Here is a 240922-nt window from a genome sequence, read left to right as displayed (position 1 = left end):
ACGCAGTCAGTCAGTAGGATTTGTCTTCTGAAGCCAGGCTATTCTAATATCCCACGATCAGGCAGAAGGTGGAAGGGCTTGCTACAAGAAGGACAGCGAGCTGCCTGATCATCTTGCTTGAAAGAAATGATTTCTAGAAGGTTGAGATGTTAAGCAAACACTGGTGAACAACAACACTCGTTTTTAAATTTGTGTCTGGAAGACAGAGCTTTTCTGACGGGTGTACAAAGTATGTATTTGTTGTAAGGAGGCCGCTTGTTGGTTCCTGGCTACTCAGAAACTCAGTCCCAAAATAATCACACAGGAACTGTATTAATTAAATCACTGCTTGGTCTATTAGCTCTAGATTCTTATTGGCTAAGTCTTATATCTTAATTTAACCCATTTCTATTAATCTGTATATCGCACATGACTGAGGCTTACTGGCTAAAGTTCTATCTGACTCTAGCACGCTTCTCTCTGACTCTGCCCTTCTTTCTCTCAGCATTCAGTTTAGTTTTCCCTGCCTATCTAAGTTCTTCCCTATCAACAGGCCAAGGCAGTTCTCTTTATTAATAAGCCAATCATATTCACAGTATACAGAGAGGAATCTCACATCACCTCCAGCCCAGCATGGCGGAGCTGTTTGCTGCCTCTGAGAGCCATGCTCACAGCCCCATTTTTAGGCACACAGCCCATCTATGTGCACACAGTAAGCAATCATAGAAACCATATTATTTGTAATACTGTTTGGCCAATAGCTTAAGCGTATTTCTGGCTAACTCATATCCTAAACTAAACCATCTCTATTAATCTGTGTATCATCACATGGCTGTGGCTTACTGGGTAAAGTTCTGTCCGGCATCTGTCTCCGGTGGGGCTCCATGGCTTTTCCTTGACTTTGCCCTTCTTTCTCCCAGCATTCAGCTTAGTTTTCCCCACCTAGCTCTGTTCCCCTATAGCTCTGCTGTAGGCCCAAAGCAGTTCTTTATTTATCAATGGTAATCACAGCATGCAGAGGGAATCCCACATTATGTATTACTGATGGACACGACTGTCATTAATTAACCAAAAGTAGATGGTGTCAGAAGAGTAATTTTTTGAGTTGCCACTCAAGTCTAGTGCTCAAAATGAAAAAACGCAAAAAAAAAATGTGTTTAGACTTTTAATGAGATTAAGCAGCTAAACAACAACAAAAACACCCAGGGCTATGAGTGTGGCATAGTTTGGTGGAGTGCTAGCTGCTAGCCTAGCATACAACAAGCCCAGGGTTTGGTCGCCAGAACCGCATGAGCCAGGTGTGGGGGTGCACACCCCAGCACTTGGGAGGGAAAGGCAGGAAGATCAGAAAGACAAGTCACTCTTGGCTACATGGGAAGTTTGAAGTCAGCCACAGCTCTGTAAGTTCCTGTCTTGGGAGTGGGAGGTGTGGGAGGGGGTAGGCAGGAAAGAGGTGCTGTGGGACAATGATCTGTACCCTGTCACTTGTATTTTAAATAGCTGTTAATTGGCCAGTAGCTGGCAGGAAGTATAGGCGGGGTGACCAAGCAGCAAGTAGAGGTGGGCAATGAGAATTTTGGGAAGAGGGAAGTTTCAGTCTGCAGTCATCACCCAGACACAGATCAAACAAGATGTGACTGTCTCACCGAAAAAGATACCAAGCCACGTGGCTAACACAGTAAGAATTATGGACTAATATAAGTTATAAGAGTTAATAAGAAGCCTGAGCTACTAAGCCAACCAGTTTATGATTAATGTAGACCTCTGTGTGTTTATTTGGAACTGAATGACTGCAGGACCAGGTGGAACATAAACCCCAGTCAACAAATGGTGCCCAATGTGTGGACAACTGCATCCACAGAAAACCTGAGTTTGGGAAGTAATTCTGACACAAAATAGCATGGCTTCTTGGTAGCAGCAATTTCTCGGGTTTGTTATCTTTACTAGAGTCAAGTGCATCTCATTTAAGAGAGGCTTCCTGACTCAGCTTCACTTGCAAAACTTTGCAGCTCTTTTAAGAGGTCCTGCCATAAAACACTTAAATGGTGTTTATGAATTGCTGACAGCATGCTTCTTGGTGGTGTCAGGGACCTTGAAACTTTATAGAGTTGTGGCAATAAACAAGGCTCTGTCTAGTACCTCTGCCTTGAGGCTAGACTCTCAGACAGCTAAGGAATGGGCTGGATCCAGCTGTCAGAGCCATGGCTTTAATCCTTGCTATATCGCTTAGCAAATTAAAGACCCATGTGGTCAGAAAAAGAGAGATATACAGTAAAGAGAGATTCAAAGACGAAGAAAACCTCTAAATGGTTTACAGTGTGTTTAAAAATATATGTAGCCTTAGGAGAAAAAAAAGATAAAGTTCTTAAAATATAAAAGAAAGAGAGTAGTTGGGTGTGGTGGCACATACCTTTAATCCCAGCACTTGGGAGGCAGAGGCAGGTAGATCTCTGTGAGTTCAAGGACAGCCTGGTCTACAGAGTGAGTTCTAGGACAGCAAAGATACACAGAGAAACCCTGTCTTAAAAAGCCAAAAATTAAAAATAAAATTAAAAGAAATTATTTTAGAGTTTAAAATAAAGCCACGTAAAGATGGAAAATACACAGAGAATCTGGATACTGTATATTATTGTGTTGTCTTTTAATTGTATGACTGCTTAGGAAGGAGTAACAGCTGCTAAAAGACATTTGATTATAAATGCTGCTGGATTAATCCAATATACATATTTTGAAAATGTCTTGGCTTCAAAATTTAAGTCAAAAGGTATGTTTCTTTGGAGAAGATGTTTTACTTTTGTTTCCACAGGAGATTAGAGGTTGTGGATTGATTCTAGGTTAAGAAAACTCAGGTTTGATCAAGGAAGATCCCCTAAGAAATCTTCAGTAGGAACAGATGGCCCAGATGTCTGAGTTCCACATCCAGAACAGTTTCAAGACTGCTGTCTGAGATGATCAAGCCTCACAGGACACTCCAGTCAGGACTTGATTATAATTCTAAATTTTCTTTAGGTCCCCATAAGATTTTCAGCACCCCCAATCAGCAGGAAGTAGCTTGGAAAACTTGGCCCACATTCCCCAAAAATGGACTATGGCTATTTGCCTTTGTTTAGAGTGTTGGTTACAAGTTGTTATGGATAATGGTCAGGAGAAAAGCTAAACAAAAGAGATCCGATTCGGAGTTCTTGTTTAAGAAAAGGGGGGGGGTGCTGTGGGACAATGGTCTGTACCGTCACTTGTATATTAAATAAATGCTGATATTGGTACCTTTTCCGGTGAGGCGGTCACATCCTGCTTGCTCTGTGTCTGGGTGACGACTGCAGATTGACTCTTTTCTATTCCCAAAATTCTCTTGCTCTCCTTGCTCCGCCCCTACTTTCTGCCTGGCTACTGGCCAATTAGTATTTTATTAAAACGCTATTCACAGGGTACAGATCATTGTCCCACAGCAAAGAGGAGCTAAAATGAGTGGGCTAAAGATCAACTTTCAGGGGCCCACACAGGGGAGCCCTGAGCTCAGACTTTGTTTCCCTATCCTTTCACTCAGCAGCAATGAACACCACAGTGCTGTGATGTCACAGGTATGATGTCACAGGTGTGATGTCATAGGTGTGGGAATCTCCCCTGCCCGCAGCAGCAATAAGCAATTAATTCTGCAGTGGATCCCGGTTGATCATCATCTCATTCAGCTCACCCCCACAGTGTCTACCTGAACATAGGATCCCACAGGTTGAGGGCTGAGCCCCAAGTCTGCTCTTGTAATTTTGGATACCAATAGCAAGTCTCAGGTTGTGGCCTGTACTTGCCCCTGAGAAGCTACAAGCTGGGGCCACTGCAATCCCAAGTTTAATTTGCTAGGACCCCACGGCTCTCAGAGAAATGTGCTTAGTGGTTTATTGTGGAGAAAAGCGTGTGGAATAAAGATAAAGAGATTCATGGGGCAGTGTAGGGGGGAGTGCAGGATCTCTAGGCATACCACCTTGATTTGGGCACTCTCTGAACGTTTCTTTGTAGGGTGTTTTAAGACTTCATTCACACATTGGTAGTAAGTCACTGGTCACTAGTGGTCAATTCACCTTCAGCTTCACTCTGCAGAGGTCAGGGGACATGAAGGTCACAGTATCAACCCTCAGATTCTAACTTGGTCTTTCAAGTGACCAGCCCCCATTTGGAAAGCCACATAAGAACGACCAGTCATCGGCTCACACTGGCACAGAAGGAGTTAAGACAATAGCAGCAACAGGACACAACTTTCAAGCTTTCAAAAGCTTTAGGAGTTGTATGATGGGACAGAAAATCAAAACTACCTATGTCATACTATCACACAGGTGATTATTTATAGGCTACTAAAGACTCTCGTGGTTCAGACTCATATCCTGATCTCCCTATATTAGGGTCCTCCAGAGAGTTAGACACAATAGACTCCAGATACATGATAGATAATAGATGGGCAAACAGATTTAGGTAGATGGCAGAAATATATAGATATGAACATGAGAGGGTTTATTATGGGAATTGGCTCAAGTGGTTATGAAGGCTGAAAAGCCCCGTGCAATATCTGCAGACTGGAGAAGACCCGGGTGAATCCAGTGTCACTAGTCAGAGCCCAAACGCCTAAGAGGCAGGTTCTGTGTGACAGTAATCCCTGGGAGACGTGAACAAATGTCTACTCACCCTAGAGAGGGGGCTGACAACAGACCACAGTGAGGACACCAGCAAAGTCCACATTGGTGAGCCAATGAGTTTTACTGGGTTCCCTTACAGGAATAGGAGTGAGAGGTCACTTATCAGAGCAGAAATGACTCAAAGATAGCTGGATCACTGAGGGCCACCCCAGCCCAGATGCTTACAAAGCTGGGAACTTGGAGTGCCCTGCACAGCTTGCAGACAGCTCAGTGGGCTGCAGAGTGTCCTTTCCAGGGGCCTCAGTTGGTCCACACCTCTTCCAGGCAGCTTGGCTTGTCGGAGTGTGACTCTGACAGTGACTCTCAACCATCTTCACTGCTTGCCTTGGGAAGGAGGAGCCTGGTGAATCTGGTCAATTTTGGAGACTTCAGGAAGATGTTTTGAGTGTTTACCTTCTGGTTTATGGGGCTTTCCCCTTTCCTGTAGGATAGAGTATTTCAATCTAAGAGCAAAGTATTACACAAGGGGATGGTCCATGAAGTCACCACGGTATCAGAGGAAGGACCTCATGAGAGTGGAACAAACACTCTGAGAAGTGTTAGTCAACAGTGTCATTTTACAAAGTGAAGTTTGCACACATTGAAATGCCTACAAGGCCATCGGGCTACGCAGTCTTAGGGAACCGCAGGTGGTTGTTGACAACCTGTTACTCTACTAAATCAGGTTGTATTTAGAAGGTAGAGAAGTGTGTGTGGGGTGTGTGTGTGTGTGTGTGTCATTCCTGTGACAATGACCTGAGAGTTGTTTGAAGAAGAACGGATTTGTGTTGGCTCAGGGTCACTCAAGTCTGTGCTAGCCACAGGGCCATTGCTGTGGGCAAGGTTGAGATGACACAGAGCATCATGGGACAGCAGGCATCATGGGACAGCAGGTAAGGGCACAGCTGTTTACCTCACGGGTGCTGGAGGGAGGACAGAGGGACAGTAAGGAAGCCAGTTATTTCCACAAGTGCAAATAGGTCCCCCAGTGACCTACTTCCTCCAACAATGTCCCGTCTGTTCAACTTTCCAAAAGCTTCCCAGAGAAGAATGCCACCAGCTGCAGACCAAGTCCCGGGCACGTGAGCCTGCACAGAACACTTCATACTCGAGCCGTGACAGATTTCCTGAGGGTTTCGACAGAGATGGTGAAAGAAAACGCCAAGGTGACTTCAGAGCGTTCGGTCCAAGCAGCGCCAAGGGCAGGCTTACCAAATCGGGGGGAGGGCGGCTCTGAGGAGGAGCCAGCTCCAGAGAGAAATCAAAGTGAAGCTCTGGTCACTCAAGTCTGTGTTAGCCTCAGATGTCTGAGTGGGAAAACTGAGAAACAGAGCTCAGGGTGGGGCTTCGGAGAGCGGGCTCAGCACTGCAGACACAAATGGAGTCACTGACCTGGGGAGGAGTTGCAAAGCCCGTGAATACCGGCATTGAAAGCAGTGAGTGTGCCTTCTGGGACGGTGGCAGAAGCCTGTGTTCTAAAGTAGGTGACAGTATTCCGGGGTTCTGAGAGGCCAATCAACAGCAAGGATTGCTCACTGCATTTGATGAGGTTGACATCATCGGCTACCTTGATGAGATGTGTTAGCAGAAACCCTGATGCTACATCCACGGCTGTCTCGCCAGTGTAGCAGAAATGCTGACTGGATGGGCAAATATTGCCGGCAGGATTGGGATTTGTGCTTCCAGGAGCTGTGTGTTCCAGGCGGGTCCCTGGCAACCAGTTGTGGTGTAAAGCTACCTGAGTTGCCATTAGTATTGACTCGATCTGGCTGTCCTTGGAGCCATATGTGTGTCTTTTCCCTTGTCTGTGTGTTCTTTGTGATTCTTGCATATTGCTAACAGATCAGACTATTCCAGGCAGTTGCGGATACAAACAAGACTGCTAAGGACATTTTTGAATTCTGGTCCGCTATTAATCAAAGCCTTTAAAAAGTAGCCAGTTCTGAAATTGCCAGAATCATCATTAGGACAATTCCTTGATGATATGGAACAAAAGGAGTTAATTTTACTAGGATACATCTTAGAAGCTTTAGGCATTTGCCTGAGAAATATGTGCAATTGTAAACAGGCCTAAGAAACCTTTCTTATGGGAAGAAAAAGACCTAGCCTAAACTGACAATATCTGAGCCTGAGAATTGAGAAGGGAGGAAAGTTGAAGTTAGTGATATAAAGTAAACTTCAGAAAGACTCAAGACTATGTATTAGAATTTTCCTAGCAGAAAGCTTTCCCAGGGAGATAGTAGCCTTTTTTCTTTCTCACTCAGGCACACAAGGTCACTTAGCTCAAACCAACCAGCCACCTGCAAGCTGATAAAGATGGTCTAGCTCAAGGGCAGTGATCTCTTTGAAGGCAAGAGGAGAGAGTTTGTTTTGTATAGTGTGAGAAAGCAGAAGTCCTTGTGCCCAAGTCAAAGCATCTTCAAAGATTCTTTTTGTAAATTATTTTATGCTGTTCTTTTCTGTCTTATGATTTGATGATGTATGCCTTTGCCAAGTTCTTTGATTGTAAAAAATATATAATCCTGCACTGAAGTAAGTAAATCGCCACAGCATGCCTCAATATTGAGAGTGTCTGTGTGTCATTTTTCTTCGCCGTATCCTGATCTCTCCTGTGCCTTCGCCCTGATTCCCTACGGTCTGAGTGGCCCCCCTGAGCCGGTCCGTAGCACCCTGAGTTTGGGCTGGAGGTGTAGCTCAATTGCTGGAGTGTTTCCCTCACATTCCAGAAGCCCTGGCTTTCACCCCCAAGACCACAGACCCAGCACGGTGGTGTTTACCTTGGGAGGTGCAGGCAGGACAGATATTCGAGCTCTGAGTTCAAGGCTGGCCTGGGATACAGGAGAACCTGTTTCAAAATAAACAAACACCAAGAATCAATGGAGTTTTAGAGGAAAAAACAAGAGGAATTGATAACAGAAAGGACAGAGAGTTCTCTTGAGGTGTTTATATGCAAATGTAAGAGAGAACTGGGTAGAGGAGGCAACTGAGAGAAGCTTCACGCCATCGACTGATGGGTGAACACACCTGTTCTTACTGAACGCCCCTCTGTCTCTCGCCCTAGTCACGTCCATCTCAATGGGTGACTCTGGCCGGTGTCCTCTCCTTGTTAGTCCCTCTCCACTAAAGTGTTGCCACCACGCTCTAGCCAGGCCAGGAGCAGTAGAAAACAGAGCTTGTACCGATTTGCAGGTGGCTGGATTTTCTGTGTTTGCTCCCTTGTTTATTGTTTTTCCCTTAATTCACCAAAACTGTGAGTTCACTCTGGGGCTACCAATCAGGAGAGGCCTGCTCTGCCAGCCAGGCCTGAAGAAGTCAGCCAATCTCAGAACCCATCTGAGGAGGCACAGATGGACTTCCCGTTCTCTCGGGTGAAGACATGTGCCTTAGTCTTCTGGTTTCAATTTCGACACACTCTAACTTTAGCAGTCTGGCAGTGTGTTACATCATGGGAAGTTACCCAACAGGATCCACCCAGGTCCATTTCCTTTTTGACCAGTTCACAGCTATGCTGGCGTCCATTACTGAAATTTCCTCAGCTGTGGGGAACCTCATAGGACTGATCTAGGTCCCACAGGGGCAGTGGGTGGCTTGGGCAGTTAGTGGGGCCACTGGCAGTGGGACGAGGAGCCACCTCTAATGAATGATCTGTCTTTTTGGAGGCCGTTCTATGGAGAGATACCTTGCTCAGCCTAGACATGGGGTCGGAAGGGGACCTTGGTTCTGCCTCAATATAGTGATGTGGCGGAATTCGTTGACACCGCCCCCGCCCCCGGCCATGGGAGGCCTTACCCTCTCTGAGGAGCAGATGGGGATAGGATGAGGGGAGGGGAAGAGAGAGCAGGAAGAGGGGAGGGAGGGGGAACTGAGATTAGTATGTAAAATAAAATATTTTTTTTAAAAGGAAATTTCTTCAGCTGTAAAGGAGGCAATTCACCTCTTGCTCCCGAGGCTAAGGGTTTGTTTATTTAAGTCTAAGGAGTTAGATGACTTAAATACATTTATAAAAAAGAGAAAAGAAGAAAGTCAACCCAGAGGATAGGCTGAAGATAAAGCCAGGGGTGTTGGCATTAACCTGTGATCCCAGCACCGGGGACAAGCGCACCTGCAGAACTTGAAGGCCACCCTTGGCTATATAGGCAGTTCTAGGTCTGTGTGGGCTACAGGTGACCCTGCCTCAGAAGCTTCAAATGAGAAGACGCTGCTTTATCATTTGCTTAGGCCGAGTTCACACCGTGTGTTGGTAGCGTTTGTAGGTCACTGTGGGGATCTAACCATTGGCAGTTCCGTGAGAGCACAGTAGATTATACACCTTGTCACACTTTTGATGCGTGGAAATGTTGGCACCAGTAATGCTGTGTTCTAGGCACCTGACTAAGCCCTTCCCACACATTCTCACCCCCAGAAGCCTTTTGGCATCCCTACCATTTTCTGCATTACTTGTACGTGGACACTCAGGCCTAGCCAGTTAGTCCGTCTTTCCAGGGCTCTTTTTCACTTTCTAAGTTATCCAGCATATTTGAGACTAATTCGTAAACTTTGATTTTCATACATTAAAAAATGCCTATAGATTATTGGAATGTCTGCAGCCCATATGTTGGGCTTTTCACTTGATAATGGAAAAAGGAGGTGAAGATCCCACCTCTCGGGAGCCTGGCGCTCCTGTAGCAAGGGCAATTGCTCATCATCCAGTATCACTGAGACTCTTGAGGCATGCTACAGCACAGGTAAGTGCAAAGTGACTTTGTCATTAAAGCACGTGGGGAAAGGAAAGGTACATAAAATAGTAGGCTTTATCATACATGGTCTTTTAAGATAGCTTTGTGACTAGCAGGACTTTTCAAAGCAAATGAGGCCACTTAGAAGACAGTCTGGGGCTGGCGAGATGGCTCAGGGGATAAAGGTGTTTGCTGCTACGTGTGAGCGCTGAGTTCCATTCCCGAGTCCACAAGGTAGGAAGAAAGACTGGCATCTACAGGTTCTAAGCACGGTAGCACTTGTAGCATGGGTGTCCCTCAGCCCCCAGATAAATAAATACCAGTGCAAAAAACTTTCCAGACTCGTTCAGTCACCTTGGCTGATGTGACTGTCCCCTGGCTGTACTGTCTTATGGCTACACAGGCTAAGGGTAAGCGGCAGAACGCAGAGCAGTACCCGTGTGGTGGGCAGGCCTGTGGGGGACCGGCCACTGTGGCCATTCTACCGTGTCACACACAGGAGCAGGTGTTCACTCCCAGCTTAATAAGCAACAGACAGCACTCTGCATTTTGTTAAACTTCCTGGGAACATGACTGTTTCCTGTAACACCCGTAGGCATGTCAGGAGTAGCCCCAGACCCTTTCCTTAATTTCTGATTCTAATTTAAGATTAATTTTTATCTTTTATAATCTTTTTCTCTCTCTGTCTTTTGTCTTTTTGAGTCAGGGTTTCTTTGTATAACAGTCTTGGCTGTCTTGAAATTCATTTTGTAGGTCAGCCTGGCCTTGAACTCAAAGATCCGCCTGACTCTGCCTCCCAAGTTCTAGGTTTAAAGGTGTGAGCCACCATGTCAAGTTCAGTTTTCATCTTTTGCCTCTGCCTTTCCTGGTTATTTTCCTTGGGGGTGAGATTCAAACAGGGTTTTCCACTGTATTAGGATACGTTGTAGGAGGCCGCTTGTTCATTTTCCGGCTACCCAGACTCCTGAAATAAACACACAGAAACTATATTATTTAAATCACTGCTTGGCTCATTAGCTCCCACTTCTTTTTTTTTTAAATTATTTATTTATTTATTTATTTATTATGTATACAATATTCTGTCTGTGTGTATGCCTGAAGGCCAGAAAAGGGCACCAGATCTCATTACAGATGGTTGTAAGCCACCATGTGGTTGCTGGGAATTGAACTCAGGACCTTTGGAAGAGCAGGCAATGCTCTTAAACCTCTGAGCCATTTCTCCAGCCCCTAGCTCCCACTTCTTATTGGCTAACTCTTACATCTTAATCTAACCCATCTCCATTAATCACCATGAGGTCGTGGCCTACTCTCCGGCCATGGCTCCACGGCTTCTCTCTGACTCCGCCTCCTTTCTCCCAGCATTTAGTTTAGTTCCTCGCCCTCACCCGCCTAGCTGTACTCTACCTTATCACAAGCCTAAGAAAGTTTCTTTATTAACCAATGGTATTCAGAGCATACAAGAGAGGAATCCCACATCAAGTATATCCTGGACTACCAGAGTTATTTTTCATTTTTTAATTTAACTATATTATTATGTGTATTATTCCTTACTTCCTCTTTTTCTTTTTCCTGAGACATGCTTCAAGTATCCTAGGCTTGCTCAAATTTGTTATGTAGCCAAGGATGACCTTCAACTTCTGATTCTCCATCATCCCCCTTCGAACTGCTAGGATTACAGACAAATGCCACCAGACCTGATGGAAGTGTATTTGGAGCTTGAGATCAAATCCCAAACTTGCTGTATGCTAGGTAAACACTCTACCAATTAAGTTATGTCTCCAGATGCCACATGAAAATATTGACACATAATTTTTCCATTCATGTACTAAAAGCAAAAAATTCTTAGATGTGGAATTGTGTATTCAAAAATGCTATATATGCTTTTCACGTTACATTTAGTCCCAGCACTTGGGAGACAGAGGCAGGCTGGATCTCTATGAGTTCAAGGCCAGACTAGTCTACACAGTGAATCCCAAGACATCCAGGGAAACATACAGAGACTCTGTCCCAAAACAAAACAAAATACCCACATTGAGGGGCTGGGGAGATGGCTCAGGGACCACTTTTGCAGATGGCTGGAGTTGGATTCCCAGCACCCATATCAGACCGCTCACAATTGCCTATGACTCAGGCTCCAGGTGGATCCAGCACCTCTGGCCTCCACCCACCTGCTCTCACTGGTAGGAAACCACACAGACTCCACAACACACTTAATTAAAAACAAATCTCGAGGCTGGGTGTGGTGACTCAGTCTCCTATAACCCCAGCACTCTCCAGGTGAGATCACGAGTTCGCAGACACAGCGAGCTCAGGTCAGCCTGAACTACAGGGAGCCTGTCTCCAAAACAAAACAGACTCTCCAAATTGTATTTCATGAGTTTGTCCAATTCAGTCTCAGATTCAGCGTGTGGCAGTGTGTTCTCTCTGTGGTGTGCACTATAGACTGTTGTCTGAACATCATTTGTTTACTCTATCAATCTTCTCTAGGGGGCTGGGGATTTTGAGACAGGGCCTTGTGTAACCCATGCTGGCCTCAAACTTGGTATGCAGTCGAGGGTAATCTTGAATTTGTTAGTCTCCTGACTCAAGGGCTGAGATTACAGGCCTGAGTCCCCATGCCCACCTAACTTTTAGTTTATACCAATAATAAAACCATTAAAGAAAATCAAGAATCCACTTAAAACAAAGGAAAGATAGAAAAGTAAGTGGAGAAGAGGGTTGTCTCCGCAAAGGGCGTAACTTTCTAAGAGGACAGCAGTGGTGTATTTTCCGGCAAGCTATCACATCACGGGCAGTGGGATGAAAAGGCCTAACCCCCTAGATCAGCAAACCCAGGACTGTAATTAGATCACCTGCCACACACTGGCTGCCCATGCACTTCCTCCTTGGCAGGGTGTGAGGAATAGGAGAGGCTGTCCTCTGAAGGGTCCCGGAAGGAAAGAGAATGCAGAGGCTCCATCTTGAACCGCCCCTGCGCTGCTCAGCGGGAGGGCGTGAGTCCTCACACGTTCACCCCTTCCCTGTCTAGGCTGTGCCCAGTGGCTCACCATCTAAGGAGCTACTGTCCTCGTTCTGAAGCTCAGAAAACAATCTCTGTAGTGCCTCTCTCTATAGGACCCCACCCTTCCTGGGTGCCTTGTGTGGCGCTGGCTCATTAAGACCATGAGATGTTAAATGAATCTTGATGGGATGTTTATGGGCACAACTTCCCACAATTCCAGAAGCACGTGGTTTCGGATGAAAGGAGATACTTAAGTATGGGGAGGGAATCATTTGTTTTCTTTGATTGAACCAAAATAATTAGCTCGCCTGACTCGGTGTCTTGGCCTCTGCCTCTCTACGGAGGAAAAACAGACCAAGAAAACTTCTACGGCACAGCAGCAAAGACACACGGGAAAGCGATTAAGTTGGTAAACTTTTAACAACGACTTCCCAAGCGCCTGTTTCATATGCACAAGGGTTTTGGTGAAAAGGAACCTGGTGAGGGAGGTCCAGAGCCAGCTGAAAACAAAATCCGTGAGAAACTGCTTTAATACCAGAAGTAGCTTGGAGAAGCTGAGCGGTTGTTCGCGCAGACATTCAGTTGCAAGTTCCCCAAATCCCAGGCAATTGCTTTCTCCTTCGAGTTTTAAGGCACTAGATGACTTTTAATGCCCTCCCGCCCCCAACTCTCCCAATCTCCAAATGATCGAGGGGTCAGAATACCCTCCTGAAATTGCAGGACCGACGAAGCTGCCCAGCCCAGCCCGTTCCTACAGGGAACAGACAGCTTGGCACCATGCCCTGCCCAGGTGCGCGTTGGGGTTAGATAAGCACTGCGCCTCGGGCGACGTTCGGCAGCCATTCTTCTCTGCCCGGTGCACCTGCTGAGCGGCTAGCAGCCAGTCCGGCATCCCGGCCACCTCTCCACCACCCGGCACCTCGGACCAGCCGGCCGGACCCCTAGGCGGGCGCGGCGGGGCGCGCGGGCACAGCGCAGGCAATCACATGGAGGCCCGGGCCCGCCCCATTGGCTGCGACCCGGCCAGTCGCGGCGCTCGCAGACTGCGGTTGGTCCCAGAGCTGCGGCGCCTGCACGGGCCCGGAGTCCATGTTACGCTTTGTCTAATTCCCCTCGTTACAGAGTCATGTGCTGCTGCTCCCGCCGCCGCCGCTGCCACCGCCCGGGGTGCCCCGGCTCCTCCGCCGCGCTTCGAGGTGGCAGCCGCGGGCGGGGCCGCGGGCTCAGGGTCCAGGGCGCCGCGCGCCTCCGGGGCGCGTCCCGGTGCAGCCGCCGCCCGCCGCAGGTGATGCCGCCGCCTCCCGCCTCCGCCTAAGCTCCGGCGCGCGTGGCCAGGGCTGCCCGCGAAGGTGGGTGCGCGTCGGGCCACCCGGGCAGGGAGGGCGCAGGTGGAACGGCCCCGGGGCGCGCAGGCGTCCTGCTTCTCCGCGCCCCGTGCCGCGGTGGAGCCCAGGCTGCTTCCGGGGCCGCGATCGGGGACCCGCGAGGGCATCGGGACCCCAGGGCGGGCTGCGCGACCAGGCCCCCACCCAGCGCCGGGACATTGTTCCGCTTCGGGCCCTGCGCGGGCTGGGTGCCGGCTGCCGCGCTCCCGCCTCGGCCTCCGTGCGCGCGATCGTAGGGGCGGAGATTGCCCATCGCGGCGGCTCCGAGTCGTCCCGGAGGTGGGTGTCTGCTGTCTGGCCTGGTTGGCCAGGTGCCGGCGAGAGGAGCCCTTGAACTTCTCCAGAAACGCCTCCCCATCCGCCTCCGTCCCGCTCCGGGTGGGCCGCGCGGGGAGCCAGCGAGCTGGGGAGGGGAGGCCCTGCGCCCCGCCCCCGGCGCCCGGGGGGAGGGCACTGGGGCCGCAGGTGCACCCTGCGCGCCGCGGGCCATCTCCGGGTTGGGTACCGGTATAATCCGCTTCTAGCTTGTTTGGAAGCGTGGGCTCTTGGGAACCGGACTTCTGCTTGATTCTGGTTTAGGGGCTTGGAAAAGAGGAAAAGTGGGGGTTCCTGCCCAGAGGACTGTCGCCTCCAGTTACTGGAGGGTCGATGGGCGCCTCCCTCTTCCTGTCCCCCTTCGTGTGGGGTATCCCTAACAGATAAGGAAATGAGATTTTTGTTTTTCTTTGATTTTTTCTTTTTTTCCTTTTTAAGCCACCCGCAGTGAAGGAGAGCTGCCTCGGGTCGAGGGGAGGAGAGGTAGGTCCCCTCTGGAGAGGGTTGGGGTGTAGGGTCTCAGCGGTTCCCACACAGCTAGGGTTTGTGTGTGGCTGAATGTGGGGAAGTAGGATTGCTGGCAGGAAAAGCAAGGGAAGACATGGGCGCAGGAAGGAGGAAGGCAAAGAGACCAAGTATTGGGCGTCCTAGCCGAACTGGAGCCCCACCTTGAGACTCTTGGGGCTCCTATTTGATTTGCATTTCCTCCCAAGATATTCTTCAACTTGACTTTGAAAAGTTTATTATTTTTTTTTTTTTTAGTTTTTATTTTTGTATTGGGCAAGACAGCTGCGAAGATGTGGTTTTGGAAGAGATGTAGAAGAGCTGACTCCTGGGAACTTTCCTTGGCAGTTGAAATAATAAAACCCCACCCTAGCAGCATTTACTGAGCACCTAGTACACACACAGCAGTGCTGGAGTGTAGGAAGAGGCCTAAACAAGCAGGGAATTCCCGTCTGCAGTACGGGTGAGGGCTGTTTACTTAATAAATAGCCCAGGGTCCATCCTATGCCAAGGAAAACACGGTTCAGACCTTCCTCCCCAAAGCTGCTGGCACCTCAGGCTGTCTTACAGACCCGGAGGAGTCACCCTGCCTTGTAAGCACCCATGTTAGGTCTACAGACACCATCTGTTTTTACAGCTCATGAACACTGAGCGTGTATGTTATCTGTGAGGTCAGGGCCAGAACTGTCCTGACACCAGCTGAAGTTAAAATCCAGCATCTCGTCATGAAAAAGAGTTGAAGATTGAAATGAGGTAGATAGAAACAGGGGAGTGTTGACTTCTTGCTAATTGTTTAGGGAGCCCTCCATAAAAGGACGAAGTAGCCCACAGTGCTGGACAGGATTCCAAAATGGAGAGCTCCCTCTCAGCTCTTCCCACTCAAAGATACTATCTTAGATTCCTCTAGTTTTTATTGAAGGTGTGTAAACTTTGTTGACTGAAGCCTAACAGATGAAGGGCAGAGTCAGCTGTCCTCAGATGACCCAGGGTCCCCTCCCTCTCTGAGCACAGGCGCTTCTGATGCAAGAGTGTTGAGCCACAGCTTTCTTTGCCTGCTTTTGCCATTGAAAAACCTTGGTCAACAAGTGTCACCCCCCCATTGTTGTAAGAGCGTGGCCCCCATTAAGTTGTATATTCTATGAAGTTCTTCTGAGGGTTTTTAATTTTACAACAATCTGATGTGTTTGACTTTTCCAAATAGTTAAACTGTTTTAGCAGTTCTCTGTTTTGGAAATTGAACTTCCCCAGTATTGTGGGCAAGTTGTAGGTAAATTGGCTCAGACCGAAAGGCTAAAAGCCTTACGCATCTTTGTATTTATGATCATCTATGTTCTTTTTGTTTTGTTTTGTTTTTGAAATAGGGAGGGTCTCACACTGTAGCCCAGGCTGGCCTTTTCCTGGTGCTGGGATTACAGACACCGACACGGAAGGCCACACATATTCCTTCTTCAAGTGCTAATTTGAAAGGACTTGGTGTTTGACTCGAGCAACACCAATAGTATTGAGTACTGGCAGGAAGACTGGCTCCTGGGTGAGCTGGAAGGGGGGGATCCCTGTGCTCACGAGAGCAGATAAACATGCAGAAGTCCAATAGTTCAGGGTGACAATGTGTGTGTCAGGACGGGCAGAGACCAGAGTGGACAGTGTGACAGGAGGCAGGGGTGTGGTTGTCTCAGAGAAAGGAATCGGGGTGCACTTCAGTGGGATTTTTGAGAAGTAAATAGGAAACACTAACTCAGTTAATGGGAAGGTTAGTTACCAGCAAGTCAGCAAATAAACCTGATGTTCTCCCCTGGACTGTTCGGCCTCATCTCAGGCTGTTGGCAATATGTGGAGAGTATGTGTTTCTCATAGCCCTGTGGCAGGTGCTACTGGCTTCGGGTGGGTAGACAGGCAGGCCATTTAAAACAGCCTCGAGGGCCCTGGAGATAGGTGGGCAGGGAAGGCTGTTTAATCCCTGGAATCCGTGGTGAAAGGAAAGACTGACTTCCACAAGTTGTTTGATGCATACTCCCCCACCCCCCGAATAAATACTGTAAAACTACAGGCAAGCCTTGAAAGCACAGGGCTGTGCTCCTAGACTAAAGCAGGAGGTTGTCCTTGACCTCGGCAGTGCCAAAGCGTAAGTAAACATTGGGAGCCAAGTTCAGATCCTCAACACCTTCCTGAAAGCTGTGTTTTTAGCCTCAGTGCTGGAGAAGGGGAGACCCCTGGGGCTTGCAGGCCAGCCAAGCTGAGACATGAGCCCCAACTGCTATGAGAGACCCTATCTCGAAGCCTGAAGTGGGAAGAAATGCAGTATGTGGACCTCCGGCTTCTACACAAGTTCTTGTAGGCTTTTGCGCGCACGCGTGCGTGTACACACACACACACACACACACACACACACACACACACAGCTAGTGCCAAAGTTGACACTGCTTCCCTTCTGCAGTGAGCGGGAGTGTGGTGGTGGTGGCCTTCCCAGAAGTGAAGTTACAATTCTGAATAGAGGGAGATGGTTTTGGTTTTTTATTTTTTGTTTTTGTTTTTGTTTTTTTTGAGGCAGGCTTTCTCTGTGTACCCCTGACTGTCCTGGAACTCACTTTTGTAGACCAGGCTGTCATCTAAGTCAGAGACCCTCCTGTCTCTGCCTCCTGAGTGCTGGGATTAAAGGCGTGCACTACCACGCCTGGCAAGGGAGGTAGTTTCTGATGTGTGAGGGATAATCCATGAGGCTGTGCGGAGATTTGAAGTGCTTAGGGTCTGTGCAAATCCTCATCAGGAGACAGAAAACTTTGAGGGTGGCTGATGGCTGGCATGCAGGATAATGTTAAGTAAGTGGAGTGTTACAGAACTGGGGTTCTGAGGCCCAATCTGGTTCCTTTAGCAAATTGTTAAATTCCATAAGAGCTAGTTTTAAAATCCCGAGGAACAGGGGCCTCCCCAACGTGAAGACGGGTTCTGTTTGGCTATTCCAGAGGTTTCATTGGCCGCCTTGCTCTTGATCCGTTCCTTTCACGGGACAGAATAATTTATCTCCTTTCGGCCAATTTGACAATGTAAAGTAGCCCCCAAGTGATGCTTCATATCTTGTCAGCTCCACCCTGCGGAGCCTGGAATTCAGTGTGGTAATTGAGACAGGAGTGGCCAACAAGGAGCCGTAGGAAAGCTGCCCCAAGACCTACTATGCATAGGCTTCATTGTCGCTTAGGCTGTCTTACTAGCTGCCTTTCTGATTTTATTTTCTTTCTGGTTTTGTTTGTTTGTTTGTTTGTTTTAAAGCCGCACCTACCACAGACTGGTGTCATAGTCAAAACTCTCAGGGAATTGTTGCCGGAGCTGCTGAGTTTGTATGCATGGGGCAACATTTTTTCTCCTCTTGAGAGGTTGAGTTGAACTTTGTGTTACCTTACCAAGCTTTTGGGATTTTGGTTCCATCTTGTAATCCTGTCAGGGGAAAAAGTAGGCAGTTTTGGTTTTTCTGAAACAGCGGTTCCACTCCTGGGGTTGTAGTAGCATTCTCGGGTTTGGGGTGCTGCCGGTCTTCTCCGAGAGCCAAGTGTGCTGGGTATGGAGGGGGTTCTAGAGGCTACTTAACTCCTAGAAGTGAGGGACTTACGGGAGTGTCTTGTCTACACTGCTCTGAGCTCTCTCGGTGCCATTTGTACCTGCGGTGCCTGTCATTTTGCTGTTGTTGGAGCGTCACAAGTGTCTGAGAGGCTGACTTCCTCTGCTGGGATTCTTTTCATTCTGTGTGGATGACCTCTGGAGGGGAATTGCTGAAATTGGAAACTGGCCAGGCCAGAGCTGCTTTTGAACTTGTGAGGGAGGTAGGCAGTGTGAACTTGGTTCCCACTCAAGCTCCGTGTGGTTTTTTTCTGTGCCCGTGTGCCCAGAACACTGGCTGATAGCTTTACACTGATGAAGAAGAGACCTGGGCTTTGGACTCAAGCATCTGCCGCTGCGCTTTAAGGTGCGCCGGGATTTTGTGCGGCAGCTGGATTTTATGAGGACGTTAGGCATTATTCCTAGGTGTGCACTAGAGAAAATAGGCCGGGCGTTACGTTCTAGGAACTTAGTGCTAGGTTCTTCAGGTATTTTAGCTCTCTCCAGCAATATTCATTAATTCATGGAGACAGATTCACATATCTCAGACTGGTCTGTCTCAAATTCCAATTCCTTACTTACCGGAGGATGACCTTGAACTCCTGACCTCTTTTCCAGCGTTGCCTTAGAAGTGTGCACCACCATGCTAGGTGAATACAGTGCTGGAAATTGAACCTTTGTGCTTGCTAGACAGACACTCTACCAACCGAACTAAACCCCCAGCCCCTAAGTTGGATGGTAGCCATCCCATAGTATTGAAGGAGCAAGAGTCCAAATATGATGGCCCATATATGTAGCCCTTTATTATGCATGCCCAGTGTATTCTGTCCCTTACTGTGGTCGTGTCTGTTCTGGTTCACAGGTAACCTGTGTATACCTTCTGGAGATCAGGGATAATCCTATAAGAAGGAGCATTTAGTGAGCATATGATACATGACAATGAAACCCTTTGATATGTCCTGCATTGCTGGGCTGTAGCTCAGTGGTAGAATGCTTGGCTGGCATGTTTGAGACCTAGATTCAATTCCCTCAGTTGCCAATAAAGGAAGGAAGGAAGGAAAGAATTAAAACTGGAGTGGATGTTGTGGATGAGACCATCCAGCCACGGGGAGGTGGTTTGCCGAAGCTTTCACATGCAGTTACAGGCATCAGAATACAAAGGCTCAGAAGGAGGATTTCTTCTCTGCCTGGAGGTGTGTGTGTAAACAGTTGAGGTCCCTTGGGTCTTATTTATATAATTGAACCAAAAGGAGGTGCGCACAGTGGGATTTCTAGCCTTACAGGTGACAAAGAGCTCTCTGGATTATGAAATCTCTAGCCAGAAGGGATTTGCTCTGGGGAAACCATACAAAGTTTGTTAGTGGTCAGAACGCTTGCAGGCGCTTTTAGGTTGCAAATAAACATTTTTGGGGAAACCAAAAAGCTATGATAGGATGGTGGATTTGGTTTTTTTTTGTTTGTTTGGTTTTTGGGACGCCAGGAAGAAATCTAAAAAGAATGGCTCAGCACTGTTGTGCCAGTGCAGGCAAAGAGGGCAAGGAATGCCACCTTTAGGAAAGAGATTTGAAGAAAACACAATTGTCTTTTTTTTTTTTCTCTTAAATAAATTTTTGGAATGGAGTCGGATAGTACATTCTGGGCTCAAACTCTGTTTTGGAGGATGACTTTGAACCTATCATGCCCTTGCCTCTGACTTCCAAGTGATGGAATTACTGGCTACACCCTCAAGGCCAGCCCAGAAAATACAGTTCCAAATTTGTTTCCTGGGGTCATGGCCACTCTGCCTGAGGAAGCACAAAGGTGTGATTCCGGTCTTGTTGGAGTGGAAGCCCATAGAACAGCTGACAAAAAATACTCAGCATTTACAGTCTGCAAAGACTTAGTTCGGGGTGCTGTCAAAGTCGGGGAGACCAGTGCTGTAAGGACTTAGGAAGGGCTGACTTGTGGCATTTTAGTGGTTTGCCTCTTTGTCTCCAAACTCCAGTCAGTCTTTGTCAGTGAAGGAAAGACGGGGCGCCTCTGTCTCATGTCTGTCCTGCTTGTTTTTCTTTTCCCGGTATCATGTACCTGAGAGCCCCTCAGAGGATAGATGGAGAGATTTCAAGCTTTGAATTAACACATGAATTCAGATCAAATATTAAGAAATGTGATTTCAGTTCACCTTAACCCGAATCAGAGTCAGCGTGGAGAATATTGTTCTTTGAAATACATACCAGGATCTGGAAAGATGGCTCAGTTGGTAAAGGAACTTGCTGTTGATGCCTGGTGACCAGAGTTTGACCCCCAAACCCCCATGGTAGAAGAAGAAAACCAGCCACACAAAGTTGTTCTTTGAACCTGGTGGCGGTGATGCATGCCTTTAATCCCAGCTCCTGGGAGGCAGAGGCAGGCGTATCTCTGTGAGTTCGAGGCCAGCCTGGTGTACGAAGTGAGTTCCAGTACAGCCAGGGCTGTTACACAGAGAAACCCTGTCTCGAAAAAAACAGAGAAAAAAATCACCAAAAACCCAAAGTTGTTCTTTGATCCCCATATCCATGCGTCCCCAACACTTAATGCACACATGCGTGCACACACTAATAATAATAATAATAATAATAATAATAATAATAATAATGAAAAGTGTATTTTTGGTTCTTTTTAATTTATTTTTATTTGTATGTGTTGGTGTTTTGCCATGGGAGTCTGGTCCCCGGAACTGGATTTACAGAAAGTTGTGAGCTGTCCTGTGGTGCTGGGCATTGCATTGCATCTGGGTCCTCTGAAAGAATAGTCAGTGCTCTTAACCACTGAGTCATCTCTCCAGCCCCAGTAAAAAGTTGTTGTAAAAAGGCATGGTGCTGAAGGAATGACATACAAGATTGACTTCTAGCCTACACATGCATGTGCAGACCCATGTATGCACAGGACACAAACATGCACACATACAAAAGACCTGTCCGTCTTCTTGACCATGTTTGTTGAGTCAGAATCTCTGGAGGTGGAATTGATGGCATTTGTTTTTTATATTATTTTATGGAGGTCTTGCAGATGAAAACCTTCCTTGCCCCGAAGTAGCCAAGGCTGAGAGCCGCCATCTCGTGTAGATGTCTCACGTAGGCATAAACACGTGAGGACCAGGACAGCACACCTCCCCTGTTAGGCTCTTGATGGGAGTATTTCTGTTCTGTCTGCCACAGTGAGGAACAGTGCCTCAACCCAGAAATTCACTGCTGGGTCTGAACTGTACATGGTCAAGAGAAGAAAGCATGGCGGGGACCCTTCTCCAGAGACTGCTGGCTGCTGAAAACCTCCTCTTCTCTCACTATAGGGGCAAGGTGGGGTATAAAGAAGTTCTCAGTAGCTGTGGGGTGTAGCTCAGTGGTGTAGGTCTTGGCCAGTATACATGAGACCCTCAGGTCAGTCAACATTCCCTTCACAGACTGTGCACAGCGAAATTGTAAAGGGTTGGTGGACAACTCAGGCAGTGCAGTGGAAGTCTAGAGCTCCTAGAACTCTGTGTACCGGCTTGGCAGGTAAAGGACCTCCTGTCAGGCCTGGCTGACCCACCTGGTGGAAGGAGAAGACCGACGCCATGTTCTTCATGACCTCTGTGCATGCTATGGCACACGTGCTCCTCCCCCCACCAAATGTATTGGAAATCATTTATTCTCAGATGTAACTTTTTTTTCCATTTAGTAGACCAGGAAATAATTAACAACTTAGCGAATGCTTGTAGGTGTGCTTTTGTTTGCTTGTTGTTGGTTTGGTTTAAGTTTTTGTGATGGGAATGAAACCCAGGGCCTTGTGCACGCTAGGCAAGGGCTCTTCCACCAGGATATACGTCCAGTTCCTAGAATTCTTAATGATAACAACTGTCATTTATTCAGCCTTGATTAATTGTCCAGCTCTGTGCCCTGAAATATACGTGTATTCTTGTTTAATTCTTCTACCAGTCTTAAGTTAGCAGCAGACTTCCTCAACGTGGCAGGAGAGGCCGTGAGGATGGGTAGGGCCTATGATTTGCACACCATCCGTGCCAGGGAGGCGGAGACTGAAGTCTGGTTCCCTGATGTCATGTCCTCCTATGCCCCTGTAAGCTTCATCCTTGTTTCTTTTTGGAAACTCTGTATTCATCTTATAAACCCCGTAATACTCTTGTGGAAGGGAGGTTCCGAGTCGAGGCTGTGGCGGTCATGCTGTGTGTACAGGTCATTTGAGCAGCGTGGCTCCTGTGGGTCGTGTACCGTTCGTTCTTGTCATTTCACGGTCAATTTCATACGGGCGAATGCTTATCTTAGAATTCAGAGGGCACGGTGTGTGTGTGTGTGTGTGTGTGTGTGTGTGTGTGGTGTGCTTGCGGAGGCTGGCGATCTTTGCTAGTTGTCTTTCTCCCCTGTCACCCTAGGTTTTGAGACGGGAGTTTACAGATGGGCTAGACTAGCTGAGGGCAAGCGCCAGGGGTCAGTCTGTCTCTGCACCCCTCCCCCTGTGCTAGGGTAGCACATGGGTACTGTGACATCCGTGAGGATGGGTGGGGCTTTTGTGTGAGCCGGGAATCCAACAGGTCTGCGTGTTTGCTCAGTAGGCTTTTATCAATTGAGCCATCTCCTGAGCCCCCAGAGTGTAATTTTAAGCCACCTAATTGTCCTGGTGTTTTTTCTAGTCTGTATTCACGGTGGAATGCCACACTAGGATGTATCAAGCATACTCCTCATAAGCAGTCACAATACCCCACTGTCAGGGGTGGATTGCAGAGCAGTGTGACTGTTTGCCAAGGGGGCGTGTCTCTCTGGGATAAGTGCTGTAACACACAGGTGTGTAAAACACAATCTACCCAAAGCAGTGCATCTGTCTCCACACATCTATGTCTCACACAGACTGCTTCATTTATACAGCTTATACTCTTGGGTCTTACTGGGTGGTGGTTGTACAGTCTTGTTTGTTACTGTATGTGTGGGCCCTGTGTGTCCTACTCAGACCGACAGGCATTTTACCTAAGGAGCCGTTTTCTCACCTCCTGGATTTTTGTTGTTTGTTTTATTTTTTTCTTCTTTTTAAAATCTATTTATTTATCTATTTATTTATTTATTTATTTATTTAGGGTTTTTCAAGATAGGGTTTCTCTGTGGCTTTGGAGCCTGTCCTGGAACTAGCTCTTGTAGACCAGGCTGGCCTCGATCTCACAGAGATCTGCCTGCCTCTGCTTCCCGAGTGCTGGGATTAAAGGCACACGCCACCACCGCCGGGCCTAAAATTATTTATTTTTTTGAGGCCTTGAACCCAATCCTCCTGTGTCTGCCTGTCAGTTGCACTCACAGTGATATGATATGGCTCAGTGGGTAGAAGAGCTTGCAGCAAAAGCCTGCCGAGAGTTTGGCCCAGGCTGTTTGCATTCATTGCGTTCAGATATAGTTATAGGGGAGTGAGTTCGTACAGTCAAATTTCCTATCTGGACAGTTTCAGGTTTCGGACTTACATTTAACCAGTGATGAGGTGCAATTGGAAAGTGGATGGTTACATATTATATACATAGGCACATAGACACAGGAACACACATACACATTTTTCTCTTTACTTTTTTTTTTCCTTTCCCCTTTTCTTTGTTTTTCAAGACAGGGTTTCTCTGTGTAGTCCTGGCAGCCCAGGAACTGGCTCTGTAGACCAGGCTGGCCTCAGACTCACAGAGTTCCGCCTGCCTCTGCCTCTGGAGTGCTGGGATTAAAGGCTGTGCCACCACGTGCCCGTGTGCGAGTGGAGGTCAAGGGACATCCTGTGGAGTCAGTTCTCTCTTTCTACATTGTTGAGGGCTCCAAAACCAAACTCTCGGCAGGCTTTTGCTGCAAGCTCTTCTACCCACTGAGCCATATCACTAGCCCTTTTAGCTTAATTCTTTTAAAATGGTTTTCTCTTACAAAGCAATTCTCTTTCTGCTTAGTTCTAAATTACTTTTTTTTTTCTGGGTAGATTGTATGCCAAGTAGGAACTTCATAATTGTGTTGTTAATTTGTGTGTGAGGAAGAGAGAGACGTGTGTGGGAGGGTAGAGCAAGAGGTGTCTCTGGGAAATACCAAGGCACTCCATGCCTGGGGAGCATCTTCTGAGATGCTGTGGCGGTTAGGGTCTCATCTCTGCGGAGGGGTGATCTGGAGCGAGGTGGGGAGCGAGGAGCGGTGGGAGAAGGTGGCCTCGCTCAAGAGGGTCCATCGATGGCTCTGTGCCCTGTTAGAATGTGAGCCAGATTTCTGAGTTTTCACTGGAAGCCAAAATCTGGATTCTTTTGTAAAATCTGATTTTAAAAGGTTAGCTAATTCAAGATTTCAAATAAGAACTTCCTGTAGACTAAACAAAAATAGTGAGTGGGATGGAGCGAGTCTGGGTGTAGATAGCCTTGTGGCCAGATACATTGAAGGCATAGGCTTGGAATAAGAGAGCAGTACACTTTAGTTTCCTTAGGCGGGGCATCACTTTGTTGACCTGGCTAGCCTGGACCTCCCTGTGGCGACCAGGATGGCCTTGAAGTTGGAGCGATCATCCTGCCTCCAGAATGCCGAAGTACAGGCTTTTCCTTGCACAGCCGGCTCACTTTTAAAAATCCAGTTAAAACTTGGTATCATCCCTTTGTTTTACCAACATACACACACGAGTTGGAGCTGGAGAGCGGGCATGCCTGCATATGTGTGTGTGTGTGTGTGTGTGTGTGTGTGTGTGTGTACACACTCGCAGACAGTTGAACAAAACTTGTAATGTCAGTTCCAATCCTTACATTTGGGTGTGTGTCCTTTTGCAGGGACTGGCCTGAAGGCATAGCATGTTCTGGGGGAAATCCCTAGATACTAGTTCTGAACTTGAAGGGGAGAGCATCCCAGCCCTTCCTCTTGACGAGCCTCTGTGCAGTACAGACTCACCCTGAGATCTGTCTTGTGGCTAGCTGGATGCTCCTGTTTTTGCTGTTTTATCTGCTCTGGGAATCCTAATGTGGTTGAATTATACTTATCTGTATACACACTCCAGAGGAAAAGAGGGCAGAAGTATTTTGGGAGATTTCTCAACTAGCCAAGTTCAGAAGCCTAGTGCAAGGATTTCTCAGGGCGTGCACCCCCCCTCCCCCAGTGGGTAATGTACTGTTTCCTGGAAAGGGAACTTGTATCAGCTGGCTATGTTCCTAAACCTTAGCAGTGATACTGCAGTGTGAAGTTGAATCTGTCCTTCCCAAGTGGAATAACTTTAAATTATTCCCTTTCTTTCTTTCTTTCTTTCTTTCTTTCTTTCTTTCTTTCTTTCTTTCATTGAATATGCCCTTCCCAAGTGGAATAATTTAAATCTTCCTTCCTTCCTTCCTTCCTTTCTTCCTTCCTTCCTTCCTTTCTTTCTTTCTTTGAATATGCCCTTCCCAAGTGGAATAATTTAAATCTATCTTCCTTCCTTCCTTCCTTCCCTTTTTCTTTCTCTCCTCTCTCTCTTTCTCATTCTCATGTAGTACTAACTAGCCCCCCCTTTTAAAACCTATTGTGAAAGAGTTTTATTTTACATGTATAAGTATTTTGTATGCATATATGTCTGCATACTACATTAATGCCTGATACCCTCCGAGATCAGAAGAGGGCATTGAATCTCTTGTTGTGAGCTGCCGAATGGGTGCTGGGACTTGAACCTTGGTCCCCTGGAAGAACAGCGAGCATTGAGCCATCTCTCTGGTCCTGACTTTGGATCCTTCTGCCTCTGCCTCCTAAGGGCGGTAGTGACAGGTGTGGTACCACATCCTGTTTCTGTGGTGCTGGACTGGATCGTGTGTGTTTTCTAGGCAGGCGCTCCAACCAATTTAAATCAACCATTCAAAGTTTCAGTGTTCCGACGGCTTTAGAATGGGTGTCTTTAAAAATGCTTCAGCGCATAGCATAGGTAGAGCAGGAAGGATTTGGGGTGGGTATTTTTCTTCCCTCTCATTATGAAGCCAGTTTGTGGTTTCGGGAGAATGGGAGCATTCTTCACTCATAGGAAGTGAAGCTTGTAAATGACTTTCCCAGTGGTTGGGACGCGGCGGAGTAAAAGGCTGAACAAGAACCCCCTTGAAGCGCCTGGCTAGGTGAAGTCGTGAAAACCGAAACAAGAACCCACGCCCAGTGCCTAATCTGCAAGTGCCCAGAGGAAAGGCTGGGACAGACCTGGTGCCCACTGGGGCCTGGGGCACTTTCGAGATGGATTCACTCATACTCTGCTCAACCCTCCTGGTTTGTAGCCGAAGAAACCAAGGTTGGCTGGCTGCTCCGCCCAGTCACCCCAAAGTAATTCAAGGTCACATAGTTAAATGGAAGAGCTGTGATTTGAACCCAAGCAGGCTGACTTCAGGCTCCAGGCTTGCTTTATTGTTATTTATTTTGTCGTTGTTCATATTATTTATTTTTTGTTTGTTTTTTTAGGCAGGCTATCACTCTACTTAGGCTGTTGTCTAGCAGTCCTTGAACCCACAGTGATTCTGCTGCCTCGGCTTCCCTGGGAGTCCTGGGGTTGCAGGTGTGGGTTGCCAATGCTTTGCCTTCGAATTTGCACAGCACATTTTTCTGACTTTCCGTACCCTCTCAGTCTTGACATCCGCATCAGAGTCTGGTGAAAAAGAAGAGACTCCTATGCCTCCCTTCCTGCCTCTTCCCCCAGACCAACCAGCAAATGAAATAGTTGGAACAGAGGGCTCGGTTCCTGCCGTCCAGGAACCCTGTCTCAGACAGAGGGCTGATTACATATAAGGTTGTACTGAGAGCCTGGTTGCTGTGACAACCCTCATCCCTGGCAAGGAATTATTTTCAAGAACACAAAACCTGCCTTGTTTTACCTGTCTTTCACAAGAGTACATTTGGTGAGCTTCCAAGGGTATTTTAAAATCGCCCTGTACAGCCGGTGTGAGCTGTGGCAAAGACCTGGGCTTTGGAGCCTAAAGAATGGGGATTCTGATCTTGCTTTCTCATCTTGTGTGACCTTGGCTTTCTCCAAACTTGAGTTTTCTTCCCCTGTGAGTGGGGGTGGGAACTCATCACAACAGTGTGGCTGGCGCAGCCAGGGTTAGGGGCTTCTGTGTGCAGCGGTATTTTATAAACAACCAAAGCCACGTGTGTTGGACGGTGAGCTGCTTAGTGCAGCCTGTGAGCCTTGGAATTCATTTCTCCGTAGCGAGTGGGGCGGTGGGAGGCTTGATGGGCGGGAACATGCTGAACTGAGCGTGTTTCTTCCAGTCCTTTTTACCTGTGTGACTGTGGACCAGAGTGTAGGCGTTGACTCCGTTTCTGGCCTCTTCTTTCTTGGTTTCTCTCCCCCTCCTTCTCTGGGCTGGCCTCCAGTTTTCCCCACAAAGGGCTGTTTGTTTTAGGGTGAAGCAGGCGATTCTCTGGGCAGCAGCCCTGGCTGCAGGCAGTTGCCGTAGATCAGAGAGAGCAGCCAGGCTGGAGTGGGAGGGGAATTGAGGGGGCTTGTTCCTTAAAACTTGGGACATTGATGTGGTTTTTTTCCCCCTTGAATGAAAGCAAGGAATGGTTTCTCAATGGCAATATTATGAAGTGCTCTTCAGAGCAGAACAAAACTGAGGGAAGAGAAAGGGTTTACAGAAGCCCCTGTGTATGACTTTGGAAGCCCTCCTCTTCCTCCTCCTTCCCTCCTCTTCCTCCTCCTTCCCTCCCTCCTCTTCCTTCTTCCCTTCCTCCTCTTCTTTTCTTCTTTCTCCTCCCCTTGCTTTTATGCAGAGAGAAGATAAGCCTGTTGAATGTCATTTTGTGTACAGTGCACTTCAGCCAGAAAGGAAGTCATGGAAATACTAAGGACAGCCGTCATTGCTGTAATGCACTCTGTCCAGACTTACAATGTTCTCTCCCCTCAGTCCTGAAGGTCAGTGCTGTTACTGTCCCCTGTCCGGTTAAGAGCACTGGCTGCTCTTTCAGAGGACTCAGGTTCAATTCCCAGCACCCACATGACCGTTCCCAACTGTCTGTAGCTCCAGTTCTAGGGAATCTGACACCCTCACACAGACATGCAGACGAGAAACCAGTGCACATAAAATAAAAATAAATCTTAAAGAAAGTTAATTTAAAAATTGTAGTTGTATTGATATGTGTACTCATGCGCATACGTGCAGTCTACTTCTGCCTCTCTGCTGGGATTCAGGTATGCACCAAGCCCCTTCACACTCTTGAGAAAGGATCTGATTTACTCTGGTGTCTGCTGTCATCACTGGCTATAGGAGAGAGGAAGTGGTGGTGTGTTGGCTGGAGCAGTTAGTGGGTTGTTCCTGTGGGCCCCCTGGGGATTATCTAAATGCACGGATTCCACAGGACCCCTGCTGCCAGTCTGAGACTGCGGATCTAGGGAAGGCCTGGGAAATGTGTGTGTGTGTGTGTGTGTGTGTGTGTGTGTGTGTGTGTGTGCACATGCTCGTGTGGCCGCACACATTTAGGGGCTAACAGTGTCTTTTTTTTCCATTGGTCTCCACTTATCTTTAGAGACTGGGATTCTAACTGGATTGGTTGCTCTTGAATAGACTGTACTTGACTGGTTATGCCACTGAGTTCTGGGGATCCAGCTGCTGTGTCTGCCAAACCCCTACTCCCACCCCCAGATTACAGATGTGTGTCTGTGCCTCGATTTTTCCCCCAGTGTGGATGCTGGGGGACTAAGCTCTAGTCCTCACACTTGGACAAGAGGCCCTTTAGTGACGAGCCACCTCCCAGGCCCGTGGTGGTAATTCCAGAGTGCTGTCATTGGACAGGGCTTTCACCTCTGTTTTCCCACTCCGGTCTGGAATCTAGCATGACTCTGCTTTTGAGATCACGGTGTTAAATTTCTCCCCTTTTTCGTTTATCAGAAGGAAATGGAAGATGGGAGATTTACTGTTGGTCGTCCGCCTTCCTTGACTATTACACTGTATGCCTTCTGGAGTCCTGCCTGCGGTTCAGTCCTTAGCTGTCACTGGCTGATCGTGGACCATGACAAACTGACGTGACTTTCTTTAAAATGAAGATGTGAGTGTGTGATTAGTGGTGAGGATAACTTATAAATCGTGTTCCTGGTTCAAAGTTAGCTGCTGCTGTGGTTGTCAGGAACTGCCCCTAAAGGTATCCTTCCTGGATTTCTTCTTGGCGAGGTCTGTCCTTTTGAAAAGAGCCGAGAAAAACCACCTTTGAGAGTGCGGAGAGTGGCGAGCACACTGGGAAGTTTCCGTCACATTGCCCCTTCTTTCAGGGCTTTTCGTTTTCTGGAAGTATGCTTTGCTTACATAAGCAAGCCTGCTGGGATGTAGTGGAGCCCATATCCCGGGGTCAGAGGGAGGGGGCTTTCCTTACCCATTCTTATTTATCAGTTCACTGTCAGTTTCTTAGAAGCTCCAAGATGCTCACTTACACATTTCCTGTGACCCACTGAACACAGGCTATTAAAAGACTTTTCCCTTCTCTTCCTTTCTTTCCTTTCTCATGTCAGGGTCTCATTATGTAGCCCTGGCTAACCAGACAGGCTATGAGACCAGGCTGGCCTCAGACTCACAGAGGTTGGCCTCAGTTTCCTAAGTGCTGGGGACTAGAGGCGTTTCTCTGTGACTGGCCCACTCTTTGCTTTTGAACTTTGTAGCAACTGCTAACCTTTGCTGCGAGATTATAGCTCACTGTGGCCTTGAACTTCTTAAGCAGCCAAGGATGACTACCACGCCCAGTTTATACTCTCCAGGGACCAGAGCCAGAGCCTCATGAATGCTAGGCTGATACATCACAAACTGAAAAACAGTTCCAGCCCCGTCAACTGCTAAGTTTTGAAATATAAATTTTTCTGGGAAGGTAAACAGTCCTATCAAGGGAGAAGCTATTTTTTAGCATTAAAAAACTTAAAAATGATAATTTATGCTTAAAAAAACAAGGTTAGTTCAAGTTTTTTCTCTCCCTTCCCTGTCTCTGCTGCCCTTCATCTGTCCCGACATGCATCTGCAAACCAATTCTCATGACCTCCAGTCCCAGCCACGGCTGTACTGAGCCAGACACACACACACACCGTCTGATCTTCATTCAATCTTTGAGCCCCTCTTTTTGTAGGGCTTTGCTAAGGAACTGTTTCGCCAAAGGGATGTCATTTGTCACAGAACTTTCCTTGGGATGGACAGTTAGTAGGGTTGTGTTCGATGGTGATCAGCCTTGGTTCCTGCAGTTTAAAACATATCACTTCCATTCCCTGTGTCTTGGTATTTTGGGGCTAGAAACAGTTACTTCGCGTGGACACCTTCAGCCTCTCCTTTGCAGATTAAGGGAGACAACACTGAGTCAGATTGTTCTCGTAGTCTCTGTTAATTTAACCCCCCCCCCCCCGCTTACCCTCATTTGCCCTTTCTACACCTCCCAAATTAATGTTCTGTGCTAATTTGATTACACCAATGTGAACAATTTCTAAGTTACTTAGAGATCAAATGCTGTTCCTTCTGGCTCTTTTCTTCCTCTGTCTAGTAAATGTATCCCCTGCCTCTGCCCAGGCTGCCCCATTGCTCTATTGTCTAGTTGGTCAGGTATCCTGACTTCTCAGGACACTGTATCAACTGCTTGACAAGATCTGAGCATGTGCGGTTTATAGTTCGCCTGGCTTCCTGCAGTTACTCATCCTGTTACCTTCAAGCCTAGCATCCTGACAGTCTGGACACCGGACACCTAAGGTTCTGTCAGGTGGAGAAATCAACTATCTTCTGGTTTTGCCTTGCTGCAGATATCTTCACTTTCTTTTCATTGTTTTTATTCTACAACTTTGATCAGACTCAGGATTTCTGCTCCTTGGAAGCTTTCTTCGCAGCACCCTGTGGTCCCATTGTTGCCATAGAAAGGAAAATCGGGGGCTTTCGTGATACTCATAACCCGTGACACTGGATCTGCTCATCTGGGGTGTCCTGTTGGTAATTTGTTAAATTGTAGATAGCTGATCAAGTGTTTATCTCAACACTCTGGAGATAGGCAGGCAGAGGCAGGAGGATGTCTGTGAGTTGGATTGAATTGAACAATAGCCTGGTCTACATAGTGTGTTCCAGGCAGCTGGAGTCACAGTGAGACATTGTTTCAAGAAGACAGAAACAAAACAAAATGCAGCCACTGCAGCCTGCCAGGGTGCGTTGTTCTGGGACATGCTAGCAATGTGACTTGGGACAAACTTAACATTTTTGTCTATTTCCTGACACCTTATCAAGATAATTCTGTAGGGCTGTTGGAGGCTGTGAATGATGTAATACATTGTGACGTGATTGCCATTTTTAAGCCAGAGTTAGTGTTTAAAACATTGACCATCCGGCTGGGTGTAGTGGCACACATCGTTAATCTTGGCACTTGGAAGGTAGAGGCAGGCAGAGCTCTGTAAGTTTGAGGCCAGCCTGCTATACAGAACAGCCCAGAGCTACACAGAGAAAACCTGTCTCAGAAAACCATAAACAAACAAACAAACAAGCCAAATGTTGGCCATCAGCTTTCGAAAGTTTATAATATGTTTTCTGGGTTGCCTGGACACTTTTATTTTTATTTCATGCTGTTTACCTCAGCTGTTCCATTGAAAGAAAAAGGGATGAAAACCAACCTGTTTAACTCTGTTCCCTGGGCTTTTCACAATCCGTGTTCCTTCCTGTAGTCTTTGCGGTAGTAGGTGATGAAGATTGGTGTTGTCAAGATAGTGTTGTGTTTGCCTTATTCCCTGTCAGCTTCTGCATTCGCTACTCCGACCTCTTTTGTGTGGTTGGCTATGTTAGCTCCTTGTATGCACATAAACCCAGTCTTTATTTTATATTTCCTGGGGATTGCTAGGTACCTGTTTCTGTGCATGCTTCCAGCCCTCGGAACTTGTGCCCTTCCTGTCTCTGCTTTCCGAGCTGAGATCGTAGGCATATGCTGACTACTTTATAAAAACGTCATTTTAAGAGACTTGATGCCTTAGCAATGATCATGATATCTGTTAGGCTTGTTAGGACAAATTATTCTTAAGTTGCTTGGGTTTGATTTAGAAGTAAGAATGCACCAAGGAAATGAAAACAGTTCTTTCCAGAAGGAAGCTGAGATACCCATCGTCGAAGGAGGATGCTCAGCGCACGCGGTCAGCAGCCAGCAGACAAGTCAGTGTTTGTGATGTCTTTCCGGGAACATTTTGTTTGAAGGTGTTTGGATTTAGTGAAACTTTTGCGACATCTTTTTTGTTATTGCTGAGTTTTTTTGTTTGTTTGTTTGTTTTTGAGATAGGGCCTCATGCAGCCCACAATGGCCTCAGACTTGATGTGTGGGAGAGAATTCGCTTGAACTTCTGGTCCTCCTGTCTCTGTCTCCAGGCACTAGGACTACAGGTGTGTGCCACCACACCTGTCTAACTTTTGTCCTCTTTTGTCCTCCTGTATTACCCTCAAAATCAGAGGCATTGACCTGCTAACTAAAGAGTGAGAAGGGACACACACTGTAGTGTGCTACAGTGTTGTCCGTCACACTGTATTGCAGGACATGTCTTACTGCCTAAATACAAGGATGCTTGGCTGCAGCCTGAGAGCAGATTGAATCACATCTGCATCTGCTGGTGCCGTGACAACCTACAATCGGTTGTCAGTTGCAAAATAAACAGTCCTGCTTTCAAGTTTACCAATATTTGCCAAAACAATGGGAGTTGAGGCAACTGTTACAAGTTATGACTTATTTATTTGTGGTTTTGTTTACTTTTCGTGTGAGGTCATGCCCTGTAGCCCAGGCTGGTGAAGCTTGTAGCAGTTCTTCTGGCATTCCCAACCCTGATTGCACCTCCAAGCCAGCACCGGCTTATTGTTGTAAAAGTGAGGGGTTTGTTTTTATCCTGAGTAAAAGATCCATAGCACAGCAGCTACAGACAAAGTGTACCCATTCATTTCTGTCCACTTGAAAGGAGGACGGATAGACCCCAGGTGCGTGTGAGCTCCTTTACCCTGTGCTTTGTGTGCACACGGCGCACATCACACCTGCAGGGAAACACTCACACACAGAATAAAAATAAGTTAAAAAGAAAAGAAAATCACTGTCCGTGGTCCCCTGCTTCTGCCGAGCTCCTCCTGCCCAGGCAGTTGGGAGATTTCTGTGGGGTAGGTTGGTGTGGAATGGTGAGGCCTGTGGGTGCGTATTAATTTTCTTCGAAGTCAGGAGATTCATGACTCTTGGATTTGGAGGCTGAGAATACCCAGCTCTTAAAAGAGATTTGCAGCCCCGTGTTCCACTTTGCCCGGGAAAGGACACTCATTCTGGCTCCGTGAAGATGATAATATCTCTCTGGGGGATGTGCCAGTTGAACTAGCCAGTTGGCTCGAGAACGGCTTCTTTGAAAGCCATAGGCCAGGTTTGCCTCCGTGCCAGGGCCAACCTTCCCAGAAGGCACTGCTGCGTGCATCCTCCTAGAGGGAGGGCTGAGGCAGCCACATCTGCCACGAGGGCTGTGGGTACAGAGGGAACCAGACAGCTTGTCAGTTTTTGTCCTCATGAATGCAAACCCATGTGCCATTCATACTGATAGGCACCCCGAGAAACCTTGTGGTAATGAGTTTCAACCTTCAGAGGGGTGCCTTGCTTAAGATGAAGAGCAGGCAGCATTGCTTTGGGGAGAAGGCAACTGTTTAGAGCCTTCCAAAGGGCTTTTACAATGCCCTAGGTTATGCTTTTGAGGGGGAGAAGGCTTTCAAAGACCTCCCCTCTCCCTTAATTCCTGTAACATCAGTGTTGTTATTCTTTGTTTTGAGACATGTAAGAAAGGCCTCAGCTTCTGACCCATCCTCCACCTCTAAAGTGCAGGGATATTCCAGGACAGTGCCACCATGAGTGGCCCCACCTTCAAGCATGCTTTCTTGTTCTCTTCTGGTCACACTGCGATTTCATCTTTTTCCTCGTAGGGCAGTAGAAGAGGAAACTGTTTTGTTACGCACAGAAAGAGCTGAAGAACAGCTGTACTGGGGTGGCGTGTGCTGCGGTGCACAGACCTGGTGCTTGTGCAGTCGATGGGATCCATGTATGACAGTTGTATCACCGCTTACTGTTGACTTTCTATGTTAATGACTGAATGTCTCAGATCTAGGGGAGATTTTGAAAAGCAAGATGGTGTGATCTCATTAGATCACATAGAAGCTAAGGCTCTATGAGGCAATATGGTTATGTTTCTTTGCCTTTTGTTTTCCGTTTGTATGCAGGCATGTGTGTTTGCATGCCGATACATATATGTGGAGGTCAGAGGTCAGCTGCACATGGTTCTTCGGCAGCCCTCCACCTTGCTTTTAAAGACAGTCTTTCCTTGGGGCTTGGGGTTTACTGATTCTGCCAGGCTGGGTGACTTGCGAGTCACAGGTATCTTCCTGCCTAAAACTCTGGGATTACACTCTCACGTCACCATGCCTAGCTTTTTACGTGGGTGCTGAGAATGGAACTCAGTGCTGAGGCTTACTCAGTCCATACCCTACCGACCAAGCTATCTCCGAGGTCTCTGTCTCTCTGTCTCTCTCTCTCTCTCTCTCTCTGTGTGTGTGTGTGTGTGTGTCTGTCTCTCTCTCTGTCTCTCTCTGTCTCTCTCTCTGTCTCTCTCTCTCTGTGTGTTTAAAAAAGATTTTTAAATTTTATTTTAAATGTGTGTTTTGTCTGCATGTATCTTTGTGTGTTATGTTTATGCCTAGTGCCCAAGAAGGCCAGAAGAGGGCATTGGAGACCCTGGAGTTACATATGGGTGAGAGTCATCATATGAGTGCTGGGAATTGAACCTGTGTCCCCGGAGAACATCCTGTACTCTTAACTGCTCAGTCAGCCCTCCAGACCTTCCTTGCCTTTTTCTAGGAGTTATGTTGTTTTTCAGGCGCTGGTGGTGAACTCCTTTAATGCCAGAAGTCAGGAGACCCGGGCAGGCAGATCTGCAAGTTCCTGGCCAGCCTGGTCTACATGATGAGTTTGATGAGTTTCAGGCCAGCTAGGACTATATAGTGAGACCCTGTTCCCCCCCCCCAAAAAAAAGTTTGCTTTTCTTCAGAGATTATCCTTTCGGACTCTTAGCGTTACAGAGAGTAACTGGAGTGAAGACAGGGATAGCACGCTGTTTTAAAGCTGGAATTGCAGCCTTTAAAGCTGTTTCTGCTGATTTTTATTTGTTTCTTTGTTTTTCGAGTCAGGGTTCCTTTGTGTATCCCTGCGTGTCTTGGCACTCACTTTGTAGACCAGGCTGGCCTCGAACTCAGAGAGATCAGCCTGGCTCTGCCTCTGCCTCCTGAGTGCTTGGATTAAAGGTGTGTCTCATGATCCCTGGCTCAAAGCTTGTGATTATTGACTGGTTTTAAACTGTAAGAGATTGTGGGCTAATGCCTTCCTAGAGTTGGGGCCTTGGTGGCAGAGAAGTGCCTGGTAGCCCTTTGGGAAGGAGCATTAAGTTTGTCAAAAGCATTGAAGGGCTGGGGTTTGTCTGGTTCAGCAGAGGGAAGCGAGTGGGTAGAATAGGACCTAAAAGGACTCTTAAACCCCTCAGGAAAGTTTTAGTAATAAGCCCTCAATAGACTACTTGGGAGATAGCATGACTGTCACTGATCCTTGTGGCCCCTCTGGCCGGTCTCTGCCATTTGTGTCCTCTCTAGCTCCCACCTGTGCTGCTGTACTGTGTGAAGGAGAAGGGCGGGGCCGGAGAGATGCAGTTTATGTTGTCAGCAGTTGTCTGCCTTGTCATGATTGCCAGGATTCCTGATCACGTTTAAAGATATGTTTCATTCCTTAGCCGGCGTCAAGAGAGTAATAGCTGCACGCAACCGACAGACGAGAAATAGGTATTCAAGCTGGAGGAAATGCACAGTGGGAAGCGGACATTTTCCTAAAAACCTCAGCCAGGCATTCAGTTCTGCAAGCAACATTTGGCTTCTAAAATTTCCCCATTAGGCAAAAAGGAATTCACGGGACAAATATTTGCTAGTTAGGTTCTGCATTGGACAGACTTTGTACCTTGGCATGTGAGTGGCCATCGGAACCTCTTGAACTTTTGCTACCAAGTAACTATGAGAAGGCTCATAGAGCCAGCACTGATCATGGACGAGCGCACCATGTCCCCTGCTTGAGTCTAGGTACTTGCAAAATCAGGTGGGTGACAAACCCAGCATGCCCCAGAGTGGGAGCCAGTGAATTACAGGCTCATTCCGAGACCAGGGATGGATCCCAGATGGTCTTGGAGCGCTTGGCTTTTCCCCTAGAATGCACTATTGTCTTAGGAATTTAGTGTAGGGGAAATGACCCAGATTTTATACTTAGCAAGAACCTGTATCCAGCTCTTCAGGGGACCACTCTGTTGGGGAGACTTAACTTCTTGTCCCTGTTTCCTCATCTGGGAATATGGGAGCAAGGGTTTCCAGACCTTGTTGGGAAATGCTAAGACCTTAGAGGGGAGTAAGACCCATTGAACACTGAGTAGGACTTCATTTTGTACCAGTTTCTTCCTTCTGTCGGAGTTTAGCTTTTTTACATAGAATAATCAGAGTTCATTGTCTCGGTTCTGTTTTGGGTTCGGAAACAAGACCAATTTATTGAAACCAACAAGCTGATGTCACAACCGATGCCGGTTGCCTGAGAGGTCCCAGGTGCAGGGGCAGGCAGGTTGCAAATTCTGGCCAACCTCTGAAACTGGCGAGCTCTTGACTCTGGTAGATTTTGAGTCACCTGTTTACTTTTTTACAAATTAAAAAAATAACAGTTATTTATTTGTATGCATGTGGATATTTGTGTGCCACTCGTGGAGGTCGGAGGGCAAATTATGGAAATTGGTTCTCTCCTTCCACCTGTAGGCCTTGGGCTTGGTGGCGAGTGTCTTTACTGCCGAGTCACCTCCTCCCGCTGCGTCCCCCTCCGACAACCCCCCCCCCCAACACACATACGCCTTAATTTACTGCTCCGAAATCCCTTTAAGTCAGGGCCAGCCTGTAAAAGAGACTTGTCACCAAGCCTGACCAGACCACCTAAGTTAGAGCCATGTGGTGGAAAGGGTGCACTGACTGAGCTGTGTCCTCTGACCAGCACACGTGCATCGCAGTACGCATGCGCCACCCCCCCCCGCCATAAATGAATTTTAAAAAAAATTAAAAAATAGAAAAGGAAATGAAGTCGGAGTTTGATCAAAATGAACGTGATGTCAGAACTTCAGAACTTTTCTGTGATTCGTAATCACATGGAACAAAAGTTTACGGTTATGTTGGGGGGGGTTGGGGGCGTGTATTTGGTAAATGGACCGACGATCCGTGGTCTCAACAGAGACCCTAGGAGGAACTCACTATATTTGCGGGGTGCCCCGCAACCCCCACCCCGACTCCGTGACAGCTCTACTGCGGCAGCTGTGCGCACGCTTCTCTTTTTGAGTCAGCACCAGACAAGTAATTTCCCATCCTGAAGCTCCCCGCTGCGAGTGCTGGGATGTAGCTGCTAACTTCCCAGATTTGCATACTTGCAGCCTCCTTTCCCCTGGCAAAGCTCGGGTCTTGTCTGTATACCTTCCCGAGGAGTGGATTCTTCTCCTGGGAGGCGGAGGCTGGACCGGGAGGTGAGGCAGGAGGGAAGCGAACACGAGTGCGGGCTGCCCACCCGGAGGGAGCCCGGAGCGTGGTGGAGTCGGAGGCGGGGAGGTGCGCCCTGCAGCTCGGACTGGAGCGCTGGACCGGAGCTGCGGCCGGCAGGGGGAGGCCGGGCCCGGGAAAGCGAGCCGGATGGTGCGGACCCCGGGGCCCGCGGGGCCATCGCTGGCTAGATGGCCGGTTATGCAAGCCGCTGCCCCTTGCTAGCCCACCCGCTTGCTCTCTCGCTCACTGGGCGGCTGCTCCGCGCCCCCCTCGGCCAACACACTCTCTCGCTCTTTTTGAAACAGGAAGTGCACTGCTGACTGTAACGTGCTGCCGGCTCCCAGGATGGAGGAGTGAAGTCTCGCGTCGCAGCGGTTCCAGCCCCCGGAGCCCGCCCGCCAGCAGCCGAGTCCTCGAGAGCACCCTGAGGGAGCAGGGTGGCCACCTGGTCCAGGTGCGCGCTGGGGCGGGAAGGCGAGGGGTCGTCGCTCTCAGGGACTTTCTCTATCGCCTGTCCCTGCCACTATGTCTTCCTTCTTCCAGGAGTCCCTACCACTTTGTCGCCACCGCCCAGGTGTATGGGACAGGGCTGGAAGGGGGACAGCGCGGTTTGGGGACCTCTGGATGCTCCCCTAGATTGGCGCTCTCCAGGCTGGGCTGCCCTGCGACTGTCTGGGCCGCCTCCTGAAGTCCCCAGCTGCCCTTACTACCCTCTCCAGCTGCTGCCCGGAGCAGCTGCTCTTTGTTCCTCTCTCGCTGGCCTGAGGTTGTCTAAATACCGTTCTGGGAAGCTTGGGACTGTTGGGTGTCGCTGAAGTTGGTGTGAGGGAGAAAGTGGAGAAGGAAGGAGGAAGCTGATCGCTCTGGGCGAGGAGGAGTAAGGGAAGCTTGACAGCTAGGCTGGGAACCAACCGAGGAGGTGGGTTGCTTCCAGACACACACGCCAGAAAAGTTGGGACCACAAGTGAGCGACAGCAGTTAGTTCTGAGGTGTTTAGTCTGGTGTCTGGCTCCTTACCTCTGCTGTGGTTTCTCTGTGGAAACATGGAGCTTTATAAATATGAGCCAGACACTCTCTTAATTTATTAGATTCTAGTTGTCGCCAAGCTAAAATAGAGATTGACTTTTCTCAAACTCACGAGGTCGATAGAATTCCCCAGCCATGCCTTGTTTGGTTCCAGATGTTAGCAGAAGGAGAGTAAAATGCGTGGGAACAGGTGGGTTTATACTGTAGACTTCATACCTTCATTTCTGAAGATGCTCTTCCCTCTGCGGACTTAGGTTGGCTTCTCCCTCACTGAAGGAGATGGCCTGGCCTTACTTGATGTGATGGCCTCTATTTCTCCACGGGAAATGGCTGTGTTGAGAAGGGTCACTGGGGAACCACCTTGGCTGAGAAGAGCTGATGGGGTGGTTTATTAGGACAGGTTCAGTGTGTGAGCAGCGGAGAGAAGACAATCTCAGCCTCTTCTTTTGGAGGCTGCAGTTTGAACAGATGACAGGAGGGAAGTGAGACTCAGCCAAAAGGAGGACCTTTTTCTGTGCATACTTCAGCCCTTCATCTTTGGGGGCAAACAGACTTTCTCAAGACGCAAGCTGATTACTGAATTCAGATCCATGCCACTCAGAGCAGAGTCTCACCATGTGGCCTGGAGCCCAGAGATTTCCTGGCCTCTATCCCCCACATGCTGGAATCAAAGACTTGTAACTTTACACACACCCAGTCTAATTATATCATTCTAATCCTGAAGACGTTACATCAATATATATTTTTGCATAATTAATTTTGCTTTAAGAGAAGCTTTCAGATATGCCAATAAGTTTGTGCCCACTTTGTTTTCCATATGAACAGTTTGGAGATAATTTCAATGATAATATCTCCTTATTTCGATGATTCTTCAGATTAAACCTTTTATCCTATTTATTGTGTGTGGCTCACACATGGCCCAGCACACATGTGGAGGTCTGAGGACAAGTGCTAGGAGTCATGTCTCTCCTTCCATGTGGGTCCCCGGGATCAGTTCAGGTCATCAGGTGGCAGGCATCTTTATCTGATGGGCCCCCTGACCAGTCCCTGAACATGAATGTCTTTAAAGATAGGTGTTTTGAGAACCTTAAAAATGTTGGCAATTGGTATAATATAGCAACAGTAGCCAGAATATTTTTTTATGGCCCGAGCAGTTAATTTCCTCCTTGCTGCCTTGACTTGGGTTTGAATTGAATTGTATATTATCTGTATCTATGCCTCCTCTTCTTCCAGATACACTGTAAGAATAAAAGCAAACCATCCAAGCCCTTATCTCTTCACTTTCTCTCCTTTTTTTTTTTTTCTTCTGCTTGCTAAGGATTGAATTCAGGACCTTGTGTGTGCTAAGCAAACAGTCTTCCATTCAGCTATACTTGATTTCACAAAAAATATTTCTGAAGGATCCATATGGCGGTTATTTTTCATATTTTTATTCAAGTATATGCACTGCCCTCAGGTTTATTAATTGTTTGAGTACTTTGCTTGGTATCTATTTGTCACCCTGCTTTAAGATATGGTGAACTAGTTTTTCTGACCCTCTGAATCTGGTCTTGTTATGACAGGGTATATTCCCACCTCAGTGGAGTTGGGGTTTTTTTTGTTTCGTTTTTTAAGATTTATTTTATTTCATGCATATGGTAATTTTGCCTGCATGTGTGTGTGTGTGTGTGTGTGTGTGTGTGTGTGTGTGTGTATCATGTGTGTGCCAGGTGCCTGTGGAGGTCAGAAGAAGGCCTCAGATCCCCTGGAACTGAACTTAGAGACGGTTGTGAGTGACCATGTGGCTGCTGGGAATTGAACCTGTGTCCTCTAGAAGAGCAGCAGTGCTTTTAACTCCTGAGCCGTCTCTCCAGCGCCCCTCAGTAGAGTTTAAACTCAGAAGTAATACAGCCTTTTAGGTGTTCTCGTCTGTTTGCAGGGCTGCTTTCTGTATCTTACCTGTAATCAGTGGGTTCTGGCAGCTACGAGGTGAAACAGTCTGTGATTGGACAGAAAACTAAAGTCTGCAAGAAGTGTGTCTGGGGCTGTGTTAGCCAGCGGAGATGCTGGGTCTTAGAAGGGGTTGTGTTAGCCAATTGAGATGCTGGATCAGACGGGGCCAATGGAGATGCTAGGTCTTAGACAGGGGCCGTGCTAGCCAATGGAGCTGCTGGGTCTTAGATGGAAGCCGTGTTAGCCAACCAAGATGCTGGGTCAGACAGGGCCGGGGCGTGTTAGTCAGCGGGGATGCGGGGCCTTAGGGGCCTTGTTAGGCAATGGAGATGCTGGGTCTTAGACCCTGGTCTTAGATTTGTGGCCCTCTGGTCGTCTGGAAAGCTGCTGCCTCAGGAAGAGAGAGCGGTGCTAAGTTAGGTGGGCCCTTTTCAGTCCACAAAAGGAGCCTGTACCCAGGATCGGATGTCCCCAGTTCTAGTCCTTTTTCTTTCCTGTTTAGACTTGGCGTACAGCTTGAGGCATTGCCTCTTCCTTGTCTACCATTGATCTAGTCGTGCTTACATGAACGTATTTATGTTCTCCAAAATTTATATGGTGTGTCTTAATCTGCAGCGTCTCATCTCAGCCGTCAGTGAGCATGTACCATTTCCGGGAGTTAGACCAGCACTCTGCAAGCTTTCAGAATTAGAAAGAACCCTCTCTGCCTTGTGTCTCCGGAAGTCAGTCAGTTCATACCTGCTGTGTGGTCCTTCTGCCTGTAGCCTTTAGCCATGACACAGTCCCCATCTCTCCTACCTGCTGAGAAGTTCACATTATACTTATCGAAATTAAGACATGAAATATTTTTGTAATAGTCCCTAGATAGTAGCCGGGTATCTAGCTTTGTTGATCAGTGCTTGTATACCATGCAAAATGCCCTGGGTTTGATTCCTTGCTTGATGTAGATTGCATGTGGTGCTGCATACTTAATAATTCCAGCATTGAGGAGGCAGAGACTGCCTAAGCTACCTAGTGAGTTTGAGGCCGACCTGAGATATATGAAAACATTTTTTCAAAAACAAAGGTTCCTATGCGGAAATAATTTTATTTTATTATCTTTACACTACTTAAATTTGAGGCTTTGCTTAACGAGAGTTTTATGTCATATCTAGAAAGATACTAATTGAAATTTGTGGTGCATTTTCTTTGGGAAATGATACAAACACTTGTCTTCTCTTTAGTTATTAACGTCTTTAGTGGTCTAACATCCTGACTGTACTGCTTTGTTAAAACATGAGGGGGAAGATGGGAAAGGGAAATGGAGGAAAAGTGAGGTGTTTGTTTTTGTTTCTTTAAAAATGAATTGATATATCCAGGTTTTCGTAAATGCCAGGCACTGCCATTTCTGTCTGTGCTGAGGACTTGCTTGAGAAGTGGGTTTGTCTCCTCCAGCAGAGAGGCCAAGAGTGAAGGGTAGCTAACTGGCTTTGATGTTAAATGCCAAGGAGAAGTTGGGGATCAAGAGCAAATTTGCAACGGAGATCAACACAAGCTAAGGTTTTTGTTGTTTCAAAACCCTCTTACTTTTCTTCATGTGGATTATAAGGTAAACATCATTGTCTCGGTTGGGAATTGTAGTGGGTTGGCTCTCAGCTCTCCCAGAAATTAGGGTGCCTTAGTTTACTAATGGATCTCAGAGGTCTTGACTTTAGGGTTTTATTTTTGTCATCTCTGGTGAGAAAACTACTTACTATCACTCAACAAGGTATTGAGTAATGACCGTAGAATCTCTGTGTCTAGAAAACAGTAGGTGCTTCTGCATATGAGACAGGGATTCATGGTACAGGATTCCCCCAGGATGTTAAACCAATTCAGGGCCAAAGGAAAACTAGGCTGAAAATGGTGAAGAGGTGGCCAACATCCTTAGTACATTGTCTCTCAAACCATAAGGATTCTTGGATGTGACTTTTCCCTCTTTGCCATACATTAGAATGGTGATCGTGCAAAGTCCTGACTTCAGGTTTAATCTTGTTTCTAGGTTGTTTCTCATGATTATAGACAGAAGTTTCTATCCTTCCTGGTCCTGCAGCCATTCAATCCCCCCAAAACACACAGAAGCTTATATTAATAATAAACTGATTGATCTGTTAGCTCAGGCTTATTATTAACTAGCTCTTACAATTTAAATTAACCCATAATTCTTATCAGTGTTTAACCAGGTAGCTTGGTACCTTTCCTCAGTGAGGCATTCTCGTCCTGCTTCTGGCTGGCGACTGCATCTCTGCCTTTCCTCTTCCTAGAATATGGTTGCCCTACATATACTTCCTGTCTGGCTACTGGTCAATCAGCGTTTTATTAAACCAACACGAGTGATAAATCTTTACAGTGAACAAGAGCATGGTCAATTTTGAAATCTTTATAGTTGATTTCTTCTTACCGTTCCCCACCTCACCCATCCATTCCTTGCTTTTGCCAACATCACTGCTGTGTGCTGTCTTACCTGCAGCTGCCCCATACTAGCCTTGTACTCAGTTCCCACAGCCAAGTGTGTCTCAGCCGTTGTCTCTGCACTGTGTGAAGCCTGTGGAAAGGGTCCTATTATTTATTTGTTGTCTGTCGTGGGGGAAGGTGTAGATATTCATATTGAATCAGTCTCGCTGGCTGTTAGGACAATCCTGCCAGTGTTCTGCTTAACATGGGTTAAGTGGGTCAGTGAAGTTTACCAGGTTTAGTACATAAAGTTCTTTATCTAGTTAATAAAGAAAAAAAAGTCTTAGACCAGGCATGGAGGGCCAGGAGAGTAGGAGTGTGGAGGTAGCCTGAACTACACATGGGGACTTTGTTTTGTGTGTGTGTGCCTATCCCCTATTTATTTACTGTCTCATACACTTTTCCAGATACTTGCGTGGATGATCTATGGGTCTCCTGGTACTATGCATGCTGGATAATGACCCTGTTTATGAAAAGAAACAGAGGCAGGCATAGATTGAGACTTATATAGACAAAGCCTGGCCTATTCCACATCTGTACAGGACCCAATCTTAAACATCCCCCTCCCTGCCTCCTGCACTCTCCCAAAGCAGTACTCATGGTTTGTCTGGTCTGACCTGCCTTTCCAGTGAAGTGTAAGTTCAGACTTCGGTGAGTGTGCAGTTGTTCAGAAGAGAGTTGTGAGGAAGCCAACATTTTTGGAAATAGTTTTGATTTTCATAGATGTGTTTGCCTTTGCTCTAAGGAGTCAGGGTGTGTAGAGTTATTGGCCTCATTTTTTTAAGAGTTATTATTTGTTTTGTGTATGTGTGTGTCTGGGTGAGTATACGTCACTTGTGCATGTGCCCGCGGAGGCCAGTAGAGGGCAGTGGATGCCCTGGAGCTGGAGTGACAGGTGATTGTGAGCCACCCTGTGGGTGCTGCTTGTCAGTGCTTAGCCGTCTGTCCAGCTGGGTGAGTTTTTGATACAGTTATGTGCAAGTGACATTATTGGATTGCAGCACACACTTGTGCAAATATTAAGTTTGGTGTAAATGTCAAGTTTTTATCTCCAACAATGCCCTATAATGACTTTTTGTTGTTGTTTTGGGAAGAACTGGTCTCATTTGCTACATCAGGCTGGCCTTGGACTTGTGGAGATCCATCTGCCTCTGCCTCCTGGGTACTGAGATTAAGGCGTGCACCACCGCACCTGACATTGCATGATGCCCTTAAGCTTCTTTTAAGGTTTCCGTACAAGAATGTCTGCCAAGCATTTTCTCCTCACCACCACCCTCGCTGTTCCTGCCCCTCCCCATTAGCACCATTTGTCCTTCTAGATGGGACCACGTCTTTTTCCGTGTCATAAATATACAAATGATTTCATGTCTCTCTATAAAATCTAAGAACCATACGACTTGTTTTACCAACAGATTTCCTGTGGTTGCTAACTGGCTTTAATTGGGCCTCATAGTTTAGTTTTGCCTTTTAGTGATTGTCGTTGAAGTTGAGATGTCTTCATTAATTAACTGCCCTTTCCCTGAGAATCTTTTCATGTCTTTGGCATCTCTGTTTTGTGTGTGTGTGTGTCTGTGTGAGAGTCTTCCCTTTCCTTGAAAGAATTTTTATACAGTATCTGATATGTTCTATGAATTAATCCTGTGTTGCTCTTTAAAAATATTTTATTGTATTTAATAATTTGTGTTTGTATCTGTCGCTAGGTGTGTGTATATGTCTCATTACTTTTTAGAACTGTATATACTTATGCGTGTATATACTTACACACACACACACACTCACAGAGGCTCATAGCCCTGTGGTAGTGTTGCATGCCTTTAATCCCAACACTTGGGGCAGAGACAGGTGGATCTGAGTTTGAGACCAACCTGGTCTACAGAGTGGGTTCTAGGACAGCCAGGGCTACACAGAGAAACCCTGTCTTAACTCACCTTATGGACCAAGCTGGTCTTAAACTCACAGAGATTTGCCTGTCTCTGACTCCCAAGTATTGAACCCATTTTTATATAAAGGGTCATATTTCAAGTAATTTCCCTCTGTTTTCCTTTATCATCTAATCCACTCTACCCTTCTGATACTGTGACCTTTGTGGACCTCTGTCCACTGGGCCTTCAATACACCGCTTCATTGTTACAGGTGCATTTACATAACTTACTCTCATTAGCATAATTGACATATCAATGTACCTTAAGAAGTTCACACGTGGTTTAAATTTGTTATTTTAGATTTTTGTGATACCGGGGAATGATGTGGGTGTCTTAGATCTCTGGAAGTTGCTTACACTTCCTGTTTACTTAGGTAATATTATATCCTTCTGGGGTCTTTGAAGAGTTAAAGACAGATAGTTATAATTATAGCTTTCCTTAGTTATAATAAAAGATAAATTAGATAAAAAAACTTCAGACTCAAAAAAATATTGTAACTACTTCTTCCTTTATACCTGTTTTGTTTATGTCATTTTATTATGTTAAAACCTTCCTTTTTAATTAGAGAGAAAAGGGCAGATGATGTGGAATGTCCTTTTGTATATGTGTTACTTTTATTGGTTAATGAACAAAGCTGTTTTGGCCTATGTTGTGGCAAAATATAGTCAGGCTGAAAGGAATATAGAGAGAGTAGGCGTAGTCCCAGAGATGCCATGTTGCTGCCAAAGGAGGCAGATGCCATGTAACAGCTCAAAAAGCAAGAGGTAACAAACTGTGAGCCTCATGATAAAATATAAATTAATAAAAATGGGTTAATTTGAAATATAAGTGCTAGTTAAAAATACATCTGAGTTGTTGACCAAACAGTGCTGTAATTCATCTAGTTTCTGTGTGATTATTTGGGTCTGGGCGGCTGGGAAACCAATTGCGGTCTCTGACTACAGGGGAACAAACTGAGGACTCTCCACGTGACCGCAGGCCTCCTACCCCTGAACTACACTCACCCCTCAGACTGTTTTAAAGCAGTCTTCTTGCTTTTGTGTGTCTTTACCCTTTTATTTTACTTTTCTGTTTTGTTTGTGACAGGCTCTACTGTATCCCCAGCTGGCCTCCAGCTTGTAACCAACGATAAATTTGGACTTTCAATTCTCCTGTCCCCACCTTCTGAGTGCTGGAATTGCAGACATGTTCCATGCCTGGCCCATGCTGTTTTGGGATTAAACCCAGGGCTTTGTCCATGCTCGGCAGACACTCTACCAATTAAGCTGTAGCCACGGCTGGCGTCTTCATTCCTTGCAACACACAAATCCGTTCTCTGGATGTATATACTGATACAGAACATTCTGTAGTTTGATGGCAACTCAACTTTCACCATCACCTCTTATGACCTCGCTTGCTTGTTGGCAGCCGTGGCCTTCTTTCACGCCGGTCCCCATTGCCGTTCTGTGTTGTCTCACCCAAGAGGCTCCTCTTTCTTCTCCAGTGCTGTACATGAGCTTGGGTAGCCTGGGTGATTTTGAATGTTTTATGAGATATGGTGTGGTAATCCTTGGGTGCATACCCTTGAAAGCCTGTTAATTATAGATGTCTCTTTATGACTGGGAAAGCAGCGTCAGCTGCAGCTTGGTTTGCTCCACGTTTCCCCTGCTCTAGTGTACTCTCTGTTCATGTCTCCAGTTTACATCACACGGAATACTACATTATTGTTTTTAATAAGTAAACTTTTGCAATCCAGGACAAAGTATAATGTACGTTGCTTGGATATTTAGTATAAATAATTTTGAGATCACTAAATCGATAACTTTGGTCTTGCTGAATATTGCAGGACAGGGTACTATAAGCCAGAGATGGCTATGTCCTTTCCCGTCTGTCCACGGCTTTATGAATTCTATTTTTATTTATTTGTTTGTTTAAGTCTGGGTTTCACTGTGCAGCTCTGGCTGTACTGGAGCTCACTATGTAGACCAGCCTGGCCTTGAACTCACAGAGATCTGCCTCTGTTTCCTGAGTGCTGGGATTAAAGGCATTAGAGGCATGGGCCACCACACTTGGCCTTAGTTATTGTCTTTTGAAACAGGGTCTTCCATAGCCCAGACTGGTTTCAAACTCATGATGTATCTGAAGATGACCTTGAACTTCTGGTCAGTACCTTTCCATTTCTCAAGGGGTGGGACTAAGGTGTGTGCCACCATGCCCAGTTAATGCTAGTAGGGTTTGAACACAGAGTATCAGGGCGTTTACCAGTTGAGCTACACCCCAACCCTGTGTCTCTCGTTCTTAAGGTGATATCAGGAACTTTTAATAAGCGAGAGTTTCAGTTTTTATTTAATTACTGACAGTGACTAAGCTTGTATGAAGTCTGATAAAATTATAAAAGTGGATGTTCTGACTCCAGAACCTGCTTAGATGATGAAACAATCCCCGCGTTGGAACTGTTCTCCATGCTGATGTGTTTAAACAGGATTCATTATTTATCTGATTGAGTGACTACAGTAGCCCTCAGCACTGATGGCGGACTTCATCAACATCATTGTATCCCATGTCATGTTCAGATCCTCTGCGTTCCCCTCCTCAGCCGTAAGACCCTGCTAACCCCCTCTTGTTCATTATCCTAATAGGATCGACATCCAAGTACTTCACCAGTCTGCAGATATTTGCCATGTTCCAACTACTAAATCTCAGTGCCCGCTCTACCATCTTCTTAATTCTTGTGTACCTGACATCGCACTAAGTTTGGAGGAGACAAAAGAGAATTGAAAAGTGCCTGAACTCAGAAGACAGCACAGAAACCTCTGTCTAGAGTTAGGTTCCAAAATAGACACATGCACCACGGACCAGACTTAGAGTTTAACACACACATGACTAGAATATACAGGTGACAGAATAGGACACTGACAGGTGACAGAACAGGACACTGACGGGTGACAGAACAGGACACACTGACAGGCGACAGAACAGGACACCGACCGGTGACAGAACAGGACACACTGACAGGTGACAGAACAGGACACACTGACAGGTGACAGAACAGGACAATGACAGGTGACAGAACAGGACACTGACAGGTGACAGAACAGGATACACTGACAGGTGACAGAACAGGACACTGACAGGTGACAGATCAGGACACTGACAGGTGACAGAACAGGACACACTGACAGGTCACAGAACAGGACACTGACAGGTGACACAACAGGACACACTGACAGGTCACAGAACAGGACACACTGACAGGTCACAGAACAGGACACACTGACAGGTCACGGAATAGGACACACTGACAGGTCACAGAACAGGACACTGATAGGTGACACAACAGGACACACTGACAGGTCACAGAACAGGACACCGACAGGTGACAGAACAGGACACACTGACAGGTGACACAACAGGACACACTGACAGGTGACAGAACAGGACACCATAACAGGTGGCAGAACAGGACACACTGACAGGTGACAGAACAGGACACACTGACAGGTGACAGAACAGGACAATGACAGGTGACAGAACAGGACACTGACAGATGACAGAACAGGACACGACCGGTGACAGAACAGGACACTGACAGGTGACAGAACAGGACACTGACAGGTGACAGAACAGGACACTGACAGGCGACAGAACAGGACACTGACAGGCGACAGAACAGGACACACTGACAGGCAACAGCAGGATGCAAACTGATTTTGTGCTTTCCTATTCGTGAGAAAAGAATCCCTAATGGAGGTGATTCTGGTGTTCAGTATGAACATTAGTCACCAAGCTGAGCAGGACAGAGCTGTCCAGATGGAGCCATGGTTTAGAGATACAGAGCCCAGTGTGACAGTGACACAGAGCAGAGTGGTTGGGATGAGCTGGGATGCAGAGCAGAGGGTGGATGCGTCTTCATTTTTCTTGTTCAGTGCACACCCAGGGTCCTCCATGCCGATCTGGAAGTGTGGGCTTTATCTGAACAGCACTATGGGATGTCAGACCTTAAGTAAAGTCCAGGGTGCTGCTGTAGTGCACGGGACCCAGCAGAGATGGTGCAGTCTTCAGCTGAAGTTATTGGAGGACAGAAAGACTGGAGAAATAGGAGGGAGAAGGGGTTTCTAGTTAGAAAAATGGAAGAGAAGAAAGGAAGGAGGGTGAATAGAGTTTTCTGTTTGGGAACTGTCACGAGCTGTCATTAGTGAGGACGGAAAACCGAAGAACAAGTTTAGAGAGAACAGTGAGCTTATTTAAAAACCTTTTTTTACGCTTGTTTATTGAGTTGGTGGGCGGTAGAGGTCTCATGTTTCACAGCGTATGTGGAGGTCAAGGGACAGCTTGCCAATGTCAGTTCTCTCCCATCTTCTGTGTTCCAGGGGTCCCGAACTCAGGCTATCTGACTTGGCCTTACTCACAGAGCTATCTTCCTGGTCCCATTAGCTTGTTTGAGGTGGAGCTGGGGTGTCTATAGGTCATTGTAGTAAGGAGGCCACTTGTTTGCTTCCCGGCTGCCCAGACTCCCAAAATAACCACACAGAAACTGTAGTAATTAAATCACTGCTTGGCCAATTACTTAAGCGTATTACTAGCTAGCTCTTATATCTAGAATTAACCCATCTCCATTATTTTATATTTTACCACGAGCGTCATGGCCTACCAGCAAGGTTTCAGCATGGCTGCCTCTGGCTGCGGCTCCATGGCTTCTCTTTACTCCGCCTTCCTTCTCCCAGCATTCAGTTTAGTTTTCCCTGCCTCTATTCTTTTACCCTATCACAGACCAAGACAGTTTCTTTATTAACCAATGGTATTCACAACATACTGAGGGAAATCCCACATCAGGTCATTGAGAGGTGTGGGCCCCAGGAGGAATGTGGAGACAGAACCAGGTACACATGGCTGGAAGGATTAGCATAGCTACCAATGTAATTGACATCCTCCAGGCATGGCAGAAGGATCAAAGACTGAGTGAGCCAGCACTTAGTCATATAATCCTCACAATAGCCTCCGTGGAAGAATTACTTATCGTCCTGTTCAAACATGGTGTCTGAAGCCCTGTAAGCAGCCAGGTCACCCAGGTTGTGAACGGGGAGCAGCTGCCGGGTCGTCAGGGGACAGAGGTGGCCAGACTTGGTCAGGTTTTAGTTGGTAGTTAGAAGAGTGACATGTGGTGTTAGCTCAGGTGAGGACACTTGGAGGTGAGGAGCAGGGCCAGGAGAGCGGACCTTGATTGTGTGTGTGTGCAGATGTTGATTGTGTGTGCACGCACGTCCTTGTTTGTGGAGCCCGTGATGATGGCTGACACTTTTTTGAGGCAGGAGAGCTCACTATGTAGTGTAGCACAACTAATAAAAACCCAGAGACAGATATTGGGGTTCAGGCTGAAGATCAGAGACGCAAAGCAGCCAGCCACTGGAGAGCTCTGACCTCTGTGAAAGTCTTGAGACTGAAAGAGAATGAGTTCCTGTCTCATCCCGCCTTATATTCCTCCCTAGTGCTGGGATTAAAGGCGTGCCCCACCACCACCACCACCACCCGGCCTCTGTGGCTAACTATTATGGGGGCTGGGTTTAAAGGTGTGTACCAGTGCTGCCTGGTCTGTATGGCTGAGTAGTATGGCTGCTTTCCTCTGACCTCCAGGCAAGCTTTATTTATTAAAACACAAATAATATACCACTATCATGTAGACTAGGCTGAGCCTCACTCACTGAGATGCACTTGCCTCTGCTTCCTGAGGGCTGGGATTAAAGGCGTGGGTGGTTAACATTTTTGGTTGATTGGTTGATTGAGCAATGTGATTAAGGGTAGGAGAGGGAGTTGTTTACAGAAAACGGGGTACATTCAGTGGCATGCACATGTATGAGGGAGGGGGTTGTCCTAGAAGGAAGTCTGGATAGCCATGCTCTTGAGGCAAGACAAGGGCTCCATGTGAATGTAGGTGGATATGCAGTTGGGTGGGGAAGGAAGCTGGGAAATCTTCCCTGGCTGGGAAATTAGCAAGGGATTAGATGAAGTCTGCCTGGGGCCTTGAGACAGACATTCTGGAGTTGTCTGGGGAGAAGGAATCCCTGGGTCAGGGAGGACCAAGAGGTGACCATTTGTTTATTATATGTGTGTGGTGGTGCATCTGCGGAGGTCAGGGAGCAGCTGGAGGGAGCCAGTTCTCCCATCCTCCGCGTGTGTCTCCAGTTGAGGTCTTCAGGCTTGGTGGTCATTGCTTCTACTCACTGAGCCACCTTGCCCACCCAAGTTGTACATTCCTTAGGGTCCCGTCAGCTCTGTCATTAGACGTGGACTGTCATGTTTGTTTTCCTGGATCGTGTGGTGCTGGGACTTCCCGACAGAGCACTGTGGCTTTGCCTGAGGGTTGGGTTTAGTGATTGGAGGAAGCTTATGAGTGTGGAGGAAAGGAGGAAGAAGGTGAGGAGCCTAAGATGACTGTTGAGGAGTTTGAGTGCTGGTTGTGGGGAAATTGCTCCCCTCCTGAGGCTCCAGCGTTCCTGTCTGCAGTGGGGGAAGTTAAATCTTTGTCTTGTCCTCTGCTGGAGCTCTCAGGACTCCGGGGAGCTTTGTGCACCACACCATTAGGAAACAGCTAATGGATCAGAGCGAGACCAGCCGCTGCTCATAGTAGCTCTTAGGCCTGAGTCTTTAGGGGCTGGGAACTTAAGATCAGATTGGCTATGGGATACTTCGTTTCTTGGGGAGAGGTCACGGCCAGGAAAGTAGACAGACGGGAGGGTGAGGTTGTGAATGTTGTGTGTTCTTCTTGTGTGATGTGGTACACTCTGCAGCCACCCTTTAAGAATGGTGTTAACCCCCTAGACGCCCCAGAGGTGCGGCTGGCATTACAGGGTGAATCCAGGTCTGGTAAGTGGCTGTGGAGATTATTGTAATAACTTAACAAGCTATGGAGGAGATAGGACTCTTTTTCCAATTAAGCCTCTAATCTGTAGGCTCTTAGAGATCCCAGAAACCTGGGCGCTTCCTTCCCCCGCATGAAGCTGCCGTTTGGAAACTTCTTCACAGGAAGACATGGGGTGCAGCAACGGAGGGAAGCTTTTACAGAATTCATTCTCCTAAGGCTGAGAATACTGTTCTGTCTCTACTCCGGTTACCTAGTTTCTGAAGCTCTTATTTCTCCCCCATGTCCCCCCATATTGAAGAATATTAGATATTCTTCAAAGCAAGGCATACTTTGAAAAACGAAACTATTCTTCTTGAGCTTAAACCGTCCTATAACCGTGCGCTCCCGTTTCCTGAGAAACAACAGGAAGGATACGCTTTCTCTAAATAAACTGAGTAGCCTCAGCGTGAACTCAGGGCAGTGGCCATCAAAGATCCCAGCGTGGCCACCCAATGGGAGGTTCACAGTCAGTCATCCCTGCAACCTCGGGAAGTCAAGTCTAATGCTAGTGCATTGTGTATATGAGTGTGAGAAGATATGCATAGCTTGGAAGTGTGCCTGGCGTGTGCTTCAGATGGTCTTGCTGTCAAGGCCGCCTCCTTCTAAGATGTCAGCGGGAAACAGCCTTCTTACCCATCACGCGTACATGGTGATGGCTTGAATAAGAGTGGGCCCCATGGACTCATCTGAATGCTTGGTCACCTGCTTGTTGAAATCTTTGATAGGATTAGAAGGTTGGGGCTGTGGCCTTGTTGGGAGAAGTATGTCACTAGGGGTGGGTTTTGAGATTTCAAAAGCCCATGCTAGGCATAATCCCTCACTCCCTCCTTCATTCTCTCCCTCCCACTCCTCTTCCCTCCCTCCCTCCTTCATTCTCTCCCTACCACCCCTCCTCCCTTCCTCCCCCTCCCTCTTTCCTTTCTTTCCTCTCTCTGTGGCTGTGGCTGTCTTTCTTATGGATCAGAATGCAGCTGTCTGTGTCTTCAGCACCTTGCCTGCCACCATGACCCCTGCTGTGATGGTGATGGACTCTGGAGGGATAGGCAAGCCCCTAATTAAATGTTTTTTTTTTTTCAAGAGTTGCCTTGGTTGAGGTCCTGAGTTCAATTCCCAGCAACCACATGGCGGCTCACAACTGTCTGTAATGGGGTCCGATACCCTCTTCTGGCCTGCAGATATGTGTAGATAGAACATTCATGCATAAACTAAATAAATGAAGTAAAAACGTTTTCAGTGGTTGCCTTAGAGTTTATGCTGACCCCCCTCCAACCTCACTTTTATATCATTGTTATTGGTGACATGCCAGCTTTCGGACTGACCTGACTGGGGCGAGGGAAATGAAGAAATAACAAACTCATTATACAGAAAAGCTGGGATCCAGTGGGCCATGCGTTCTGGTGGAGACATACCAGCAGCCTGGAAACTCAGCAGTTTTATTAAATAAGATGATGGAGGATTGGGTTAGCTCATCTCAGTAGGGTCTCTGTGGGGAGCCATCTTGGGGGAGCTGCGATTGATGTATTCTGCAGGCACTGTAAATATCCATGATTGGACCAAGGTCTTGCAATTCTGCGATCCCTGACTGAGGGAAGACTGTTCTCGTAGGTTTGAGGCTTTAGGGTCTTTGACACGGCCATCCCATGTGTGAATGTTGATTCTTACAGGGGTGCATTCATTGTGTGTGTGTGAGTGCGTGCATCACTCATGAATGTCAAAGTGCATGGATGAGGGTCAGGGCTTAATCCTGTGGAGTCATTTCTCCTCCCACATCTCCACACAAGTTCTCGGAATCAAACTCGGGTCTTCAGGCTATACAATGGGTCCGTTCCTGCTGAGCCATCTTGCTGGCCACCAGCGTCTCCTTTTAAAGGGGAAAATGGTTACACATATGTGAGATGTATAGAGTAAAATTTGAAAGGCCTGTCCATGAATACCTTAGGAGTAGTTGTCGCTCAGTGATGGTTATAGACGGTTTTTAGAAAGATTTATTTGTAATTATGTGTGTATATCTGTGTGTGTGTATGTGAGTGCTGGAGCCCTAGGCGGCCAGAGGTGTTGGAACCCCAGGAGCTGAAGTTGCAGGTAACTGTGAGCTGCCTTAAGTGGGTGCTGGGAACTGAACTCTGTTCCTTGGCAAGAACAGTATGCTCTCTGAAGAGCTGAGTCATCTCTCTAGCCCTAGAGATGATTTTTGCTTTTTAAAAAATACAGCTTTCTGTATTATCTGAATTTTAAAAATAACCAGCTGTTACATTTATTATCAAAATGAACCCAGTTCTTTTCATTTTGAAGAGAAGAGGTGAACCACGGCGCAGCCGACTGAGAGGGAGCCCCTTGGCTCTGGATGTGCTCCCTGCCTGTTTGGAGTTAGGGATGAGCATACAGCCTCACGTCACCTCCTCCTCTGGGCAGGAAGAAGACAGAGGTGGTTGGTTTTTGTTTATCACTGCCCGTCCTGTTCCTTCTCCGTCTGTAGAGCGAGAGTGAGCCGTCAGCATGACTTGGGAGTCCGTCCGCTCGCTCCAGGGCACTAGAAGAAGGTTTCTTAGCAGAGCTTCCCTGACTCACTCCTGGTTTTTCCCTGCACAGAGCTGCTCTGTGCTCTGTGCCTCTTTCTTCTCTTTTGAAAAAATAATGAGCGGAATAAGAACGTTCCCAAGCTACCTTAAAACATAGCTCTTCAATAAAACCTGGAACGGTTCAGTTTTGTTTATAAACATGCTGTTGGTGGTTTTGCTGGCATGAGCCCTGTGAGCAAGTCAGATGTGGGGTGGTCACTCGTGAAAGGTGTGGGCGTCGTGATGACGGAGGTGAGCCTGTCTGGCCACCAGGACGTGTCTGAGAAAATTGTGGTTGCTATTACTGTGATATTGCTAACTGTGTTTTCAGAATTCATTTGGGTTTCTGATATAAAGCAAATCCAGGTTTAGGAAGAATAGCATGGCTTAAAGCAAAGAGACAGAAGATGACTCTGTTGATTGTTATTGTTACTATTTTCGAGGTACTGCAGATTGGCTGTAAGGCTCATGTATGACAGGCATGTACCACAGCTATTGCATGGGCTCACATATATGAACAGTTGCTATTTAAAGGATTATGAACAGAACATAACTTTTTTCTTAATGATACTTTTTAGGAGGTGTTTTGCGAGTGAGTGAATTCCTGGGGTACTTTAAGAGAATACTGAAATGTTAATGAGTTTTTGTCATTTGTAATAAAATTTCTATCACACTTTGAGTTTGACTTCATACTCATTTTTGAGCAAGGGTCCCATTCGCAAAGGAACACTGGTTCTGGGGACTGCCCCTGCCTTACCCACAGGGCCATGGGGCCTTGCGGCCGTTGCTCTCTCCCCTCCATTGTTTGCAGAGGGGAAAATCAGAGTGAGAACCAGACTGGGGCTAATGGCATGAGACAGAGGAGAAATGACCTGTGGTCGTGTTCAATGCAGAGGAGGACAATCCGCAGCTGAGTCCTCACCCCTCGGAAGAAGCTGCGCGGCAGGTCACCTTTGCTCCTGTGTATGTGAAGAGTAATGCTTTAATGGCCGAGCGCTCTTAGGCGCTGATTTCTGCTCCACTTTCAGCCATCATTCTCTGTGCTTCCCTGCCTGCTCTAATCTTTCGCTCCTGGAAGGAAGAGGTCTTGTGGTCTGTGTTCCACAGATGCCCAGTGTGAACTCCAGACACTACAATAGTGCATTATGGAAAGCGGAGTGGAGATTCTAAGCTGATGGAAAGGGCTCTGGCAGGACCCTCAAGATCCACATTCAGAACTGTAGCCTTTAATGGACTTACTATAAACCTCTATTTATACCCATAAATAAACCTCATAAAATCACCTATTTTAGATATTTTCCGGATTAAAGTTCTTTTCCATTTTCAGTGTTAATTCGTAGGTCATTTGTGTGTTTGGTAGAGCAGAACATTTTGCAGTTTCAAAATGTAGCTGCCCGAGTTTTATTCCTGCTTTGTGGATGGCGCCCAGCAGTTCTGCGTTGAGTGTGGCTCACCAGGTAAACTTCCCGGATGGGTCCAGCATCGGGCAGGTGCTCCTGTGAGCTCCTCCTCCAGGAAGGTGTGCCCTTCACCATCCTGGGGTGCATAAAATCTGCAGCTGTAGCTTGTGTAGAAGGCACCAGACCTCTGCCCTCTCGTCTCTCTTCAGTCAGTAACATTATGAATTAAACCTTTTATGATAAAACTTAGAAAATTAACACAAATTTGGCCGTAGCATGTCCCTTGTGCAATGACTAATAAGGCAGGCTTGTTTCTCCTTTTCTTCTGCGAGTTTTCTAATCCCTGAGCTTTTTGCTTTTCTGGACAAGTCCAATTATTTGGCTTTTATTTTTGAAACGGTCTTACTGTGTACTAGGCTAGCCTCAAGTTCAGGGATCCACCTGCCTCTGCCTACTGAGTGCAGGGTTAATCTGCCATTCTCTACTCTCAGTGATTTGTTCGTTTGTCTAAGTTTTCTTTGAAATTCTTTCGACAGTCCTCATTTTCCAGTTTGACGTTACTCTGGGAAACCTCATTTGCCAAAGACTTCTGGAGGAAAAGTGTCCACATGGGACTCCATGTCTTGGAGTTTGTATAGATCACTGACTGTCACAAGCTTTATGCCAGAGCAGCCCGGAAAAGCACTGCTCTGGCCCTGGCTGTGTCTCTGTCAGAAAGCAAGGTTGATTCTTTTTATTAGTTCCTCTTTAAAAGAGGGATAACAACTTTACATGTGACTCTTACGTATTTGTAAAGCTCCATGCAGTTATTCCTTCCGCACGACTTTGTGGTTCTGCAGTTTCTCCTTCTACACCCCGCTCCTTGATTGTTTTTCAGACTCTATTACTATTTTGAGATTGATATTCATTTCTCATGAATATGTAGCCCAAAGAGACCGAAGTGTGCTCAAGGACATTTCAAAAAATTGCTGGAAATTCTGTCCTAATCCCAAACAGAAATTCATGTGGCAGTTTTTGCGAAACTAAAGCAAGCAACTCAAATAGCAATTTTAAAAACCAAACATTCTGACACAGCAAGATACATAGATAGAAGAGGCGATGCTTAGGTGCAGAGGACGGGTGGAAAATAATAGAAGCCCCAGCTGTTTTCCATGCTTAGACCATCGTTTCTGTAAGGACAGACAACTTGGTATATGCGTAGTAGGAGCTCCGTAGTTCATGACGTGATAGCCTGTGAGGATTTGTTGATATTGCATATGAATATGCATATTGATATGCTGTGGTGTGACAGCATATGAACTGCAGTCCGAAATGTGTATGCTGTGTGTTGAGAGCCGGCTCCAGCGAGGTCACAGCCTCAAGTACCCAGGATTCATCGCATTTTTTTATTCTTAATTAATTTTCTGTCATTGGTTACGCCAGATTTCTTGTGACCCCTGCATTGACTTATGTGACCTCATAATGAGGTAGACTCACAGTTTCTAAAGCAGTGTAAGAAGAAAAACAAACGTACATTGTAGCAACTTGCTGCTGAAGACAGGCTTGCAAACTGAAGGCGCTCCCAAGAGAGTTCCAAGCTTGAGCTCAGCTGTAATTTCTGCTCCTCTTCATAGCCTCTGTGCCCTGTGTGCCTGTGTTGTGTGGGCTTGAAGGTCTGTCGAGCCAACCATCCTGCTCTTGCCTTCCACTGGATAAGCTGTTTTTGCCTATGATTTCATGGGTTACATAGTTGAGATCTTGTTCCTACTTGTTTTTTATAAAAAGTTGGCTGTTTAAAAATAAGAACTTTCATCTGGTTCTCTGTTACGGTAAAATAGTAAATCCTCATCTGATGAAATTATAGGAAATAGAGGAAGCAGTTGCAGGCACATCTTCAGCTGATTCGGGGTGGATTCGAGTCTCTGCATCACTTCCCGGCTGTTTCCTGGGGCGGCTTCCCGTCTTTCCTCGTGCTCCTTCACTGCATGCAAAACAGGAGCACCAGCCTTGGCATCTTCGTCTTGTCGCCTACCTGGGGACCTCTGGGAACGACATTCATGTTACATGAATGTGAATGCAGCAATGTTTCTCAGTGAGGTAGACCAGGTGCTCTCCGTGTGCACAGACTTCCTGCCTGTGTCTCTGGAGCACACGGTGCTGTGGACGATTGGTCATTGAGCTGTGTGGAAGTGGGCTGGGGGAATGGCCTCCAGCATCTTGTCTGTTTGCCTAACTCCGTCCTAACACCTAGAGGATCGCTGAAGCCTCCCATCTTTTGCTTCAATGGTTCTGGAAATGGCCCTGCTTTCCCTTTTCTTCTCTGTGCCTTTAGCTCACAAAGACTGAGGCTGTTTATTTGAGATTTTTCTCTTACAGACCAGGCCAGACTTGAATCTCCCTCTGCTCTATGGTATTTTCTGTGGTCTCTGTTACTTCGGGGTCCTTTGCTTTTCGGCACTTTGGTGTGAAGATGCCGTGTTTATAAAGAAAGCCTTGGTGTTTTTCAAGTATAATGCATTCTTAAACTAATCCCAGTCGGCTCCGACCCTTTGAGATTTTAAAATTGCTTTGTTCCGGTTTTTTGCACATTTTTGAAATATTAAAAATGTTCTTGAGGGGGTGGGTCATGGGAAAAGATTCCCCAGGGCTGTTTGTTCTTAGAAAACTGTCAGTTTGCTTGGAGAGGTTTTCTGCAGGGTTCAAGTCTGCCAGGTGCACGGCTCCTCGAACTTGAGCTCCCCAGTTTGTTTGGTATTTATTCTGTGTTTTCAGGGTCTAAAGTGGGAGACAGAGCCTCTTCCAGTTAACTGCCTTAAGTCCTTCCTATTGTCCCAGGAGAGCAAGGTCTGAAGCAAAGCCTGGGTTTGTGTTGGAGCCGCATGTCAATAAATGAGGATCAAAAGATCCTTCTGTTCTCTGTTTTTTTGTCTTTGAACCAGGACTTTGAACACAGACTTGTTTTGAATATTGCCGCCTCTGGGTGTGATTATGCAAGTCAATAGAAATTTAGATTTTTAAAGCCCTTTTTCATAATAGCTGCAGAGGTATGAAATTGCAAGGAAAACAAAAATACTTTCCTCCCCCCACAAACCATTTGTACAAAGCAGTCTTTGAGTGCAGGTGGATTTCCGTTTACAGGGATCTGTAGTTCTTCCTGCCCAGAAGATGTTTCCCATCATAGTTCCTTCTCATTTAAATCCCACCTGCAATGAATTAGAGTCTACTCAAGTCTGCTCAAACCTGTGTGTGTGCCTGTGTGTGTACCCATGTGTGCCTATGTGTGTACCCATGTGTGCCTCTGTGTGTGTGCGCATGTGTGCCTATGTGTGTGTGCGTGTATGTGTGTGTACCCATGTGTGCCTCTGTGTGTGTGTATGTGTGTCTGACCTCTAGATCACCCAAGTTAAGACAGTCAGGTAGGCAGGCCCATGCATGCACATACACACAGAATAAGTAAATGTAATAAAAAAGAATAAATGAGATCTTAATGCATTTAAAAACATTTGGAATTTAAGCCATTAAGATTGAAGCAAATGTTCATGTGACAAGTGCATTTTGCCAAGCGAGGTCACCCATGTTGATTCTTATTATTGTTATTTGAAGCATAAAGTTGTTGCCTTGGTCTCTAGTATACACTTGGCATGGATGAGTTCTTTGACTTTGGTGATAGAACTGTCGAGGATCCTTATTTTCATAAATTCGGAATCACGCTGTAGTCTGGAAGGCTGCTTGCTGAGGACCAGGGTTTCTAGCACCTACATCAGGTGACTCCTGGCCTCCTGAGAATCCAGTTCCGGGGATCCCCCTGGATGCCTGCACTAGGTGCCCTAGGCTCTGTGCTGTGGCTGTGAAGAGACACCAGACCCAAGGCAGCACTTGAAGGAAAGCATTTAAATATTGGGGGCTTGCTTATGGAGTCAGAGGTTCAATCCATGACCATCATGGCAGAGAGGCAGAGAAGAGAGGTCAACACTGGAGCCAGTGTGAAACCTCAAAGCCCCCCACCCTCAGGGACATACTTGCTCCAACAAAGCCACCTGTCCTGATTCTTCTCAAATAGTGCCACTGCCTAGGGACTAAGCATTCACATGTGAGCCTATGAGGGCCCTTCTTATTCAGACCACACACACATGCACACATGTACACATATCATCCACATATGACACATGGTAAACATATCATACACAGACGCATAGAAATACACACCAGTGCTAACTAATGAGTCTTTTAGCGAAGCCTTAGGCCCTGCTCAAGAGCACTTGGTGCCAGCACTCAGAACAGCCAGATCCTTCTGTCCCTGGAAATGTTCTGTTGTCTGTTTCCTCTCTGTTCTCCAGCCTTGGCCGTCCCTGTGATTTACAGAGACCCTCTTAGGGGGAGAAATGGTGAATCTTGGCTTCCTGGGCTCGCCAAGATCTCATAGTTCTCTGTGGGCATCTCTAACCCTGCAGCTGGTCTCCACAGTAGCCAGGACACACCTGTTGAAGGAGGGGACTCCCGGCAGAGTAATCCAAACCAGTTGGGGAGGCAGTAGACGTGCCAAGTGTAATTGGGACTGATGTCGATCTCAGAGTTGAAGGTACATTGTCAGCCTAAACACAGCCATGATTTTAACCTGTAGGTCTATAACAAGCAGTCACGTAAGGTTTTTTTTTTTTAAAGATTTATTTATTTATTATGTATACAGTATTTTCAGTGCTCTGCATGCAGGCCAGAAGAGAGCACCAGATCTCATTACAGATGGTTATGAGCCACCATGTGGTTGCAGGGAATTGAACTCAGGACCTTTGGAAGAGCAGGTGGTGCTCCTAACCACTGAGCCATCTCTCCAGCCCCCCCCCCGTAAGGGTTTTTTTTTTTTTAATGCATGAATTACTTTATTGATAGTTCTCAACCAAACTATTGGCCATTGAATGTACAGCCCAGTGCCATTCAGTGCATTTGTGGAGTTTGTAGCCATCGTCATATTTTTAGATATTTGTCACTTAAAAGGAAACTACTCATTGGAAATTATTCTTCCCTGTCAGCCCTATTGGCCACTGGCAAATATCAGTCTTCGTTAGTTTGCCAATTACGGATATTAAAAGTACATAGACGTGTCTTCTAAGGTCCCTGCCTGACTTTCTTCACTGAACATGGCATTCTTATGGTTCATCAATGCCCACCTGGCTCAGTACGTTGCTGCTTCATTGCCGTAGAGCCTTCCATTGTATAAATGTGGTGTTTTATAATACACGATTCAGTAATGCCCAGTAATCCAGATTGTTGTAGAATAGCTCTTCGGGTTGTTTCATTGTGTACAACTGAAACTAGATATGCCACGTTTTGTCCATAGTGACTGGTTAACACGTGTTTGTGGGACATTTCCTGTTCGGTCTGGTGCCTGTGATACCGTATGAACAAGTTTTGAGGTGATGTGGTTTCCACCTTTCTCGGTGTGTCCTAGGGATGTGATTGGTAGGTCAGATCTCAGTTGTTTAACATTCTGAGGAACTGTGGGACCAATTTTCACTGCCGCTAGCAGTGCACGAAGCTTTGGGTTTCATTCATTTTTGCCAGTGCTTTTTGACTAAAGAGCCACATCCGCAGGTCTGAAATGGGCCTCGCTGTGGGATTTGGTTTGTGTTTCTCTGACAGCCGAAGTGGCAAAGCATCTGTTCACGTGGAGACAAATTTAGTTAAAATTTATTTTTTCTTCTTGAATTGAAATTCTTCTGGAATCTCAGAACTACAATTTAATTTGATAAAGAAGTCCTTTGTGGATTCTTATAGGAGATAAACTCTGAGTCGGTTTGTAAAAAATGGAAGGTGGAGCTGGATGATGGCGGTGCACACCTTTAATCCCAGCACTCGGGAAGTAGAGGAAGGCGGATCTCTGTGATTTCTCCACCAGCCTGGTCTACAGGGCGAGTTCCAGGACCTCTAGGGCTACATAGAAAAGCTTAAAAAATAAATAAAAAATTTAAAAAATGGAAGAAGAAGAGGTAAAGGCCACTGCACAGACACCATGTGTTAGCCGTCAGCCAGCCATGAGTTAAGTAGAAGCAGTTTGATAATCTAACCCTCAAGAGCCTACTCCATTGTAGCCCTGGCTGTGGTTGATACACCTACTGACCCTCCATTGGAGAAAACTTATTTTACCTTTGCCAGCAGGTATCAATAGGGATGGGGCCCTCTCAGTGCTGGTACTCCGTCTGACTTGGACCAGTCCTGTTATGTCTAGAAAACACTGTCCTTGGAATCGCCTACCATCTCTAGTTCTTAAAATCTTTCCACCTCCTCGTCCATTTAGATCTCTGTAATAGTAACTAGAACCTAATTGTCTCATTCTGGTCAGGCACTGCGCCTTGTGCTAAGCTATTTGCATGGCTATTTAATTGGCACTAATTAATAATGCAAAGAAGCCGTTCCTGTGTTATAACCATATTCCTGGAAGAGACACGGAGTCTAAGCACCCTGAATAGTTTACCCAGGATCACGTGCTCCATTGCCACAGCATTTGAGCCTCTGGGCTCCTAGCATGGTGAGCCTTGGGGCTCAGTACACATTTCTTCTGTCCTGCCTCGTTGTTGCATTGGGGATTGAGTTGCTATAGAAAGAAACGGGTCTTCATACTGAAGCTGTGTTCTCTGTGTGTGTGGCTTTGTAGGCACCACCATGGCCTGCTTACGGAAGTGCTGTCAGGGGCTATGGCAGGGAACTCCAGGGCTATGTGGCTGGCCCGGAAGTCATGATGACAGTCTGACCCACGCCTTGGAAAGGTAGACTTTCTCCTAGACTCAGCAGAAGTTTTAGAGCCATGATTAGATTTTCTTCTTGTCTAATAAAGTACAATGTGTGGCGCCGTGAAGGTTGGATGGGGTGGATGGAGATGGGTGACAGGGAGTTTTGAGTTAAAGCCTAGATCTAGGCGGTGGGTAGGAGAGAACCGTGAGGAAAGATCCTCGAGGACAAGTTATGAGGACTCGGTAACACGCCAGTGAGCTGGGCACTTGAAGATTCCTTCGGGCGTTGTAACTGGGCGACCTGAAAGACGCGGTCTTTGATGAGGAGTTGCAGGGCTGGAGAGGAGATGCGTTAGAGCTCACGGAAGCCTGTGGTGGGCTTCCGAGCTTGGCTCTTCTCCGTCACTGCTTCATCGGGAGGGTATATCTCTTTGCACTGGCGTGCCTTGAGGCTTTCTTGAAAATTAATAGACACTGAAGTTTACTGGCCTCGGGTAGTTTTCAAAGTCAGTGACGTTTTCCTTTAGGTATATGTAGAAGGGAAACACAAAAGCATACTCTCAGGCAACGAGAGTCATTTTATACATAGTCCCCCTTACGCCCAAGAGGCTCAGCCTGGCCATCCGGATCATGTCTGGGTGTGTGATATACATATCACACATGTCTGGTCCTAACCTTGGCTGTGAGAGTCTCACTACTTAACTTCATTGTAAGGAAAATGGACCATGTCAGAACAGGAGGCAGCCCAGGTCTAAGGTATCACCCTTAATTCAGATCGTGAGCATATTGTTCCCCTTGGTAGTTTTTAAGGAAGCTAGTAGCATTCTGGGCATTTTATTTTTGGAACGTTTAAAACTGAGTACTTTCCATAGGACACTCTAGACCTTCATCCCAGACATAGAAGGCAGCTTTAATTGTACTTCCGAGGCCGCGTCTGGGCTGGAAAGCTCAGTGCTCTGTCACAGAAGGCTGGCGAAGCTGCTTCCTGTGCTGTTAGATTCATGCCTGCAGGTCGCAGAGTTATGTAAGCTGTTTACAGCGGGCGCTAGTGAAGGCGAGCTCATTAGCCTTCCCTGGGAGGGCTGGACCCCCAAGCCTTTGGTGTGATGACTATCTTTGGCCTTTCCCTGCAGATGTCTTATGTTTACAGAGTGAAATTATCTCGTGTCTATCTAGGGTTAAGTGTCCCAGGCTCCTGGGCAATATCATGGGACAGAGTTTGTCTTCTGTGCTTTGCTGAAGAAAGTCAGTAGATGATTACCTGGGGTTTAGCTGGTGTCTGGACCTGCATTAATCATTAATTGAGCACAGCACTTTTCTCGCTAAGTGCCTGTATAGAGCAGTCTTTGTTAGGTTTCAGATTTTCAGGTTTGTTTTCTTTTTCTTCCTTTTTTTAAGTCACTCACACTGGCATCAGACTTGCTGTACATCTTAGGATGACTTTGAGCTCTTGATCCTCCTGCCTCCGCCTCCCAAGAGCTGCAATTATTGGCATGTGGCACTGCATCCCAAATGTGGTGGTCTTAATGATTCAGATACCGAGAATACTGCCTTACTACTTTCTCTCTATGTATACTTCTACATGCGCGTGTGTGTGTTTCAGAGCTTAAAATTTACCAGAATGCAAAGCGTATGAACTTAATGTTTGTATTTAGTTTAATTTTACGGAGGGCATAATTACTCTTACATTTCTGATGACAGTAGTGTCTTGGGTTGGCTGGTTTATTTGTTTTCATCAAAACCTTGTTTCTGCTACTTACTGACTTTAACTATCACCTCAGAATAGTTTATGTGACCGAACTTAATTCCTAAACTTAAGCGATTTCCAGTCCAAAATGTTGACACTCTTTATACGTTTTTACCTGTGTATGCTAATCTCTTTTCCTGCTGTTGCCATGAAATACTTGCCAAAAGCGACTTAGAGAGAGAATAGCTTGACCTGTGGCTTGAGAAGGGATATGCTGCGGGAGGCTTGGTGATAGGACCCTAAGGGGCTGGTCCCATGTATCTACCGTCAGGATGGAGAGATGGAGGCTCTGCTCGGAGGCTGTATACCATGTGATGGCTGGCAGTGTCTGTGACTCCAGTCCCAGGGTATCCAGTGCCTTCTTCTGACCTCCCAGAGCGCCAACCACCTGTGTGATACACGTAGACACGGACGTGGGCATGTACATAAAATAAACAAATACAACTTTGAAAAGTACTTCAATACCATGTCTCTTTCCTATGGAAAAATTTCACTGAACATTCCAGAGAGTGTTTTTCGGGGCTTTTTCTTGCCATCGCTTTGGACTGTTTGATTTCATACTCTGGTTTCTGCCTCTTCAGTTTTGCTGTGGAGCCTTGGAGCTTTTTGCCTTGCTTGGCGTTGGAGCTGCCACGCTCCTGCTGACATACATTACTGAGGTGCACAACTGATCTCCATAGCATCAGGAATCTCTTGCAGAGTTTGAGATCTTTGCATTGTAAATTGAGACAGCACTTGTCTGAGAGTGTGCTGTGACCCCACATGAAACACGAATTCTGTTGGTACAAGGGCCGTGATATAAATGCCAACTCTCCACTCAGAACGCGCTCACTTGGTGGCACTTCCCTCCTGTGCTCCTGGTCTGGGAGTGGAGCGTAGCCTGAACTGCCAGCTGTCATCTGAGATGCTGCCTATCCTTCCAGGCTACACCGCTCACTGCTGAGACATGAAATCATGTATATCAGGGAGGACGGGCCGTCGGTGAGCTGATGACATGTTTTCATTCCTCCCTCCCTCTCTCCCTCTCCCTTTCTTTCATCAGGTTCTCACTGTACGAAACCCTGGCTAGCTGACCTTGAACTAACAGATCTCTGCCTGCTTCTAACCAGACCTGGCCCCTTTACTGTTCGTTTTAGACTTTAATTCATTGACTTTTGTGTGTTGTTTATGCATTTACATGTGAGTGTGTGTTTGTGTGTGTGTGTGAGTGTGTGTTTGTGTGTGTGTGTGTGAGAGAGAGAGAGAGAGAGAGAGAATGAAGGCCAAAGGCTGATGCTGGGTGCCTCCTTCTCTTTGCTTCTCTTCCTTATTTTTAAGACAGGGTCTCGCTGAAGCCCACATTTTTGGCCTTAGTGACTGGCCGACAAGCTCCAAGCATCTTCCTGTCTGCCCTTCCGTCTGCGCACAGCACTGCCACGCCAGGCTTGTTGACATTTGTGCTGGGGATCCGCACGCCTGCCTGGCTGGCAGTCACTTTGCTCTTCTCTGTGGATGCCCCCACCCGGAGTGCCTTCATCGCGTATCTTCCTCGTCACTAGCCCTGCGGTCTCCGGTGTCTGTTCCTGTACCCACATCTTCAAGACAGTGTCCCTGGGGATAAGGAAGTGTCAGAGATGTGTCCAGGATATATCTGCATTGAGCTGTTGGTCTTTCCTACGGGCTCCGTTTGTTCAATACAACAAGTGAAAGTTGACAAAGGTTTGAATTTTGTAGGCGGTTGTGTTTTTGGTACGTCTTCCCATTTTGCCCCTTTCCCGCCTGTCCATATCCAGACTTAAGCCTTGTAGCTCCATGACTCCATGCAGGCAGTATCTAGTAAGGTGTGTACAAAACTTCTGTGACTGCTTTTACATAATTTAAATCTATTTAGTCCCCTTCTCATGCATTTGGGAGCAGATTTATGTCCAGTTCACTTGGTGGGTATGTTGGGAATTGTGGAAGGGAACGATCGTGACCCATGAAGAATAAAAAGGTTTTTTAAACAGACTGAGTTTTGCACTACCAGCCCAGAAGATTTCCTTTTTCTGTCCAGACTGTGAGCAGTTGTCTTGTTCTCATCAGAGGCAGCTGTGCTGAAGCTTTCTTAGAAACAGTGTGTACAGGCTCTTGTAGGCAGGGAGAGGCTGAGACTCAAGGAACATGAAGATACTATCTCAACCTGTCCTCCCTGGAAAATCGTCACCACTCCCTTCAAATGCCACAGCCCCACCAAATGTACAGTTTGCTTAAAGAGAAGGGGTTCAGGTTCTGTGTCTTTGCCTCACAGGAAAAGGGTGGAAGGGGGAACTGTTTCATATATGATTATATACATGTTCCTTGGGTATCTCATGACCAAGTAAGTGCCTTGGATATGAAACACTCAACTACTGAGTGGAAAAAGCCAGATGGAAGTGGTGAGGTCGAGTTGGCGTGTGACATTCATGGCTCCCTGCCAGTGTTGGTCTTCTTTGCACCAGGTTTCATGTGTGTGTCTAGGATGGTCTGACTGTGTGGGTAGCTTCCAGACGTGCCCTGGAAACAGCATCCGTGAAATGCTGCCGTCTTACGCTCCTGTCCGGTCCTGAGGCCGGGACCTGGGATATCGACCTCTCTGAGACCACTAGCCTTCCCAGGAGAAGGCTGTGACACAGAACTTAATGCTTAGTTGTCCCCTGTTTACAAATAAGGCTTTCTGAAAAACTGAAACTATAGCTGAAGAGTTAAAGTAGGAAATATGCCCTGGCCATAGCACATGATTTAAGCAATTGAATAAAACTCTTGGCACAGTCCTCAAAATCCCCAAATGTATAATCTTGTTAAGTTTGCTCATAAAACCTGAGTTGCCTTCGTCATCGTCTTCTTCCTCTTTCTCTTCTCATCCTTTGTTGTTTTGTCTTTTGAGGCAGGGTCTCACTATGTAGTCCTGACTGGCCCTTTGCCTCCCTGCTGGGATTAAAGTTGTGGCTACCATGCCTCTTCTGAATGTTCTTAATTTAGAAATATGTCCGTACGTTCTCCCTGTACCTTGATCATTTTCCCGAGTGCAGTTCTTACAGAAACACCAATCCGTCAGCAGAGGGGCTTCCTTCACGAAAATGAATTTTAGGTCTGAAGCGTCAGCTCGTTCCTGCTCGGTGACCTAACCAGTTATTCATTTTTTCTGTGTAGAATGTTTTTTTCTCATCATCTGCCTAAAATATTTGGGCAGTTCTATCTTGTGGGAATTGCCATTCATCAGGAAATGCTTGTTCATAGATGTAAGCCAGACCACACGTAGCAGCCAATGTTATTTATCACCATGGAAACAAGAAGTCACAAGAGGCTCATCTTGAGTGTTGAAGCATCCTGCTTCTTAGGGAGACAAGTGAGTCCAGCTTTGGTTTAGTTCACTCGGGGCTCGCTCGGTCCTTACAGGGCGCTCACCAGCAGTACGTCTCTGGCAGTTTGTTTAATGACTAAATTTCACTTCCACGAAGTTAGCTCTTCCATCGCTAACGAGAAAGAGTCAGAGGAGGAAGGGCCAGTTTTCTTCCGGTGTGGAATCTGTCACTGTTGACCCCTGATTCGGAAACAGAGGGGCTATTTTGTACTTGAAAGATGTCATTCGTTGATTTACCTGTTGTGTATACGTGCACGCCGTAGTAGGCATGTGTAGGCTGAGAGACAACCTAGGAAGGGGCCTGCCCTTCCAGCATGTGGGTTCTGAGGCTTGATTTCGAGTGCTCTACCCCCTGAGCGACCTTGCCAGTCTGGAAAGTATTTCCGTGTGTGCACTGAGGGCTGTAGTGTGGATGTGTCCTATGACAGGAGGAGATGTGTTGCTTGTTAATTGACTTTATAGTCCTTTATCAAAGCAAAAACCCCACAGCTCAGTAAAGACTGGAGTCTTTGCCCTTTGACCTCTCCCTTCCTCTCCGCTCTCCGTGTGTCTGAAGAGATTGCCAATCTCCTCTCTGCAATAGTGTGAACTGAAGGTGTTGTGTGATTGTAGGCAGAGTCCTGTTCGTAGATAAAATACGAAGAGTGCCTTCTACATTAACCCACGGGCATTTCATTGTGGGGGATGGAATTGGTAGAAGAGGCTGGCCACCTTGGTTGGTGACGATGCTGTGGGTACAGCCATTTCAGTTTGGCTATACCAGGACTCTACTGGTCAAGCTTCCCCTGCGTCTCCTCTGCTCATCCCAACACCTTTCTACAGTGGGGTTTGCTCACACAGACTCCGAATCCTCGGGTCTCACCTGTTCATCAGACCCGGTGAAGTACACCTGATTTCCATCCAATCAGGTTGTGTGGGTAAGGCAACCCTTGCTGACTGCTTTCACATTAATAAGAGGGGTAAATCTCCACCCCATCCATGCCTCTCAGGACTATTCTTCTGGCAGTGGCAGCACACACCCCATTCCTGCACTCAGGAGGGAGAGGCAGGCAGGTGGGTCCCTAAATTTGAGGCCAGCTTGGTCTACAGAGCTGGTACCAGGACAGTCAGGGCTACACAGAGAAACCTTGTCTCAAAAAAACAAAAAAAAAAAATCTTCAGGACAGAGAAAATATGTAAATGAAGCTATAATCTAGTTTTATATAGGTCAAGTAGTTAGTTGGACTCTTTGGGCGTGATTCGGAATATGCCAGTTTTGGAGATGCCCTTTGATTTTTTTTTTTAATATGGGAGTATTCTAGATTACAAGTGCTTAAATATGCACACTATTGAAAAGTGAGAGGCCATAAAATATTTTATTTCCTGGTCTTTAAGATGTCATAAAAGCGAGCCAAGTGTCCTTCACTCGTTCATAATTCATTTCTCTTTTCTTTTTTTGAGCTAGGGTCTTAGCACATAGCCCTGGCTGTCCTGGAACTCCTACTGTAGACCAGGCTGGCCTCAAACTCTGAGTTCTGCCTGCCTCTGCCTCCTGAGGGATTAAAAGCATGTGCTGCCACCACCCACTTCATAATCCACATCAGAAGCCACCACTAAACATCGGTCACTGATTCAGAAACCAGAGACACTGTTGCCGTGAACTCAGGCCCACAAAGGCCATGTAGTGACTGAGCCTAAGAAGCTTGCATCTGTAGTGATATTTCATTTATATTTTAATAACTAAAGCTTGCCTGAAGTTCGGAGAGTAAAACAGCCACACAGGTCAGCCTTACAGACCAGGCTGCAATAACACACACCTTTAATCCCAGTAGACACACTAGTTTGCCATAGAAACCAGGTGGTTCATGCCTTTAATCCCAATCCTAGAGAGGTATATAAGATGGGAGGAAACAGCTCTCAGACACAGATTCATTCAGAGATTCCTTGGGGCAGGATCGCCATTTCAGACTGAGGTTGAGGTAAGACCCAGCAGTTGGCTGTTTTGTTTTTCGGATCTTCAGGCTGAACTCCAATATCATCCTCTGGGTTTTTATTAATTGTGCTTCGTGCATCCCTTGGATATTAATTAGATGCCCAGTAATGTTAACAAGAAAATGAAGTAGGACCAGGAGACAGGGCAGTGATGTGGGGAACGTCAGGTATCAGGAAGATACTTGAACCATACTCAGTGTTTTAACCTCCATCTGTCTCTTCACCTCTCCTCCGACCCATGGGGGGTGCTTATTAAATGTTGGTGGCGTTTTTGTTTATTTTTTTTTATTTAACAAACATGTAACATTGACTCCATGCCAAGCGGTGCCTTTAAGTGTTTGCAAACTTGAATTCATTTGCTTCACATCTAAACTGTTTTCTTTTGTGATGGAGCTGGGGCAGTAAAATTGTTGAGGAATTTGTTGAAGGTCAAAGTTAATAACAATCCAGTAGAATCCATTCACAAAAGAAAGAAAACACTGTGATTAAAGGGAAGAGCCTGAAAGGTTGTTGGTGCTGACTGTGGGTCCCAGGAACAGGAGTGCTGGGGTGGAGCAGGAGGATGGATCCCCACAGGGTGGTCAGCCCTGAGCCTGACTTGATTGGATCTGGAATCCACTAAGAGACAGACCCTGGGTGGGTTTTAAAGGCGTTTCCGAGAAGGGTGAGCTGAGGTGGAGCCTCCTGTGGGGTGGGCGGGGTCTCCCGGCAGCAGCCCAGATATGAGCTAGTCTGAGGGAGAGCAGCTCATTTGCTGCTTCTGGCTGCGGATGTGCTCATCCCTGCATGCACGGCTGCCACAGGCACCCTTTGCAGTCTTTCTTCATCTCCCACAGAGGAGTTTCCCGGCCTTCAGCACAGGGTTAGAATTGCAGAAGAGGCAGCTTCCAACCCAGGAACTGGACGGCTCTTAGGTTCCCAGCCCCTATCGTAGGAGATGATTGTCCTTGGGCTACTCAGCCTGCCTTGTGTAAGCCCATCCAGGGACTCCCCCTTTATAACTCCGTCAGCCCTGCTCTGATGAGCCCCTTCTCCCCCACAGCCTCTTCAGATTTCTCCCCCGAATCGCTGCTGTGATGCCTAGACTTCCCTCTCTCAAACCCTCTCCTGACCAATTTGAAGCCTCGGATGCACCCTAACTGCTTTGTAAATTGTGGACCTTTCTTGGGGCTCCTGAAGTTAAGTGACAGCATTCTCTCTTGGTTTTGGAGATTATAGTCACCAAAGAGGAATATACCACCCACCTCTCCGCCTCTTCCCTCGCTTAGTGTGTGAATTACTGTATGGATTAAAGACCACCATAGTGCCCCTTTGCTGTATACACTCCAGAGGGCACCTAAGAGCCACTGAGTCTCTGCAGAGGGGCCCACCAAATCCGTATGTCACGTTTGTTAAGAACCACTGCCGTCGAGGGCTTCTATTTGCCTGTGGAGGAGGAAGACAATGAAATGAGAAGAGGGGAACACGAAGGTTTCCTCTCTGTAGATGCATAATCCTAACCGGGTTGGGAAAAGGGACTTGCGGGGAGTGGGACATTGGCTATGGGGGATGCCCAAGTAGAACCTCCGGTCCTCTGGAGTAGGGTGGGCCCTGTAGGCCGGGAGATCCTCCTACCTTTGCCTCCAGAGTGCTGGGATTAAAGGTGAGTGCAGCCATGCCTGGCTGCTGACTAGAGATGAGACTTTATTACCCTTGAGCCACTTGCTTGGAGCGTCGCCGCTTGGTGAAGGTGCTGGGTAGGATTGCCGGTGACTTCTGTCACCTTGGCCCTCGGATGGAAGACAGAAGGGCATGCGTGGTTAATCACCCCGAAACTGGCAGCATCTGTGTTTTATTTACTATTTCGTCTTTGCAGGAAAAGTTTGTTAGACGTTTGGGCTGTCCAGTAGAATGTTCCCCCAAGACTGAGATGTCTCTACCCTCTATCCGATGTAGTAGCTGCTGTCCTTGAACTTTGGCTGTTGAATCCTTGACCTGTGGGTATTGTGACTGAGCGATTGAAATTCTCGTGTTATTATCACTCACCTGCGTCTGCCTCCCCTGGTGCTCTGGCACTGAAAGTATGTGCCACCACACCTGGCTGAGAACATTTTCTCGCAGAGATTAAGAGTTCCAGCGCTAGACCCCGGCTTTGTCACTTCAGGTTTTTATACTGGTCACATAAACCGTTCCCTGCTTCAGCCTTAGGGTCGTTATAGTCCCTGCCTGTAAGATGGCCAGGCAGTTTCTGTGTATGAGTATTCAGATTTTGTTTGGCATATAGTTAAACCTTTGTAAATGCTTACTGCTGTTATTCCGTGTTGTTTGTGGTCTGGTAATCCTTGTATACTTACCCCCACTTCTTTTTCTTTGTGTTAAGAAAAGGGATTCTGGACTGGATGGTGGTGGCACACATCTTTAATCCCAGCATTTGAGAGGCAGGGGCCAAGATCTCAGTGATTTCGAGGCCAGCCTGGTCTCCAAAAAAGCAAGTTCCAGGACAGCGGGACTGTTAAATCGAGACACCCTGTCTCAAAAAACCAAAAAGAAAATAAGAAAAAAGAAGAGGTATTCTAAATTCCAGTGTGACGTGGATACGGACCTAGCTAGTGTAGTGTGTACCGGGCTGGAGGGCAGCTGTGCCCGTTTCTGTCCCGTCTGTGAGGCTCCTGATAGTCGCTCCCCTTGGTTCCAGCATATGACACAGGTGATGTGGTGCGTGTTTGGGTTTTACCGATAGTTATAGCATGTCCTGGTAGGTGGATGGAATATTCTATAAGAGCACTTCAGAAATAAAGTAGGTGTATTTAATTAGAAGCAGAGTTTATGTAAGTACTACTTCCAATCTTGAGAATCTTAATGATATCTTAAAGGAAATGGGCTCTTGTAGTGGCTTTTAAATTGTATTTTAATAAATAAAGCTTGCCTGAAGATCTGAGAGTAAATAGCTCCACTGGTCAGCCTTACAGACCAGGTTATGGTAACACACACCTTTAATCCCAGTAATCACACTAGTTGCCATAGAAACCGGATGGCACATGCCTTTAATCCCAGCCCAGAAAGGATTATAAGACTTGGGGGGCTCTCAGACACAGTCTGCTTCTGAGATTCCAGGAGGCAGGATCACCATTTCAGTCTGAGGTCAAGGTAGGAGCCAGTGGCTGGCTGTTTTGCTTTTCGGACCTTCAGGTTGAACCCCAATTTCTGACCCTGAGTTTTTATTAATTGTGCTTCATCTTGTTTTATCCGAGACTTGTCCTGAGTGCCTCGCCAAGCAAGCCTCGTGTCTCTTCCCTTCTAGAAGGTGAACAGGCCGGGCCTGACCGGGAATGCCGAGAGATGCTCACTCGCTCAGTTATCTGTGTGGATGGCAGCAGTGATGGAAGTGTAAAAGTGAGAAAAATATGCAGCTGTCGTTATGAGTTTTGTAGCACGGGTCCCCCGCCTTTTCCCCATCAGTATCGAGTTCTGATCAGTCAGCGCTGTACCCTTACCACAGATAGAGGGCATCACCTGGAGACTCCACACATGCCAGTGCGGGCAGCTCCTCCTCCACCTTTCCAGGGCTGGAGACTTGGCTCCAGGTTGGAAGTGCTTACTGCTCAGTCACAGGGAGCTGAATTCGGATCCCCAGCCCTGGGCATCCATGCCTGCCCCCCAGTTCAAAGGGGAGCAGAGAGGAGGTGGTTTCTGGGGCTTGCTAACTTCCAGCCAGCTTATAAAAATGTCTACACTCCCTGCCTCCACACAAGGACATGAAATTGTTTTAGAAATATAGACTTTCTGATCCCGCAGTGGTAAGACTTGTAGGTCTCAGATCTTGTCTCTGGGATGGATCACTCTGGTTTTTAGATGCTTGGCACCAACAGCTGCTCCTGAGGTGCTACTCCACTTTTGGGGGGAGTGGTGTTGCAGTTTGGTTTGGTTTTGACATAGACCTAGGCCGGCCTTGAATTTGCCATGTAACTGTTGCCCCTGACCTTGAGCCCCCTATCTTTTTGCCTCTACCCCCCTTCCAAGTGCTGGAATTGCAGATACGTGCCACTGCCCCAGCCTCCAAAACTGTGTTTTTAATCTGTAAGACAGTTCCATAAGACACACCGGTAAACAGAAAATATGATGTAACTGGGCGGTGGTGGCACACACCTTTAATCTCAGCACTCCAGGCAGATCTCTGAGTTCTTGGCCAACCTGGTCTACAGAGCTAATTCCAGGACACCCAAGGCTATGCAGAGAACCCCTTCTCAAGCCTCGCTTCCAGAGGGAAGATAAAGCCTTGCCTGAGTGGTTGGACGGTGTGATGACCTGAGTGGTTGGACGGTGTGATGACCTGAGTGGTTGGACGGTGTGATGACCTGAGTGGTTGGACGGTGTGATGACCTGAGTGGTTGGACGGTGTGATGACCTGAGTGGTTGGACGGTGTGATGACCTGAGTGGTTGGACGGTGTGATGACCTGAGTGGTTGGACGGTGTGATGACCTGAGTGGTTGGACGGTGTGATGACCTGAGTGGTTGGACGGTGTGATGACCTGAGTGGTTGGACGGTGTGATGACCTGAGTGGTTGGACGGTGTGATGACCTGAGTGGTTGGACGGTGTGATGACCTGAGGGGTTGGACGGTGTGATGACCTGAGGGGTTGGACGGTGTGATGACCTGAGGGGTTGGACGGTGTGATGACCTGAGGGGTTGGACGGTGTGATGACCTGAGTGGTTGGACGGTGTGATGACCTGAGTGGTTGGACGGTGTGATGACCTGAGTGGTTGGACGGTGTGATGACCTGAGTGGTTGGACGGTGTGATGACCTGTCTTTTAGCTGTAGTGGTCTTTTTCTTTTCTGTTTTATAATTCTGAGATGTATCTGAGATTATTTTTTTTTCCTGGTTTGTGGGTGAGTGAGACACCAAATATGTGCTCTGGTATGTTGCTGTCACCGTTCTAATGATGGGTGTGACTGCTTTAAATTCATCTTATAATTAAGGACTTAAACTGATTATTATATATTTGGTTATTAAGCCTATTGAGAGTTTTATAGATTCATTTGCATAAAGCTGGAAGAATGAGAAAATGGCTGACTTTTATGTCCCCTAATTTAAAAGCAGGAAGAACCAGCAACTTGGGTCTCCCGAGACGGGAGGGAACCTGGTGCCCCGTGGCCTTCCAGCGGTGTGGCGGATTGGAATGGCAGTTAGCACGGCTATGGTCCTGGTCCTCCTCGCTCACCTTCTTAGCTCCCTGCTTGGCATCTCAGTCCACTTGCCTGCTAGACTCACCTGCTACTTTTCTAGAGCGCTCCTGCCTGTTGCCGACCCCCATCTGATCACTTCAGCTGAGGGGAGTCAAGAACATAAACATTTCTCATGCTGTAATTTCGGTGGTTTTCTTTTTTTCCCTCTCCCTTTGTTTAAAGGGGGTTTTGCAGCGTACTGTTGAGAAACCTGTGGCCCCAATTATCAGTTTCCTGGGAATATAGAGCTCAGAAACTGCAGAGCTTGGGTTCATCAGGAGACGTTCTGAGAAGACCAGTGCCGAATGTAAGGAAGCGTTTGCTGAGAGTTAGGGCCGGCCAGCGGCTGCTGGAGAGAGACCGGTTGTGCCGGTGTGCCGTGGGAAGGCTCTGTAGGATGGGGTGGAAGCAGTCAGGGTGGTCTGCTTGTAGGCTGTGATTGACATCGCTTACCTGGAAGAACTGTGATGACAGCAAATGTTTCCTGGTTAAATCTGTGGCGTCATCTTACTAAGCCGTTTCCCTTTTCCAGATCATGGGTGAGACATCAAATGTGGCACTCGAGTACGTAGCTGGGTGTTGATTGACCACGTTCGACTTATCTTGAAGTCCAAGACTTACTCTAATGTACCTGTCTTCAGCAGTTGGTTGTACCCGGTCCTTCGAGTTCCTCACTCTGCTAGCCTCGTCAGGATCGGGATTGAGTGTCGGGAGGTGTCGCATCTTACTGAATTGAAATGAGACAGTGCAAGCATTAAAATCCAACTACAAAAACATGGGTAACCAGCAAGGTATTTCCCAGAGCGTTCCAGAAGTGGTGTGAACAGGTATTTGTGTGGTTATTTGTTTTTGGTTTGGGACTTAGTGAGTCAGAACGAAAGCAGGGCATCAGCTCTTGCCTAGCTGGCTGGCAAGGTAACCCTCATGTATATAGACTTCTTTCCTCCACCACCAATTCGAGTTCATCATCTTGTTTCTCTCCTTTTCTGGGCTATTAGTCTCCTGGTGTGTTCATACGTGACTATTCTGAATGCAGGACGTCAGATTGGAAAGATTATATTCTTTCCAAGTATATAATGTGCGTTGTGTTATTTCCAGAATACCTTCAGTGAGCACCTGAAGTCATCCATGGGATGACAAACTGACTCTCACCTACCAGCTCCAGCTCTTCTCGGGGCTCATCTCCAGCTCCCTCTATTCCTGACTCCCAGTCCAGTCAGATTCCTCCCTGCTTTGTCGCTTGTTTCAGCTCTTGACATTTTGTATCCTTTCGCCCCACACCCTGTGCTAGGTGCATAGTCTCATTTACCCACCCAGTGTTACAAATGCGCATATCTTACCACTGCTAGACCCTTAGCTTTTGAGGACCAGAATTCCATATTTCTACCTTTCTGCGGAGCACCGGATACTTTGCATTTGTAATATATAAATAAGTGGTTCAGTACTGAGTAGTGTGCTGTCAGTTTTCAGAAAGCACGTGAACCATTGCTTCATTGCGAAGTTATGATCCTTCTGTAATGAAAACATCTCGGGAAATAATAATAATAAAAAAGCCCCCCTCTGGATTGCTGACGCAGAAAGCAGTCATGTGCATGTAATCTGCTGTGTTGAAAGAAGTGACGTATGGAGGCACCTGTTATTCTCTGTGTGTGTTTAAGTCATTAGTTTTCGTTGTAGACGTTTAACCTGCCTGGAAAGGAAAGCATACAGTCACCTTATGTAAAACGTTAGTCACCAACAGAACGTTGTTTCAGGTTATCTGAAATGCAAGCTAGAAGGAGAGCAGGGACTTAGGAGACAGCCTCGCATCCCAGGTCCTTTACAGCGCAGAAGGGCGCAGTTGAGTAATTTAGTGTTAATATGATCTGTTAAAACTGTTTCTTGAGTTTGAAGTTTATCCACACGTTTAAATCATAAAACCATTCTGGTAGGTTTTGCGAAGTAGATCTTAGAATCCTATCGCAGCCACTACTACTACCTCTATCTCTCTCCTTCCTGTTTCTGTGATTTAATTAGCACTGTTGTGTGCAGAGTGTTTAAATCACTGCATTAACCATAGCCTCATTGCCGTGTGATTATAGAATACTCCAGCTAGCTGGTGCCATTGCTTTAGTGTGAGAGAACTCAGGTTGTTGGTGCTGCCCTGACCTGCAGGATGTGGTGTGACCTGTAGACCATAGGTCACTGCGCCTGTGATATTGCCTGCGTTTTAAGTCTTTAACGTGAAGGAGGGTGTCTTTGGGCTCCCAGTCTGGGTACAGTCCATCATGGGAGCTGGAAGAGGGTCATGCTGGCAGAAGACTGGGAAAGAGGAACTCAGCCAACTTGGTCTTTTTTATTCCATTCAGGATTCCAGCCCAGGGAATAGCGCCTCCCAGGGACACCCAGAGGTTGTTTCTCTGGGGGATCCTCGTTCTGTCAGGTTAACCATCAGTACCGACCTTCACGTGTGCACAGACAGACAGGCAAGCCACTGCCACACAGAAGAGTATGAAGAAAACTAGGCACCTGGTCATCTTCCAGGACACAGGCCCCAGGGAATTCTGGGAAAGGGAAGTCAGCACTGTGCTTTTCCCTTCCCAGGGGAAGGCTGAGTGAAGTGACTGTTGCTCTTATCAGCTGTGGCCCAAAGTAGCAAGGCCACTCTGAGGGGATCCCTGGCCGTGGTGCACTGAGAGGGTTGGCCTTGCTCGTGTTAAGTCCTTCTACAAGTTATTGTTGAGTCTTACTCAGGAAACAGTTCATCCTGGGCCTGAGTGATTGGGTAGCGTGTCGGGAGGGGTCGGAAATTCAAGTCCTGTGTGGAGAAGCAGCTGCTGGAAGGGTGGGGAGAGGCCTTGCTGTGTTGCAGCTGATCCAGGACCACCACGGTGGGACCAGGGCTAAACCCTACAGTTAAGGGGTTCGCCCGGAGCGGTGACAGGGATGCACGTGGTCATCCCGTTATACACAAGGCCCGTGTGGGGCTCATAGATGCGAAGGAGAACAGAGATTTCCTGAGATCGTGGTGGATTATTGTTTGGATTCTTTCATTCGTCAAATTATTGTGTGATTATTTTTCAGAATGTATTGGACAGGCTTCTGTGGAAAGTTTATTTGTTAAGGTTTATTCTTTGTAATTTTTATTTATTATTTTTAAGTGAACATGTGTGTGTATGGGTGTTTGTGTACATGGGTGTATATGTGTATGAGTGTATGTGTATGGGTGTGTGTATGGATATTTGTATACATGGGTATTTGTGTGTGTGTATGTGTGGGATGGTGTTCGTGTACATGGGTGTATGTGTGTATGAGTGCGTGTGTATGGGTGTGTGAGGGTGTTTGTGTACATGGGTGTATGTGTATATATGGGTGTATGAGTGTGTGGGTGGGTGTGGGTGGGTGTCGGTGTGCACTTGTGAGTGCAGGTGCCTATGTAGACTGTAAGAGGACATTGAATCCCCTGGAGCTGGAGTTCCAGGCGGTTAGGAGCCGCCCACTGTGAGCGTCCTCTGAGCCCACTACACTACACTACACTACACTAACTGAGACGTCTCTCTGGCCCCTGGGAATTTGAAATGTGAGAGATGGCTCGGCAGTTCCGGTGCTTGCATCTCTCTCACAGGACCTGAGTTTGCTTCCCAGTGCTCATGTCTGGTCACATACACCTCCCTGTGACCCTAGACCAGGGATGGCTATACCCTCTTCTGGCCTCTGCAGGCCCAGGCACACATGTGGCAATACCCACAAACAACAATTAGGATAAATCTTTTTTCTTCTGAATGTAAGTGCACTCAAGACTAAACTGGTAGATTACAACGGTGTTGGTTACGTCCGTGTGCTTGACCAAATACCTGAAAAAATAAAAAAGTTAAAAGGGCTTCGACCTCGGTGGCTTGGCTCCATGTGTGGCAGGAGTGTGGCGTGCAGGCTGTTGCCCCCTCCCCCTGCCTTTACCCACCTCCCAATAATGTCATCATGGGTCCATCGACGTGCCAGTCCATGGGTCAGTTCAGGGCCCTCAGAGTCTCTACAATCTCCTCACAGACGGGCATGGACACACGCTTTGGTAATGCGTTGGTGTTTCCTAATCCAGCCCAGCCTGCAGTCTGCCTAACCCGTCTCAAACGCAGAAGGAGAAGACTTTGAAGTTCTGTGAGTCCGCGTGGGTGACGTGGGACACTTTTAGGGCAGAGTGCCTTCTGCACACACGTGGGTACCTGAATTCAGACCTCCAAGCACCCCTTAACAGTGGGACACAATGGCGTCTGTAATCCCAGTATTGAGGGAGGGTGGAGACCAGTGGATCCACTCATTTCGTGTCCTTGGGAGACCTTCCTGGCAGACGTACATTCTGTGATGTAAATTTTTCACTATATGTTAATTTTTATTTTAGCGAAATATCCCATCTGTATATTCTCAGCTGGTGTCAGAATCATCATAAATGTTGGCCGAGTTAATGGACCAATATATTGACTGCTAGGCAGAAACCAGTGTATGGTTCTTGTATAAAGAGTGACATTCGATCCAGATCCGGACAAATAGTGTACAGGAAGGAGCGAGGCACCAGAACTGTCACCGGCACTGGTGACACCCCAGCTTCTGTTTGTAGGTGCCCCGAAGGCACATGCAGAATTGTAGAGCGGCAGGGGAGGTTGATGCAGAAGCCTGTCAGGCTGTGGCTACCAGTTGTGAGGGTGTAGACTTTCTTTAGAAAGGGACTGGATGGAGTTTGTAAAGGGCCATCCCAAAGGGTACTTCCAGAAACCACTTCCAATGGTTGTGTGATGCCCAAATCAGAGAAGCTATGGGATCCAAACAGGAGTTCAGATCTTGGAATGAAGAGAGACCCACACAGTGATCGAGATGGGAAAGAGGCCAGTGGATTCTTGGGGTGTCTAAGATGCTGAGTGGGATGGAGGTGCCCATCTCCTTTGGCCAAATCTTTGCTAGATAGAAACCTTGGCGTGCTGGCCTCTGCTGTGAATTCTGCGCCGCATGATTTGGTTGGAAGAGATGTGGGAAATCAGAGAGGGTAATGGAAGCCCCCAGTAAGCTCCATAGCATCTTACATGTGGTCCAAATGGTATTGTTGGCATGGTGACCATGTCAAAGATGCAGGTCTCTAGGGACCTTAATTGCTTCCTTTGTAAAATAATACTTCAGTTCCTGTTCTTCTGGCAGTGTGTGGCTGTCAGTGGAGACAGAGGGACTTTAGAAGAGCTAGGTGCTTTGGGAAAGTCCAGCTGGCCACCTTCTGTTAGCATCCTTTTCAGGACAGACGCCCAGCCCCAGGGGAGGGTAGAGACCTCAGCCATTTCTTGTTTGTTTAGTCATTGCTCATATTCTCCAGGTATGGTTTGCAGGGAGAGAAAGCAGCTAGCTGAGTGTTTGTGTTAACCTTTTCTTCCCTTCTCACTGCTGAGAAAGTAGGTCATGTGTTGGAGGAACATCTGCCAGGCCCCAGCCTACACCTAAAGCTACAGAAGGGATTTTCTAGCAGGCCCCAGAGGTGTGAACACAGATTCCTCACTCTGTTTCTTTTTTGTTTTTAAATCTTTCTTTGAAGGAAAATGTTCTTCTCGTAAGTCTTAATAAGTTCATCTGCGGGTGGGCTGCAGGTGATGTAGTCTGGCTGAGGTGGGGCCCTTTCTATTTCCTGATATTAGTCATTGAAGGAAAACTCCCACTTAATAATTAAAAATTTACCCAACGCCAGCGCAGTACTCCTGAATGCTGTGTTTATTCACATCCAGATGTCAGAAGCTGCATCTATGGTGCTATGCAACGGGAAGGGGTCAGGCACAGGGGTATGGGGGACAGAATTTTCTTTAGGAAAGGACTTGTGGTGATGAACTGACTGTTTCTGCTTCTTCATGCTTGACCCTGGGGAGCCATGAGTCTGTCAAACGTGAGGTTGGGTCTGACACAGAGCATCCTTCTGTCAGCTGCCCGGTCCATCCAAGTTTCCCTCAGGAACTAGAACGATCATTACTCCCCGAGTTAGGAGAGGCTTGTGAAACCCTCACGCTTACAGCCTGAGCCAGAGAAGTGCAGAGTCTGCGAATGAATAACTGGATTGCAGCCTCATATCCTGGCGTTGCTCTCTGTCCGACCTCGTGCCCTGGACTTTGTTTCCATAGGGAGCACTCACAGTTCCTACCTAGGTCGCTCCCTTTAAACATAACACTTGCGGCTTCTGCCTCAACCACCGATTGCGGCAGAATTCTTGGTACAACTCTCTCATTCTGCCCCATGTCCCTCCTTCAATCTCCTGCCTGGCTGTTTTGAGTCAGTGTCTCGCTCCTCAGCGGCACTGGCTTGAACTCCAGACAGTGGGTGCTCCTGCTTCACTATGCTGGGGTTATGGTCCAGCATCACCACTCCTAGATTTCCTTGCTGTGAAGCCTGTGATTTCACTTTCTAAAGGTCTTCCGTGGTAGTGTGAACCTGTACTCTTTGTTGCCTACTAAATAAAACCAAACTCCCTTTGGATTTCTGTGCTCTTTGACCTCTGGCTTAATAATCGCTTCCCTTTACTTCATTTCCCATGACTGTTAACTACCAGCCCTTCCTCAGTCACACCAGGCGTTGGGCATTTACAGAAGACAAAGGAGTCAAGATTGATTCTGAAGTTCATTCCCATGGGCCTTCCTACCCAGAGCTGTATACATAGTTTGTTGATTCTGTCTAGAAATACACATGTACATGTGCATGCACTATCGGTCATGGGAGATATGTCTTCTTTTGAAGAATGATCAGGAAAATTCAGATCCTGACACGTACCCTCTTCCTTCCTTTGTTACTGTTGGGCGGGAAATTGAACTAAGGACCTTGACGGTGTTAGCTAGTCCTGCTCTGCTAACTAGTCCTCTGCTCTGCTAACTAGTCCTCTGCTCTCCAGCTCTGCTCTCCTCTGTCAGGACACAGTAATGCTGTAATTGCATCAGTGTGTTCCAGTGGGGCTGGCAGCAGCATATTTGTCTTGGGAAGGTGTCGCTGTGTCGTGGCCCCTGGGAAAGGACAGAGAGGTGACAATCAGCAGCAGCACCAAGTGTTTTTCTGGGTCTGCAGACTCCTTCGCTGTCACTGTTATGTGCTGTCTGGACTCTGTTTACTTAAATGCCATAAGCTCATTGTGCTGATGCTTCAGAGAGGACCGGGAGTGCAGAACCCTGTATAGGGAAGCACCCAAACCTTCATCTCTCCAGAACCTCCTCTTGCAGATTTCAAAGACTCATTGCCTATGTGATTTTCTTTGCATGGGTTTCCTTCCTTCCTTCCTTTCTTCCTTCCTTCCTTCCTTTCCTTTCCTTTCCTTTCCTTTCCTTTCCTTTCCTTTCCTTTCCTTTCCTTTTTTGTTGTTGTTTGTTTTTTTGTTTTTTGAGACTGTTTCCTCTGTATAACCTTCTCTGCCCTGGAACTCACTCTGTAGACCAGGCTGGCCTCAAACTCAAGGAGATGCCTTTGCCTCCTGAGTGCTGGGTATAAAGGCATGTGCTGCCACTGCCTAGCTACATGGGTTTTCTTGACATGTAACCGGGTATTTCTGGGACATTTGGATTCTGTTTTACTTCACAATAAAATTTGTACGTTGGGATGCTTTGCCTCTTGGAAAGGAGCACTGACTACAGAGCCCATTCCTGTCCCACCCGGGGCTGAGGAGGCATCCACAGCGCTCTCTGGACTCCTGAGCCAGTTCCGGCTGGCTGTCTTAACCCCTCTCCCAGAGGCCCTGGAGGGTCTTCTCTACCTCGCCTCCAGGTTGCTGGTCACACTTGACTTTCTTTGTCCTCCAAGTCTCAGGAGCACAGCAGGAGGATTGGGTGGCTCTGCTAGGCTAGCTCACCCAGGAAATTCCCCTTGTGCGTGCACTAAGTGTTTCTCAAGCCAGAGCAGCAACGGAGAGGTTGCCTGCTCTCTTCAGCCTTCTTTTGTAACGATAAGACAACAGACAAAACAAAAAACAAAAAAATTAAAGCATTTAGTAATAAGTGAGTAAAGTGTTTTCTTTGGCTTTGCTTTTAAGTCTTTTCATCTTCTCGTTTTGTGTGTGTGCGCACACGGGGGCAGATGTTCACACCTGGGTGCCGTGACATGAGTGTGAGGTCAGGAGATAATGCCATCATGTGGCGTTTTCTGGAGATTGAGCTCAGGTTAGCAGGATTGACAGCAAGCTCCCTTAATCTCGGAGTCTGCTTAGGGCTTTTGTTCTGTTGTGTGTCTCATGCATGTGATGTGTAACCGAGGGTAACCCTGAATTTCTAATCCTCCTGCCTGCGTCTGCAGAGTTTTGGGATTGCAGACGTGTGCCACCATGTCTGGTACCCAACCTAGGGGGTCCTCGAGCACGCTAGCCAAGCTCTGTATTCACAGCGCCATCCTTAGTCCTCTTTGGCTTTTATTTTGAAACACGATGTATTCACAGCCCATAAAATGGCATGTATTCAGCCTTCTTCCTAAATGGGAAATAAATACATTTGAGATTGACCAGGTCAGATGCAAATGTGTACATGACATGACTTTACTGTGAAACAAAGCTACTCAGTTATTCATAGCAAAAGGTGGGCAAACTTTTCACTGACCCCTAATTCTAGACAAAGCATGGAGAAAACACTAGACAAACCCCAGTGGAAAGTCACCAAACAAAATACCCGGTCAGTACTCTTCAAAGCTGTGAGGGTCAGCTAACGAGGGAAGCCGAGAAGCCTCAGGAGAAGGCACTAGTGAATGGGATCCTGGATGGCAAGGACCCCTAGGACGTCTCCAGAGCGTGCATGCGAGGGCGCTATGCTGGTCGTCCTGGATACGTTTTAACAAATATGCCACAGTGATCTAAGACTTAATAATTGGGGAAACTGGCTGTGAGGCCAACTAGGATCCTTGGTGATACTCATAACTTTTTATAACTAAAACTATACTATATTTTCTTAAGTGTTTATTTTAATCAAGACTCCCCAGACGCTGGGTATAGCAGCTCACACACAAGGGAAACTGAGGACGGTTGCATTTAAGGCCAACCCAGTCTACATAGTGAGACCTTACCTCAAGTCTGCTTGAACCCCTTTTTCCTCCCTTCACCCCAAATGCTCCAAGGGCATTGTAAGAGGAGGTTTGCCACACCTTAGGCACCGGGCCCTCAGTGTTGCAAGGACTTGTGTTGATGACTGTTCTTAGCTCTCTAGGTGAGTCACCAGGAACTGGATCAGCTCCACCCTGGAGCCAACCGTTCAACTCGGGACAGTTCTCCTTTTCTGTGAGGAGCCGAGGTTTAGGTATTCATAGCCGCAGGTTCTGCACTCTCCTCTACTCCTCCTCTCGTCCTTTGGCCTGGAATTTCAGAAGCCACACTGAGGCGAGCGTCAGCCTCCTAGTCGCCCGTGTCTCTGTCAGAGTCTCCAGTCCTGGCTCGGATGCCTCCATTATTTTAATGTGTAGTTTAGAAATATTTTTTGACTTAAGGAAAAGTCGCACAAACCATGCATGGAATTCTCAAATACCCTTTGACCCAGCTTCTGCTCAGGTTAGTGTCATGTGTGTCGCACGATGAAGGAAGTGGGAAGTAGCGTTTGGACCCGCTGTTGACCCACCGGGAGACCTTTCACCTCGTTCCACCAATTTTCCCCGTCAGCCCTTGTTCTGCGCAGATCACATGCAGTTCCTAACTGCCCCCAGCCCTGCTAGTTCCTGGGATTCTCTTACAGTGAACCCGGATGACCAGCAAGTTATTTTGTTCCCTTTCAGCTTGGCATCCTGGTATTTTCCCATGGTTGGATTGAGGCCATGCGCTTTTAGCTGAGAGACCCCAGAAGTGACATTCTCTTCCTGGTCCCTCATGTTAAGACACATAGCTGTAGTGTTGAAGCCTCTTGTCACCCGGGACAGCAGGTGACAGAGGCTGCGCGGGGTGGAGCCTGCCAGCCCACTGTGGAATTGCTGTTTTTCTCCCACTGTGCGTGTGTGATGGAGAAGTACTGTGAGCCTATGCTGGTGTCTTGTTTTTCATTATCCTTCTGCGGACTGATCTTCAGCATCCAGCCACGAGGCCTGCCTTCAGCAGTTACTTCAGCCGTGTTTGCCTGATGGGGAATTTTGTATTTTTCACCCTTGTATTTTCATGTGTTAATTGGAGTACTTGGAAACAGCTGATGGAGAGTTCTCGTTAGTAGTCCTAATAACAGTGGTATTGATCATAATTACCGTAGTACCCAGCATTATTCTTGCGATGTGTCTGATGCTGAGCTAAAATCCCGCTGTTCATCAAATCCTCTGGATCGGCTGTTTCTGGAGAGGCGTTCTAGCCTGTTCTCGTGGCTTGGAGAACCCTGCTGCTGGAACATAGCTCATCTTTCTGGTCGTTTTCACTGCCCTGTACTCTCGCTCCTAGAATAGACCTTTGGTCTCTTAGTCCATATCTTCCTGTGTGCAAGGCCTGTTATCTAAGAAGTGCTCAAAAGCTGTCCCTGAACATATTACATGTTCTGGTCCCAGCCACCCTGGCTTTGAACCATCTTCAGCCCATTGTTAGTTACGTATTCCTGGCCCACAGGAAGCTTATGCTAAGAGCACTGGGATATTTTCACTGGTGCTGCTGGGGTTAAGCCAGACAGCCAGAACTCCGTCTCCACTCCTCTCTGCACACAGGCCAGCAGGGTGCGGTGATGCTCACTTTTAATCCTAGCACCTGGGAGGCAAAGGCAGGAGGATCTCTGCGCTAGAGGCCTATCTGGTCTCAGTTGTGAGTTCTAGGGCTATGTAGAGAGATTGTTGCTGGTTTTTTGTTTTGTTTTTAAAGGTGAGTTACACACAGACTTAGGCACTGCCATAGATGCTGAGAATACACTATGAACAAAATGGAAAGGGTCTAAAACATTGCAGTGGGGTGAAAACCAACCAGTTGGGAAAGGCCTTCATGGGAAGATGACTGTGGGAGGAGACTGAGTGGATAGAAGGGGCAGTGAGGGGGTCTGGGGACAAAGTCTTGTAGAGAAAACCATTACTAAGGTCCTGAGGCACGTGGGCTTTGCTCACTTAAGGAACAGAAGGGTTTTCCGTGGCCTAGAGTGTGGTTGTAACTTCCAGGCTTTCCATGGCCTGGGGTGTGGTGGTAACATGTAGACTTTCCTTGGCCTGGAGTATGGTTGTAACATCCAGGCATTCTGTGACCTAGAGTGTGGTTGTAACATCCAGGTATTTGACAGACACACACAAAGCTGTTGACTCCAGAAAATCTCTAATTTTATGCTTCAGATTTGACCTAGTTTTCTCAGATAGCTAAGGAAAAAGAAGAGACAGAACTGTGAGAAAGGAATTAGCACTTTTCCCTAGAAACAAAGTATCGCCTGCAAACAAGCTGAAAGGCGACACTGGAAATGCTGCATTTTCAGAGTAGGTGAGCCACCCAGTCCTGGGAAGTGTCTTCCCTGGAGTAGATGTAAGGATTCTCTGCAGTAGAGAACACTGTAACGGGCTGTAAGGGGTCGTGTGTTCCTTTAGATGCTGGAACAGCTGCTATGAAATGTGGCCCTGGATCTGCTCTTGGTCTTTTAGACTGAAGGGTTCCTTACTGCAGATTCAGTGGCAGAGGATACAAAGTAGCCATCCAGGAGCTGTATCTATGGAGCAGTATTGTTAACGATTTGGATTCTTCTGCTTTGGTACTTGAAAAGCATTAGTGTTGTGAGTTGTGCACGATGTTCTGACTATGCTGAACCTGTTGGGATAGCACATTCTGGAAGCAGAAGGTTCCTGTTCCGGCCTGAATGTTTATGTTTTACATAAGATGCCTTTGTTGAAATCTAAAGCCCAGTACCCTGGTATTAGGAGAAGGGGCCAGATGCCCAAAGAGCTGCTGCCCTTTCCTTCTGTGCAGGGGTACAGTCTGGAAGAGGCCCTCACCAAAGCCCAACCCTGCTGTCATCCTGACCTTTAGGACTGTGAGAAGAATGTTTGGGTTGAGCCACCCTGACTGCATAATTTGCTGCTGCCGCTCCTATCTCCGTGTCATCTCTAACGTTTCTGTTGTCTCAGAGGGAGCCAAGTGCAGTCTTGGCATCAGTCCTGGCAGGAGGGGTAAGAGGAAAGGCTTGGAAGACCTCTAGGGTGAGCAGGGGACGTTCAATTCTTGTTCATCTCTTGAGTGTCGACTTTCAGAACACAGGAAGTTCAGAACACCCTTTCTCTAAACGTTATTTTTAGACAGGTAAGCTAACTTTGAATTCTTACAAGCCCATGTTCTATTGGATTTAGAAAAATTAATAGATGCTTATGATCTGGCTGAGCCAGGGATGGGTGGATCATGACCAGCCTGGGCTACTTTGTAAATTCTAGGTCAGCCTGGGCTACAGACTGAGACACTGTCTTAATGGAACCAAACCAATTAGTAGCAACAGCAAGGAAAAGAATTGGCCAACAGTGATTTGTGAACAAAGTAATCCAAAGTGATAAAGTTAAAGTGCTTTTCATCATAGTGTTAAGTAAATGGAGTTATCTAAAAATTAGTGGTGTTATATATTTACAAATTGTGTGTGAGTGATAGAAATATATTCATACAGGCAGTCTAAGTATTCACTCAAATGATTGCATCTTTTCTCCCTCAGGGTGTGTGTGTGTGTGTGTGTGTGCGTGTGCGTGTGTGTGTGTGTGTCTTATAGGTGAGGGAAACCCTCCATGTAAATGATGTGAAAGGTTCTGTCGACCAGAGAAGGAAACCACTGAATTCCCAGCAACAGGTCCTTCCATTGTCAGCCCTGGCACCCAGATTAAGGTCTTTTATAAAAGGGACCCCAAAGAGCTTCCCCTCACCCCCTACCATCCACTCAGCTCTTAGCAAGCTTCAGGGTCTGTGTGCTTGTCTGGACACAGAGGTGTGCTGGGTAACTAAGAAGTAGCGTGGCTGATCTACAGTGATCACATATTTCTAAAAGTATAATACTATGCTCGGAGGACATGGTGAGCTTTTATATTGATGCCAAAGGAAAGGAAGGATTGATAGAGCCATAGAATATATTTGGACCTCTGAGCTGGTGTCTAAGTGCATTTTTTTTTTTTATTTTAAGACCTGCCAGAGTTGTTTTCTTCCACTGATCATTGAAGCAAAAAGGACTTCAGGTTGTTTGTTAGCTGCCCTGAGCCCCTCCACCCCCAGCCCCAACATCTGCCTACATTTAAGGCAAGTGGTTCTGCCAAGCTCTGAAAGGGTATAAATGTCGGTGTGGGGCAGCTGTGCATTAAGATTGTCCCTACTCGTTCCTTTTGGCTTATTTTCAGTTTCTAGCTTTCTATGTGAACAGATTTTACTTACATAATTTTCACGATAGTGTGTGTGTATCTAGAAGTTCCTATTTATAGATGACACAATTTGTTTTACGTAGCAGTTGGGCTTCTAAAAAGCTGCTGAGACCTTGAACTTTTATAACTAACTTATTTTTAAATATCTTGAAAGAGCCCTACATAAGTGAATAATCACACCTTATTCTTTAGGGTTCTAGCAATCTCTTCATTGTGCTTCTTTTAAAAAGCAGTGTGCGCCTGTGTATAATTTGTAAAGCTCAGGACAGAATGTCTCCAAGTCTGGTACTCAAGAATATCCCTTAGCCTTATGGATGTAATATGCCCATGGGAAATACCAGGAAACAAAAGATGCATCAGCAGATAGATATTAAACATATTTCATATTGTAGACATTGTATCTCCTAATAAGTGTTGAAAACATTACTATAATATTAAACATATTGCATGTTGTAGACATTGTATCTCCTAGTAAGTGTTGAAAACATTACTGTATACTATGTTCTTTATGATGTAATCTCACAGTAGTGAACCAGTACCTTGCTCTAATAGGGTTGACGTAGGCATGAGTGTCAGCTTCATATGACTGTGACGAAATATGCTAGATGGTCAGCTTTTGGGGCAAAGGTTTATTTTGGCTTGTGATTTCAGAGGTTTGCATCTCCTGGGGTTTGACCTTGCTGTGCTGGACCAGGGTCCGTTTACTGTCGCTGGAGCACGTACCTGGCAGAGATTCCTGTTTACCTCTGCTGTGTGAAAGCGAGAGAGGAAGCAAAGGCAGAAGCTACAGTCCTTCCTTTACGGCAGTGCCTCCAGTGACATCATTTCCTTCTGCTACGCTCAGCCCTTAACGGTTCATTCTCCCTCCATCGGTTGTATAGCTGAGGGCACATGGGTCTTGCGGTGACGGGACATTTAGATCCAAATCTAAAAAATGAGTTTTAGATGTCCACACTACCTGCTCTGCGTAGCCCCTGCCCCAAAATGCATGTCTCAAGTGGTTTGGTAGAAATGTGGTCCATCTTCAGGGCCTAGTACAGAGGTCAGGATAGGTGGAATAGGTTAGTATAAGATAACCCCCTTATAGGTGAGGAGCAGGCGGCAGAGAGGACAGCTTGGGAGATACGATGGCCACGAAGATGGGGTCATGAACCTTTGGATCACAAAGAGACCTTCCTTAGGAATCCTGTGGTCTAGAGCTGGTGAGACGGCCCAGCTGGTAAAATCAGCTGCACCAAAGCTTTATGACCTGAGCTCAGTCTCTAGGAGCTACCAGGTGAAAGGAATGTGTTAGCTCCTCCCACTAGGTGTCCTCTAACCTTGATGTCTTGATGGACGGCAGGCGTGCTTGCATGTGTGTGCATGTGCACATACCTGTGCACAGGTGCGCGCGCGCACACACACACACTAAACATAGTAGTTTTTTTTCTTAGAAAGAAATCATGTTTTATAAGACATTACCTTATAGAAAGGATGGTCCACACTGTTATGTGCCTGGCCCACCCACCCTTTTGCCTGCCTAACCCAAGGCCATGAACTCTCACTGAGCAGGGTCTAGATAGAATGTGGGGCTGGTACACACCCTGGGGCTTCGAAAGAGAAGGTTGGAGACTAAGGTGTGAGGATCCCTGGTCAGGTAGAGGGGCGTCAAATTTTTCAGCCCTGAAGGACATTGCACCAGCAGGAAATTGCCGCAGGGACTACCACCTAGTGAATACCTACTGTGTGCTCTATGGTGGACCAGGTCCTGTCCTGTTTCCACAGAGACTCCAGCGAAGATGTGCTACTCCTGTTTTGTTTTGTTTGTAAGAGGAGGTTGCTGATAGGATTTAACTGATTTGTCCAGAGTAACCTGGTTTGCCCCGTCTGTCTGCCTTAGCTATCTCCCTGTGGGTTTCTGCGGTGTTGTGTTGTTGAGCTGAGATCACAGGCAGAAGGGTTGTGCAAACCCAGCAAAGGTCAGGGTTAGGATGAGGAGCAGCCAGAGTTCGCTAGGTGCAGTGAAGGAACGGCTCTCCCACTGTGTCTTTCAATTGTGGCTGCACTCTGATTTTGGTTCAGGGCCCACAGGCAACTTGATACTGGCAAGGAAAATGTTGGGCTCCTGATAACCTTAAACATTTTAACCTGAGCCAACAAGTAGCCGTTTGTATAATACGGTCACTGTAGCACAGTCCGCTGATGCAGAAGCAAGACCATTCCAACCATTTACTACATCTGAACCAGTTCACTGGAAGAAAGCTAGGGTAGTGACGGACAGACGCATAGCCAAAGGAGGAGAATTGGGGTCTAGGGTCGTGCGCTTACCTAGTATGCAAGAAGCTCCAGGTTCCATTTCCAGTACCATGAGCTTCAAACTGGTGGTACATGCCTATAATCCCTGTGCTCCCTCAGGAGACGAAGGCAGGGGGATCCTCATTGGCTGCATGGGGAAGTATGGAGGGTTGGGGGACGGAGGGAGGGAGTGAGCAAGAATATGAATTCAGGGTGGGATTGTGCCGCACTAGTGAAGTGGAGGGAAGCTAACTATTATTCACTGGGCTTCTTGTAGTGTTCTGGATATTTCCCAGTTCTCACAAACTGCAGAGAAAGCAGGCTCCCTTCCTGTGGACCAGGAGACGAGAGTGAAGCTGAGTCTGACAACTCATTTGCTTGCTGTGGGGTCACGCAGGCAGTAAATGCATTCAGACCTGGGCGCCCCAAACCCAGAGGCAAGCAGAAGAATCAAATTCAGTCTCCTGGCTCCAGGCGCTGACCAGAATGCAGTGTACAGAGGTTTATGTTTCAGAACGACCCCAGGGCACTTCATTGTTTTTTATATGAAATAAATTACTTTTAATATATAGCTGTCCCAAGATAAGATTTTTATGCTGTCGTGTTCACCTGCGCTAAGCACACAGCTCCTCAAAGCCTTTAAGGAAGCCAGCTTCCTGTGGTTGAACATGTTGGTGAACGCTGGAAAGTCTCCCAGACCGAGGAACGGACTGCAGCACAAGTGACCGAGATCTCGGGCTTCCATTTCCGAGGTCTTTGCTAAAGTGTCTTAACCCAGTACTCGTAAGGTGTCGGGGGCTTATAGCTGCGCTTCTTGGCTTAACTCGTAATCAGCCGAGTGAGCTACTCTGACTATATCTGAGGTTTCACCTGTGGCTGCGGTAGAATTGCAGAGGAGCTGTGGAACAGCTTGCGTGCCCGTACACCGACACACCCTGGGCTAAATAGGCAACGTCTCTTGGGGCGAGACCTAGTGTTGTGTGATCTTTGGGTGCAGCCACCCGAAAGCCTCTTTCCTAGGCTGAAAAGTTCAGATGCCCTGGAGGGTTGTGAAAGGCCAAAGACTAAAAGTGACCCTGTTCTGTCAGGTGTCCCACGCTCCTGCCCTTGGTTTCTGTGGCCCTCGTGGGGAATCAGCCACATCCAAGTTCCGTCTAGTCTGGCAGCGGCTGCGGGTGTCCCGTGTCGAGTTCTTTCAAGATGTCCTGTAGCAGCTAACCAGAAAGTTTGTTTTGTGGCCTTTTAGCCAGATAAACTCTGTTTGGATTGAGTTTGTTTCTAGCAGACCTTTCTGCTGAGCCTTTCGGCTGGAAGTCCCTTGGGAAAAGAGTGAATATAAGCTTCATCTCCACACCCATCAGCTCTCTTTCAGGACAGCGAACCCATCCGTGTCAGAAAGTCTCTCGAGCTTGTTTTTCGTGTGCGAGTCACCGTGTGTCTAGATCAGTACCAGTGACCTCTCCCTTCCCTCGGCAAACACTGCTAGAGACAGCTGTTGATAGCACAGTCCAGTAAAAATGCAGGTGTCAGAACTGACAGCCTAGGGGTCCCGCAAACCCCTCTGAGTTTCTTACTCTGTAAAAATGGAACCAATATCTACCTTACACATCACCGTAGAAATCCAGCCAAGACAACAAGAAAGGGCTGAGGACGGGGTTCAGTTGCTAGAGTGTTTGCTCAGTGCACTCTAAAGCCTTCTGGGTTCAATCCTCAGTACCGCATAAGCCTGGGGTGGTGGTGCACCCTGTAATCCTGGCTTTTAGGAGGTGGAGGCAGGAGGATCAGAAGTCCAGAGTTACTCTTGGCTACACAGTGAGTTCCAGGCCAGTGTGAGGTCTATGAGACCTGTCTCTAAAAAGAAATCCAGCTAATAATGTGTATGTGTAATAATGCCTTACAGTTACGTATTTAGTCAGTATGCTAGGCAGTGTACATGACTGTCATGACCAGGCGGAAGCCAAGTTTAGTGAAAACCAAGTGAGGAAGAGAGGCATGATGGTCTGGGGGCATCAAGGAAGGACAAGTTGCTGGTCTAGAGATTGGGGTGCTTCCTATGGGAACAGGCGGGCAGACACTGGCAGTAGGAGGAACAGGCGGGCAGACACTGGTAGAAGAGGAAGAGAACCTGGAGTGGGGGACACTTGGATCCTTTGTTCAGCTCTTCTTTCACTTGGGAGAAGTGTTGTTATTGTGGATTGGGTAGAGGTCAGTAGGTAAGGAAAGCGGATGTGGATTAACAGCCACTTGCTTTGTTTGCCTAATTCTGTGTAGGTGTCTGGGATGAAGAGGAAAGGTTAATGATTTGTGGCCATCAGAACCCGGTGGTTAAAAATAACATGTGTTCGAGTTAAGCTTAATCTATGTGTAGCATTTGAGGTGGACGTTGAATCACAGGGTCCTCGCCTCAAAGGACTGTGTGTGTGTGTGTGTGTGTGTGTGTGTGTGTGTGTGTGTGTGTGTTCCCAGCTCAGGGCTGGCGACCAGGACTGGTCCATCAACTGTACAGAACCCCGAGCTGGAGCTTCTCTGGAGCCTCATGCTCATGTTTTGTGAAGACCCCAGTTCTGCACCAGAAAAACCACAACGTTGGTGCAGAACTGTCCTTAGGCCATTGGGGGAACCCCACCCCACCCCAGCCCCAGTTCCTCTATAGTCCTCAAAGTATCTAGTGACAGATTCAGTTCTTCGGAGATGCTGAGTGGAAGTGGGAGGGGCAGGGGACAGGCATGCAGACATCCTGGGCTGTAGGTTTTGCTGCTGTAAACCAGCTAGTGTTCTGCTAACAGTTCAGCGTCCAGTCTGACTAGTTCTGTGCCCCGTGGATGTCCAGCCTAGCAAAGATGCCGCGAAAAGACCATGTGGCTCCTTCAAGAGTTGAGTGAGAAGGTGGTAAAAGTGCCTGCTCCTCATGGGAGTTGGGATCCTAGCCTGGTCCCTTGTAGGGGCCGCCTCTAATCCCAGCATGGGGAAGTCAGGCAAGGAATCCTGGAGTAAACTGGCAAACTGGTAAACTGTGTGTTCAAGCCAGAGAGCGCTCCAGGAAGGCTTCTGATGGCAACCTCACACACACACACACACACACACACACACACACACAAGAATGTGAATACACTCATGCACACCATATACACAGGGCAACAGTGTGATGAGCAGATTTTTGTAACTAGTCTCTGGTTCTGGCAGCACGTGGCACTGGCTTCTCCCCTGGCTGGCTGAGCCCTGGTGTTGGTTGGCTCTTTCCCATGCCCTGTGCGTGTAAAGGGGTGTGCTCAGTGGGTAGAGCTACTCCCGGGCCACCAGGAAGGCCGGTTTCAGTTCCTGCTTGCCGCTAACTGGCAGCTGGGCCTTGCGTCAGCCTTCACCACAGGCCGTGGTTCCCTACGAAAGAGCCGGCTCGGGTCCCGTGGGAAGGTCTGTCAGGACATCTTGATGACTTCTTTGCCTGTGTCACTGCTGACCCCAGCTGCTTTGGCCACTGCCCCGTCCACCCCCTCATTCCCACTGTCTTTCCTACTTCCGTTTCCACTTGGCCCACCCTGTCCTTTCATACCAAGCCCCCGTGGATCTGGACGGACTCCTTGGTGCCAAACTGGGTTACCAGATAGACAGAGTAAACATGGCTTAAGGTCACCTGGAAAGCCCAGCCACCACCAGAAAGTGTTTATAAAAGAATCTGATAACTCCCTGCTCAGAGCAAAACATTCCGACTGTCGTCTTGTGCGTATTCCGTGGTTCATTGTGTCATTTAGTTTTGTTTGGAGGAATGCAGTATGATCTTTTTAGCACTTGGGCCTCTGTTTTCTTTCCCTCACTGTCTTGACTTCCTCATCAAAACCACACAGACTTTGGGATAAGTCAGCATGGCCAAAGGTTTTTTTCCCTCCTGACTGGTGTTCTTGAGACCTTCCCCAGGTTTCAGCTTTACAGTTGAGCACCATGATGGAGCAGGATAGGAGAGAGGAGGCCGGTGTAGAGCCTGAAATCCTCCTCTGAGCTTATAAATGAGCTGAGGCCCAAGCTTTCTCTGCAGTGATTAAAAGCATTCAAAGGTGTTCTATAGGTTTCCAAGGAAGAGCATTGTCCACAGAGGGCAGGGGTAGGAAGCCTTGTTAACCAAGCGGGCAGATCAGATAGACTGGGTACTTGGTTTCTAAGGCTAGAATCTCACATCTGTGTCCTGTTGGCTGCTACTCATTCCCAGAGTTGCCCCAAACCAGTTTAACCCAAACTCAGGCATTCTCTTGGTGTCTCCCTAACACCCCAGGCCTGGTATGGGTCTTGGCAGGATGGCTCCCTTGATAAGCAACTGTGACTACTAAGAAGAGAACAGGTTGTGGTCCATGAGGTTCAGAACAAAAGGACTTTTTCTAGGGGCTCTGTGTGTGGCTGTCTAGGGGGACAGTTAGCTTTGGCTTAGTAGCCCCCAAGTCCATGTTTTCACCGTGTATTACATATATGTTTTCATTGCCAGAGTCACACATGTGCTTACGTGCTGTCATTGAGCTACGTGTGCAAGTGTCTGGACTTAGTAAATCTTTGCACTCGCTATTGTTCGCCTTATTGATATGAAAAGACAGGGCTGGAGTTGGTAAGTAACCTAACTTTCCGTAGCTTAATGGCAGATCAGGGCTCTTCCTTGGACAGTGTGTTTGTTCCCTGACTCTGCTGACCTCGCAGAGAAGAGGAAGCGAAGTTGGGAGTGGTGGAGGCTTGGCCAGCACAAAGAATGCTGGGATAGCTCTCAAATCATCTCTCACCCCTGAACCATCTGGCGTTTATGTTGGCTTCGGGTAATTTGGTTCTTGTTGGCATGTTTCCTGGTCTCACACAGTGACCAGGTCTGAGCACCCGGCATGGCAGAACCGTAAGGACAGGTGTGGCACACTTAAGAATCATGACCTAAGTAGAAAGCGCTTGTTTTTATCGAAAAGACCCGGCTCTGTGTCTCACTGCCTCTTCTGTTAAATACTGAGTTCTCCCTTCACACTGGTTTCATGGGGAGCTCAGGGCTCAAGGACTGAATAAGATGGAGGCACAGTGTACTTACAGTCAGCTTGCGGTCCAGCTTCTGCCTGTAGCTGCCTTTTTCATTTACTGAAAGTTTTAAGTAGCTTGTATAAAGGAATGGCAGTTTATCTATGTTCCAGGAAACAGCAGCCTCTCTCTACCTCCAATCCTTGTCTGTCAGCCATGTCTGGAGCCATGACAAGCAAATGCCTGGGAGAAGCTTTCCTGTTTCCATGGCTAAGTCATCAGTGATGCTTCTAATTGGGTCATTAAATTCATTGTTTAAGTATTTGCTCACGGGGATGCAGAGACAACTCAGCCATTAAGAGCGCTGGCTGCTTTTCTGCTTTCCTGCTTTCTGTGGGACCCGGGTTCAGTTCCCAGCACCCGTGTAGCGGCTTACAACTGTCTGCAACTCCAGTTCCCTGCAGGCTAATGGCCTCTCCTCTGCTTCAGGTTACAGTCATGCACAGGGGACACAGGTACGCATGCAGACAAAACACTCATTAGTTAGATAGATGATGACGGATGGATGAAATTCTTAAGGCAAAAATTTTATTTTGGTTCACAAATTTCTGCATGCCTTAGGACTATCTTCCGAAGAATTTGGTGCAGATTTGGTCAATGGTTCACTCTCAAATAAGACCAAGCAGATTTTTTAGCTTTCTTTTCGCCATAGTTTTGCACATCTGTCTTGAACATTCCCTGCCCACCGTGAAATGTGAGAGCTCCACTCCCACATTCAGAACCACTGAAGAAGGTAAAGGGTCAGGCTGGCCGCTAGCCACTCGCCGCCATTTTAGCCACTGGTGATACTTTCTGTAGAATGTGGCTGACTGGTCTCCTGGGAGCTCATCCCGGGTAACTACCCCTCCCTGGCTCAGCAGGACAACAGAAGCTGGCAGGCAGCTGACAGGAAAGTCACCTATGCCCTTCCTGCAGGCTAGAAGTCCTGGAAGAGTTAGTGAGGAGGGTGGGGCGGAGAAGCGGCCCCGTGGACTCCTCCAGGGATGCCCTCCAGGTGAGATTCAGGAGTGTGCCTAAGGGCCCTTTCAACTCAGCTGCTGCCTTAGGTCTCCCGAGGGAGAGAAGAGCCCTGTCGCTCACAGATTGGCCAGGGCTTTACAGTCACGGCCACCGCCTTCCCTGCTGTTTTTACTGCCATGCCTCACAGCCCTTTTAATAATTAATCCGTATTTGATGATTCCTCTTCATAAAGTGCCCTGATGGGTACGCCTGCCGGGCCTCTGTAGGTGACTGTGACAGAGCCCAAAGAGGATTGCATGGCGGCCATCAGCTGGGAAAGGAGCGAGTGCATCCGGCTGCTGTCATCACCCAAGCCAGTTCATGACTCTTGGCGTTGCTGACAGCTCCACTTTGGACATTGACGGTGTTTAACTAACAGGATCACATAGACCCACCCCACCCTACCATTCTCGGCATCAGAGCCCTAGCTCAGGACCATAGTTGAACAGGACAGCCATTATCTGCGTGTCTCAGCCAGACCTTTGGGAGCTGCTTGCCACCCAGGACCAAGGGCTGAGTCTCATGAGAAAAACGTGTCTGTGTGCTGAGCCAGCTCGTGCTACACGCTTTTCTCAGGTGGGCTCTCGGTTTAGACCAGTCCGTCCACAGGCATCCACAGCAGGCGTTGGGTAAGGACTCCTCCGGTTAAGGGTCACAGCTGCAACCTGCTGAGTCATGCCAGTTCTGCCGCACTGGCCAGGACTTCCAAGCTGAATTCAGTTGCCTTTCCTGCTCGTGCATTCCAGCCTGTCAGTAGCTCTCTGGTGCGCGTCTGAGGGAAGCCCTGCTCGGCTGAATTCAGGTGTTGTGTTTCAAAAAACGGCCGGTGGGTAACCCACACCCCTCCCGGGGAACCTGTCAGCGTTTATTCAAGCAAGAAGGCTCTTGTGACTGTCACCGAAGACACAGACACCGTCTTGAGGTGCCAGGCTTCCTGCCGTCTCCCGAGAGCCAGCGCTTTCTTCCCACTTTTGTCCCTGATCGCCAGGGATGCACTTGAACAAGAAAAACCAATAGAAAAGAGCAGACAAGGCCTACATAAGCCTTTGTTTCAGGCTTGAAAACCAAACACATTCAGGCCAAAAAACATACGTCCCTTACCCCTTTCCCGTTGGCCTCACGTAACCTCGTTCTCAATTGACACCACTTGTTAACATTTATTTCTACTCTTCCCTGACTTTTGTTTTTCTCTTCCCTCCCTCCAAGTGTTTGAGTTTTTCTGGGTTCTGCACCAATGAGCTCACTCTTTCTTCTGAACAGTTGAGTTATAAATAAGCACCGTGGGGTCTGCGCCCACATATCCAGGAGCAGAGGAACTGAGGAGAAGCCACTCTCAGCGGTGAATCCCAGGGTGGTGATACAGCAGAGGTCCTGGAGATCTGACACGCTGGGGCCATGTTTCTGTCACTCACTTGAACTTAGTACTTAAAATGTACTGAATTTGCATTAACATTTAACATTCGCGGGAGTCCCTCCTTTTTTTTTAAGTTGAAAATGTTTTCTGAGTGAGAAATATTGGTAAATCTCTAGAATTTAGTATAGCCCCCCCCCAAAAAAAGGGAAATGCCAAGCGAATTCTTGACATTGCTCTCCAGAGAATTCATTTCACAGCCGTTTGTCATGCGTCTTGTGTCTGAGGCAGCCAGAAGCAGATAGCAGATGACCAGAGATCAGTAAGACACACAAGTCCCTCCCCTGGAATGACGCGGGTTGTTAGGTGAGCAACAGTATACCCTGGTGTTTACACTAACGAACTATGAACAATGAGGTATGGAAACTCAGATGGCCCAGGTCACCCAGCCTTGCAGGGGGATGGGAGACTTCGCTCGCGGGACAGGTTGGAGTTTGGGTTTTTAAGTAGGAGCTAAATTTTACAGTTTGAGCCCGTGAAGGTACCTGCAGGTCCATGTCATCAGATTTCACCTCCACATATAATGAGACTCGGAGACGTTTGGTGGCCTTGGCTGCACCCAGCAGCAGTGTGCAGTCAGGACCTGTGCGGCTCTTCCTGCCAGAAAGTGAACTGGGGCCTTGGGTGGGTTCATCCTGGAAGAGTTCTGGGGAGACAGGATCCACTTTTGAGTATGGCTTCTCCGGAACGGCCCGTGTTACATGGAGCTGACTTTTAAAGACTGTTAGTTGTCTTTTGGCCTTTAAAACTTCTGATAAATGAACTACCTGCATTGTCTAGTGAGGATACCAAATACACTAGACTGTCGTACAATGTAATTAAGCACATGGTAGGAAGACTAAAGGAATCATTTTCCTCTGTCTTGCTAAGCATGGACATGCTCTATACAGACTTAGTAGTTTGCACTGGACTGTTCAGATGTTGAGCTCCATTCTAGACTAACATCCTCTATTCATAATTGCACCATCACCCTGCTGGTTAACAGTGAACTGGTGTGGCGCTTCACCTCACACCAGTACCTAAAATGTGGGTATATTCAAAGAGTTTTATCCACTAAACATGAGGGTTTTTTTTAAATGTTTTTGCTATTTTTTTTTTGAGGTAAAGTCTGACTATGTAGCCCAGGCTGGCCTTGAACTTGTGAGTGATCTTCTTGTCTGTGCCTCCTGTTACAGGGTTTATACTAGCTTGTCCAGCTTTTATATTTTTGTTTCTTTTTTTTAATAATTATTTTTAATGGTTTATTTGTTTTTATTTTTTATGTGCATTGGTGTTTCGCCTGCATACATGTCTGTGTGAGGGTGCCAGATACTCTGGAACTGGAGTTACAGACAGTTGTGAGCAGTCATGTAGGTGCTGGGAATTGAACTCAGGACCTCTGGAAGAGCAGCCACTGCTCTTAACCACTGAGCCATCTCTCCAGCCCCTTTTGTTTCATTTTTGTTTTTGAAATAGATTCTCCCCGTGTGGCCAGGGTTGCTCTTGAAATCACAGTCCTCCTGCATCAGCTCACTAAGTGCTGGGATTGCAGCGTATGCCACAAGTTTGGGGATGCATCTTATTCTGTCACTACAATTTCTGATTTGTAGGACTGGGTTGATTAATCTAATGTCATGGTCAAGAAACATGTCAGCGCTTTTTCTTCCTTATGTTTCTCTAGAACAATCACTTGGCCTCCCCGCGAACAATAGAAGATGTTTTCCTGATCCGCGGTTGTCTGCCAGGCGGGTTATTTCTTCACCGTGATTGCTTGTTTGTTGCTCAGCGGTCACAGGCTAGTGTGTCAGATTTACAGCAGGCTGGGACTTAGTCTGTGGTAGAGCTGTTGTGGGTATCTGTAGAAGCTGAGTGGGTTAGGCCGTTCTGGAGCCCTGCTAGCTCTTGGGCTCATTTATTCTTCCACGATTGTGCTGGGGTGTGTTTTAGCAGTCGAACTCTTACCAGCCTGGCATGTTCAAGGCCCCATTTCTAGTGCTGCCCCCCACAAAAATGTCATTTTCTCTTATTTAGTTTTGCTTCCTGGACGAAGGTGTTAGCTCTGTCACTTTAAAAGACACCGGCTGACATTTCACTTGATCTCAAACAAGTGGCCAAGGAGCCACAACGTAACATTTCTGTTTCATTATTCTTCATGTGAAAAATTGTGGAAATAATTTGCTTAAAGGACTTAAACCAATTAAATGAGTTGATCTCACAAAACCCCTCCCCTACTGTGCCCAGCACATAAATCATAGCTTGAATTAATTAATTTGCTTCATTTCCTGTGGACATATTTATAACGCTTTAAGAGTAACCAAGCTGGGCAGTGGTACTACACACCTTTAATACCAGCATGTGGGAGGCAGAGGCAGGTGGATCTCTGTGAGTTCAAGGCCAGCTTGGTCTACAGAGTGAGTTCCAGGACAGCCAGGGCTACACACTGGGCCTCCCTGACTAGAAAACAAAGCAAAGAGTAAAACAATTTTTTGTTTGTATATAAAAAAAATTCTTTCTAAAATATAATAAGAGTATAATATCCCCCCCCAATACACACCTCTCTTTTATTCTTTTAGAGTTCTGTTAACCCTTCCTCAGCAGCAGGTTTCCTGATGGATTTTTGAGGTCTAAACCTATGTATTATTGACTAAGATGAAAACCACAGGCCCCTAGAGTCCGGAAGTGTTGATTTTGGCTTATAGTCAACGGGTGGATAATGTTTAATACATTAAATATTGAATACAGACTCTTTTGGCTTGTTGAGTGCTGCTGATGTTGACAATTAAACCTTCCAGTTTGATTTATAGAAGTTTAATTTGATCTGGATACAGCCTGTTCATCGGACAGTCACCATGTAATAATGGCAAAATATTGAGAACAGTCCAAATAATTCCCTAAATTTCTCTGAGCACCGTGAGAGAAACGTGAAGACTGGGTCTAGAGGGGCGGCTCGGAGGATAAGAATGCCCAGTGGCTGCTCTTGCAGAGGACCTGGGTTCAGATCCCAGCACCCACAGAATGGCCCACAACTACCTGTAGCTCAGACAAGCTCTTCTGGCCCTGCCGGCATGGCACACATGTGACACACATGCATGCATGCGGGCAAAACTTCCGTACACAGAGAAAAAGAAAGAAATGAAAATAATTTTACTTAACCTCCTGCACTTTTGGTGGGTGGCCAGACTTGCTTGCAACTTCAGTGGTATAATGAATTATTTTAATTTTGAAGTTTGGTAAACCAGATTTTAAACATAATCTATAATAGTGGAGAAAGGAGTTTAATGAGAATGTGAAAACATTTCCCCCTTTGTTTTTGCTTTTCTGTAATTCCAGAATACTCAGAATTCCAGCAGAATCACTTTAAAAGTATATTATTTTCTAAAATAGGATTTTTAATCCTATCACCTTAACTATATTCACATGTATTTCATATCTACAGCTGGAAGTAAGTTTTCATGTTAGGATAAATCCCTTAAAGTTGTATAGATGTGTGTGTGTGTGTGTGTGTGTGTGTGTGTGTGTCACACACACACACACAGAGCATGTGACCTGATGCCATTATCAACTAAGTGAACCATCTGTCTATTTCTAAAAAAATGAAAAATGGAGGCTTAGACAGAATCTAAAACTTTAAACCTTAAGGAAACATTTGTGAACAGCAAGAAAAAAATTAGCATTTTTAAATCTTTTATTTTATCATTTGTTTGCTTTTAAAAAGGATCCCACGTAGTCTTGAACTCTGTAGTTGAAGATCGCCGTGAACACTTGGATGCTGTCTCTACCTCCTACTGTGGGCACATAGGCCTACATCGGCACACCATATTTTCTGGTGCCAAGAGTCAGAGCAGGGTGTTGTGTGTGCTGGGCCAGCACTTTCCGACTGTGGAAAGTTAACACTGTTGCTGTTTTACTTCTGCAGTTTACAGTAGCAGCTAGCTCGGGTCACCTTTACTCTCTGTCCAGAAACGGTCTGTGTGCTTCTCTGTCTGACCACTGTTCATCCTCTGAGTGACCCTTGGAGGCAGGTGACCATTACGACGGTGATTGTTAGCCAAGCCTCGTCCATTTCTTGAGTGTGGAAGCAGAAGCAGAGAGACACCAAGTGCCCATAGCCATGCTAGGGACTTGTAAGGCCATCCCTTCGGGCTCTGGTGTTCTGTCCCATAGCTGTGGCCCGGATGGGTAGACCTGGTCCGGCTTCCACCGCGGTGACTTACAAAGCATCATGCATGTCTCAGAAGTGCTCTGACGGTTGTTTTTTTCGAATCTTGCAGTATTGGATTTTTCTCTCGCTGGCGGCGTCTGTGTTATTTTACGCGGTGTGTTCCTTGTTCCTAAGCAGGTGAGCAGCAGGGGCTGTGCAGAGTGGACACAGACAGAGTGGACACTGTGCAGAGTGGACACCGGACCGTCTCTAACAGCCAGAGTTTTCTCAGAGGTTTAGCTTAAAACAAACATAGGTGGAAATTGCAATCTGGCTCCCTTCTTTTTTCCCAGTCTACAAATTAAAGCAATTCTTCCATAAGTTCAGACAAAGTTAGTCATTTCCTGTCCTGGGTCCCGCTGTTTTGTAATTAATTTGTTTATACGTCACTTCTTTCCATCCCCCACCCTTGCCTCCAAGCGAGTTCTTCAAGAGCTGGAACCGGGTCTCGTCTATTTTTGTCTGACACTAGCCCGGTGCTGGTGACAAGTGGGTGAATCACGTTGCACAAGAGGTGGAGGGATTTGCCCAGAGTAACAGGCCTGAAATATAAGGGGCTTTCACAATTCCCGTCTCCTGCTTGACTCCCCGCAGACTGCCAGATGTGTTTCAAATGCCTTGAAGTGAATGTGTGTGTGCATGAGTGCCTGCCTGCCTGAGTGCGTGTGTGCATGCTTGTGCGTGTGTGCATGTGTGTGCGTGTGTGTTCGCGTGCACCCTGCGCTATCATTCTCAATCTTATGTTCTTGTATTGGGGACTCTCCCTGACTCCCCAGCCAGGTTAGCAGCTGCCAAGCCCCAAGGAAGCGCCTGTCTTTATCGCACTGGGGTGACAGGCATGTTTGTCATCCGATGGGACTTTTTACATGGGTTCTGGGGAATTTGAGCTGAGATCTTCATTTGCCTCCCCAGCCCCTGACTTGAACTCTTGCCGAGGACTTAGGGCACAGTTTTCCACCTAGTGATGACGGTGGTGATGATGCCGGTGGCAGTTCCTCCGCACCACAGTCTACTCTCCTGTGTGTCGTCTTAAGGCTCAGCTGAAGTGATATTCTCTGTGGACGTATTGGGGCCAGAAACCCCTGTGATACTAAGAGTGTATGTTACTGTCACTCTGGTCTGTCATTTCAGGTGCGACTTCAACAGTATTTCATGGTCATTGTCTCATTTCCTTTATGTTACTCCATGAAGTGGATGGCCTCTTCGCCATTTCGCAGATGTGAGAACTGAGGCACAGTGTGGCTGAGAACGTCAGCTATGATCAGCTCCTTTCTTTCCCACAGAGGCACAGGGTCTAGACTTGTGCCTCCTTCGGGATTCTGTCTGCCGCCCTGGCTCCTGAAGCTTCTAGAGTGAGCCAGAAAGGCAGACTGTTTCAGCCTGAGCAGAGGTCCCTTCTCCTAGTGCCAGGGTCCTGCTGGGCACGGAAGCTGCGGGAGTGGAGTGGGCAGTCATTTTTAAAGGGACTGGCTACCATCTGCTGTGGTAACCAGCTCTGGCAGCCTGGTGCGGCCTGGAGGGGGCAGGCCCTGCAGCAGGGGCCAACCTCTGGACCGCTTTTGTCTCAATGGGGAGTTCCTCGCTGGGACTCTCAGGAAATGAGGACTGCTGTGTCCAGCTGCTGCTTCCTGTTCCTATAATTCTGAGACACTTTTTTCAAGAGTAGAATGCATTTATTTTTAAACCAGTGGAAAATACCGTCAACCTGCTCCTTCTTGGCATTTCCTTAAAAACTGGGTGTGCTTGTTTGAGCTTTGAAGGGCTGTGTGAGAGAAACTCCCTTAATGCTGCCTGGGGTGGCCAGAGCCTGGTGGATTTCTGCTTTTCAACAGCACAGTGAAAAGCAATTAAGACAGATCTGATGGAGCAGGAAGCTCCTGGAGGTGGATGACAGTGTTTGGGGGAGGCCTGCAATTTACATCTGTGGCTTACTGTCTCTCGCTCAGCTTGTGCTGCAACTCGGGCCTGCTTTTTCTTCTGGCTGTGATTGTGACATTAGCGAATTAGCGACCTGAGTCATTGAAGCCACACCGGCTCCTCTCATAACCCTGTGCGTAGAAAGGAGCCATCAGACCAGGTGACGAGAGGCAACGGGGGTAATGGATTGCTTGTGCAGCCAAAAGAAATGTCTTCTCTAGTGCCTCGCTTTCCATTCCGTTCCCTCAGCAGCAAGAGAATGCGTTTGGGCTCTCGTGGTTCGTCTTTGTGGAAACACTAATTTAGGAAACGTTTTGCAGAGTAAACTTTAAAGAAGGTCCTAAGTATACCAAGTTCTAAGTTAATCTTGGCTGTAATTTTAGCCCCTAGAGGTGGAGGAGGTGTGGACATAACAGCCTAAAATTGCCCTGTGAAGATGGCCTCATACCTCCCTTTCCCCAGCCCCCTAACCCCCTCCCCCCAAAAACTGTGGTCAAGGAAGTGCAGAGTAAATCAAGCTAGGTCACTGGCACCCTTCTTAGGAAGGATAAATATTTCTTTCCATGCCGGCTTCCTTTCAGTGAAATCTAACTTGAGTTCTTTGAATGTTTAGCCTTCCCAGGAAGTTTGGACTGGTAGGAGAGTCTGATACTGTTTGCATTATGAGATACCCACAGAGCTGTTCACTCACGGCCACGTGGGTGCTTGTTTGTGTGTGCACATATGCATGTTTTGGGGGGAAGGGATGTGATTACACAGAATTACAATGCACCCTCCCCACTTCAGATTTTGGGGAAAAAAAAAAAGAACCCTTTAAAGTTTCAATATTGAGTATGTTCACCGGTGTAGTAAAGGGAACTTTCACAGGAATGGGAATGCCTTCATCTTTATTCCTTCATAAAGGTGTGAAGATTGAACCAGCCGTGTGTGTGTGTGTGTGTCTGTATCTGTGTGTGTTTGCGTGTTTGTGCACCATGTGTGTCTCTGTGTGTGTTTGCGTGTTTGTGCACGTGCGTGCTCATTATATTTCCTCATCAGAATGTGTTTATGGTATATAATTTGATGCCTCTGTAATTGTCACCCGGTGATTGCCAGCTTCTCCTTTCCTGGTCTAAAGTGCATCCTCGGCCGATCGCCTGCCTTTGCTCCTTGCCGCAACCTGGCCTTGGTATTTTTTGTCCAGGCAAGTTGAAAGAAGCAAATATTCAAGTTCCTGCTTGGTTGTGGCCCACCTGAGCCCGGTGTCCTCATTGCAGAGGCCTCTGGGTCCCAGCTTGCTCTCAGCAGGCTCTCACCTGCACACGCAGCTGTGGCCTTTCCTTTACTGCTGAATGACAGATGTCAGCTTAGGACTCTGCCTGGAGCAAGTCCCTCTGCGGGCTTCCATGCTGACTTCTTCCTAGCGCCTGTCTTCCTTCTGCTCTCCCCCACCCCACCCCCTTTGTCCTTGTCTTCTGTCATGTCCCTGGGTGCTAGTGATTCTTGCTTTTTGCCTCGAGTAGTCCCATCTTGCATGCTCATAGGTCCACCCCTGGTCTTCATTTTTGACATTCTTAGCTCCACCAAACTTACCTCTACTTAAGTGTGTTATCCATTCCAAGCTATCCAAACTGAAAAAGTAAAGTTAATCATTCTTCCTGTCTTGTGAGACTGGCGCCTAGTCTTATTGCCCCCCTGTTAAACCTCCCAAGGATCCTTACTGCCTCCTCCTATATTCAGTCTGACAGTTCTTTTCCCGAGCCCGACTCCTGGAAAACATCCCCATATCCATCCATTTCCCAGACCTCTCCCGCCTCACTCTTTGGGGATCTGAGAAAACCACAACAAACCACTATGCTCTCGGGTGTTCTGAGGTGAGCCCATCTCTCCTGCCTCCAGGTTCCCACAACACTCAGGTCTCTACAAGTCTTTTTGAGTCCGGACTCCCTTTACTTTGAGCTAACCCTCATTAGTGAATATTTTATTGCACTAGCCTGCATTAAATCATCTTCCTGTCCAGTGTATTTTGCCTCTCACAAGTTTATTAACTTTGTCATAGTTACTATCCTATCTTGTTTGTTATTTTAATGTGATTTTATAATATGTTTGTTTGTTTATTTGTTTGTTTGTTTGTTTATTTATTTATTTGCTTTTTTGAGACAGGGTTTCTCTGTAGCTTTGGAGATTGTCCTGGAACCTGCTCTTGTCAACCAGGCTGTCCTTGAACTCACAGAGACCTGTCTGCCTCTGCCTCCTCTGCTGGGATTAAAGGCGTGCATCACCACTGCCTGGCTTGTTAATTTACTTTTATAATTTGTCAGTTATTACTTTATTACTTTGTTTTCGGCTTCCCACATGGCGTCTGAACTTGTGCCGTTCTCCTCATTTCTAGGCAGCTGAACAGAGGAAAGGGAAGGTCGGATCAAGCAGCCTTGTCTTGAGAGAGGGTACCAGGGAGTTGAACTCCTTGCAATCCCCTTGGCCCAGCTTCATCGCATTAGACTGGGAAACGTTGTCTTCACGTAGCGCCAATGCACCCAGGGAAATAGCATGGTAGATATGGCAGGGGTCTCTCCACCACAGTGGTAGAGAGGAAGAGTGGTTGATAGTGGGATTTGGTGGCCTGTATTTTATTTTATTTGTAAATCTAAGGATTAAACCCAGGATCTAGGGCATGCAAGGCGAGTGCTATACCACCTTTAAGTGCAAGAACTAGTGTTCACTTTTCCCCACCGTGTGTCTCTGCTCTCAGAAGTGTGTGTGACTGTGGTGTGTGGTGTTAGCTAACCTCTTGAGCCGTGTGTCACGCTGTAACAGAATGAATCTCTGCTTCCCGAAGTACATTCAGGGTGTTTAAACAATACTGGACTGAACTATAGTGGTCCAGAGTATCTAAGGTAACCATGGACAGATCTGTAAGCTGTAACAGAGGCGGGCAGGGACTCTGTCTGTCTTGGTATCTTACATAAGTGCAATGCCAAAACATGTCCTACACCAGACATTTTCTGGATGTTAGCCGGACACTGTTAATCTCAGCACTAAGGAGGCAGAAGCTGGTGGATCTGAGTTTGAAGTCAGCCTGACCTACAGAGTGAGCTCCAGGACAGTCAGGGTTACACAGAAAAATCCTGTCTGGAAAAAACAAAAAGAAAGAAAGTGCAGATGTTTATGAGTTGATAGCTTTATCACAAAAATGTTATGTGAAGTCTGTGACCAAGATAAATGATCAGCAACCCCAGGTCCTGTACTCAGTGCAGTATGTGATGTTTGAGACTAGTGAATAGACAGACCCTTGACTAACCTTTGTATTTCTTGGCATTGACAACCCTGTAGTCTGTTGTAACATTAGACATTAATGCAACATACAGTTCTAATGTATACAAAGGAGCGACTTGTCTCAGGTTTTGTTGTTACTGTTTTTTTACATGGTGTCACTGTGTAGCCCTCTGACTTCTACATCTATGCTGTGGCACTTGTGGACACACACACACCACAACCTGCATGCACACAAAAGTACATTAAAATGTGATAAAATCATCATTCAATACATTCCCTAAAATACGTTCTCTAGGACATTTCTTTCAGAAGTAAATATGTATTTCTCAGAAAGCAAATGTTCAGGATGATCCCAAGTCAAAGATCTCTCCGTAGTCCCCTGGGAAGCAGCTGTCTGCAGTAAACATGCTGAGCAGATGCTTGCTGACATGTATGTATTGGGCTGTCCCATCCTTCTGTAGACTGATGCACTAGGTGGTACTTCGCCGTTACAGCTCCACTTGGGGAAATGTTTCAAGTTCTAACTGAACTGTGTGGCTCTCTGACCAGTCTGCTAGTGTCTGCACCTCAGGGACAGGGAGGTGGCACTCGTCCCAAGCCTGCCTTAGCTATTGAAGAGACTGAGACGAAATGCCCTTTCAGGAGAGCTGCCGGGCGGGCAGATGGTTCGGAAGCAAAGTAGAGCACTTCAGTTTGAGTGAGACATCTTTGTTTTATTAAAACCCTTTGAAATAGGACAAAAGTAACGTTCAGCCAATTTACCAATTTACCACTATTCTAAAATAAGGCATTAAAAGGTCAACCTTTGGAGGGATTGTTAGTTATCAGAGGAGTTTCCTAGCACCAGGGTGAGGTCATTATAAGAGAGATGATTTTATCGGAGATTATTATTGGTTTTGAAGAGTCTGCACTGTAATTGCTGCATTATTAGATTGTTGTATGTGTTTATTAAAATCTTCTCCTTACCTATTGATTTTCTTGACTTTTTTTCCCTATGTTTTTCTTCATTGATTCATTTTTCTTCCTCTCTGTTTTTATAACCTCCCCTACCCCATACCTGCATACCTTCTTTTGGGGGTAGGGGGAGGCAAGTTTTCTAGACAAGGTTTCTCTGTAGCCCTAGCTGTCCTGGAACTAGCTCTTGTAGAATAGGCTGGCCTCGAACTCAGAGATCCACCTGCCTCTGCCTGCCAAGTGCTGGGTACACCAACAGTGCCTGGCCCACATACCTCATTTTAAGTTATATCTATTTATTTGTACATGTGTGGGTGAACACATGCCATGGCACACGTGTGTGGGTGAACGCATGCCATGGCACACGTGTGTGGGTGAACGCATGCCATGGCACACGTGTGGAGGACATCTGTAGGAGTCACTTCTCTCTTTCCCCACTCTGGGGTCCAAGGGTTAAACTTAGGCTGTCAGTCTTGGCAGCAAGTGTCCTTTACCCACTGATCTCAAAGCCCGCCTCCACACTGACACATTCCCTCCAAGGCCACACCTCCTAATCATGTCCCTCCTTATGAGCTTATGGGGCAGCACATTCAAACTACTCAGTCCTACCATTTCTTCATGATCCTACACAGGCTTCAGGGCTTGATTTCATTCTCACAACCCTTCCCCTGTTCTCTTACCCCCCCCATACCCTCCCATTCTCGCTCACTGTTGACTGTTTAGTTAATGTAAACTCTTTTACATTGACTTTAAAAGAATAAAACTAAAGCCGTCTTGCTTTTCTCTGCCTCCCTGAAAGGAATAATGAAGGGTTTGTACAGATGGGTGCATTTCCCTTTACTTGTAGCTATCCTACAAACCAGATTGTAGGTATAAATAATCAAAGGCTCCGACTGTAGGATCCCCGAGGTAGGCTAGCTTCCTTCCGATTGTACTGTACGTGGTATTATATCCTAGGACCCATCATGTGAGTTCTTTAGATATGGGTGAAGACGAAGTTCATTCATTTGTGTTAAAAGTATGCTCGGCCCCACAAATGGCACCGCAGAGGTTAGCAACCACTGAATGTTGACATCACTATAGCAATATTTGCCCAACTAAGCAGATAGACTAAGCGTTTGGTATATATTTTTTTGGACTTTTATATATAACCTGCTCACTTTCCAAAGAGATTTGAAGGCCCATGAAAGCGATTCAGTTTCTATAAAACTGTGTGAGTCAGAGTGAATGTGCAGGGTTGAGACAGAAAGCAAACTGAGTGAGCGCTGCTCCTTCTCCCCCCGTCAGGTCATTGCGGAGGCTGACCTGCTCTCTCTGGCCCTTACCTCTCCTAAGATACCCACTTGGCTCATCCGCTTCCTGTAGCTCAAGCCTGAAGTGCTGCTTGTATCTTTCATCCCAAATAACGCAACAGTCCTCCAGGCCCTAAACAATCTCACAGACACAGATAGCATTTTTTTTTCACCAGCTCCACCTCAACCCACTCTTCAGTGGATTGCCCTGCCCTTAGTCTGATGACATCAAATTAACCCTTATAGCTCTCCCCACCCCAGCATGACTCACTGTGGGCTTGCTCTCCAAGCCCATGCCAAACCTTTCAGCTCCTTGGGTGTCCTTCGCCCTCCCCCACTTTCTGTAGGCCTCTGCATATTCTGGGTCAGCCTGCCCTATGCTCTTCACATCTCCTTTTCCTCTTCCTTCCTCCCTGATCTTGACCATAAGAAACCCCGCATTACCCTTCACATTGCTGTGCAACCAGGGAAGAGGCCAAAGCCTCCTAGGATCCTCGGAATTTCTGCAATGTGAGAGCTCTCTTTAGGGAAAATAACAACCAAAGTAGCGATCCAGAGTGGTGTGGGGCCTGTGCAGAGGCAGGACTGCCACAGGGAAAACTCGCTCCACTGTCTGGGTCGTTGGCCACTACCTTTCCTCTTGGTGGCTCTTCACAAATCGTGACAGTGTGTATATTCAACCAAGTGTGTGTGTGTATGTGTGTGTGTGTGTGTGTGTGTGTTTTCCCCCTGCTTTGTACACTGTGAAAGGGGAAATAGGTCTGGATTTGCCTCCCAAGTTTTCCCCAGGAATTTCCACTATGTTTACACTTGAATGTGCAGATATGCTTCTTGGATGGCCAGGAAGTGATAAATGGATAGCTGAATAGATTCAGTTGTGGGATGCTCAGATGTCCCAACGTTGCCTGTGCAACATTTACATGAACTTGGTAGAAGCCTGGTGTGGGAAGTCCTTCTGTATATGTGTTGCTTTTATTGGTTAATAAATAAAGAAGCTGCTTTCGGCCAATGGCTTAACAGAATATATAGCCAGGCTGGAAAATATAGAGAGAGAGAATAGGTGGAGTCAGGGAGAAGCCTTGTAGCCCCGCCAGAGACAGGTTCCAGAGGGAACTTTATCCGGTAAGCCGCAGCCAAGAGGCGATACACAGATTAATAGAAATGGGTTAATTTAAGATAGAAGAGTTAGCCAGAAATACGCTTAAGCTATTGGCCAGACAGTATTGCAAGTAATATACTTTCTGGGCGATTATTTCAAGTCAGGGCTGATGGGAAGCAAATGAGCAGTCTCCGCCTACAGAAGCCAAAGCCAAGACGAGAACATCTGGGCTCCCTGGTTCTTTTATATCAGTTCATTGTGCAAAACAAACTTAGCACCAAGTTTTATAGGATTCCTCAAATAAAACATGTTCTTCGACGTGGCACATCCTAACACAGCTAAGTTCTGTCACATAATTTTGATGTACCCGGCACCTGTATAGCCTGGTTTGACACAATGTTCTGCGTTACTGTCTGCAGTAAGATTTGCACAGGATGAGAGACATTTACTCGTATCTCGTGGGCTCCTCCCATTTATAGTTCCTGCCCCACCATCTGTGCAGCAGTGTAGACACACCCATGCAGGACGTGAAGGGAGCCATCGGCAGGAGGCTGCTTTCTGGCCTCTGGTGTGGTGTAGTGTCACCTCGGATGCGCTAAGTCCATCGGCTTCTATCCCAGACATCATGGGCTTATCGCTCTGTTAGTGGTCAGTTGGTCATCTCTCCTATTGAGAACATATCTGCTTTTACCTCTGTCATTGTTTTCCAAGCTGCCTGCAGATGCCTGGCTGCAATGAGCTAATTTCAGAATAACCTATGTTGTTCATTTGGACGTTGAGAGATGCCTGTCAGCGCCGATCGGTTTCTTCTTGGTGTAATTACTAGTGACCTTTTCTTGCTGGCAGCACTGGGCTTGGGTTCAGTATCTAATGAGCCTGCTCCTGGCATGCAGTTGGATGTCTGTGTGGTTCATTCTTCCACTAGCGGGGCTGTGCCCTGGGGACATGCAGATAAAGGAAACCACCAGCTAAGAAAGGAGCTCACAGCAGCTGGAGGGGCCGGCAGGATGCTGCCCAGGGCTGTGCAGATGTGTGGCAACCGGAATATGATCATTTCAATCCCAGGAGCTAAGGTTTCCTAACACGCCACCCAGAAGCCTTTTTAACTTCAATTTCCTATCGAAGGTGTGGAGTTTGTATGCCCACCTGTCTTTCTCTAGTCTGCCTTTGAGAGGTTTTTAAGGCCAGCAGTATAAGCATCTGACCGAAGTGCCGAGCATTGCTCTCTCCCATTCTCCCGCACTTAGGGATCCAGCAGACTCGGGTCAGTATCTAAGCAGATGTCCGTGGATGTGTGAACCGGGAGGCTTCCTGTCTGTCGCAGAGGTGACTGGAAAGGAATGCTGTGAATGTCTGGGGCTATGGAAAACTGCAGGGTTTTCCGTTTTGTTTTTCGGGTCCAGCTTCAGACACCTGTGTTCACAGGCATCTGTTTACAAAGGCATGGGTGAGATGTGGGGGTGTAAGTAAGCAAAGCTCCCCTAACGAAGCCCCTTAGAAATGCTTGCTGGGCGTGGTAGCACACACCTGTTGTCCCAGCACTTACCGGATGGAAGCAGGAGAATGAGGAGCTCAGGGCTATCTGAACTGTGTGAGAACCATCTAACAACCCTTCCAAAAACTGGAGGAGGAGGGAGAAGGAAGGAAGGAAGGAAGGAAGGAAGGAAGGAAGGAAGGAAGGAAGGAAGGAAGGAAGGAAGGAAGGAAGGAAGGAAGGCGGATTGACCGCACTGTGAACTGGGTCAAATCAGGGTTCTGAAGACTTGGCCAGCCTTTTAGCTTTAGTCAGTGATATCCTTCTCTGGACCTTTGTTGAACTCAGATCCCTGATCTTTGCATTCCCGCTGGGACATTTCCTCGGCAAAAAGACCTCTTTTTTCTTTTTCTTTTTTAAATGTGCACGAGTGTTTTGCGTGTGTGTCTATGTACCATGTTTGTGCCTGCTACCCTCAGGTCAAAAGAGGGCATTAGATACCCTGGCACTGGAGTTAGAGATGGCTGTGAGCCACCATGTGGGTGCCGGGAATCAAACCTGGGTTTTCTGGAAGAGCAGCCAGTGCTCTTAACCATGGCCCATCTCTGCAGCCTACTTTTTTTTTTCTTTGTGTGCTCATGTGTGAGACTAATACGTAACTCAGTTCAGAGATGCCATCCTCCTGCCTTATCCCCCAGAGTGTTTGGGTTAAGGTGTCTATCACCACATATAGCTAATTGTTTGTTTATCGCAGTTTCCCTGTTTAATCTGCCCAAACATGGCACATGGTCAATAATCCGTATGTGGCAAATGAGGTTTCTGGCAGAGTATGGGGCCACAGGGACAAAGCATTCTTAAATTCACTGTCCTTCGTGGTAAAGAGAACCCAGTGGTCATCTGTGGAGAGGCTTCAGGGTCTTTGTATTTATCGTTCCTTTGCCCAAAACTGTGTTTCCCTACCTCAGCCCATCGCTCCATCTTCCCCTCCTGTGTTACCTTAAAAAACCACCGTTGGGGTGTCCTCCTAAATCCTGCTTGTGTATTTGAGCCTGCCATGTCCTGGGCCTCTCCTGTACTTTGCATTAATCCAGTCAGAGCAACCCCCCACCATTGTGTATCACCCCCAGCCCAGCCCAGTTGAGCTGGAGGATGCTCGAGAGAAAGTATGGTCTTCTGCATCCCTCCACCCACTCTGGCCCCACAGTGCCTGGTTCGCTGGTGAGTTCCTTGCATCCTGAGTGAAGGTCGTAAAAGATTGCCCTAGTGGCAACGGTAATTATCTCATTTCAGTGTCCTGTGTCCTCAAAGCCAAGGACAACCATTAAGTCCCCTCCAAGGGCTGACACTGGCAAAGAGAGAGGAATCTGGAGATGAAAGATTCTGTTGCCTTTCTGTAATTAACGCGTGGAGGTAGGTCACTTTCTGGTTAGCACCGGGAGGTCGCTTAAGCTTTTGGTGCCTCATGTTTTCCTGTAGTATTAGGCAGTAATAATTTAGCCCAAATCAGTGGGTTATTGTGAGAACAGTTGATCTTGTGTGGAAAAGCTGTTTGCACACTGGAGAGTACTGCACACATGAGAAGCCCTGTCATCTGGTAGACGGAACACTGCTTTGGCCTTAGGTCTAACCAGGAATGGCATGCAGCCTTGTTGGAGGAGGTGTGTCACTGGGGGCGGACCTGGAGCTTTAAAAAGCCCCATGCCATCCCAGCTAGACCCCCCTACCCACTGTTTCATGCTTGTTGATCAGAGGTAAGCTCTCAGCTACGGCACCACACCTGCCTGCCTGCTGCCATGCTCCCGGCCATGCCCCATTGTCATGGACTGACCTCTGAAACTGTAAGCAAGTCCCCTGTTAAGTACTTTCTTTCATAAGTCACCATGGTCATGGCGCTTTCTGTCACAACGATTGAAAAGTAAAACAGCCCACAGAATATTAAAACTCTAAACTGCTTGCCATAGGTTTGTTCTCAGGACCCCATCCTGTATGAAAGTGGGGGTCAGAGCCCGTGTGACTCTGCAAAGACAGTGCCTGGGATGAGGAAGGAAGATGGCCAGTGCTGGCTGGCTATTGTCACCATCACTAAGTGCCCCCGTGTTCTTCCAGGGGTCAGGGTGGGTCATGGTGCATACTAGGGTGAGCTAGCCTGTTTGCTGTCAGCATGCTAGGAGCAGGGCAGGGAAGGCTGTGCTCAGCAGGAGGAGGATGGGGAGATGTCAGGGACAAACCCCGTGGTGGTGGCAGTGCAGACAACCGCTGGAAGTCATGTTCTTCTGAACGTGGGCTGACGCTGGTCTTCATTTGCCGTTATCAGTCTTGCTGGAGAGGGAGGAACCCAGTGTGAAGTGGGCAGTTGGCGTGCTCCCTGCTTCGACCTTCCAGGCTTTCTGCTTTTTCCGTCTACTGGGAAAAGACCAGGCTCCTAGCTCCCCTAGCATTGAAGCCGGTTCCTGGGATGAGGTGTTTGAAATGGGACTGAAGGCTTGACAGCTAGGAAGCGGCACCACAAAACCCCACGGTTCCTCTTGTGTGGCCGTTTATCTCTTTCGTGCTAAGGCCTGTCCTGGAGTTTTTATTCTCGGTCACAAGTTGCTTTGCAGGGGCAACTCAAGTTCATAGCTGTTCCCCCTCCCATATATATATATATATATATATATATATATATATATATATATATAGTAAATGTTCTCAGAATCTTTATGCTTTGAAGATGATGGTTAAAATCTCATGCGTTTTTTCATTGACCAAGCACCTACTATGTCAGGTGTTGTATACAGAACGAGGAAAGGAAATGACCATGGCCCCTGCCCTCGCCACGGCCCCTACCCTCACTGGACTGGTCAGACAAACCAACCGTGAAGAGGGCAGTGTTGGGCAGAGGTACCGCGGCCCGCAGGAGCAATCCGCTGTGTGAACAGAGAGGAGAAGGAGACAGAAACCTGGCAGCTGAACAGACTGTGGAGGAAGAGTTCCAGAAAGAGAAGACAGTTTCCTAGCTGTGGGAGAGAGGGCTGACTGAAGGACCCACCTCAAGGTGGAGGACGGGCGAAGCTGAAGGATGTCCAAGCATGGCGGGGGTGTAAGAGACAAGTCAGCAGCCAGTGCTCTCGGGACAGCAGGACGGTGCCGTCAACATTGATCCCTCCCTCAGTCCTCAGACCCGAGTGTGAGCTGCTGTGTTTCTTTTACTCTGGCTTTGCTGTAATACCAGCAGCCCTTCCTCCTGCTTGTATTCCTAAGATACTCACAGGAAGTTCAGAATAAAAGGGGTCTAAGTGGGCATGGCATCACCCACGCACCCTCCCGCGCGTGTGTTTGTGTATGTGTGTGTGTGTGCGCGTGTGCGTGTGTGTGATGAGCACTCGAAGGCATTTCAGATTCAATCCTTGAAGTTTAGGTGTGTGTTGTTTTCACAGGGCATATGTATAGCTCAGCTGCTTCGGGTTCTCAGGTTTGTTTTGACATAGTTGCATAAAAGCTGTTATCACTTAAAACCGTTGATAATAGCCACACCTGGGGAGAGGAGGCAGGACGGGGAGAGAAGCGAACAGGGTCTCTGATGTAAGGCTTGCCTGGCGTTCACAAAGCCCTGGGTTCAATCCACAGCAGCAAACACATGGTGACCCATGCACGCCATCAAGCACGCAGAGAAGCTGAAGGCAGGAAGATCATGTTAGGCAAGAATTCTATGAAGTGAGCTGCATTCCCAGCTGAACTCTGCCTGAGTTCTACACCCTTAATTTCAGCTGTCTGTGGAATCCGTCTAAAAGGGCTGGACATGCTGACATAAACTACTGGCACATCCTTGTGGTCCTAGCTGTGCTAAGAGCTGTTCATTCATTACCTAATTAACCTTCATAGGCATTCTTAGACTGTATCCCCTGTATTCACAGATGGCAAACACGAGGCCTTGAGACTCACACCTTTGGAAAGTGGCAAGTCTCGATCGGGAACATCCAGCTATGTGGAATGAAGGGTAGCACGGAACTTTAGATTTATGCAAAGAAATGTGGTCTCGTTCCCCTGTCTCAATCCTTGAGTCCTTATCTTGTCGGCTCAGTATATAAATGCCACCACCTCTCTGCAGATCCTAGACCAACGAGAGCCTTAGTGTACCCAGAACCCGTCTTACTTCCTTTGGTTTATTCCCTGCTGCAGCTGTCTTAGACACAAACGTAAGACCTGGGTGAGCAGATGTCCGTCTGGGTGGGCGCTGGGTTTTCCCTCTTACCTCTTGTCCTCGCTGCTCTGTAACGATGCCTTCTGTTTCCTTTGTATTTTTCAGGAATGTTTACCCTTGCAGAAGTTGCTTCCCTTAATGACATTCAGCCAACTTACCGGATCCTGAAGCCATGGTGGGATGTGTTCATGGATTACCTGGCGGTCGTTATGCTGATGGTAGCCATCTTTGCAGGGACCATGCAACTTACCAAAGATCAGGTGGTCTGTCTGCCGGTGTTGCCGTCGTCCCCCGCAACTTCAAAGGCGCACACGCCACCCGCAGCTGCTGACGCCACCACCGAAGTCCCGAAGATGGAAACGGCCACGCCTCAGGACCAAACCGGGCGGACGACAAATGACATCTCCTTCGGCACATCTGCTGTGACGCCCGAAGTCCCCCTCCAAGCCACCCACCCTCACGCGGAGTCCACCTTTCCAAGTCAGGAGCTGACGGAGAAGAGAGACCCGACGGGCCGCAAGACCAACTTGGATTTTCAGCAGTATGTCTTTGTCAATCAGATGTGTTACCACCTGGCCCTCCCTTGGTACTCCAAGTACTTTCCATACCTCGCCCTCATTCACACCATCATCCTTATGGTCAGCAGCAACTTCTGGTTCAAATATCCTAAGACGTGCTCCAAGGTGGAGCATTTTGTTTCCATATTAGGAAAGTGTTTTGAATCTCCCTGGACGACGAAAGCGCTGTCCGAGACGGCCTGCGAAGACTCTGAGGAAAACAAGCAGAGGATCACAGGTGCCCAGACCCTACCAAAGCACGTGTCCACCAGCAGTGACGAGGGGAGCCCCAGCGCCAGCACCCCCATGATCAACAAAACTGGCTTCAAGTTCTCAGCGGAGAAACCGGTGATTGAAGTGCCCAGCATGACGATCCTGGACAAGAAGGACGGAGAACAGGCCAAAGCCCTGTTCGAGAAAGTGAGGAAATTCCGTGCCCACGTAGAAGACAGTGACTTGATCTATAAGCTCTATGTGGTCCAAACCCTTATCAAAACTGCCAAGTTCATTTTTATTCTTTGCTATACCGCAAACTTTGTCAACGCCATCAGCTTCGAGCACGTCTGCAAGCCGAAAGTCGAGCACCTGACTGGCTACGAGGTCTTTGAGTGCACCCACAACATGGCCTACATGCTGAAGAAGCTTCTTATCAGCTACATCTCCATCATTTGTGTCTATGGCTTCATCTGCCTCTACACTCTCTTCTGGTTGTTCAGGATCCCCCTGAAGGAGTATTCTTTTGAGAAAGTCCGGGAAGAAAGCAGCTTCAGCGACATCCCAGATGTCAAGAACGACTTTGCGTTCCTCCTGCACATGGTCGACCAGTACGACCAGCTGTACTCCAAGCGCTTTGGGGTGTTCCTGTCGGAGGTCAGCGAGAACAAGCTGAGGGAGATTAGTCTGAACCACGAGTGGACTTTTGAGAAGCTCAGGCAGCACGTGTCTCGCAACACCCAGGACAAACAGGAGCTGCACCTGTTCATGCTGTCCGGGGTGCCCGATGCGGTCTTTGACCTCACAGACCTGGATGTGCTGAAACTCGAACTCATTCCAGAGGCGAAAATCCCCGCCAAGATCTCTCAGATGACCAACCTCCAGGAACTCCACCTCTGCCACTGCCCCGCCAAGGTTGAACAGACCGCTTTTAGCTTCCTTCGCGATCACTTGAGGTGCCTTCACGTGAAGTTCACTGATGTGGCTGAAATCCCCGCCTGGGTGTATTTGCTCAAAAACCTTCGGGAGTTGTATCTGATAGGCAATTTGAACTCAGAAAACAACAAGATGATCGGACTCGAATCTCTGCGGGAGTTGCGGCACCTTAAGGTCCTTCACGTGAAAAGCAATCTGACCAAAGTCCCCTCCAACATCACGGATGTGGCCCCGCACCTCACGAAGCTGGTCATTCACAATGACGGCACCAAGCTCTTGGTCCTCAACAGCCTGAAGAAGATGATGAACGTCGCCGAACTGGAGCTGCAGAACTGCGAGCTAGAGAGGATCCCGCACGCTATTTTCAGCCTCTCCAACCTACAGGAGCTGGACCTGAAGTCCAATAACATCCGCACCATCGAGGAGATCATCAGCTTCCAACACCTGAAGCGACTGACCTGCTTAAAACTGTGGCACAATAAAATTGTGACGATTCCGCCCTCCATCACCCACGTCAAGAACCTGGAGTCTCTCTACTTCTCCAACAACAAGCTGGAGTCCCTGCCGGTGGCGGTGTTTAGTTTACAGAAACTCAGATGCTTAGACGTCAGCTATAACAACATTTCCGCCATCCCCATCGAGATCGGCTTGCTGCAGAACCTGCAGCATTTGCACATCACAGGGAATAAAGTGGACGTTCTGCCCAAACAGTTGTTCAAATGCGTGAAGTTGAGGACTTTGAACCTGGGGCAGAACTGTATCGCCTCCCTCCCCGAGAAAATCAGTCAGCTGTCCCAGCTCACCCAGCTGGAGCTGAAGGGGAACTGCCTAGATCGCCTGCCAGCCCAGCTGGGCCAGTGTCGGATGCTCAAGAAAAGCGGGCTTGTTGTGGAAGACCAACTGTTTGACACGCTCCCGCTGGAAGTCAGAGAGGCTTTGGATCAAGACGTCAATGTCCCCTTTGCAAATGGGATTTAAACCTAGCGAACGCGGGCACACCCACGTGCAAGGACAACTTCCTGGATTGCAGACGCTCACGTGCAAGTTATTACAAGATAACACATCTTAGGAGTAGAGCCGCCCTTCAAACAAAGCTCAGCGGGGTGCGCACAGGCTGGGAGCAGACTAAACCGAATGTTCGATGTTTGTAGTGTTTTAAGTCATTCATTTCCAGATCCTTTTTTTTTCCTTTTTGTTTTTGATTCTTTTTTTCTTTCTTTCTTTGGTTTTGTTTTTCTTCTTCTGGGGAAAGGGAAGGAAAAATTATAATCACTGATCTCAGTTTTTTTTTTTTAAATTGTAAGTCAGATGCGGCTGCTGGCTGAATGTTTACACATTGCTTGCCTGCTAAAGTAAATGATTAAATTGACTTTCTTCTTACTACACTGCCTTTTTTGAGGTGTCGTGATTTATTTATTTTTTTTTTTTTTGCTTAACTGGTGCAATGTCACTTAACCTTGGATTACTGAAGACACAAGGGGCCAGAATCATAAGTTTAGATTTGCTAAAATATTGACTTCTTTACAGTTTTAATTTAAAGCAGGTGAACCGTGCGCTTTGGAGCGTTTGGTACCTCTGAGACCGCTACACCAGACCGTGCAGCCTTGCTGGCCTGTGGAGTGTCAGGGCTCTGTGATGGTTTCTTAAGGACCCAAAGTGAAATAATCCGTCCTCAGTGGTCACAGTATGCCCACGGGCTGGAGTTTCGGTTATTTATGGTACACTTCTGTGCCGGTATGATAGGATTGCCAATAAATAGAAAATGTGTTTTTAAAAAATAAATTTAATAACAATAAAATAAGTTTATCTATCTTGTAGTGATTCGCAAGCTTCTGGTATCGTCATTTGGAGCATAAACAGATTTCGTTTCCTGCCTCTTGGCGGTGGTGTCGGCGAGGAGGTTGGCTGCTGGAGATGGTGTGTGCGAAAGACAGGGCTTGCAGTCCTCCGAGCAGGAAGACGCCTGGGCCGGGCTTTCGTGTGCTTTTTAGTGACAAACTGTATTTCCTGTGTTTGTCTGTGAGGAGGAAGGGTGTTGTCCAAGAGTGTGTGGAGAGTGTTCTGTAGGTGACAGGGTGTCTGGATCAGCCTGTGGGAGGCACCCTCTCCACCTATTAGATATTAGTTGGGTAGTTCACGGACCTACAGTGGTGGCCCTTTCTCTCTCTCTCTCTCTCTCTCTCTCTCTCTCTCTCTCTTTCTTTCTTTCTTTTTTTCTTTCCTTCTTTCCTTCCTTCTCTCTCTCTCTCTCTCTCTCTCTCTCTCTCTTTCCTTCCTTCCTTCCTTCTTTCTCTCTTTCTTTCTGGACAGGGTCTCTCTCCCTCTCTCCTCTGTCTCTCTCCTTCCTTGTAGACAACGTGTCGTGTACCACAGTTTGGCCGCAAGCTCCTTAACTACCGCCTGGCGCTGGATTACAAGTGTCCTCCACCGTCCACCGGTTTATGTGCTCTGAGAATGGAACCTAGGGTTCTGTGTGTGCTACGTAAGCACTCCGCCCAAGAGCTCTGTTCCCAGCACTCTGTCTCTGGAATCTGGCTCTCCCGGAACTGCCTAGGTAGCCCAGGCCGGCCACAAAGCTTGCATCTGCCCCCCTGGTGCTGGGCCGCAGCTGTGGTCACCACCCTTGGCAGGAGGGAAGAGCTGCTTGGCACACTGTCCCCTTCCGTCACGCTGGAGTCTGCTGACTGCTGACAGTAACTTGGAAGACTCTAACGGTTGGGGTGAGAAGGGCTCGTACTGATGTTGTCCTCCGCAGAATGGCATTCTGGGGGACTGATGTGTGGCCAGTAGGGGTAAATCTCTGCGTAATGGAGAACTTATAAATACTCTGAGAGACAGTGCCCCTACTAGAAAAGACAGTAGCCACCGTCTCTGAGTTAGGAAATGGCTACACCCTGGCTCTTCTTTTCCTTCCTACAAGACTTGAAGCACGGGTCTTATGAAAGCCCAAGTGCGGAAAATCAGACAGGGCAATGATACAACGTGTGTGTCTCCTCCATACACGTCTTCCCATTCTCTCAGTATTCATGGCATGGCCCATGCCTGTGTGCTCAGCTGATACAGGAGAGCCCGTGTTCCCTGGGACCAGGCCGGAGGGAGTGGGGATGTTGAGACGGTGGCAGTGCTCTCCAGAGGACACACAGGACCAGTGTGAAGGAACAAAGCCAGAGCGCGGTGAATTCGGTGAAGAGGACGACCTTCAGGAGAGTGTGCGTGTGTGCACTGCCCAGCGCTCATGCACGCCCGCCTGCTGCTGCTCTCTGGCTTGTAAGCACCTGAAACTGGTGAAGCGTTCTGTTCTCTTTGCTTTTGGTTCCGTGTTTTGAAAAGGTGCCACCTAGTCCCAACGGTGAGGTCTGCAGGGCGGGTGAGTCTCAGGACATTTGCCTCACGGACTGGGAAACTCATCTCCTGTTTCTAGTGATGTTTTTATCACGATGAGTGTGACCTCACACTTACTGCGGCGAGCGTAAGGGGTTGGAGGACGGCTTTGGGGGCTTTCTCGACTCTGAGTTTTCGAGATTGTTCTTCTCAGTGCTTGTTCATGCAGCAAGCGCTCTGCTGAGCCCCCTTGCTGCCCCCCTTTTAAGTCACTCTGCTATAAAAATTACATCTATAGCCAGGCGTGACTGTGAATGTCTTTAATCCCAGCCCATGAGAGGCAGAGGCAGATGGACATCTGTGAGGTCAGTGTACTAAGTTCCAGGCCAGGTCTAGCTCCATGGTGAGCTCCTGTGTTATTTTGCTTTTAAATATTGAAGATGTATTCATCACAATGGACACATTTATGCTGGGTTTCTGGTGTATGTTTGTAGGTCACCTGTTGGTATGGAGTGTCTTCCTGGTTGTTTTTTTAACTGTGTATGTTTGTGTGCTGGGAGGTGGGTGGCATGTGTATCACAGCATGCATGTGGAGGTCAAGAGACCAACTCTGGAATCTGCTCTTCCTTCCGTCTTCGGCAAGTGCCTTACCGGATGAGCCAGCTCACCAGCCGTGGTATCTTTTAAGACACAGCCTCTTGCTGAACTCATACATTAATAAGCCAGGCTTGTTGGCCAGGGAACTCCAGGGATCCACGTGTCTCTGCCCGCCCACCCCCAATGCCGGAATTCCAGGTTCATGCCACGATGCTCAGCTTCTGTGGGCACTGCGGATCTGAACTGTGGGCCTCGCGGTTATGTAGTGAGTGACTGAGTGATCTGCCCAGCTCTCCGTGCTGACTGTAAATGGTAGAAATGGCAGGATGCCACGGCTCACTTGCTTTTCAGCGAAGAGCCGATGTATAGACTGTAGTCAGCACTATGCCCAGAGCTGGGCACCAGTCTCTGCCCACAGGCATTTGCTGCCTAGTCTCTTAGAACTGATGGGCGTTAGATGCCCTCAAACCTTATCAAGAGGGTGCCTTTCCCTTCCCCGGTTCCTATTTATCAACCCTTAATAATGCCCTTCGAGAGTTCACGGCCAATTGACTTAAATGCCACATTCCATGCCACTGTTGGCAAACACCAGCCTTCCGAAAAGAGGCGAACTGCAGAATGCTGATTCATCTGAAGACTTTAATTGCCCTGGGCTGTGGAGTCCCAGTGAAGCGTGAGGAAACAGTGGGGCCTCAGTGCTGTGTGTGCACCCATGAGTCCTCACAAGTCTGTTAGTGTCGTGCACATGAGACATGGGGAAGGTAAGTCAGACGTGGTTTGGCTTAAGTCTTTGTCCAGAGTGCCCTGAGCTCCCATCTGAAGAACTCTTTCTTTCTGGTCTAGGAAGAGAACCCAGAGAACCTTGTCCATCCCCAGTAAGTGGTCTTCCACAGAGCTATACCCTCAGATTCTTAAAGTTTTATTTTCTTTTGAGATAGGGTCTGCCTTGGGTTCAGCTGCCTTCTACCACATAGTGTAGCCAAGAATGACCTTGAACTTGGAATCTTCCTATCCCCCCATGTGCTAGGACTACCCTGTGTGCCATCATACCCTGTATACTCATACTTGGTGCTGGTGATGAACCCAGACTGTGCATGGTAGGTAAGGACTCCACCTACATTTCCAGCCCCTAAAGTATGTCTAAATATTCCATGTTTAAGTGAAACCCCACAAGGTCTCGGAGCACATGAATTTCTCATGGTTAGCCCTACCCTGTCCCCAGCATTGGGTTGGCTTGACATGGGGAGTCGCTGTCTCCATTCAGAAAGGTAGGCTTAAACTCATTACAGAGGCCTCATTTTCAGTAATGGAGATTTAGTAATTTAATCAGTAGGAAGATTTCAGAGTCTAGGACGTGTCGCCAGCAGGCCCTAATGTGGTGATGTTTTTATGTACAAAGGGAGGCCTTCTATTCTAAGCTTCTTTGGTACTTTCTGTAACTACCTCCCCTGGTTTCCACATTAACCAATAACCAGACCCTTCAAGTTGCTGATGGCAGCGAACTCCAAAGTGCCCTTGACTCCGGCACCCAGCCCTTCTTTCCATACCTTGTTGAAGTGAAGCCAGAGGGCTTTTCTTCCCTCTGATACCAGCCGTGCTTTTGTTAGCAATTCATTCCAGTAAAAAGGCCCCTTTCTCAGCTGAACTCCTCCAACAAAGGCTGTACAGTCCCAAAGCCCCTTTCATAAAAAGGGTAAAGGGACTGAGTCCTAGAAACAAGTTTCTGAATGTCCTCTGACTTAGGACTGCCACACAGAGTGGCCCTGTCTGGTCCTGGCCAGCTGCGACTCCCCTAGAGAGGTACCTGCTGGAGGCTGGGACAGGCTGGGGCAGGAGCTGAAGGAGCAAACACAGTGAGCTCTGTCTCCAGTCAGTCCTGACCAGCACGGATGCTTATGACCGTAATTGGGAATGAAACAGTTTGCCTGTGGTTTACGGGGATTTGTTATTTTGTTTTTTAATTTTTGATGTTGAGGATGGGACCCAGGCTCTTTGCTTAAGTGCTACGTACATTCTTGCCCTCCGTGATGTCCTGCCAACTCCCTTATGTCTTGTTTTGTTTTTCATAAGGTCTCAATATTAAGTGAGGCTGACCCCGAGCCCGGAATTACAGGTGTATTGCCACACATGGCTAAATACAGCGCACAAATGACATAGTCCCACATACATATTCCCCTTTCTTGTGGGATCCCTGAGACCCTTTGCTTGGAGTCAAGCCCTGGAAGGTATCCTTTTAGGACCTCATATCTCCTCCCAGTCTGTCGGACCCGGAAGGGAAACAGCCCCAGCTCTGTGGGAGGTCCCTCCTTGACTCCTAAGAGTCAGTCTGCAGTGAGGTTTAGACTGGAATTTTGTCCTGCTCCCAACTGCAGGCTCCTCAACCCCTGTTTCTTATCATAAATGGGAGGCAGTATTGCCATGTGGCAGTGATTTTTTTACATAGGGTCTTTTCCCCATTCTCTTATGGAATGTGTGTATGAGTTGAATGAAGTATGTCATCTATGGTGGCAATACTGTACCTGTCAGTTAGCAATCAGTAACACCTGGGTATTTTGGCGCACACCTACCTCCATGGCATGGGCCTTGGTGTGCCTTCTCTATCCTTGTTTGTGAATTTTTCAGTGGGTATCTGAATAAACACAGAATAAGCTGTGGATAAAATGCAAATCTTTCTCAGCCCTATTTGGGACTAAATGTGGTCATGCAATTGAATTCTAACTAAATGGCTGTGATTGGGGCCTTCAAAGAAAGGGCAAACCACCCACTGTCCCCCTTCGTGATGTTTAAAACCCACATAGAAATGAGTTCAGGTCAGGCTGATGTACTGGGGGGTAATAGACGCCACCTGGGTTCCTGACGACAAGGAGCAGGGTTGCATGAATGAGAAACAAACCTCTGTTGGCAGCTGTTAGCTGGGAGTATTGCAGGGGAGGGTGGGTCCCCGTGCGTGCAGCAAATCCTGGAGATCTTAGCGCTTGAAACACTGCATGGATGGCAGGCACAGCAGCACCTTTCTGGAGCAGGTTAGAAACCGGGGGTCATGTTTCCTCCTACCCAAATCTAGATCTGTATTTCAACATGCGGGTTTGTGAGCTGGGCTGCAGCATATTTACCTAGCAAACACAGGGTCCCGAGTCAATACCTAGCACTGGAAAAATAAATTATGAGGTTTGAGAAACTTCATGCTAATTCACACGTGTGTGGCAAGTAGTCAGATGGCTCAGTGGGTAAAGGCACTCACTGCCTCTGACCCTGGTGACCCAAGTTGTCCTCTGACCTCCATGTGTGTGCCATTGCACAGGTGTGTACGCAAAACAACTATGCACAGTTTTTTAAAAAGTAAACCAGAGATGGTGTTGGACTGGCGTATCCAACAGCAGAGTGAAATTTGGTAATTTATTAGTATTTGTGGCTTATACCCACTTCCATTCTTACATTTGCTTCAGTTGCCCCTGTGGTCTTTATATCACTGGAGCAACTACAAGGCTCCTCGGAATGCCGAGGGCGACTTCCCGAGGGCAGCAACACACGTGTTCTGCCAGCTTTGGTGGCAGAGCAAGATAGTCCAGAACCGCCACCAACAGCTAGGACCTCCACCTTGGTAGAGCCCACTCTGGTTGTAGAACCTGGAAAGCAGGGCTTAGAAGAGATTTATGGCACACCTGGGAGTGTGGGCTAGGCTTCTCTCTCTCTCTCTCTCTCTCTCTCTCTCTCTCTCTCTCTCTCTCTCTCTCTCTGTTTTATGTGTCTGAGTGTTTTGTATGCATGTTTGTCTGTGTGTGTGCCTGATGCTGGAAGCGTGTAGAAGAGGCTGTTGGATCCCTTACAGCTGGAGTTACCGGTGATTGTGAGTCACTGTGTACACTGCGTAGGTGCTGGGAACTAAACTGGGATCTCCTGCTGAAGCTGCAGGTTCTCTTGTGAGCCATCTCTTCAGCCCTCTGTGGGCTTTTTTTTATTATTGATTTTTATTGAGCTCTACATTTTTCTGCTACCCTCCCTGCCTCTCCCCTCCCCTTCAACCCTCCCCCAAGGTCCCCATGCTCCCAATTTACTTAGGAGATCTTGTCTTTTTCTACTTCCCATGTAGATTAGATCCATGTATGTCTCTCTTAGGGTCCTCATTGTTGTTTAGGTTCTCTGGGATTATCATTTGTAGGCTGGTTTTCTTTACTTTATGTTTAAAAGCCACTTATGAGTGAGTACGTGTGATAACTGTCTTTCTGTGTCGAGGTTACCTCACTCAAAATAATGTTTTCTAGCTCTATCCATTTACCTGCAAATTTCAAGATGTCGTTATTTTTTCTGCTGTGTAGTTCTCCATTGTGTAAATGTACCACATTTTCCTTATCCATTCTTTGATCGAGGGGCATTTCCTCTGTGTGGGCTTCTTAAAAGAGAATCATGCCTGTAAGTGTCTGAGCAATTTAATGTACTATTTTGATTGCTTGTAAATTATAATTAAATGGATCACTAGGTGACTATGGCGATTCAAGAGGCAGAGGCAGGCAGACTACTATTCCGGGCTAGCCAGGCAGGGCTACATATTGAAAGACTGTCTCAAAAATAAACAACAAAAAGATTCCACATACTCAGGGGTGTGAGATTTGAAGGTCCTGTAACTAAAGTGACACGCACACTTGTGCAAAACCCTTCACAGGTCCGACTGGAAGACTGAGGACTCACAGAGGACTGGGGTGGGGCTGACAAGTGCTGTGTCTTCAATTTGTCTTTGGAAATCGCTTAAGTTCTAGGTACCCAAGCGGTCCTTCCAAGTAGAGACTTTTCCCAGGGAAACTTCCTCAAGGCACATCTCCAGGGCTTGCCCAGGTGTTCCTTGCAGCTAAGGCTTCCAGTTTTCACCATCTCAGTCACCATTCATCTTCTTGGCCAGCGTGATTGAGGGGTTCAGCACCTCCTCTTCCTCAGCGTGCTGCTGCTGCTGAGCCCAGCACAGTGCCCACCGCTCAGATAAAGTGCACAATAGCAGCTGTGGTCAGAGCAGGCAGGATGTTCATTTGGAGACAGCATGCATCTCCATGTCGGGTGTGGCTGACATCCCAGCCTACACCTTCCACACCCGGCTCTAAGCGGTGCCACTCTGTGAGGTCAGATGCTCTCAGCTTCTCCTTTCTAAAGCAGAAAGAGGCCTTAGAAGCCAACTGGGCAATGCAAGCTGCAGCCATCCAGCACTGCCCCTGCAGATGGACATTTGATTCACCCCTCACAGCAGACCAGACCGGGGAGACATGAATGTGAGCCTGAGGTCCTAAGAGAAAGCCGCACCAGCATTGAAGAGACTACAAGACTCTCTTGGGGAGAGTTGTGGTTGTAGATACAGAGCCAAACTGTTCTGGGCTATCTTTAGTCTTTTTGTTTGCTTGTTTTCTTTTAATTAATTAATGAACTGATTGATGTATTTATTTTTGTTTTTCAAGACAGGGTTTCTCTGTGTAACTGTCCTGGAACTCACTCTGTAGACCAGGCTGGCCTTGAACTCAAGAGATCTGCCTGCCTTTGCCTCTTGAGAACTCTGCCACTGCCTGGCCACTATCTTCTGTTTTAATAGCCACATTTCCCCCACTTCTATGTCTGACCTAGCATCCTGTCAAAACTTGTGGGATGTATCCTTAGATCGCTGGCTTCCATCAACCCGAAAGTGAAGGATATCACTAGATAGCATCTAAGTCCCATAGCAGTCTAGAAAGATGACTGTAGGCGGGGGTGCTTATTTCAGACACAAAACGACTTAAGTTCAATCTCCAGGAGCCATGTACCAAGTTGAGCGTGGTTACACACATGCCTATAACCCTCCACATTGAGGGCAGAGACAGGAGGATCATGGGACTTGCTGACCCCAGCCTAGCCCCAGATTTAGTGAGCAACCCTGTCTTACAGGAATAAGGTGAAGCATGGAGGAGGACACCCAACAGTGTCTGTCTTTGTCCTCTGCAGGCACAGGGGCATAAGGGCACACGCATGCGCATAGACCACACGCTCCACACACACAATAGTGAATTCTCAAGAACTAAACCCCTGTGTTGCTGTGACCCGCCCCCCTGGTGTCCCACTGATGTGTGGCCAACGCCTCCATTTCTGACTTTCTTCCGTTTTGTAACTAAAGCTTATGAAACTGCTTCTCACTGGACAAGCTGAATCCATGTCCCCGAGCCACTTCTATCCATGACATATGACACGGATGACTCATGTTCTGTCTGTCAGCATTTCTAAAAGCCATTTTGAAAGCAGTGTTGACATCCAGAACATAAATATGCCCCGAGCTAGGATTCCCTTATTGTGCAGCAGCAGAAGGTTTTGATCTGTCCTCCATGTTAAAACTTGTCAGGAAAGGGCAACCCACCCAAGGTCGTGTAATTATGTTCCCCCACTGTTAAAGGCATGACTGTCCTTACTCACGGTCACCCACTCTGTCGGAATCCTTTGATGCAGAGTCAGTGTGGTGGAGGGTGGCATTCAGCGGACCCTGAGAGCGGGGTCAGGAAAACACTGGGACATTGCAGGGCCCTTGGGGCAGATGTGAGGCCTCTTTCCAGCATGACATTTCAGAGGTGGATTCCCAGGCTGTGACGACCCAGGCGTCACCAGGCGACTACACTGTTCTGACCTTTATTTTCACTGGGTGGCTTCCTTTTCTTCCAGTCACTAGGGTTGCCATCTGGGATCGGACAAGCAGGCAGATATTTGTGGTCTGTGCAGGGGAAGGAGCTAGTTTCGTATGGTCGGACAGCTTTGAATGTAGACAAGGGCGTCAAAGAGACTAGTGTAGTTCTCTTTCCTGCTGGACCAGTGTGCTCCTGTCAGATGTGACTTTCAGAGCCTCCAGGAGGTTTGTGGGGCGTGTGTGTGTGTGTGTGTGTGTACATGCACATGTGTGCGCATGTGTGTGATGTTATCTTTGACCTCCTTACACATGTGAGAGGAACTTTCGGAAGATAACACAGCCACAGCCCATAGATTCGTTGTCAGCAGGAGGTTCCTCTTCTTGCCGTGACTAAAATTAGAGTCAGTAGTGACCAAGACCAAAAGAAGGAAGGCCAAAGAAGCCAGGAAAGGAGTGGGAATGTTTTCAAATATTGTAAACAGTTACTCTACCATTTACAGAATAAAATTAGCCAGGGACACATCCCCAGGGTAGCTTCCTCCATCGGCCAGAGTGGAAAGCAGGCAGATGCTGCCTGTGCTTCCCCGGATGGCTTTTGCACTCACGGCGGGTGCTAAGGTGCCCTGCTCCTACTGAGTTCGCAGTGACTGCAATCTTAAATTCGTATTCTTGGCCTCAGATGTCATTCCTCGTCCCAATAGCACAGCCTCCTGCCCTTGCTGCTGGTACCGAGAAGCCAAGCAGGGTGGGTAGGGTTGACCACTGCGGCTGCCTCCTGGAGAACAAGTTAGCCGACAAGGTGGGCTCCGCTTTAGTGTCTGTGAGATGAGACTGGTGACGCCAATGACCTCAGTGAACCCAGGAAAACTAAGTGCATCGGCGTGAAGGACTCGGTCCAAACAGTCCATGACACTGTGCGTGCTTAAGACATGCAAGGAGCTTTCATTAGGCATGTTTCTGAAATACGTATGTGTTTATCAGCAAAATAAAAATAAACCGGGACACAAGGCGGCTGGAACATCAGATTGTTCTAGAGGGAAGGGAATGCGCACTGGCTGGGAGGGCCTGACGCTGCCTTGCTCACACACTCACCCACTTGCACACTGGCCAGGAGGGCCAGACGCTGCCTTGCTCACACACTCATCCGCTTACACACTGACCAGGAGGGCCCGATGCTGCCTTGCTCACACACTTACCCGTTTGTTTATTTTGCTTAGCACATTGGGGCTGTCGCACACTGAAATGTTAAGAGCCCTCTTTAGTTGGTTATGATTATTTCTAATTAGTTCTCCAAACTTGGGTCAGGCCCAAGGCTCCATCTGGCCAAAGGCCCAAGATGTATTTCCACAGAACAGCTGCAGAGAACACATCCTTGGGCTGTTGTGTCAGATCCGTGTGTGTGTGTGTGTGTGTGTGTGTGTGCCTGTGAATGTGTGGGTATGTATGTGCATGTGTGTGTATTGATGTGTATATGTGTGCATATGTGGGTATATGCTTGTGTGTGTGCATGTGGATACATGTGTATGGGTGTATGCCTGTGGGGATGGATGTGAGCATGTGTGCACATGTGTGGGTATGTGCCCGTGTGTGTGAATGCTAGTTATGTAGATGTGTGTGCGCGTATGTGTGTGGGTGTATGCATACATGTGTGCATGAGGGTGTATGCATGTGGGTGCGCATATGTGTGGCTGTTGATGTGTGTATGTGTGTGTACATGTGTGGGTATGTGCATGCGGGTGTGTGTACATGTGTATGCACATATGTGTGGGGGTTTATGTGTGTGTATGAGTGCATATGTGTATGTGTGCATGTGTGGGTGTTGACGTGTGTGAGTGTGTGCATGTGTGTGTGGGGGTGCATGCATGTGGGTGCGTGCATGTGTGGGTGTTGATGTGTGTGAGTGTGCATGTATGGGTGCATGCATGTGGGCATGTTCATGTGTGCATGTGTACATGTGTGCGTGTGTGTGTGCATGTGTGCCCTGTTTGAAAACTAGGAGATCCATGAAATCTCAGGCTCACAGAACAGATGACTAAGGAGATGATCATTCACAGAACAAGACAGAGAAGACTTTCATCAGGGATCAGTTCTCTCTTGGAGGCGCTTACTACTGAGGAGCCTACATCTGCACTTGGACAATACATGAGCATTTTGCCCTTGCTTGTACCCTTCACCTACTGAAGGAAGAGAATGAATCCCTCTCTCAAGAGAGCACCGCTCACACCACCTGACCTCCCAATCTACACTAAGAAGCAGCTGTCTGAGAAAATGTAAAATCTCAACCTTGGAGTTTCAATTTAATTTGCTATATTTTAAAACTGTAACAGACCATGTGGTAAGCAGATTGCCATCTTATATCGCTATCGACCCTCCCCTCCACCTACTGCTTCTTTTATAGGTCCCTTAAGAATTCAGTTGTGTCAGCAGAGGGGGTGTGGGGAGAACGGTGAACAGAATAAGGGGCTGGTCAGGACTGTCCATTTATTTCTTCTTCCTCTTCTTTTAGTCTCTCTGTCTCTGTCTCTGTCTCTCTCTGTTTGGTTGGGTTTTTTGTTTTGTTTTATCTTATTTATTTTTTACTTTTCATGGCTTTTGAGACAGGGTTTCTCTTTGTAACCCTGACTGTCCTGGAACTCATTCTATACACCAGGCTGGCCTCGAACTGAGAGAGATCCGCCTTCTTCTGCTTCCTGAATACTGGGATTAAAGGTGTGCACACAATACCCAGCTTACTGTTTTAGTTTGGAGACAGAATCCCATGTATGCCAGGCTGACCTGAGCTGGCTCTGTAGTGGAAGATGACCTTGAACATCTAACACCCCTGCCTCCCTCTCCTGAACCTTGGGATTATAGGTGTACACTGGGAACCGAACCTGAATCCAGCTCCCAGCTCATTCATTTCTTATCTATGTATAATTGCATGTGTTTGAGTTCCTGGGCACATGTATGTGCGTGTGAAGGGCGTCTTCCTCAGTTGCTCTAGTAAGGCATGAAATCAACGAGGTCATAGTCAGCAGTTCCTCGAGCCAGTTTAGGTTCAGGGAAGATGAGCAGAAATGACTGAATCCCTGCCCTGTCCAGGCATTCCCCCACACCCAACCTCTGCTAAGCTACGCCTCCAGCCCAAACGTAGAAAATTCCCACCAGCCAATCTTGCCTGCAAGATCATGCCTCTGATAACTTGAAAGGAAACAGGATGTGGAACAGCTGAGCCCACACGCTGTAGTTGTTCAGAAGAAACACAAGTGACGGTAAACCTGAGACGACGTTCGGATCGTGCCCCGACTGCTCAGAAAGGGAAGCAGGGGACACATTGGGGGTCACAGAGACTGTCCTCTGCTTGAGTAGGCGCACTTGCTGTTCTAGACTGGTGCCCAACTCTGCAAGGACATAAAACGCTTAGCTTTGCCCCTGTGAGTGCTCCCATTGTGAACCGAGGGTCTCACCATCTTCCCAATGTTTTAAAGTCACATTTTTCTGTAGTTTGGCGTGTGTCTGTGCAGGTGTGCAACAGCATGTGTGTGGAGGTCAAAAGACAGCTTTCAGCTTCTCTTCCTCCTCCATGTGGGTCCCAGAGGTTGAACCTGAGTCTTTAAGATCCTTACACTTGCAAGACAAGCACTCTGCCAACTAAATGACCCCCCCAGCTCCTCATACATAAAGAAACGTTTATTGAACTACTGCATAGAAACTGGGAAGGCGGATCAGCAAGATTTCTCAGTCGGTAAAGACCCTTGCTGCTAAGCTTGGATTCTCAAATTCACATGATGGTAAGAAGAACTGGCCCCCACCCCATGAATTAAAGCCTGACCTCCATACATGCATACATACATACATACATACATGCATACATACATACATACATACATGCATACATACATGCATACATACATACATACATACATACATACCCACAGGCAGACACACACACACTCCCCACATTCCCCTACTTCTCTAAACGAATGAAGCAATTTTTAAAATCCAGGCTGGAGTCAGGTGGCCTTGGTTCCCAGCTCAGCCCGTTCTGTTCACCGACTTCTCTTTAGGCAGACACCAAGCCGTCGGAGTTTAACAATGAGTGAGACCACAGGACAAGTCCCTAGGTCCACAGACTCCGACGCTGGTGAGCTGCTGGGACCTCTCCACGATTTTCTCCCGTCCTCCTGCCAGCTCCTTCCTCTCACCCACACGCTGGCACTGCACTTCACAGCTTGTACTGGTTTGCTCTTCCTATGTAGCTTTCCTAGGGCGCTGATGGCTTTTTTCCTGATTACAACAGCGACACATGTTCATAGTTACACAAAAGTCAAATATTACAGAAATGCGTGTCTTCCCACCCCTCAGAACTCTCCATAGATTTCCCTTTAACCCAGTCTAAAAGGCAAAGTCCCTAACTGGCCTGACCCCTGACCTGCGTGACCCCTGACCCCTCTCCCATACCCCTCCTCTCTATGCTGCTTAGTCCATGCTCCTGCAAGCCTGTGCTCCGGGACCATGCCTAGCTGGTCCCCTCTCAGGAGGACTCCTGGATATTGCATGGCTCCTGTCTTAGTCAGCCTAGGTTGCCGTAGCAAATGCCATAGACTGTGTGACCTAAACGACAGGAATTTATTTTTTCAGTGTTTTGGAAGCTGGGAAGTCTGAGTTCAGTGTTCTGGCAAGTGTGACTTCTGGTAAGGGCTGTTGTCCTGGTTTGCAGCCAGCCTTTCCGCTCCGCACCAATGTGTCCTTTCCTAATCGTGTGCTTTGAAGTGGGAGGGTGAAAGAATGCTATGATATCTTCTGTAATATCTTTAAATATTTATTTTATATGTATGGGTGTTTTGTCTGCATACCACATGTGTGCCTGTCAGAAAAGGGAGTCCAAGTTCCTATAACTGGAGTTACTGATGGTTGTGAGCCACCATGTGGGTGCTGGGAACAGATCCTGGGTCCTCTGCAAGAACGGCAAATGCTCATAACCCCTGATCCAGCTCTCCAGCCCCATGGGTTTTCTTTTAAGTACACTAATCCCCACAGGTCAATTCCTTTTTCTTATCACCATATTCAATCTTAATTACTTCCTTAGAGGCCCCACCTTCCAATAGAGCAATGGTGGGGTTTGGGCTTCATAATAGCTATCTGTGACAGTTTCCTTCAGTCTAAATATCACCTTAGCAAGCTGAGCCTGTGCTCTGGAGGTCGAGGCAGGAGGATAAGGAATCTCAGGTCATCCTCCACTGCATAGCTTGGCCTGGCCTCCAAGGAACCCTGCCTCAAACGAGAAAAGCATTTTCTCAAAGAGACTTTCCCTTCTCCGATCCTCTTCATAACACAGACATTTCCCACAATGCTCTGGGCCTGCTGGTGTTGTGGAATATTTGTACACTGTGTGAAGATGTATTGCTGGGATTGGTTTAATAAAGAGCTGAAGAGCCAATAGCTAGGCAGAAGGTATAGATAGGTGAGACTTCCCGGCAGAGAGAGGAAGTAGGAGGAGGGAACCAAGGCACAGAGGGGACACCAACGAGACACAGAGGAAGTTGGGCATACAGAATGAAAGAAAGGTAAAAAGCCCCATGGTAAAACATAGGTTACTAGAAATGGGTTAATTTAAGTTATGAGAACCAGTTAGGAACAAGCCTAAGCCACAGGACAAGCTTTCATAACTAATAAGAAATCTCTGCATCACTATTCAGGGGCTGGTGATCCAAAGATAGTCTGATAAGAAAGCTTGCTACAAGCTGGGATCCTTGGAATCACCTGGAAACTAGACCAGGTCCTTGTTCACCTAGGCCTGCCTTCACAACTGCTGTCGGCTGGCCTCCGTCTGTGAAGAGCCTCTTTGTGGAGGCCATCCCCGTGCGTGTGGCCCAGGACAGCCAGGAATGTGTAGTACAGCGCAACTTTGGAAACTTCCCTAAGAACACTGTAGCCTTGTGTTTTCTAAGTGGATTGTGTGGTTCTAGAGTATGACTTACTCATGATGTCATACATGACACCATCATTCATGCTTCCATGTCATACCAAGCGAAGGTATTTGTGCTCTCAAAACCCACAGGTCAAAGTTGCCCACTTCTGTGTGACCCAAGACAATTCTTCATCCAGCGTAACCTAGAGAAGCCAACAGGCTGAACACCCCAGTGCTGTTGCCTGCCCCTAACTTCCCTGCATAGCAAAATGAGTGTTTCAGTTTGGAGCATAGAAACTTCAAGATGCTTCAGGGTTTTGGCAAAAGCCTGTTGCTAGGGGGACAGAGGGGCATGTGATTGATCAGGGGGTACGATTTTGTTGTTGTTGTTTATGGAGATGGTGTCTCACCATGTAATCCTGGCTGACCTGAAACTCTCAAGAGATCTACCTGCTTCTGCCTTCCTAGTACTCGCATGAATACATTTACCACTACATCCAGCCTAGGGGGCTCAGTTTCGCAATCCACTATCCCATCCTGTTTAAGATTGCAGCCCCGGGATAGCAAGATGGTGCTCCGTGGGTAAAGGTATCTGTCACAAGGCCTGCTGACCTGAATTTGTTTCCCAGGTCCCACATGGTGGAAGGAGAGAGCAGATTCCCTCAGGTTGTCCTCTGACCTCTCCAGGTGCACTGTGCCACATGCGACCACATGTATGCAGGCATGCACACGTGTGAACAGGTGTGGAAAATGTGAACTAAAACAAACCTCTTTCTTACTTCCTATATATTTTTATCCTGAGCTGGGAAACTATAAACTCCATACAAGTAGAGATACCTGCTTTCGTATTCACTGATTTTTCTCCGTTGTTTATAAAGGAACCTGGCTTATGAATATGCTAAATAACTGAATATGTTAATATTAATTTGAAAGTGTTTTTCAGAAGGACACTTCACTGTGAGTCACCTTGTAACTTTGGGAATGCTTTTACTTTCCAAAAAAAAAAAAATGTCTTATTTTACTTCACCGCAACTTCCCTGGGCAGGCTGGAAAAAGCATTGCCCAGACCTCGGGAATGGGTAAACGAGGGCCCTACAGGGTGTGTGACAGCCGACACATTGACTGGGACCATAGCTCAGCTAACAGAACACTTGCCTCGCGTGTGCAAAGCCTCGAGTGGTCCCCAGCACCACGTAAAAGCAGATGGCATACCTGTGATCCCGGAACTCGGTGATGGAGGCAGGAGACTCAGGCTCATCCTTGGCTACACAGTGAGTCTGAAGCCAGCCTGGGCTGCATGAGACACTATCTCAAAAGAAGTAAACTGACTTTCCTACCCAGGCATTCCATCAGCCACCGTGCAGCCTCCCAACTCAAATACCTCTGTGTTCCCCCAGCTGGGCTGTAGAGCCTGGGAGGTTCTATAAACCTGTCAAGTTCACTCACCTCTCTTGCCACAGGAAGTTCCTTTCCTCTGATCTTTCCTAGAAGAAGCAGAAACCTGAAGGGCTTCAGAGCCTGAGTTTTCAAGACCTAAAAGGTGGGGCTGTCAGGTCTTTACATACCTTGCCCCTGGCTGGTCCAGGGTGTGTAAAATGGGTCTTTAAAACCACCCGTCTGGCAGTCTGGACAATCTCCACTGTTTCCACAGCCTTCCCTTCCGTGGAGAACTTACTTAATGAGTCAAGCTTAATGTTAAAGAAAAACAGCAGCAGGCTTGAGACTCAAGTGAGTAATTTGAGGGGCAGAGAGGAGGGCTGGTGCCCCTTAAGAAAGCTCTTTTTAGGGGCTTTTTTTTAGTGACACTTTGGGTAAAGTACAAGCCTCTAATCCCAGCTCTCAGAAGAAGGCAGGAAGATCAGAAGTTCAAGGTTAGCGTCCACTTTATTTGGAGTTCCGGGTTGGCGTAGGGATCTTGAGACCCTGCCTCCAAAACAACATTATTTGGCTAATTAACTTCAAAATGAAATGCTCTTCGAGACAAGTTGTAGAATACGGGACAAATTAGAGCTTGGAGCGTTTATTTTCTTCCTCTTCGGATTTAAATTTTCAGTTGTGTGTGTATGTGAGTGAGTGCACACCTGCGTGTGTTTGAGTGTGTGCGTGTGTGCATGCGTGTGTGTACGCGTGTGAGTGAGTGCTTCGTGTGTGTGTGTGTGCGTGTGTGAATGTGTGAGTGTGTGCGTGTGTGTGTGTGCGAGCATGCATGTGTATGTGTGTGTATGAGTGAATGCATATGTGCGTGTGTTTGAGTGTGTGCGTGTGTGCATGTGTGTGTACACGTGTGAGTGAGTGCTTCATGTGTGTGAGTGTGTGCGTGTGTGTGTGAGTGTGTGCGAGCATGCATGTGTATGTGTGTGTGAGTGTATGTGTGCGTGCGTGTGTGTACGCATGTCAGTGAGTGCTGTGTGAGTGCGTGTATGAGTATGTGAATGAGTGCATACGTGCGTGTGTTTGAGTGTGTGCGTGTGTGCATATGTGTGTGTACGAGTGTGAGTGAGTGCTTCGTGTGTGAGTGTGTGCGAGCATGCTTGTGTATGTGTGTGTGTGAGTGTGTGTGTGCGTGCGTGCGTGTGTGTAGACCAGAGATTGTCACTGGATACTTTCCTAGTTGTTCCCACCTTATGTTTAAAGCAAGTCTCTTTCTGAACCAATCCAGGCAGACTCAATGTCCATCAAGCCCTAGCAATCAGATCTTTGCATCCTCAGTGCTGGTCACAGGCCCACGCTGGCAGCACTGGCTTTTTCCCTGCCTGCCAGAATCCAAAGCCAGTTCTCAATGCCCACAGAGCAAGCACGGTCACTGACTGAGCCACCTTCCCAGCCTTTATTTCTAAATCCTAAAACATGACATTGGTCTTTTAGTTATGTTATTTACTGTTATCTTTCTTGAACGTGTGGTATACATGTGTGTATGTGTGTTCATATGTGTGTGGTTGCTCATGTCTCTATGGATGCTTGTGTGCATGTGTGAGGTGTCCATGCAGGCCCAAGGCTGACCTTAGTCTTCCTCAATTGGTTTCCAATTGAGCCTTTATTTACTAAGGCTGGGTCTCTCAGTTGAATCCGAAGCTTGCCAACATAGCTAGTCTAGGTAGCCAGCTTGCTCCAGAATCCCCCATCTCTGCTGGAAGGACAAGCAGGCCTGCACAGTCACCCAGAATTCGTGTGGTACTGGTTAGTTTGCTTGCCCAGAAAGTTCTTCATTTCCTGGGCCATTGTTGTCAGAGGTTTCTGTACCACCTGGCCCTTCAGTTGTTCAGTCCTAAAGGAACACACAGAGATCTACATTAATTATACCTGATTGGCCTAGTAGCTCAGGCTTTTCTTATTAACTAATTCCTACATCTTATATTAGCCCATTATTCTTGTCCATGTTAGCCACGTGGCTTGGTAGCTTATTCAGTGAGGCAGTCACATCTTGCTTCCTCTGCGTCTGGGTGATGGCTACAGACAGAAACTTTCCTCCTCCCAAAATTCTCATTGCCACACCTCTACTTCCTGCCCAGTTGCCGTCGCCCCGCCTATACATCCTGCCTGGCTACTGGCCAATCAGCATTTTATTAAAAATAATGCAAGTGACAGGCTAAAAAACCATTGTCCCACAGCAGGCCATCCCTCTAGTGCTCCCCAAAATTGTATCCTTTGGGGCTGGAGAGATGGCTCAGAGGTTAAGAGCTCTTCCAGAGGTCCTGAGTTTAATTCCCAGCAACCACATGGTGGCTCACAACCATCTGTAATGAGATCTGGTTCCCTCTTCTGGTCTGCAAGAATACATGCAAGCAGAACACTGTATACGTAATAAATAAATAAATTAAAAAAAAATTGTATCCTTTCTTGCTTTCCATCAAATTTTGGTGTAATCTTTCTTATTAGTGCCACTCTAAGTAAAGAAAACATTTAAATTTAGTTATTAGTATAACTTTCCTCATTTCTCATTTATTGTTTCATCTCCACTATAAGTGCAGATACATGACCTTCTTTTGGAGATTTAATGGCATTGCACAGTTTTTAACCTAGCTCAAACCTGGGAGTTTGTTCTTTTTGCTTTGGTTTAGCTTTTTGAGGTAGGGTCTCAAATAATAGACCAGGCTGATGTGGAATTCACTGTGTTGCCCAAGCTGCCTCTAACTCATGGCTAGTCTCCTGTCTCAGTGTTCCAAGTGCTAGGAGGACAGGCATGAGTCTTCACATCTGACTTTTGATTCTGTACAATCCGAGCCACAGAAATACCACACCACCCCGAGTCTCCTGGCTTTGCCTCACCTGGTGATGGGCTAAGCACCTGGTCTCTTCCTCTAGCTTATTGATGAGGGAGCAAAATAAACTGTCATGTGACTGAAAAACATATACACACAGTTAGTTAGTTAGTTTTGTGTGACGTCAGAGGGCAACTTTTTTGAGTCTTTTCTGTCCTTCCACCGTGTGAGTCCCGGGTGTGGAACTCAGGTTTTCAGCCTTGACAGCAGGTGAGCCCTGCTGAGCAGCTCTGCCTGCCCGAGGAAACTGGATGGACTGATACTGGGGCAGGGTGGGAAACACAGGCCGGGCATCTTCATGGAGGCCAGAGGACAACTTTGTGGTGTCGGGGATGGAGCGTTAGGCTCATGCCGCTGGTGGAAAGTGCCTTTAGCTGCTCAGCCATCTCACTGGCCAGAGGCCCATGTACTTTTGCTTTTCCTGTGATGGGTATTCTTTCTTTGTAATTTTGTTTGTTATTTTTATGGGGGTTCTGGTAGCATGCACCACAGTGCCTCTGTGGAAGTCTGGTCATGGAGTTGGTTCTCTCATTTACCCACTGAGTCATCTCCTCAGCACATGATCAATGGTTCTCCCAACCCTAGACCAGCATTCGTCATTGAATGTTATCAACGTGGTTTCCCCCTTTCAATGGCTACAAACACGTAGTGCGACCCATGCAGTGCAACTAGAAATGTTGAGTTTCAGTCTTGACTGCCACACACTCTAGAGGGTGACACACTGGCCCTCTCTAAACCATGGTGGGGAGCCCTCAGTGTCCTTACCCACTTGCCCCACAGCCTCACCTTCGGCAGTCTGTCCCATTTACTGTTTTATGTTGTATTGTGTTGCATGTATGTATGTATGTGTGGGGACTCGTGCAGGCCATCAGATCTCCTGGATCTCCTGGATCTACAGGTAGTTGTGAGCTGCCCACCATGGGTCCTGGAAACCAAACTCCGGTCCTCTAGAAGAGCAGCAAAGGCCCTTGACTGCTGAGTCATCTCCAGCCCTCTGGTGCTGTTATTTTTGAAGCAATATTTCATTATATAGTATGAACTACTTCAGAGTGGGTGTGTAGCACAGGCTGGCCAGGATCGTGCAATCCTCCTGCCTCTGCCTCCCAGGTGAAGCATCACAGGAATACGTGATCATGTGTGTTGCTGCCATCACATGTGTTACTGTCACATTATCGGAAGCCCCCTTCCTTCTCCCCTCTTAATTAATTAATCTTCTAAGAAGATTAATCATTTTTCTGCCTGGTAATTTGATTAGAAAAAAAGCCAAATTCAAAAGAAGCAAATAATTTGTTTTAGATGAGGGATATAATTCACCTGATTCAATATGTGTCTAGTATGCACAGGTCCAATCCCCATTACAACATAAACCCAGAATAATGATGGGTACCAGTCATCCCAGCACTAGGAAGATGGAGACAGGAGAATCAGAAATTCAAAACCATCTTTCTATACACAGAAAGTTCAAGTCTTTTTTTTTTAAATTAAAAAACAAAAACAAAAAAAGTGGCCAGGTGGTAGTGACACACACCTTTGATTCCAGCACTCAGGAGGCAAAGGCAAAAGGGTCTCTGCATTTGGGGCCAGCCTGCTCAGCATAGTGAGTTCCAGGATAGGCAGGACTACACAGTGAGATCCTGTCTCAAACAAAAAGGGCAACTCATCAAGAATGACTTTGATAACATTCATTTGTATGTGTGCTGATGCAAATCTTATGTCAATCTGACATTAGGGTGAGAACAGATGAGGAGTCGACAGCAGGAAATAATCAAATTGAGGACTGACGTCAATAAAATAAAAACAAGGAGAAGAAGACAAAGAATCAATAAAACAAAACATTGGTTCTTCAAGAAAATGAGTAAAGTAGTTAAACACTTATCCAAACTAAATAAAAGGCAGAGAGAGAGAATACCCAAATTAACAAAATCAGAAATGAAAAGGGGGAATGTAACAACAGACTCTGAGGAAATACAGAGAATCATTAGATAATACTTCAAAAAACTATACTCCACGAAACTGAAAATCTAAAAGAAATGGACAAATTTGCTGACAGATACCACTTACCTAAGTTAAATCAAGATCAGATAAACATTTAAATAGATTGATAACCCTTAAGGAAATAGAAGCACCCATTTAAAGTCTCCCAACCAAAAAAAGTCCAGGACCAAACTTTTTTAGTGCAGCATTCTACCAGACTTTCAAAGAAGAATACCAGTACCCTTCAAATTATTCTACAAATTAGAAACAGAAGGAGCATTGCCAAATTCTTTCTATGAGCCACAGTCACCTTGATATCCAAACTACACAAAGACCCAACCAACAAAAAGAATTACATACCAATCTTCCTTATGATGCAAAAATACTCAATAAAATACTGATAAACCGAATCTATGAACACGTCAAAAACATCATCCACCACGATCAAGTAGACTTCATTCCAGGGATGCAGGGATGGTTCAACATATAAAAACCAGTCAATGTAATCCACCATATAAAAAACTGGAAGAAAACCATCATATGTTCTTCTCATTAAATGCTGAAAAAGTCTTTGACAATATCCAGCATCCCTTCATGATAAAAAAAAAAAGTCTTGAGAGATCAGGGATACAAGGGAAATGCCTAAACAAAATAAAAGCAATATACAGCAAGTTGATTGCCAACATCAAATGAAATGGAGAGAAACTAAAAGGAATTCCACCAAAATCAAGAACAAGAGAAAGTTATTTACTCTCTCTATATCTATTCAATATAGTACCTGAAGTTCTAGCTAGAACAATAAGACCACAAAAGGAAATTAAAGGGATACAAATTGGAAAAGAAGTCAAACTTTTGCTATTTGCTGATGATTTGATAGTATATATAGGTGACCCCAAAAACTTTACCAGGAAACCCCTACAGCTGATAAACATCTTCAGGAATGTGGCAGGATGCAAGATTAACTCAAAAGAAATCAGTAGCTCTCCTATATACATATGATAAACGGACTGAGAAAAAAATCAGAGAAACATCATCCTTTACAATAGTCACAAATAAAATAAAATATCTTGGGGTAACCCTAACCAAACAAGTGAAAGACCTATATGACAACAATTTCAAGTCTTTGAAGGAAGAAACTGAAGAAGATATCAGAAGATAGAAAGATCTCCCATGCTCATGGATTGGTAGGATTAACATAGTAAAACTGGCCATCGTACCAAAAGCAATCTACAGATTCAATGCAACCTGCATTAAAATCCCAACTCAATTCTTTACAGACCTTGAAAGAACAATACTGAACTTCATATGGAAAAACAAAAAACCAACCCAGGCTAGCTAAAACAATCCTATACATTAAAAGAACTTCAGGAGGCATCAACACCCCTGATTTCAAGCTCTGCTACAGAGCTATAGTAATAAAAACTGCATGGTATTGACATAAAAACAGATGTGTAGATCAATGGAATTGAACTGAAGACCCAGATATAAATCCACATACCTATGGACACCTGATTTTCAACAAAGAAGCCAAAATTATACACTTCAAAACAAGAAAGTATCTTCAACAAATGGTGTTGGTCTAAATGGATGTTGGCATGTGGAAGAATGCAAATTGATCCATACTTATCACCCTGCACAAAATTCAAGTTCAGGTGGATCAAAGACCTCAACAAAAATCTGGATACACTGAACCTGATAGAAGAGAAAGTAGGAAATAAACTTGAATGCATTGGCACTGGAGACAACTTTCTGAACAGAACACCAATAGCACGGACAGTAACATCAACAATAAATGAGACCTCATGAAGCTGAAAAGTTTCTGTAAGGCAAAGGATACTGCCAATGTGGCAAAATGGCAGCCTACAGAATGGGGAAAGTTCCTCACCAGCCCAACAGAGGGCTGAATTCCAAAATACAGAAAGAACTCAAGAAACTAGATGTCAACAAAACAAATAATCCAATTTAAAAATGTGGTGCAAAGCAGGGCAGTGGTGGCACACACCTTTAATCCCAGCATTCGGGAGGCAGAGATAGGTGGATCTCTGTGAGTTCAAGGCCAGCCTGGTCTATAGAGAGAGTTCCAAAGCAGTCTCCAAAGCTATATATAAAAAAAAAATATATGGTGCAGATCTAAACAGAGAATTCTCAACAGAAGAATCTCAAACGGTCAGGAAACACTTAAGGGGAAATGGTCAAGATCCTTAGCTGTCATAGAAATGCAAGTCAAAACGACTCCGAGATTCCTATCTTACACCTGTCAGAATGGCTAAGATCAAAAACACAAGTGGCAGCTCACGCTGGAGAGGATGTGGAGCAAGGGGAACACTCCTCCACTGCTGGTGGGAGTGTAAACTTGTACAGCCACTTTGAAAGTCAGTGTGGCTTCCTCAGGAAACTGAGAACCAACTTTACTGCTATACTGCTCTTGTGCATGCACTCAAAGGATGTTCAATCATAGCAAAAGGACAGTTGCTCAACTAACAAACAAACTAAGCTTTGTTTGTAATAGCCAGAACCTGGAAACGACTTAGATGTCCCTCTACCAAGAAATGGTTAAAGAAAATGTGATACATTTACACAATGGGGTATTCTACCCACCCTTAAAATATATATATATATATATATATAAACCAAGGACGCCAGGAAATTTGAACACAAAATGGACTAGAAAAAAATTATCTTGAGTGAGGTAACCCAAACCAAGAAAGACAAACATGACATGTTCTCACTCATAAGTGGATATTAGCTGTAAAATAAAGGATAACTATACTATAATCAATCTACAGACCCAGAGAGATAACAGAGTTCACGGGGAAACACCCAGTGATTTTGTGAGTGGATTGAAAGCAGGTGGGGATGGGAGCATGATGGATCAGGTTGCAGTGGGGGCCACGGAGGGGAGAGTGCTGAGGAGAACTGTTGAGGGGCGCATTTCAGGGTGGGTGAAAGCCTGGTGCAGGGAAATCTCCCACGTGTCTCTGGGGAGGACCCCAACTTCGACTCCTAGCATTAGTGGATAAGGAGCCTGGCCTGCCTGTTTCCTGTGATCAGATTGGTGCCTGGCACCATTGTCATCAGAGAAGCATCATTCAGCAACTGATGGACGCAGATGCCGAGACCCACAGGCAAACATTAGGCGGAGATTGGGAATTCTGCAGAGGAGAAGGAGGAGAAAGGAGTGTAGATGCAAGCAGTCAAGGACGCCATGAGAAGGCTCACGCAATCAACTAACCTGGACTAATAGGGCTCACAGAGACTGAACAAACAACCAGGGAGCCTGCATGGACTGACCTAGGCCCTCTGCCTATGTATTACAGTTGTGTAGCTTGGTCCTCTTGTGGGATGGACTTTCTCTCACCTCAAGACTGTGTTTCTCTAGAAACTCACTGTAGACCAGGCTGGCTTCAAACTCACAGAAATCCATTTGCCTCTGTCTCCCAAGTGCTGTAATTAAAGGCATGTACTACTAATGCAGGGCTCTTGTGGGACTCCTTCCTTCCTTCCTTTTCAGTGTTTTTTTTTTTTAAACAGCGATTCTCTGTATCTTTGGAGTCTATTCTGGAACTAGCTCTTGTAGACCAGATTGGACTCGAACTCACAGAGATCTACCTGCCTCTGCTTCTAGAGTACTGGGATTAAAGGAGTGTGCCACCACCGCCTGGCCTCTTGTAGGACTCTTCACAGCAGAAGCAGGGTCTGTCTCTGACTTTTTTGCTGGCTTTTGGACCCTACTCCTTATACTGTGTCACCTTGCCCAGCCTTAACATGGGGAAGTGCTTAGTCTTACTGCAACTTGATATGCCATTGATATTCATAGGAGACCTGCTCTTTCCTGGGCAGAGATGAAAGGGGGGGGGTGTATTGGGGGTGGGAGGCGGGGAATAGGGGAAAAGGACTGGGAGGGGAGGAAGGAAAGGGGGAGGCTGTGTCTAGGATGTAAATTAAATAGATGAATTTTAAAAAGAAAACAAACAAACAAAAGTGTCCAAGTGGTAGTGGCACACGCCTTTAATCCCAGTACTTTAATCCCAGAGGTAAAGGCAAGAGGGTCTTTGTGAGTTCGAAGCCAGCCTGCTCTGCATAGTGGGTTCCAGGACAGCCAAGGCTTCATGTGAGACCCTGTCTCAAAAAGAAAAGAAAAAGGAAAGTGCAGCTCATCATGAATGGCTTTGAAAACATTCGTCTGTATGTGTGCTGATGCAAATCTCAAGCTAATCTGACATGGATGAGAATGGAAGGGCATATGTGTTTGTGTATGTGTTATAGTGTGTCATGTGAGGAAAGGCTATCTGGATGAAAACGCTCAGGCAAATGATGCCTCATGGTACAATACAAGTTAGTCTGCTGGGACCTGGAATTTCCAGTGGAGGTACACGAATTTTATCAGCAAGGACTCGTGGAAAACTAGGGTATTTCTGAAGACCCGCTAGTAAAACAACAGCACTTTCCCCTTAGAAACTGCCCTCTTTTAGATCCCCGCGAATGATCTGTCTCCTGTGGGGCAGGGAAAGGAAAGTGTCTGGCATTGTTTATATGGTCATATTTCCAACTGAAATATGGGAAGACTGAGCTATTGTCCAAGTCCAGTTTTTTCTCTCAATGTTTTTGTCCTTAAAGAAGTTTCTTTGTTACTGTCAAGGTTAAGTGAGCCCATCACTCAAGGAAAGAACAGAAGGAATTTGGAATAGTTTTCCATAAACTTCTGAACCCAGGGACATATCCCAGGAGACTCCTTGTGAGGCTTAGGGTTGTTGTTGGGATAAATCATTTTTTTGGGGGAAAAAAAAAGCTTGCTTCCTTTTGCTCTTAGGCTGACAGAAAAAAAAATTAAAACAATCTCCAGGCTAACCTTCATCTTGGCATATAGAAACCACTGGAAGCGTCCCCTGTGGTACAGAATAGCATTTCTCCAGGGAGTCCAGAGCAGGTCTTCAGGAAATGCTGGGGTTGCACTGAAATCAAGACTGCTAAGGGGCTGGAGAGATGTCTCAGAGGTTAGAGCAGGTCCTGGGCTTCCAGAGGACCCAAGTTCAGTTCTCTGTAACCAAGATGGGTGGTTCTCCATACCTGTAACTCCAAGTGACGGAGCTCCCACACCCTCTTCTGGTCTCCTCGGTACCTGCATTCATGTGCACTGACATGTCAACACACGTACACATACAATTTAAACTCAAATAAAAATCTTTTAAAAAATCTGCTAAAAATTGTAGGTGGGATCTGTAATCAAATTTTTCTTTGGGCCACCAGCTCACAAATAATGACAGAGACTTATTATTAATTATGAAAGCTCAGTTAGCTTAGGCTTGTTCCTAACCACTTCTTAATTAACCCATATTATTTAATCTACAGTCTGTTGTGTGGCTTGTCACCTCATCTCTCTACTGCCCATCCTGATTCCTCCATGAGTCTAACTGGCAACTCTGCTTTTCTTCCCAGAGTTCTCTCTCTGCCCGGAAGTCCCACCTACACCTCCTGCCTAGTGATTGGCTTCTTAGCTGTTTATCACACCAATCACAGGAATACATCTCTATACAGTGTACAAACACTGCACAACAGGGATCCTGCAGGCAGTGAGATAGATAGAGCAAAGGGTCCTTTAGACCCTAGACAAAAAGACACGGAATCCTTAGGCATTTCAAGCACTGCTTCTTTCCTTTTCTTTTTTAAATTAAACGTATCTTTGTGTGGGAGGTGGGTATGGGTATGTGTGTAGGTATGGAAGTATGTGTGTGGAGGTCAGAGTTCAACCTGGCATGTCTTTCCTCAGGTGCTGTCCACCTTGTTTTCTGAGACAGACTTTCTGATTGACGTAGAACTTGCCAGTTAGGCTAGACTGGTTGACCAGCAAGCCCCGGGGAACTATCCATCCCCCACCTCTCCAGTACTAAGAATAAACGTGGGCTGTCACACCTGGTTTTCCCACATGGGTACTGGCCATCAAACTCAAGCCTCTCTTATGTGCTTGGGAAGCACTTTTCCAATGAGCCTTCTGAGCAGCTCTGAACACACATAGGTCAAGGCCCTGAATCGACAGACAAAGCCTTTACAATCCCAGGTCTAAATTTGTATTTGTCACTGTGATGGATGGAGTAAGCTAGATCCTCCCCTTCTCCTGTCTGGGAGAGACTAGCGGATGACAAATGTCTGTGGTACGATGTGAATGAACTTCTCAAATGAGGGAATCTTTGCAATAGAATCGGTCCAGAAAGGAAATAAAATCTCCTTACCCTGTATGGCCAGAGGGCTAATGACAGCGTTAGAAGAACTCTTGGGTGCTCACAATCACTTCCATTCTGTCTTACTGCCTACTGTTGTGGGAGGAAGAGTAAAGATGGCTTTGGGGAGACCCAGCTCTTAGACAATTTAGAAGGACACTGGTCCCAGCCTTTAGCCTTGCTATGCAGATTTCCCCAGCAGAATCCACCCTCTTCTTCTACCTGAGAGGAGACAAGGCTGGGCCGAGGAAAACTCCCCACAATGTCTAGCAGATGTCAAAGGTATCCATCTTTGCAGCTACAGAAAAAAAGCTGTAGCAGCCGGGACCACTCCTGGGAATGGGGCAGGAGGAAGCAGAGTTCTGTGACCGAGGGAGAGATCTCCAAGGGAGCGCGGGAGAGGACAGCAGAGGACTGGGGAGATGGAGAAGGAGGAAGCAGCTGTGTCTGGAGGCCCAAGCTGACAGTCCTCACCTGCTGTGGGAGTTCCTTCCGCTCCTTCAGCCAATCGCCGCTGAGTTACCAGCCCATTGGGGCGTGGTCTCTCTCTCTTTAAAAAAAGCAGCGGCTGTCCTCCACTCCCTCTTTGGCTTCTGGCTCCACTTCCGGCTCCTGAACTCCTTTCCTGTTCGCGTGGAGGGGCTGTTGTCTGGGACGGTAATCTGTAAGTTTTTTCCCCTTTGAATAAATAACCATTCTATTAATCATAATTCCAAACTGGTGTGGGATTGTCTGTGACTTACACCTTCATCTGGCGCCCAACGTTTGGTTGTAGAACCCCCCCCTTCCCCACCACTCAACTGCTTGCTACCAGCTCGGCTAGTCACGAGACCTCCCTCAGTTGCGGCCTGTGCCCTGTGTGTGGAGCCAGCAGTTCAATTAAACCCTACGCCTCCCAAGCTCCACAGGCTCGGGACAATCTCTGCAAGCCTGGTTTGCTCTTTTCTGAGTTGTTTTTAAATTTCCCTTGTAAGTGCGGTGCTTTAGTGGCGTGAATCAGAACGACTCGGTCACGTGGAGGCATACGCGGCTTCCGGGTTGCTCTTTTCTACCCCTGGATTCTGGGTTTCTGGTTCCGTGTATGGAATTGATTTAATTAAATTTTCTTTCTTGAGCAACTTATATTTCCTAGTTTTTAACAAATACTAAGGCAGACACTGAAACAGGACCCATTTCCGTCACCTTTGCAGTGGTTCTAGTTGCAACTTGGCAACAGCGCCGCCAACTAGACGAGAGGTAATATGGCAGTTTTTGTTTCCAACGCCAATTTTACTGTTTTCTTTATTAATACAATGGATTATGTCATGCAAGGTTTATATAACTATGGGAATATATTAATTTACTTGTTACCAGGTTTCAGTTTTATTTTCAATATTTTATCATTAAGAAAGATATGATTTTTACGGACTAATGTTGAACAACTAGTTGAGAGAATTAAAATTATTGAAAATCAGGGGTTATCTGAACAAGTGGATACTATGATAGACAAAATTGACTCCATGTCCAAGGATACTAGGAAGTTACCTGAAAGGGTACAGGCTGTTGAATTTGACGTTCAGACGTTACCACAAAGTTTTGATAAGGTAACAGATGGAATGTACCTCCAGAATGGGAACCAAAAAACTAATACCTTAGTGAAATTCCTAGAAACACGGGTAGGTCAGGAGATTCAGGATTTAAGGGATACAATGATAAAAAGATTAGAAATGATTGAAGAAATTATTGGAGCTGGTGAACAGAGTAAGAAGGCACAAGGACAGGATACAATGCCACCACCAGCTGTTAGAACTGGCATACCCAGGGTTCTAACAACATACCCTGTAATTTATTCTGACAAAGGGTCAACTTCTAAAGGCTCAAAGGGAGTTAAAGAAGCTAGATGGACACCAATAGCAATGATGATTTAAAAGAAATTAAGCAAGCTGTCGTTAATTTTAGCTTGCACTCTGCATTTGTTAAGGAAATGATAAGGACTTGGGCTTCTAATGTCAGAGCTACCCCCCATGATTTCTCTCAGCAAGTGTCTGCAGTTTTAGATGATGGACCTTCCTTGATGTTTGGAATTTATTTCAGAGAAGAATCCAAACATATGGAACAGCAAGGAAGAGCAAAAGGTGTGGAGGTTTCCCAAGATCAAATTCTTGGTGTAGGAGCATATGCTCTACACAGGTCCAAGCTCTTTATGACGAAGAAGTGCTGTCCTTATGTCACAAAGCAGCCTTGAATGCTTTGAATAGAATACAAGATCCAGCAAAAAGTATCGAATCATATACCAGGGTTAGGCAGGGACAGAGGGAACCCTTTACTGACTTTGTGCAAAGATTAATTAAGGCTCTGGACATAGGGGTAACAGACCCAGAAGCTAAACGAATACTTCTTGAATCTCTAGCTTTTGAAAATGCAAATACTGAATGTAAAAAGATAATTGGGCCTTTAAGATCTAGATCAGCACCAATGGAAGAATGGATACAGCATACAATGAATGTTGAGATGTTTAGCTATAATGATGAATCCTGGGTAGGAGAAGCGATTTCCAAAGCTATGAGGAGACATCAAACTACCAGGTGTTTTAATTGTGATAAATTAGGACATCTGAAGAGGGATTGCAGGCAAAGAAATTCTAGGAATAATATCTCCTCTGGGAATGACAAAAGTAGGAGACCTCAGCCTTCAGGTATATGCAGGAGATGCGGTAAAGGCCGACATTGGTCCAACGAATGCAGGTCAATAACAGACAGATAAGGCAACCCGATACCATCGGGAAACTCCTTGAGGGGCCTCTCGCAGGCCCCCAAGCCAAAAGTGGTCCAGTCATTCCCAGTTACAGTCGAAAATGTGCCTCACCAAGAAAATTAAAAACTCCAATGTCTGCCGTAAAAAGTAATACTGGTCTAAATGATGAATTACATGTGGAGAACGAGTCAAAAAATTCAGGAGGACAGAGTAAACGTATATTTTGGCAAACGTATATTAACGATCAAAGACCAAAGCTAAAAGTCTGTATAAATGGCATTTTTATTGAAGGCTTATTAGACACAGGTGCGGATGTAAGTATAATTACTCCAGAATCTTGGCATCCGAATTGGCCTCTTCATGAGGTAGATGTTCAGTTCCTGGGAATTGGAACCCTATCTCGTGTAAAGGAAAGCACAAGATGGGTGGAATGCATAGGGCCTGAAGGGCAAATAGGAAGATTAAGGCCATATATAGCAAATATTGCAATAAATTTATGGGGCCATGACCTGCTACAGCAATGGAATACCCAGATTAACATTCCTGTAGTTCCAGGAACTCACAATTCTGGGAAGGATATAATGAGGTATTATGGAAAATGGTCACCAGCCATTCAGGCTGTACAAGAACACACAGCCAATAGCAAATCTTTAGAGGTACCAACAGCCCTACCTTTAAAATGGCTAACTGAGAAGCCAATATGGATCAAGCAGTGGCCTCTAGCTGAAGATAAGTTACAGGCTTTGGAACAGCTGGTACAAGAGCAACTAGATGCTAACCATATTGAAGAATCAACCAGCCCTTGGAATTCTCCTGTGTTTGTTGTAAAAAAGAAGTCTGGTAAATGGAGAATGGTGACAGATCTAAGAGCTGTCAACAAGGTAATTCAGCCTATGGGTCTGCTACAATCTGGAATTCCTTTGCCTTCTCTATTACCAAGAGGATGGCCTCTTATAGTTATTGATTTGAAAGATTGTTTTTTCACAATACCTTTGCAAAAAAAGGATAGAGAAAAATTTGCCTTCACAGTGCCTACTTATAATAATTCTCAGCCTACTAGGAGATATCAATGGACTATCCTCTCACAGGGGATGCTCAATAGTCCCACATTGTGTCAATATTTTGTTAATAAGCCACTGGAAATAATTCGTAAGCAATTTCCCAAGTCCATAATTTATCATTACATGGATGACATTTTATTATCTGATTCAAATAAAGATATTTTGGAAAGTATGTTTGAAGAAGTAAAGAAAGTCTTGCCTAGATGGGGATTACAAATTTCCCCTGAAAAGATTCAAAGAGGAGATTCTATTAATTACCTAGGCTACAGAATAGGGTTAGAGAAAATTCGAACACAAAAGGCACAAATTAGGAGAGACCGGTTACGGACTCTTAATGACTTCCAAAGATTGTTAGGAGATATTTCCAGTCTACGACCAGCTGTTGGGATAACACCTGATCTAATAGTTCATTTAAACAAAACCTTAGATGGTAATAAGGATTTGAATAGTCCCAGAAAATTGACAGTTGAAGCAGAAAAGGAACTGACAATGATTGAGGAAAAATTACAGGAGGCACATGTGGATAGGGTCAACCCGAATCTTAGTTCCATCCTAGTCATACTGCCTTCCAGAATTTCTCCTACAGGGATTTTAATGCAGAGGGAAGATATTATTTTAGAGTGGATATTTATACTTCATAAACCAAGTAAAAAATTAAAAACTTATGTAGAAAAGGTCTCGGAATTAATTATAAAAGGTAAACTGAGACTTCGTCAACTAGCAGGTATAGACCCAGCAGAAATTATAGTGCCTTTTACTACTGAGGAAATAAGAAAGTTATGGGAAGATAATGAACCATGGCAAAGAGCTTGCGCTAATTTTTTGGGAGAAATTAGCAGCAACTATCCCAAAAGTGATAGACTTAACCTCATAAAGAGAACTTCTTGGATTCTTCCTAGAATTGTACGTGATGCTCCAATAACTGGAGCCTGGACATTTTATACCGATGCAAATAAATCAGGGAAAGCAGGTTATAAATCGGAAGAACTGAGTAAGGTGGAACAAAGTCCTTATAATTCTGTCCAGAAGGCAGAATTATATGCCATTCTTATGGTGCTAAGGGATTTTAAAGAACCTCTTAATATAGTTACAGATTCACAATATGCAGAAAGAGTTATCTTACATATTGAAACCGTTGAATTCATACCAGATGAAACAGAGTTGACTTCATTGTTTATCCAGGTACAGGACATAATTAGGAATAGGCTTTGTCCAATGTACATAACACACATCCGGTCCCATACCAGTCTGCCTGGGCCTCTAGCACAAGGTAACGCTGAAATTGACCAATTATTGATTGGAAGCGTTCTGCAGGCCTCAGAATTTCATAAAAAACATCACGTCAATAGTAAAGGCTTAAAGAAAGAGTTTTCCATTACATGGCAACAAGCTAAGGACATTATAAAGAGATGTCCTACTTGTTCTTTCTATAATCAAACACTGTTGCCTGCAGGGAGTAACCCAAAGGGTACTCAAAGGAATGAAATCTGGCAGATGGATGTGTTCCACTTTATGGAATTTGGTAAATTAAAATATGTACACCACACCATAGACACGTATTCAGGTTTTCAATGGGCAACTGCCCTGAGCTCAGAAAAGGCTGATTCAGTAATAACACATTTATTGGAAGTTATGGCCATCATGGGTATACCTGCACAAATAAAGACAGACAATGGTCCAGCATATGTATCTAAGAAAATGAAACGCTTCTTTGCTTATTATAATATAAAACACATTACAGGTATACCAAATAATCCTACAGGTCAGGCAGTTATAGAAAGATCAAATTGTACTATAAAGGATATGCTAAACAAACAGAAAGGGACGAAAGATACCCCCAGAAATAGATTGCATAATGCTTTATTAACCTTGAATTTTCTTAATGCTAATGAGAAAGGAACAACAGCAGCAGAGAGGCATTGGATAATGGAAAAAACTTCTGAACTAAACCAACCTGTTTATTTCAAAGACGTGCTGACCTCTCAATGGAAGCCAGGAGATATGCTACGTTGGGGAAAGGGTTTTGCTCTTGTTTCCACAGGAGAAGAAAAATTGTGGATACCATCAAAATTAATAAAGGTTCGATTTCAAGAGGAGAAACCTCTTGGAAAGGAGAAATGACAGCTCATCTACAATGATGATATTCATACAGGTGGTAAGAAAAACATATAGAATGGGGGCAGGGTTCTGTTCTTATCTCTACTGGAAAACACTGATCTTTGAAAAATTCAAGGGACCCTGGATATTTAAATACTGACAGATGGAAAATAACGGCCCAATAGGGACTATCAAGAAAACTGAATAGGTTCTGTAAGTACCATATACTAAATCATATTTCTAAATTTATAGAGCTGGTTTTAGAGTTGGACTCTGGCTCATTCCCTCTCTAATTCCAAGCCTGTTGTTTAAAGAAAAACCCAGAGTTTCTGGAGTTTCTGTCTCATGTCAAGAGCCATGATATGGGACAGAAAGAAATATGAGTTTAGAAAACATCTTTACTTTTCTTCATATCTATCATACCTTCATTAAATATATCTATCATGTCTTTCATTGAATATATGTATTTCTGTATATGTCTATATAATTAATGTTTAAGTTTTCCACAATGAACAATGAGTTTTTCCTACAGTGACATTTGAAGTTTCCAGGAAGAAGATGGGGTCCCATAACAACAACTCCACCTGGTTGATATGACGTCATGATACTGATAGTGCTACTACAAGACCTGTTTTGGGTACCAGCTGCACAAGATGGTTCCAACGTGCTGAAATGGTGCACATCTTGTACAACATTCTGGCCAGACCTCCACAAAATACTCAGAGACTATTTACAATTTTAAAAGACATTGATCTTGAAATTAACCATCATTTTACTTTCACAGGATCTCCCAGAAAGAACGTCGCCCCCATGACAGCTGGAAGTAATTCTAGAGAACAACGTCCCCTCTCCCAGTAAAGTTTGTCCTTGGGTTTAGGGACATCATTTAGGGGTTGGTTATAATTAGTATATGGTTGAGGGTTGGGGGAGGAATTTTATAAGCGCAGGAAAATTAAAAAAAAAAGAGGGATAATTGGATTATGGGATAATAGATTTGTACTTGTGAGTTATTGTTTTTAGACAAACATGTTGGTATCGATTCTTATATATTGATACAAAGTTAAATTATGTTGACTATTTTATGCATGCATGCTTCTACCTCTGTTTAAAACATTTTTATGTATTGGTATATATATATATATTGTATTGATATATGTATATTTACCATATTGTATTGTACACTTCTACCTCTGATTAAGATACTTATATATTATTTATGTATTGATATATATATATATATTTACCATATTGCAATGTATACTTGCACATTGTTTATATTTGGAGGTCACATTGTCCTCATTTATTGCACAGTTGTTTATTATCTCAGTCTTTAAGTTAGATAGATATTGAGAATTATATAGATCAACAGTCATCTATGTTTGTCATTTATAATTAGACTAATCAGGTTCTTTAGATACATAGAGATTATATTCAGTATAGATAGATAATCTTCAACCTCTTCAAAGAGCTGTAGAAAATGGCCTTTAATCTAATTCAGAGTTCTGTGGTAGGGAGACATAATCGCTCCTGGCAACACTGATCTATTCTCGAGAGAATGTTGAGCACCAAAGACACTCCACCTGGAGTCTTTCTTCCTGGCAGAACTGGTCTTTGGGTAAAGAAATGCTCATACCTCAACTACTGACAGAGTTACAGAATATCCGTAAATGGATAAAACAGGACTGTCATATCCTGCCAAAATAGGGTAAGATAGTTTTGAAAAGTTTCTTGCCTTTGAAAATGGTATGTCAGTAACGTTAGGCCTTAGCCAATGTTGGTTCCTTCAATGCTGCAAATGGGACTTTGGGTGTTTACCCAGGTAGCCAGTTGTCTCTGTGATTTGTTACATGTTCTGGAAGTTGTTTGATTGCACTTCCTAATTACTCAGATAACATTATTTCCCTTCTCAGATCTTCGATGGGATTGAAGATTATATAAATGTAGTTACTTTCCTTTCATGACTTGGCCAAGTTATTTGTTATACAAGACTTAAGCTAGTTAGAATAGGATATTTGTATTTATTGTATATAATTTCATGGGTTTGTACTTATTGTATATAATTTCATAGTAGGCTTAGAACTCTCTTACTTAAACAAAAGGGGGAGATGCTGTGGGAGTTCCTTCCGCTCCTTCAGCCAATCGCCTCTGAGTTACCAGCCCATTGGGGCGTGGTTTCTCTCTCTTTAAAAAAAGCAGCGGCTGTCCTCCACTCCCTCTTTGGCTTCCGGCTCCGCTTCCGGCTCCTGGACTCCTTTCCTGTTCGCGCGGAGGGGCTGTTGTCTGGGACGGTAATCTGTAAGCTTTTTCCCCTTTGAATAAATAACCATTCTATTAATCATAATTCCAAACTGGTGTGGGATTGTCTGTGACTTACACCTTCACTCACCTTCCCCCGCATTTCTCACTCAAATGGGGTCTCATGATGCTTATTTGAATGGTGGGGGGTTGCCCCTTTATCATCTGCGTATATGATGTAGCTGGTGAAAATGGATGTGGGTGTGTGAGGGAAATGACCGCTGGGGGCAGGGGGAGAGGGAGAGAATGACCTGAGAGGGACACAGACTAGAATGCTCCCCATAACTCTGATAATGAGAAACTAACCCATGTTCTTCCAAAGAATGGAGCCCTGACACACTGAGTACTTTTTTAAAAATTACTTTTTATTTTTGTGTCTGTGTCTGTGTCTATGTATATACATGTGTGTGCTGACACCCTCAGAAACCAAACGAGGGTACTGGGTCCCCTAGAGCTGGCATTACAGGCAGCAGTGGACTGCTGGATGTGTGTGCTGGGAGCTGAACTCGTCCTCTGCTTGGGAGATGAGTCTGATGGTGCACGCCTTTAATCCCAGCACTCGGGAGGCAGCAGCAGGTGTTTCTTGTTGAGTTCGAGGCCAGCCTGGTCTACAGAACGAGGTCTAGGACAGCCAGCGGTACACAGAGAAACCCTGTCTTGAAAGCATAAGGACCTAAGTTCAAAGCTCCAGAACCCACATAAAACCAGACAGAGTGCATGGGCATTTGTAGTCTGGAGCGCCCACAGTGAACTCGGATCAGAACCTAGAGAACCCCAGAAGCAGTTGGGCCAGTGAGCCTGCAGTGCGGAGGAAAACAACAAAGAAACCCTGTCTCCAGAAAGCGGGAAATCGGGGATGGAGGCCATATGCTGCTTTCACACCTAAACACAAAGTCCCCACATTTATATATACACACTTACATTGCGCGCGCGCACACACACACACACACACACACACACACACACACACACTTCCTTCTGGGAATTGTCTTTGGGTCTTTGTTTGTGGAGAATCCTGCACTGCCTAAACTTGGTTAAGTAAATTCACAATCGTTTTCTCTTGCCAGTCTGTCTTTTTCTGTACAGCATTAGACATGACCCTTATGATGGGTGGCGGAAAGGTAGTATACCTTTGCATGATTTGGTGTGACACATACTTGTCATCCCAGCACCAGGAAGATTGAAGCAGGAAGATGATGAGTTGGTGGTCAGCCTGGGCTACCCTGGGCTACCCTGGCTAGATGCTCAGGAAACAAGCAAACGACAACAACAAAAACCCAAGAACAAAACGCATCTCCTCCCTACACAGGCCTGCACGTGACCCCTTGTCATGGATGAGAACATGCCTAACGCATCTCATCCCTACACAGGCCTGCATATGACCCCTTGTCATGGATGAGAACATGCCTACTTTGCTCTGATACCACCAGGGACACTCCTGAAGTCATCCACGTAGTAGGACCCGAAGGGATCCTCCTGTACCCGAAAGGTGAGGGATTTAATTGTTTTAAAGGGGCCTTCCATTAAGAACCTGTAATCAGCAATCAGTGAGGGAAAGTGTGGTGCTGAGAATTTCTCCGTGACTGTTGGCTGGGTGCATTCAGATGCCAGCCTCCCTCCCGAGTGCTGGGAGAATTTATCTTTGCTCTCTGACCTTAAGGCTTTCAGTTGGAGTGATTCTTCAGTTACACAATGGGAGAACTACCTGAGCAGCAGGATTAGTTAGTGGATCTAAGATTTGATAACATCTGAATTGCTACAGATGCTGGAATGGTGAGGTGGGAGAAGCTGAGAGATGTTTAAGTCGATTCAGATGGATTGGGTAAGCGTTCAGACGTGATAGGATGGAAGTGGGTGTGGGAGAAGCTTTTGGGTTCCCGTAGCTTAACGCTGCCTAGACATATTTCTTTAAAATAATTACAAGTTTGACATCTAAGTGTCAATATTGTCAAAGGAGGAGAACTCAGAAGCTCTGTTCAGCTTGATCTGCTGCCCCCCAAGATGCTGCCGCACTGAACTGGTAGTTGACTTATTTTAAACTAACTGGGAACTTCAACGGGACTTTGTCGGCAGGCTGCCAAATGGAATTCACTTCCCAAGAGTACCACAGCTGCCTCTGGAGAGCAGAGCCAAGCCTGTCCCAACCAAAGCACAGACTCAGCATAGTTAGGGTGAGGTGAGGGTCAAAGACAGGTGGCCGGGTGCCAGTCTGGACTTTGAGTCATGAACGAGGGTGTTGTCTGCCTCTTTTGGATGAATCCATGTGTGTGTTGGCGAACCTGATGGTCCTGGCCGTCCTGGAAAGGGTGGAGCAGGGGACTGGCCTCAAGGAAGGCCAAGGAACAAAGAACACAGGCAGAGTTAACATGTCCGAGGCCAACACCGTGGCACCCGTTTCCTCCTGTAGAAATGATATCAAGATGAGGGTGACACTTGGTGTAGAACACAGCAATAACATGGTAATTATTTGCTTCGACTGTTCTGAGTAAGTTGGGGCTACAAAGAAATATCAGAAGAATTTCCTTAATCTTGAGCGAGAAACTAAGCAAGAATAGCTTTCAAAACATCACTACAGAGGCTATGGAGATGGCCCAATCACACAAGCATTCGAACTCGAGTTGGATCCCCAGAGCTCAGGGACATTGAGTGACAAGCTTGGAAATCCAGTGCAGGGAGGTGAGGACAGATGGAGCCTGCCAATCTGGTGGGCAGCCAGTGCAGACCACTTGGTGGGATCCAGGTCAGTGAGAGAGACCTGTCTCTCAAAGCAAGTTGGGTGGCTCCCGAGGAATGACATCTGAGGTTGACCTTTGGCCCCTACACACACTCACACACTTGTGCCTGCCCCCACCCATGTGGAATTAGCACCAGAGGTTAAGGATGTAGCTCAGTGGAAAAGCTTAGAGTCCGGGGCGCTGGGCTTAATCTTTGATCACACATACACACATACAGAAACAAACACACACAAAAAACCTCTCAAAAATAATAAGCAAAAAAAGGGCAGTAACCGATAAAGTGGGCATCATCAAAATCAAACACTTGACACTTCAAAGGACATCATGAAAAAATGAACAATTCACATAATGGGAAAAAGTTTTGAAAATCATGTCTAAAATAAATGAAGATACAGTTCAATAACAGAAAGGATACATGCTTCAGTTTACAATTGGGTGAAAGCATGCATGCGGGTAGAGCACTCATACATATACAATAGAAAAATGTAAAAATAGACCAAAGACATAAATGGACATTTCTCTAAAGAAGATTTGTAAAATACTATAAACACAGGGGAAAGTGCTCCACGTCCTTCGCCTCCAAGGAAGACTTCAAGTGTAGACACCGAGAGAGCCTTTCACACACTCTAGAGTGGGCACACCTTTAAAAAAGTAAAGAAATAAATAATAAAAAGTGTCAGCAAGTACGTGAAGAAGTCCTGTCCTTAGACTTTTTTGGTAAAAATGTAAACCAGTACTGTCACTTTGGGGAACAACCTGACAGTTCCTGAAGAGTTTGAAAATAGAGCTATGTTGACAACTGAGGCTTAACCTTAGCTGAGGGTTGCCTGCATTCGCAGGGCCTGAGTGAGGGCCCATCTCACTGCGGGTGGTGCTGTCCCTAGGCAGGTGAGCTTCGTCTCAATAACACGGTAGCTGAACAAACAATTTTCCTCTATTGTCTCTACCTCGGTCCCTGTCTCTAGGTTCACACCTTGAATTCCTTATGTTGTGGGGGAATCTTTTTTTGTACACTGGGAAGCTGTGTCTCTGCCAAGGCATCTTCTGATTGGTTTAATAAAGAGCTGGCTGCTCAGTAGCTAGGCAGGAAAGAATGGAGTGGGACTTCTGGGAAGAAGAGAGGCGTGATTTGCCATCCATACACAGAGGAAGAGGGAAGTACAGTACGGAGGAGAGGTAACCAGTCACGTACAGAATATAGATTAATATGAGTGTGTTAATTTAAGTTTTAAGAGCTAGTTGGGAACAAGCCTAAGCTAAGGCTAAGCTTTCATACTTCATAAGAAGTCTCCGTGTCATTATTTGGGAGCTGGTGGTCCAGAGAAAGTCCGACTACAAGTATAAACCAAATAATCCCTGAATTACTTTTGTCCTGTATTTCATCACAACAGCGTAAGTCAAATTTGATCATTACCATCTATGTTAATTTGTTAGTTACCTTTCTCATTACCGTGACAGATATGTGACAGCGGCTAGGTCGGTCCACAGCACTGGGAAGGTATGGTAGAAAGGAAGCAGAGTGAGCAGGGGCCAGAGCTTCACCGACCCCCCTTCCCTCACTCCCTACCCCGCCTGCATCCTTTACTCTATCCACACATGCCCCACAGTCCATGGACTGGAGCCCTCCTCATTCAGGGTGAGCTTCCTCTCCGAGGTAATCCTCTCGGAGATGCCCTTCCAGAAGCGCCCAGAGGTGTGCCTCACAGTCTCCCGTGCGATTCTAAATCCGCTCCATTGACAGGGAGATGAACCAGCAAGCTGTGGGGCCCAGGTGTTCCACTTCTAAGTCTATACTTTTGTTATGTTTTTCTTTGTTTTTCAAGACAGGGTTTCTCTGTGTAGTCCTGGCTGTCCTGGAACTCACTCTGTAGCCCAGGCTGGCCTCAGACTCACAGAGATCCCCCTGCCTCTGCCTCCCGAGTGCTTGGATTAAGAGCATATGCCGCCATATCCAACTAAATATATACTTGAAAAGATTAGTTTGTTTGTTTGACTTAAATTCATTTTACTTTCTGTGTACGGGTATTTTGCCTGAATGTTTGTGTGCCACTCGCACACCTGGCTCTGGTGGAGGCCAAGAGGGGGTCAGACTTTCTGGAAGTGAACTTAGGGACAGTTGACAGCTGCTCTGTGCTTGCTAGGATCAAACTTGGGTCCTCCAGGGGAGCAGCCATGCTCTTAACTGCTGAATCATCTCTACAGCCCTGGTTGTTTGTTCGTTTGTGTGAATATATGAGGCATTCATATACTGTGGTAGTTTAAATGTAATTGGCCCCTATAATCTCATAGGGAGTAGCACTGTTAGGAGGTGTGGCTTTGTTGGAGTGGGTATGACCTTGTTGGAAGAAATGTGTCACTGTGGAGGTGAGCTTTGAGGTTTCCTATGCTCAGGATACCACCTTGTGTCTCAATCGACTTCCTGTTGCCTGCAAGATGTAGGACTCTCCGCTCCTTCTCTAGCACCATGTCTGCCTGCATGCTGCCATGTTCCCTGCCTTGGTGATAATGGACTGAAGCTCTGAACTGTAAGATGCCACCTCAATTAAATTTTCTATTTGCAGAGCAGTGGTGCTCACAGTTTTAATCCCAGCACTTGGGAGGCATTGGCAGGCGGATCTCTGTGAGTTCGAGGCCGGCCTGGTCTACAAAGAGAGTTTCAGGACAGTCAGGACTGTGACACCAGGAGACCATGTCTCAAAAAACCAAAAAGAAAAAAAAAAATTTCTTTATAAGAGTTATGTGGTCAAGATGTCTCTTCGCAGCAACTGAAACCCTGACTAAAGCAGGAATGTGGGTGTGTTCACTTGTGCACAACCAAGGAGTGAAGGGGCGAGGTCGATCGGTAATTAAAAATCAGCCAGACTAGCTTAATACAAAAGATACAGCTTTAATAAACAGAAGGAAGACTTACACCAGAGTCCCAACGGTCCATCCAGAACACAAGAGCCAAGCGAGGGGGGTGGGGGAGCGCACCGCCAGGTTTATAGATAAATTTTTGCCTATACGCCCCACGCACAGAATGTGATTGGCTGAACTCCCCTATCAAAGGAGGACTGAAGAGAACCCCTCCTGATTTAGTCCTTTAGGAAAGCTTTCTCCCTGAACCTGGAGCCTGCACTTTCTCAGTCAGCTCCAGCTATCCTCCTCTCTCCACCCCTCTCAGACTTAGGGTTGCAATATGTGTGTACAATATGCCTGCCTTATGACTTGAGTGCTGGGACATGAATTCACTCTGGTTCTCAAAATGGCTCAGCGAGTTCTCTTAACTGCTGGATCATTTCTCTAGCACCTAAGTATGTGCCTAACTGAAATGAAGACCTATCTTTCTGCAAAAACTTGTATGTAGGTGTCATAGATGCATCATACATGATGGCCCCAAAGTGAAAGCAGCTAAAGTGTCCACCAATTGACACAACGCAGTAGGTCCGTCCAGCAAAGGATCAGTAAGTAAGAAGAAGCGATGCATTGTGGGTGTGCTGCAGCAGGTGTGGCTTTTAAAACTCTGGGCTTTCTGAAAGAAGCGGAGTTTGAGAAATGTCCCGTGTAATCCTGGACATTTGAATACGAAGTTCCCGGTTGGTGAGGCAGTTTTGGGGGTTTAGAAGATGCAGCCTGGCTGGAGGAAGCGTGTCCCCAGGTGTGGGCTTTGAGATTAAAAAGCATCCTTGCCTACTTCCAGTTCCCTCTCTCTGCTACACGTGTGTGGTAGAGATGTGAGCTCTCAGCATCCAGATCCAGCCGCCATGTTGCTTGCTACCCCCGCCTCCCTGCCCCGCCTCCCTGCCCCGCCTCCCTGCCCCGCCTCCCTGCCCCGCCTCCCTGCCCCGCCTCCCTGCCCCGCCTCCCTGCCCCGCCTCCCTGCCCCGCCTCCCTGCCACGCCTCCCTGCCACGCCTCCCTGCCACGCCTCCCTGCCCCGCCTCCCTGCCCCGCCTCCCTGCCCCGCCTCCCTGCCCCGCCTCCCTGCCACGCCTCCCTGCCACGCCTCCCTGCCACGCCTCCCTGCCACGCCTCCCTGCCACGCCTCCCTGCCCCGCCTCCCTGCCCCGCCTCCCTGCCCCGCCTCCCTGCCCCGCCTCCCTGCCACGCTGCATTCTTCTCTCTCTGGAACTGTAAGCTCCAATGAGCTCTTCTTTCTGTAAGTTACCTTGCTCATGGTGCTTTATCCCAGCAATATAAATGTAACTAATACAAATAAACCCAACCAAAATGTGGAGGGTTTTTGTTTGTTTTCTGACTCACACACCGCCCAGAGCAGAATTTCTGACACCAGGTGTCTGTGTGAGAGTTTCCCCCCACACCAAGCAGCTCTACAGTTTACCTCAGTAGCATCAGGCCTCGTAGGTTGAAGGCCCTGATCCACAGAGCTCTCTCTACTCACGTTAGCTTCTTCTTGCATGCTTCGGGTTGCAGCTTGTGTTACAACTAAGCAGCTATTAATCGGGGTTCCCACAGTCTCCCCTTATGTTAGTTTGCTAGTGTGCTGGATGGAATTCCAGGATACAGGGGATCTGTATTGAGCTATTCATCACAAAGCTACAGAAGAGATACAATGGTCAAGGTACCGAGGCAGCGGCTCAGAAAGTTTAATACTCCTTCTGTCTGTCATTGGGGAACGTCCCTCCAGAAGCTGTTCTAGCCAGTGTTTTTATGTTTCTATCGGAGTACAGCTGATTCCATTGGGTATTGGTGATGAAGTCAACCTTTGACCTCTTTCCCCTCCCTAGCAGATGGGGGTGGAAAGCTCAGAGGCTAAGCATGTGATGTCTTGCCTGGTACAGCTCGACTCCAGGCTGAGACTGCAGTAGTCTCCAGTCTTCTTAGGCCGGAGACATCCTCACCTAGGGTTCCCGAGACTTTCCAGGGCTATATGCCAGAAACCAGGGTCCAGCAGTAAATATGTGTTTCTTCTTGTTGTTGATATATCACAATTTCAGTGTCCACATTCTGGCCACAGAACCTTACAGCAAAATGTTACAAACTACAGAAGATACTGGCATGTAACTAGAACAGCTTCCACTTCTCAGTAGTCTGGCCATTGTCGTAGGGTGTGACAGTGTCTCCCAGTTTGTTCACTTGAGCCTGGAGGCCTCTATTCTGCTTTCCAGGGTTCAAAGGCAAGAGTGGTATCTGTAAGATGCACCTCCACCTTGTCAGGGGTTCCTAAAGTTGAACCAAGAGAGTTATCTCTAGCTCTGAGCATCCTTCAAGTGTTAAGGAACGCCAGAGTCCCACCTAATCATGTTCCTTTATACTCAACTACTATCCTGTTTCTACTTATATCCAAACCTTCCCCCTCTGAGGGACATGAGACCACTGAACTGATCTAGAATACAAGAGCACCTGTGTATAATCCCCAGAAGTCATGTTAAAAAAGCTGGGCAGGCAGGTGCTCAGAACCCCAGTACTCAGGAGGTAGAGAAAAGCAGTTCCTCAGCTTCACTGGCTAGCTCGCTTAGACTAATAGACCAACGAGAGACTCTGCCTCAAAGCTCCAGCTGCATGGCTCCTGAGGAGCAGACCCAGGTTGACCTCTGGCCTCCACATATGTGTCTATGCACACATATACAGGTGTACCTTCCACACACATGTACCCACATGCACACACACATATACACAAATGATTTCATGTTTCGATTATTCAGTCAACAGAAATGAAAGGTGGACATCAAGTGATGTGCCAGAGATTTCCCTGTGTGGTGCACATAAATGTTCCCCACGTGTAGCGTACACAGATGTTCTACAATTTAATCAGTTACCCAAAGAGGCCCCCGTTGTCTCCTTATCTACCGTCCCTTTGCTCTGGAGACAGGGTGGCTTGCAGACTGTGCAAGGGTCTCCAGAGCTCATAGTGGAGTTGACTGTGGGGCTCTCCAGCAGATCACATGGAGAGAGGAGTCCCTTCCGCAGGCCAGCAGATAGCTGTCTCTCCCTGCAGGCAGCAAATGGCTGTCCCTCCCTGCAGGCAGCAGATGGCTGTCCCTCCATGCAGGCAGCAGATGGCTGTCCCTCCCTGCAGGCCAGCAGATGGCTGTCCCTCCCTGCAGGCCAGCAGATGGCTGTCCCTCCCTGCAGGCCTCCCGATGACTGTTGGGCTGAGGCAGGAAGCCTGCCTTGCCTAGCTCCGTCCTCACCTGTTTCCTGGAGCCTCTCTGCAGTCACTAGCCCTGTGCCACCCTTAGGGTTTCCCTGAGTTCTGGTCCGTTTCCTGCTGGGATGTAAAACCGGTCGCCATCCTTGCTTAAGTGACAGAAAGGACAGAAGGACCTGACTGTGGAGGACAGACGGAAGAGCATACCACGGTGACGTTTGGTAGAGAGTGGGGTGAAGATGTGGTTCCTACAGAAGGTGACGTCTGGCTATTAGCAGCTGTGCTGAATCAAGAGCGAACATGAGGGACTGGGAAAATGGTTGACTCAACAAACTGCCTCCCCTTAAGCATGAGGACCTGATTCTGTTACCCAGAAGCCATGTCAAAAAAAAAAAAAAAAAGTCCAGGTGCAGTGTTGCATATCTAAGATCCTAGTTCTGGGAAGAAGAGGCCGGGGATTCCACAGCTTGCTAGCCAGTTAGTCCAGGAGAAAGGGCAAGCAGAAGGTCCAGTGCGAGACTCTGTCTCAAAACATAAAGATGGAAGCAATTTAAAGAGACATCTGATGTGACCTCTGGCCTCCACAAGCACACACAGACACACACACAGAGACACACAGGAGGCAGAGGCAGGAGGATCCCTACAAGTCGGAGGGCAGCCTGGATTGCATAATGAGTTCTAGGTCATCCAAAATTAACAAAACAACACAAATACTGGCCTTTTTCAAATGCAAGGGTTTTTTTTCTTTGTTTTAGGTTTTTGAGACAGGGTTTTATGTAGCCTACCAAGTTGACCTCCCCTAGCCTGCTAAGTAGCCAAGGATGATTGAGAACGCTTGCTACAGACAGCCTCTCAAGTGCTGCATCACGCATGTTCACTATTGTCCCTGGCCTTGGGTCGTAGCTTCTGCAGGAGCTCTCCCTACCGTCGGGGCTCCACCTGGGCGGGAGAAGACAAAAGCAAACCTCACTTTCTAAGGACACAGGAGAGAGCCCCAGACCAAGAGCAGGTGATCATCATAAAAAAGACCACAGCTATCGCGTGGCAGAGGGCGTGGCGACAGAAAACACCGTAGAAAGTGCAGCGGCTCAGCAAAACTATTGGCTAATAATTTATTTTCATTAAGAAAAGAAAAACATATCCTTGGTAACGTGCCAGTTCTCTGCAAGCTGATTCCTAACAAGTCTTTCTCTGGGAAAAGAGATAATTAAAATCGCTCTGAAGCCTTTGCTACTTAACTATAGTAGTCTTTATGGCTGTCCACAAACACTCTGGTTCTCTTTTCTTCCTGACTGATGGTGGTTTGTTTGAGGTTTTTTTTTTTTTTTGACAGAATGCAAATTCGTTTGGACTCAGAGGATAAAGTCCTGAGTGCTGTGATTAGAGGTGTGTGCCAGCAAACCCAGTTTCTGCAACACTTGGGCTGGAACACCAGGCCTTGTGAATGCTAAACATGCATTCTACAAAATGAGCTACACCTGTCCTGTGGTAGTCATGGTTTCCCACCTGCTTGAAGGTGGCACTGCATCAATGGCTCTGACCGACAGACTGTGAGTGGTCACACTGAAGGTCGGAGTGCCCTCCCAGTCTTCCAGTTGTGCAGATTGCTCTGTCAGCCTGGAGCTCACAGCAACAGTGACATGACCGTGGGTAATGACTAGAAATGCAAGCGCTGCCTGGCACCCCAGCAGAACCTCGTGTGGCCTGGTTGGAAGACTGCGACCTGAAACTCACTTTGTTCAGTCCTGTCGGGGAAGGTGGCCCTCTGAGCATGACCATCTCCATCTTCTTCAGACCTTTTAGGGGCTTTGTCTTCATCCTGTAAGTGATGCCTGCTTGCAAGAGCAGGCCTCCTTTTAGAGAAGGAGAGGCTGTGGCGGGTCACTAGACCCTCACCTAAGATTCTAGCCACGCCTCACAGACGTCTGTGTGCAGTTCTGTCCTAATTACACGAGATGTCCTGGAGTATAAAGGCTGAGGGGGGCTAATGAGAGGGAGGTGAGCTCTGGGCATGCAACTGTAGGGGAGCCACCATTGGTGCTGTGTAGCTACCTTCCGTGGGGCGGCACTGGGTCACCCATGCTCCTGCCTGCAGCCCTCTCCCATGCTCTGCAAGGACCCCCAATAAACTCATTGGTTCCTCAGAGTGAACTTCGATGGAATCGTACTTTGGTTTGTTGCTGAGACCGTATGCTGGGGAGGGGTGTAGATGCTTTCTAAACGTCTCCTTGGAGAAAGAACTCTCCCAACATGAGCCTCTTCCGAGGCTGGCTTCGTGGCGTTCAGTTGGTAAAGAGTGGCTGTTTGGGAGTGTGGCTGAGAACAAGGTGTCTCCCATAGCTCATTTGTTGGTATAATAAACTCAAGAGTCAGGTCTTAAATCATTGCGCTTATAAAGATCCCGAGAGATGAAGTGTTCTTTTCGCCCTCCCAGCTTACTGGCAAGAAGCAGAACTGGGACAGGAGCTTAGGCTTTCTGAATAGAAAACTCCCTCCGGGTGTATGCTACATGGAAGCCACCTGTCGCGGGCTGCGAACACAAGTAATCTTATCCTGCGTAATAACTCCAGTGTCCCCTCTTCCTGGATTCGTCACTCCCGCGCCCTCTCGTCTCTCCTTTTCTATTTTCTCCAAGAAGTAGGCCGGGCGAAACTCTCCCCATGTTCCTCTGCTTCGAGGTAATTGCTGCTCTCCCACGTACCAGGAGAGAATAGATAGTTGACGTGCAGCCTCTGCAGGGTGTGTTCAGCACCTTGTTCACACTGCGACGCCGTGGATCTATTTTAAGAGCAGGAAGCTAGGCACAAGGCAAGTTCTTAAACAGTCTTCGTTAATAACTTCTGGATGGTTGTGGAGGCCGAGAAATGCAGGCCCATTCACCTTGTCAGACAGACAAGAGAGACAGGCAGAACCGCACCTTCTAACACAGGAGGTGGCTGCCTGGCCCCTTTTGAAGTTAAAATAGCTGGGGCGCCATCCTGACAGGTGGTCAGGATATGCAAATGTGCTTCGCCTCCTTTCTTTTGTAACTATGAGGTCACCTGGGGAAGGGCAGTCTTTTAGTACCTGACATGGGGGGGGGGCTTCTCGTTACCTAGGCAACAGAATGCTGATAATGGGCAGTCTCAGAGTTGACTGTGTGAGTTAACCTTTTGCAGCGTGTTAATAAAGCCTTTTGTTACCTTCTCCCCCAGTTTACGCTGGCCTAAAAGCTGTGGAAAAATAAACACGGGTGATTTCAGGGTCTGAGTGCTTCCTGAAATACCCTCCCGATACAGTCTTACATTTTCTGTCTCATTATTTTTATATCTTCTTCAATGTCCCATGCCCCTACACTGCTAAGAGGTGATTTTGTTGAGGCCGGTCCTCAACAGTGGGTAGGATCTAAACTTCTGTTGACCCATCCGCCACTTCCTCATTCTGAAAAGATACTAGAGTCACTGCATCTCAGTCCTTCTTGGGAGGGGAGGAGCAGGTCCCCACGCAGTTGGAGCGGTTCCTCCACAGATGCTGGCTAGTCTGCAGAGCTGAAGTCAGGTCAGCCGGAATTACCCTGCTGTTTTTGTCTTTTGGCTTGGATGTAGGAAGTGGTCAATACGAATTCATTCATAAATCTCAGTTTTACCATTGACAAACTAGTTTTGGGTAGGTTTTATCTTCTTGGTGGGTCCTTCGGCTGAGTGCTTCTGGTCCATCTGCTGAGCATTCCAGTGAGTCCTCTAACATAACGCTGCCGGGGTCTCTTCATGTTACCTTATTTTAATTGCTCTTCCTTTATTCCCCTTTTATATTACACTGACAGCTCGATGACACTCCTGTAGTCCGGTAAACCTCAACCCTGAGCAAACCAGGACTGTTGGTCATTCTAGATGGTGTGTTCCCCCAAAAGTGTGTGCATGTGTATGTAACGATATGGAAAGTGTGTGCATGTGTATGTAACGATATGGAAAGTGTGTGCATGTGTATGTAACGATATGGTGAAAGACTCCCGTGAGGGCGTCTTCCCTCGGGAGAGACCCCGTGCCCAAAGATCAGTCGAAAACACGCAGCCGGATGCAACAGCAAGAGGTTTATTGGATGATATGCAGGTACCTGGGGCGACAGAGTCTCTCGGAAGACTTGCGCGCCTGCAGGTTGGGGATGGGGGTTCTTATAGGAGAGCAAAAGCGCAGGTACAGAAGCAAAAAAAGGCTTTCATTTCATTGGTCAATTTAAATAAGGCTACGCTGAGTGGCACATTCCTGATCTTTTACCTAAATACCAAGGAGGGGGTTGTCCAGACCCACCTGGATACCAAGGAGGGGGTTGTGCTACCTGTTTTTCTTATCTCTTCCTGCCTTCCTAGCTTGGCTGGCGACTAGATGTCTGATTGCACAGCCCCTGACTCGTGAGAGCTCCGTGACTCAGGCCTCGCAATCCTCTTTCTTTGTTTCTATGGCCAGTCCATAAATCCCTGTCTTGCAGCCAGATAAGGCTGTCCTTGCTCTAATCTCAGGTATCTTTGTTCAGCATTCCGGAGGTTCTGAATTAAGCTTGTTATTTGCTCAGCATTCCGGAGGCCCTGAACTCCGGAGGCCCTTAATTAAGCTTGCTATCTGAAAACCTTTGCAAAACGTTATAACTGTAGTTAAAACGAGTTGGGGTCCTTCAATGGAAAGTGTGTGCACGTGTATGTAACGACATGGAAAGTGTGTGCACGTGTATGTAACGACATGGAAAATGTGTGCGTGTGTATGTAACGATATGGAAAGTGTGTGCATGTGTATGTAACGACATGGAAAGTGTGTGCGTGTGTATGTAATGATATGGAAAGTGTGTGCGTGTGTATGTAACGATATGGAAAGTGTGTGCGTGTGTATGAACGACATGGAAAGTGTGTGCACGTGTATGTAATGATATGGAAAGTGTGTGCGTGTGTATGTAACGATATGGAAAGTGTGTGCGTGTGTATGTAACGATACGGAAAGTGTGCACGTGTATGTAACGATATGGAAAGTGTGTGCGTGTGTATGTAACGATATGGAAAGTGTGTGCGTGTGTATGTAACGATATGGAAAGTGTGTGTGTGTGTGTATGTAACGATATGGAAAGTGTGTGCGTGTGTATGTAATGATATGGAAAGTGTGTGTGTGTATATGTAACGATATGGAAAATGTGTGTATGTAACGATATGGAAAGTGTGTGTGTGTGTGTGTGTGTGTATGTAACGATATGGAAAGTGTGTGCACGTGTATGTAATGATATGGAAAGTGTGTGCACGTGTATGTAACGACATGGAAAGTGTGTGCATGTGTATGTAATGATAGCTAAATACTTAATTTAGTGGTGGCAAAGGAAGTATTGCAAAACAAGCATGGCAAAAAATGGAGCTGAGCAGAATGGGGTATTTGTTGCACGAATAATAAAAATTCAGAGAAAGATATTGGGGTTCAACCTGAAGATCAGAAAAGAAAGCAGCCAGCCACTAGAGAGTTCTTATCTCTGTGAAATCTTCAGTCTGAAAGAGCAAGTTCCTGTTTCATCCTGCCTTATGTTCTTCTCTTGTGCTGGGATTAAAGGCATGCACTACCACCACCCGGTTTCTATGGCTAACAAGTGTGGCTGTTTTGCATTCTGATCTTCAGGCAAGCTTTATTTATTAAAATACAAATGAAAGTCATTACAGGGTAGAGACTCATTGTCCTACAAAAAAATCTGACTCAGGGAATGTTCAGAAGAGACTTGTTTCCGCAGGCTTTCCTAGGTGGGGGAAGTCCAAGCAGGTCTGAACCCCAGCCCTCCGACAGCCCCAGCCTTCTGACATCAATGAGATGCATACCCAGGAAGTAGACTCACGCTCTGGGCCTGGGTGGGTGTTTGACACTGGTATCCACAGTACTTGTGGCCTCCAGCATACATTCAAATGATGCACAAGAATTTTTTCCTTAAAAGTAGAGATCAGGAGGTTTGTTTCCCCATTTTTTCCATCTTTTTTGGTCCTCCTGGGTCCTGTGGTCCCTGTATCCTTATGTTGGAAACTGTCTACAAATCATCTAGATTTGTGTACGTTCTGACTTTCCAGGTTGTGATTTCCCTCTGACTAAATCTTTCTGTGTCTAAGCTTTCTACACTGTAAAGTGTGAGTGAATGAAACACCTGCCTCCCTCAGTTCACATAAATAATATATGGAAGAAATGGACTGTTATCACCTGTTTTATTATTATTATTATTATTATTATTTACCATTGACACTGAGCAACTGTCTTCTTCCACAAGCAAGTTGTTAGTCGACTTTTTGGATTTCCTGACTTCTCTTTGACTTGGGTCAGTGATTCCCCATGGCTTGCCCGCAGCTCTCTGAGGCAATCTCACAGTGAGCAGTGAGTGGCTAGGAGACCATCATCTTCACAGCCTGCATGCATTTAGGGTGTATTAACCTCGACCAGGAGATATTCCTTAGCTAGGGAGAGTAGTGGACTATTTCTCAGAGCCTCTACTGAAAATGCATATGATTACTGGGTGTTACTGTGTGCACGCCTTTAATTCCAGCACTCGGGAGACAGAGGCAGGCAGATCTCTGTGAGTTCGAGACCATCAATTCCTAGTTCCCCAGGATGGATTTGGAGATAGATTTCTTTAAAAAAAAAATCATTAAAAGGGTTGGGGACATAGATCAGTTAGGAGAGTGTCAAATGACATACACCAAGCCCTGGGTTCCTTCCTCTGCACCACATAAATGGGGTGTGGTGATACGTGCCTGGAATTCCAGCACTCAGAGGTAGAGGCCAGGAGAACCAGAGACTCACGGTCGTCCTTACTGCGTGAGAGCTTGCTCAAAGCTAAATAAATCTAGTAGCCATCACATATAGGCAATCAGGTCAGTGTGGACCCCGTTAGTGTGTAATAACCATCACACTTAGGTAACAGGGTTGGTGTGGGTCCCATTAGTGTGCTTAGTGTCCTTATAAAACAAAGGGATTACTATAGCTAAGCACTGAAGGAAGACCATGTGACGCTGCAGACAGAAGAGGCAGGGTGCTGCTGACACCCGGGCCTAGTCGTTCAGCATCTGTGAGGCTGAGGAAGACTACGGTCTAATCCACGCAGGACTTGGCACTTCCTTAAGGCAGCCCTGGAAGTCTGATCACCTTCTTACTCTTGTCATGGATTATTATTATTATTTTTTTAATTGAAGCCCTTAGGACTAAATCCCAGCTAAGTTTCTTTAATTCCCTGTTCTTTCTCAAATCCTTTTAAGAAAAAATCCCAAAACCTCAGCCTACAGAACTCAGAGAGGAGGAAAGAATGAGCTGCCGCTGAAACCCTGTGCTGAACAGTGATATTTGACTGATTCTCGTCAGAGATTTATTAGCGATTATCTTCACAGATTAGGAAACTGAAGGCCAGAGGTTACTCGTTAACTAAAGTACTCAGCATTCAACAAGTGCTTATTAAGCATCTCTTGAGGTCACTGTTGGCACACATTGTAATTCCAGCTCTTTGGAGGCAGACAGCATGTTTGTTACAAGTTTGAGATAGCAGGGTCTAGGCCAGCCGGAGAGACATAGTGAGACCCTGTCTTAAAATGAACAAAAGAAATACCTTCCCATGTCTAATAGGAAAAGACATCAAACAGGCCTAGTGGTTTTGTAGGAGCTCTGAGCAAAGGCTCATGTATCTCTAGTCAAAGCGGGACACCGGAGGTCTCACCACATGTGAGGTAGGCCCTGAAGGATCAGATAGCAGTGAGCCAGGCAGAGCAGAGAGGAGCTGGGGTGGGGTGGAGTGTGTGTGTGTGTGTGTGTGTGTGTGTGTGTGTGTGCACGCGCGCACGTGCATGTGTGCCTTCCTCCAGGCAGGAAGAGGATGTCAGACCCCACTTTATTTTTCCTTAGGGAATAAGCCTAGAAATCTCCCATCCCAGTGGGAGACTTGAGTGTATTCTTTGCCTACTATTTGTCTGTGGTACACATTGCATTTAGATTATCAAAGCCCCTTTTCTTTTTGTTTTTAATATGCATTTTTATTTTTTTGTTTGCCTCAATTTTTTTATGCAAACATATATTGTGCATCCAAGTCTTTTTTTTTCTCTGCCACAGAAGCCAGACTGTCAAAATATCTGTTCCCGTTCAAATGCGGAAGGGGACAGCTTCTCTCACTTGAAGGCCTCCCAGACCGTTTGTTTGTAGGTGAACACATTCCTCTCTGGCTCTTTCATTGCCCTATTTTCCTGGTGACAAACAGAAACCAAAACACCAAAAACCAGGGCTTGAACCGTGACACCGTAATTGGAGGACTTGCTGCCGCCTGGGTTGTATCCTCTTGCTCTCATCTTTTCTCTTGGTTCTGTCTCTTAGATAGGGTCTTGCTCATGTTGGCCGAGATCTCACTACACAGCCCAGGTTGGACTGGAACTTGTGATCTGTGTCCTCATCTCCCCAGTGTTGGGCTGATGGATGCACACCACCGCGCCGGTTTCATTCTGTTTGGCGCCAGGCTGGTTAGAAGCCTCCAGGCTGCCCCACAGGATCAGGCCGAGTAATATTTGCAGTGTTACGTTTTTAGATCACAGAGCCTTTTGAAGAACCCTCATTTAAACACCCGGGGCCGTCCCGTGGATGCTTCTTGTTAAAACAGGTAAAAGGTATTCAAGATGGCTCTTCCCCAAATCTGAGCCCAGTAAAAATGACACAAATGAGCTTAACATGTCGTGACTGAAGGGGAGATGGAAGAAGACAGGTCCAGGCCAGAGAGCTGAGTGGAAGGCACAGACAGCCTCCTGGAGATCCCTCCTCCCCCGGAAGCTTCAGTCCCATGGAGGTGTTTATGAAACAGATTTGTTCACGGTGTAATGTCTGTGTTCTCTTACCCAGAGAGAGGCTGCCCTGTCATTTGTGGGAGGCTTTGCCCTTGGAGCATGCTCTGAGTCTTTCAAACCAAGACTACATGTTTGCCTGATTGTAAAAAATGTCCTCTGAGTCACACGTTCTGATCCTAGGAGCTGAGCCTCAAAGGGCCAGAGAAGTCGCCCCCAGGCACAGTCGCCTGTCCTGTGTGTTCCTGACTTCACCAATGGGACTGCAAAGATCTCAGGAGGCTGTACTGCTTGGCGTGGCCTGAGCCTCTGTGCCGAACTCACTCCAGGGGGAGCGTGGTGAGCCTGTTTGGACTTGGGACGCGGAGGCTCTCAGGGTGAGAGAGCTTCACTTAGCTGTACAGTTGGGGCTGGAAAATTCTCCAGGAGTTGAGGGGGCTGTAGGGAAGGTTTTGTGCCTCTCTCGGTCAGTCTTAGGCCCTTTTCGCCATCCCTCTGCCTTTCTCCTAGGATGGGTCCGCTCTTTTTATCCCCTTTTGCTGGCCGACTGATGAATTCCTTAGTCTGAATCCAGAGACAGCTAGTGCAAATGATCTTGCCTTTGAATAGAGCCCACTGCAGGACACACCTTTATGAGCCATCAGCTATTCTGCCGCAGACCAGGTGGCTACTTTTGGTCCGTCCAGTCCTTAGTCACGTGAGTCACTCTGCAGGCGTCAGCCCACTGTGACTCCTCTGATTCTGGGGGCTGTGGATTTGGCTCTTCCTATTAGAAGCAGCTGTTGAGTAACAGAGTCCCTGGGATACTGAATGCCTGATTTGCCTGGGCAGTCAGCACTCAGATTTCCTTATCTGCAGTAAAGGACCACAGTGTAATTTATCTCACAGGGCTGCAATGGAGCGAATAGAGGCTTCGGTGAAGTAAAGGCTCAGGCGAAGGTGCTTTGTAACCCATTACATATTATACCAATGATACCGTTATCAAAAGGGATAACCCCCGGAGTCGTTTTTATTTATTTGGTTTTGTAGAAAGGTTGCCTGGTTGACTGGGAAGGGAACAATGGTGAGGAACTTGGGGAGGAAATCTCGGGTCTGCTAAGTAAGGGCTATTCCCAGTGACCTACCAGGGGGCTCTCACAAAGCTGAGGACTTGGGGTAGTGTATGTGTGGAAGTGTGAAGTCAGGGACCCAGGATCGGAAAGCCTGTTTCCATGTAATATCTCTTCTCTCCTCATGCCCCCACTTTGCTAGTAACCTCTTAGAAAGGTTTTTGAAGACACAGAGAAAAGGCTCACGGGAAGTAAAACGAGAGCTGAGAAGGGAGAGGTAACAGCAACCGGCAGCAGTAAGGGGATACTGGGTGTGAGTTCCCAGAAGGGCTGGGCCGTGCGGCCCACACAAATGAACTGCTCCCGGAATTTTGGCTCAGAACTAAACATCCTGTAGCTGCCAGGAAATGTCAGGCCCTTTGTGTGAAAAGTGACTCTATCTTAGGGCAACGCGGCAGTTGGGCACCCCTGAACCCCCAGACTTACTGCATGAGGGAGCCAGTGAGGTCAGAGCCTTGATCCAAGAATGTCTTCATTATTAATTTTACCAGGTCCCTCCACCCAAAGAGGGAAAGGTAACTACATGGGTGCTGTTTTAATGATCTTGTCCACCAAATCCAAATCCCAGCATTTGGGAAGCAGAAGCAGGAGGATTAAGCATTCCAGGCTAGCTTCTGCTGCTGAGTTTGAAGCCAGCCTGGGTTCCAGGGAAGCCTGTCTTTAGAGACATCAACCAACAAATGAAACAGCAAAGCAGGGTCCTATCTGAATAGGCTCAAGGTGCTTACAGGAGGGTGGAACTAGGACCGTTTGTAATTGATTCTTAAAAGCAAGTGCTCAGAAGTGCACTGAAAGCTGGTCCAGCACAAACTGCCTACTAAATTCAGATGGCTGAGAGAGGCCAGCGTGGTGCCATGTGGGGTGGGAAGATTAAGTGACAGACAGGACAAGTAGAAGCAAATTTTGACATCGTCCTTCAAGAAGGCTGCAGGAAGGCCAAGGGAGGTGAGATAGGGAAGGGAAGAAGGGAAGGAACTCCCTCCCTGTACTGGGCTAATTTTCTCGTTGGGTTAGGCAGCTACGACTGCTGGGGGGCCTGGCTTTCTTCTCCAAGGGTTTTTAGTTCTCTGCTAATTAGGGCATTGGGAGAAATTGCCATGGTAATTATAGTGTCTAGACTTGGGAGCTACAGAAGGCAGCAAGAGAATATTTAATTGCAGAGCCGAGGAGGCATGAGAAGATGACAAGGTTTTGAGCCTTCCGTGAGAACAATGCTGTACTGAATTGTGCTTCTCGGAATTGCCCTGACAGCACCTCATAAGTTAAGGGAAGTCTGAGCTGTTTTGTCTGAGCGTTCAGGATGGTCCAAGCTCTGGTTTCTGCTGGAGCGTGACTTAGTGACAGAACGGAGTGACTAGTGATGGAGTGTGTGCAAAGGGTCCCAGTTCCAACCTTCAGCACTAAAGACAGAACAAGGACTGGGATGTAGCTCAGCTGGCCAGCGCTCGCACAGCATGCGGAATTGGATCGCCAGCACTGCATCGAGTGGTGATGCACTCCTATAATCCAAGTCCTAGGGAGGCAAGAGAATCAAATCCATGGTCATCCTCAGCTACACAGCAAATTCAAGGCTCAGGATACATAATCTTTTTTTTAAAATATTTATTTATTTATTATGTATACAATATTCTGTCTGTGTGTATGCCTGTAGGCCAGAAGAGGGCACCAAACCCCATTCCAGATGGTTGTGAGCCACCAAGTGGTTGCTGGGAATTGAACTCAGGACCTTTGGAAGAGCAGGCAATGCTCTTAACCTCTGAGCCATCTCTCCAGCCCCCGGGATACATAATCTTAAAACAAACAAACAAAAAGCAAAGCCTTCATTTCTGCAGTGGCTCTCCAGGGGTCTGCAGTCTGCACAGACAGCTGTGCTCTGGGGCTGTGGTCTTCGTCCTGTCTGCCTCTGAAGTGCGGCTTTATACAGGGTGTGGCGGCAGACGCTCTGGGATTTTTTTTTTCCTTTTGAGACATAGTCTTATGTAGACCAGGTGACATCAAAGTTACTTTGTTGCTGAGGATGACCTTGAACTTCTGAGCCTCCTGCCTCCACCTCCCAGGTGCTGAAATTACAGGCTACCAATCTCAGCATTAAGCTTCTCGGATGTTAGGTAGACACTCTCCCAGCTGAGCCACATGCCCAGTTAAACTGCTCTGGAGCTTGCCCAGATTGAAAAGATGCCGCCTGGGTGTTTTGGAGAGCTGAGAAAGGCGGGGAGAGTTCCCATCTTGCCCTCTTCCTCAGTTAGCTCACACCCTTTTCTAAAAGGCTGGTTAGTGGAGGCCTGAACAGAATGATTTTCTATCTGATTTGTCAACTAGAATCCCTCCAACCCTTCCTCACCAGCACTTCCCTGCTCGGAGAGGATGAAGTGACCGAGGCTCACGATGCTGACTGATGCATGTCAGGCTGCACCCTTTCTGTTCCTTTTGCTTTTTCCAAGCAAAAAAAAAAAAAAAAAATCACAGGTGTTTCTGCTGCCTAAGCGTGCAAATCTCCCTTTGGTAAAGAGCAACACTGAAGAGTGGGCCCGTGAAAGAATCCCTACCTGATAGTTAACCTCCCAATTTAAGTGTTCTACAGATGAGTTCAACAAAGGAGTATAGATAATCCTTTGTGAAATTTAATGTATATAAAATATATGTATGTAACCGGAGACTGCTTGTTTGTTTTCCAGCTGCCCAGATCCAAATAATCACTCAAAACTATATTAATTACAACACTGTTTGGCTTTTTAGCCCAGGCTTCTTATTAAGTAACTCTTACATCTTAAATTAACCCATTTCTATTCATCTGTGTATTGCCACTAGACTGTGTCTTACCGGTGCCAGCATGCTACTCCTTTGGCAGCTACATGGAGTCTCCTTGATTCTTCCTACTCTCTCTATCTCTGTTCCAATTTCCCACCTGGCTTTACCCTGCTATACCATAAGTCAGAGTAGCTTCTTTATCAACTAATGATAATAAAGCATATTCACAGCATACAGAGGGGAATCCCACATCATCTTACCCTTTATGTCTAAATAAAAAGGAAGGCTTTAACTTTATCGTAGCAAAATTGCATATGCAAAACAGGTATCAAGCAAGAATTACAATTATGGGTTAGAGAGATGGCTCAGTGGTTAAGAGCATTGACTGTTCTTCCAGAGGACCTGAGTTCAATTTCCAGCAACCACATGGTGGCTCACAACCATCTATAATGAGATCTGGTGCCCTCTTCTGGCCTGAAGACATACATGGAGGCAGAATGTTGTATACATAATAAATAAATACAATCATTAAAAGGGGGGGAAATAGTAATAACAGCATTAAAGGGTAATTATTGAATCTACTTTAAAAACAGAATTACAGTTACAATGTACATTTATATAAGACACAGTCATGAAAATAATGTCATACATACTGTTGAATGACTACCTTGTTACTTAAAAAGTTGTAAACATTCACGTAAAAAATATAGAACTACTTCAATGTCTTTAAATATCACATTCTGCTGTGTACATTCATAAATTCATAAATGTTTGATTTTATCAAACATTTGTTATTATTTTTTTTGAAAGTAATTTTATTAAATTATGAAAGTTTCCATTTACGCCCCTCTTCCCAACACCCTCCCACTCCCCCCCCCCCCTCCTCCTCCCTCTTTGTCCCTTAGGGAGTTTCCAGCCCTGTGGGAAGTTCAAGTTCCTCCCCCCTCCCTCCAGGTCCAGGAAGGTGAGTATCCAAACAGACTGGATCCCAAAAATCCAGTATATGCAGAGGAAACTAGTCCCAGTGTCATTGTCAATGGCTTCTCAGAAAGACTCCGGGCCAGCCACATTCAGAGAATCCGGCCACATTCAGAGAATCTGGTTGGATCACGTGCTCGTTCAGTCGCAGTCCAACTGCCCTTGGTAAACTCTCATTAGATCCGACCCCTTGTATCAGTGGGTGATAGCATCCCTCGCAGTCCTTCGTCATTTTCTTCGTCCTTCTGCTCCTCATTTGGACCTTGGGGGGCTCAGTCCGGTGCTCCAATGTGGGTCTCCGTATGTATCGCCATCCATTGCCAGATAAAGGATCTATGGTGATAAGCAAAATATTCATCAGTATGGTTATGGGCCAAGGCCGGTTCAGGCACCCTCTCCTCTGTCCAGAGAACAATCTGGGGATCTCTCCTTGGACCTGGGATCCCATATATAATCAAGTTTCCTGTAAACCCTAAAATGACTCCCTTAGTTGAAATATATTCTTCCCTGATCCCATATTCATCCTTCCTCCCTTCCCCCCATCCCGGTCAACCGAGCTTTCTCCATTCCTCCCCTACTCCCTTCTCTCTAACCCTCTCCCCTTCCAACAACCCTCCCACCCCCCCCCCCATGCACCCAAGGTTACCTGGGACTCTTGACTATTTCCTACCTCCTGGCGGATAGCTAAATAATCTTCATCAGGTTCGTCTTCTTATTTAGCTTCTCTAGGATCACGAATAATAGGCTCAAAGACCTTTAATTATGGTTAGAATCCACTTATGAGTGAATACATACCGTGTTTCTCTTTTTGGGTCTGGTTTACCTCACTCAGTAAAGCGTTTTCTATGTCCATCCATTTGCATGCAAAATTCAAGATGTCATTATTTTTTACCGCTGAGTAAAACTCTAATGTGTATATGTTCCACACCTTTTTTAACCATTCTTCTATTGAGGGGCACCTAGGTTGTTTCCAGGTTCTGGCTATTACAAATAGTGCTGCTATGAACATAGTTGAACAAATGCTTTTATAGTATGCTAGGGAATATCTAGGGTATATTCCCAAGAGTGGAATTGCTGGGTCCTGAGGGAGGTTGACTCCCAGTTTCCTGAGAAACCGCCACACTGATTTTCACAGTGGCTGCACAAGTTTGCATTCCCACCAACAATGGATGAGTGTTCCCCTCACCCCACATCCTCTCCAGCATAGGCTATCATTGGTGTTTTTGACTTTAGCTATTCTGACAGGTGTAAGATGGTATCTCAAAGTGGTTTTGATTTGCATTTCCCTGATCGCTAAGGAGGTTGAGCATGACCTTAAGTGTCTTCTGGCCATTCGAAGTTCATCTGTTGTGAATTCTCTGTTCAGTTCAGTACCCCATTTTTTAATTGGGTTAATTAGAGTTTTAGTGCCTAGTTTCTTGAGTTCTTTGTATATTTTGGAGATCAGACCTTTGTCTGATGAGGGGTTGGTGAAGATCTTCTCCCAGTCAGAAGGCAGCCTTTTTGTCTTACTGACAGTGTCCTTTGCTTTACAGAAGCTTCTCAGTTTCAGTAGATCCCATTTATTCATTGTTTCTCTTATTGTCTGTGCTGCTGGGGTCCTACTTAGGAAGAGGCCTCCTGTGCCTATATCTTGTAGACTACTTCCCACTTTCTCTTCTATCAGGTTCAAAGTGGACGGATTAATGTTGATGTCTTTAATCCATTTGGACCTGAGTTTTGTGCATGGTGATAGGTATGGATCTACTTTCATCCTTCTACAGGTTGACATCTAGTTATGCCAGCACCATTTGTTAAAGATGCTTTCCTTCTTCCATTGTATACCTTTAGCTCCCTTGTCAAAAATTAGGTGCTCATAGGTTTGTGGGTTAATATCTGGGTCTTCTATTCGATTACAAAGGTCGATTTCTCTGTTCTTATGCCAATACCAAGCTGTTTTCAATACTGTAGCTCTGTAATAGAGTTTGAAGTCAGGGATGGTAATGCCTTCTGAAGTTCCTTTATTGTATAAGATTGTTTTGGCTATCCTGGGTTTTTTGTTTTGCCATATAAACTTGATTATTGTTTTCTCAAGGTCTGTGAAGAAGTTTGATGGGATTTTGATGGGGATTGCATTGAATCTATAGATTGCTTTGGGTAGAATTGCCATTTTTACTATGTTGATCCTCCCAATCCAAGAACAAGGGAGATCTTTCCATTTTCTGGTATCCTCCTCAATTTCTTTCATCAAAGACTTAAAGTTCTTGTCAAATAGGTCTTTCACTTCCTTGGTTACAGTAACCCCAAGATATTTTATGCTATTTGTGGCTATCGTGAAAGGTGATGTTTCTCTGATTTCCCTCTCTGCTTCTTTATCCTTTGGGTATAGGAGGGCCACTGATTTTTTGGAGTTGATCTTGTATCCTGCCATGTTACTAAAGGTGTTTATCAGCTGTAGGAGTTCTTTGGTAGAGTTTTTGGGGTCACTTATGTACACTATCATATCGTCAGCAAATAACGAAAGTTTAACTTCATCCTTTCCAATTCGAATCCCCTTGATATCCTTATGTTGTCTTATTGCTATTGCTAGAACTTCAAGCACTATATTGAAGAGGTATGGAGAGAGTGGACAGCTTTGTCGTGTTCCTGATTTTAGTGGAGAGGCTTTGAGTTTCTCTCCATTCAATTTGATGTTAGCTGTCGGCTTGCTGTATATTGTTTTTATTATATTTAGGTATGATCCTTGTATCCCCAGTCTCTCCAACACCTTTATCATAAATGGGTGTTGAATTTTGTCAAATGCTTTTTCAGCATCCAATGAAATGATCATATGGTTTTTTTCTTTCAGTTTATTTATATGATGGATTACATTGATAGATTTGCGTATGTTGAACCAGCCCTGCATCTCTGGGATGAAGCCTACTTGATCATAATGGATGATTTTTCTAATGTGTTCCTGGATTCGGTTTGCCAGGATTTTATTGAGAATTTTCGCGTCGATGTTCATGAGTGAGATTGGCCTGTAATTCTCTTTCTTGGTTGTGTCTTTATGTGGTTTTGGTATTAAGGTAACTGTAGCTTCATAAAAGGAGTTTGGCAATGACTCTTCTGTTTCTATGTTATGGAATACATTAAGGAGTATAGGTATTAGCTCTTCCTGGAAGTTCTGGTAGAATTCTGCATTGAAACCATCTGGTCCTGGGCTTTTTTTGTCAGGGAGATTTCTGATAACTGCTTCTAATTCTTCACGACTAACAGGTCTGTTTAGATTGTTCACCTGTTCTTGGTTCAACTTTGGTATATGGTACTTATCTAAAAAAATGTCCATTTCTTTTACATTTTCCAACTTTGTGGCATATAAACTTTCGTAGTAAGATCTAATGATTCTCTGAATTTCCTCTGTGTCTGTGGTTATATCCCCCTTTTCATTTCTGATCCTATTAATTTGCATGTGCTCTCTCTGCCGTTTGATTAGCTTGGATAGGGGTTTGTCAATCTTGTTGATTTTCTCCAAGAACCAGCTTTTTGATTCATTGATTCTTTGGATTGTTTTCTCTGTTTCTATTTTGTTGATTTCAGCCCTCAGTTTGATTATTTCCAGTCTTCTACTCCTCCTGGGTGAATCAGCTTCTTTTTTTTCTAGAGCTTTCAAGTGTGCTGTTAGGTCTCCAATGTGTGCTTTCTCCGTTTTCTTTATTTGGGCACCTATTGCTATGAACTTTCCTCTTAGCACTGCTTTCATAGTGTCCCATAGGTTTGAGTATGTTGTGTCTTTGTTTTCATTAAATTCAAGGAAGACTTTAATTTCTTTATTAATTTTGTCCTTGACCCAGGGGTGATTTAGTAGTTGACTGTTCAACTTCCATGAGTTTGTTGACTTCCTGGGGGTAGCATTGTTGTTGAATTCTAACTTTATTCCATGGTGATCTGACAAGACACAGGTGGTTACTAATATTTTTTTGTATCTGTGGGAGTTTGCTTTGTTACCGAGTATGTGATCAATCTTCGAGAAGGTTCCATGAACTGCAGAGAAGAAGGTATATTCTTTCCTATTTGGGTGGAGTGTTCTATAGATGTCTGTTAAGTCCATTTGATTCAATACCTCCAATAAATCTCTTAATTCTCTGTTTGGTTTCTGTCTGATTGACCTGTCCATTGGTGAGAGAGGAGTGTTGAAGTCTCCTACTATTAGCGTGTGTGGTTTGATGACTGCCTTGAGTTCTAGAAGAGTTTCTTTTACATATGTGGGTGCCTTTACATTAGGGGCATAGATATTCAGGATTGAGACTTCTTCCTGATGAGTTGTTCCTGTTATGAGTATGAAATGTCCATCTCCATCTCTTCTGATTGATTTTAGTTTGAAGTCGATTTTGTTAGATATTAGAATGGCCACACCCGCTTGTTTCTTAGGTCCATTTGCTTGGAAAACCTTTTCCCAACCCTTTACTCTGAGTAGGTGTCTGTCTTTGTGGTTGAGGTGTGTTTCTTGTAAACAGCAGAATGTTGGATCCTGTTTTCGTATCCAATCTCTAAGTCTGTGCCTCTTTATAGGTGAATTGAGTCCATTGATATTAAGAGATATTAATGACCATTGGTTGTTGACTCCAGTCATTTTTTTTGGGGGGGGTAATAGAGTGTATGTGTTTTCCTTCTTTGAATTGTGCTAGTGAAGAGTCGCTAGATGTCTGAATTATTGTAGTCAGTGTTGGCAATGTTGGATTCCTTGGGATGTAATTTTCCTTCTAATATTCTCTGTAAGGCTGGATTAGTAGTTACGTATTGTTTAAATTTGTTTTTATCCTGGAATATTTTGTTTTCTCCGTTGATAGTGAACGAAAGCTTGGCTGGGTAAAGTAGTCTGGGCTTGCATCCATGGTCCCTTAATTTCTGCAGTACCTCTATCCAGGACCTTCTGGCTTTCATGGTTTCTATAGAGAAGTCTGGTGTAAGTCTGATAGGTTTACCTTTATAGGTTACTTGACCTTTTTCCTTTGCAGCTCTTAATATCCTTTCTTTAATCTGACTGCTTTGTGTTTGATTATTATATGGCGAGGGGATGTTTTTTTCTGATCCAGTCTATTCGGTGTTCTGTATGCTTCTTGCACCTTCATAGGAATATCCCTCTTTAGGATGGGAAAGTTTTCTTCTATAATTTTGTTGAATATATCTTCTGGACCTTTGATCTGCAATTCTTCTCCTTCTTCTACTCCTATTATTCTTAGATTTGGTTTTTTTATTATGTCCCATATTTCCTGAATGTTTTGTGATGAGAATTTGTTGGATTTGCTGTTTTCTTTGGTCAGGGCATTTATTTTCTCTATGGTGTCTTCATAATCTGAGATTCGTTCTTCTATCTCTTGTATTCTATTGGTTATGCTTGATTCTGTAGTTTCCGTTCGTTTACCTAGATTTTCCATATCCAGCCGGCCCTTGGTTTGTGTTTTCTTCACTGCCTCCATTTCAGTTTTCAATTCTTGAACTGATTCCATTACCTGTTTGATTGTTTTTTCTTGGTTTCCCAAGGTATCATTTACGAATTTACTCATTTCTTCAAACTTTTTGTTATATTTGTCTTCCATTTCTTTACTCATTTCTTCCATCTTTTTGTTATATTTCTCTTCTATTTCTTTAAGTGAGTTATTCATACCCTGTTTAAGAGACTCTATTGCTTTCATAATGACACTGTTTTCCACTTCTTCCAGAATAGGGCGTTCAAGTCCTTCTGTTGTAAGATCGCTGGGATCTGGTGTTTTCATGTTGTTTTTCAGATTGTTGGAGGAATTCTTGCCTTGGCGCCTGCCCATCTCTTCCTTCAGATGCTCTCCAATGGCTCTTCCCTCCGCTGGGTCTTCTTCTACTGGATTAGTGCCCCTTGCTATCCAGGCATCACTTTGCCTGCAGCCTTAGCTTGCTGCAGGCAGGCTATTAGAACAAAGGGACTTCCTTCCCTTTGCACTCACCACCTGTCCCGACCCGCGGTGCCCACCCCGGCTGAGATGGAGGAATTTAAGCCCCGAAAAAGGGAGAGGGGAGGGGAGGGGTTCCAGGCCGAAAGCTGGGATGGCGTAGCAGGAGAGAGGGATTAGCTGGGGGAAGCTGCCCCTTTGGAGTAGCCAGGGAGATAAGGATGGCGGGAATATTGTGTGTTCCCTAACCGGACTTGTATGGCGGTCAACACACTTACCCCTCCACAGGATCAGAGCCCCTCGCTGGTCAGAAGACTCCCTGCCTGCAGTCTTAGCAACATTTGTTATTATAATCAGTTCTATAGTGATACATTACCACTTCTAAGATTTTACTTTTTAAAAGATAATTTTTTTAAAAAAAATGAGACAGGGTTTCTCTGTGTAGCTTTGGAGCCTGAGCTGAAACTCATTCTGTAGACCGGGCTGGCCTCAAACTCAGAGACTAGCTTGCCTCTGCCTCCTAAGTGCTAAGATTAAAGGTGTGTGTTACCACCGCCCGGTGATAAATTATATTATCTAAGTCAGCATTATTGAAAACATTCTATATACAACAAACTGATACCACAAAATATATGCAGCATGACTTTTGATAAATGTATCCATCTACATAACCTATATTCCGATTAAACTGTAGGAAGTTTCTGTCATCTCAGCAAGCCTCCAAATGCTCAGAACAATGGCACTGTAGCCCTGGCACTCAGGAGGCAGAGGCGGGATCCAGAGTTTGAGGTTAGCTGTGTTATCTGGTGAGTCTGAGCCCAGCTTCAGCCATAGAGCGCCTCCTCCCTGCCCAGAACGTTACCTCATGTCCGTTGCAGCTAACATCAGCTAACATCAGCCCTATCTCTGCTCTGTGTCTGTTTCTATAGGAATTTCATATGTGAGGAATTATATAATAGCATAGCGTTTTCTGAGTCTGGCTTCTTCTACATGATATGTTTTAAAAATACATCTATGCTGACATCTTTATAAGTAGCTAATTTCTTTTTATTGCTTATTGACATTTCTTTGTATAGATGTACCACAATTTACTTATTCATTCATTTGATAAGTTTATAGATTATTTCTAATTTGCTATCACAAATGTTAACATTATATTATTATATTAAATTATTATGTTATTATATTATTAAATTAAATTACATTTTTAAGTTGAATTAAGCAGATATTATGTTATTAATACTACATTAATACAAATATTACTATTACTATGAATCTTTGGAGAGACATATTTTTATGTCTCTTGGGGAAGAATCTCACACATTTCTTCTGTTTCTAGTGTTGTGATAAAATACCATGATCAAAGATAGTGTGGGAAGGGAAGCGTTTATTTCAACTCACAAAGCTCAGGACACAGACATCACCAAGGGGCAGGAACTCAGGACAGGAACTCTAGATGCAGAAACTGAAGCAGAAGGCATGGATGAACCCTGACTACTGGCTTGTGTCTCCTTTCTTTCTCAGTTTGTTTTCTTCTATACCCCAGGACCACCTGCCCAGGCATGGTGCCATCCGCAGTGGGCCAGGGCCTCCCACAACAATCACTTATCAAGAAAATGTCCCCAAGGACTTGCCTATGGCCCAATCTAATGAACACATTTTCTCTACTGATGTTCCTTGTTACCAGATGAGCCTGGCTTGTGTCAAATGGCAGAACAAACCAACTCCAAAACAAAAGCCCTAACCAGCACGATAAGCAAATCCTCAATTGTTTTTCATGGTGATTGCATCATTTTACATGGCATCATTTGTGTGGAGAGTTCTGTATAGACCCTGGATCTCACTTCGGTCATCTGTTGGATCCTAGCTTGAATTTGCATCTCCACGACCAATGATGGTGAGCATCTGTCGTAACCTTTGACCATTGCTCTAGCTTATGAACCTGTCTAACTGTGCTGCTGTGTGGTTTGAATGAGAACGGCCCCTAGAGGCTCAAATGTTTGATGTTTGGTTCCCAGTTAGTGAACTGTTTAGGAAGGATTAGAAGGTGTGGCCTCGTTGGAGGAGGTGTGTCACTGGGGCTGGGCTCCGGGGTTTATAATAGGTCCATGCCAGGCACAGCACAGGCTCTCTCTCTCTCTCTCTCTCTCTCTCTCTCTCTCTCTCTCTCTCCCTGCTGCCTTCGGATTACGGTGTAAAGCTCTCAGCTACTGCTCCAGTGCTATGCCTGTCTGCTTCCTGCCATGATAGTCATGGACTAACCTGAAGTTGTAAACAAGCCCACAACTAAATCCTTTCTCTTATAAGAGTCGCCTTGGTCATGGAGTCTCTCCACAGCAATAGAACAGTAACAAAGACAGTTGCCAAATTAAAGAAGTAGGTTGCTTTTCATAAATTTCAAATATGAGTCATTTGGCAGATGTATTCATTGCAAATATTTTATCCCAGACTAGGGACTGCCTTTCTACTTAATTGATTTATTTCTGTATGTGCAAGTATGTGTATATACATGTATACATGCATGTTGACAGTGGCTGCTTGTTCATTCCCAACCACCAAGACCCGAAATAATCACATAGAAACTGTATTATTACAATACTGCTTGGCCTACTAGCTTACACTTCTTATTGGCTAGCTCTTATATCTTAAAGTAATCCATTTCTAATAATCTGTGTATCACCCTGTGGCTGTGGAATAGCAGCAAGTTTCCGTCCCATCTCCAGTGTCTGTCTCCAGCAGTGGCTACATGGCTTCTCTCTTTGACTCTACCTTCTTTCTTCCAGTATTCAGTTTAGTTTTCCCTCCTAGCTCTATTCTGCCCTGTCATTGGCCCAAGAGCTTTTTTATTCATTAATCAATAAAAGCAACACATAGACAGAAGGACTTCCCATATCTCTCCTTTTCTGTCTAAATAAAAAGAAAGGTTTTAATTTTAACATAGTAAAATTACATATGCGAAACAGTTATCAAGCAAGAATTACAGTTACAATATTTATATCTACTTTATCTTTTATCATAACTAAGGAAAACTATAATTATAACTATCTATTCTTCAATTCCATCAAAGACTCCAGAAGGCTATACTATTACCTAAGTAAACAGGAAATGTATTGTAAGCAACTTCCAAACTCTAGAATTGACAGAGACATCTTGCCGCCTGGACAGTCACCCGAAGTTCTTCTGTAATGTTGGGGCATCCATCTTCAGCCTACAGGTCTATAGTATCCAGCAGACTTTTCCATGAAGCAGGAAATTTCAAAGACAGTTCCGCCTATATTGGCAGTTTGTCAGTCAGTTTGTCTTCTGTGTCCTTCAAAATATCTGGCAGTTCTTTCATGAAGCAGGAATGCTGAAGGACGATCTCATGTTCTTCAGGCAACTTCAGCAGTCATTTTTCTGTGGATCCTACATGTCCAGTTCCTACAGTATAATATCAAGCAGTCCAGGCAAGAGCAATTTCTTGCCCAAATGGCTAACCAACTCCATAAGGAGCCTCTTTGATGAGGTGCTGCCAGGAGCAGATGTGTCTCATTGTCATGAAAAGTCCTAAGTTTTTAAAACATTTTAAATGCCATATTCTGTAGTCTTTGGAAGGTTTTAAGAATACCTATCTAACTGAAATATATCTCTATATATCTAGAAAACCTAACTAACTTAACTACAAGCTTGACTAAAATAGATGATTATCTATTAATCTATATTTCTTAATTACACATTACATTTTAAAATGAGCTCCACAAACACAATACCTTAATCAAGAGCAGAAATACACATATAGCAAAATTGACCTTAAATTTGTATCAATGAACCAAGATCCATACCAATGCAAAGTATCCATTTCTATAGCGCATCCCACTTTAAATGTAAACAAACATTTATAAACAATTATTGGGTAAATTTGGGTGTTGTTTTCTCCAAACTACTTTCTGTTTTTTGTTGGGCAAAGTAATTTTGGGTGTTCATGGTGACTTTTGGTGGTGGTGGGGGTCTTGGTCCATCAAACCACAGTAGTCTGGAAGGAATCCACAGGTTCTCATCCTCTGTGGAAACAAAAACAGAACCTCTTTTCCAAAGCAACATATCCTTAGACCCAAATATTTTTATGTCAAGATACCTTTAAAATATATGTGTTGGTTTAGCTTAGCAGCTCATACAATGAAATGCCTCTCTGTACTTAGCTCCTTCACAGTCAAAATATTCAAAGAAAAAACAGTAATATACATAATCCAGACTCTGTGCATTTTCCATCTTTATGTGGTTTATTTTTCTTTACTTCTTGCAAGTAAAGTTTTTTTCTCTTAAAAAAAACTTTTACTTCTATTAATAATTATTTCTTTTCTTTCCCAAGCCTACGTCCATTTATCCAGCACTGTGACCTATTTAGAGGTCTTTTCCATCTGAATCTGTCTTTATTGCATTTCTGTAATCATTTTTGACCAGGAGGACTTTTTTTGTTTTGTTTTTCAAATGTTAAGTGGGCGTGTCTAGGGCCAACTCTGCCACCCTGCCTGTTGTCTCTGCCCAGTCCAACATGGCAGAGGCATGTGTTCTGCCTTTGAAAGCCCTGTACGCTGCCCCAGCTCCAGGGTCACAGCGGGTCTGTCTCCATTAAGCAAGTAGTAGCATGCTGCTCACAAAACCTGTTTAAGTGCTCAGTCTCCTGAAAGAGTCAGAGTTAGTGCTGGCAGCATGAACCAGGAAGCTGTCGTTTCTTATGCTGAGTCAGTAAGCCTTCTCTTAAAGGAGCCACGGCATGCCTGCTTACGGCCAGCAAACAGAGGCCATCTGAAAAATAAATGCCAGCTACCAAGAAGCCATGCTTAACTCTGTTCTTTTGTGTCTAGAATTCCTTTCCAAGCTTTCTCAGGATGTAGTTACCCATGTTGGCACCAATTCTGTTGGCAGAGGCTGCTCATTCATTCCTGGCTGCCCAGACCCCAAATAACCACACAGAAATTGTATTATTACAATACTGCTTGGCCTAATAGCTTATGCTTCTTATTGGCTAGCTCTTATATCTTAAATTAGCCCATTACTATTAATCTGTGCATTGCCACGTAGTTGTGGTCTACCAGTAAGTTTTCATTCAGCATGTGGTGTTTGTCTCCTGTGGGGGCTACATGGCTTCTCTCTTTGACTCTGCCTTCTTTCTCCCAGCATTCAGTTCAGTTTTCCTGCCTAGCTCTATTCTGCCCTGTCATAGGCCTAAGCAGCTTCTGTATTCATTAACCACTAAAAGCAACACATATTCAGAAATACTTCCCACATCACACGTGTTTATGTTAGGCGGTCTGCTCAGTTGCTGTTTGCCTTTTTTGTTGCTGTTGTTGCAGCAGGGTTTCTCACTGAACCTGGAGCTCAGTGTTCAGCTAGGCTGGCCAGCCAGCAACCACCAGGGATTGTCTTGACTCTGCTTGCCTAACTTCTGGATCCCAGGCACACACTGTTGTCCCTGGATTTTCCTTGGTGCTGGGGGTTAAATCGATGTGCTCGTGTTTGTACGACCAGTGTTTTACCTGCTGAGCCGTCTCTCCCACCTTGGCCCCTTTTTCTCTTTAAAATGTCTCTTCCAAAGGGCAAAGGCTTTTAGTTTTAATAAAGTCCATGAATTGTTTTTTTGAGAGCGGGAGGAAGAGTGGGTAGTCCAGCTTTAGTGACGAGAACACATGGAACTTCAATCCCCTGAAAACGGTCGGCTGTGTGCTAGGCTATTCTGCTGGTTAACAGACCCTTTTCCTTTGGCCTTGGGTAACAGAATTTGCTGTGTTTCTGTGTCCTCAAGCAGTGACTCTGAGATTTAAGTGCTGTCTTAAATTCTCATTTTAAAAATATTCCTTTTTAGGGTTTTTTTTTCTGTATATGAATGTCTTCTTTTGAGCATATTTGTGTGAATCAAAAGATGTCAAACTCCCTGCAGTGGATGGTTGTGAGCCACCATGTGGGTGCTGGGAGCCAAACTCTGGTCCTCTGGAACAGAGCAACATGTGCCCTTAACTTCACAGTCGTCCGTCCAGCCCCTAAATCTTAATTTTACAATGGGGTTTAATAGGGAAATATAGGGGAAAGGGAACACATCAGATCTCTACCGTCCATTTATATGGGGTTATTTTTTCTCCTCATTCTCCTCCTGTTCTTCTTCCGTTGTTTTTTTTTTGTTTTTGTTTTTGTTGTTGTTGATGATGTTGTTTTTTGAGACAGGGTTTCTGTGTTCTGGTTGTCCTAGAACTCACTTTGTAGACCAGGCTTTCCTTGAACTCAGCAATTCTCCTACCTCTGCCTTCCTGAGTATTGGGATTAAAGGCATGTGCCACCACACCTGACTGGATTATTTTTCCTTAATTGACAGAAGCCTGTCTAAAATGCAAATGTAGTGTTCTCAAAAGAACACAGTCAGGTGAGTGTACCTGAACACAGACATATGTGTAAAACCCCTGTAAACACTGACGTCAAAAAGCCAGGAAGGGGGAAAAAAAGAAAGCGGTCAAAAGTCAGAATACTAATAATGAGAGTATTGACCCAGTTCTTCCTGATTCCTTCCTTTGGGAAATGGTACTGTTTTCTTCTCTTGTGCCATTGTAATTTGGTGTTTTGACTTTTACGGAAGCCACCAGAGCTGGCCTTTATGGCAATCGGATTCCTGAGCACTTCTGTCCTGGAAAATGATTCCAGGCTCATCAGGTTCTCCCATCCTGGCGGTGGCGTCAGCCTTCGTCCACTCCTGGCTGGGGCACCATCCCTGCGGGAGCGGAAGCTCCTGTTGATTTCACCCATTCCTCTAGGAGGGCTGGGGGGGCAGGGGGGCTGGGGGGAATCTACGAACTGTGATTCTTCTGAAATTATGTTTTGCTTTTTCTTAAAGAAAAGGTCCCTTCCCTGCCTCCATCTCTACTTTGTAACCTGGCTGATAACAGGTCATCATTTTTATAGTACACTTTTTACAAACAGTTAAACCTGCTCCCATCCTTCTAGGGCCTAGATCTGCTTATATGGTAGGACAAGCAAAGCCACTGCTGTGACGGAGGCCAACTAATTGTGGGATTCTGCCTGGCTTCAAGGAGCTGGAGTTTAGCAACTTTCTTGTCTTGACAGAGTAATGTAAAATTAAAGCGGGAAAGATATTAAATATTTAATATTAGGCTCTTAGAGAAACCTGTGTCACCTTTAGTGGCGCACACCTTTAGTCCCAACATTCAGGAGGCAGAGGCAGATGTATCTGTGTGAGTTCAAGTCCAACCTGGTCTAGAAATAAAGTTCCAGGACAGCCAGGGCTACACAAAGAAACTCTGTCTCAAAAAACAAACAAAAACCAAAACGAAACAAGAGGAAGGAAGGAAGGAAGGAAGGAAGAAAAGAAGGAAGAGAAAGAAAGGCAAAACCTGCTACTATTGCTATGGGCTTTGATGCAAACACTATGATAACAAAAGAACAGACCAAAAATTCTTTTAAAAAAATTTTAATAAACAAAATAGAGACAACCAAAATTGGTGTAGGTTGGTTTTTCCTGGATCACCTAGTCTGACGATTTTCTGGGCAAACCTTACCTCTGAGCAAGCAAACCGCCCAGACATCACACAAACAACCCACATTAAAACCTGGAATTTTTTTTGAAACAGAACACCATGTCTGAAATCATGAAGGAGGTAATCTTCTTAGGACTTTGATTTGTAGGAAATCCATTAAAGTACCTCCCTTTGTTTTCCTCAGATTAAAGGTTAGAGAGATTTCAGTTGCAAAAGATAAATTGGCTAAAAGATGTCTCAGATTGTCTTTGGTTGAGAAATGCAAATCCTTTGTGTGTTTGCTGGGCTTAGCATTTACACAACATATTTCAAGTTTAAAAGCCCTTTGCTATCATTACTAATTACCTCCCAAGGGCTTCAGGGCCCTTAGAAGGAACACTGGAGCAGAGCCAGTACTCAGAGCTGTTAGAGGCTCGCGTGTCTGTACCAGCCTCGACCTAGCTCCTCACAGTTTCCCACCAATAACCCGCTGGGTTTGGTCACCTGCGGCTCCTCAGTTTCTATAAGATTTTCTTTTTCCAGACTCGACATTATCAAGTGCAAGTTACAGAAACACAAAATATCATTTCTTTCAACCGTCTTGCAAACAGTGGTACCCTGGTGACAGTTTTATGTTCACCATCAAGTCAGAATCTTTGGGGCACCAATGAGTACAGACACCTCTGAAAACGCACTGGAGGAACGCAGAGTGGAAAACCCACAGTCAACAGCGCAGGTTTTAGTAGCCAAGAGCCCTTTCCGCTGTATTTTCAGAGTCAGAGTATTTGACTGAATAAAACTTTCTAATTACAGGTGTCAGTAAACGTTGTAGCTTGTGTCAAATACATGTATATTCCGTCTTCGAGCATGTACGGTAAGTGTGCGCATGCGCATGGAAAATCAGAACAAAAGCTACCGTTTCCCCATCTTATTCTGTGTCTTAGGCTTTCAAATGTTTTGTTAACAAAGTAATTGCCAAGTTCCATGTGCGGTTTTGTATCTTGAACCTCAAACATGTCACCTTAACAGAGTTTGCATTGTTGCGTTTTTAAAAAAATAAGCTCGAAGAATGACGTCTGATGAAGTGAGGCAAATAGGGACTTTGATGTCTGTGACTGCACTCAAAGAGAAAGGCCCGCCGGTGGGGAACACAGCTCATCCTAGCCATTCTCTGCATGGGTGGGTTCCTCTGATTTGAGGGCATTGTAAAGCAGGACGAACACCTTCACTACGTTTGGTGTGGAGTGCCCTCTGCTGGCCACTCTAGGGTGGTGCATCTTTCTGTTCCTTGTAGGAAAGGTCTTTACAATTAGGTGTTGTATGTGCCTGTACTTACATTTCTAAGTCTGCCCTTAATGTACAATGAGGGATATAGGAACTGGTCCTGAGTCCTTTCTATTTATTCAACAAACATATTAGACAATGTCTCAAGGTGCCGAAAACATTGCTATGGAGCTGACAACAGCAAGAAGCAATCTTCACTTTCAGGGGTCTCAGTAGTGGACCCACAGCAAGTGGGGTGACCTCCTTAGCAAGACTTAGATATTACGGCAAATAAACCAATTCATTGGAGAGGCCTGCTCATCGATTATTTTTAATTTTTCAGTTTTATTTGTGTGTGTACGTGTCTGGTGTCTGTGCCCTTGTGTGTATGCAGAGACCCCAGAAGAGGACAGTCAGATCCCTCAGAGCTGGGGGTACAGGTGTTCATGGTCTGCCCAGACGTTTATGTGGGTGCTGGGAGCTGAACTTGGTCCTCACAGTTGTACAGCCTTTGCTCTTTCATACTGAGCCATGTCTCCAGCCCCGAGCCTTGTCTATGCTCACGGTCAGCTGGAGTTGACAGATGTCCCAGCCAATTTGCTCCCAATTTCCTGGTGAGAGCTGTGATGGACTGCCACATTAGGGAGACAAACATGAGGGTGGTCTCAAGCAGTAGGGTACCTTGGGAACTTCTCCCATTGTGGTGGTTTGAAAGAAAATGTCCCCCCCAAAGGGAATAGCACTATTGTGGTCTTGTTGGAGTAGGTATGATCTTGCTGGAGGAAGTGTGTCACTGTGGGGGTGGGCTTTGTGGTCTCATATATGCTCAAGATACCACCCAGTGTCTCAGTTCACTTCCTATTGCCTGCAAAATGTTGGACTCTCAGCTCCTTCTCCAACACCATGTCTGCCTGCATGCCGCCATATCCCACCATGATGAAAATGGACTGACCCTCTGAACTGTAAGCCACCACTTCAACTAAATGTTTTCCTTTATAAGAGTTGTAGTGGTCATAGTGCCCCTTCACAGCAATAGAAACCCTAAAATAGAGTCAAACAGCCACACCGGCCAGCCTTACAGCCAGGCAGTGGACACACACCTTTAATCCCACTAGCCACAGTAGCTGCCATAGAAACCGGGCAGCACATGCCTTTAATCCCAGCCCTAGAGAGGAATATAAAATGGGAGGAGACAACTCTCACACACAGTCTCATTCTGAGATTCCTGAGGCAGGAACGCCATTTCAGACTGAGACAGAGGAAAGGGTTGGTGGCTGGCTGTTTGACTTTTTGAATATTCAGGTTGAACCCCAATTTCAGTCTCTGAGCTTTTATTAATTGTGCTTCAGCTATTTCTGTGAGAGGCCTGACCCTGTTTTTTTTTTGTTTTTTTTTTTTTTTTGGAGGAATGTGGACTTTGGGAGTTGGGGTTAGGAAAGCAGTTGAATGATTTAAGTCCTGCTTAATGGGCCATGCTAGTCAGGAGCATGGAAGACAGTGGTGCTGTGGTGCTGAGAGTGGTTTGAACTGTGGGGGCTGGCTGAAGAGGTTTCAGAGGAGAAGAATTTTAGTATGTTGTGTAGAAATCATTCTTGTGATATTTTGGTGAAGAATGAGGCTGTTTGTTTGTTGCCTTTGTCTGAAAAGTTTGCCTGAGGATAAAGTGAACAATTTGTATTAATTCCCTTAGCAGAGGAAATCTCAAAACAACCTAGTATAAACTATTGTGTGGTTATAATGTTAACTCTAATGCAGATATATAGTGAAAAGCAAGCTGACCAAGGAAAAATATTTGAGGAATAAAGGAGCACCAGAAAGTGGAGTGGAGCTAAATCCTGTGTTCAAGGAGATAAACAGATTAAGAAATGGAATTAAGGGAGTGGTGACCTCGGGGAAAGATCCCACCCAGCTACATTTCCAATTTGTGAAAAGGAATTAAAGAAGAGCTTAGAGCTGAGTGTGGTGGTGCAGGACTTTAATCCCAGCACTGAGAAGGCAGGCAGGTAGAAGAAAGGGGCTATGGAATCTGCCTCTGTGACTAAGGAAATCCGCTGAGGACAGGCATGTGTCAGGGGTTCCCTGAATGGAGGCCTAGGGAGGTCATTGTGGAAGCTGTGGAGTTGGATCCTGGATTGTCTTAGAAACCCCGAGATGTTGGAGAGACCAGAGCCATGTGATAACTGCCAAAGAGAGCAGCTAACGAGGAGTAGAAACCGCCCAAGAGAAAGAGGAGTGTTGCAGTCAGCAAAGCTGAAAGAAGCTAGAGATCTGAGGAGTGCTTTGACACCAGACACGGAGATGCAGTTTGGAGTCTGCCCGGCTGGTTTTCAGTCTTGCTTTGGTCCAGTATTTCTTACTATGCTCCTTTCCCTGTATTTTGGAATGGAAATGCATATCCTATGCCATTATATACTGGGAGTACGTGGTCTGCTTTTTGATTTTGATTTTACAGGGGATTATAGTTAAGAGATTGCATGAATCTCAGAAGAGACTTTGAATTTTGGACATGAAAACATTGTTGAGACTGTGATAGGCTATGGGGACTTTTGAAGTTGGACTGAATGCACTTTTGTACTATTATACAACTATAAGCTTTTGGGGGTCAGGGAGTGCTATGTGGTGGTTTGAAAGAAAATGGCCCTAAAAGGGAGTGGCACTATTAGGAGGTGTGGTCTTGTTGAAATAGGTTTGGTCTTGTTGGAGGAAATGTGTCACTGTGGGGACAGACTTTGAGGTCTCATATATGCTCAAGATACCACTCAGTGTCTCAGTTCACTTCCTGTTATCTGCAAAATGTAGGACTCTTAGCTCCTTCTCTAGCACCGTATCTTCCTGCATGCTGCAAGTCCCGCCTTGATGCTAATGGACTGAACCTCTGAAACTGTAAGATAGCCCCAATTACATGGCTTCCTGTATAAGAGTTGCAGTGGTCATGGCATCTCGTCACAGCAATAGAAAGCCTAGCCAATATTTCTACCCAGCTGCAATGACCATGATCCACAGTGATGGCCTGGAAACCCTAAAGATGCAATGGTAGCACTCATATCTTAGCGACCAGCGTCTGTCCAGTTGGAGTCTTTAGTCCAGTGAGCCCATTCCCTAGGAGGGAAGTCATGGCTGGTGCCATCTGAGGCAATGGACCATAGAGAACATATCACCACCACTACTGAACGGTTTTCAACTCATGCAATCCCTAACTCCAGTCTGCTTCTCTGTCTTCATAACCACAGATAGACGGAGTTCTCGCCCTGCATCAAACATGCTCACCTTCGCAACTGGAGACCACACAGAAAATCACAACTGGACAAATGCGGAGAACAAGTGATCGTGGGACATCTAATTTCACTGGGACATCTGTGCTATAATACCTCCACCTAAATAAAGCTCAGGGCACATTCGGGAAGAGGAGGGGCTGGAAAGCTGCTGTGGGAAATGACAGGGAAGCGCCACCTCAACAAGATGGCTGTCTAACCAGTACCTGAAGCAGTAGAACACTAGTAGACGTGTAAACACGAAAGGAGGACGTCTCACCGGACCCTCTCCATGGACAAGGCACTATGAAAAACTGGGGGATGCCGGGATTGAGAGAAATAGTCTTCCCGGGGGGAAGAGGCCATGATTTTGGGAGGGAGCCAGGAGGAGTACATGGGAGTGATTGGCAAGGAGAAAGGGGACAGGAAAAATGATGTAATTCCAGATATAGTTTAAAGATTTATTTACTTTATGTATACGAGTGCTCTATCTGCATGTACAACTTTATGCTGGAAGAGGGCACCAGATCCCACTATGCATGGTTGTGAACCACCGTGAGGTTGCTGGGAATTGGACTCAGGTCTTCTGGAAGAATAGCCAGGGCTCTTAACTGCTGAGCCATCTCTCCAGTCCTGATGTAAGTGTATTCTAATTTAAAAAGTTCCTTGTATATAACAGCTGATCCGCAGAACACAGTAGAAATGCACTTGGTGATGATGAACACCTGAGTGTGGGCTCGAGGGCCAGGCTGACTGCGTTTGACTCTTTGCCCTGTGCTTTGTTGGCTGGGTATCTTGTGCAGGAAGGTTACCTCATTGATAAACTGGGGGTGATGGAAGTACACACATCATAGGCAGATAGTACATGAAAAGTGCTTTTAATACTTATTTAGGGTGTAACAAAATTAATTACTTTGTTATCATTCCTTCCAACTTTTGGAGACTCCTGCATCCTTTTAAAGTCCTATATTAACATGAGGGAGAAGCTTCAAGTAAGTCTTAGGTATAAAACACATTTCCGTCAGGCTGGAGAGATGGGTCAGCCGGTGAGAGTACTCAGGACTCTTCCAAAGGACTCAGGCTTCGTTGCCAATGCCAGCATCATATGGCTCACGACCATCTTTAACTCTAGTTTTGGGGATCCAATGTCCTCTAGTCTTTGTAAGAAGATTTGGTAAATGCTCCTCAGCATTCGTGGTGACAAGTAGGCCATCTAAGGGAAAAAGTATGAAGAAGGTGCCAGGCAGGGTTATAGCATACTCATAAGAGGTAACAGGAATCCTACTGTGGAATTGTGCACGTGGGATTCTGACCAAGACTTCCCGGAGATGTTTAGAGAGAGGCCATGATCTATAGTGAACTTGAAGAGCAGAAGAGGAAGGGAAGGAGACAGATGAAGGGTCAAAGGTGTCGCCACAGGAGAAGGCTGGTTTGCTCACAGGCGCGGCAGCTGTTCCGAGTGTTGCCGTGGAGGCAGAGGCTGGAAGCAGAGGGACAGAGGACTCTGAACATCTCGGGTTCAAGGCTGTAGCTTCTCTGATGTAATTCCCCTCGGAACAGGTCCTAGATGTAACCTCTCGTTTCCTCCTCGTCCCTGTAGCCTCTGCTTGACTTCAACCCCCACGTCCTTTGTGCCTCTGTGCATAAAAAGTCCAGCCCCCATTTCTTTTTAATAGACTTGCTGCTCTGTAACTCATTAACCTGTTATCTGCTGTAAAATATACAGAAGATAAAATGGCATATGGCTTTGTGCAAAGGATTGGGCCCTTAATTATTGAGCCTAATAGAGAGGGAGCCTACCTGAACCCTAGGAGGCAAGGAATAATGCCATAAGATGCAGGGCTCAGAATTTGTTGAATAAATAATAATAAATAAATAATAATGTAGGAATGACCGAGGACTTCTTGTGGAGTGCAGGGTGTGGTGGTTTGAATGAGGGTGCCCCCCAGGCACGTTTGTTTGAATGTTTAGCTCCCAATTGGACTGTTTAGGAGGGAAAACGGGGTGTGGTCTTGTAGGAGGAGGTATGACCTGGGGGTGGGCTTTGAGGTTTCAAAACTCAGAACAGGCCCAGTTTCTGTGCTTTTTGCTTGTGGATCAGATTTAAGCCCTCAGCTACTGCTCCAGCAACATACTCCCTGCCATGCTGCTGCCAAACTCCCCACCATGATGGCCATGGATCCTCTTTCTGAAACCAAGTAAACCCTCAATTAAATGATTTTTAAAATAAGTTGCCATGGTCATGCTGTCTCTTTACAGCAAATGGAAAAGTAACTAAGACACCAGGTGTGATTCCATATGGCCAGCTGTCTAAGTAAAGCTTCCTGGCTGAGAAAGAGGGGATGGGAGAAGAGATATGGATATATTGCCCAAAGTACAAGTCTCAGACTGCGCTTAGTAGCTCCTCATCTCGCCATTTTCTCTTCCAGGGGAAGGAAGGAAAGGTGAGGGGAAGGAGGTGATATAGACAGACAGACAGACAGACACACACACACACACGAGATAGATAGATAGATAGATAGAGAGAGAGAGAGAGAGAGAGAGAAGACAGTGATCAAATGTTCATCACTTTTCAGCCATACTAAGGTCTTAGGACCTCAGGTTACAAAATCTTCTTTCGGCAGAAGGTAAATTGGGAGAAAGATGATAATAAGAGAAGCATTAGAAACGTCGAGGGAGAGTTGAGTTTTGCTCAGGAAACACATGCGCTTGACACCAAGGGTGTAAAGACCTTATAATTGCAAAAGATTTGAATGAAGAGGGCATGAAGCCACATTAGTTACTGCAGGGAGACAGCGCTGTAAGGCCTTGCTCTTACAGTGTGGTTTTCTAGCTGCTGCTGCTTCTGGGAGTTTGCTAGAACGGACATTCCCAGCCTCCAGCCAGCAGGCCTGACTGTGAACCTGTTTTAATAACTTCGGATCGTGTTCAAAGGAAGGCTTGAGAAGTACAAGTCTGGAACACAGGAATGAGGTCTGGGAATGTATTCTACAAAAGGAAATTCTGAGTTCTGTTTTGGGGATGCATCAGACGGCAGATGGTTCCCAGTCGAGGAACTAATACAAAGTCAGGAACCATGAAAAAGAACAGGGACATTTGGGGAAGTAGAGTCAGAAACATAACCAACATGGGGAGAGCAGGCTGGAGAGATGGCTCGGTGGTTTAGAGTGCTTGCTGCTCTTCCAGAGACTGCTAGTTCTGATGTACCCATGTCCTGCAGCTCACAGCCACCTGTAATCCCGGGACAGGGGATCTGGTGCCCTCTTCTGGCCTCCAAGGCCGCTTGCACCCATTTGCACTTACACACAGACAATGCATATTCATAATGTAAGAAGTTTTTATAAAGAAGAGAGCCGAGAGGGAGGAGGACAGAAAGATGAGGGAGGGAGGAGAGGGAATTATAGGAAGAGGTCAGCAGTAGCTCCCATCTTCTGTTTGCGCTCTATGTTAGGCAGCTTTGACCATATCTACGCCATGCCTTCGTTGTGGGAATGGCATGTTCAGATTTGCATTTGGATCACTTCAGCCTGAGGAGGCTGAGAACAGGTGAGGCTGAAGGGCAGAGAAATTAATTAGGGAGTAGATGCAAGAGTTTCGCAGAGACATAAGGAGCGTCTCAACTCAGGCAGTGGCAGTGGGAGTGGAAAGGATGGGACAGACAAGACGTTTTAGGGGGTAATAAGCAGATGAAAAGGCTCAGTATGTGGACTGGAAGTGGGAGGCTGGAGGAGTGGTGAGGCTTGAGTGGATGACGTTCACCCTTCTAGCTGGGATTAGTGGGTGGCTTACGGTGTCATGAACAGATGTAAGGATACCGGAGGATAAACAGGTTTGAGAAGGGAAATTGGGGATTCAGTTCTCAACATGTTCAACCCAGGTGAACAGAAAACATGTGTAGGAGGGAAAAGGGGGGGGGATCAAGAGACGGGTGGAGAACAAGATGAGTCAATGAGGGTGGAGAAGGAACATGGTGAGGAGGAAACAATGGCTCGCTCAGATTTGGGGCTACTGTCATACACCTTGTTGGTCTTCCGGTTTTATTTTCTGCTTCCCCAGAACTTGGTTTGGCAGGTGAATTTCCGGCTTCCTATCGAGTAACCAGATCGTTGTCACTACTCTTTGCTCTGCGACAATAAATAAATAAATAAATAAATAAATAAATAAAAACTGTGGTTCAAGTCACATCTAATAGTGTTCACCATATTGTTCCTGAGTGTATGCCTTTGCTTTTGTCCCCAACACGAATTCCAGAGCGGAATAATCCAGCCCCTCCTTCGTGTGTGTGTGTGTGTGTGTGTGTGTGTGTGTGATCCTTCGAACTGTGGACTACTTTCTTCCTGCCAGATCTTTCCCATCTGCCAATTTTCGCAGTTGTTCTACTTACACCTTAGAACCCGGCAGTGGCTAACAGCCTGTCTTGGGTTCGTCTTATGATTGTTTCGTATTTAGCAGCCTGTGTTCCTCTGCACGCCCCAGTCTTCCGTGTCTCCAAGGACGGAACTTCGTGAGTACTTAAAATTTTTTCCTCCCGGGGTCGTTTTTAGCCAAGAAGCCAAAGGTCGCTATTGTGATTGGCTTAGTCCGTGCAAAAGGAAGGTAGTCCCTTCTGGAACCCCGCCGCTCTTGCCAGGCTCAAACATGGCCGGCCACCCGGAGCCCTTCCAGAACACTCCACGCACGCCAGCCTTCCGCGGTTCCTTCCCACCTTCCATCCGCCTCGCTCCACCGGGGTCACTACCCGGGGACTCCGGGCAGCGGACTCGCTGGGCCCGCCCCCTTCGCGAGAGCCCCGCCCACCTGGCCGCTCCAGCCAATAGGAGGCCGCGCGGCCCCGATTGGCAGCGCCCGCCTGCCCCGCCCCCAGCCTCGCTGTGGCCCGCGGCTTCCCGGGAGGCCAGTAGCACCGCTGTCGGTCGCGCGCGCGAGGGGGCCGGTCGCCTTGGAGGGACCCGTCGGGTCTAGGACGCTGTCCGCGGGCCGCACAGCTCAGCGCCGACACGATCAGCTAGCCCCGCGGCGTCCAGCATGGACTTCGAGGACGGTGAGCGGGCGGGCGGGCGGGCGGGCGGGGCGCGCGGGCCTGCGCCGGGGGTCTGTTTACCGCCTCAAGATGGCCGTGTGTGTGGCTTTGTTCTGTGGGCCGCGCGCGCGGACGATGGCGGGCCCGGGCCGGACGCTTCTCGGCCGAAAGCCGCACGCGGGCCCGCGGCCGAACTGGCGTGGGGGGTGACCCCCCCTCCCCCGCTGCCCACGGGTCGGCCTCGCTGCGAGCTCCGTGGCCTCCGGGCTCCGTCCTCGGACTCGCCCAGGGCCGCCCGCAACTTCCCGGCCTTGCGCGGAGGGGCGGCCCGGGCCCGCGGGGGCCGCGAGCGGGTGGCGGGTGGAGCCGAACCTCGGCACAGGCGGGCCGCCTCGGGCTCGTGCGAAGCTTCTCAAGGGGAGACGAGTGTCAAGCGTTCCATCGGGGTGGGCTCCGATCTCCCCCCCGAGCCGGAATCCGCGAGTTGTGACCACGTAGCCGCAGACGGGGCTGTTTAATAACTCGCCCCGATTTACCTGCGTGATAATAGCCTCACCTGAAACCGTCCCGGGAACCGGTGCACTTTTTAAGGCGGGGGTGGGGCTGGCGTGTGCATGCTGCTTCGGTTGGGATTCTGACAAAGTGAGCCCCGGATGCCCTTCACGTTCAGATCGGTGCACAGCAGCCGGTGTGGGACTTCCTGAATAAATAAACGTAAGGATGCTTTTCAGCCCTCCGTTCCTTCCCTCAGCCCTTTCTTCTGTCTGGGGCCATGAAGTACAGTTAATCTGACACCATCAAATCTTGTTCAACTTTTATAGGGACTAGTGTCAACATAAAGTGATATATACTGACAGTGTTAGGGAGACATGGGACAGTTTACACTGAGTGTAATCTGGAGCAAGTACGGATTTCTAAATACAACCGGTTTGTTTCTTGTAAGGAAGCCTCTGCCTCCACACAAAACTAGTCTTTAACATGAATAAGATGTGATCTTAGCTTATGTTGCATTGAATGAGCTTTTGATTTTTGGTTTGCTACAAGCAATTAAGGCTGTCATACATAAGTCTAGGAAAGGAGACACAGTCCCCCTTTTTGGTGTACTTTTTCCAGTTGCTGTGAAATAGTTCAGCTCTTCAGAATGGTGTCCTGCCCTGTTGGTGCTTGAGTGTTGGGCTGGGACCCATTCTGATACAGGTGACTCTAAGTCACAACTATGTGCGGTAGCCAGAGCTGACATCGAAAAGAAAACTATATTATATTTTCATACCATACCAAAGTTTGATGACACTGCCAGCATACGTGGTACCAGAAGTTAACCTTGTGTGTGTGTGTTTGTGTGTGCCCCCGCGTGGGAAGAGGACAATGGGAACAGTAAGTAAGGAAATACATTTTCTGTGGAGAGTTGAAAATGAAAGCAAACATACCAAAGTTACCATTCATTATCATTACAATAAAATAATAAGCAGTGTCAGCGCTAATAGTCTCTGAACTGCCGTCCTCAGCCTCCAATGCTGCCGTTGAATGGTCCGAATCTGATTCTGTGTTATGTGCCAGGGTTCGGTTATATCCAGAAGCCCTGTATTAAATTCTGCTCCTTCAGTCTTTATTTGTAGAGTTAAATAAAGGCTTTAACATTCTGCCTGGATGGATACAGCCCACACACTCATACATAAATGCATGTGTGTTTTTCAGACACGCTCCTGAAGTATTTGGAGAACAGATTAAGTGGTAAAGCAGACGCTGACCTTGAAACGTTTGTATTCCCTAGGATCCGTTCTCTTCTCCTTTGCTCTTGTAGACCAGGCTGGCCTCGAACTCACAGAGATCCTCCTGCCCCTGCTTCCCGAGTGCCACCACCTCCTGACATGCATCTCCCTCCTTCTTGCATTATTTGATACATAATAGTCTTCTTTCCTTCTCTGTGTAGATTAGTCCTGGTCTCCTCTTTTGGCTGTTACATATGTGGACTGTAAATTAGTTTTTACATTGCCACTAGGCAGTGAAAGACCAATGTGTTTTTCCAAATGGGTATTTGTAATTATTTTTACCTGAGTTTTTTTTGTAATTGAGTTAATGATGTTTAAAAATTGATTGTGAATAGATGAGTATGATTTTGGATTGTGCTAACATTGCACTAATTCCTTTCTGTTGAATGTCTTCGTAGATTACGTACACTCTGCTTCCAGGAATACTTACCAGGGCTTTAATGGTAAGTATCCTCTTTAATTTCCTTTAAAAATGTGTTGAGGGGATAAATATATTTCCATATCTATAAAAGCACTAGTATCAATGCAAAAAACTGACCTACTTTGCTTCAGGTATTGTTTTGACTCTCTTGATTCATAAATCTCATACTGTTATAGTGTTTAATATATACTGTTATATATCATACTGTTTATAGTGTTTGTTTTTCTGGTGTGTGTGTGTGTGTGTGTGTGTGTGTGTGTGTGAGAGAGAGAGAGAGAGAGAGAGAGAGAGAGAGAGAGAGAATTTGTACATGTACACTTGCTGGGGCTCTCATGAGTGCTGTCAAGTATTCCGCCCCTGAGTGGTATCTAATTCTGTGTATAGTTTTGAACTTGGGATCAGAAGAAGAAGTTGGGTTTCTTTGACTTTGTATCTGTTTTCTTTTACTTAGAATTCTTTTCTTTACATTCTGGATGACTGACGGCAGGACACTGGCTGAGTTACTTTTATCAGACGTTTGTGTTCACTTACACAGATAGATGAAGTGGATTTTGTCTTGATTCTGTGCCACTTTTGTTGGAATGTGTGTTGGCTTTGCTGCTGAGGCCAGTTTTCAGTGACCAAATGAATGATAGAGAACTGTCCAGAGAAATACATGAAGAATCCTGTTAATAGAAACCTGGTGTTGGCTTGTTATAAGCTGTAATCATAAGAGATGTGTGAATACCATGCCTGTTGTTTTGATAGCTATTAGAATTAAAGTCCTGCCGTACAAGATAAAAAGCACAGAACAGTTTGGAGGTTAAAACAAAACAAAACCATTATATGAAAGGCATGAGGGAGTGGTGGTAAATTTCTTTGACTCCCAGAGAAATAAAAAGTCCAACTATTTTACCAAATGTTTAGTCATGAAACCAAAGCAAATGTGCCACCAAAGACTGTGCCATTAAAAGTATTATTTATGTGTATGTGCCTGCTTTTCTATATGTGTACCAGGTATGTGCAGTACTGTTACAGTTGAGAAGAAGGCATTGGATCCCCTGGAGCTGAGTCACAGGGAGTCGGGTGCAGTTTGGTGTGCTAGGAACCACACCTGGGTCCTCCCGTGAGCAGCACTGCTCTTGCTTTCTCCTGCTGAGCTGTCTCTCCAAACCCATTTTTATGCATATGGTTAATCTTTATCATTTCTAAAGATTAAGAGATACTTGGGATACTGCTTTGAGAAAAAGGCTGCTGTCATATGGAAACTAGGATGTCTTTAGTGAGTGCTGAAGGATATGTTTTTGAGAACAGTGACATGGTGAAATCAACAGAGGATGCTTGATTTTGTGTCAACGTTAGGCTACATTGAAGGCCGGAAATTTGGCTTTAGAAAATGAATACATTTGAATGGAGAGAAATGATAATGCTCATTTTAAAAATGTTAGTATGTTTCTTGTAGGAAATTAACAGAATGTGGAATCTATTAATAATGGGTAGAAAATGAATCCAAGATTTTAAAGTGGAGTAAGTAAGGCTAGTGGGTTTTGGAATGATAGAAGGCTTTCCTGGAGAATTAGAGTTGATTCCTAAAGACAGTGTTTGGAATTCAGAATCACATAAGTCAGTTTATGTCATTACTGATGTATTACAAAATCCCTAATATTGCAATTTTATGTTTTTGTACTATAATTCCAGTAGTGATTCTCCTTAGAAGACATTGTCATAATTCCCTAGAAACATTTTCTAAGTGAATATTGTATAGGTGGTAGCCTAGATCCCTTAGTGCTTAATTTTAGGCAGTGGGCGGAGTACTTTGAATAAAAGGTATTGGCTTTTACCTTTGGCTAAGGTCCACTACTTGAAAATACTTTGAGGTCTTAGTTGTCTGCATTTTATAAATGAGGAACTTAATTTCAGGGCATTTGACTTCATTTAATAGTACTTTTTTAGTACTTGCTGTGTGCCCAGGTAATGTTCTGAGAGTTAGGAACAGAGAACCTGTGAACAGAATCTTTGTGGAACTACTTTACAGTCTAAAGGGATGAAACATGCAGAAAATAGTTTTAAAAAAACATACTCTGTGTTAGAAGATAAAAATTGTTGGGGAGAAAAGGTAATGTAGGGAGAAGACAGGTTATTTGTTTGCACTGTGATTTTACAGTTGCTGGCTCAAGAAAAAGATAACATTTGAGCATAGAACTAAAGGAAATGAGGATGCCAACTCTGACATAGTCTGGACCAACAATGTAACAGACTTTAGTAAATACTAATAAAAGATTTATGGATTCCAAATGAAGCCCATAATATATCGTTAGCCTTGGGTTTCCTGTCTTTCTGCTGAAAGAAAGGTACTGACACAGATTTTCTCCACACCACACTGGGGAGGATTTTTATTTGTTTACAGTGTTTTTCTTACTCATACTCTTCTTAAGTAAAGAGCAGATGGAAAAGGACTGAGAACACTGAGCTTCAAAGAGAATACAAAGACTGGTTTGACCAGAACAGATTCTTTTTGCTGAGCAGTGTGAAGATAAGGCTAAAGAGGTGAAGTGTAGCCGGAAGGCATTGAAAAATCAAAGGCGATCTGTTTATATCTAAGAATCAATGAAAATGAAGACCTGGAAGAGGTGTTTTAGTGAGCACTGCAGATACAGCGGAAAAGCCTTCCTGGTAGAGGAACAGTGGAAACGTGGGTGTACATTGTTGGAACAGCAAGGAGCCTTGTGAGTGGAGTGGGAGGTGAGGTTGTAAGGTAGTCGGGGTTCAGAGGTGATGGGGCAGAGCGTAGATGCTTTCTCTACTTGGGCACTATTGACAGTTTGGATTAGCTATTATTTTTATTATAGGGTAATGTGTGTGTGTGTCTGTCTGTCTGTCTGTCTGTGTTCTTCCCTGTGTGTGTCTATCTGTCTGTCTGTTCTATGCATTCACTGCAGAATGTTAGCAGCATCCTTGATCCCTGTGTGGTAGATGTCAGTAGCACCTCCTGCCTAGTTGTAACAACTAGAATTTTTTATTACAGACATCTCAGTGTTCCTTGGTGGGTTGTAGGAAGGAGGGAGGTGGTGTGGGAGAGTTGTTTCTGTTTAAGAACTAGTTGGGGCTGGGGAGATGGCTCAGTGGGTAAGGGCACTTGTTGTGTAAGCATGAGGACCTGAGTTCGAATCCCTGTCACCAAGTAAAAGGTGTGCATGCACCTGTAATTCTAGTGCTGTGTGGGGTGGAGATAGGATCGCTGTGACTTGTTGGCTGTCAGCCTAGCTCCAAAGTTCACTGAGAGATCTTTTCTCAAGGGAATGAAGCAAAGACTGATAGAGTAGAACATTTGACTTTTTGTTTTCTGCTGTCCATATGTGTGCACAGTTGTGTGCACCTACTCACAGGCAAACACACACACAGATAGAGACAGAAAGATAGAGAAAACCATTAATAAAGGATCATACAGGTTATTTTAAGGCTTTGGCTTTTAAGTTGGCATAAGATGGGAAGACATCATTGGGCATAATTTGCCTTATTTTGTAACAGTTATTCTGGCTCTTATCTTTAGAATAAACAGAAGGGAAGTAAAAATGGAAGCAGGAAAACCAGTTAGACTCTGGAGTGATCTAGGTGAAGGTTATGGTAGCTGGCAATGCTGTTGGTGCAGGGACATGAGAAGTAGGTTTCGTTCAGGACCTGATGGCACACGGCTGGGTGGGGGTTTGGGTTTTCCAGACAGAGTTTCTGTGTGTAGCTTTGGAGACTGTCTTGGAACTCACTCTGTAGACAGTCTGGCCTCGAACTCACAGAGATCTGCCTGCCTCTGCCTCCCGAGTGCTGGGATTAAAGGTATGCGCCTACTCTGCCTGGCTGCGAGGTAGTTATTTTGACCAAGATTTTGTCAGATACCACAACTCAGCATATTTTTTGTAGTAGCGATTCAAGTAAATAGACTTGATTCAAATTACTGGGGCAGAATAAATTATTAATTATTTTTTCACTTAATAGTAAAGAAATAATGTCCTTGTATTTACATTTAAAAATGATTTTAAAATTCATTTTGGCAACCTGGGAGAAAAATTATCCAGAAAATTTATTTCCCTGTAAGTACACTGTTAATGCTGGTAGACCCTCCGTCTTTGACTGGTTGCTGTGTGTGCACAGTAAGTAGGAAGTGCTGAGACAGAAAAGCTGGGCTGGTGTTCTGCAGAGGGCCAGGTCTGTGCGTGCTCAGAGTCAATAGAGACGCCGACACAAGCTACCACTAACCCAGAGACTAGCAGAAATAACTAAACCTTCGCTTCTGTATCTGGCTAAAGTTAATGTTGGGGTTACTTTTTATGTGAGGTCTTGCAGAGAATTTAATATTGATATTCATCCTCTGTATGAGAGGTACAGGCATATGCTGCATCAAATATCTTGTGATTTCAACAGATGACTGACTCTGCATTAATGAATTATACAGACTTTCCAAATAGTGACAGGTTTTAGTGTACAATATAAGATCCATACGAATGCCACCAGCTGCTTAGAAAGCCTTCTAAGGATTGGGGAGCTGCCAGGTTGACAGTGATAGATAAAAGTTTTTAAGAGTTTTGTTTTTTCAGTTTAAAGTATGACTTTTGTTGTTGGCAGAAAATGGTTTTTTTCTTTGTAGCAACATTTTCAATGCATATGTGAGAAAATGTTTGCTAAGTGTCCATGTCTGAAAACCATGGGTTTGTAAAATGTATTTTATTCTTTGACAGTTTCATAATGATGCAAATGTCTTACTATTACAGTCACCCCATTATCCTTTCTATTTCTTCTGTTCTCTGTGTGCCGCTTCTTCCCAAGATCCCCTTCTATTTTCATGTCTGTCTTCTAGGACCCATTGAGTTTAACTAGGATTGCCTGAGCGTGGGTGTGTGGTAATTTCCTGCAGCATGGGCAGCTTACTAGTGGATACGCGGAAAAAAGAGACTCCCTCTCCCTGAGCAGCTATTAACGGCCAGTAGTTCCTCAGCCTACTGATGGTGCTTCATGAGCTCATCTCCAGTCCATGGTGGACTGCTGACATGTTCAGTTGTGTGAAGATAGCCACAGCTGCTGTGAGTTGATGAGTGTAGCTGCCATGTTGTGTCCAGGGACAGACAGCACTTCCAGCACTCTTCCTGGGACTTGGGCTCTTACCTTCCTGCTGCACTGTCTTCCACAGTGGTCCCTGAGCCTTGGAGGGAATCATACTGAAGTCTTTTACAGGGTTGGACACTCAACAGTTGTTTTTGCTCAGTCCTTTGACCAGTTACGAATCTCTCCATTGACTCCTGCTCACTGTAAAGAAGCTTCTCTGATCAAGGCTGTAAGAGAAGCAGCATTATATGACTATAAACATAAATATTTAGACGGGGTATGCACCAAGTCCCTTTAATAAAAACCATCAGTAAGCGATAGGTTCCTAGGGCCTGTTACCTCCCCACTCATGGGCTTTTGACCAAGTTTGTAGGACCATGAAAACCATAGTTTTTGTCTTTCAGTCTTCCTGCTGAAAAGTGCTCTTTATAAAAAAGTAGTTAATTTGAGTCATAAAGCAAGCATGGTACAGTGACTTTTCTTGGAGAGAACTGTGATTCTTTGTTATGTAGCACAATCGCTTTCTGTGCATTTTCTGTTTCATCACATTGAAACAAAAAGATGTAATTGAATCAAAGGCCAGGACTTAAAATTATTAATTCCTCTGTCAAGGACATTCTAAAACAAAGGTGATTTAAAAATTGGTTGTTTTTCATTGGGTGTTTGACATTAATATAATGACTGCTAGATTAGTCTGGTGCTTCATAGTTCCTTGATTTGTACTGAAATACTAGTTATCCATAATGTTTGTATACTTGTAGTGTGTGTGCTGTGAAAACAGAAATAATATCCTTGTGATTTATAGAAATAGTTTTGGCCTCATGGATCTCAGAAATGTCTGGTCAGCAAACCATTGTATGATAACTGCTCCTCTAAGAGGCATTAAAAGAGACATTTAAGATGAAGCCCAGCAGTGCACTACTGAGAATCTGTATGAAGTTTCCAGGTTCTGTAAATAGAAGAAAGATGACTACCAGTGAAAGTTCTTGCATAGTTTAGTAATTGAAATAGATGCAAAAAATTAAAAGATTCCAAGTAGTTACTTGGATTGGAATTAAAAAGACTGTTTTCATGTAGAAAAAATAACAGGAGGTTAGCTAGGACAATACTTACATGATTCTGGGAAACCCATTTCCTCTTGTGAACTTAAGTTTGCAAATCTAAAAAGTGAAAAGATTAAATTTGACTAGGGTCACTTTCAGGCTTAAAAGGCAAGGTTATGAGTAGTATTTATGTAAAGTTTCACCATCTTTATTCAGACTAGAAACATTAAATGATTGTAGGTAAAACTGTTGTATTTATAATAAAAATATGGAATGAGTGGTAATGAGGCATTTTAAGGGATTTTATAGAAAACATTTAAATACTCATCTTTATACTCACCAAATTATGACCTTTAGTTTTCTAGTATAAGTTTGTGTACTCCTGCACTAGAATTCTTCAGTATTTGTGTTATGAAAATTCACACTCATTTCTTTTATTCAAAAGATTTGAGAATTGAAGTATTTGTTGGGGCCGTATTATTCTCAGGTACAGGACCAAAAGATTGGTCTTAGTTTGTGGTGTTACTTTCTACAGTATCTGTATCAGCTGAATGTTTCTAGTTGAAAATATAGTTGAGTTTTTAGACATTTTGGGAGTAACTAGTACAAAAAACAAGTGTAGTTTACATTATAGTATACTTAAGGCAAAAAAAAAACCCTTGATATTTATTAAATGCTGACTTTTTGAGCCTAGTATACTATAGTATACATAAAGCTATATATTATATTTTTTTGTGCTGTAGTACTAAGTTCCAGATACAAGGCATTATAGTAGTAGACTTCTAGTCCTCTAAATATGCTTGCACTGAAAATATTTTTAATGTAGAATTTTGTAGTTGATAGTTTATTTTTCTTTGAAATGTGAAGCTTTGTTAGCAAATAATAGTTTTTAAGAAATTATCATTTTGTTATTTTTTATATTTAATATTGAGTTAAAATGTTAGTGCAAATTATTGCTTTAGATTTGTATGAATATATTGTGTTTAATAAAAAAATTTTCTGAAGAAAATGGTTTATTTTACTCATAATCTCTTATTGACTCTTTTAGGAATGGATCGTGATTATGGCCCTGGATCTTATGGAGGTCTGACATTCCAGGATATTTATCTAAAAATTCTTCTTTTGAGTGCCAGTAAAGGTGAGCATCATTTAATTTTTTTTTTTTTTTTTAAACTCTTATAGGGCTGGATCGTGACTATGGCCATGGATCCTATGGGGGTCAAAGATCCATGGATTCCTACCTAAACCAGTCCTATGGCATGGACAATCACAGTGGTGGTGGTGGGGGTAGCAGGTAAATTGCTTAATCACTTGGCCAAATAATTAGAACTATAAGATTCTGGATGTATTAAGTATTCCTTAGGCTTTTATGATACTTTGCTTTTTTGAACTTTGCTGTTTAGTATTGAATCACCTTAAATATTTAAAGGTGCTAATTAATGGGTATAAAAATTTTCATAGTCACATTGGCAGACATTATTTTCGGAGGACATTATTTATCTTTTATTTCACTGTAATAGAATAAGACATTCTTTTAACAGTGGACACTTTAAAAAGAAAAAAAAGTTTCTTTTATTTTTAATTTCTTATCAGTCAAAATGTCCTGCTCAAAATGTTATTGGAGATACTTATTTGTGAATTATTTTTCTTAATTGTTGAGAAGAATTTTTTTCTAATGTGGGCACTGTGTAACTGCAAAATAGTCTGCCTAGAGTGGCTTTAACTGAACCAGGCTGGCAGCTTTCAGTTTCTAAGAAACATTTAAGATAGATTTTCACTTAAGTTTACTTTTAAAGCAAATTTGAAGAGCGTATTGTAATAGTAGAAGTGTTCTTAAAATCATGTCCAGGTTGTTTACTGGCAGCTGCTGCTTACATCCAAAACACCGTGCTTAAAAATTGGGGCACCTTGAACTACAGTCTAGACTATTTCTAGTTTACTGTTGACAGTCTGTGAGACTTACATTAATTAAACAACTACAGGTCTTAGGACTGATCATGTTTAATAACCTTAAGGGGGGGGTCTGTTTGTTGAGATATAAAACTTCCTTCTAAATACAAAGTAAAACTAGTTAGACATTTGAGGTCATTGTCCTTCATAAACTGAAGGACCTGGATTCCTTATGATGGACTAGAGTGATGTTTATTTTCTTTGTGCTTCAAGTGTGTCACTGCGGTTTATAGTAGAGTCCAGTCATGAGAACGAACAGTTCATTGCTGTCTTTATGTAATGCTTTGAAATGTGCAGTTGGGAGGAATAGTATATGACTAGTGGGCTTCAGAATTAAGTAGTGTCTTCTATTGAGTGACCTGTAAATCACTGACTAATGTAACATCATTAAATGTTTCAGTTTATCAGTTATTGCCCTCTTACATTGTGTGTTGTGCATAAACGGTTTCTGTAGTTATCATTCATCTCTTGCGTAATTGTGAGCTTTTTAAAAACTGTTGTAAGATAATAAGCAATTCTGTAATCCATGTTTTGGATTTGTGATAAGTAAAATGTTTTGTTTTTTTCTGTTGAGACAGTGTGCTTACCTTTTAGAGTAGTTTTTAATGTGATAATTTCTTGATAGGAAATGCTTTTTCAAATAATTGAAGGCCTTATAAAATGCATTCTTTCTCATCTGCTTTGAATATTCATATGTAGAGGGTACATATTGGTGGTCTTTTATTTTATGTTCTATTTTACATGTTTATTCTTCTAGATTTGTTAGATTTGCTAGTCTTTCAGAGTATTTAAGGATTGACCTTGGCTGAAGTTTGGCAGGATGCCAAACTTTATAACCTAATTCCTCAGCTTTGATTACTATAGTCATAATGAGGCAGTTTCGTGATAGAGATTATTGAGGTGCAAAGGATGACTCAGTATCACAAAGACCCCCTCCCATCTATGCAGTCTTTGTGTCCCTAAAAAACCAAAATGTTGTAAATGCTTTGTAATTGTCATTATTAGGGAAGAATTTAAAAAAAGTTTAATTAGTTGGTGAACTTTAGCAAATAACCTTTTCTAAGACTAGGGCTGGGCTTTAATTATTAGACAGACAAATTAAAATAAAATAGAAAAGCTGCTAAAAAGCAGAGTTTAAAGCTAAGGTTAACTGAACTCAATTTATATTTAGAACTGACTCAGATGGCTTTCTGTCTGGTCTCGTGTGGACTGCCCAGCCCTAATCAAGTGTGAGCAGAAGCGCAGCTATGCAAACCACTCTTGTGTAAATGAATTTTAGCTGATAAATGTCATCTGATAACTTGTCTTTTGAATTGTCTAACATTAGTAAGCTTACTTTTGTTTTTTCCCTCACTGTGCAACTTTTCCAGGTTTGGACCTTATGAGTCTTACGACTCCAGGTCTTCTCTGGGTGGGCGAGATCTGTACAGATCTGGCTATGGTTTTAATGAACCCGAACAAAGCCGCTTCGGAGGTAGTTATGGTGGTCGATTTGAGAGCTCCTACCGGAATAGCCTTGACTCTTTCGGAGGTAGAAACCAGGGCGGGTCTAGCTGGGAAGAACCTTACTCCCGTTCAAAATTGAGGCCTGGGTTTATGGAGGACAGAGGAAGAGAGAATTACTCTTCCTACAGCAGTTTTTCTTCACCCCATATGAAGCCTGCACCTGTAGGCTCTCGGGGGAGAGGAACGCCTGCTTATCCTGAAAGTACGTTTGGAAGCAGAAACTATGATGCTTTTGGAGGACCATCAACAGGCAGAGGCCGAGGCCGAGGAGTAAGTACAACAGAATCTTTTCAGATTCTTTTCAATAGTCACTCTTTTAAACCCTTTCAAGACCATGGTTTTCAATGAGAACAAACACTGTTTGTCCCAGTGTGTTGTAAGCGGAGGCTGAGTCATAAAGTTTTAGGTTGGCTGCAAAAGTTTTCCAGCACCTCAGAAAATAAGTTGCAGTGTGAGATGATTATTCATGAAGTTATGGCAAATCTCCCTTTATGAAAAAGGTGAGGATATTAGGTTTGGTCTAAAAGGGGTTAAAAGGAGTTGCATTTTTTCTTGTTAACACTAGCAGTTTTGCTGGTGAGATAGCTGTTGGATTATTGCAAAAGGTAACTGAACCCTTCTTGAGCTTTGAGTAGGTTAAAGGTGCAATGTATAATAAAATATTTACCCTTTGTTAGTAAACTCTAGCAAGTAGAATCCCTTCAGAGTTCATGTTTCCCGTTAAACACATGAGAGATTAAAAGTCAGTGGTAGCTCAGGGCAGCTTAGCCATGTTTGCGTGGTGAAGTTGTTGATATATGTAACAGACGGTAGAGTGATTGTGATCAGTAGTAGTTTGCTAACTTGCTCTCTTATCGTATGTCCTGTTGGTGATTGTTTCATTTCCTCTAACTCTATTGAAAAAGAATCTCTTATCTGTATATATGTTTACAGTTGCTTCCTAGGAAGTGATCTTTTGCAAGTTATTGCCTAACTGGATAAATATTTTGGTCAATAGGTGTTTAATTTAAAGGATATACATTGAAGCAGTTGTGCTCTGTGGTCTTGGATAACTTGATAAATTTTTACCTAGTAAGGGTGCATAGATTACGGGATTATGTAGTTTAGTCATATAAATACCATTTTATATTTATATTTTTGTAATATAAGATGTTTTTTCAAAATCAGCTGTGTTTATTCTCCTTGTAGAAGAAAGTATTCTGATAAAAACTGTAGTAGGGTATGTGTTTTTGACTGTTCATTAGCCTTTGGTCATCAGTGTAGTTTGTCTTATTTGTGTAGAAATTTTGCATTTGTGGTAGTTACTCTTTACTTACGTAAAATGCATTGCACCTTTAATATTCATAATGAAGATTTTTCTGATGTGTCCATATAAATTACATGGAGACATTTATGCAAAATCCTAGGTTAGATAGCTATTTGTAATCATATATTAATGTGTAAGCAGCAGTGTTGGTCCACCATACTTGATGATTGCAGGTTAATTAAAAGTAGCTGGAGTAGTAGGCTTTGGGTTTTGAAATTGAAAATACATTCTAGTTTGAAAATTTGGAAACCCATTTAACCTCTTTCATGCTGTGTAATAGTTTGGACAAAGGATTTTTTCTTAATGAGGATTCAGGTATCAATTTTGTTTTCTTGATATCAAACTGAGTATTCCTGTACTTTGTATTTACCGTTCTATTCTGAGTGGAGTTCTCTTTCTTTCCTTGTTAGCCAAGTAGATGAACTGGTAGGCTCTTCTTTTAACCTTCCTTGTACAATTCCCACTGGGTCCATCTCTTCAGATTACTCCTCAGTCTTTACCTTCTGAAGAAAGATTAGCAGAGTACATTTCTGTGGCTGTGACCTCTTGGTGTAGTAGACTTTGTTAATGACAGGAGAAAAGGAAGGGACACAGAGTCTAAACTTGCTTCTGGGGTGTGGGTTATCACCTGTCTCTTGAGGTACAAATGCGAGTGGACTGGCAGGTGCACTTCTTTCTCTGAAGTGTGTCCTGGAAGGTGCTGCATGGGTGGGCTAACTCTCCTCTTCACACTAATGTTCCATCTCGCTTCTCATTCCCATTTCCAACAGGGAGAAACCCTAAATCATTTCTGAATTCTTTTTACTTTACACTACAAATATGATCATCTTTGTGTATCTTAGTTTTAAGCAAGGTTTTAGTAGAATAAAAGATTTCTTTTAAGGTCTTTGATGGGAAAACGTCAAGTAGGAACTCTGAAGAGTTTTCAGAGAGCTGTACAAGTGGTGACCCTCTGACAGGCACATGGTGTTGTTTATGGTCTCACATAATTCTGAATTGTAACAATTAAAAATTGGACCTAGCCACCTCTGTAATCCTGGGAATACTAATGCATTGGATTTGAGTTCATGTAATAATATATACATTTTTATATGTGCTTTCTCAGAGAGGACATGTAAAATCAGTTAAGTTCCTCAGAATTTTCAGGTGAAAACTAGTAACTAGATGACAGAAATTTGTATTAATCCATATTTTATTTGATATGCTAATGTTTCTTGATTTCACAAATTTACAGCATATGGGTGATTTTGGAAGCATTCATAGACCTGGAATTATTGTTGACTATCAAAACAAATCTACCAGTGTGCCGATTACTACTACAAGAGGAATAAAAAGAAAAATGATGCAAATATTTAATAAGCCCGGGGGAACCTTTATCAAGAAACCTAAGCTAGCAAAACCTATGGAGAAGATGAACCTCAGCAAATCACCTGGTAAGTCAAAGACTGTTGGCTGCGGCTCAGGGCCCTTTACATTACAGAACACGCGATTTATGAATTTTAGTGTGCATATAGAAAAGTGCATAGTGATTGTAACTGAAAATTAGATCTGTGAATCCCCTTATGTAGTTATTAGTCAATTGTTGCTATTCAAATGTATTTTTATATGTATATATGTATGTATGTGTATGATGTATGTATATGGGCATGTGCATGCCACAGCATGCCTGTGGAAGGTCAGAACAACTCGAGGGAGTTACTGCTGTCATTCTACCTTATAGGTCCCAGGATTGAACTCAGGTCATTGGGCTCGGTGGCAGGTGCCTTTCCTTGCTGATCTTGCTTGCCAAGTCCCCAAATGCACTTTTTTTTTTAAAGATTTATTTATTATGTATACAACATTCTACTTCCATGTGTGCCTGCACACCAGAAGAGGGCACCAGATCTCATTGTAGATGGCTGTGAGCCACCATGTGGGTGCTGGGAATTGAACTCAGGACCTCTGGAAGAGCAGTCAGTGCTCTTAACCTCTGAGCCATCTCTCCAGCCCCCCAAATGTACTTTTAAAATTAATGTGCACTGGTTGGAAAATGAAAACACAGTCTCTCACATCACTGGTCAGTTTATTTTTCTCTAATTTGTGTCTTGGAACCTTAATTACTCCCTTCCCGCCAAGATCTGGGTAGCCTAGAACTTGCTATGTAGACCACATTGGCCTTGAACTCACAGAGATCCACTTGTCTGCCTCCTGAGTAAAGGAATTAAAGATGTGTGCCAGTATACCCAGCAAAATGTATTTTTAAAAGGCTTTGCAGATGATTTTGATTCAGACCCCTTTCTTGGATGTTATGTTTATTATTAGAGGAGTATTTATGTCATAATGTACAAAATTCTTTGTATCCAGGACAAAGGCAAATAATTTTTTAAGTGCTTGGCACTAGGTAAAACTATTTCCTCTAGAAAATGGTTTGCTTTTTTAGTCTTCTGGAGATGAGCTCTCTTAGAATCACATTTCTGTTATTACAGAGTGTTGGAAAATTCAAGCCTGTATGAAGATGGTAATAAGATAGTTTCTGACAGCACTGAGAGAAAGGACACACTAGTAATAAGCTTAAAAATCCAGAAGTTCATGAGCTACAGAGAGTGGTAAAGGAAATTAAAGGAAATCTAAGTTAAGGGAAAGCTAGATGATTAGAAGCCATATTGTCCGGAAGGTATTAGCTCCTAAATTTGGACTGTAGCAGAGCCCTCATGCTTTGGACTGACTAGGAACTCACACGTCACAGTCTGCAGTCTTAGCTCAGAGCAAGGACAATTGGTCCAGAGTGGTCCTGACACAGTGACTGACAGCTATGGAGCTGTGGGAGAGAGTTGAGAAATGGGAAAGGAGCCAAACAAGGCTGCCGGAACTATGCAGAGGAGGAGAGAACAGTTCGTACCAGTGTTGGACTAGCTGACTAGCCTCATACAAAGTTAACACCAAGAACTGCTTCTTAGAACAAACCTCAGAAGTCTTTTAGCAGAAACCGTAGGCAAGGGTTCATGATTTTGGATTTAGCAAGGAATTTTTACACAGGACACCAAAAGGCATGAGCAACAAATAAAAATGAATAAACTAGATTGCATCAAAATTAAAACTTTGTGCTTCTAAGCTGCCATTAATAGACAGTGAAAAGAAATTGTGTGTGTGGTGGTGTACCCTGTCATCTCAGCACTTCGGAGCCTGAGGTGGGATAGTGACTGTGAAGCCAGCTTAGGAGATAAGACTCTGTTTCTTCTACCCCTCATGAACTGTGTATCTGAGAAAGGACTTGTATTCACAGCATATAAAGAACTTTTAACTCTAGGCAGTGGTGGCGCACTCCTTTAATCCCACCTCTTGGGATGCAGAGGCAGGCAGATCTCTGTGAGTTCAAGGCCAGACTGGTCTACAAGAGCTTGTTCCAGGACAGGCTCCAAAGCTACAGAGAAACCCTGTCTCGAAGAATCAATAAAGAAAAAAAAAAGAACTTCAACTCACAGAAAAAAAAAACCAAAAACCAAAAAACCATAAACAACTGAAAAATAGGCAATGGATATATACAAACTTTCTTCAAAAAGGCATGTAAATAGCCAGTAAGCTTATGTAAAGCTCACCAAAAATCACTAATGAGATAAATGCAAAAAAGTACCACAGTTAGATGCTGTGTCCTCCGGAATGGCTAGAATAAAAAGGATTGATTAAGAAACTTTAGCAAGTCTATGGAGAAAATGCTTTAGAAAAAAATTAACTGATTTACTCAGAGAGTGAGCTTCTGGAAGTCATAGGACAACTTGGTGGAATTGGTCCTTTCCTTCTACCTTTACATGGTTTCTAAAGATAAATTCAAGTTGCCAGACTTACAGAACAAATGTTTTATCTGCTGAGCCATTTCACTTCCTCCTTCCCCCTCCTGTTTTGGAGATGTGGTCATGTACTGTAGTCCTGGCTGGCTTAGTATTTGACTATGTAGTCTCTGATATGGTTTCCAATTTAAGGTGGTTGTTTTAGTTAGGATTTCTATTGCTGTGAAGAGACACCATGACCATGTCAACTCTTGTAAAGGAAAACATTTTAATTGGGGTGGCTCACATTTCAGAGGTTCAGGAGCACAGTGGCATGCAGACAGATATGCTGGTGCTGAGAGTGCTACGTCTTGCAGGCAACAGGGACTGATACACTTGGCAGTATCGTGAGCATAGGAAGTCTCAAAGCCCTCTCCCCACCCAGTGACACAGTTCCTCCAACAATGCCATACCCACTCCAACAAAGCCACGTTTTCTAATAGTGCTCACTCCCTATGAGGTCATGGGGGCCAGTTATATTCAAACTACCACAGTGCTCACTCCCTATGAGGTCATGGGGCCAGTTATATTCAAACTACCACAGTGCTCAAGCTTTGGCAGCACAAACACCAACTCACCAGTCCTCCCACAGTCCTGATGACTGGAATTACAGACATTTGCCAATGTGCCTGGTAGTTGTGGAGAAATTTCTACACTTTTGTAAAATTATGAACAGGGCATGCATTCCTCAGCTGATTAAACTGAATTATATGTCTCTTAGCTATATACCCAGAAAAAGCTAGCAGTTCACACAAAAGTATATATAGTTATGTGCTGAACATTTTGGCCAGTAATGGATTGCATATACAATAGTATATACAGTGACTCTTAGGTGTGTTGTAGACTGTATCAGCTAGGTTTGTTTATGTATATTTTATTGTTTGCACAACAAATTATCTGTCTTTTCCAGAAAACCCTGTTGTTTAAGTGATACCATAATTACAACGAATGACTATTTTTAAAGTTGTTTTGGTTAAAGTTTATAGTTTTCTTAAGTTCAGCTAGAAAAATTGTTTGTATTGCAACAAAAAATCTCGTTGAAGGAATTGCTTTGAAGAAAAGTGATGATAGTAAGAATTCTTCCCACTAAAGTCTAGAATAGTTTCCAGCTAAGTGGGTTTTAATTTAACTGACAGTGTGTTTGTTTTTCAACATTTTATCTCCATTTAAATTAAGGATTAGTAACTATATGCAATTTGATAAAAATGTTTTTTAAATTGTTTTTTTCTTTTTCTGGGTGCCTTTTTCAGACTTATTTATTTTAGATTATATATATATATATATAATACACACACACACATAAATGTATGAGTTCTCTGCATATATAACTGCACACCAGAAGAGGGCAGTAGATCCTACTGCAGGTGATTGTGAGCCACTATGCAATTGCTGGGAATTGAACTCAGCACCTCTGGAAGAGCAGCCAGGGATCTTAACTGCTGTGCCATCTCTCCAGCCCCATTTATTTTTATTTTATGTGTGCAGGTGTTTTTCTCGCATGCATGTCTGTGTACCGTGTGCATACCTGGTTCCCGTGGAAGTGGAGTTAGGGATGGTTGTGACCTGCCATGTGGATACTAGGAGTTGAACCCAACTGCTTACCTATCTCTCCAGCTCCAAATTGTTAGGTGTTAATCATGAACTAGTGTTTACTGAATGCTTCTTGCACACGGGCACTGTGCTAAAGAGCATACACGCACTATACTTAGTATAGTTTTTAAACCACGTTGATAGGGGTAGTTATGTGTGTCAGACTCTACAACTAACAAAACAGACAGATGAGTGATAGGATTCCCAGGTCAGACAACCAGTGAGTAGCAGAGACAGGATTTCTTCTAAAGCTGCTTCTGTGCCTAGGGTTATGATGATAACAGATTTGCTTCATATCATTTTCCCATTTATTATTTATATTAGATTATTTTTGAATATATGCTTTCCATACTGGCTTTCAACTTGCTTTGTAGTGGAGGATGAACCTGAGCTCTGCATGCTCCTGCTGCGACTTCCCAGGGGCTGGGAGGATAAACACAGCCGTTACATGTTTGTGTGTGTGCAGTGGGAGAAGACGAGTTGTACATGTGTTCATGTACACGGAGACCGAAGGAGCATTAGGCACCTTCCTCAGTTGTTTATTTATTTTCAGTGAACATGGAACGTACCAATTTTTGTTTAATTGTTGGCCAGTAAGCTCCTCCTCTGTCTGCCTCTCCAGTGCTCAGATGACAGGTGTCTGTCACCCTGTCCAACTTTTTTTTTTTCTGTCCAACTTTTTAAGTGGGTGTTAGGGTTCTAAACTTGGGTCTTTATGTTTGTTTGGCAAACATTTTACCCATTAAGCTATATCTCCCCAGCCCACCCCTTTATGTGTGTGTGTGTGTGTGATGTATATGAACGTGTCTTATGCATATCTACGTGTGCATATGCAGATGGCAGAAGACAATTGTGAGTTTCTTGCTGTGTCGATCTTTTTTTTAAACGTCTTAGGATTTTTTGTGGATTTCACATTATGTACCCAACCCACTCATCTCCCGCCCCTTTATATCTGCTCTTGCAACCCCTCGAAAAGACAAGCACGAAAGAAAAATCTTGTCACAGAAGTTGTAATGTGTCACAGTCAGTCACACAGTATACTCTTTAATCCATATATTTTTATTTGCAAATACTCATTGCAATGAGTTATTAATCTGGTTCAAGGCCTCTGGCTTCTGCTACACTATCAATACTAGATCTTTACTAGAACTCCTCTTGGCTATCCTGTTGCCCTGTGTCATGGAAATTCTACAGCTTTGGATCTGCAGGATCAGCCACTTCTCATGCTCTAGCAGTTCATAGATGGGGTGGATGCTGGGGTAGGTTAACTCATAGTTCTGGATTGGACCTGGGTTGTAGCTGAGTTGGTTAGTTTGCCAGCTCCCCTGCATCCACACTATCAGAGTCAGCTCTACAGTGCTGCTCGGACGAAGTGCAGGGCCCACTCTCCAGAGTGCTGCAGCTGGCAGAGTAGGAGCAACTCTCCCTAGTGCTGCAGTCATTGAGGGGTGGGGCCAGCTCTGTGCAGCTCTTGAATATCAACATAGTCCCGAGGAGCAGTCTAGACCACGGATATCCACATGACTTTTGGTGGTGATGTGGTCCCTGCTTGCCACACGGCCATGGACCCAGACGTGGCCCTCAGCATCAGCTTAGACTGGGACTTACCGTATCCCCAGGTGACTTCGTGGTGTATTCATTTTCTTCACGCTCTCCTCTCCAGCCTCGCGTCTCCAGGTCGCTTCTCTTCATAGTTGGTGCTCAAACTGTTGTGCTTCTCTGTAGACGAACTTTTCTTTCCTGCTTATCAGTTTCCAAATAACTGACACTAAAAGTTAGTATTACTTGTAAATTCTTGGCCAATAACTGGCTTGTTACTAGCTAACTCTTACATTTAAAATTAAGCCATAATTCTTAACGCTCTGCTGTGTGGCAGTACCTTCTTTCAACACAGGACGTTCATCTTGCTTCTTTCTGTGTATCTCTCGACTCCTTTGACTCTGCCCTCTTTCCTCCCAGTGTCCTTGGTTTGGTTGTCCTTCCTATACTTCGGTCTGACTACCAGCCAGTAAGCTTTTTATTAAACCAGCCTGAGTAACAATCTTCACACTGTACAAAAGGATTATTCCACAGCACTTCTTTCTCTCTTTTCTCCATCCCATACTTACACACTGTGCCACACACTGGGCTGGGTCTCTGGGTATCTTCTTCCTGCCCACTCTACACTGTTTTGTGTCTACATGTATCCCTGCAGGCCAGAAGAGGGCACCAGATCCCATTACAGATGGTAGTGAGCCGCCATGTGATTGCTAGGAATTGAACTCAGGACCTCTGGAAGAGCAGCCAGTGCTCTTAACCTTTGAGCCATCTCTCCAGACCCAGGAGAATTACAGGCCAATCTCACTCATGAACATTGACGCAAAAATTCTCAATAAAATACTGGCAAACCGAATCCAAGAACACATTAGAAAAGTTATCCATTATGATCAAGTAGGCTTCATCTCAGAGATGCAGGGCTGGTTCAACATACGCAAATCTATCAATGTAATCCATCATATAAATAAACTGGAAGAAAAAAACATATGATCATTTCACTGGATGCTGAAAAAGCATTTGACAAAATTTAACACCCATTTATGATAAAGGTGTTGGAGAGACTGGGGATACAAGGATTATACCTAAATATAATAAAAGCAATATACAGCAAGCCGACAACTAACATCAAATTGAATGGAGAGAAACTCAAAGCCTCTCCACTAAAATCAGGAACACGACAAGGCTGTCCACTCTCTCCATACCTCTTCAATATAGTGCTTGAAGTTCTAGCAATAGCAATAAGACAACATAAGGGGATCAAGGGGATTTGAATTGGAAAGGAAGAAGTTAAACTCTCATTATTTGCAGATGATATGATAGTGTACATAAGCGACCCCAAAAACTCTACCAAAGAACTCCTACAGCTGATAAACACCTTTAGTAATGTGACAGGGTACAAGATCAACTCCAAAAAATCAGTTGCCCTTCTATACCCAAAGGATAAAGAAGCAGAGAGGGAAATCAGAGAAACATCACCTTTCACGATAGCCACAAATAGCATAAAATATCTTGGGGTTACTGTAACCAAGGAAGTGAAAGACCTATTTGACAAGAACTTTAAGTCTTTGAAGAAAGAAATTGAGGAGGATACCAGAAAATGGAAAGACCTCCCATGCTCTTGGATTGGGAGAATCAACATAGTAAAAATGGCAATTCTACCAAAAGCAATCTATAGATTCAATGCAATCCCCATCAAAATCCCATCAAACTTCTTCACAGACCTTAAGAGAACAATAATCAAGTTTATATGGCAAAACAAAAAACCCAAGATAGCCAAAACAATCTTATACAATAAAGGAACTTCAGGAGGCATTACCATCCCTGACTTCAAACTCTATTACAGAGCTACAGTATTGAAAACAGCTTGGTATTGGCATAAGAACAGAGAAGTCGACCTATGGAATCGAATAGAAGACCCAGATATTATCCCACAAACCTATGAATACCTAATTTTTGACAAGGGAACTAAAGGTATACAATGGAAGAAGGAAAGCATCTTTAACAAATGGTGCTGGCATAACTGGATGTCAACCTGTAGAAGAATGAAAGTTGATCCATATCTATCACCATGCACAAAACTCAGGTCCAAATGGATTAAAGACATCAACATTAATCTGTCCACTTTGAACCTGATAGAAGAGAAAGTGGGAAGTAGTCTACAAGATATAGGCACAGGAGGCCACTTCCTAAGTAGAACCCCAGCAGCACAGACAATAAGAGAAACAATGAATAAATGGGACCTACTGAAACTGAGAAGCTTCTGTAAAGCAAAGGACACTGTCAGTAAGACAAAAAGGCTACCTTCGGACTGGGAGAAGATCTTCACCAACCCCTCATCAGACAAAGGCCTGATCTCCAAAATATACAAAGAACTCAAGAAACTAGACACTAAAACTCTAATTAACCCAATTAAAAAATGGGGTACTGAACTGAACAGAGAATTCATAACAGATGATTCTTTTTTTTTGAGTTGGAGTTTCATGTAACCTAGACTGACTTCAAACTTGCTATGTAGCTAAGTCTGACCCTGAACTTCTGATCTCCGTGCCTCAATCTCATGAGTGTTACAAGCATGTGCCACAACATGGATTTATGTGGTTCTGGGGATTGAATTTAGGGCTTCATGAATACTCGGGAGGCATTCAACTAGCTGAGCCTATCCCTAGCCCCGTAAGATTCTCCCCTCACCTCTATTCCACACCCTCCCTCTCCACGTCTCTCATGTTTGTATGACTATGTGTGAGTGTATGCACATGAGCGCAGGTGTCTAAAGAGGCCAGAAGGCATCAGATTCTCTGGAGCTGTAGTTACAGGCAGTTATCAACTGCTGGACACGGCTGCTGAGAATTGAACTTCGGTCTTCTACAAGAGCAATATGTACTCTTAAACACAGGGCCATTTCTGCAGGCACAAGAAATAAGATACTAGTCATACCGGTTCATACCCACTAGATGTTATAATGGGAGGGGGTGGGAAAGAAAATAACAAGCGTTGGCAATGATGTATAAAAATAGGTACCATTACACAGTATAAGTGGATGTACTAAGTGGTATAACATATTAGTGTTTCTTCAGTGAGTATATATTCAGTCAGTGGAGTATTAAATGTGAGAGTGGAGTACTGATACATGGTATAACTAATATAACTAATGTTTGAAAACATACTAAATAAAAGCAAGATCAAAAAGAGGGTAATTGATTCTATTTGAAATAAAATATCAGAGTGCAGAGAGTAAATGGGAGATTACTGATGTCTTAGAGCTGGACTGAAGTGGGAGGGACTATTGAGTGGCTGCAGTTACTGTCTGGAGTGTAAGCGTGTTCAGGAGCTCGGCGATGCTGGTGCTGACATGATATGGCAGCACTGTTCACACTCCTGAATCCAGTGCTTCAACATAGTTTGAGCGGGAAGTTGTATGTTTTGTCTATTGTCGTAGAATAAATAAAAGAGAAAGTTGTTTTTATTTTGGAATTCTATAGATACATATTTTAAAAAGGTTTAGGACCACCCTCACAATATAAATGAGAGTTTTTTTCCCCTCCATCCAGGCCTGGGTCAGGCTCCTTCAGTGGTTTTTTTTTTTAAAAAAAAGACTTATTTATTTATTGTGTATACAGTATTCTGTCTACATACATGCCTCCAGGCCAGAAGAAGACACCAGATCTCATTATAGATGGTTGTAACCCACCATGTGGTTGCTGGGAATTGAACTCAGGACCTTTAGATAAGGAAGTGGTGCTCTTAACCACTGAACCATCTCTCCAGCCCCTGTTTCAGTGTTTCTTAAAGTGTGTGAGGTATTCATGAGTTTTAGGCTCTATAGATACCATCCATTTTGGTAAGGATAAGCAAAATATGAGCATATTTAAACAAAAATATGTAGCAAGTGATCACATAGAAATGAATCGCAATATATTAAAATAAAGTTTTTTCCCCTGTTATCTTAGCAAAAACTGACCCTAAAAATGAAGAAGAAGAAAAGCGGCGAGTTGAGGCACGGCGGGAGAAGCAAAGACGTAGACGAGAGAAAAACAGCGAGAAATATGGAGACGGATACAGGTTTGTGTTCACAGAATCAAAAATGAGGCTTATTAAAAGGCAGTCTTCTAAACTGGGTGCCTTTCCTAAGCATGGTGCCACGTCCAGTAATTGCTGCTTATGAGGCTATGGCAAGGGGATTGTTAGTTTAGTTCAGACTAGGCTACACATTAAACCCTATTTCAAAAGAAAATTTTCTTAGAAATGGCAAATATATGAAGTAGAATATGAAAAAGTTGTAGTCAATGGGAAAGATTTGAGCAAAGGAACAAAGAAATGGGGCTGGGAGTACCACCAAAGGTCGTGTTTGCCTGGGATGCACAGAGCCCTGTGGGAGCTGTTCACTGCTCAGTGCTGCACAGATGAAGTGTGCAGGGACACACCTGCACTCAGGACTTGGGCGGTGAGCTGTGACTATGCAGAGACGTAGTGATGTTCTCGGCTGGGAAAGTTTGAGTATCACCAGTGTATGTGTTATTTCCAGTAGAGATGCTAGAGACAGTTCTGAAAAAGATTAATAATTGAAGAGGTACTGGCATTTTTAGATACTAAAACATTCAAAGGTCATAGTGTGGGGCTAGGTAGATGGATCATTTAGTAAGAGTGCATATTGCACAAGCATGAAGACCCAAGGCTGATAAAAACTAGTTATAATCAAATGACAGAATTATTAACCTGTGTACAGACTGCATTTACATAAGAATTTAATACATATAATGATGCTAAGTAAAAAGATTTGGTTAAACAACCAAATTTTAGAGTCAGTTTGGATCCTTCTATCCCATCTAGATAGATTAGAAATTTAAAAGCCATGGAAAATGGAAGGAAAATAAAGAATAAAATGAAGAATTTTCTTCTCTGTTAGGTAGATACTTCTCTACCCCAGGTTTAAAGTCAGTTCTATATCAGTATAAAAGAAATGATGAGGAGGTGGAGAGATGTCTTAGCAGTTAAAGAATGAATTGTTCTTCCAGAGAACCAAAGTTCGGTTCTAGCACTTATGTCGCGAGTCACAGACCTGCCTGTAACTTCAGCTTTAAGGGATCCAGTGGCCTCTTCTGCCCTTCTTGGATACCCACACATAAATAAAACTTAGATAAATTAAAAAAAAAAAAAGAACAGATTTTACCAAGAACTCAACCTTTTTTAAAAGAAGATTTATTTATATCTGATAAATCTTTGCCTGCATGTATGCATGTGCACCATGTATGCACAGTGCTTGCAGGGGTCAGAGCGGGCATAGGATCCTTTAGAACTGGAGCCACCATGTGGGTGCTAAGAACTGAACTGGGGCCCTTTACAAGAACAGTACATGCTTTTAATCCTTGAGCCTTTTCTCAAGCTATAGGACTCAAAATTTGAAAGCAAATTGTCTTAGAAAATATAATTGTTAGAAGTAACTGACAACTAATTTAAACATTAATTTTGTTTAAAAATTACCCACTTCTTTTTTTTTAAAGAAGGAAAACTAAGACATCTGATGTGTAATTTAGTGAAGGAATATAGCTAGTTAATACCTTTAAGGAAAATGTTGAGACTTTTAGTAATTTAAGTAAAGTACAAAATAAATATTAGAAAAAGACTGGTTTACTAGCTGAGGTATAATCAAATTAACTTAAAATTTAGTGGGAAACTGTATTGGGAGTCTTGAGTGCAAGCCTCAGTACCTCTCAGGGCTCAGAATTGGATGTCTGCATTTGAGGGTAAAGAATTAACTAATACATTACCTCTGCATGTTCTTTATTTTTCTTGTGAGGAGGAAAAGTGAAATGAAAGGGTGTGGAGAAAAGAATAGGGAGAAGGAGGAAGAAGGAGAGTGAGAGGAAGAAGTAGAAGAAGTAGTGAAGAGAACAAAAAAAGAATAAGGAGAAGAAATAGAATAAGGGCTGATCTCCACGAGGTTTGTAGTTTTACAGACATATTTGAAAAATAGGCAAGGACAATGATAATATGCATATCAAAATCACAGAGAGGGCAGGTAGAACCTGGCAAAGCTGTGCTCCAGAACATGTGAGCCGACCAGGAAAGAGCCAGCATCCAAGGGGAAGCACCTGACATCCCAAACCATTAGATAAAGTTACTAAACTTCCCTGAATCCTGGATTCACCCATTCTCCTCATCAAATCTCTTTGGTGATAACCAGCTTTGGGGACGCCCAAATTTATTTGTTAGTAAAGGTGGGGCATGCTGCCTTCCTGCTCAGTGATGCAGGAGAATTGTCTGTAATCTGTCAATCATTTTAAATAAACGCTGATTGGCCAGGCAGGAAGTATAGGCAGGAAAACCAGACAGGAAGTAGAAATGATGCAATGAGAACAGGAGAATTCTGGGAAGGAGGAAGTTGATTCCTCTGACTCCTGCCCAGACCACCAAAGCTAAAAAGGTACTGAGCCATATAGCCAAAATAGATCAGAATAATGGGTTAATATAAGTTACAAGGACTAATAAGTAGCCTGACCTAATGGGCCCGTCAGCTTTCTAACTTACAGAGATCTCTGTGTGATTTTCTTTGGGGCTAAACAGCTGTGGGAACTGGGCAGGACAGAAAAACCCCAACAAGCCAGCCCATCGTGCTATAAGTGCCTGACTTTACACATTTCTATGTGGTCTGTTAGGTAATTTTGTGCGATTGACTCTATGTAAATTTGACTGTTAGAACAAAGGGTGAATGCTGTTGCTCCAAGACCTCTTCGTGTGGGGGAATGGAGCAAGGTCACTCCCTTGCCATGCAGAAGTCACAGTGATGAGGTGTTTTGGGAATGAATCCCATTTTGAAGGGAGAATCATGGCTTCACAAAGTTTTTACAGAAACAACAGTGACTTTTTCAAAAGACAAGTGTTCCCTCAGCTCTGCAAAATGGATTATTCCATGTGTACGTATACGCTTCCTGTGGATCTGCCTATTGGTCGGTCAGCTGTGCATTCACTGTAGTCTTGTGGGCTCCAACAGAACTGTATAATATTATAACTATTAGAATTCAGTTAGATGGCAATTTGAAAAATTTAAACAACTTTGTATTCATTGATATTGCCAAGGAAATAATCTGAAACACAGAAGAGTTTAATCTATAAAAAATTCTCATTACAGCATGATTTGCTGTAAGTATTAGTGGGAACTAAATATCAGTTCTAGACTCATTACCTTATGAGCTCATTGTTAAAGATTAAAATTAAAGAATTTGCAATAACATGGAGAAAAGAGTAAAAGTAGAAAAATACATAATTAAATGTAAATTATTTATAGGGCAAAAGACAGGAGCAGGGTCTCCCTGTGTATCCCATGTTGGTCTTGAATTTGTGAGCCTCCTTTCTCAGCCTCACAATTGCTGAGATTTCAGGCATGTGCCTCTCTGTCAGGAATTTTGTGTGTGTGGCTTTTCGAGACAGGGTTTCTCTGGGTAGCCTTGGCGGTCGGGAACTCTCGCTGTGTAGACCAAACTGGCCTTGAACTCACAAGGATCTGCCTTCCTCTGCATCCTGAGTGCTGGGATTAAAGGTGTATGTGTCACCATGAAAAATTTTAAAGACTCCTTATATTAAGATAATATAGAATAATGTAATAAAGAATATAACATTTCTAAAGCATAAATACAGAAAATGTCTTACTCAATGTTTTTATTAAAATTTCAGTTGTATATGTATTAGGAAAAGGATGAAATGATGTGTATTAAATCAATGTTCTGTGTAGCTCAGACTATCTTTAACATAGTGTCTGAAATCTTTTGAGGGAGGCTTTACTTACAGTGTGAATTTCTGTTCATATTAAGTAGGAAACGATTGTTATTTGCTATGAATGTATATAAAGGGTAGAAAAGAATGTTAAGTTTCATCTGAATTTGCAGATACTTCATTTGTTCTATCTTTGATCTTAGGTCTTGGGTATTTGCATTTATAATCTTGTATCTAGCTTTATTAAGCTCTTCCTTTTCTGCTTTATTGCTCCTAATTTACTAGTCTTTAAGAAACATAATGAAGCACACTGTGAATTACTCCTTAAAGAGGAGTTACAGTTTGTTTTTGTATAAAATTTTATTTTTGAGATTATAATATAATTACATTATTTCCTCCTTCCTTTTCTTTCCTCCAAAACACTCCAAACCCTCCTATACCCTCCTCCTTGCTCTCTTTGAAATTCATGGGTGGGTTCTTTTTTCATTAATTTTTACATGCATGTATGTATATCTACATCTATGTTCCTAAATGTAAGAGTTAGTGTAGTCTTACTTGTATGTGTGTTTTAAAGGGCTAACCCACTCTGAGCATCTCAGCTGTGTGTACTCTGCAGGTTGAGCCTGTCCGCTTTGGCATGCCCTTATTCAGCTCATGGTTAGGGAGGTTTTCTGGATGTAGCTTCTGACATTACTAGGAAACAACAGTTTGACAACAAATTCCCTGAACCTGTGGCTCTTACAGTCTTTTCCCTCGTCTACAGTGTTCCCCAAGTTTTAGGTGTGGGAGTTTTGGGGACTGGGCTCCACAACTCTCCATTTTGATTGGTTTTTTATAATGGTCTCTGTCTGTTGCAAGAAGTTTCCTTGATGAGGGGTAAAGACTACGCTTACCTGTGGGTATAAGAACAAATATTTAGAGTGTGCTCAGGGTTGTCCTGGTCTGGTAAAGTGGTGGTTACGGTTAAGGTTCTCCTTCAAAATTCATAACTTCACCTAGGGAGTTGGCTAGGTTTCTAGATCAGGCATGATTTCTCTCTAGTTGATCAACTCTTAGTCTAATCAGAGAGCTATCAGTTACTGCCAAGGTATGTGTGCTGCTACAGCACCTAGCGAGAAATGCACCGTTTGTTTTTCTGGGTCTGGGTTATCTCACTCAAAATGATGTTTTCTAGCTCCATCCATTTTCCCACAAATTTCAAGATGTCGTTATTTTTTCTGCTGTGTAGTTCTCCATTGTGTAAATGTACCACATTTTCCTTATCCATTCTTTGGTCGAGCGGCATTTAGTTTGTTTCCAAGTTCTGGCTATGACAAACAATGTTGCTATGAACATAGTTGAACACATGTACTTGTGGTGCAATTGAGCATCTTTTGGATATATACCCAAAAGTGGAATTGAGGTAGGATGTTTCCTAATTTTCTGAGTAATCACCATAATGATATCCAAAGGGGCTGTACCATTTTGCACTCCCACCAGCAATGAAGGAATGTTCCCTCTTCCTCAGGGAAGGACAGACCAGCTGATTATCTGATCCTTAATGATAAGTCCTCTAAATATACATGCAAGAAACATTATACAGACTGAGGTTATGTTTAGGAATATATATGTGTTTGTGTATGTGAGTACATATATGTGTGTATATATGCATATAACAATAAATAATAATTAATGAAAAAAGGCCATAATTTGAAAGAGTAAGGAGGGGTATATGGGAGGAAGGAAAGGTAAGGGTAAATGATATAATTATATTATAATCTCAACAGTAAAAGAAAAAATATTTAATAAAAGAAAGTAGGAAAGTTATAGAGGAATTAATTCTGGGTGAATTTTCATCTTCTAAGTAATGTATATTTGTACAGTGTAGGCTTGTCAGTCATCCTGATGGCTGCTGGGGGACTGTGCATCACCAGAGCTCTGTAGGATTGGATAGTTGTTTTGTGTTTACCTAGCTTTGTGGATGGTTTAGAAACCTGAGGATGGGCCAAAGTGTAAAATTTGTTGTGAGATTTTGGAACTTGCTGCTTCTTTACATTAACTTTAGCTTTTGAATGGGCAAGGCTTGAGGTCATTACCTTATTGGTCCTTTTTATACCCAAGGGTTTAAAACACAAAGTACTCCAGTGACTATGCTGTCCATAGGTAAAGAAATACTAGTTTTTCCTCTGCCTTAAATTTAAGAGTTCTAAAATGGAAAGAAAGTTGTTTCAGCCAGTAAAATTAGTTTTAGAAGATCTAAATTAATAAGGTAATACTTAAAGAAAATTTCTTTTCTTTGTAGAATGGCATTCACATGTTCATTTTGTAAATTTCGAACCTTTGAAGAAAAAGATATTGAACTGCATCTGGAAAGTTCTTCACACCAGGAAACATTGGATCATATTCAGAAACAAACCAAATTTGATAAAGTAGTTATGGAATTTTTACATGTAAGTAGGGGTTTTTGAAATGAGAAGCATTTTATTTGATCTGAATTTCATTTTTTATAATTTCTTTCACCTTTTTATGTTTCTAAAAATTTAATAATTACTCATCTAAGGAAAGTTGTTAAAATTAATTAGATGTGAATTCTATTTTAGAATTTGGATTTGTAGTGTGAGGACTCATTTTTCATGATCATTTCTGAGAAAGCTGTCAGAAAATCCTTTAGTCATTGTATGATTCGGATCTATCTGTCATTCCTACGCAGTCCACTGTGTACCTGGGAGTATGATTTTCATGAATTCTTCATTTCGGATGAGCTTCCATAATTCTTTTTTTTTTTTTCCCAAGTAATGATTGAAAGGTCATGCCCATAGAAGCTAAATGACCTTGTCGTAGGTACCAAAGTCAGAATTCTGAACCAGAGCGATGGGCATCTGTCTGGTGTCTTTGTGTTTTCCTTGTGTGGTTGTCAATTTAATAGATTATTTTGAAGACCCCAAGCTTTACTGTTAATGAGCCAACTGTAATTAAAAATAAAACATGTTCACAGGTGCACAGATAGTCTGTTTAGGTGGGAATGCCAAGAATGCATAGATACTTTGGGGACTTGAAGAAACAAACAAAACAAAAAGATACTGCAAGAGGTTCGAAGCCGGGCAGTGGTGGCTCATGCTTTTAATCCAAGCAACCCTTAGGAGGTGGAGCAGGCTGATCTCTGTGAGTTCGAGGTCAGCCAGGCTATAGAGTAAGTTCCAGGACAGGCTCCAGAGCTCCTGGGAAACCCTGTCTCAAAAACAAACTAACTAAAAAAGAGGCTGGAGCTGGACTGCTGACTGCACAAAGCTAATCTGGTCTGGTAAGGAGTTCACAGTACAGCTCAGTCAGACCTCTGTAGCCAGCAGAATTATGTCCTTTGGTAAAGTTTGTTGCTGTGAGTGTCCTGTAACGGTTCTTCTCGGTCATTTATGACTTACCCACTTAGCTGAGGTCACTGCAGCTTCTAATCCTCCTTTAGGTACCCAGAAGACATTTTGAAAGCAAGCAGTTTGCTAGTGTTTCATGATAGTCTCTGAAGTAATTGTGGGCTTCTTGTGAAAGGAAATTAGGTCTTGCAGACAGAAACACCCACCAGTGCTGGTGCTCCCCACAGGATGACTGTGGTGCTGAGCATGTGGTCGGTGCTCCTGGAGACAGTTTGCATTTTGTTTATTTTCTAGGAATGTATGGTGAATAAGTTTAAAAAAGCTTCTATTCGTAAGCAACAGACACTTAATCACCCAGAAGCTTACAAAATAATTGAAAAGGATGTTATGGAAGGTGAGTATTTGGTCAAGTTGTTTTGTAAATTTACATCTGTATTTTATGTATCATAACCTGAAACCTTTGAGATTGATGCCGTTCACAGCTGTACTGCTATAGCTCTGACGGGTTTATCCAGACTTCCTAGCTTCTTGTTTCCATGCTTACAAGTCTATTATGACCTCTTCTTCACTGTAGAGTAGCAGTTCTCAGCTGTGGGCTCCAGCCTCTGGTAAGCCTCTGTCTCAGAAGTGTTTACATTGCAGTTCACAACAGCAGTGAAATTATAGTCGGGAAGTAGCAATAGAATCATTTTATGGGTGGGGTCGCCACAGCATGAGACCTGTGCTAAAAAGTCGCCGTGTTGGGAAGGTTGAGAACTGGTCTATGGGAAAATTCCCTCCTCACGTTATGATGACCCCTCAACCATAAAATTATTTTATTGCTACTTAATGACTGTCATTTTCCTACTGTTGTGAATTGTAGTATACATATCTGATATGCAGAATATCTGATAGGCAACTCCAAAGGGATCAAGACCCACAGGTCGAGAACCAGTGCATTAGATGGAGCCTTTTTTAATTTGCCCTTTGTCTTTCTTAACTCTATTTTATTTTTATTATTTTTTTTAATTATTTGGGCAAGGGGTGTTGTGTTCATGACTGCAGTGTCCACAGAGGCCCGACGAGGCCTTCAGATTCCCTGGAGCTAGAGTTACTCAGAAAAAAAAAAACCCTGACATGGGTGTTGAGAACCAGACTCAGGTCCCTGCAAGAGCATTACTGGTTCTTAATCTCTGAGCCTTCTCTCCAGCTCTCTTCTGTTTCTCTGAAATTCTTATGATTAATTCTTCTGTTGTTCAGTCTTTCCTTCTTGTTTGATTCCATACTCTGAAACCTTTAAGCCTGTTCTTACATGTTCTCTGAATACTTTGTAGTATTCTTTTTTTCTGACTAGTTTCATTTTTTTTCTTTCTTGGATTCTGTTATGTGATCACATGATTTCATTGTGTATAGTGTAAGGCTAAAATACTAGGCACGGCACACACAAAGCATAGCAACAAGTGGCAGGCATAGTGGCAGGAACAAGGGGCCGAGAGCTCACATCAAACTGAAAATAGGGTGAGACTTTAAGCACTCAAAACCTGCCCTCAGTGACATGCTTCCTTTAGCAAAGCTAAACCTCCTCAGACAAGGGTACCAGGCGTTCAAATCCTGGAACCTGTGTGGGCGTTCTCACTCAGACCACTGCACTTCGTAGTGAGAGGCAGGCGAGTGCTCTGCCGTCTGCTCTGTGTTTCCCGCTCAGGGCCCATTTAGCACAATCATTTTGAAGTTTGAGAATGGATGTTTTTGTTCCTTACAGCATCTTTTTTGCTTTTCCTGCCCACTCACGTTTATAATAATGGAAAGTCTTATTTTACTGAAAATAGCATCCATTTAGCTTTATGTTTTTTGAGGCTGTGGACTAAAAGAGTTCTAAGCATAGATGAATAACTGGTGAGAGACTGTGGTGTGGGGCTGGAGAGTCGGTGTCACCGTTAAGAAACAGCCGCTCTTGCAGAGGACCAGGGTTTGGTTACAGCATCCATGGCTCCCTTTAACTCCCACTTCTACATCAGACCAAAAAAAAACTACATATGTAGATATGAGAGGTGAGGAAGAACTTGACATGAGCCTACATGCACCAGTCCTTCTGGTGTAAGGAACACAGATGAATGAGGAAGATCCTGACTTGTCAAAACTAAGAGTGTGCGGGCGTGTCCTCCTAACGCGCTTGTTCTGTAGGTGTCACTGCGGATGACCACATGATGAAAGTCGAGACCGTTCACTGTAGTGCGTGTAGCGTCTACATCCCTGCCTTCCATAGCTCTGTTCAGCAACACCTGAAGTCTCCTGACCATGTCAAAGGGAAGCAGGTACGCTTACATCTCATTATCCTGCGGCCATCGTTTCATACATCCTGTGCTGTTATCTGAAATGGGAGCCGCTGCGTGTCTGTTGCGGTCACGGCTCTGGAGCAAGGCGTTCTGCGTTGGAGTCCTGCTGTTAGAGAAGTTCCTTCTGGAACTTTCCTTGTCTGTAAGATGAGACTGGCGCTGTTGTTTAAGGATTCAGTTAACTAACGTGTGATACCCGATAAGACGGTGGTGGTGATGGTGAGCATTCAGGAAGCCATAGCTTAGCCATTTTTATTTTTTTTAAGTTGCTGCAAAATGGTTTTGTGAACATGTATGCATTAGAACAAATAGGAAAGGAAGTTTTTATTATGACTGACCTATTTTTCTGGTAGCTGGAGAAATATATTTAAAGATTCAGCATTTATTACAACTGGTTTATTTTTCTCATGGTTTGGGAAAATGCATTAGTGCTTAACAATTATGACTTCAGAATAGAATATCCCTGAGCACCTTCCTGTCTGCCTGTTCCTTAGTGTACATTTCTGCTCTTCATGCTGGGCTTTGTCTAGTTGGCTTTCCTTCAAGAAACATGAGTGCTTATATTGCGGGAAATGTGTTCTTATGTAAAATGTATTTAAAGACTTAAAATTAATGATTTAAGATTAAATTCAAATAGAAGAGACTTGAGTCTTAAATTTCTGTTTTGTAGTGAAGTGAATCCCACACACCTGAGGCTGGCACCCTGAGCCGTGCAGTCTGCTGGTACACACACTATTACCCTTTCTCCTCTGTATAATACTTACTGTGAAAACTTAAAAACTCGGAAGAAGACTGGTTATTTTTGGATTATTTTGTTTTGATAATTCACTTGGGAATACTACATTTTTACTGCCTTATGAAAGTTCATGGTCTTAATTCTTGAATGATTTAGGTTACAAGTACAGTAGCTATAGTTATTCATAGCTTAACTTTTTACAAAAAGTCATTTAAATATAGGGACTTGAGTGTGAAATACCACATTACATCTATAAACTTTCCAGGCTATGGCTTTCCAGTGTCTCACTGTGTCCCGTTTTTCCAGGCTTATAAGGAACAAATAAAAAGAGAAAGTGTACTGACTGCTACAAGCATCTTAAATAATCCAATCGTGAAAGCGAGGTACGAGCGCTTTGTTAAGGTAAGACTTCTGACAAAAGTGGGTTTTTTTCTTGGCCTGCTGGCCAGAAGAGGGCACCAGATCTCATTGTAGGTGGCTGTGAGCCACTGTGTGGTTGCTGGGAACTGAACTCAGGACTCCTGGAAGAGCAGCCAGTGCTCTTAACCTCTGAGCCACCTCTCCAGCCCTGCAACAAAAGCTTCTTAGGAAGTGTTTTTGTTGTATAACTAAAATGGTGGATAGAGTCCACCATTGTGATATTATGGAGTCCATATTGTGATACTAAAATAACTACAGTACCACATGCTGGGAAGAACTTTAAACTTACTATTTTGCTTATAGGTAGCATATTGTTTCTCTTAACTATTGGAATCAGAACAGTGACAGGTGAAGAAGAGAAGATCACGATGTTAGTTTTACTCACGTGTGCTGTATGTGAGATTGTAAATGCTTTCGGATGCTAGAGGACAACCTTGAACATGCCACCTCAGGAGCAGCCATCCACCTTGTTTTTGGGACAGGGCCTATGATTGGTCTAGGGCTTGCATATTTCTCAAGACTGATGTTTCTACCTTCTCAGCTCTGGGATAACAAGCTCATGTTACTAGGCCTGCCTTTTAAATTTGGGTTCTGAGACTCAAACCAAGGTCCCTATGTTTATGTGGCAAACTTTCTATGACTGAGCTATTTCCCCAACCCGTTTTGTCTGGTTTTTGTTCTTTAAGGTTGTCTTGAGCCTCCCATAGTTACTTCTTCAAATCTTCCCCTCTTCACATTGCCCAGATTTCATCCTGATTCTCCCCACTTCCATGGTTGTTGCAAAAGGAGCGGCAAGCTGCATTCCCGGGATCCCGGCTCCTCGGCTAGTTTGCACCCGAAATAATTACACGGAAATTGTATTAATTTAAACACTGCCTGACCCATTAGTTCTAGCCTCTTATTGGTTATCTCTCACATCTTGACTAACCCATATCTAATAATCTATATGTCATCACGAAGTCGTGGCTTACCGACATGAGTCTAGCCAGCGCCCGTCTTGGGAAGGGGAATCATGATGTCTGCCTGACTCTGCTTTCTTTCTCCCAGCATTCTGTTCAGTCTACTCCACCTATCTGAATTCTACCCTGTCAAAAGACCAAGGCAGTTTCTTTATTAACCAATGAAAGTAACACATAGACAGAAGGCCCACTGGGAACGCAGCCCGCCGCTCCTTTTGCACATGTTTTGCATTTAGGGAGATAGAGAGCAACGTGAACTTCTACCATAGATTTATGTGTATATTTATATATGATCCCTCACTTTTGTTGCCATTTTCTCATTCATTGGGGGTCTGGTTTCATCATTCTCCCGCTCCCTTTGAATCTTATTTCCCCTTAGTATTGTCTTCTCCAGACAGTGCTTAGGATTTTCCTAAACAGTGACCTCATTTTTCCTGGACTCCAGCTCCCGCATTTTTCACTACCTTTTCTTACCATACTTTAAAAGATAGTTTGCCCTGCCATAGGATCTTCACTTCCTATGATGTGCTATAACTGAATAGTTCTCGCCTGGAAAAGTATCATCAGGGTGTTTTTGAAAGGGGTGGTTAAGTAGAAAACTACCCAAGTCCTTTTAAAGACCTTCTGAATTAATTTCCCAGGCTTTTCAAATTAGTATACCCTGAAGTCTTTCTTTTCTTCTTTTCTTTCTATTTTTTGTTTGCTTGGTTTTTTTGGTTTGTTTTTTTCAAGACAGAGTTTCTCTGTATAGTCCTGGCTGTACTGGAACTCACTCTGTAGACCAGGCTGGCCTTGAACTCACAGAGATCCACCTGCCTTTGCCTCCCGAATGCTGGGATTAAAGGTGAGTGCCACCACTGCCCAGCTCCTGAAGTGTTTGTTACTAGGCTTCTACCTGGCAATTTTGATTCAGAAGTTCTGAGTGACTAGACATTACTACTTTTGGTAAGAAAGAGCTCCAGTCCCTGACAGCTTCTTTCCCTGTGTGCCTTCTGTCAGCTTGATAGGAAATGGGTTATAGAGACCTGCCCCGGGACAGCTGCCGTTGCTGTCCTCCTCAGCTTACAGTTATCAGTGGTCAGTTACCACAGCCAGTGCTTTAAATCAGCTTACTGGGGCTTAAGACTTAACTCATTTGGTAAACCACTTGCTGAGTTTGAGCCCAGAACCCATTTAAGAAAGCTGAGCATGGGGATGCATGTTTGATATCTAGTGCTGGGGAGGTGGAGATAGGAGTGTCCTTGGGGATTTCTGGTGAGCTAGCCTAGCCTAATTGGAAAGCCTCAGGCTATGGAGAGACCCTGCCTCAAAAATCATGGTGCACAGACAGTGGGTCCTGAGGAATGACACCAGAAGTTGTCCTCCGACTTCCACATACACTTGAACATACATGTACTCCATATACAAACACAAAAATTAAGGTCCTTTTATTTAAAACATGCAAAACTAAATACTTAGGAGCCTTCTTCATTCATTGTTAATAATGATGGACTCTAATGACTTTTTCAATCCTTTTTTACCTTTATCTGTTCTACTGTTTAATGCTACTCATTTATCATTCTTTCTTTAAACTGTGATTTTGTCAGATAATGTTCTGCTTCTCTTACTCCTGCTCCTGTGTAGGCTGCTCCAGGGTTTTAGCCCTGTAGTCCACTTTAGGTTATCCCAGGTGGGACGCTGATTCCACTGTCGACTTAATACAAGTCATCTATTAGTGTAAATATTTCACTTGGGCACTCCATTTGAGCTGAAAATTTATAGGTGCCTATTAAACATTCAGACCTCTCAGGTTCTAGTTGTATGTGGCATGTACCCACCCACTTCGTCTTCCCATCCTAACTGTCTGGTCCATCTTACAAGGTAGCACCAGCCCTAGTAGATTCTGCTTAGTAAGCTTCACAGCCTCTTCATTTCCCTGATTATATAGTCTTCCAGTATGACCGGTTTATAGGAGGCCTAACCCAAATAAATAATTACTAAAATAAAATTGTAGGACTGATGAGGTGGCTCAGTCAAATAAAGGCGCTTGCCATCGAGCCTGAACTCTGAAAGGAGAGATCCTATTGCTGCTGGTTATCTGGCTTCCACGTACACACACTCAGGAGATAAAAATAATAAAAACGATAAAATTGTATCCGTGAATGTTTGTCAAATAAATGTTTGTCTAGTTTTTAGAAGTGTAACTATAAGGCATGATACCTAGTGGCCAAATCGAGATACCTGGTTCTTCCTGAGTTCTGAGGAGACCTCAGAGAGAAGCACAGTGAGTAGGTGTGTCTGAGCAGATCATCTGCAGCAGCTGCTCTGTTTGTGTTACAGCACACAGTTCTGCTTCCATGTATGAAATTCAGTTAAAAATTTTGACTTTCTGAGTGCTCTAATTTATGGTATGTAAAATAAAATAGCTAGTAAATTATATCCTCACATTGGGATGAAGTAGATACTTAAAAATATATAATATGTTTGTCATAAAGTAAAAAGAACTTCAAATACTATTTTTCATGACATAGCAAGTATCACTGATAGAAAAATGTGTTGACTGTAAGTGCCACTTTCTCTTGTTTAGGGAGAGAATCCTTTTGAAATTCAAGATCATTCTCAGGATCAGCAGATAGAAGGAGATGAAGAGGATGAAGAGAAGATTGATGAACCCATTGAAGAAGAGGACGAGGAAGAGGAGGAGGAGGGGGAGGAGGATGAAGAAGGAGAGGAAGTGGGGGAAACAGAAGAGGTGGAAGAAGAAGAGGAAGGAGGGGAAGCTGGAGTAGTGGAGGGAGAAGGAGACCTAGAGGGAGGGGAGGGAACAGCAGAATCAGGGGACGATGAGAACCTGGGAGAAGCAGAGAATGAGGAGGAGGAGGAGGGGAAGGAGGAGTCTGCCACCTGTCCTGCTGAGCAGTGTGAGCACAGTCAGGTGTAGTGTGTTAGACGAGTGGAGCTTTGCACCCTGTCCTACTGTAGAAAAGAAAAGACATTTAATAGATTATGATATTAATTGATACCATGTTGCATGCATTCCACCTATAAAATTTGTTTTGTATAATTTCTAAATGTTTGGCACTTGTTTAATAAAATGAAGTTAAGATGATTTCAGTTTAGTTTTTATAGATACCAAACTTAGATATGATAAATTGTTTATATGATTTTTAAGCTTAATTTTTATTACCGTATTGGTGTTCAGGATAACAGATGTCTGTTGTTCCTCTATCTGTTGTAATCAATTTAACTTAAATGCTGCTCTTGGGAGTGAACCTTTAAGTGTGCATTCATTTTTTGAATTCTTACTCTAGAAGAGATGGATTGGGCAAGTATTTTGTCCTGATTGTGGGTTTTTTTTGTTTTTGTTTTTGTTTTTACATTGAATAACAGCATTAAGATGGCTTAACAGCTTTTGTGTACAGTTAGTTACCTTTGTAGCAATAAAATGTTTTCTTTTTTTTAAACAAATTTTCTCCTTTGATTGCAGATTAAACATTTCATCAGTTAAATGAGTATTTAAAAATCAATATCTGCCTTAATGTATGAGTTTAGCTCACAAGTATTTTAAGTGATTGAGAAGACTTGAAACATTTTTCCTCAATCATATTTTTAAAAAGTGTGACTACTGTATGTTTTCTAACACATTTCAGAGGTCAGTCTGTAACTGATCTTGTTTATACTAGCTTTAGTTCGTTCTTTTCTCTGTGCCTATGTCAAACCTTGGAATCTTCCTGAAAATACAATTTAATACAAATAATGTGTGCTCTTTTGTCGTGTCTGTTTTACCCGGAGAACCAAGAGTCAAGCTTTCTGTTTTTAAAAAAATAATGAATTATTTCTCCTTTACTCTTTCAAGTTCCTTCCTTTGAAAAGAAAAGGAGCTGTAGCCACATGTTCATCAAGAGCCGAGGACACTGGCCTGCTTCAGGTGCTGTCTTCAGAGGCAGCAGTCTGTGCAGCTGAGAAGCCATGCTTCTGGTGATCAGGAGCTGCACTCTTAAGTCATTGTCATTAATGCAGGTTGTTTTTTGGGCTTGGGAAACTTTTTGATTGGTTAAATTTATTCACTTATTTTACATCCTGGCTGTAGTTTCCCCTCCCTCCTCTCTTCCCACTCCTGCCCCCACCCCCTTCCCAAATCCACTCCTCTGTTTCTATTCAGAAAGGGGCAGACCTCCCATGGGTATCAATAAAGCATGTCAAGTTGTGGGGCTAATCTCCTCCCATTGTATCAAGGCTGGGCATGGCAGCCTGGTATGAGGAACAGAGTCCTAAAAGACAGCCAAAGTGTCAGGGACAGCCCTGCTCCCACTGCTAGGAGTCTCACAGTAGCCTAAGTTTCATAGCAGGTGACAATTAATGAAGTTTAACTTCTCAAAGTTTGAGGCATTAAATGGTCAACTAACATAAAACACTAAGTTGATGAATGTATGAGCACCTGTAGACGTGTGTGAGTATTACATGTCTGTACACATCCACAGCTCCCACATACGTGTGGGATGCTCTCATGCTTTGCCTTGTTTCCCTGAGACAGGATCTCACTGCAGCTGGGGCTAGGGTGGTAGTCAGTAAGCCCCAGAGATTTTCCTGTCTCTGTCCCTCACAGTGTTAGAGTTACAGCCTGTGTGTGCCCATACCTGTATGTTTATGTTCTAGGAATTTGAACTCGGGTTTTTATGCTTGTGTAGTAAGCACTCATAGCTGCTGAGCCACATCCCAGCCAAAATTAAGCCTTTGAAACTAAATTTTCTAGGACTGGGAAAATGGCTCAGTGTGTAAACTATTGGCTAAGAATGGGGCCCAGAGTTGGTTCCCAGCAGCTATGTGAACAGTTGCTGTGTGGGTTAGCCTCCTATAAATCCAACACTCTAAAGAAAGTGTGGATGAGATCCTAGGAACTAGTTGGGGACAAGTATGGATTTTCTGAACCATAATGACTACGCTGCTGAGATTAACGTAACCTGAGAAATGTTAGGGAAGGACACTGTAGACTTTTCAGGCAGGATGATTATGGAGGCAACATCCCCAAATAACAGTTGAAAAACTATTACTGATAGATTAATAGTTTGAACCAGCAGTGATGGCTTATGCCTTTAATCCTAAAACTTGGGAGGCAGATGAAGGCAGATCTCTGTG

General features: G+C 45.3%; 2 protein-coding genes and 1 long non-coding RNA gene across 13 annotated transcripts; 2 read left to right on the top strand and 1 right to left on the bottom strand.

Annotated features, from left to right (window-relative positions):
- Positions 1–3347: 3347 nt before the first annotated feature.
- On the bottom strand, positions 3348–8017 carry LOC146893740 (uncharacterized). The gene is made up of 3 exons (XR_015002611.2): positions 7665–8017; positions 7418–7485; positions 3348–5082 (listed from the first exon to the last, which is right to left on the bottom strand). It is a non-coding gene; the product is annotated as an uncharacterized LOC146893740 (long non-coding RNA).
- A 5560-nt stretch (positions 8018–13577) lies between these two features.
- Lrrc8d (leucine rich repeat containing 8 VRAC subunit D) lies at positions 13578–119707 on the top strand. Of its 6 annotated transcripts, none has more exons than XM_087908766.1 (3): positions 13578–13705; positions 37979–38127; positions 116290–119707. In XM_087908766.1, the coding sequence occupies exon 3, from the start codon at positions 116292–116294 to the stop codon at positions 118866–118868; it is 2577 nt and encodes an 858-aa protein (XP_087764892.1). In that variant the 5' UTR covers positions 13578–13705; positions 37979–38127; positions 116290–116291; the 3' UTR covers positions 118869–119707. The 6 variants fall into 6 exon arrangements, with proteins under 6 accessions (XP_087764892.1, XP_087764891.1, XP_087764893.1 ...); XM_087908765.1 differs by lacking the exon at positions 13578–13705 and adding an exon at positions 14205–14539; XM_087908767.1 differs by lacking the exon at positions 13578–13705 and adding an exon at positions 37531–37657.
- Positions 119708–165214: 45507 nt separating this feature from the next.
- Znf326 (zinc finger protein 326) lies at positions 165215–238895 on the top strand. 6 transcript variants are annotated; one of them, XM_085691543.2, is made up of 12 exons: positions 165215–165600; positions 202494–202538; positions 209681–209770; positions 211953–212113; positions 212242–212358; positions 214629–214827; positions 224271–224382; positions 230312–230459; positions 231672–231771; positions 233541–233671; positions 234735–234830; positions 238374–238895. In XM_085691543.2, exons 3-12 carry the CDS (start codon positions 209683–209685, stop codon positions 238725–238727), a joined length of 1506 nt encoding a protein of 501 aa, XP_085547669.1. In that variant the 5' UTR covers positions 165215–165600; positions 202494–202538; positions 209681–209682; the 3' UTR covers positions 238728–238895. The 6 variants fall into 6 exon arrangements, with proteins under 6 accessions (XP_085547669.1, XP_085547670.1, XP_087764890.1 ...); XM_085691544.2 differs by lacking the exon at positions 165215–165600 and adding an exon at positions 199745–199810; XM_087908764.1 differs by lacking the exons at positions 165215–165600; positions 211953–212113 and adding exons at positions 200193–200347; positions 209815–209926 and having other exon boundaries at positions 209681–209716; positions 212217–212358.
- Positions 238896–240922: the final 2027 nt, after the last annotated feature.

This window comes from Myodes glareolus, chromosome 8 (genome assembly GCF_982192425.1).
Source record: "Myodes glareolus chromosome 8, mMyoGla1.1, whole genome shotgun sequence".
NCBI classification, from domain to species: Eukaryota; Metazoa; Chordata; class Mammalia; order Rodentia; family Cricetidae; genus Myodes; species Myodes glareolus.
This window is presented reverse-complemented; position numbering and strand designations above follow the sequence as displayed.

What these genes read in the sequence shown, in the direction of transcription:
- Lrrc8d (XM_087908766.1), top strand. Translation starts at nt 116,292, where the DNA reads ATGTTTACCCTTGCAGAAGTTGCTTCCCTTAATGACATTCAGCCAACT.
- Znf326 (XM_085691541.2), top strand. An exon ending in GAACCTCAGCAAATCACCTG is followed by an intron (nt 214,828 to 224,270) that starts GTAAGTCAAAGA and finishes CTGTTATCTTAG; the next exon opens with CAAAAACTGACCCTAAAAAT. An exon ending in ACCATGTCAAAGGGAAGCAG is followed by an intron (nt 233,672 to 234,734) that starts GTACGCTTACAT and finishes CCGTTTTTCCAG; the next exon opens with GCTTATAAGGAACAAATAAA.